This window comes from Excalfactoria chinensis, chromosome 5 (assembly GCF_039878825.1).
Source record: "Excalfactoria chinensis isolate bCotChi1 chromosome 5, bCotChi1.hap2, whole genome shotgun sequence".
Lineage (NCBI taxonomy): Eukaryota > Metazoa > Chordata > Aves > Galliformes > Phasianidae > Excalfactoria > Excalfactoria chinensis.
In genome coordinates, this window is record NC_092829.1 from 4,055,629 (window position 1) to 4,313,731 (window position 258,103).

Here is a 258,103-nt window from a genome sequence, read left to right on the forward strand (position 1 = left end):
CTGGTTCCCTGCGTGAGCACAAAGGCAGGGCTCACATCAGTTACAAAATCACAGCGCTCAGAAGTCAGCAAGAGGCGAGACTGCATTCACTTTAACTATTTCCTCATCCTTGTAACTACTTACATGGCAGTGTTTTTTTCCTGTAAATAAAAGCTTTTTCTGTCTCTGCAGCTTCTTAATCCCAATTCAGACACTGAACTTTCTCCTGCATTTCTTTTATAATTGATATTTTTTCAAGTTTTGAAGGTTTGCATTTAATTTTCTTCTTCTGACACAGATGAAGATCATGCTTCTGTGATTTGAACACACAGATCATAAAACTCACCAGTGCATCGAGTCGGTGGCATGAAGACAGTCAGTATGCTGGCGTTATGTGCAGCTGGACGCCCACCTTCCAGTGCTAAGTGAAGATGCACTGTGCTAGTTGTGGCCAGCTCCATCATTCCCCCATCCAGAAGTGACACCTTCATGACCCTACAGAGAAGGGACCTTGGTAGGATGGGTCCATGCAATGGTCAGGTGTAGAAACAGCTGGACGGGCAGCATAAACATCCTTGTCATAAACATCACTGAAGGTAGCAATTAAGTATCATCATTTGAAAGATGAATTTGAGGGAGAAAAAAAACATACATAAATGAGGGCAGAGCAAGCTAACATGCCCAGAGCAACAAGAGGACGTGGTTGCCAACACCAGGAGTAGTAGCAGTTTTGTTCCCTGCTGGCTTTCAGAGGGAAAAGGGCACTAGGGCTCACACATGGCTTCAGTGTTGGCTGTGACATGAGGTGCTGGTCACTTAACCCTGGTGTCCACATGAGTGGAGAGATGGGGAACTGCACTTAGGGGGTTTGTTTTCAAGACAGAAGAGCACTGTAAGGCAAATGTGCTCCAGCGAGAAGCCTCACAAGGGAGGCTCTGTGTGGCAAAAGGCTGTATTTTTAGGTCAGCTTGGTCACGCTGAACGAGGTGGTTTGTGTGGTAAATAGAAAAGGCACCTGGCTTTGAAACTCATTTTTTTGCAGTGCAAAAGTCAGTTGCAAGCCACACTGAGTATTCTGGGGTGGCGGATGCAACAAGGACCAAGTAGTGACCAGACAGAGGCAAGTAGCTGGCCACAGAAGTTCAGTGAGACCACAAAACTAACAGTGCCCTGCTTTGATTTTCTCCCAGAAGAGTTGTGAACCAGCATTTTAAGCAAGTCCTGAGTTAATGCAGTCAGTTCGGTTGTTATCAACAAGATCGTATGCTGCATAAGGCCTGATTTGATTAAAAAGTTCAGCCGTTGTAGTACTAGCTAATAAATGCCAGCACGGGTAACTGTCTCAGAGTGACTTTAAAGGGACAGGGAATTCAAGGCTGGATCAGCAACATGGCAGTTTTAGTCTATCCCATGACTTAGGATGCACGTTAGCAAACCATAGTGCTGATGGAAGCTACGAAGAATGAAAACTGAAATGAATGAAAGCTCCATCCCTGCAGGCATTCAAGGCCAGGCTGGATGTGGCTCTGGGCAGCCTGGTCTGGTGGCTGGCAACCCTGCACATAGCAGGGGGCTGGAACTGGATGATCATTGTGGGCCTTTTCAACTCAGGCCATTCTATGATTCTATGAATGGACAAAAATGAGAGAAGCTCTGAGTAGATGAAGGGGGTTCCCCAGATTTAGGGCTTCCCGGAATAAACACAGGTATCTATGAATACTGAGGACACCTCATGAGGGCTCACATTTCCACTAAGAGTCATTGGGAGGCCAGTTCACTCTTAGCATTGCTTAGAGCATTAGCAGAGGATATAAGTGAAATTTAAGCAATGCTCAGAATCCTGCAGAAAGCTTTTGCCCACCACTGAGGAGGAGGAAGACACCTTGGGCAAGAGCCAAGGCCAGAAGAGACTTTAAAAGGAGGCGAAAGGGGTAAAAGAGTTGGAAGGGACACACTGGGATCTTCAGCTCCTCTATAGGAAGGGAGGAATGGTAAAACGCACCCTACTCCCCCATTTGTGTGCCAAAAGGGGGGGGGTATCTGCTCTTGCTTTTATTCTTGTGGACTGCTCAGCAGATGCTGGCTACACATTCAGACTTTGTGCAGGGATTTGCAGGATGAGCAATTCCCACAGCATGTCAGTAGGTGGCAAAAAGCTACAACCCTATTGCTAAGCAAGGAATAAATGCTTGTTCTCTCGCAGAACTTGAGGAATCTGTGAGCAGTTCCATCCCATCAGAGATAATGGGCCTTCTAGACAGCAACCCAGCGCTACCAGCAGGGTGTGACATCCCACAAAGGGCCACCACCCCTCCATCCCCACTCCTCTTTGTTCCTCAGGGTCCCCCCCATACCATCACTTGACCTTCCTCAAGTAATTTAAAGACATAAAATCACTGAGGTTGAAAAGACCACTAAGATCTTCTAGTCCAGCCATCAACCCATTTAGAAAAGCTGAAAACCCAAAGAGATTAAACAGTACTTCTAGAGTACTTCTAGTACATCCTAGAGCCATCGATGGTGGCTTTTATTTCCTGCTTTTGAATACATGCAGGTGTCAGGGAAGGAAGGATGCTGCTTGATGCTGAACACCCACATTCCCAAGGAGGTCTAATGCTGTGAGCACAGGGGGACAGAGCCCAGGAAGATGAGAAAATGGCATAAACACAGGCTGCGTGGTGGGAGCCAATTAGAGCACAGCACTGAGCTGTTTTCTTTACCAGCTGCTTCTCTTTGCTAAGTGTAAATAAACTATTTGTACTCAAGAGCAAGGAAAGAGATATTACATCAGCCAAGGCCTTCAGACCTCTGAAATAACACCTAGCTTATTTTAAACACAGGAAAGGTTCTTCAAGGTTTCCTCTTCTGAGTGGCACATGTAATTACTAAAGACTTAGCCAGACATTAACCACTGGTGCTGACTTCCCCCAGCTCAGCTGCCTGCCCGAGCACTGACATTTTGTTCACACAACAAAATCAGTTTGATTCATTGCGAGAGGGGGGAAACTCATCATGCTTTGGTTGTATGCAACACAATGGAAAACACAGCAATGTCAGCATGGTAGCAAAGTCCTACACCACAGCAGGTGAAGATTGGCTCAAATACAACAGCTATGGACATGCAAACAAAGGAAATAATCTGCTTACCTTCAAAAGGCCACAGGTATACAGGGATCTCCAGCAAGGTACCCTCACCTCCACTGCCAACCCTTAAAATGAGGCCTGAGAAGGGGTGGGTTCTGTCTCCACCCCTTCCAGTCACTCATTGCATGCACCTGAGCTCCCCTGAATCGACCCTGCCTTCCCACCAGGTGCTCCATCACTGTCTGAAGCCACAACTAAGTATTTCCACTACACATCTCACCACAACCACCACCTAATCCCATCCTACAGCCCTTTCACAGGGGAAACCCAATGCTCTTGTGCCTTGGGGCACAGATCTATCCGACCTACACCTAGAATCATTTGAAAGGCCTTTAGACGTCTTCTAGTTCAGCTCCTCTGTGATGAATGAGAACAAACAAATCCCACTTCATTTCCATGCTGCGGATCCTTGTTTCTTGGCATCACCAAAATCAACTCCCCGTCATGTACTGTCATGGTTACCCTTCAGAACTCATCCCATGCCCATCCCTGGCAGCCTGCAGAACTTTTCCAGCCTCTCCTTGCTATGGAGGCAACCTCAGGCCAGGAGCTTCTTTGCATCATGCACGACTTGTATGAGCACCACGTGTGAGAGCAGGATGAGTTACCATCTGCCTCTCTCCACGTTGTGATGAGTTAACACAATTGAAAGCAGAACAGCCAAAGGATTTTGAGCACGAGAAGCAGAAAGAGGGTTTCCTTGCTTTATTGCTTCCAGAGGAGCAAGTTTTGCACACTGTGAGTTGATAAATGAATGCTTGGAGTCTCCACACAGTCTGTGCTATGGATGAACTGCTCTGCACACCCTCTCTGTGGGCAGAGCTCTTCCCGAGTGCTGGCAATGCCATTATCAGGAAACAAATCAGGTTTATCTGAGAGAAATTGCATTTCCACCAATTACAGCTTAATTGTTGACAGATGGGAACACAGAAGGGAGATGCGTCGAATCATTAAGAGGACAGGTGTATAGAAAAGTGCCAGATTAATTGTTCCAGCCCATTAAATGGTTGACCTTTCTGGCCTACCCTCAGAGTTGAATTCAGAGCTCTTGGGATCCTTCCAGCTCACACACGATGACCACGTTTACAAGTAAAACACATGGGGTGCCTTTTAAACACATACCCCAGACTCATTAGCAGGGGATAAGGTTTCCAGCAAAGGGAAATGAGTGGCCTTTTGAGGGTGATGGCAGGAAGAGCAGACCCACCTCCCCTCACTACCAACTGAGCAGAGCGTGAATGTTTTGCAGCAGATCACCCATAGAGCTGGAAGGTGTGTACTGAAGAAAAGCCAAACGTTTCTCCACCTGGGACAAAGGAGAGGAAATTAACAAAAAATAAATAAATTAAATAGGAATTTTAGTAATACCAGGATGTTTATTTAAAGACTTCTGACCCAATCGCTGTGTCTTTCAATTTGAATGGATGTTCTGTGGCTTAGAAAAGGATGCAGGGTGAAAATCAAGCAGGAAAGCCAAGTGACCTTAAGGCAAGCAAAACGCTTTATTTCAGTTGGAACTTAACATGGGGGTTAACCCAGAATATCCTCCAGCTTCTGCTTGTTGGTTCTGCCAGCCTCCTCCTCGTCCCCCATGTTACTGTTGCTTGGTCCACACCACTTTTCTCCCAGATATTCTGTCCCATACCCAAACTTGTCATTTCTGGCCACACATCAACCACCTGATTTCCAGTGCTCCTCTCTGCTGGTGTTGGCGTTCAGAAATGCTGCCCATCAAAAACATCATGTCTATGCCATGGGGCTATCCAGAGTGGAGACTGCAGCTTGTTCCTTCAGCGCATCCCAAGCCATGCTGCTAAAACTCTTTATCAAAGAAGTTATCAAAGAGTGAGACTCTCTCTGTCCTGGTTCTCACCAGTGGAGGTCTGCGGTAAAGCTGCTTCTCTTCCCTCTCCCAGTCCTCGGAGTCAGTGCTTGAAGAGTCCCAAAGCAGGTCCCCGCTGCGTGGCTCCTTGCAGAACCACAGCCCAACCTTGCTGCTTCTGGTGTGCTGCCCTGCAAATCCATCCCCTCTGTTTCCTGGGAGAGAAAATAGCTATAATTGCAGCTTTCCTCAGAGGTGCGCCCATCCTGTTGGGTTCAGCTGGTGATCCCTAAGAGGAAGACCCTGAGAAATCCCTGCAAGAACAGAGCACATTTCCCCCCCCCCCCCCCCCCCCCCCCCCCCCCCAGCTCAGGCTGCCCAGGGCCCATCCGTGGCCTTGAGCACCTCCAGGGATGGGGCACCCACAGCTCTGGGCAGCACTGCCAGGGTCTCACCTCCCTCTGACAGTTTCCTTCTAACCTCTAGCCTAAATCTCCTGTTCTAATTTAAAGCCATTCCCCATTATCCTACCACTGTCACAGGTCTGTATTCTTCCTTTTTATTTTGACCACAGAGATCTTGTTTTGGGTTCGTTAGCATGAGAAAGAGGACTTTTAAGAATAGGTGTGCTCCTATAAAGCTCACTTTCAGCTCTTCCCATCAGGACCTCCAAGTCCTCGCAGGACTGCTCACTCTCAAGGAGTTCTCCCAGTTGTATACACAGCTGGGATTGCCTTGACCCAACTTCAAGACCTTGCAACGTGGTTTTGTTGAACGTCACAGGCTTCAAATGACCCAATGAGGATGCTGGGATGTTCTGCATCTCCCCGCAACACGATTCTGCTTACCAGGGTGTCCATTGAAATGCTGATTGTGCTCAGCAGGGATGAGCTCTTGACTTCTGGCATTGTCACCTCTATGAAGAGTGTCGAGGACCATCTCTGAGCCCAACTCCTCCATTGTGTGCTTACTGACTTTTGCCTCCCTGTGGAGATCCCGCTTCAGCTCCGCCTGGGTTTGCAAACAAGCCATCAGCACAAGCAGGGGAGAAGCAAACGTGTTTTAACAGCTCGACACAGCACATCATGAGAGAGCTGGCACTGCAGGTAATCACACAGCCGGGTAGCTCAACCAGGGCAAATCGTATTTGCCAAAACAAGCACAAGACAGAACGTGACCTCACGGGAACTTCCTCACCCATGGGGGAGTCAAAGAGATGGGAAAACCCTTCTATTCCTCCACCTCTCCCCAGAGCCATCCCCGTGTTACCTCTCGGCGCCGGCGCATCAAGTCCAGCATCTGCATCTTGTGCAAGTGCTGCCGTCTGCCAGGGGGGGCTCTCAGGCTCTGCCCCTTCTTCTCCAGAGTCTGTGAGGTATGAAAAGCATCAGTAAAGACACCTGCGTTGGCTGAGAGGAAAAGGAACTCCTGCTTGCCAACCCACACCCGGTCCCTAAGGTGCTGCCCAGATGAAGGCAGCGAGTGTTTTCCTGCCTGGTTAACGGTGCAGCAATTTAGTGCAGGTTTTCAAAGCACTCACAGCTTATCCATCTCACAGCTGAGGGGCACGATGGAAACGCCTCATTAAAGTCACGTATGCCTGTGCCTGCCCCCAAGATGCTGCTGCTCTGCTTTGTTCAGGCTCACATCAGGAGCTGTACATGGTCGGTGAGATCATGCACAGCTCCTGGCCCTTTGCTGTGTGCTCACCTTGGCTTTAGAGGCTCCGTCCACCCCTTTCTGGCTCCAGGGCTTTACAGCAGTGACCCCCCTTGGGGTGCCGGCAGGTTCAAGCCTCTGCAAGTGCAATATTTAGTGATTAACATTCCTCCTTCTACACAAACATCCCACCTGATATGAAGCTACTTGGATGCTTTTACAGCTCCAATTCCGGACTGGTTGCTTGGGATACAAGGAGTCCATCTCAAGGAGCTAAGATGTTCTCTTCAACTGCCCAGATAACACTGGCTCACTTCTCATCTCAATATTTCTCATTTCCCCACCTATGATGGGAGCTCAGCCTGCCTTCCATCAGAATTAAAAGGAACATCATAGAATCCCAGGCTCTGTTTGGGAAAGAGACTTACGACCATCAAGTCCACTACCAAGTCCACCAATAAAACATGTCCCAGCCTTAGTGACTCTATGATCTCTCATGTTCAATCTAAACCTCCCTGGCACAACTCAAGGCCGTTTGTCTCATGGACTCTATCAGGGAGACCTATCTTGCGCTTCATATGGGATGTCATTATCTCTTGAACGTGAACAAGAGTGTCTTCTGAATGGTGACATGGCTCTGGCTGGCTGCACTGAGCTGCTGCCAAAGCCTGGGCTGTAATCTTCAAGGATCCAGTAAGTAAATGATGGAATCACAGAATAATTAAGGTCCAACTGTCAGTGTATCACTATGGGAGATGAAAGGCAGCATAAAAGGTGAGCTGGAGAGGAATCCCATTTCAAGCCAATGCAACTGACAAAGATTTCCACCCCATTTTCCACCGTGCCTCCTCCACGCAGTGCTGCATAACGCGTGCTTTCTTTTCACCGTGCTCCCCAGCCCTGCTGTAGGGCTCAAAGCTGCGTGCACGAAGCTGAACATGAAGCCGTAAAACATGGCACTAGATGGCAGCATGTGACACCACAAGCTGCAGCCCGGATCGTGTGTCGCTCGCGTCCCACGTCCCACCGATACTGCATCTTGCAGGAGTTTGGGGCTTTCTGCTCTAGTTGTGCCCTGTGCTCGGAAAGCAGGATGTTTGCTTCCCTGCCCCCAGGCCGAGCAGAGCAGCCCCAAGTGAATCTTCATACATTCACCCTACCTGTGGTCGCCGAGGCGGGTACAACTTGATGATGCTACTGGCTCCGTTCTCCGGCACAGTGTTGAAGTCAAGGGGCCCTGAGGGGTCAGAAAGGCAAAGTCACTTTTGGGCTGTACTCAACTATAGGTTTCTTTCTGCCCTATTTTTTGCTCATTTCTCCCAGCGTTCTTCCCAGAGAGGTGGTGGTGCCCCATCCCTTCAGACGCCCAAGGTCAGGCTGGATGGGGCTCTGAGCACCTGGAGGAGCTGTGGGTGTCCCTGTGCATTGCAGGGGATTTGGTCCAGGTAGCCTTGAAGGATCCCTTCCAACTCAAAAGAGTCCATGATGCTACTCGAGTAACAGAAGGTATAAATCATTGATACCTGCAGAAATAACACAGGGATGTATTTGTGTCTAAGAAACCTGTCTGCCATGTACCTCTCTTCTCCCTTTACAGCCCCTCACACAGTCCATACACAACAATGGCCAACCTCTATGTCTCCTGTAGCCTCTCTGGGGCCTCTCCTACACCCAGCACCCTGACAAGGAATGGGTGAGCTCTATGGCCACCCCACTGCTTCCCATCTTGAAGTAGGGAACAGGCAGACGGCTCGGCCTCTTCTGGCTGGGCCTCTTCTTGCTGCTTAGCCACAAAATCACACAGAAGGGAACTTAAAGATCACCCAGGCCCAACCCCTGCTGTGGGCTGTTACTTATTAAGGCAGTTCTTTAACTGAGCTCAACCTGCCCTGAGCTTTGCGCTGTGCTGCTCCTCCTGGGTGTGCAGTGCTGTGTGATTGCTTGCACAATTAGACATGCACAGTAACTGTTACAGCTTCTCTGTCCTCCCCAGACCTGCCCTGCGGTGTCTGAATGCCATTCCATGTGAGTCACTGAGCTCCCACATCTCAGCCTCACAGGAGGGGATTTAGGGATAAAGGGCTGGGCAATGGCACAGGGAGACGGGGAAAGGGCATTGCATTGGTGGTAAATCCACATGTAAAGCAGGAGGTCCCCTGATGGGGGCTGTGATACCCCCAGACCCAATCTGTTGACTCCAGATTGCTGCCACACCAAAGCTTTGTGTGCTGTCACAGTACCCTGCTGTCCCTCCATGGTTAGTCCTTGTGTCCCAGCTCCAGGTGGGCACAAAACTTCTCCTTCACCTCTGGGTTTGGGTATGGGGCATCTGGGGCGCAGCACATTGCAGTGGGAGTCACCTTCCTCTGCTTCTTGCTAGTGGAGTCAGCCAGGTGCTGTGGGGCTCTGATTTATTTTAATGCCGAATTTCACATCTAATTAAAGTCTAACTCTAATTAAGGTAATGATATGGCTGTGCCCAGCGGTGCACGTTATGGAGTTACGATATGAAAGCTGTGTCTGGCACCGCAGGGATGCTGTGAGATGAGCTCTGAGTCCATCCCAAAAGGCTCTGGGGAAGGAAAGAGTTGCTGGGAAAGGCCTCCCCCCCTTGCCCCGTACCTGTGGAGGCTCTCCCATACCCGGTCTGGCGGAGGGGTGGGAGCTGCCCATGGGTTATGGGATGTCCATGCTCCGTTGTGGCCGTTGGGTGCAGTCTGGGCTCCCCCAGCACCTCCTCATTGCTGCGCATCGGTACCACTTGGGTCACCCTGGGGTGCGTCTTGGAAGAGCTGAGGCCCATTCTGTAGAGCTTTGGGAAGAAGAAAAAGCCCACTCTGAAAGCAGGGCTGTGATGCCGAGCCCAGAGCTGGATCCCACTGCCAAATGCACTCAGGTGCCCTTCCCAGCAGGGTTAAACATTGACGCGGCTCCAGCCACTGCTTTGTTTTTACCTCCACATGACTTTCAGCAGTACCGCCTCAGCTGGTTGAGCTGGAGGCATTTCTACAAGTGGTTCTTTTGCTAAACCTTCAGTCTTTGGAAAGAAATGTGATGCTCGGAGTGCTCAAAGTGTCACAGCATCTCCCGAGCCTCACCAGGTGTATGAAAAGCACCCCCATCTTTGCTTTAGCTCTTGCAGTGGCATTGCTGGAGGTAAAACGAGGTTTATCACTTAAAACATCAAAGCCAAGATTCAGGTTGGATATTAGGAAACATTCATTCTTCAAAAGAGCAGTGATGCAGTGGCACAGCTGCCCAGGGAGGGCTGGGGTCACTGTCCTTGGATAGGTTCAAGGACCATAGAGGTGGGGCACTGAGGGACGTGGGGGCTGGGCATGGTGGGGTGGGCTGGGGTTGGGGATCTGGGAGGGCTTTTCCAGCCTTATTGATTCTATATTGATCAACAGCACGGCTGTGCAGGACAGCCCTGGATTTCACATTATTTTCCTTGAATACTTAGAGATTCCTTGAAGGACCCAGTTCTGGGCCTGAAGATGCTGCCATGAGACTGCGTGCCAAACTGCACTCGTCAGTGCATGCTGAAACGCTTATTTTCCCTGTGTGTTTGCTTTGGCAGGAGCTGGATTTTCAGTATAACACATCTCTACAGCTCTCTGTTGGTGTAAATGAATGCATCAACCCCAAAACTGACCTGGGGTGGTGCCCATTCAGCCACAAGTGTGACTGATCCCAGGTATGTTGGGTCACAGCTCCCCTATGTTACATGGTGACAAGAGAGGGAAGTGGCTGGGTTGGTTTCCTTTGGCTTTTGAAAGGTTTTTCACTCTGGTGGATGAGAAGAACAATCGTTTGGCCCAATGAAATGCTGTAAGAAATGGGATCTGCCATTTCCCAAGGGTGCTGGTGGTTCAGGGTGCTCCATCTCTCATGAGAAGGCTCCGGAAGTTACTGGGCTTTATGGTGAAGCGCAGCATCATTGGGTTCAGTAACACAAGAGCTCAAACCTTTGGTTTTGTTTGTTTTTAATTAGAAAACATTTTATTGTGGTTATTTACACCCTTTCCTTGGTAAGTGTATAAATGTAAACATTTATTATAGATCTAGCTCTCTTATCTTACAACTCATACCCAGTTCAGAGTAAATGGCATTTTTAAGCATACAAGGAGTGAGGAAATTTAAGCTATATTCACAGAATATACATCTACGTGCAGTACAGTCCACCAGCCCTAAGCTAGTGGTATAGACACTGTGCCATTGGCTCTACTTCTGCTTCTCGTGTGTACACTGGAGTCTGTGATGTCGTCGGCGTGATCCTCGCTCTTCTTCTCCTTTAAGCTGTTGATGAACCTCAGGGTTATTTCATCCCACTCTTCGGGGAGCAGCATCAGCAGGAACCCAATGCAAATGATGATGGTGGCTCCCAACCTCACCACGCTGAAGATCATCTTGTGCTTCAACAGATCCACAGCTGTGAAGGAGAAACAACACCACCATCAGGAGAAAGACTGTGGCATCAGATCAGCCTGGCTTATCTCCATGATGTGCATCTTAGATGGCCACGTTGTCTGCCATCCCCTAAAGTGACCAGACGGTGGTCACTGTGAAAGACTTTTCCTTGTATCTAACCTAAATCTCTCCTCTTGAAGCCATTTTCTCTTGTTCTCTTACCACAGACCCTACTCAAGAGTCTGTCCTCTTCTTTCCTGTAGCTTCCCTTTAGATACTGAAAGGCTGCCATCAGGTGATGTCCTTGTGCCACATGGATCAGAGAAGGCAGTGAGCTGGAGGTGATGCCTCCAGGCTCAGCCTGCCAGCTCCACAAGCGTAATAACAGCACATCTGAGCCCTTGCAGGGCTGATATTCACATCATACATCTGTGACCTGAACGCCCCTATAAATAGGTGTTTCTTTGTATATGTGCCCAGATACCTGATGTTGCAAGGCTAGGGGGGTGAAGGAGGAAATAAGAGAAGCAGAGACAGCGGCTGATGGACAAAGAAGGAAGGACTTTGGAGTAAAGTTCCATGTATATGGGTTGCCCTCATCAGTCACCAGCTCTGGAGCTGCTGCCTGCCTCCTCTGTGCTTGGTATGGGCACAGCCACCAGGGAAAGGAAGACAAAAGAAATGGCTTTATCCAACCAAAAAACCCACCATCATCACCAGGGGCACGCGTGGGAGCCCAGCGACATGGAATCACTCCTGAAATATGTGGCAGCACATTCTGACCACTTAGACAAAGAAAAAACTGCTTCTGCTGTCTGCGTGCTGATGTGCTTATCTGCCAACCGACGAGCAGAGGGCTTGTACCTGCATTCCCAGGGACGCTGAGCACTGTGCCAATGGAGATCAGAATGGGGTACGTAAGCACGACGCCAACGTTAACCAGAATGTTGAAAGCTGGGGAAAATGGATAAAGTAACACATGATTATGCAGAACAGCACTAGAATGAGACTCACCTCCTCTGCTCTGACCCTAGAAGTGTGATGGGAACTCTGTGAGAGTCATTAAGGTTGTAAAAGTCCTCAGCTGTCGGAGCTGCTGTGTTTTAGCACGGTTGCATTGGTGGGCTGTGTAATGGCAGTGACACCCTCTTTGTTTCTACTTAATATACTTGTAGAGGAGACAAACCTCTGCTATTATGAAATAATTGAGACTTTAGCAAAGGAAAGCATGTTCTTATCCTGCAAATTAATACACCCCTGGGCTGAATCCAATAGCTTTTCTGCCTGGCTAGAGGACAGCAAAAGTGGTTCTGGAAGAAGTGTTAGGGAAGAGAGGAGGAGAGGAGAAGGCTGCAGGGAATCAAACAGCACCAGCCTTTGCAGACCCCCAAAAAAGCTGTGCAACCTCTGCCCAGAGCCTGCAGCACCCCTAGAAATGTGTCCCACTTCAGTGGGTCTCCATATCAGTGCTGCATACCCTGCCAGGAGCTGCTCGGCTCCATGCAGCCCTTTGAAATTCCATTTTTAGCAACCAATCTGGGACGGAGGAAGCGCAATATCAATAACGCCACTGTAGGGATGCAAAGATGAAAAGTGAACAATTAGTACGAGCGCTCCGTGTTTGTTCCCTTCTACTAATATTAGTGTTAAGGCCTCCAATGGAAAGCGTTAATCATTCTTCAAGGAGTACCAGTGTGCACGGAGGTCAGATTCCATCCAGGACAGCTTTGCTGCTTAAGCAGGGGGAGGAAATGTCTGTGTCTGAGGCTTTGTACAGGGTGCTGAGGGAAGGGACAGAAAAATGAGCACCTGTTTGACCACGTACCTAACCAGAGGCCAGCTACTCCACACAGGTAGCCCCATGGCACAGCAGAGAAGGGTGACCAGTACTCCACCTTCGTAAAATACAGGATGATTGGGGTAACAGAGATGAAAATGAAATTGAAGAAGCCCAAGGTGGAAACAAAGTGAGCAGCCTCCCCGAAGTTCGCACTGCCAAGAAACATTTTGAACAAAACCTGTGAAGGAAAGAGAAGGGTTTTAGACTCGTGGCTTTTGTGGAAAGCAATGTCCTCCTGCACAGCATCCTCCATGATGAAGAGCACCGGCCCCAAGATGGACCCCCTGGGGGACACCACTTGTTACCAGCCTCCTGGTAGCTGGACACAGAGACACTGACCACAGCCCTCTGGCTGTGACCTTCCAGCCAATTCTTTATCCATCTAAATCCACCCAGCCTTCAAACCCACCTCACTCTCATTTAGAGATGAGGATGTGGTGTGGCACCACGTCACAAGTCCATGCGGACAACATATGATGCTTATTATAAAATGCCAAGAGGAGTATAACTCAGAACCCAAAGACATAGCAGTTCATGTAAGGAGAGTTACAGGAGTAAACACAGCCACCTTAGCCCTAGAAGGTGGGCTATTTCTAGGTCAGCCATGTCCCTCCCTTCTTCATCTTTCACCTCCAAGAGCCTCTACTTCTATCAAGCAGGAGTCAGAGCCCTGCTGTCACTGATACAGCAGGCAAACAGGGGCTCTGAGCCTGGCACAAGAGTGGAATACACAAGAGCTCTGCACTGCAGACCAGGGACTGGTCTGTCCCTGCAGAAGGGATGCAGTGCGGTCTGCTGTCACCCTCTCCTCCCTGCTGCACATGGCCAACTTGAAACAGTGTCAATGAATGGCAGTGGCAAGAAATGGTTAAAACATGATCCTAAACTCCTTGCAGCAGGGTAACAACAGAGTTTTCATTAAGGGCTTGTAAATCAAATGCTAAAGAAATAAGAATATTAATAAACAGTGACGACCCACCTTATACAGTGCAGACGTAGAGGCTGATCCAACAGCATATGCTACCCCGATAATTGAATCACCCTGGAAACCATCTGCATATGCCATCATTACGATTCCTGTGATTGCCATTATTGCTGCGACTATCTGCACAGACAAAGCAAAGCAACGTGAAGCTCAGCACAGTTTCATTACACAGAAAGAGATTATCACTGTTGGGGGGGGGGCTTCAATGAGGGTCACTAGCTACGTTCTCTGACTTCAACCCTTCCCAACTTCCCTTAAATAGGTGGTTATATACTGTCGGGAAGAGGTGTAAAACATAATGAAGGTGTATGCACTGAGAGCGATATGGATCTACAGCATTGCAAACTCTCCTGGGAACGACTCACATAACATCCATCGTTACGCATTTTACAAGCTAAAGACCCACTTTAAAAGATGTGACTCCCAAGACTGAGAGATTTCTAAGATACTTTGCTATGCAAGGGGATGAATATTCATCAAAGCCACCACTTGGACCTGAAATGCAAACATTCTGATGGGAAGCCTTCCAGGATAACTCTTGTGCTGGGGAACAGCTGTACACAACTGGGAGCTGTGTATGCTTCCCAATGGCTGTGCCAGCTTTCTCAGACAGATGTGGTCAAGTATCTTTAAGAATCATAGAATCATAGAATTACTCAGGTTGGAAAAGACCTTGAAGATCATCAAGTCCAACCGCAGCCTAACCAGTAGCCTATCTCTTAAAAAACAACCACAAAACAATACTACAAGAATACTACAAGAAGCCTTTACCTTCGTGGTCAGGGTTTGTAGGGTTGGGGTTTCTTTTTTTGCCTTGTTTGAAAATCCCAGACAGAACTCTTAAGAAACTCAAAGGAAAAAGAACAGAAATATCTATCTATACCGTATGTGAAATCCTGGGTCCTGAAGTGCCAGGGATCACTCCGTGCTTTATTCTTTGCAAAACTCCTTCTCTCTACCTACCTGCCCTAAGCAGGTAAATTTGGTGCCTTCACCCCTTTTATTTTGCTTTCAAAGACAGTTGCTACCTAACTTCCATGGACTGCAGAGGGAAACGTTTCCTCAGACCTGGGGAAAATCACAGCTCCGTTTCTGAAAGATGGGTTTTTATATGGATTTTAAAGGAAGAATTAGTATAGCATTAAACACCTTGCCATGATAAAAAAGATTGCTTGTGTACTAGAGCTCGGCAGAGAGCAGAAGATGCACAAATGTTGGCTGTTACGGAGCCGTCAGCAGTCTGTGGGGCTCAGATGCTTTTCTCTTATCAGACACCCATTAAATCACACAGTGAGGAGGACAAGGAGGGCCCTCTCTGTCCATACAAACTAAAACAAATATGGTTATGCTCAACAGCACACCATGTTGCAATCAGCTCCTGAGCAGCCCGCTTGGCAGGCAGGGCTTTCATAGAATCATAGAATGGCTTGGGTTGGAAGGGTCCTCAAGGACCATGAAGCCCTAAACCCCTGCTGCAGGCAGGGCCACCAACCTCCACATTGAATACCAGCCCAGGCTGCCCAGGGCCCCATCCAACCTGGCCTTGAACACCTGCAGGGATGGACAGAGCACCCACAGCCTCCTTGCCCCTGGGACAACCCCAGACCAACACCAACACAAGAAGGTCACTGGGTTACAAGTTCGTTCTGGAAAAACCTCACTTAGCTGCACATAAGAAATGTTTACTAGCAGATGAACTTGAGCTTCATGTGCTTCACACACGCACAGGCAAAGATTCCTCCGTAAAACCACCTGCCCTACTGCAGAGCAGCCTGACTTTCAGATCCGACAAAGGGTCTCCAAGAGTCCTAGAAACCAACTGTACCGAGCAGATGTGAGTTATGATGAGGCATTGACCACAAAACCTTCATAAAACAACTTCAAAAGCACCACTCCAAAGAGCAAAGCCATATCTCAGGGGACACACAAGATGAGGACATGTGCAGATGTGTCCATGCACGGCTCATGACTGGGAATCAACAACCAGCTCCCACGGTGAAGGCAAATCCCTGAGGCTGCAGCTAAAATGTTAGCACTCCTAAATCCCAATGGTTGGAAAAGACCTTTTTAAAGCCCACTCAGTCCCAGTCCCTTTCATGGGCAGGGACACCTCCCAGCAGCTCAGGCTGCCCAGGGTCCCATCCAGGCTGGCCTTGGGCACCTCCAGGGATGGGGCACCCACAGCTTCTCTATGCCAGCATCTCACCACCTTGTAGAGAAGAATTTCTTCCTTATATCTAATCTAGATCTCCCCTCTATTAGGTTAAAGTCATCACTCCTTCTCCTGTCACTGTACTCCCCGACAAATTATGTAATAATTGTCTAATCCTGCTGTTCCTCCTTATGGTTTATCCTAGCATGCCAACAGCACAGCAGCCCAGCCTTGAAGCAGTGCAGAATCATACTCAGCACTTCTCTGAAATCAGCAGGACACGTACTGTGATTGTGCAGAGCTCCCCTTGCCCTGCTGTACGGCACATCTGGTTTCATCTTGGGCTGCATTGCACATCCCTCCTCACGCATATATTCAGATGCAGCATTTCAGCTGTCAGCTGGATCCTTCAGCCATGTTATTTCAGGCACTATCTCCCATAATAAACAGGGGAATCTGATGCTGTTATCCCCTTCTTTGGATGGAAAGGATCAAGATTAAACTTAACACTCTGACCCAGCAAGTGAAGCTTTTCCTGCTACTGGTGGCCAGTAGATCCATCATCCCCATAGAAAGGACCTTCCTGTTGGGCAAATCATCTCCCCAGCCTGACTACATCCAATTCGGAAAGAAAGCTGCCTAATTTAATCAACAATTTAGAAAGCCAAACACCTTTCCCTATGAAACAACCACAGCGACGGACAGATACGGGGCATCCTCTCATAAGACTTAAGATACATACGACCTGAAAACAGAGAGAGCATTATTTCAACTTCATGTACAAAACTCTTCCTGCAAATCACACGCCACTGCATTAGCACAGCTGACCTCGTGTGTTTGCTTTAGAAACCTGAGCGCACATCCTGCAGACAAGCAGCAGCAAGGTCACAGCCAGGCAAGGCTGGTTGCTGCAGCTGACAGCTCGTTAAACAAGGCTTTTAATTAGTGGAAGAAGGGAATAACTTTCTCTCAGAGCCTTATAGGTAAGGAATGAAATAAGCTTGCCTTTTTCCTGGGACACAGCTGGGCCAACTAACACTGCCTACACAACTAGTTAAGAACAATTGCTTTTCTATATGGAGCATATGGCAAAATGGGGTGCTGTAGTAATCCGAGTCTACACTCCAGCCAACCTTTATGAGGGGAGGGGAGGAAATGCCCCTCCTCTGCATCTACCCAATAAACATCAATTCAGGTGCCAACTTCACAGAAGAAATACAACCGTAGGCTCAGACTTGGGAATGTTTAACATGTGGCCACATCTAAGCATCATAAACCCACAGAGCTATTCAAAGATGAGAAGTCATTCAACACATTTGTGCTTGCTCTGAGCCACAGCTGTCCAGCCTTCCACAAATCTCTATGTAACATGGACACAGTGTGCATCTTATTAATCTGTAAGGCATTCATAAGTGTCCAGGCAAACCAGGTTATGGCATAGTAGGGCCTGTGTGATGTTCCCTGCACAGATACTCACTGTGGCGAAGGGTCTGCCTGCACTGAAACTCTGAACCCTTGCTCTTCAATAAGTAAACAGATATACATTCATTGCTGTGTATATCGGTTTCATAGAAATATTCTTTCTCCAGTGTGTGTGTTATCATAGAATCATAGAATGGCCTGGGTTGAAAATGACCACAGTTCCAACCCCCTGCTGTGTGCAGGGTCACCAACCAGCAGACCAGGCTGCCCAGAGCCACATCCAGCCTGGCCTTGAATGCCTGCAGGGATGGGGCATCCACAGCCTCCTTGCTCCAGTGCATCACTATGCTCTGAGTGAAAAACTTCCTCTTAATATCTAAGCTAAACCTCCCTTGTCTCAGTTTTACTCTCTCTGGTTGTCACAAGCTTCTTCAGCATCACCACAAAGCACGAGTAACTGCAAGTAACTCAAATGCCAGAGCACTGTGTGGAGCCTTCCTGCAGCTATTTGATGCATCCCCACCCAAATCTATGCTATGCCACATAAGCAGCCATCACACCATGCTTGTCCTTATGGAGCCCACCTGAAATCCTTCCTGCAGCTGCATCCCACCCCCCATGCACTGCAGATTTGCACCACAGCTCACAGGCACTGACAGAACAAGTAGCTGAGCTCTGAGATGCTGGCTGGGCTCCAGGCTGCTGTGTGCTTCTGCACGGAGTATGCAATTACCCCTTTTCTTTCCATCCCCTTCATGTCCAAATAACCACATCACGCCTGCTGTCTGAGATGCATTCATATAACCAAAGGCTGAATCCGCGCTGCTTTGCTGTGTTTTAGTTCTCATACACTCTCCTGCGTGGTTATTAACATCATTAAGTGTTACTCTGGCAGGAGGGCTGCTGGAAAACGCTGCTAATTACCCTTCCAGCACAGTGCATGCAGAATCTCTGCCTCTTAGCAGCAAAAGCAGCTTCTTTCATGTGCAGGATTTGCTGTTGGCTTCCTCTGCCAGCTCCTTCTCGTACAAACCTCACTGTGTTTACAGCATTAACACTAACGCATATTTATAGTGAAAAACAGCTAATCACTGAGAATAGCTTTAGTATTTATCTTTTTTTCTTTACCTGCTTCCTTTACAAAAGTGGGCTACAGAAATGCACTAACTGTGTTTGCTCTCCCACTCAGTATCACCTTACACAAGTGAGGAGTAACAGCAGGAAGCTGAGCTGATCAAGGGAACCTGAGGGGGGGAAAACAGCCTCAGAAGTCACAGCTCCTGTTAATTGCTGTGCAGAAGGACTGAGGATTTCAAACCCTGCCATCAACATGGTGGGGGTAGGGCATGCTCAGATAGCTGAGATTTTACACTTTTAATTATATATGAAACAGATATACAGATGGCTTTAGCACTGCAAGGTGAGCTGTCCATGTCCTTACCTTCATGGCATGGACCTTTCGCTCAACCCATCCAGCAACAACCCTTACCCAAAGGAGAGGTTCTCATGGGACAACACGTGACTGCCCAGTGCTCCATGGTATTACAGACTGCCTAGGCAGTCCTGTCCCTCCAGGAAACCCAAGTGCTGTTCTACTTTACACAGTTCCCTCTCTTGTCCCCATAGCCCAAGCACAGTGATGTGGCAATGTGCTGCTGTCTGCTCCAAATGCCTGTGAGTCAGGGTACCTTCTCCTTTCACTTCTGAACCAATCCTAATTGGTGCTGCTAATTAAAAACAAGCTGTTGTCTTCCTCATTGTTTAACAAAAGCAGCCCACTTGGATAAGCATCTCGATCCTTCAGGTTTTCCATGGAACTTCCACTCTATTGATCCTCCTGGTCACAGAGCTTCTATTCTATGGACTCTCCTGGTCCTAGGCATTAGCCTGGCCTCACACAGACACTGGTGGGGCTCAAGGCCCTGGACAGGTCCAGAAGGATCACACCCAATGAGGCCTTGGATCACCACTTCAGTGGGAGAATCTGCACAAGCAGAAACAGGGAAGACCTTGCTGCTCCTTGGCCAAGCTATAGAACACAACCATTCAAACTGCTGCATATCAGGAGATCGCAGATGTGGTGGTGGTTTATGCACGTGGACGTGTGGCATAAGTATATGTTTACATACTGAAAACAGCTGCCTACTCAAACAAGGAAGAAGACTGCTTTGGTTAGAACCTGAGCATTTATCACAAGGTTTAAAATCAAATTAACTGACTGTACTCAGCCCTGTAACCCCACTGAGCCTGATGCCTCTAACTCACGTTTGGACCACAGAGCTAAATGAGAATGGTTTCATGGCGTATACATACCACGATGTGGTATGAATGTACCATAACGCAGCAGGACTATGGTGGTGCAATAGCTTATGGTTTGAGTTAAGCATGAAAACAAGAGAGGTGAAAATCAGGCATGCCATTACCCTCGCTCCCATGAACCTGTCTTTCAGCACAATCCAAGAAAGCAAGAAGACAAAAGCTTTGTTACAACAGAACAGAGCAGAGACGTCTGTGGCTGTCAGCTTCTTTAAAGCCAGTAAATACAAGTAGTTAGTCAAAGTCCACAGAATAGAAAAGGGAGCAGTCCTTTTAAGAAAGAGTTTCAGCGTCAGACCATCTTCACCAAAAATCCGACTGCATTCCCTAAGAAAAGAAAAGAGAGTTTAAAGCTCAGCTAGGATTCTGCTTAGCGTTCACTCCAGCACGGCAAACGTTCATTAGACTTTTATCACACTCCATTAAGTGCTTGTCTTAACTACCCTGCACGCCCTTAAGAAAAGTAGTTTAGTTCACATAGAGAAAATAACCAACATTTTTTCTCAAAACAGCAGTTTCACAAATAGAAAAGAAGTAGCTTACCTGGAATAATCACACTCTACGCAACAGTAATCCCAGAGGTATCACAATAATCCCACACGTAAATGAAGGTCATCTATAAAACACTGACAGCTCTCAGCTTCTGCCTTCAAGGCCGTGAAAAGGGTGATTATAACTGCACTTTTTCTCTCTAGCTTGACAACTGTTCTCTTGCTTTGCTCTGATACCTGTTTTTTATTTCAATTGAAGTATATTCTAATGTATGGCCAGGTGAGCTTTAGGAACTGCCTGAAAGATACCCACTGGCACGTGAAGCTGAGCTGATGAAACAAGAGGGGAGGAAAGGGCAGGGGTATTTAACAGCTGTATTTTACAACAGAGTGAAAAGTGAGAATGCATCACAAAACCAAAACACCAGTGGAGCAAACCAAGGTGCCACCAAACTGCAGCACATCGTTACATAACAACACTAAGGGACTAGGACCAAAATTCCCCCAGGTCTTGGATCCCCAGAGCTTTCATAGCTTTGGATAATTCCTCAAATACCAATTACCTGGAACTAACTAATAACTTCAATGAGTGCACTGCAAAACAAGTAAAGCAAAAACCTGGGTTTTCTGTGCTTTACTGGGGAGTGGTAGCGGTAATTATTATCTTGACCTTATTTCCCATTTAAAGAGTTGTGTTTGGGCCTCCTAGCCCACTGCTAGTAACTGGGGAAATCTGCTGTTAAAAAGGTTTTTAGCATTATGAATAGAAACCACCATTCTCCATTCGAAGAAAGGAGGGTAATAACATCTGTGTAATATGTAGGATAACCTACGCCTTACTTCATAGCTATTAGTTCCCTCTGCTATTAAGATGAGCTGGGGTACAAAGCAGTCATTTAACACCAAAGCTGGGATATACACCGAGCTGCTGATGCTCAGCCTGGCAGATCTGCCAACCCTCTCTTTCAGTCTGGATGAGCTGAACACTCTTCAGAAGTCAGCCTGCTTCTATGGAACGTTATACACAGAAAGAGAACAGCTCGTGTTGTGTATCATTTATTACTTGCTTTGTACCTCATTTACCTGAGGCAAACTGAGGCAAACAAATAAATGTTTCAGTTGGAATGCAGGCTGCTGCAGCACTGCTTTCAACAGGAGTTAAATGGGATGCATTTCCTTGTTTGGGAATGGCCTTGCTGGCAGCAGAAACTTGAGTGCTTGTTGGCTTGCAGATACAGCAGCTGACACTTAAAAGATGTTTTTCTCCCCGTGAGACACAGTGGATGCAGAGATGATGCTAAGCTCAGACTGTGTCTCACTTCAGGCAGGTGTTGCTGACCAGGATGCACCAAACCTGTGTTAGCATTACGAGATGCCAGAGCTGATATGCCCTGTCTTGTCACGAACAGATCTGAACTGTGAACTATTAGACCTGCGTGGATCCTGACATGCAAACCAGTGGGAATTCTGCTGTCCATAGAGATGCACAATTGGGTTGTTACATGGTTCTAAATCCAACCTGTCTCAGACACTGTCAAAATCCGTCTTAGAGGGAACAAGCTTGTGCTATATTAAAATGAGAGAGATTGGTTCTTGGGCTGCTCACAATAATGCAGGGCACGATTAACTGTCCCAGTGCTGTGCCAATAGCATACAAACAGCAAAATCATCTGAGTGCATCACCGTGTCAAAGTCTGCAAGGCTGCAGGAAAAACTCTCTTCAAATGTGCCATGGAAAATCATGTCCCCATCACCCCTATGCCTGGCAAGGTAAGGCACTGAGAGCAGGCAGATAAAACAGAGCAGCAGCACAGCTGGAGAACAGCTGGACCTGAGAGATACAGGAGACACTGGGAATTAGACCCAGCACTTCTGCCCATCTATCCACTGGGAGGGGAGGGAGTTTCCAAAGCTAAAGTGGGGAAATGCCAGATTCATAGAATCATAGAATGGTTTGGGTTGGAAGGGACCTTTAAGACCATTCAGTTCCAACCCTCTGCTTAGGCAGGGACACTTCCCTCTAGAGCAGTTTGCTCACAGCCCCATCCAGCCTGGCCTTGAAAAATGAATGGGTCAGGCTCTGTTGTCCTATAGATCCCCTGGATGTTTGCACCCAGACAAACACAGAGCAGAGTCAGGTCCAAAGTGCCCCAACTAGGAGTTCATGGAAGGAGGAAGCCTCAGCAAGATTTGTGTTGTCCTGGGATGGGCTCTAAAGGCTGGTCAAAGTCTGGGAGGGACCACCAAAAATGTCACTTATCTCTGAGTTCCCAGAAACAGTGTGTGGGGGGGTGAAGACAGGTTCACAACTAGCAAAAGAAATCTGAACGTTTGGCTTCACATGCCCCAGGCAACAGACTGCTTAAGTACATGGAAGAGCCCTCATCGCACACAGGAGGAGACAAGGACCAGGCACAAGAGGCCAGTGCTTCATCATCTCTCAGTTAAAAAAGGGGGAAATAAAAAGAATAAGAAGAAAAAGATTGTGACAGGGTTGTACCGAGCAAGAGAGAGACCTGCTGAATTCAGTTCTACCAGAACTCCGTGTTCCTAATGAAAAATGCTCAGTGAGTGAGGAGCTAAGAAGCCTTCTCTTTCCAGCCATGTAGAGTGATTGCCTCGGGCTCTGTGAGGGCTGGTTGCTCAGTAGTTAACTCAGCCTCTTTGGCATGCAACTAAAATTAAACCTGCAGAAGTCATCGGGACATGACAGTGATTAAAACCCTGCGCTCAGAGGAGAGCTGCGTGGATTCACACCGATACAGATCTCTGTAGGCTGTTGACTTACAGACAGAGTCATATCTAAGGGCAGCTGACCCTGAAACTATGACACAAACTATTTCCAAATGCACAAGAAGTCTATTTAAAACCTGCCCTCTAACACAAATAGTTCCTTTTATTTACAGGTAGCCCTGAGCTCTGGGCAGTGTGCCACGCTCTCAGGGATTGCAGCACCTCGGGCAGTCGTGAAGCTTTACCTCTGGGTCGTACTACACAGACTGCATCCCTCTCAGTTATTTGGATGCCAGAAGTCTGTTTCCCTGCAGAAGAATAGGTTTGCTCACCCCTGACACACAGCAGCCTCTGGAGCGTAATGCAGCAGCTGCTTTTAAAACAGCTTACAGAAAAGCAGCTCACAGACAATACCTGGGGTAACATGAGTAGGGCGACTGTAATGCTCACATCTTGTTGTCCTTCTTGCTAGACAACCAACTCTTCACAACATGTTCATCTTTCCTTAAGCACACACCTACCTACCCACACTGTACCCAGCCAGTGCCCTAAGGCTGCAGAGCACCTGCTGCTATAGTATGAGAGTATTCTGGCAGAAAGCTGCTGAATGCTACAGTGCTTGTCCTGGAGGAGCCCAGACAGCAGGCAGGGAGGCAACATTTTCTGACATTGGAAATAGAGAATCATAGAGTTGTTTGAGTTGGAAGGGACCCTTAAAGGCCATCTGGTCCAACCTCCCTGCAATGAACAGGGATACCCAGAGCTCTATCAGGTGCTCAGAGCCCAACTCCTGACTTTGGTTGTCTGCAGGGATAGGGAACCCACCACCTCTCTGGGCAACGTGTATCAGTGCTTCACCTTATCTTAAAAAGCTATTTTATCTTAGACCCAGTCTAACACTCTCCTCTTTGAGTTAGAAACCATTTCCCTTCATCCTACCACAACCCTCCTAAAGAGTCTGACAGGTCAGTAGTTCCCTTCCACCTAACCCAAGTCATAACTCTAGAAGGACCCTACCACCACATCTGCAGAGTGCTTAAGCATCTGCTGTCAGCAGGGTTGGATTTCCTTTTGCAGAGCTTACCGAGCTTTGGAACATTTTGTTCATAGCTATTGCAACGCCTCACATTTCAAGGTCTTTATCACATGGAACTGTTGTCTGCAGTACCAGGAAGATACAAAGAGCTGTGCTTTCCACCTCCAGACAACTGAGATACTTCAGTGAAACCCAGCGGGGAGGTAATAACTGAGAGTTAGTTTCTGAGACCACAAAATTTAATCTCTAAAGTAAAGCGTGAAAAGGTAAGAAACACACAATTGACAGTCTTAAGGAAGCCAATGTAAAGTTGAAGACTGAGACTTTTTATCCTTCCAGGTGGAATTTCATTTTTGAAGAGATAAAAAACAGCAGTTGCTCTACACAGCTTTACCAGCCTGGGGCAGCTCCCTGCCAGTCACTGCCATCATCACTGGTCTCTGCCAAGATATCATCAACACTGTTTGCTCTGATCCACTGGGACTGTCATTTGTCTTTTAAAGCCCATTGTGAGGGACTACATCCTCCAGAAACACAATCTCTTCTGGACCTGAGGCAGGCCTGGAACCATAATACTTTACTGACAGGAATTACTCCACTGTAATAAAACCATCAAACAAAGCAACAAGAAACCTTAGAAAGTGCTATTAAAAAATTAACAATAACAGTATCAAGAACACAAAACAAGCTGTTAACTGAGCAGCTGACGAGCCTGGAAATTAACCCTGCTGTGGGAAGGAGGCTGGTTTACGTGACCTCCAAAGATCCCTTCCAAATTTCTATAACTCTGAATTTAAAAACTCCAGATGATGCTTTTCAATTAAGTCATCAGGAAACCAAGCACTCATCCTGGAGAGATTTCAGTTCCCAAATCCCAGCACAAAGAGCTCATCCAGCTGTAATGCAGCACGGACTGAGCAGGCTGGTGCCCATAACAAAGTCAGTACTTGCCAGCAGTCACCTCTCCCTGGGCTCTGAATTCTCAATACATCTGGACTAGGAAACACTCTGGAACGTGCCTTTCCATCAGCTCTAGCACCAGAGTCCTCCCTGCACACTTCACAAACGTAGCTTCATGTCTGTGTGCAGAAGTTCCTCTGGGCACACACACGTGTCTTCAGACCTGGCTGAACTTTATCAACAGCTTGGGAAACGTACCTACTGTTTAGGAATGCTTTTATTACTCACTGCCACAATTTAGATTCTTTCTAATTTCTAATGATTATTACTTTACCCCATACCCAGAAGCCAAGCTGACGCTGTTGATGTTCTCACCAATACTCCAGAAAGAATCCGAATGGAGGCATCATTAACTATCAAAGCACTGGGTTTTCAGAGAAGCAGCTAATTAAATGCAACCGTTCCATTTCAGTCACTCTGATTTGACAGAAAAGGATAAATTTAGGGCCAAATTATATCTCAGACCATGGCAAAAGCAGCTGAGGGAGGACTCTGGCCCTGCTACACTCCAGCCCTGATGGTCACAAATCGAATTCCTCATGTTCTTGGTGACAGATGTGCTGAACCCTCCATCAGAGGGAACAAGGTGTGGGCCACACACTGTAATATCTGGCAGAACAGATCACTCTGCTGCAGTCAGTAATACTGTTTTTGAAGCAGCTCTACACTGGAGTAAAAGAATGCGGTCCCGCTTCAAAATTACCCTGCCAAGACCCTTTCTTCCCAGACAAGGTCTGTTATACTGTGACAAGCTGAATTTACCTCCATCCTTTCAAACAGCTTCTACTTCACTGTTGGATGAGTAAAATAATGGAAGTGGAGGAGGAACAGTCAAATTAATTGCCCCAGAAAGTAGTAATTCCAAGCCATCAGATGAGGCTTTAAGTACCAGCCAGGGTGAAACTGAGCCAGTCTGGTCCTTCTACAGTCCTGGTGGTTGGACTGAATGACTTCTTTGGGTCCCCCTTCCAATCTTGAATTCCCGTGCTTTCAGACTGGCTACTAAAAAGGAATGGGCATTTCTACATCTGCACTGGTGCAGACTAATACTATAGCAAACACTGTGCATTCCTGCAGCCTTTGCACTTGAAGCTGGGAGCTCAAGTGCAACTTGCAGCCACATCGCATGTGGAAAGCCTGGAGTTAAGAGTTGTTCTCCCCAGGCCCTTGCAAAAGAGAACAGTTATTTCTATACAGAGCTTTACAGAAGTACAAAACCTCCTGTAAATATCCTCTCGCCAGCACAACAGCCACTCAGCTATGCCAACTTACTCCTCAGTGTTACAGGCAGAGGAGAGCCAATGCAAAAGAGCAGAGAAGGCTCCAGAGGTGCTCATCCTCCTGGCTGTGATCCAGCAGGAGGAGGAGAAAAAGACAATTTTCATGCTGCAAAACAGTGTAGGGAGCAAACCATCCCCTCACCTTGAAGCATCTTTTATTCTCTACAGCTATTGAGCTGTTTTGATTGCACTTTATGCTACCATTCTGTCAGGAGAGATTAACAGTCAGTGGAAAACTGATGGAGGCAAGAACACAAAATATAGAGACAGCGAGATTATAAGCAAATAACCAACCCTTTCAACTCAGTGAAAGCAAAAAAAAACCCTGTAACGACCAATTGTCCATTTATTCAAGCATATGTCACTCATCTGTTAGCCTTTTCAAGATTATTTATGAATGAGATTCTCTGCAGCATGACCTTCGTCCTGTCTTCTGACACCATGGGTCAAACTGAGAAGTGCAGTGATTTCAGTCCACAGTAATCAGGCTGTTTAAAGTGATATTGCCACAATAAAGCCTACCTGAATTTTTTGATTGGAGACTGCTTCTCCTGTGCGGTTGCAAGGTGCCCGGAATAATAAATAGGAAATACCATAATGTTCCAGTTTGTTGAGAACCAAGTCATGAAAAAAGGACAGTCAAATGTCTCATATGTGATTTTGACAAACTGCGTTGTCCCAACCCAGGAGGAAGAGACGGACAAAATGATCAGAAATCTCCAAATAAGCTTAAGAAACGTGGATGTGCAAGACTGGCATCGTGTCTGTCCCTCGGCTTCTTGGCTGCTGCTCTCCGTGTGCGTTTGCGTTCCTTCTTCTCCTGGATAAAAATGATACAGAAAAAGAGTTGCACACATCATTAATGCGTTCAAAGCAGCTCTTAGCAACATCTCACTTAGTGATCCAGCCACAAACCACTCCATGCCTTCTCTCTTTTAGTTCCTGCACGCCCCACAAACACCAAAACCCCGCTCAGAAATACTTCAATGATACTACCTTCAAAAGAACAGGAACAAAAGATGATCACAATAGAGGCCTGAAGTAACAGCATCATGGTTAAGCTGTCTGCCTTATTTGCCCTTCTTCCCTTCTGCCAGCCAAACCTCCAGAACACAGCTACATCTCTTGGAACCGGCTACATTATGAAGTCAATTACTCTGCATGTTTGCAGCATAAAAGCTGTCTGAGCCTACACATCTGGAGCCAGAAACAAGTTCTTATTATTGAAAATTTTAACTCAAAAAATCACTGTTTTCTTCGAGAGGTGAGGAGTAAACAGTCTGGTGGTTTGATGTTCCAAAGCGGAGACAGGGATTATTTCAGTCAAGTCTGTCTATTTACACTTTTGAAGTTAAAAAAGGAAAGTGAACAAAACTGAAGCTTGGCATGCCTGGAAATAAACCTCTCAAGATAAGCAAGAAGGAATCAGAAAGTTGTCACGTTCCATTTCCATATAGTACTTTTCAGACCTCATTTGTGGATCATTGGAACCAGCATTGCAGAGCACTGAATCCCACTGACTGAAGACTGGCTCTCCAGATTTACTGATCAGAGATGCAGCCCACGAACCCGATTGTGATTTCACAGATCCCAGCTGAAAACAACAGCTCCGACTGCAGCAGCAACCCTCAGGCTTCATCTGTACCCATGAGCTCATGCAGCACCAATGAGCTCCATCATTTACCACATTAGAACATATCACATAGTTTGACACAAGAAACAGGAGTTCCTTCTGAAAACCATGACCTGCAGCTATTCTCAACTAGTTCTCAGTAGTGTAAGAAACTACAAAGCTGCTGATGCTAAGGGGAGCTACAGATCTACTGCAGTGAGAGCACCCAGGCACTCTCCTATGTTCAACCTAAACTCAGTTCTGACTTTCCTTCTTTACTACTGTTTCTGCTACAGCCATAAGGAGATGTCAAAGTGAGGTTTGGAGTTATTAAATTAGTCCAACGTGATCTTCTAGAACTGATTCATCATAAGAGTAAATTTGCAGTCAAGAATTTACCTAACCAGGACAAGAAGCTTTTTGTAATTACCAACATACGGTGTATTTTTCCCCCTAAAAATAACAAGTATTTAGTACTGCTCCATTGTTTAGTGATGAATCAAGAAGTGAAATAAAATTACAGGCTCATTTAAAACATACAGAAGATAATCAGACAGGACACTGAATAGAAAGGCACCGCTGTAGCATTATCTTCAGCTACTGAGAGAATACAGGTAGTTTTATAGTACTAATCATGACTGTTGTCTTCTATTAAAAAGTAAATTTCAGTTTCTTTGCAAGTTAAAATGGTTCAGAAAGAACATATTTCATAACATCCCCTTATGGGTTTTCCTGCTAAGCAAAACTACCACACAATTAGTCCTTCTTCAGCTAACAGTGAAAGCAATCACGCAATGATGGAACACTAAAGCACCTTTATCCACACACTCCATTTTCCAATTACCAAATAACGCTGTAATTGCTGTTACAATGCATGACACTATCATTAGCGTTTGACTTGGTTGTTACAGCACCGAATGTTGGGGAATGGCACAGAAATACACACTTTTTACAAGTCCTAGCTTGATTTAAAAGACCTGTGTGAGATTTAGCCTAATTAAACGTACTGTAGGGAGTTTTTGTAAGCGCTTAATTGACAGGATTCATCCCATGTAACGTCGTTAGCAATTGTTTTTCAGGCTAAAAATGTTGTCTAGGCTCTCTCTATACTTGCTGAGAATAAACAGGCATGTTGAGAAGGTGGCTGATCTCATCCCCATGTACCAAAGAGAGGTGGGATGCGTGACCCACTGGAGGCCCTTATCTCACCTTAGTCTAAATACCTACATTTACAGTGAAATCCCCAGGCAAAGTGGCACAGTAGCTTGACAATTGCATCTGAAATCCATGAGATGTGTACACTGAAAACATGGTCAAAGATCCACAAGGGAGAGATAAGAAATATCTTCAAAAGAATCACGCAGCTTGAACTCAAAGAGAGTAGGGACATACGGAAAGCAGACACACAAATCACAATAAAAAGGTTGGAGGACTTCCAAGTGATGAAGTTAGGCCTGAATTGAGCTAGAAAGTAGAATCTGAGTCCAAGTACTGAATGCTATGCTGAAAAATAAGCTCATGAGCCAAAGTGGTGGGCAGATAGCATTTACAATTAGCAAGGCCATAGAAATCTTTGGTGACTTACTTCAGCTTGAAACTAACCAACTGACTTAACCTGTCAAGAGCATGGAAGCAATCTGAGAACTCAATAAGGATGAAAAGAGAGGGAAAGAATGCAGATGGCACCACAGGTGAAGCATGCAGATGACACTGGTCAATGGCAAACTGTGCTGAAAGTCAATGAGCAGAAATATCCTTGCATGCTCCTTTTGTCTGTCAGTAATGTAACTTTTGTATGTGCTTCCTCCATAACAAGAGGAACCATCTTTTGCTTTTGTTTTCAAAAGAATCAGATGAATAAAATCAAAACCTGCAGTTTTTCTTCTGAACTCTTAAGTGTTTCATAACTACGTCCTAGAAAATGAGATTCTTTGTATTTGTTCACCTACCAGTCAGGTCAGTCACACTTAGACCTCACTGATGAGGAAGATCTGGATAAAAAGGAGACTAAAAATACTGCAAAATAAACATTTGGATGAATGTGATGTCACGGTGCTATTCTTTTCTCAGTATGACTATAAGTCCTTTCTTAACTAAAGACAGATTCTGATTTGGATGTACACTTATGCAAGCAAATATGGAGTTATTCATCCTGATATCTGCAACAAATGAGAACAGATGATTGGTTCTCCAGTATCTTGGGTAAGATCTTCACTGCAAGATGCTGTAACATCCACTCCTTGCTGCAGCCATCACCTTTAATGTCTTTCTGAGGGTTTCTGTCAAAAGAGCACAAGATTTCTCTGTTTTCCATCCAACTCGAGGCAGAAAATGGCTGACTCTTGCTGTCATCAGCGATGAAGTGACAAGATTTGTCTCCCACAGTTCCAGTGTGCAAGGGAGAACCAACCTGCTCTTCTTCTCCTTTTTGCTCACAGTACCTACATATACTGTTTTCCAAAGTATTTGGGACAGTTTAATTATTTCAGTCATTTAGCCGCTCTTTCTTCAGCAGTACAATTCAGCACAGTCAAAGATCTCTGGCTGCATACTGCAACTGCTCTCATCCCACCCCTGCTGATGACAGATGGACACGATGGTGAAGAAGCCAGCATTCGCCATACCAACAGGTTCATCTGAGCTAAACTTCTGCATAAAGCATGTCACACATTCCTGATGGAAGCCCTGATGTGCAGCCGCTCGATGAACTGAACTGTGATGGTCTTTCCTAGATATCCTCCCACTTGTCGCACCTTTTCTTCTTCTTCATCAGACTGTCCATGGTACAAGCTGGGATTGTCATTGTCTTTGAGGAGGTAAATGGTTTTAAGGCTCCTGGTCTCTGGCCAGGCTGAAGCTGAGGAAAAACAGCCACCACATAAGACTAGCTGGTATGCTAACGCTAATCATCCTTTCAACATCTTCTGTGCCAACAGGATTTCTCGGATAACACGTTCTATGTTCCTACCAAGGCCCAGCACTTCCTCTCCCATCCTTGCTTCCTTCTTGCCTAACCCCAGTCCGCACACAGGTACAGGAAGGACTTTCACAAGGCCATGCAGTTTGCAGCACCGAAACCCAACGTCAGCACGTTCGGACTCTGCACCGTCTTTCCAAATATCAGACAGGAGAGGCCTTTTGCAGGCATGCTGTGACACCGGCAATGCGGTCCATTATGCCTACCTGATCTGCTCTGCCTCTCGACTCTGCTGTGCCGACAGATTCCCGAGGGACTTCGATTCTGCAGCTCAAGAATGGGAGCAGCAGAATCTTCAGCCACAGATAGAGGGGAGAGCTGCCTAGTCATGCCTCTGTGTCTGCTGGGGCAGTTGCCTCCTGGCTTGCATTGGATGACAGATGATCGTGAGGCACCTGAGAAGAAAGAGTTTGCATCAGTTTGGCTGTAAACTTCCTGGAGGAAAGTGGGGCTTTCAAACACTGTCAGCAAAATGCATACAAATGAGTCAGTGGGAGAAAGGAAGCACACGGCAAAAAATCAAGGTCTCAGCTGTAGTCAGAACAAAGTAAATAAGTAAGTAAATACTTAACTCTCTCCCCCCTTTAGATAAATGCTGCTGAATGAAAACCACTTTCCCCTGAAGAAATGAGAGCCTTATACTGCAGCATACTCTCAAGCCATGCAGGTCCATCCACAGGCTCTGAACAGTCTAAGGAATTAGTACTCACGTGGGCCCCTCCTGAGCACTGACACTGAATCAAGCCAAAGGAGAGGTCACCATTCCCCATAGGACAGAAAGAAGGGCTGAGGAATGACTGGGGTTGGTGCTGAGAGACTCTCAAGGTGAGAGCTTCCCCTTCCATCCTTCAGAATCACTCTTGAAGACTCTTGCATCAGATGAAGCCTTGGTCACTGATGGGTCTTTAGGATGTAGGTATTTGCTAACTTACAGAAGAGGTCAGTTTGAAGGCTTCGGGTGCACCGTGTCAGAATCTCCACATCTTCATGCATGTTACTTTTTCTTCTGCTATGATGTGCAACCACCTCCAAGACACTGCATATCAGAGGGAGATTTTACAAAGGCACAAGGCAGTGAACGAGCCCCAGGTGCCAGAAACACCAGCAACACCAAATGAGAAGTTTGCTGGTGAGAAGGATACAGCGTTTTATAAGTACATGCTTGGAAGACTGGACTAAGAACCAGAAAGAAACAGAGCAGAGTGCAGTGCTGGAATCTGGTCATCTTCAATACTCCCAAACATACTGAAGGTGTCAGTTGAAGAGGTCAGCACGTGAGCAGAGTTCTCTTCTGAGTCAGTAAGCCAAGTTGACAGGCCGTTTTTGATAAGCACGTGTGTTCATGGTCTGTTGAGATCACCCACCTCTTCTTTTGCACCTGCAACTCCAGTTGGTGACCATTTCACCCAGACAGACAGAAGTTGCACATACTCAGAGCAGCCACTGACTTTGCCATGATTTGGAGGCTTTAATACAACAAACACTTGCTTCGCACTGAAGAGTACAGGAAAACTGCCATAAAACTCCTGTGTAAGTGCAAAGTATGCAACAAATCCAGCAACAACTTCTTAGAAGGCAACACTCTTCATTACAACACGAGCCACTTCAGTGCACTTGGAGCAAATAACTCCACACCAAATAACAACATGAAAGCATTTCCTAAAGCTGGGATTGTATTCAGGATAACAGAGGAGCCAAGTCAACACCCTTCTGCCAGAGGAGGCTAAAGTTTATATAACTACACCTGAACTACAAGCCGTGTTTGATTCACCTGCTCTAACTACAAAGACCACAAAGGAGATGTTTAGAACACAGACTGTGACAGTATAAACACTGAAGCTGACTTTCAAGGACCAACAACTATATGGTAGGTAGGCACTAGATGGTTTCTCCTCTTTTTTTGGTGAGCATCAATGCCTACAGAGCTTTTTAGAGCCTACAAGACATTTTCAAACCCTTAAAAAGCTTTTAATCTTCATATATTTACTTTCTAATGGAGAAAATATTGATCTAATAGCCACACAACTCTTCCCATGACCTTGTTCTACCCGTTTCACAAGTCCAAGCCTTGTTCTTCCCACTTGTCACCCCACAAGAAGCAGCATCGCACCTTTATTTGACAGCTGAAAGTTACTTCCCATCTCTGTGAGGTTAAGACAAGCAGCACCTTCTGGCCTAAATATCCAAAAAGGCACTTCCAAATCTTCCAGTCCTTAACTTACGGAAGCTTTATTTTCAGGAAGCATTTGCTGACTGCCTGTCCTCCACCACCAAGGGGCACCGACCCAAATCACTGATTGCTTTGATACGCATCATTTAAAGCGATTTCATTACGTTAAAAGACACATGCTACATCTCAATTCACGTCATCTAGAGCAAGCTCAAGATTCACATTATACTCAGCAGAAGTCTACCAGATGATCTGCAACCAAAATTTCAAGGATGCCTATTTTTCTCACGTGCAAAAAGAGCCCTGAGTTATTTATATCTGGTACAATAAAGGAACATCAGTCTTTTCCCGTACATTGAGAAACTCAGCAGCCGAGACCAAAACTGCAATTCAGGAGATTGCATTTAATCGAAAGTCACTGCTTGATTTAGTGTGATCTCCTTTTGTATTTGAGAGCAATCAGATAGCACGGCAATTTATCAAAATCTCCTCGTTACAGCTGGAAAGCTCAGGCCATCTAACGCTACTGAATCTCACCATAATTTAAAGAGATGCTTTGACAGGGAAGGTGAAGAGATACGCGCTGGGCTAATTTCTCCAACCTCAGTATCAGCAGCAAGGACAACAAATCACCCTTTACACAGAACTCCAGCAAAAACTTGCACGTGTGCCTCTAACCCACGTGTCAGAGGAAAGGAAAACTGACTGTTGTATAACTAATTCCCATTCTTTGACACACAAAACAACTACTGGCCCTCAAGAAGGGATCCAATGAGACCCTCCAGGCTTAGATAGAAATCAAGAGCAGCATTTCCCACTGAATTTTTGTGTAGGTGAATCCCACATGCCTATGGAGGCCTTGTGGCCTCAGGAGGTGAGAGCATGACCTCCCAGAGTTGACAAGAGGAGGGTCCTACCGTAATGTACCATGTGAAAATGAAGAAACAACTAAAAAGCTCCCAAAATACACATCCACCAGAGCAAAAGTGGAGCAGCACTGTTGGGGTCACAATCATTTGACTTACTATAGATGTAAACCTTAGAATGAGTGCCTGATAGAAGAAAGAACAACCATCTCGAGTAGAAATATCCTCACTGGGTCAGACTTGTTACTCTACTATTTACCTGATCTATTTTTTTTAAACTCAAAGAACCTAGCAAACAAGAAAAAATCTTGCCAGAGTGTTGGATCTTGCTGCTGGAAGTATTCCTTGACTGTTTGGAGCTTATAATTGAGTGTCAAAGTAACACTCAGCCCATACGCTTGACAAAGAAAGGAATGGAAAACAGGAAAGGGCTGCATAGGATCGTATCAAGCATTTAATGAATCAAATGCATCTGGGTGACTTTCCATTCTTGGATAAAATTCGCTCTGCCCCATTTTTTTAAAGATTATTATTTTTATTCTACTTCAGTTAACTCTTGTTTTCCCCACCCTAGAAATGCAGACACTTTACTTTAGGAAGTAAAGCCATTTTTCTATAAATGCAGACCAATGGAGACTAGCAAGGAGAACCTGTGGCTTTCTGCATGCTTCTATCAGAGTCTGTCCACGTCTTATATTAATTACTATATACTTATTCTTGTGTCATTCAGTTAAACAAGGTAATTATGCTTGTGACTAACCTAAACCACATGATTAACATCACTGAAGTCCACGCCATTTCACATTCTTCAACACTGCTCTGAACCCAGGCTGATGGAAGAGGTGAACCACCAAGAGCTGCTGCTGCTGCTGTCTTGGTTCCAAAGAGGAGCCAGCAGCACCATTTTCACCATCCATCTATAATCTGCAAACACCTCTCTTGCCTCCTTCCTCTGTGAGAGATGCAAAGCAGGACTTGTGGCTTTCCATTTACGCACAGACTTTCACGTGCAGTTCACACAGTGGGAATATCTGCTGCTCTGTGGCTTCAGGCCAGACAAATCACTGTTATTATGCAGGGAGCTAGGAGAAAAGGGATTTTGCTTTGAGATTCAAGAACAATGATTTTCAGATTAGTAGTGTATACGTTGTACGTATCTATTGAGTGACAGCAGTGCTTAGAATACCAAAAAAGATGCCATTCTTCAAGGAACACCTTTTCATCTTTTATGGTCTCAAAGTTGCAATTAAAAACAAAGTGAATGGACTACCAGTAAAATAATGAATTCATTATAAAAATGCAGCCCTGGGAGTAACTTTAATGATCTCATCATCAGATAATTGATTTTTTTTTTCCTTTTCTTTCCTAAACAGCTGCCCCAATGGAAATGAAGAACCTCTCAAATAGATAATTGAATTCCTTTCCGTAACCTCTGCATGTCCACAATACAAAATGTTTACTAATTTGGAGACAGCAACATCTGCCTTGCTGGCATGTGCCAAAACATTGCTTTGTTGGTTTGCTGGGTTGTTTGTTTGTTTTTTTTATTATTATTACAGAACTAAATTGATGACTAAATGGATGACATGCTTATGAACTGGAAAAGTTTCTTTGTATTTTGTTTTCACAGCCCTGGAGAGGAGGGAGGAATCATCCATAGCTATCACTGTAGTCAAGCAATAGATGAGCTTTGCCAGAAAGTCACTCAAGGCATTTACAGTCTTCATTTTACTCACCCAGTAATAAAATCTGTTTGTTCTACTGTGGCCTCAAAATCTCAGCTCCTAATATGTCACTGTGCATTGACAACACGATGCCTTCGCGCCACTGCTGCGGAAACAATCGTTGAGCTTTGACAGATGGATGGAGGTAGAAGCCAGTCTGGTGCTACGCGGAAAGTACGTCAATCGAATGTTCCTGCTAAATTGGGCACCAGCGAAGGGATTGACAATGCTTCCTTTGTGCTGCAACCTTACCTGCTGGTGAGCATCCGCCGCAGTGAAGGATGCGCTCATACATCACCAGCCCATCGCTTCCAGCAGCCCGTATGCACATGCTCACGTTGGTAACAGCCAGCGCCCAGCCATGAGGGCTGGAGATTCTTGCAGTGAAATTCTGCTCCTAATGTTGTGCAGTAAGGAGATGATGATGTAAAATTCATGGTTGGGGAAGCATTGGATGAGCACGACTCATAAGAAATAGGGACTGAGCTGCGGTGCCATCGGTATAGGAGGACAGCTTTTTCTGTCAATTTTATAGCAAGAAAACCTCATTAGAGAGCATTAGCCGTGGCTTTAATTGGATTGTTTGCCACTGCTACCACACAGCTGCAGGCAGGGCTACCTAGTTACATATATAGCTAATTATGTCCATAGTTTGTTTAATTTCAGCATAAGGGTCTCAATGTAAAATCAAATCCTGCCCATCATTACATTGGTATAGACCCACAGCAACTGAGTATGACCAGCAAGGCTGTTCTGGAGACATGCCACTACACCTGAAGATATTACTGCCATTAATGTGAAGTTAAAACCCAAGGGCAAACTCTCCCCCATTTTTCAAGAGTTCAGAACTAGAAGCTCAAGTCTGGACCCATAATTACATTTATGAAAGCCAAGCAGACCAAATCTATGAGGAGAGTCATTACCTAATGTCTTACACAGGATTCAGGAGCAAGCATCTCTTATTTTGCTCAGTGAAGGTAAATTATTTCCACCATATCCCAGACCTCAGTGATGTTCTCCAGTTAAAGACACCCTTCAGACACATAGAGTGTCTGTGTATCAGGGCTATGCACGTATGCCCAGTCAGAGTAATGCCCTGTTTATTCACTCTTTGCTAGTTTGGGAAGTTTTTGTGTCTGAAGGGGATGCGAAGGTTATGATAATTATTATTTTATTTTGCCCGGGGAAAAACAAGATTTTCACATCTTAATGAAAAACAAATGACTCAGTGATGGTGTACAGCATTTCTCCTGCACTATGATTAACTACCGTCAATAGGAGAAAGCTGAAGAGCTGACATTTTTGTTGCAGTTCAACACTGACGTCCATCTGCAATTCCTGCCAATTATCAGCTCAGTGTCTGCACGCAGCCATTCATTTCAAACTGACAGAAATTTCCCTCACAGTTAGAAATCCCCCTAGTTTCAATATGCCCGCCTATCTTTGATATAAAGCAAACAAAGAGGGAGCAAATAACTTAAATTCCATCATCCCATACATAACACAGTGCCTAACGAGGGATGCGTCACCCTGAAAAGTGGGAATACTCTCACTATGGCTGTCATTAAGTGCCTGAAAAATGGTCTCAGGGCAGAGACAAATGACAGAGACACCCATTAGGCATGTTGAAGATGCATCTTGCTCTGCCTTAGAGGAGTGGACACAAAGAACTTCCTGAAGTTACCATCTAGGCCTTCACCTCCTTGGCTTTGTGATGATAACAGCGCTGGGAGCCAGACCCAGCACACCTAATGCTCCTGATTTAAGATATAGGTTGATGAACACCATCTTGGTTAGACTTACAAGCAAAATCCTGCAGTGTGTGCTTCCTTCCAGCTCTTCTGATTGCTAGAGATTGCTACTGCCAATGTAGAAGCTACGTCATGCTCCTGTCCCAGAGCCTGATATGGTTGGAATGCAGATTTCATCTGTGACATCTGCTCATATAAACTGCAAGGTCCATGAAAGCCACCTGGCAAGGCAGGGTGTCTGCACATCCTGGCTGTGCTCGGGATGGCAAGGGCACGAGACGTGCACACAATGTATGTCCACATGTACCTGCTGCTGTTAGAAGGAGCAACAGCGTGAATAGCACTGAGATTTAGCATATATATCAAAGTTTAGGAAATTCCATTTAAGCTCAGTGAAGCCAGACAGTATGGGTGGATATACACAGCTATTCATCTTTTGAAAATAAGGAAAGATAGAAAATAAGGAAAGATAGAAAATAAGGAAAGATAGAAAATAAGGAAAGATAGAAAGAGTCACTAAGCAAGCTGCACAGAGGTACCGACTCATGCAGTGGTTGATTTTCATCTCCCAAGAGCCTCATAGCTGGCTGCTGATCCCTTAGACTAGCATTCCTATATCAATTGCTGTATAACTGCCTTGGCTTCTGCATGCCAGTCTGATAAACACAACTGCAAGTCTGTACATCCATCATTCTGTGTATCAGCTGCATGAAAAAGCCATTCTGAGATGCATGCTCTTTGGCAAACCTGGGAATATGGCAGACCTGCATGGTCTGCAGCTGCTGTGTCCTAAAACTCCAACTGGGGACTGCAGCACAAAACGGATTCAGGCTGCAACATCATTATGTTCAACAGCTGTAACCATATAGAAAGAAGAAGAGAAAAAAGATCCCTTGGCAGGAGCAAATAAAAGCTTTTCTGGCTGTAAACAACCCGCAGAATGGTTTTTGGGGAGCTCTGACGCATGAGCACAAGGGATAGCCATCTCTGGAGAACCTGAGAATTAGTTTGTTACTGTAGTAAAGGGTCACTGTGTGCACTGATGTGCTTTTCCCTGTTTTTTTCCCCCTCCTTACCCACTTTACCAGAGTAATGTTGTTGTTTTTTACCCATTCTCATTCCAACATAACTCAAATATCACTGTCTCCGTTTCAGCACAAACAAGGAATCCCATTGATTTGACATCAGAATTAATATATCAGCACCAATGTCAGAACAAATTTTGCAAATAAGATTATTTGATAGCATCTGAAGTGCAAACAGCAGCCAGGGAGAGCATCAATGTGTTCTGAAATGTAGCAGCTATGTATATATTCAAGTTACTGGTCATAACACAGCATATTTAGAGCTTAAAGGACTCTTCCACAGCTCTGATGTCAATGCAGGGCACTAAACTGAACATAAATTGGAAAGAGCAATACAGCAACTCCAGAATTAGGCTTACTCTCGATATAGAAATGTAGAAACCAAATCAGACAGTCTATCATTTGCATTTGTACCAGAAAGAGTTGATACTAAAGGTCAACTTTTGCAGTTTGGTCAAAGATGGACAAAAATTTGGGCAGGCAGAGAAAGCAATGAGATTGACTTCTGCATGATGAAAGTGAAACTTCTACGACTTCTATAGCAAATAGACTATATACATTTACAAAAGATAATATAAAACAACTATTGGGAGTGGGATAGTTGGGATTCAATTATATTCTGCTGTCAGAAAAGGTTCCTGGCATCCTCATGTGCCCTAAAATCACAATCTTCTGTGTGAGGAGCTGAAAGCTGGGGGTCAGAGGTTTTCATTCTGGTGATCTCCTGAGTCATAGCATCATTAAGGTTAGAAAAGACCACTATGATCACGTAGTCCAACCATCAGCCCATCACCACCATGCCCACGCACTAAGCCATGTTCCTCAGTGCCATTCATAAACCAACATCCATCTGTCTGAGAGAATGATCCTATGGGGACTCCCAAGCCTTGGTGCCCTAAGATCAGCTTCAGAGCAAAGACTTCATTTTAAGCTTTTGCTGACATGAATACTCCATATAGCAGCTTCTGCCAGAGTCCCTTGAACACAACCAAAAGGAACATCCTTTGCTATGACATATCCAGAAGAATTGCTGAATCATAGAATGGCCTGGGTTGAAAAGGCCCACAGTGCTCATCCAATTCCAACCCCCTGCTGTGTGCAGGGTCGCCAACCAGCAGCCCAGGCTGCCCAGAGCCACATCCAGCCTGGCCTTGAATGCCTGCAGGGATGGGGCATCCACAGCCTCCTTGGGCAGACTTGCTTTTCCCCAGATATGGCCGACCCAGAACCAACCAAAACCAGAGGATTCTTGGACCTGAGATGAGATCTATTTTTCATCACTTCAGCACTGACTGAGCAGCAGATAAGCATAAATCATTTCATTTGAAATCGCATATCATTCCATTACAGAAAACGTCTCTGACAAACTTTGTAATAAATTACACCAGATGTGCCTCCAATGCTTTCACAGATTTATACATTTTACTCTGAAATAAAATGTGATGAATCTCACCAAGCAAGAAGAGAATCCTCTTGAAATGCCAATGAATCTTGTCATTGCTAAAATGTAGTGACACATCCAAAAAGCAACAGCCGTTATGGGTTAAACTCTCATTTTACTTTCACTGCAGCACACCAACAGTAGCTTCAATGAAAGCCACGAGGCTGCTTTGACATAAAGTCATTGTACAAGGAGTTTAGACCCGAGACACTCCTGAAATCACTCACATGCATCTCATCATCAACTAATTATGAGATAGCTTCAGCTTTCATGAAACACTGCAATAAATCCAGGCTGGTTCGTAGGTCTCCTAAGATACGAGTGTAAAAGCAGTCAGCACACTGACATACAACTCAATACCAAATTGCTTGTATTCATCTCCTTCACCAACTATTGCCTCCTCTGTCTGATGGGTGCCTCCAGAGAGTGATTCATTCCAGCTCCCAGCAGTACCCATCCGAGGAGATGAATCACCTTTCAGAAGCATCCATCTCTCCTGTTGACTCCAGGAAGCTCAAACAACTTTCTCAGTACTTCCAGAGGCTTACATTGAGATGCAGCGGGATGACTCCAAATCTGTCTGCCTCGGGCTTGTGGCAGCACTTCAGTACCTGCTATGCATTAAGCAGGTCCTTTGGTTTCTTTGTCTGACTTAGAGCCTGTTTAAACACTTTTGAGGAACAGTGGGATAAAAGAACAGAGGGTTCTGCTCCTGCTCTGGTCTCAGCACACAGGCTCAGTGCCCAAGTCCCTATGGCATCCTTTCCATGTGCTCTCCTGATGCAAACAGAGGCAGCTGCAGCCTTTTTGGGAAGCTGGTGGCTGCCCTATTCCCATTGGGATCCACTGGAAATCCCCACTAAAATCTTTGTGCTCTGTAAAACTGGCTGCACACACATTTCACGTCTAGGTTTGCAGGGGCTTAGTATTAGTTCTGCCTGGTCAGCCTCATCCCCAGCAAGGACCTTTCCATTTTCAGCCTGTCGGCTATGACAAGTTCTGTCATGTAGTCACTTCCAGTCTATTGCCCTTTCTTGCTAAGATGACTGGATTTTCCTTCCCTAAGGGAACAGATGGTGCAATTTTTGAGCATGGGGAGCGGGTTAAGACTCCCAAACAGCTGGATGGGGGTAGGCAGTAGCTAGCCACTGTCACAGCAGCAGCAAATCACCTTGTTAACCAGCTCATCCCACTCCTCAAGCACCGGGTGAGGGCAGGGATTACTATTTCACACTTCCTAAAATCCAACGGCAATGCACCAACATAACCAGTCAGCTCCATCTGCTCCTTCAGCTTTCTTTAGGGCATTTTTTCCCTTCAAGGAAGGAACACCAGGTAAGCGTTCAGACTGCAGAATACTCCGTATTGCACACATAGTGCACACATACTCCCAAGCAAAATGACAGACAATTGCCTGCTGTACCAAAACCGAGTCCTGCTTGTAAACAAAGCCGGTCTGATCCAGGTAGATTGAAGAGCTTTAAGTCATGCTCTGCTGTGCAGTTCCTCTTTGCTTTTATGTAGTGCCGAATTTAACTCGCAAAAAAAAAAAAGGAATCACAATTTTGCTGCTGGTCAGAATAGCAAAGATCAGGACAGAGACAGCACAGCACGCACCTTGCAATTTTCCAGCTCAAGTATTCCTAAGAACACACCACACCTGGCAGGAAGAGAATTCATTACGGGCAGAACAAGCAACTTTGGAAAGCAGCACTCAGAGCTCTGAAACGTCTGACATCGAATGTAATAAACTTGCAACAGCACAGTTAAAGCCTGAGATTTCAACAGACAGTAAGAAAACGACACCACCTCGAACCAGAAAGGTAGGAATGTATTTTAGGAAGTTTTCCTTTCAACTTTTGATTTCTACTACACATATCCCTGCTGTACATTCCCTGCATCACCATCCTAAATGCAGCGATCTCTCGCTGGACGTCTCCAGGTATCCAGCTGACACTGAGCTGTGCTGTGAAGTTGGCATGCACTCTGCAGGGAACGAGCCGTGTTTCTGCACTTTGTGCTTGGCTGTCATGTCAGCGAGAGCACAGCACGGGCTTCACAGTTCCTATCTTGTGGTTTCTGTATTAAGGAATTGCTTCAGAGCTGACGCCTCTGAATAGAAGGGGGGAAAGCAGTGCAAAAGAGCAACTGCCATCTGGAGCTGAGGGACGGCAGGCACAAAAAGTTGGTGCCTCTGTCTTTAAAACAACGATAGACCTGGGACATGTTATTAATATACTAACCATAAAATCAATAGCACAGTACAGAGCTCATTTCCCAGCCTTTTGAAAAGCCAGAATGGAAGCACAAGAACTTTCTTGTTCTTCTTTCAACGTTAGTTTCTCCATCAGAAATCACTCACACAGCAACCGAATGCACAAAGAAGAAATGCAACTGCACTTATCCTAGATGATATTAAAGTGTGAAAAATGCTACCGAAGCATTAGTTACTTAAAAAAACATACAAATACATCCACGCACACACACACGTTCCTTTGCATGGAACACAGCAGGAGCAGCATGCAAAGTAAATTCCTGCCTAGCCTGAAATATAAAGGAGAAAAAGCATTTACCGTCTGACACGGGCGAATTTAATTCGGAAACACTGTAGGATGGTAACGGTGCCACTCTTGCTGAATGTTTCTTCATCTTTTGGAATTGCTCCTACTCACACGTTCGCTTGCCTTTGGTCTGCATCACTTTTGGTCCCAAGTACTATAGTAAACACGGCTGGGGCTGGTGGCTGGATGTTGTTCTGAAGATGCTGCAGTAGGCTATGAGTACTGATTTGCTGTTTCCCTGGGAAACCATTTGCAACACATTCAAACAATGCTTGACCTCTGCTAACACTTTTCTTTTATTCAATTGTTAAACACGGCAGATAAAATATATTTATATTTGCTATTGCTCTTCTCTAACTTGAAAGCACTGCAGTCCCTTTGTAGGAAAAGAACGATTCCACATCAGATATCTGCTCTGTGTTAGCAGAGCAGACAGGAGATTTCTCAGACAACTGCAAGGGAATTATGCAATGCAATTTTCTGGTTCCTTACACTGTGACAATGTATGTATGATTACAGTAATTGTTTTAAAGAAACTTTGAATAATGCGACTCCTATAAAGCCACTAAACCAGGAATGCATTGGGTGAAGGAGTCGGTAACATCAAGCTCCTTCTTCAGCTAACAAAGCAGTGGTATTGCAGGAGTCTCTCCTCTTTTAATGCCCTACAAAAACTGTCACAACGAAGAGATATATATAGGCCACAGTTGGTCCACCTTCTTCCCCTGAGGCAGGCAGGACATTTTAACCCTCTTTCTTCTAAATCCAATCTCTTCTATCTCTTTGTTATTTCTACTATTGGATGTTGTTCACTCAGAGCACTAAGAAAGTTTCATTGAGCAAACCATTCCATTTCCATTCGATATATTTATTAGAGCAACTGTGAAAAACAAATTTAGAACAGATTTCCCAGAGAGGTGGTGGGTGCCTAATACAACAGTGCCCCATCCCTGAAGACACCCAAGGTCAGGGAACGGGGCTCTGAGCTCCTGATCTGATGTCCCTGCTCATTGAAGGGAGTTGGATCAGATGGCCTTTGAGGGTCCCTTCCAACTCAAACAATTCTTCAGTTCTCTATTCGCAATGCCAAAAAATCTTGCTTTGTGCCTTTGCTAGCAACTGGAACTTGGTCTTCCATCTCTTCCTATAGAGCCAAACAGGGAGACATTACTGGAAGGCAATAACGTGATCTGTAAAAGATAAAGAATCTTTAACCCAAAAGGTCACGTGCTGGGCTTCCTAAAAGCAGCCAGCACGCATCTCAAATGCTTTACACTGCAACAAGAGCCTCTTCTGGGCACAAAATAGTTATTGCATAGGACATCAGCTATGGCAATTCTTCCCCTGAGTATTGTAAGGTATCAGTCCATGACATCACCATACCCACGGGATGTAGGAAGCGGCTCCAAAGGCTTCAGGGCAAAGAAGTCAGCAGTCTAGGATATGATCTTAAATGCACCATCTTGTGCTGCACATCTTTTACTCCTGTTTGCGTGATCTGCACTCTTTATCATTAGGGAGTGATGACACAGTAAGAATCAATGGCTAATGCAATGGAAAAGAATGAGATATGAAGGCTTTCTGTTCCAGTGCAGAGAACAACAGCACTGGGACATGCTACACAAGAAGAATGGGGGAAATAAAGGGTTACAGTCACTTGTTTTTCCACCCAGCACATGTTCTCCTGGGATGCCTACAGCTCTGCTCTTGGACCTTCACTTCATCCCCTGGGACTGATAAGTCTCACCGCCCTGACAGTTTCTCCCCAAGCATCACAATGCATCCCAATACACTAAACAGCTTTTACTGCTTATCTGCATTCAGATGATTTCCCACACTGTGTAACAAGTGCTATTCCAAAGAAAATTATCTTCCCAATTTGCAGAAGGAATGTTATTCTCCTCTGCGAAGTGCTGAGAGTCAGCAGACTTTGTGATAGAGTAATCACAAGTTAAGTAATTGCTGGCTCCGCAATCACAAGGCTATCTATTAATACACGTCTAGTCCTTGAGCGTTTATATAACATAAACAATACAACACAGATGGTTTTGAGAAGACCATTTCTGCAAATAGGAGCTTGTAATGGAATCATTAACGAACCCTAACAATGGTGAGGGTGAAATGCATGAGATGATGTCAAGCAATTTGAGACATTTCTTTCAGCTAATTTCAACGTGGTTGCATCGGAAAATAGCCTGCTTGGTATTTTTCTTTTGAAGGAAGATGAGCTATCATTTCAACGCAGTAACTCAGAAGTAATTCAAACTTAACAAAAAAAGCTTTTAAGTACCAACCCCAGTCATCTCTGCTTTGTACAACAATTAGAAGAGAAAAGAAGCAGATATAAAACTGCTTCAAAAACGCGTGACTGGTCCCTGTACGCACCACTGAAGAACACAGATTGAAAAGCATCAGCTTCTTTGGCTACACAGGTCTGAGCTTTGGCCATCCATTTCTGCTCCTGATGTGAACAGCTGATGGCATTTATGCAGGTGATGCTATTGATGCAGGTGCTCTGATCCTGCCTGTGTACCCCCCATCTTCTTTCTAATCATACGAAAGAGAGGAACAAATTAATATGGAGTTGAAGGGAGAGAAGCAAGCAGTCTTTTTCTCCTGAAGTACACCTGACACAAATCCACACCCACACGTGGTGTTTCATGTCCAAGTTTACCAGGATGGCATGTCAGTTACTCCACAGACTGCAAGTCAACATGAAATCTGCTGATACTCGCATTTATGTGTGGTACCACAGTGGGAAAAACATGGCTTGCCTTCCCAAGAGTAAAGTAGTAGAGTATACACAGCGTATATTATAACCCAAACTGCAGGCCAGGAAGCTACACATCTGTTCCTACTTAAGGCAAACACTGTTAAGACCCCAACCAATGCCCTAAAGCCAGGTGAAATATCCTTTCTCTGGTTTCAGTGTAGATGGCAGCCACTGAATTAGCGTGCTTCAGTTCAGCTCCCTCAGCCCCACAGCCCAAGGATATTGGTGAGGCCACAGACCAGCCTCCTGCCCAGCACAGACACAGTGTGTGCTGCCCACCACAGCCTCTGTCCCTCAGTAAATATTAATGCAGTAAATATTAATGCAGCTGAGCACATGGAGAAGCTGCAAGGCTGCTGACTCATGCACCTGTTAGCAAACCAGTGCTGCAAGCCATCAGAATTAGGGAGTACTGAATCACATTTGCTAACGAGGGCTCCGCATCAGAACAGGACTGATGCTATCAAAACATCGACCGCCCTCTTGGCTGTGGCACTCCAGCCACAGATGTACTTGGTTCCTGCTGACAAAGCTGGCAAGTGACAATAAACCATTTGCAGGTGTATCCTGGGGTGAGACACAAATAATAAGGTCCCAAATAAGGACACTCCACCACTCTGTCTCACTACTTCATTAGGAGTACATAGAGCAGAACTGGTCAACTCATCAAGCCATGCCAAGTTTGGTTTGGAGGGCTTTTTTTTTTTTCCTCTCTATATGGGAAAGAACTGACAACCAAAACTACAGTATTAATATAATCCCACTGAGAAGTGATGGATCATCTGATCCCAATGAAGATGACAAGTGTGCTATTGCCCCAGGGAGACAGAATCATCTCAGCTAAAGGCAAATAGCTGCAGAGGTACACAGAGCGTGTTGATAATGGGATTCATTTCACCTGGCTTTGAACATCAAAGTCTGAAACACCGAAACCTTTTAAAGGTGAATGGTGAGAAGCTGGTATCTCCAGAAGACAGCTTGCCTGGTCTCCTTTACATGCCTGTTGCAATCTGAAATTAGGAATGCACTGAATGGGTTCATTTCTGTCCAGTGAGGTGACTTGCTCACCCCTGGCCATTTTAGATATTAAGTTAGGACAGATGCTTCCAATGGGAAACACTGCTAATGCTTGTTAGAGATATGAAAAGACATTCTTTGACTCTAATTGGCTCCAGAACAGGGTTCAGATCCAAAACTGCAGTCACTGTTTGTTTTGTACAAAGCTAGTTACAAGATCAGTATGCAATCCACCTTCTGTAGGCCCTGCAGCCAACAGGTCAGTCTGTTCCCAATTACTAGACCATAATACCCTCATAAACATGACTTTACTGGCTCTTGCAGGCCAAGCGTGTGTTTTAAGACGACAAGCTAAAGGACTGTTATCAAGTTAATTTTACCATGCTGGAATATAAATTAGATGCAAGACATAGAAGAGATAAACAGTCAAACCGAGATCAAAATGGATGGATCCTACAAAAAGCATTTCTGTGTAAAAGAGAATTCAAGGCTTTAGTTTGAACATTCACCAGAAGCAAGCAGCAAGTGTTACCTGATTTAAACAGCAAACTCGGTCCAAAACAGCTTCCAAGGCATGCAGAAAAAAAAACAATTGTAAATCTCTCTGCTGTGCCAGACTGTATCACATGGATTATAGAGAATCATATCCTGAATTCCTCGCTTTGCCTTACCTCACTGGCTTAAATACTGTTGGGTCCCAAAATATCAAGCCTATACTGAGAGGAACGCAATAAAACCTAAGTCATGATCCTTTGACCCTCACCAGTGTATGTGCACATATCACATGTGGACAAGAGAGTGCAAAATATTTCTCTGTCTGCTTGTTGCAGGAGCAACAATTGCTTCTACACACATCCAGTGGCTGCTTGACCAATGCCTGCCCCTTCCAACACAGAGATGTGGCAGTTCATCCATCCCCATGCTTGGGTCCATGAGACACAGGACAACTCTGACTCAGAGAAATACAGAAGTGCTTGGAGGGTCCTATTGGACCTGGGGTCTGATGAGTGATTTTGCAATGGTGTTCCAGCCTGGGAACTGCTGCTCCCAGCCATCCTTTGGCTTGTGGCAGAAAGACTGCCTTACCCTTAACTTCCCTATCAACACACATACTCTGTTTAAGAACATTCGTACCGAAGACACACCGAAGTCTCACATATTGTGAGACACAGAGATACAACTTTATCCAGCTTTTCTGGCATTCTGCAAATACCTAGAAGCAGAAGATTCATTTCCGACTAAAATATCACCTAATCACCACAAGCACCGCTGCTGAACGTGAAGAGATTTTAATTCCCTTGAGGGCTGAGTGTTTATATACCGATCTCCAGAGGCTCATGTTAACACGGGTTGCTATTTTCAGCCTAGGAATTCACTCTTTACTACCCACCCTGTTTTCTAGTGGGAATTGAAAAAAAAAAGCAATACGTTCTATTTTTGCACTTCCCAAGCAGGCAGTTTACAGAAATAAGATTAATGGGACTGGGTAAACATCTACACAGAGATGATGATAGGAAGATTTGCAGCTTGCTGTCATGCAGAGCAGGAAAGCTTCTCCCTGCTGTTGCAAAGCCACTGCTTTTCCAGCAAACCCCAAAGAGCTGTAGCTAAACAGATGGCAGCTGGACCCTGGGCTGCTGGCTCTGACAGCACTGTGACACCAGGAGTTAAAAGGCTTCGATCATGGATGGACAGCCGTGCAATGGCTGCAAGAAGCCAGCTCACATCATCTGATGATACACAGCACACAACGCTCTGCTGCTTACCACCAAACCCGAATTATCTGATGGCTGCCCCAGTCCTAGCACCTCCCACTAGAAGTAATTCCACAGTTCTCAAAGTAGGAGATCTATCTCATCCCTGGAGGCATTCAATGGCAGGCTGCAGGGGTCCTGGGTATCTTGGTCTAGTGAGTAGCAACCCTATAGGGTTGGAGCAGGGTTGGTACTAGGTGGTCTTTAAGGTCCCTTCCAGCCTAACCCATTCTATGATTCCATGACTTGGAACTACTAACATCTGTAGTTTTTGTAAAGCTTTTAATTCAATATAGGATTTCACAGACCCGACAACTAGTATTTCTGAGTTTTCCCTGGGGATAGCAGGAAATTGAAGATTTCTTTTAATAAAATAAACTTCAGATTTTCCTTAGCCACATGACTTTTTGAGTAGAACCCCCTCCCCCTCTATAATGATTATGAGATATGCACTGACATCCCCCAAGCTGGCAATCAGAGAACCACAGAACGGCTTGGGTTGGAAGAGACATAAAAGATCATCAATGTCCAATCTCCCTGCTGCAGTCAAGGAGACCTCATAGCAAGTAAATAAGAAGAAATACCAATGTTGAGCATGGGTAACCTTTCATTTTTACACTACGTGTTTTATGGGAACAGAGTGAATATACCTCAGCTTAGACATAACCTCAGCACTTTGGTATCATTGGAAACAAGACCTGAATTTCAGGCTGACCAAATCATTAGATGTTACCTCTAAAATTAGGAATTCGTCCTCGATCATGTTTGCAGAACAACAAGGTGCACAATGTAAAACCAAAAACTGATTGGAGAGGAACCTTACTTCAGCAGCACTGTGCACACCGTGCCAGTGGCATCACAGCCTCCATTGGGTTGAATCGATCCTGCTGCCCTCATCCTGAATCAGTAAGGCAAGGTTTGTTTAGCACCACTTCGTAAACTGCAGCTTACAGGCTTTACTGAGAGCCAGGCACAGCAAAGAGCAAGAATCTTATGAGCAACACACAGAGATTTCATTTGTAGAATGCACAGACCTCATCGGAAGGATTCAATCTCAGCATTCCCTGCAATCCAGCCTCCCCACTTGAGAAGCAGCACTGGCAAAACTCTGAGCCAATGAGATGCTTTGAGCTTCTGAAGCACTGTCTGAGTGAGTCTGGGCGTCCCTCGTCAAAAGTCACCTGAATTTCAAACTCCATGCAAGTTTAAAAGAGGAGAAGAAAGGCTCCCACTTCAGCCTGGCCAGTGAAACCTGCTGGCGTAAAACAGCGTGGGGTGATGTCCAACTCACAGTCTGCAGCAATAGCAAAGAGTAAGACTGGTATCAATCCAAATACCCAACACAGACAGAATAATAGTCAGAAGCTCAACACTTATTGGTGTGGTTTTTTCTTGTTGCTATTCGGTTTTGTCTCTTCTCACCCCATGAAAACAGTTTAAACATAATTGCATGCCCGATTATTACTTGCCTTCCCCATGCATTATTAACAAAACTGCCACAAATGAAATAAGCTGTCTACATTTTCTAATTCCACAATTATGAAATGCTTCGTCTTTACCACAGGAGAGCATTTGAGTTGAGACAATTTTCATTTCGCGCTTGTCGTCATGACTGTGGTGCATGTCAATGACAAAGTAAATCACTTCTCCTATTTGCTATCTTTTGTGTAGCCAGCAGTTAACGAGAGCTCTTTAGGCTTTTTGCAGTACCACTACCACAACGGAGCAGCAGGCTCTCCATGTTCTGCAATGGGAGCAGGAGCTTGCACCATCCAACACTGCAGTCCCCACCACCCAGATGACAGCACGAAGGTTCTTGGGTGGAGAAACACAGTATTACTAAGAATCATAGCATGGCTTGGATTACAAAGGACCTCAAAGACCATCTTGTTCCAACCCCAAAGGTGAAGGAAAAATGACCAATTTTTAGGGCAAATACAGCACAAAGAAACAGCATTTCTTTTCCCGTTGGTGGTGCTCCATTACATTTCTAATTTTCTATTTCGCAGCCCCTCTAATTTGAAAGGCCGGGTGCAGCATCTGCAGACATTTTGAAGCAAGAGCTGAAGCTTCAGAAAAGATCTGAAAAAGGATAGAGGGATCAGAGGTTGAAATAACAGCATGTGTGTGAAGATGGAAAGAACCAGGGTCGAGCACTTAACAAAGACAGGGGAAACAGCAAAGCAGTCGTCATGCATATAAGAGGTCCCTGCACAAAAGAAAGGATTAATTATGGACAACTCTGTTGACAGGGCCAGAAGCAAGAGAATTTAATTGTATTAATGAAAAGTTCTGTCAGCAGATGAACTGTTTAACAAGGAGAACAGTGAACCGCTAAATGGGATGATACCAGGTACAGAATTCCCACTGCAGGAAGAGTTTTCAGACAAAGCTGTCTGGCATGTTTGAAGTGGAGCTGATTCCACCTCAGAGCACAAGAACAGAGTATGTCCACTTCCTATTGTAAGGTGACTTTAAGAAACAGTTCTACCCCTCAGTGAAGACCACAGCTCCAGCTAAACATGCATTTAGAAACCTGAGTCCTTCAAAGTGACCACATTTAGGTACTTATATCCTCATGGCTGTACAAGCCTTGGATTTCATTTTCCTTATCCCATTCATTCACCGAGTTTATTTTCAGCAACCAACACTGCTCTAACAACAAAAAGGTGCTAATGATAAAACTAGCCATTATTTGTTGAGCTAAGAATAAAAACTAGGGTGAAAGAAACACACTCCTAGCTCAGAATGGGTCTCAGAAGTAGGATGCTCTGCTGCCTTCCCAGCTAAGCACCCCCTTATTGCACGCAAGTCACTTAAAGTTGTGTTTTCCAACCTGTGTAGCACAGGCAACTCAGGACCACTGTTAACGACAAACCAAAATGCTAGTAAGAAAAGCAAGCAGTGCCAGCAAGCCTTACTTCCTATTTAGGATTCTGTGCCATTTTTGGAAGGAACTTAGATCTCTAAAAGTCAAAATAGTTTGACACCCACCAGCATCTGGCACAGGACTTTAGGAAATTCCCCAGGCTGATGTGAAACCTTACAAAGATTCCCAAAGCAGAGTCAGGGTTTCTCATAGAAGGGGCCCAAGCTTGGCTTCAGGAGCTGATACTGAACACTATGTTGTAGTTTTCTAAGGAGACCGAGCAAGTCCTGATTTAATGGGCAATATATTCAAATTCAATTCTAGTTTAGGCCCTATTCTATATTAATTTCCTGGAGCTCTGATGGTTAGATATAAAACATGTTACCTCCTGTTTTCTGCTATTTTATTTAAAAGCATTTTTATTTTCCATGTTCGTTGCTGATCTGCTGCCAGCGTATCTTTGCCTCTGCAAAATTCCAGCCACGTTTATTAGTAATGATGAAACAAAAGACCAGAATCTCATCTGCAAGATATCAGTCTTAGTCTACTGCAGCCAGTGCTTGCAATTAGGTAACTGTGGTTGTAAAGACTCAGCACAAAAAGTCTTCTATCACCTGCAGAGCCCTTCTGAAATGAACTGACCGTTTCAGAAGGTGCCAAAGCTGGGTGCCAAAGCCCATCCATGGTCTTCATGAGGGGTACCACAGGGGATGTTCATGTATCCCTGGTCCAGCAGAGGAAGGAGCTTAATTCTTTCTTTCCCCAAGAATCTGGGGCCATTAGAAGCCACAGAAAAATCAGATGTTTCCAGTTCTGTTAGCGTGAGTCTGAAAAGTAACCAGTGCTGAAATTGGAGATAAGTCTTTTGAATGGTAGAAATCTTTTCAGTTTTTACAGTAGAAATTTTCTATAATTCTCACAGTACGATTCTTTTGTGATAGAAATTCAAAAAATTGGTAATAAAATCTCCAACCTTTTGTGAGTACTTCTTGTCTAGTCTTTGTATAATCCCCCCTAATGCCTTTCAGTGTAAATCTCTACTATGTGCAGCATCTTATTAGCAAGACAACGAAAATAACACAAGAAACCTCTACCGAGCAGCATAAGGGGATTAAGGAAGGATTAAACAGTAGTGACACAATGAAAATGTTGAAGCTGTGTATTCACTATAAGTACTCTGCTTTTAACACTCTCGCTGGTTCAGTTACCCAAGCCTTACGATTGTCCTTTGGGGATGTGTGGCAGCAGGTCCCAGCCTACATCTCATGACTTGGGGCCGCTTCTCCAACATAAGAAGAGGGATAAGGATCCTGTTCTTATGAAAAGCTGAGTGCTTATGTACCAGAAAACGGACAGTAACAGTTAATAGGATCTTTCTAGACAGCAGATCTTTGCATTTCTTTAGGATGATGAGACACTTCTAGCAATGAGAGGTTATTACCTGAAAGGTCTCCATCCCACTCACAGAGTATCTCTTGCAGAGATCCTTCCGGAGCTCACCCTCCCAACACACATCTCCAGCAGGGGAAGCACACACAGAACCAGAGACAGATTTTGAGGTCCAGCTCCATACAAACCCATTTTGTCTAGCAGTCACTTGAATGATAATTATCCTCAGGCCCTCATTCCACTCACAGCATTCGCTGCTGGTACTAAATGAAGTGGTTGGAAGTGGAATTGCTCAGATCCACGCTCCTACAGAGATCTCTGCCAGGGAAGAGATGTGCCTTTGCTTACAGCAGTTCCCAAATGTAGGGGGCTGAGATCTGCAGCCTGTGGGGAGAGCAGCCACCCCCAAGCAGCATCTGTGCCCTACAGCAGGCTCTCACCTTGAAAAACTGGTCCTTAATCCAAAATACATCCTTACTGAATACTTAAAATCAAGCCTATTTACTGCAAGAGAGCACAGTATTGATCTGGCAACGGTTTAACTTGTCAGAGGTAAATCAGGGCCCCCTGCAGGATTCTATTAAGTTATTGGAAGACTCATCTCCTCATTAGGGAAAACACTGTGTGCAAATAGCTCTATATCTACAATACAAGTAACACGGCACCAAGTGTTCACGTACAACCTTTGCCGGCTAGTGGCATCTTTGAGCTGAGGACAGCATCTCTTTTACAATAAACTGTAGGTGTGCATCACTCACCAGGTTGTTGAGGGGTAGGAGCTGCCACATCTGGTCACAGAATCATACAACCATAGAATCACTTAGACTGGAAAAGAGCCCCAAGATCATCCAGTTCTACTGCCAACCCGCTCCCACCGTGCCCTTTAATCATGTCTCCCAGAGCCAGCTTTTCTATAGGGGTCTCTTTGCAAGGTGAGATATGGCAAAGAGATCCCTTTGGGAGCACTGCTCCACAGGTAACACGAATGCAATATCATGGTGCAGAGGCCCTGACAAGCTCACAGACTTCTCTGCCTCTTACAGATGCATCTTGGCAGCAAAAGTAAAACTTGCATCAGTTTTTCATGCACACAAAACGCCTGCAGGCTTCGCTCTGTGGGAGCTCAGTGCAGATGCAGCTTGCTGGGAGAGCTCACTCCAACTAAGAACCTTTCTTCCCCTCTCCATCAAATCTTCAAGTGTCTCTAAGAATAAAAGAACAAGGGAAAAAAGACTCCCATGTGTCTGCTCAGCTCCAATGCCTTCCCAGTCTGCAGGCTGACCCTACTGCAGCTCACCCAGCGATCTGCATGCACTGCACACACAGCTTGCTCTAATGAGGCAGACTCCATGCACTCACCCTGGGGATAAACATGTCCTTCTGTGTCATGCCGGCTCCTTTCCAGGAGGCTCTTATTTGAGCTCCCCTGACCTCTGCTGTGCTCTTACTTAAACAGAAGCCTTTCCCTCAGGGATTGTCCCATAATCGCTATTTTGAACTCTATGGAAGACTGTCAGTTTTACTGCAACACATTGCCCAGGATGTCTTTCTCTGCTCTCAGCAACCCTACTGTGGCAGAGCTTTGCCAACGATCACCTCCTTGGGTTTTTAAAGCAAGAAAAACTCATCATGAATCCAACTAATTACTTCAAAATGATGCTGCATAGGGTTTCATTCATTGTTCTTTCATCTCTCCTTTCTCTTTTGTACGTATTCCCCTGCCCTCTGCTCTTTCCACTGTTGGATTCTGAGCATTTAGCTCGATTCCCATCTGAATGCCAAAAGCAATAAGATACACGTGAAAGAACAGAGACACAGGATAGCCCACCAGAGACGAGGGTTCTCTGCATGTTACCAAGCTGGTCATTAAAGTGGAGTAGTGCTCTAGCTAATGAAAAAGGGTAGGAAGAGACTGCATGGTCTTAGAGCAGCACTTCAGCCGTGCCCTCCCAAGCCAAACTCTCTGCCAAAAGCTTGCTACACCATTAGCATGGCAGGTAACACAGCACAGATAGGAAAGCAGCTCTCCAAGATAAACCATCGGGAAGTCAAATAAGTCAAATTCAGCTTTGACCTCCTCTTCTGTAATCCCAGCTGGTTTAAGATAGCTATTTAAACTCTCTCACCGAAGATGGAAAAGCACATGGAAAACGCAGAGTGAAGCAGCTGCTCTCACCCCAGCGTAGCTCTGTGCATTAGAGCAGGATGCCAAAAACTTGTCTTGGCATGTGAGCACACAGCAGGCTTTGGAGAGAGAAGTTGGAGGCTTTTGAGCTAACAAAGAAGAATTATTTTGAGCTCTTTGCAAGCAAACACCTTTTACTGGATCATCTATCTGTGGTTTGGTTTTCTAGAGCAGAGCCTTGGGTTACGCAGCTGTAGAAATGAGAAATCTGGCAACCACATACTCTGCAGCTTTTACTATCACCTGTGCCTTCCTAACCAGAAGCTCAATTTAATTACAAAAGCTGTGCTAAGCACAGATGCCAAAAGCACAGTCAAAAGCCTGAAACTATTTTCCTGGTGGCAGGTAAAGAACTCTTTCTCTTTGCAGAGTCAAGAAGCATCTACCAAAGTAGCCCCTCTTCTGCCACTCTGTCCCTTTGTTGCTCCAGCTGCAGGCAGTCAATGCTGTTGAGATTCTTCCTAAAGCACAAAGCAAATTAGAGGACAGAAGTGATGCCTGCAATGAGATCTGGCTGCTCGTTCCACTTGCAGTGTCCATTTCCTATGCTAACTCTCCCAGCATGGCCAGGAGCAAGGAAACAAGCTCCTGTGGCACAAGTAAAGCAGCCACAGGCTTCACCTCCTTAGGACCCTCCCTACAGAGCTCACAGATGTCCAGAAACTTGAATAGATTGTTTCTCTGCCAATTTCCAGTACTTGCTTGGGTCAGCAGAGCTTGTAAGCATGAAAGCTCAGCCAAGTACGGAGCTGCTAAGTAACATGTCCTCTGGTTATGGGTCTACACGGGCTGCAAGCAGTGGGCAGAATCCCAGCATCATCTGTCTCCGCTTTGCTGTGCAAAGTGTTTGAGTTGGAAGGGACCTTTAAGGGTCACCTGGTCCAACTCCCCTGCAATGAACAAGGACACCCACAGCTCCATCAGGTGCTCAGGACCCCGTCTTTGGGTGTCTCCAAGGATGGGGTATCCACCACAGCTCTGAGCATAACTCACCCCAACATGACCACAGTGCAAACCGCCTCCCCCAGCAACAGTCAGATCAAGCTAACAGCTCCAGCATTTGACAAATGCCTACGATCACATGCAAACAAGTAACCAAAGCCAAGGACTTGAGATGTTTCACCATGGGGACAGAAGAACGTCTGTGGTCACTCACTGCGAATCTCCTATCCCTTAAAAACAGAAGGGACCTTCCTAAAACTCCCTTAGCACTCTGAGCAAATGACTGACCCAGAGCAGCTGTCAACCTTTCTGTGTGCTCTGGCCTCTCCACCTGTAATGCACTGCTGGAGGTCAGGCTTTTCCATCCATGCTCAAGTCTCAAACAGAAAAGTGACCTGATTTCCAGGAGTCCTGAGCACCACAAATTCCCATTGAAATCAAGGATAACAACAACATTCAGCACCTCCAAAAACGAGGCCATGTACTCTTCGAGGCACACATTTAGAAGCGAGTTTGAAAATCTGGCCTGCTAATTTTACTTTCCAACAAACTGCTTCTTATTTATAGCTCAGACTGAATCAAGTATAGAGCGTAGTATCCACCCAGGAACTGGGGTGAAAGGCAAGAATGAGGACAAAAAAAAACGCGAGAGGAATTTAAAAGGTTTGAAAGGAGAGAGGGGGAGGGAAGGCAGTGATTTTCTTCAAGCAGAATTACACTGGATATCTGAGAAAAGGACAGTGCATCATACAGGGCAGAGTCACAAAGCAGCTGGCAATGCTCAGCACTGCAGACTGTCGGGTAACCAAGCAGTGATGCTATCCAAAATGTGGATTTTGAGCTGTGAATGCAGAAACTGGAGGCTTTCCTTGCAGCTCTATAAACAAACACTCCAAATCCTGTGAAGTCCAGAATAATTACATATACAGCAGTCACCTTGTAGGAATGCACTGAGTTGGATATCTCTACTTCCTGCTAAGTGTGAACTGTGAGGATACAATGCAGGTACACGCACTGCTTCTCCTTGATGTGATTTTGAAGCCAAGTGTTGTGCTGTATTGTAAAGCACCTACTGTGAGATAAGCAGCTGCACCCCTGCCCATGGCTGGCCCTAGAGAAGAGGTCACTTCCAGGTCCAGGCCTGAGGATCACAGTCTGATCACAGTGAATTTCTGCCTGGGCAAACCCTGCTGCATCTCAGGAGAATCCATAGCTCCCTCTTGTGTCTCTACAGCACTGCTGGTACTTGCACCGAGCATGTCCAGCCACCTTTGCATCTGATCACCTCACCTTCAAGCACAAACTCACTTTGCTGGCACCGTAAATTCACGTGACCCCTATGAAGCTCAAGCTTTTAATGCCTCCTGCCTGCACATGGCACTTTCCAGGCTGCAAGGTCATAGATCAGTATCTCAAGGCAGCACTGATTGGAGCAGAGTGAACAGATGAAGTTGCCTTCCCGCACGATGCTGTGGGACAGGCACTGTATCCGGGTGCATCTGCAGGGATACGGGAGCAGTCTGCAGTGACATTCTGCTGTAATGCTGCACCCAACAAAGCTGCTGGCTTGGAGGTTTCAAAAAGTGCATTTTTAAGCCAATCAGAGAATAGCGTTTCTTACATTTTAGGAGCCTAAATTATTCATCAGCCCAAAGAAAGGAGCTTCATTTACTTATTTATTTATTCCTGAGCTCGGAACAAATCCAGAAAGAAAGAAATCAAATAAAGACGCCCTCAAAAACACACTGAAATGAAGGAAAAGACGTTCAGCATCTCACTTTTTGCAGCTATCCGAGGGCCTGACCACAGCTGCCTTAACACAGAGTATTTGCACCATCGTTCCCCCATCGATGCTTTTCACATGCTGTCCCTTTCTGATATTCATCTTCAGATTCAGAGGAAACGAAGGACCAGCTGAATCGGAGCCAAGATGCATTTGTATCCATTTTTTCCCATTTCCTCTCGTTTTATATCACCAATTATGCAGTACCATCGTGTATTAAATGGAATTAGCTTGTTGTTGAAAGGCGGCGACAGAAGGAAAAGAGATTAATACACTGCACTGTTCTCTGCTAAGCAGCTTGGTTCTGATGGATGTTACCAGATATTAGTCACCATCAAATGAACCTAATTGAATCACATGGCCACGCAGGTAATGAACCCTGCAGCAGGAACTGCTCTTCAAGGTGACCCCATCAGAGCCACAAGAATAAGGAGGGATCACGGTGCCAAATTCATATGAAAGAATCAGAGCTGGCAAGGCAGCAGCACCTTCCTGCCTTTAGTCTCTGCTAGGACACCGTGACCCCAGAGCCAGTGATGATACACTGAGTGCAAAACCACGCTTTGGGTTTTGCTTTAAAAGAAGTCACAGCTGCTATAGGAACATGCAACCAAGGGGGACACAGCTGCTATAGGAACATGCAACCAAGAGGGACACAGCTGCTATAGGAACATGCAACCAAGAGGGACACAGCTGCTATAGGAACATGCAACCAAGGGGACACAGCTGCTATAGGAACATGCAACCAAGGGGGACACAGCTGCTATAGGAACATGCAACCAAGGGGGACACAGCTACTGTTTGCTCTGGGAATCTCCACTGAATTCCCCATTTTGCTGCAATTAAAAGTCCTAAATTACTTTGGAAGAAGTTGGCTTTTTTTTGTTTGTTTTCCTTCAATCATTTTAATGCACGTTTCTAACTTTAGGATAATCCCAGGAGATTGGGTTATTATTTGCCTTCTCTTTTCCCTTTAGGAAGTTTGAAAGGGTGACTTCTATTCTACTTTGTTTGCACAGTGCTTTGAGTTGTAGCAAGAGAGCCGCTGTGAATTGATAGCCAGTGTTAATTACTCACACACTGCATTAAATCCTCTTGGAGTACTTAGCAGAACTTGAAAACTAAATTAGAGAAGTTTGGTTACTTTCAGCTTTAGGACTCTATTAGTCATTTATCCACTGGCATTGAAATTACCCAGCACTGAAGCTGGACTGATATGGACAGCATAACCCGGAGCACAAAGGCAGCACTGATTTGCACCCAAAGGACAAAGCACAAACATTACAATTCACCCAGAGCACCATCAGCTCTGTCCAGACTCTGCTGGGAGCCTTTAGGAAATAATGAGTGTGACAGCTTGTGCAAATCTATCTGACCACTGAATTTGGGCAGCTGAGTCTGGATGTTGGGCCTAGAACTCCAAAGTGTAATCTAACATGAAAATTGTCAATAGAGATCTTGTTTGTTTGACAGATCTCACACTTTGTGCTCCAGGGTCATACTAGGCTCTTACAGATCTTACATTTTACCTTGCCTCTCTGCTTTCTGCCAGCTCCTTTTAGCTTTCTAGGACATACCTCAAGCTGTGCCAGCACTGAAAACTAAACAGGTCTGCAGCTATCACACCATGATTGTGAGTGTCCCTTCAATTTGTCCCTGCTGCAACCCATGCAAGAGTCAAAGCAAGTCTCTGAGAAGAGAGCAATGACTGCAATGCATCCCCCAAGCCATTCTCCCAGAGACACTGCTCTACCAGCTCTATACATTTCCCATATACTGAATGAGAAGGTGCTTTATAAATTTCATACAAGTGCCTGCGTGGTTATTAATAGGGAGAATCATTCGTTTTTGAAGGAAGAAGGGTCGCCGCATTTCCCATCAGCTCTCTGCCATCTGATTACAGCTGGCTTGCATGAGGCACCAGGGAGCCAGATCCCTGGGCAGAAAGTGGTTCAAGCAACTCATTACCATCTCAAGCACAGACACTTGATAGTCACAACACCCAAATTCGGTATCTGTTGTAAGCAGTGAGACCTCAAGTCAGTGTGTGTGAATTGGGACAATTCATGTTCTTGCTAGCTTTGCCTTGTTTTCCTTCCAGATTTCCAGAGCAAGAAGACCAGGTGCTTATTGGCCCTCCAAAAGTCAGTGCTGACCCCAGTGGCTCTGGGCAGCCTGGTCTGGTTGATCATAATGATCATCTGGTTTCAACCCCCTCCTATGTGCAGGGTCACCAACCAGCAGACCACGCTGCCCAGAGCCACATCCAGCCTGGCTTGTTCCTAGTCGAAAACACTGAAAGAGAAACAAAAACCCTCTGCCTTCTTGAGGTTGATGAGTTGCTGGAGTTTCTAAATGCCTAAATGCTGCATTTAGGCCTTTGACACTAGATATCTTTTTCTGCCAGCTAAGGTATTGCAGCAAACAAGATGCTGCCAGTCAAAACACAACTTGTTCTTTGATTCTGTTTTTCACTAAACGAAAGGCAGAAGAAGTGCTGCACTACAAATACACACATCAGTCAAAACAACAGCCAAGCTGTCCCAGGGTGCTCACTACAGGAGGAAGGGCATCAGGAGGGCTATGTGCCTCAAAGTGCCTGCTTTGATGATGCCTCCAAGGCAACGAGGTTAGCACAACTCTGCAACAGCAGCCTACCTGAGTGCAGCAACTTGCTCCCCTATGGTACAGGCAGTACCATTAGAGCTTGAGCTCACCATCCCTTTTCTGACCTTCTTGGAAATCACAAAGGACAAAGTGCTTTAGGGTAAGGTATGTCAAAGCCAAGTTATTCTTTGTATAAAACATCCCCAAAGATCCACTTCATCACTTCTTGTATTCAACCATGACAGTACTTGGCACTGCAGGTACACCAAGAAGAGCTGATTCCCAGCCAAGACAGGTTGTGTGCAAAAAGATAGAAGAGAAAACAAGTAAATTGGGAGATAACAGAGGGATGACTGTCTTCATATCACAGAGAACACAGTTTGACATTAAAGCTTTGTCCCCTCCCAAAGATAACCAAGTACTTCATTCTCATCAGCTGAGAAACCAAGCAGTTTTGCAGAGTCCCCGCACCCTTGACGAGGATGAAGATAGGACAAAAGCAGAACCCCAAATCACCAGGCAGCCTGAGAACTTCTGCACACATTCACAGCCTCTGCTATCTGCAAAGCCCTGTATGAGCACATTGAGCTCCTGTGACTATGGGGGAAATGGGACCCATCTGTGCCCCAGCCTCAGGGACCAACTGCAAGCAGCTGCTAAGCACAGCCATGCAGCTGTCCCTTCCTAGAGAGATCTACATCACAGCACTGCAGAGGCATCCAGGAGTGGGGCTGTGGTGACAACTTCAAGGGAGAAGTTAGCACACCTTTAGCGTTAGCAGCTTACAGCTAGGAACCTACAGGAGTAGCAGGTATAGGGAAGAGATGCTTGCATTCTGAGCACAGCTTCAGCAGTGCCCAAAGCCACGGCAGGAGGAACAGGACCAACCTCTGAGAGCTGTTCCCTGTTCATCTCAGGCTCCAGCCTGCAAGGTGCCTGTAGCCAGAGCTGGGTGCATTTTTAGATCAACTTACCCAGTGCTCAGCTCAAAACCTCACGGATCAGTGCTTCAGAGAGAAAAATCAGAGCGACTGTGGGGAAGGTGTAGTTTCAGTCCTTCTCGTTTATTCATTTCAGTGCTCAGCTTAGTAATAGCCAGTGCCTGCTGAGCCGATCCAACAGTCTGAGCAGCACATCATATACACTGTTTTGACTCTTCATGCCAGGGAGCAGGGACTGCGGATGCTCACCAGAAGGGAGAGCTTCATTTTCTGCTATTTGGCGCTATTGCAAGTTGACAAGAACAACAGCTGACAGGGAAATGCAAGAGGAACTGAGGTTTTGATGCTCCCAGGGTGGACGGGCAGGGAGAAGATGGAAATGCTCAGGAAATGGCTGGAGCCAGAGACGTGACTGGCAGGATTGGTGCTGCTGGAGTCCCACAACAGTCACGTTTGAGCCACGTTTTGCTTTGCAGTCAGAGCATATTTCCCTGCCTTCCTTTTCTCCCCTCTCTGCCTCTTCTGCCTTTGTCAAAGTTTCCTCCTCACCAGAACTTGACACTGAGGTGACCTACTGTAACATTTGCTGAAGCACTTAGAAGGAAGAAGACTTTAAGGTGAGTATGCTGGAAATAGGAACCGGCATGCTCAGCATCACGGAATCATTTGAGTTGGAAGGGACCTTTTAAAAGCCCAACTCCCTGCAATGCACGGGGACACCCACAGCTCCATCAGGTGCTCTGAGCCCATTCCCTGACCTTGGGTGTCAGCCATGGTCCAAAAAGCCTAGTTGGAAACCTTCAATTTCCAAGCAGGAGTTTCAAGTAACTTCTTCTAATAAAATGATAACATTTGGGAAAACTGACATTTTCCCTTTTTGGTTTTTTGTTTCTTAAAGCCACCTGCTGTGGAAATTACCCAGCTTAGTGCTTCTGTTCCTGTAGGAAGTAAGAACAGAGACACAAAGCATCTGGTCAGTCCTGAGAAGCAGTCCGATGAGTTTGCCTTTATGTATTATTAGGTGATGGGCTACAGGACCCTCTCTGGAAGTGAGAGGCCACAACAGGAGATGAGATTTCTAAGCAGAGATCTGAGAATGAGCAGAAGGGATGGGGCTGTTACAGGATGCCTCCCTTGTACAAAGGGCAGCAGAGGTGAAAGTGTGAGGGTACTTCATGAGAAGTTGTTCTAAAAGCATAAAAAAGAGCAGCTCTGCAGAGCAAAGGCAGCCAGGAGATCGCAGCCAGGTTAGCAGAGCCCTTACTAAGGCAGGCACATCATTTATGTCTGAGGCAGGGGAAAAGAAAGAAGGTACAAAGAACAAAGACACTGTGGCTGCACCATTCCAGGACAGTGCACTTACAGGAGTGTTTGGAAGGGCACGGGGAGGCAGAGGCTGATAGACACACAAGTTTGTCAAGGCTCACAGAGATTCCAGCTGCTGCAGCTGAGTCCTGTCATTCATGCAGATCTCTCCAGGTATCTTTCCCCTCACAGAGCTCTAACAGTGATGGATTTCAGCTCCAGACACTTCATTCATCCCGAGGTTAACCATGTTCTGTACTGTTTGTTTTTCTTCCAAAGTGCTGCCTGCATTGGCAGAACAGGTTATTTCTGCACCAGGTTCCCTCCCGTCTGTGTTTCCTCATTTCCCTCGGCTCACTGGCTCATGATGATCAAAAAACCAACACATCTGGCACCTCGTGACCGGCTTCCACTGGTTTTTCTCTGGCTGTTCTGAACTTGAGCTCAGCTAAAGACAACATCACAACTCTGGTGCTCTTTTTGTTGTCCATACAGCAGCTCGAGCTTGCTCCGCTCTCCACCTGCAACTACTCTGAAGAAATAAACAGTGACAACTCCTAAAATGCAGTGCAGAGCCCCTGCACAGCCTCTGACCCTGGCTCCAGCTGCTTTGTGCATCTCTGCTGGCATAAAACAGCCACGGAGTGGCAGACGTGGTATCCTGAGAGCACATCAGCACAGCCCCCAGACGGTGACAGCCTTAATGTGTCCGCAGCACACAACTCCCTGTTTGTCGCCTAAGGAATCAGCAGTGCCCCCAGCCTTCTTGTACTCCCCAGATCTAAAAGGGATCAGCAGCAGCCCTAGGATAAGACTAGATTTTGCTAAAAGCACCTGCTCAGCTGGCTTCCTAAAGCCAACACTGTAATTAACCAGCAAGGAGTTGCCACAGAGGAACAAGTGGTGAGGACAGCATCCTGCAAGCCTCCACCTACCTGAGAAAGGTGATCCCCAAGCAGGGGTCTGCAAACCCAGAAAGGCTCAGTGTTCCCCATGCTGGCTGGCTGCCCTCGCTGCTGGCACCTTGTTCCATCCTGCAGCACCAGCTCCAGCTCACATCCACCTCCAGCTGCACACAGCCACCCCATTATCTAAGCCACATGTGGCTCCAAGCCACAGGCTGGTCATGCTAACTGCAGGATTCAGCCTTACACAAACCCAGAGCAGAACCCTGCCACACTGAAGGTGAATCACACGTGCAAGCCCGAAACTCAAATATCCAGTTTTTTTTCACCTAGTCAGTGAAAAGAGATGGCTTCAAATGAAAGCCACATTATCTGCTGGGAAATATCCATGCCACAATGTGCATGAGCCAGAAATAGACACTTCAGCAGAAGAGAAACTGCCTCTGGTAACAGGCAGCTGCACCCTGCTCCATCTCTATTGCATCTCTCCATTTTTCCACTGGTACTTCCCCGCTCAGCTGTCCCATGACAATAAGAACATGCTGGAATGTGTTTCTCACTCAACAAACTTCATTACTTTATATTCTTTATATCACTTAAGTATAAATATCAGGAGAGCTGCATGAAATGGTATCTAGATCACATTTCATCACTTCTCTCTTAAAGGGAATCTAATAGATGCCCAAATGTCTCATTTCAAGTCACATAAACAGAATGAGAGTATGCAGGCTGCTTGTTTCAACACAACCACCACAAAAACACAAGCAAAGAGCCAGACTGCAAATGTCAAAACAAACGATTGGCTTTGAAACACGGGGAGAAGTTTGTTCTGATGATCCAAACAGCTTACATACTTATGCAGTGCAAAGAAACAAAGCACCAAAAGCGTTCTCCAACTTTCCTTGATGTAATGGAGTGATGGCAGATGCACAACGGAATGTCTCCCTCTCATCCCAGCCAGATGAGAAGGCAGCCTGCTTCTGAGACACTCTGCAGTGGTAAGGAGCTTGTGAGGGTTTTAATACCTACCAAATACCCTCTTGACTTTGTCATAATACATTCACCTCTCCGCAACTGCCTTGTCCACTTGAGCTGGATGCTCCTGGGAGGGATTCGTGTCTAAAAGTCAAACGTATGAGCGTGGTTTCAGCACAGCACACCTCACAACCAGCCTTCCAGGTGCTACTGCAGTAGAAAGAAAAGCAAATATCTGCTGTAAGCTTTCAGTGCCACGGGATTTGAGCTTGTCAGATACCGCTGTAAAAGCAGGTCAAAAAACTGCAAACCCCACAGGCCGCCCAGATGATAGCTGATCTCCTTTCACTGTGAAGAGCCATCAAGTTAGCGCTCCCAAAACGCACTCAGAACTAAAGATGGCTCTGGCAGCTGAAAACAATGCTGGTGGTAGCAATAGCCCAGAGACAGCCTTGGAGCAGGAGCTGGATATGTGGGTCTGGACCTGAGCTGGATACTGAGAAATGCTTCCCACAGGAAAGCATGAGCTGCAGGGTGACACTGCTGCAGCCACAGCAGTGGGTTGAGGTCATGCCTGAAGCCAGCCCATCCCTGGTCAGCCCACTGCAGGACCACAGGGCTTCTTCACCTGCGTAAAATATCTGCACATTTTTTATTGCTTCCAGTGAGCTGAGTAGCTCCATAAGTTCGGAGCTTGTATGGGCTCATACGGCTCTGAAGAAATAATTATTTTCCTAAATAATTTAAGTTTATGGTTAAAAACTATTTGGTTTTTTTCCTTTTTAGAGATTTTTACTTAATTTATTCGCTTTTCGCCCATGACTTGCTAAACCAGGACTACATAATATATTTATTTCATTGATTAATAATGGATTAAATTAGTCTTTACTTACTTATTGCCTAATGACCCAGCAAAGGCCTCAGAATGTGGCTTAACAACAGTGCAGCAAGACACTTCAAGTGATTAATTATGGCACAATAATTAACATCCTTGCAGTTGTCAGGCACGAAGCCCAGTGATGTACAAAACCTCTGTGTACACCGAATAGAAACAATTCCAGGAACTCAGTTCGAAGCTCTTATGGCTGTGACACCATAGCTGACACTCACCTTAAGAGTCATTAAGGTTGGAAAGGCCATTTAAGATCATTCAGTCCAACCTGAACCCATCCCCACCATGTCCACTGACCACGTCCCTCTGTGTCACTGCTTTGTGAGAAACATAATTAGCAATGGTGGCAACTAATGGTGTCCAGAGCTGTCATTTAGTTGTCAAAGCACTTTCCTGTCCAGGTCTCCCATTGCAGCAACGAGAAGGATTGTAGGAAAATCCAGTGGGACTTAAAGATTCTCAGCTTGCAAGGCAAAGAATCACCTGGGTGTTTCTATTTGTTTGTTAAACAGTACGAGTAAAGCCAGAGATGGGCCAGGTTTCACTTACATGGATAAAGACTGTGAGACTTATTTCAGGGTCTTGCGGACATCATTCATTGGTCTCCTCCATGTAAGAGGACCTGGGAAAGTGTGTGGGAGTGGGGGAGGGGGGGTCAGGGAGAAAATCTAGAGCAAATGCTATGCCAAGCAGATATTGAAATCCATCTGTTTTACCAAAAGCAGCAAAAATGAGGAAGGCAGTAACACACCTCCTAGAAACTGCATCTGTTGCAGTGTTAAGAAATCAGTCAGAGCTTCAAGACAAGGCTAAAAGAAGTAAAGGATTGAGCAGTGTCTTCAAACCACGTTTTCCTGACCAGGATGGTTTAGCAGTTTCAATACCTTGGATAAAATACTTCATTGACATTGGTGTGATTGCCCATCTTGACTCACTGGTGTGGTTTCCCTTCCCATCAGCAGCAGCACAGGCAGCAATTGCCTGCACCTGCTTCCACCTTTGCCTGAAGAAAGGTTTAAATTCAGGAGTGTAATTTCTGAGAAAACAATTAAAATTGAAGCTCTGAGGCAGCTCAGGCTTCCAACGAAGCTGTCAACCCTCACAATGCACAATTGTGAGTGATCTCTCCAGCCAAAGTGGAGACAACTGCTGAATTCTGGTTTCACTCACAAATAGGACTCAATTGGCCTCAGCCTGAATCTCAAGCTGTCAAGGGCAGAGCATTGACTTGCTGCTCAGGCTTTACCACGTACCTGATTGCCAGCACTGAATTCATGCATACTGGATAGTTGGTGGCTCTTTCAATAAGAGTATCGAGTTTGGCAAAATTCAGCCTTTTGATTGCTCAAGTCTGAGCCCAAATAAGCCCTCCACTTTCTTAAAAGAAGTCTCATGAATGAAAAGGAAGCTTAAGCATCCCTCAGTTTCAGGGACTAAACCAGTTTTGGTTACACTTTCCTCACTGAGCACACACTTAAGAAGAACGTTTAATCAATCCATTTAACATAAACTGACGGTTTGCCTGCACATACAGAACTGACAGCACTTTATTTTTAGGCTCAAGTAGTTGGGTTTTCAACTCGACAATGGGAAACATCACGGTGATTCACTGACCGTGTGATTTTGGCTAACGGAGCAGTTTGCTGATACTCTGCTTGTGAAAGCAAATCAGATGCTCCTTGGCTTTAAATGTACCCTGTGACAGATAACGGATCCAGGAACAAGTCTGAAAACAAAAGAAAACATTAAAGAATACAAAAGACAGCTTTACAAACACCACCAAAATGGCTGTAAATGTAGTTCAGGATGTGAGTGCAGATGAGAGCGTATTACTTAGGTCAGAAGGAGATGGAGGAGGATGCAAGAGGGCAAAAACAGAGATGCCACAAAAACTCACTAGAAGACAAGTGAGAGATAGTGGAACTTGGCATGAAAGAAGAGAGAAATGGGAAAGCAGAAGGAATTCTGAATGAGGATGATTATCTCGAATAGCAAGAGCTCCAAGGGTCAGTGTATTTCAGCAGAAGAATCTGCAGTGATTTTGCCTGTAAAGATTAGAGACAGAACACCAGAGCCAGCAAGACAGAAGTCATCTGGGACCAGCTACAATAACGTGTGCCCTCCCAAGCTGCCCAGCACAGCACAGCAAGCAGCAGTCCCATGGAGCCTCTTGTCACTGCCCTGTATATATGTGGCATTAAAACCATTCCAGGGTGACGTTGCCAGCAGGATTTCTACACCCCAAAGATGATGCTGTCAGCAAGGTCCTTCAAGAGTAGCATTTACTACAGCCACACACTGCACTATATAGATTTCATATCAGTCCTGAGGCCACCATTGCTCTAAAGAAGCAAAGAAAGCCCAATTTTTAACTCTCCTTCCTTCACAAAGGCAGTAAATCCAGGGAAAGGCTTTCCTGGTTCCTGGTGCACCTTTGAAGATGCAAGCAGTTCAGTGGTCCAGCTTCTTTCAGATAAAAAGCAAGAGCTTTTCTTGAGATTCTCACTCTTCTCTCACCCCTCCCATTTTCAGCTCACAGGGAGAAAGCAGCATCCAGTCCCCAGCCATTACTTCGCGTTGCAAAGCATCAAGCAACAACCAGACATCACCTCCCTGGCTGAGCACAAAATGCTCTTTCACCAGAGCAGCTGGCCCAGAGTTCAACCTGTTCTCCTACTCTGTGACAGTACAACGCAACATGTCTTACAGCACTCCAACTATTTGGGTGTAACATGCAAGGATGCTGTATCCTCATGAAGATGGGAAAGCCACATCCAGCCCTGGGCTACACACAAATCCTACACAGCACCACTCCTTATGGTCATCCCTCTGTCTCTCACAAGTGCAATGTAACGCATATATCACACTCGATTTTCTCACGTTGTCTAGCAGCATGCCAAAATAAGCATTCAGATGGATGGAACAAAAACATTTCCTACTTGATACCTAGCTGTAAGTTTCCTAAGGTGTGCTTAGAAAAGGACAGAGCACAAGCACTGATTTTGGTCACACTAACAACCACTCTCAGGGTGAAGCCTAAACGCCACTCAATCCATAGAGAACTTCAAAGGCAGGTTGCCCCACCACATGCACACCTCAGCAATAGCCCAAGCATAAAAAGCCTGTGAGACAGCAGTATCTTAGCAATGAAGCCCCATTGCTCCTTCAACGCTTATCCCATTGGGAAATTAAGTATTAAAGAGATGCATTTGTGCCTCTTTGGCTTCAGATACCCAGAGAAGTCACACTCCTTTTTTCTTTTCAGTTTGCAGTCACCTGGCACAAGGCAAAGGCCAAAGTTCTCTGTCAGAGAGAATGTGATGTTTCACTGCCAGTTTTTATTTGTTTTCAGAGCAGCTGAAACACTCATTGCTCCAGTTCTCAAGAGAAAAAGCTGTGAAGAGGTGCTGACATAGGAGGCTGTTCTGACAACACCTTGTACTCCAGGTTACCCTGGTTCAGGTGTCCCCAGAGATCTCCATGGGTTTCTCAGAGCACAAGGAGAAAATCCCCAGGGCAGACCAGAAAAAGGAATGACAGCTAGTGGTGACACTCCTGTTCCCAGGATATGGGACCCATCCACAGCAGATCTTTGCTCTTTCTAATGAGGTCTCAGAGGAGATAAGCTGTGACTGCCTTTGGGGAAATAAATACTCAAGGCTATTTTGCAGGTAGCAGACCAGCCAAAATGCCACAGTTTGAAAGCTTTTGAGACCTAAAGTGCCTTTGGACCAAAGCGCTCAGTGCATTTTAAGAGAGTTATTTTGGCAGGAGGCTTCATAAGAAAGGACAAATTGCAGAACCAAAAGTACAGCCCAAAGAACTGACTGGTGGATCAGTGCCCCCATAGCTCTAGCTGATACACAACAAGAAGGCCCTGGGGATAACAGGGACTGTGAAGTTACTTTGAACCTCCTGGCAACAATCACGGCTCAGGTGTTTACTGGGTTCAGCATTAACTACTATCAGAAGACACTGATAGTTACAAATCCTCAGAGCCAAAGCTGCAGAACACCTTCATGCTGCAGCACAACAAATGACAGGACTCCCTTTTTCAAGAAGAAAATGCTACATGGCTGACAGCAGACTTACCACATGCAATCCACAGTAAAAATTAGTGTAAGGAAGCCTGCTAACAACATCACTCAAATCCTTCCTTGGAGATACGCTGTAGCATAATAGAATCTCTCAAACCTAAGATAGGGAAAGCAGGCAGGCTTCTCTGCATGCAGATTAGCTAGAAGGATGGCTTAATCTTCCTTCTGGGCTGCTTAAATCCAGGCTTCTCTTCACGAATGCAGAAGGCAAAGTTAAACGCAGATAAGGTCACTGTCAACATAAGCGAGAAACAAGTGAATAAAAAGCCACAAACCCTTGGAAGCGTCTCCATTAATTATAAATCACTGGAAAGCGTTCAGCTGGTTAACAGCAGAAAGCCTTTTCCTGGCTGCCAGCAGGGAAGTTTGAGGGTTTACTTTGAAAATTCACAGCAAGAAAAAGCTAGGGTCTCCTGGCCATGACCAGCCAGAGTCACTAAGAGCTTTAGAAGCCCCTGATTTCCCATCTTAAACTGATGGAAGTAGATAGTGGCCAACTCACACAGCAATTCCAGTCATTGAAGGATGAGACACCATCATCAAACCAAGACTGAGAAAGATCCAGATCTTTCACAGACGCTGGAAATAAAAGGAGGGAGACTTAATGAACTTGGTCATGGACAGAGACTACCAACACACAGTCACTCCCCATCTAAATGGTTGCCACAGATGAAAGGCAGACAATTTGCCTAAGCTTTACAGAAAGGTTTATAGAACATTCCCAAGGTCACATGAGGTGCTTGGGGAACAGCGGGGAACTGAAACCGGGCATCACAGATCTACTTCCAGTCTCAACCCCCAAATCATCCTTTGACTCCCCTTTAAAGCTCATCTGAACAGGTCCAAGATCATCTGCAAGCTTTAAATAGAAAGAGTGTAAAGAATGGAAAATAATTCTCCATGCTGGCAATATTGTCCCTATTTAGTGAACGAGTATCGATTTCTTCCTCGGCCACTTGAATGCAGATGAAAGCAGAGCAGATTTGGTTCTTTTAATTCCCTCAGTCCAATGAGTGTTACTGATGCTGTCACCAGACTCTGAGGACTGACTACCCGTGTGCTATTTAAAGTCAGAGAGGTGCTTACATCTCATTTTATTTAGGACCAATGGGAATTGTAGCTTTGGGAGAAAATTCCTTTTTTTGTGTCTTCTTACCTTCAAAGCATCGTTCATGGGAAAATCCACTTTGCCTGCTCACATAATATAGGGCACAGAAGCTGATTTAGGGCTTTTTGCTTCAGTCCAGTTTGGGGTTTTGTGCTGTCAAACTGAAGATATTAAGTCTTGATGCTAAGATTGCAAGTGACAGAAGTCGACCAAGTGGGGAGGTAATATCTGCCTGCCTGCAACACACACATCCACCTGGCATCCCTGAATCCTATTCAGGCTCATGTACCAGCTGCATTTGCTACTTCTCTGCAAAAATCTTCCCCCCAAATCAGGCGCTGCATTACATGCTTCTCTTCAACATCTGCTGGTTTGCTGCACAGTTCCAGTCCAGGACAGGATCACAGATGGGACCATGACACAAGCACATATGTGAAGTTCCCAGACACAGCTGTCACCCCCTGCTGCAGCAGCACCCCTGCATTTCTGCAACAACCTTAAGAAATACCAAGAAATGCTACGACTTGGGAAAGAGCAGCAGCAGAGAAGCCATCTAAATTCTGCACCTGTCACCACACTCCCTTCCCACAGTTGTAAATCTATTACCAGTCATAGCCTCAGACACAATCTGGGACACGTGCCTGACACACACGGCATCAGGCTATAAATAGTCAGATATGGACACTCATGCTAGATATTCTGAAGATTATTTGATTAAGCTGGGGCTTCTGAGCAGCCTGTGTTCAGCAGATACCCTGCAGAAGCTGGCTCAGACCAGCACAACCAGCTCCCAGGATGCTGAAAGCTGCAGCTGTACCCAGTGACCCTGGGCAAGCATCAGTGGGGACCATCAGAGCATCCAAAGCTGGACTACCTAGAAGGAAGAAATCAAACTATTCTTAATAAACACTCTTCTCATTTATCCAGTATCTTGGTACATCCTGGAATCTCGAGCATCCAGGGAGCTGCACTGCTCTTTTAGAAGAGACATGCCAACCATTTCAGACCATATGAACCCCAGTCTGACTAGAGCAGGTGTGCAAGCGCTGTGCTGTGTGCTCAATGCAGGCAAAGGTGAGCAGATGCACTGACCTCACTCCTGTGTCATACCTGTATATTTACCTCCTGGGAAGATGCAGATTTGATTCCCCACTGCTTTGTATTTAGCACTGTCACCACACTCTCACAAACCAGCATTTACCTTCTCTCAGATTCACCAGAGCACTTTTATCCCATATAAATATGACAAATTTTGCGAGCCGTGTGTAACAGACCCAAAGGCTCAGGAAGCTCATCCAGATTCAAGGCAGAAGCAGCACATTCAGAGCATTTAAAACCCATATTTGAAGTCCAGACTGAAACTCCCAGCACGGAGCCGTTCCCTGTCTACAAACCATAAATTATACATAAACCAAACTACCTGCTGTGAGCATCCACAAGCTGTTGCAACTCACTCTACCACAGTCAGGTTGGGGTTGCTTAGCTCAGCTGAGCTCTTGGCTTGCCGCAGTGGAGACTGCACTGGTACACAGTCAAGGGACAGCCAGGACAAGTCATAGCAGCTGTGGATCTGTTGTCCATGCCAAACCCATGAGGCTGCAGAGCTCTGACACCCACACTAGGGACAATTTGACAAGGCTACTTGCATCCAGATAGCCACAAGAAAGTATAAAACACACCCGAAGAGAAAAAACTGCTTGATCCACATAAGCATCTCATCTGCTCACAAAGGAAAGCATTTGTAACTCATTAAAACACCTTAGTGATGCACAGTTCCCATGCAGAGGATTCTCTGCAGTCACAGGCTCTCCTTAGGATTAGAACACACTGCAGGTGGAGAATCAAAGGCTGAACTCACAGACATTCCTGGGAAAGCTAACATTACAGGGAAACCATAACTATGCTATAGACAGAATGAGGAAATTCTTTGCAATAGACACCGTGCAAATGAAATGGGCTAATGGGCTGTGCAAGAAGCCATTGCCTTGCTTGTTGGATGTTTTCCCACTCTGCACCAGGATGGAGAGATAACCAGCTCAAAACAGAAAAGAAAAACAATATCCCCCCCAAAACAGCACAGGACAGTCACTGTGAGGGCAGGAAAACACCAGCCTTGTGGAAAACCAAACAGCTGCTCCCATCAAATATTTCTGCTTCTATGGATAAACCTTTCCAAAACAAGAAAAGCCTATCAGGACATGCCCTACTTCATCTCCAAAGCCTAACATCTTCAGAGTTCAAACAGATGGTGTAAAGTTATCCTTCCAACACAAAACTAATACATATAGCCACAACCACTTCTGTTTGGCCTGCTTTCTGGCAGTATCACTAATCACATGCAGCAAAACAAAAGAACCCAGAATCATAGAATTGCTTGAGTTGGAAGGGACTAAGAAGCACAGAACAAAGCGACAAGTAAAACTCCAGAGAATCTAAAACCCTTTTCCTAGCAGGAATTAACATACTCCTGGGTAAGTGAATGTCCATAAAAGAACATGGGTCATGGTCCATGTAGGCCATAGGTTCATGTAGATAGAGAACCCATCTCCAATAATGGCCGAAGACCAGAATCAGATGCAGTGGGATTCATTCCAGCATCATCACTCTGTGGTTTGGGGATTGATAGCAATAGCTTTAAGGTCAAGAACCCAACCTGCATTCAGTCCTTCATATTGCTGCAATCAAAGTGTGGCATGGAACTAATCAGGCAGTCTGGAGTCTTCATGTTAAGTTCTCAACAAGAACAAGGAGAAAAAGGGAACCCATAAGCAGCACAAAGTGCTGGAATATCTCAAGCCACCTAAAGAGTGCTCTGAATGCTGCAGGATACAAAGTAGATCCCTACACAGGGGAGGAGGGAAACTGAAAGACATCACCGACCATTTCTGTGCTAAGCATAGCTTTGGGATGCAGCTTTGTATCATGAATTTCTACTGTTTGATGTGAACCATTCAAAAGAAGCACAGCATATGATTCCTTGGTGTATTCAGAGCTCTGCTATACACCAAATTCTGTCTTAGCAAACGCCACAGATGAATTCAACTGCAAGGCACAAAACAAACAGCCCTGACAGTTGCATGGCGTTTAACTTGCTACTAGGACCTAGAACAAGCCCAGGTTCCAGTTTCACTTAGCATCACACAAAGCAGGGTAAGCCAATTCTCAGGGCTTTAAAGACGGCAGAGAAAAAGACAATCTCTTTGCATTTCAGCCTGAATTCAACAGGAAAGGTTCGAGACATTCAGAGAGGAGAACACTGATATTCACACAGTGACAGCAAACTCAGTTTTTTTTTTGTCTTCTGAGAAAATGAGTTGGAAAGAACTATTGCAACCAGCATTTGGAAACCTTAAATGAACAGCCAACAATGTACAGGATGAGATTCTGAAGACATTCAGTAGAAAAGAGCTTAGTTAAGGCCAAAACAACACTTACTGATAATAAGATAACAACATGATCTTGTGTAAGCCAGTGTAAGGCAGCTTCTACTATCTATAATCCTTGGAGGGATGTGTCAAAACTGGCCTCCATTTTCTTACCATCTTGCCAGCAGTAAAATAAGAGACAGACATTATGGATGCAGCATTCTGGTCTTGCAGTAAAAATATTCATTAGATCCAGGAAACAAGTTGAAGCTGTCATGGAAAACAGAGTTTTCTGTCCCCTGGAGAATCCCAGAGCATCAAGCAGTGTCAAACTCACTCAGCAACTCTCCTCATTTGAGACAAGAGTAAGCTGCAAACCATCTGCGTGCAAACCTTTTGAGAGCATCCTGGTTTTGGCTGAGAAGGAGTTAATTTTCTTTGTAGAAGCTGGTACGGTGCTGTACTTGGAATTTTTGATGCATATAGTGGTGATAACATACCTGTGTTTTTTGTTATTACTGAAGGGTGCTTAAACTAAGTCAAGGACTTTTCTGCTGCTCATGTCGCAGTGCTAGCAAGCAGGCTAGGAACAAGGAACTGGGAGAGGATGCAGCCAGGAGAGCTGACCCACATTGCCCAACAGGATATTCCATATCGTATGGTGCTGGTATGGCATATAGTAAGCTAGAGCAATGATGGATGGAGGGGATGGCATAAAGAGGGATCGCATTTGTCTTCCCAAGAAACTGCTACAGACGATGAGCCCAGCTTCCCTAGGATGGCTGAACACCTGTCTGCCAATGGGAAAGTTGTGGATTAATTGTGTTCTGCTTTGTTTGAGTGCATGGATTCTGCTTTACCTGACCGGCTGTCTTCATCTCAGCCCACGAGTCACTTTTACCTTCATTCCAACCCTCACCCTAATCCCACTGCGGGGGAGTGAGCGAGCAGCTGGATGGTGCTGAGCTGCCCGCCGGGGATAAACCACACCAGAAGAGGTCCTGTCTGTCATTAGCCAAATGGATACACAGTCATTAAATCTGACACTGGAGCACTCGCAGCTACTGAGGGTCAGGGATATTTTTAAAAAGTATCATTAACCAGAAGTTTCTCCAGCAAACCACTGATGTCTTTAGGTAAAGCAGCTCCCTGCAAAGAGCAAATTGAACTGAAGAAGTTTCTGTCTTTCCAAGTATTAATCTTAACGATTAATTATTTTACTATGGGCTTAGCTATATATATATATTTTCTTAACTACATACAAAGAATTTTCAGCCTTTATCACGTTCATAATATGCTTGTGCAGCTCAGCAAAGTATATGCCCCATTCCCTAAATTAATAAAGTTGTATGCCTTCTCTGTAAGGACGACAAATGGAATTTAAGCTGCCTAGGGAGCTATATTCTCTTGAGAATTCTCTCTGGGGATTTGATTTGAAATACACATATTACTATTTTTTGGTCTTTTGCAAGTAACTCTGCGCTTTTGTTAGCACATGGAGATGCTGCAAACTGGGGGCAGAAACTCAGCATTAGGATCCCCAAGTCCAATCCTACCCCACTATGCCCACGTCCCTCAGTGCCACATCTCCATGGTTGATGAACCTTGTGCAACTCGAGGCCATTACCTCTCATCCTCCCTTTTGCCATGAAGTAACTGGAGCCCAGAGGTTTTTCATCTACTAGAGATGAAGAGCTCTGAAGTTTCCTGAGCTGCCTGAAGCAGCTCCCAGCACAGCCACATCTCTGTGTGTGTTCAGACACCTTCACGCTGGGGCAGGAAGGGAGAGCAGAGGGTGGCACTGACAGGGTGACAGCAGCACTGCCTTGTGCTGATTTCCCCCATGCTCCTAACTGCGTTCCATGCGGGGTAATTTATCAACAAGATAAATCGGAGCCATCGGATCCTACCTGAGCTGAATTATCTTCCAGCAGCTCTTCTTTGCAAGTTAGGGAGAAAAAGCCCAAGACAGCATATTAATCCTTAAAAAGTCAAAGACTTCTGCACTCAACGCTGAGCAAAAGCATAAATAAAACAAAACCCGAGTACCGTTTAACCAGCTACATAAAGGTTAGATTTTTGGAAGTACTCAATACTCCTCAGCAGCCATTCTAACCACTATGGGCAGCACGGCCATGACTGGGTAACTGGGAAGCCTGATAGCTTGAGCAGAAGAGGAGTCCTTTTGAGAGGACTGATTCTGCTTGTTGCTGTTAAGAAAAATCAGGTATTTGGGTCACAGTCTGCACACAATGAAGAAGAAAAACCACAAGCTCCAGCATTACATGGATGTGGTCCTTAAACCTGTACAACCACTATAGATTCATCCTCTGCAATGGATCCGCCTGTGCTCCGCTAATCCAGAACTGGCCTCTTTAGCAGCTGGTAGTAAAAAGAAAGTGCCAAGTCATCTACTTCCACATTTAGGGATGATGAAATGCACTTGAAAATGCTCAGCACTTCTGCAATAATTATAACAAGCACAAGTACTCACTTTGGGAAAGTATAATGTATTCTGGTGAGCGAAATCACATTGAAGCAGAAGCTTTCAGACACTTTAAGGAGGACAATGTGAAGACATATATAGAGACAGATACAATTACCATCATGATCATAAGTCCCTCTTGGGCAAAGACTGTAGGATGGAGAAGCAGGTGAGTAAAACAGAGGACATAATGCTGAGCCCATAGGGTGGCATAATGTAAACTATTACCTGGATGTGGAGCAAGCTGGGCTGCTACTGCAGCATTACCACTCATGTTTCATACTTCTCCTAACTTACAAGGTGCTGTAGCTGTTCATCCCATGCGGAACAGGGCCTCTTCTGTAGCACAGGCATCAAGCAGGGCTTCCTCTCTTTACTTAACAACTAACTACTCATGGAACTTATAGGACCTTAATACTAATTTGGAGGATTCAATAACATAATAATCTAATAGTAAGATCTGGATCCAACTTTCTTGCAATGAGGCAATGGAGTAAAAAAGTGACTAAGAACAAACAGAACTACTCTTGCACACAACCTTAATCATCACCAGAGAAACTGTGTTAAAATATAGCAAGGATAGAAATTCCCACAATATCAACATCAGTCTGAAGGCAGGAATCATTAAAAACACTGCAGTTTCTCAGATGCGTTTTCTCTGCAACGTTTCATGCAGCAATCAGTTGTTTTTCAGATTACAAGCAGAGGTCACCTACTGAACACTGAGGCTGGCAGCTTTATCTTAGTTAACCAGAGAATTCCTTTGCCTGGCAGGGTACAAGCATGCACAGACTAACAATATTCAACTGAGATGGGGCAACGTTATCTGTATAAGAGGAAGGTGATGGTGAGCACAGAAGGACTGAAAGCACATTTGCATAGAGAAACAGCTCAGCCCTCCCCCAGGACCCCTTCCCAGACAGTCAGGGAGTTTCATTTTTTGCTGTAGAACTTCAGCCACAGAGAGAATGAGATGACGATGGCACCATCCCAAGCTGAGTGCAGCAAAGATGTGTTCCTCCCTCATCCCCAACTGGCAGCTCCGCTGATGCCAAAGGATTTACAGCAAGGCAGTGGATGGCCAGCTCATCTCCCCCCCCCCTCACCCAACAGCTCTCAAAAGGACAGGAAGGCAAATCCAGCTCCCCATACTGCTTCCAGTGCTTCTGTTTTCTGGAAGCCTTAAGATCCTACTGCAATGCACTTGTGAGACCCCCAGCTTGAGTTGTGCATTCAGGTGCATTTCTGAATTCTCAAAGCTATGCACTGTCTGCTACCAGGAAAGTTTCTTACCTACCACCTGTTCCTGCTGGTTCTTCCATAGCAATCCTGTCTTGGATGGGGAATAGAAGAGGCAGGAAACACTTAACCTTGGACTTGGAAATGCATTGGACAAATAGGGCCACAACATCCATAGGACAGCCATGTTGACTGCTGGTTTGGAAGTGCATTCTCTTCCCTCGTGCCCCATGACATGGTCACTGTGTCACCACCAGTCCCTAAGGAGGACCTGCAGGAATGTGACCTGATGGGGCAAGGATACTGAAAAGTCCTGTGGTCACCAGGATAAGGCTATGGCAAGGGGACTGGAGACAGAACCTGACGGTGAGTGGTGGCACACAGAGGTAAGAATCAGGGTAAGTATGAGGCTGGCCCTGTGATCATTAATGCACTTGCCTGTCTATATTTGTTGGTCTTAAAAGCAGAACAGTAACAAAATGAAACCCAAAAGAAGAAAGCAGAAAGCAATGACCTTCAGCTGTGTTGAAAGTCCATCAAGTAAAGAAAACACGCAATACATGATAGCACCACCTCAAAGACAGACGGAAAGTACAGGCAAGAGACATTTCTCCTGCATAATTGTTGCATTTCAGCCATAGCAGGTACTGCCAGTGGGAGGAAGAAAGATCCAAAAGGCAGGCACTTGTAGACAAGTTTGAATCCTTGCCCTGACACAGATTGCCTGGGTAACCTTAGACAAATTACTTCATCTATCCGGGGTGCAATTCCTCATCTGTAAGGTCAGAACATCAGAGGTTGCTCCATAGCATATCCCGGAACAGCCCAGAAAGACAATGAGTCACCAGTGTCACAGTTTTGATAGATGGCATCTCCACAGCATCAAAACAGCCACAACGATTGCTGGTATGAGCACACTCCTACAATAAAGGAAGACCTAATCAGAATGAAGAGAAATGACCACTTGGATAACAAGACAACCCTTCCAGGAGGAAAGGCAAGTCAAGATTCTTTACTTCCTCACCTCGTCCATCCATAAATAAGTCCTTTAACTGGGAAGTAGAGAAAGCAACTGCCTTTGACCCGGTGCCAGAAATTGGCTCTCAAATCAACTGTGTAAAACAGTATTTCCTCCCAAAGCAGAACATTTCTCAGTGTTTCTCTGCATCATATTTATTAATAGCTTAGTCATCACAACAACCCTGGGCTAAAGCCACTGTCTTTATTAGCATTAGAGAATGAGCTGCATGACAGGCAAAAGAGTTGCTCATTGGCAGGGCCATTTGGGAGCTTGTCACTAGCAGAGTCTTCCTTCTGTGGGACCAGCCCCCCCCCCCCCTCCAGATGTCAGTGAGATCTAAGGCACGCATTTCACACAGACGCCTGGAACCAGTCCATCTGGAGCATCTGCTTTGCATTTGCATCACTACAGGATCTTCCCATTGGCTCCTCCACCGCTGAGGTGCAAGCACTTAAATCTAGGTTCCTGCCCACGGTTCTAGATGTATCAACCTATCTTAGTTTGCCTCCGTGATAATCATTCAAATAATCACAGCAAATATTGTGACAGAGCCTTAAACTCTGCCTTCAGAAAGCAGGCTCAGAATAAAGTACAGGCTTGAGAGCTTTGCTGTAGCAAGCCCTAAATAATGGAGGTGGGAAGGGAACAGCATCTACAGCTCCCATAGCTAAGTGAGACTTTGCATGAACACTCAGACAAGACAGAATCCAAACATAACTGCCTTGACACATTCCTTTTCAAAGCCTAAAAAACACTGCAGAGAATGACACCAGCACAGCAATGCAGACAAGAGCACTGGAACAGAAGCGTGGTGCATTAACCCTGCCGATCTGTAAGCAATCAGTGCCATAAAAACACTCTACAAGAGCCCATCCCTCTGCTCATTAAGAAGCAAGAGTAGAAGTGAAGGAGCCAGACATTCTTTAGTCTGGTGTGGTAATTCTGATGGTAGTTTATCCAGCGCAGAGGGAGAGAGTAATTTACTCTGTCTTTCTGACCATATCCTGGATAACATAGCCATGAGTAATAAAATAAGGACACCCATACTACAGCTGTCAGGGAAAGGCAAAAACCAAAGTAAGTCTTGCCCTTCAGGAGCTTCCATGATGCTTCTGCCCCACACACATCCTACCTCCTGCCCCCACTTCCATTCTACAGGAGACGTCAGCAAAGCACATGATCCCAGCGACTGCTGGGGCGCTTCTGAACAGGAGATTGATCACCCAGGTCTCAACACTTGTGAGGTGAGGCAAGCCAGATGCTTGGGGCCAGCTAAGTTAAGGACAACCTAACATGCAAAGTAGAGGACAACTTACACAGATGAAACTACAGGAGGCCTTCAGACAGGAAGCTTGTAACTGTCTAGCAAGGAATATTACATGACAAGGATTTCAGAGGTGACTCCTGCGTTCATAAAGACAGAAATGAAATCACACAGGGCAGTCATAGGACAGCAAAACAAACTCTGCTGAAGCTTCAGTACCCATGAGGGTCATCTCCCACATCCTCCAGACTTTGATCTTGGACCAGATGTTAGGAAGCACTCCTAGTCAGGCATGCTTGCAGCAGGGCTTTCAAAGGAGCACTGGGCCAGAAATTCAAAGCCATCCTGGCAGGGATTTGCCAGACTCAAGCAGTAAGAGAACAGAATGAAGGCAGCTGACTCACATTTCCAAGGCCATCTCCATCAAGAATCACCCAGGCCAGCAGGAGAAAAGGCAAGAGCATGGGGATCGCTTGGACAAAACAGATGGAAGAACAAGGACAAAGAAAAAAAGATACTAACTTCTCAACCAGTAAAACAGTATCAGTAGTTCCTCAAAGAGGCACTTGCAACAATAAATTCAAAGCACACCATCCCCTGAGCAAAGAGGCTATAAAAACACAGATCATTAATGGCAAGCAAGCACACTTCAGACGCAATTCAATCTGGGCTGCATACCGTTTAAGCAAAAGGAGGTCATCTTTATTTCCAACTCTAAGTGGGTTTTTTTATTATTATCTTTGCTTTTTATTAGCAGCGTGGGACAGAAGTGAAACGAACTCCTGTTTTTATATGTTCCATGCACATCACAAGCACAAAAGCATGAGGCCAAGCTGGGAGGAATTCAGCCTTTCCCCATTAGATCTGTGGGGTTGGGGCTAATGACCTGAGGCTGAAGTGTGGTCTGAGATATGGGGCAGTGCCTGGAGCTCAGCTGTCCTCAAGCCCTCTTTCTGGATAGCAGAAGTGTAGCATGTCTGTCTGCCTCCTTGCCCTCCCTGGGCAGTGAGTCCCTCTTTTCTACAGGAGGAGCAGGAGCCCCAGCCCAAATCTCTGCAATAGCTAAGGAAAATAAAATAGGATCAGGCCTCAAATACAAGGAAAGCCTCGACAGGAAAACACTTTCTTCCACCTCCTGAAAAGCAGAGAGCAGTCCTGAAGCACTTAAAAGAACAAACCCTCTGGTAGGCTGAGACCCAGAACATGAAAACCTCTCCTTCAGAGGTTATTTTGTACTAAGTTATGAACAGCCTGAACCGTGACTTTGAATGAAAGAGCTAACTCAGCTTCCACTGGAGCTCCAACACTGGCAATGCCAGCATAAATTTTAATAAAATAGCAATATAAATGTAGCCTTTTTACCCCCTTGAAATGTTGCTGTACATGGAATGAGACTCTCAGGTCTCTAAATAAAGTCTACCCAAGCACCACAGTGAACTACTGTTTCACCCTACAAAGTAGTTACTCTACTGCAGCAACCTGACAGTGATTCAGCGAGCTGCCTTTCGGTATTCATAGCCATAATGCCACTCCAGATAGCAATAAATTGATTTGTCAGGTCTGCTGCTACTATTTTTTTGGCCAATTAGTCTATGCCCCCATCACCAAACAACTCACAAAGAGCATTAAAAGAACTTAAAAAAAACAAAACAAAAACCCCAAACACAGCAGCCTCACTTCTTGTTGTCACTACACCAATTTAAACTGAGATCAATGGGAGAGATCAAAGATAGTTTAAATACACTGTGTTCCCTGTACCTGCTGATGTACCATAATGCAAACCAGCCTCTAACCAGAAGGGGAGGCTGACAGAAATATTATTCCTTCGAGAGAGGAATTATTGTGGGGTTTCCTGCATGTTGCTTTGATGGATCTGACTGCAGCCACTTTCATACAGAGCCAGTTGGGCCTAAAGGATTGAACGATGGTCTGTAAAGATCTTTCACTTCCTGCTGCAGCTGCAAGCAAATTCTATAGTACACATATGTGCCTTTTTAAACCTGTTTAATTTTATTCTCTCTAAATTATGGGACAATCTCACCCATTTCACAGCTAAGGTAGGAATAAACATTGACATTTACAAGTAATATTTACTTCTAACTTGTCCCAAAAGACTGCTTTCTTCATGAATTTTCTTCACCATGTCTCTCTAACCTAAATTCTATTACCTAAGTAGAATCTGGCTTGCAAGACTACCATAAATCAGACAGCAAAACAGAGAAGAGGTTCCCTTTCATACAAATACTCTACCCTGAGTGCTGTACCTCAAAGAGATCAGCCTAAAAAACCTGGAGCTGCTTAATTACCAATCCACTACAGGGGACGGCATTTGAGAATGTAAAGACTTCAGAGTTAAAAGAAGAAAAACCCACAGCGTCCAATGAAAAGTATCAGCTGCTTCCTGCTAACACATCTCCTTTATCAGATGTACATAGAATCCCATAGTAAACTGGTCACTCATGACAAGTCGGCATCACCCCCACCAGGAATGTGCTGAACAGAGAGCAATGGAAAGGGGAACAGAGCATCGCTGAGCACTGCATGGATAACCTCTTCCTCTCGGATCAGACACACCAGAGATCTCCACCCAGCATGGAGATACATTACATAAAAGAGCTTTTTTTTTTGTAACTTTTCTCATTTTTCTCAGCATCCCTTGGGCTCCTGAAAAAGCATCAGCATCAACTGCAACAGAGAGAGAAAAACAGCTTCTCTTGACTCCATCCACAAAGAGGGAGGTGGGGGGAGACAATACAAAGGCAAATAAGGGAAAATTTCAGCAATGAATGAACCCATTCTGCATTTCCCTATGGCAGAGCTCAGCCCCCGACACCTTTGCTTTTTGTAAAGCGGCAGATTCATTTCAGGATAGAGCTGGTTTTGGTGCCTGCATCATAAATTTGCTTCAGTGAACTGAAGCAGAACAGCTTGTTCTTCTGTCCACATCTCTCCCAACTGTGCAGCCTCAGGAGATGTCAGGCTGTCTGGTGGTGACGGATAACCTTGCATCCAACACCAGCTTCCTGGAGGATGGCAGGACTAAGTCCAACTAGATGGCTGCTAACCCAGAGAATGAGAGATATGTGGTCCTCAACACTAGAAGGGAGACAAGGCCATACCCAGCTTTGGTCTGCACCAGGAAGAACAGACTCACAACCAAATTCACCTCCTTGTTATACAGATAACAACAGACCCATAGAAACAGCCACAGCAAAGGCTGTTTGTGGCTCTGCCTCCTGCCCACTCCCACCTCGGGCTTTGTGCTATAAAGGCAGGAGCCCCTCAAAGCATGCACACCAATCGGGTGAGGCTAAAGCAGAAGACAGTAAAGCTTTGACATATTTTTGCCACCTATGTGTGTATCACTACGAATAGCAAATCTATAGTAAATCTACAGCAAATCCCTTTGCTTCGGGGCAATATTTATGGTACATCCTCCTTATTACAGATACAAAGCAAGCATATTCACTTTTGAATCCAAACCTCTGAAGGATGTGCTGCTTTGCACACTAACATATCTTTAACACTTCCCTGCCAATCATACCAAGCAACAGCCATGTGTGCAGAATGAAGATACTTCAGCAATGTGACAGTAGAACAAAATACACCAGGAAGTAGGGCATAGATTTCCTTAATTCCCTGCCTCCCATTCCCCACTTTCAGCCAGCCATGGCACAATTCAGTGAGAACACACTCATCCTGCACAGCAATAACAGGAGCTGTAATTCTGTGCCTAACATCCAATATTTTCCAATCACAACAAAATATCCACGCTCTAAAAGCGAAGTATTTCACTTGCAAGACCGGATGAAGAAAGCCAAAGCATTTAGGTGGTTTCAGAACAACAAGCATAGCAAAAACACAATTGTTTCTCAATTCCCTTGGGCTGTCTCTGTTTAAGCATTTAGATAACTTAGAAACACAGACAGATGCCAAACCCCCTTGCAATGGCAGAACAGCAGTATTTGGGAAAATACAAACAGCACCAAACACACACAAACACACACACACACACACACATACAGGTCTGCAAAAGGCTTGATGCTACTGTATATTTCTTTGAAAACAATTGGGAAGCACTGGCTGGAAAGTTCCCATCAGCTTCAATGCTGGATCCCAACTGTTCCCACTATCCAGAACTTAGTGCAGATCCCTAAAGATCCATCTGGCCACACGAGAGGAAGCAGACTGTGGTTATCATTGGCCAACCAGAACAGTCCCACAGTTCTGAACAAAGAAGTCTGAGATCAGTCCCAGGCCACGTTATGATACAGCAGTATTATAATCAGTGTTTGCTGCTGCTAGTCTCTTCTTTCCACTCAAGAAGTGCGCAGTACCAAATCAGACTCAGAGAGCTGTGATCTTCTTGGGCCATTTTACATCACTGCAGACCTGAGTGTGAGCTTCTTTGGAAGATAACTATAAAATTCCCATTGACCCCAACAGAAGCAGGTTAAAGCCCTGCAATATCTCTATAATGTGCTTTCTTCCATTTAATTACAAGGCCTCCATAAGTCCTCCAAATTCAGTTAACTTCATAGCTAACGTGCTTGGTTTTACAGGCTTAGCTGGACAAATTACCAAGGTTTGTGTTGGACTTCATATCTGTTTTGTAGTCTGTAGGAGCACCCAGTAGTGAAAGAAATAATCAAATAAAGAATCCAACTTCCTCAGGAACAAGCATTTTATTAATATTCCAGCAAAAACATAAGAACTTCACCATGGAAGGACTTCAAAGCAGCACTGATTTCTGCCTTACATACTTTTAACCCTATAATCAATATGTTTCAAAGCCAGAAATTTAGCAGCTATAGTATCACAATGGAACTTATAACTAACTGACAACGTGATCGTAAACGTGAGCCTTTCTTTCTTGAAACCTGTCAAATTCTAACTAAATAACAGGATGTGAAAGAAAAATACACACAGTACATCCCAAATCTTTTCATGATAATATAAAGCAAAATCCAAGGAAGTTAGCTGGGAGTAATTCAAAACCAGAACCTTTGTCTGCATCAACCCAAACTGACAGTGTTAAGGAGAAAAACACCACAGGAAACTAAAGCAATAGTCTTAATTTACTGCTGAATCTTTCAGTTCTCTTTCCTTCCTTTGCTTTCCTTGGGAAAAGTGCATGTTTTATTCATGCTTAGAGTAACATCCCCTGAAGGGCATGTCTCACCAAGATTATCTTCCAGGGGACAATATAAATTTAATACCAACTCCATCTGTTTCAAATCGCCAGAAAGTTAAACGAGTCCATACGTTTATATCAGACTCTCTTATCAATTTCCTTTGCCTTAGTCAGGAAGGAAGGAGCAGGCCCTGCTGCTAGAACTAGGAATGGATTACTTACACTCTTTTCTCTGAAGGCTTCTTACAGATAAACTAGTAAAAATACAAACTGATGCGAAAAAGAGCTTGCATGCTACCAGTACAGACAGCGGACTTGATCTCCAGACAATCTCAGGCTGGTATTTAGCTCAAGGTACAGACATAACCAGGAGTTAAATGGAGAGTGAATAAGCTCCACTGGAGGATGGATATTTGATTTAATTAGCACATAGTGGGATTCTTCATCATCAAGGACCATACCTAAATGAACGTTACCAGGTTTTAACTTCTTTGGCTCCATACCAAAGTTAAATATGGAAGGAAGGATTACAATATTCTCCTCAGTACATTGGTTCATTTGTTTCCTGCCTCTAGCAGATGAAAGTAATCCTACCCTAGGCTGATGACTAAGTAGTTCAAGAGACAAAAAAAAAAAGCCAAAGATTAGTTCTATGAAGCTGGCCTTTCTGGAGCTAATCAAATCTAATTTGCTTTAATTTGATCCTTATTGGACTCTGCACGGAAGATTTTCCTTAGGCCAACTAAAAGATTCCTTTTTCACTGCCGTGCTGTTTGTAAGAGAATACATTTACATGCAAAAAGCAAGCTATCTCCAGATTTTACATCAACCAAGAGATGCTGTCTGCACATAAAACCCTCTATGAGAAAAGACAGCAGAACTGAGAACACCTGCTCAAGCCCAAAGCATAAGCTGTTACTCAGTTCTTCATCCAAGTGTGTGTTCATCCCATTAGAGAACTCTTTACCGCTTGCAGACTACACTATTATACCCCTGCCAGGACAAAAACTTCCAGTCAAATGCTTCACTATAGAAGATAATTCTCTAATTAACCCTCCAGCTCCCTGCATCCAAATTTCTCACTTTCATCACATCAGCCTTAAGCCATCCTAGCTCTATCAGGGACTGGCACTTAGGTATTACATCACGGCCCCTATAGACAAAATGGAAACATGAACAGTTCTTCCATTGGGCAAGCTTTCCCACACTATACAACTCATTTAACTCAGCACATCTCCAACTTCTTATCTCAGGACAGAGCAGAAGTGCATACGAAATAAAGAACAAAATGAGCAAAATACTCCAAGTGTGAGGAATGAAGTCAAACTCATCTCTACAAACTTGAAGGACAGAGGAGGCCAAGGCCTCGTTTCACCTGGCATCTGCAGGCACTTCCATAAAGCACGTAACAAACCACTACTGGGCACCAAAACATCCTAAAGGCTACATGAAAAGTACCAGGAATGTTGCCTTCAGTTACTGGTACCACACAAAGCACAAACTTCAGTTTATTATTAACTTTTGTTTTAAGCAAACACTTCTTAGGCTTTGAAGCATGAAAGAAGTAAGCCCCGTAGAGAATGGTATTTTTAGCTCCCACGATCACATGATGTGCCAATAGCTTCTGTCAGGATCATCAGTCTTGCAAATTTAAATTGATTGAAGTAATAAGAGGACTTGGCAAACATACCAAGTTGAAACGTATGGAAATCCAACATTTCTCATCAGACAGCATGAATTAAGCACAGTTCTCTTTATTTATAAACTCCTAAACGATTCATATTGCCAGCGCTGCAAAGAGCTGAGAAATGCTTTGCAACACAGTGAGGTCTTCTTTTTATTATTTTAATTTATCAACGCAGCAGTTAACTTCTTTGTCAGCATTCTGCCCTTCCGTTCCAACTGGTTCCTTAAATCAGTCCTTTCTGCATTAAAAAGCAATCAATTCAGTACTGCACAATAATTCCTACTACAAACAAACAGCCTAGAGTTATTCTTGCGTTGTTCTTATCCTCGATGGATGTGGGATCATAGAATCATAGAATGGCCTGGGTTGAAGAGGGCCACAATGATCATCCAGTTTCAACCCCCTTCTATGTGTAGGGTCGCCAACCAGCAGACCAGGCTGCCCAGAGCCACATCCAGCCTGGCCTTAAATACCACAAAATGGCCTGGGTTGAGAAGGACCACAAAACTGGCAAATTACAATAAAATACTTTTCTAAGCCTAGGCTTACACTGATCAAAGACAGAACAATCAGAGAAAAACTTGACAGATCTCCTCTGGATTTTTTCATTGTGATCAGACTTGATGGCCGGCGGACACACAAGCATCCATCCCACAAACACCGGAGGGATTAAGAGAAGGAAAAGCTAAATAACTGAGGATGACAGAAGAGCACGTATTGGTCGAGGTCAGAGGAACTGCAAATGAAAATCAACCAATCTGCATGGTTTTCTAGGATTTTACATTTCCTTCTGTTCTAATGAGTTCGTGCTCTGGGTTACGATGCAGTGACTGAAACACACAGGATGTGTTTGGGAAAATAAAAAGAGGGGAAAAAAAACCCACGTGGGCCAGATTTTCTTCTTAAATGCACCAGGATAAAACTCCAACAATTCCAGTAAACTCTGTGGGTTTCCATTGAGGTAAAAGAGTCAGAAACCTCCCTGTTTCCATTGTTATTCCTGAATTACACTAGTAGAGGTAACCTGAATTTCTGATTAAGGCTGATGCCTTTCATTTTGAGAATAGGAAAACAAAAAGTTTCCTTCAGTAGTACAGTTTGTCAACTAGAACACATAATTATGCTCTCGTCTAATTGCTAAAAGCAGGTGTCATACAGGCAGACTCCGCTGACACAAGCTTTAGGACACACACCAAGGACAAGGAGGTAGAATATGTAGAAAGAGCCTGTATGCTACGAACAAGGTTTCTGATCGTTCACATGACTAAAAATAATTGTTTTCCCTTTCTACTTGATCAATATCGATAGATATCCACTCTGAGCTTGAAATGACCTCCCCCTAAGCAGGGATTGACCAACTTGTGTCCATGGGGCTCCACATTTCCATGTAGGCTTTCAAGAGCTTGGCACTGTGTCCACATTCAAGTCTGAGGTATAAATCTTCATGCCCCCTTCCTAAAAGCCAAGGAGACCAGCTACAGCTCAAAGTTACCCTGATTTCCCAAGGACCTGCCATAGCTTAAAGAGAAAGTAGCTGACTACTACCCAGTAGTTTTAACACAGACATTAACATCATATTCCATATGGGTCCTGTTTCTATGCATTAAATGTAATGTAATATATAATAATGTATATTTGTACGTAATGTGATATTAGAATAAATGAGGTCAGATTGAGTAATTTTAAATGTCTCTTCTGGCCTTATTGATGTATGTGAATCACAAGCACCAAGATCACATGAGCAGAACCAGCAGAGACCATGATTCGTAGCCTCCAGACTGACTCTAAAGGAAGCACTGTACATGATTGCTTGTGATACTAATAGCTGAAACTCAGCAATTTCAGAAGTCCTTTTCAGCCCATGCTTCTAGCCAGGTAGCTTCTTCACAGGGAGATTTCCAGTCTCAGTGGGATTGCCATTCTCTGATGGTACCGTGATACCTGCAGCAGGCAAGCACCAGAAGTGGTAGAAGCTGAGCACAATTGACACCACAGGCACTTTACAAATCTCACATCTCATCTCACAGGACCACAAGTCACACGCGGCAAGGAGACCCCTGGGGCCCAAAGACTAAAATAGAAGAACTGTTTGAGAAATGGCTCTGGTGTACAGCTGCCCTCACAAAAATTCAACAAGATCCCAGAGGATCAGAGATATCTGGGAACCCCCCCATACTTGTTCATTCCAGAGTTATCAAAGCCCTCCTTTCCCACATGCCAGCCAGCCAGAGTTATACACCCCAAAGGAACTGTAAGGGCTATTCTAACTTACACATACTGCTCAAGTATGTTACCCAAGACTCTGGGCAGTACTTTGATCCTCATTACATCAGCAGAAACCTGAAATCAAAGCCTGTGCTGCGAAGGAATTGTCAGTAAGCGGTTAATTCAGGCTGATGCCAAGCTGACAAATGGCCACATTTCAAAGCACGGAGGTGAAGGTGACAAGTAAGAAGGAAATACTACAAAATAAACAAACAGAAAAGCATTTTCACCTTGAGCAAACTCTCTATATTCCACCTTTAAAAGGCAAAAAAAAACAAAATACCCTGAGTGTCCACAGGAGCTTATGGGTCAGATGCTCAAAAGCTGTACTATAAATAGACTCCAGCAGTCTTCTGAAAAGCATCCAGACATAAGAATCGTCAAACACAGACAGAGCACCTAAATATTCAGTGATCTGATTTTAAGCTCACTCACACAAGGTACACAGCGCTGGAAAGCCCTGTTTTGTTTTGGTTTTTTGTTGATGGAGTGAGTCAGGATTTATCTAGGAGCAAGATTACTACCCTATATTTCTTTCTATTTTTAATCCTTGTGATTAATAATTAACGTTACATGGCACGTTTAAGATGAGAACATATTGCTGCTCTAGATAAAACTAATAGAGCCGGCTTTCTGGCTTTTGCAGACAGAAGAAGATAACAAAGAAGCGATCTCCTCTAATTTCACACTACAGCGCTGTCTGCACGTGATCCCTCAATTAGCAGTGCTACTATCACTGTGCAATAGTGTATCAACTTCAGTGTTGTTAGTCTGTTGCTCACTTTTTGCTTTAAAGAAGCAAACAAGCTCTGCAATAGGGCACAGAAAACCTGAATGCATCTCTGCGATCTGTTCTGATTCTCTGGTTTGCAAGTTCAGATCTGCAGAAACCATCACTGAACAAGGGAAGGGCAACAATTACAGGCACAGTGCTCATCATGTACCTCCAAATAAGTACAAGCCAAGATCAAAATTAACTCAATTTATGTAGCAGCAAGTACCATCTATTTGCAAGCAGATACACGTGCAACAAAAGCAAAGAGAGGAAAAAATGACCAACGGCTCAATTCTATAGACCTGACTCAAGGCAAAACTCCCCATTAATTTCAGTGGTTTTGCTGGAGTCAGGACTCCAGCTCTGGAGCCTTAATTACAGCTGAATAACCTACCCACAAACAACTGTCAGCAAATCAGTACCTCTCACTCTCGTTGTGTAACAGAGAGCAAGATTTTTCCTTTCATTAGCTTCTTCTTCTCCATTCCACATGACAGTGAATGCCTGGTGCCCAGCAGCTTCAAGTGATGGGAAAGTCACAAAGTGTTTGTCACCAGTATCAGAAACTGCACCTCGGGGGCTCAGGCTAACACAAGAACTAGATGGTTCTCAAGAAGACAGTCAATGGACAGCTGACTTACAGCAGCATTTCCGTATAGCGCAAAATGGGACTGTGGCATTCATTGCCAGAGGTTTTCACAGAGGCTAAAAATGTTTTGTAAAATAGTTCAGAGTTTCAAAAGTGCTCGATAGCCCATCGCTGGGAGAGGGTGACAGCAAAAGGTCGTTTTGTTTGTGTCCCGTTTTGTTTCCTTCCAGCATCTCCAACCGTCTCTGCTAAATGAGGATCTTATGCTAAACAGGCTTCCGATTAAAGATTCTGTGAGCAGTAATGATACCAGTTCCAAAAGCCCCACAACTACACCAGACTGGTAGCTCCGAAACATTAACTTTTAGCTTTCGAAATTATTTGTTAAAAATAAAACAAAACAAAATCAAGCTGACAGTTGGATCAAACAGTTATCACATAAACCACGCGCTGCAACACTGAAGAGATAGGAACAGCAGGTTTAAGATAACCCAGTTTGTTATACCCTTGGGAGTTTAATGAGGAGTTTGTCACTTAAACCAAAGTTAGGTCACTAGGAGTACAACCCTTCACGGGATGAGTACAAAGCACTAGGAGAAAAATCTTCAATGTATTAGCAAGAGGCCCACTGTTGTTTTACGAGATCAAAAAGTGATTATCAGAAGTTGAGAAATCAATATGACCATAGCTTATAAAGATTGGGTTGATATGAAGCAAGTGTTGAGGAATTCAACTTCTTTGGCCCTATTCCCAAGATGGCTAAAGGGAGAAAAATGAAGGGGAAAAAAACCAAATAAGACAAAAAACCACATTCCTGCTACCATTTCTAGTGTGCTGGAAAGGAGATTCTCTTACACAGCATAGAAATTAATACATGTTATGCCAGACCAACCAGTGGTCTGCTCCAACTTCACCCCCATCACTCCCCCTCACTCTCATGTCCTTTAGCATCTATTACAGTTATTCAGACTTTTCAGACATGGGTTGACAACAGTTTTGAATCCCAGCCCCAGAACCCTTCAGGACTCACATAGCCACAGCTGCAACTCTTGGTCCAACTAGAGAGCATTTTCATGCAGAGAGATGAAGGAGTTATTTGGCTGGTGGACCCATCTGTTGTTTTAAAGACTATTCTTGGCTTCTCAAGGCCACAGCACAGAAGGCAGTGGTCCAGATGGCCTGGATGGGAAAATTTCAAGCAATCTTCTTCATATTCCTAAATTAATTAGTTTAATGCGACCGTGAATTACTATTCTTGTGGTATTTAACCAGTTTCCACTTCACTATTTATTCATTCTCCTGTAATTTGCTATGTAGGTTCATTTTTCAGTCCATAAAAGGTCAGAGCCATGTCTACAGAGCACTCAAGTCTAACTCCAAACGGTACCTGAGCTTTTGCTTGCCATATACCGCATCTAAGGATGTCACCATCTGTGTGCAATATGCTGAGATGACTTCACTTGCAAAATGCTGGCAAAACGCTGGAGAGAAGTAACACAAAACAAGTTACAAGGATCATTTCAAAGTCACTGCCAAGTTTGCCAACACTTTTTCCCCTCGTTATCCACTCAAGTTCTGCCCTTGATAATCTCTAATATAGGCAAAAATTAGAAATTTATCTTAACATGAATTTCAAGTTCTTAGTAAAGGAATGCAGTGTTTTATATGCGTCTCAGCAGTCACTGCTCTGCAGAACAATATATTCTAAAGAATAACAAGATGGCACTGAACAAAGGATGGTTTGAAACTTCTATATCTAGAGGGGTACATTTCCTATCAACAACGATTTGGTCTGATGATATACCCAGGAAAAAGCACTGATGTCAGTTCACTGCTTGTTATTGTAGGCAGTTAATGCTGCTACAAGAATCTCTGACAATTATAGGCACAAGAATTCTGAAAGAGTAGAAAACCAAAGTTAAGTTGAAAAATGCATATGAGCAGCTGGAAATAACAGGGAAGCCATCCACAGATCCCATGAAAATAAAAGACCAAATAGTCAAAGAGGCTACACAAGAGAAAACAAAGGAGGATGATCATCAAAGGTTTGTCAAGACTAAATCACATCACACTGATGTTTCTTTCTGTGGAAGGGTAACGGGTTTGTGAATAGAGAAGGACAGATGAATTACAGTGGGTGAAAAAGTGCTCGTGAACCAGAGCTGGAGTTGCTATCAGTGCCTCACTGTTAAAAAGAAAGATGGTAAGCGAGGGTCCTTTCACCATTTGTTTCTTCCATAATAGGGAGATTGATTACAATGTCTAAATTATATGAAACAGGGAAGCTAGAAGTATGTTGGAAAGAAAACAGAGTGTTGTTAATAACCTTCAGAAATCACCCAGACAAAAATAAATTCTTAATGAAAGTGAAAGGCTATTCCCAGCTAGAGCAGAGGGCCAGAGAATCAGCAGGGAACAGCCACAATCTTCTAGAGGAAGACTAGGAGCTGAGAGGAATCCCCAAGGTGATGCTGCCTTACCTACTGTTGCCAAAACTTTGGACTTAGAAGTAAGATGGATAATCCATAGCACTACAGAAATGAAGTAGTTCTCTGCAAGGCTGCGCTGGTGAGACTTTAACTGAAGACCTGAGTCTAGTGTTTAATTCGAGGAAAGAGAAGTTAGGCAAAATTCTACGAAGCATGGTTCTACATAGAATGAGTTGAAGGATGACCTTTGAGGTCCTTTTCAACCCAGGCCATTCTACATATACAACAATGTCAAAGACCACATCAAGTTCTGCCACTCTTCATCATGTAACTTCAATGGAGAGCAAAACCTTATTTAATCTGGGTAGCACCTCACTTGAAAAAGAAGACCACAGCAAACAGAGTCATAATTTGGATGCCTGTCCATGATTTTGTCAAGTTTTAGGACTATCTTTATGGTTCTACGCTTGCATATGATCTCCACAATTACTTTAAAATGTTCTGCTGTAATGGAATAATCAGAGGCAATTATAGAAGGTCAGAGAAAGAGCAGGCATAACACATTCAGTTAGCTCTTTCTAATAGTTCATGATGCGAAGCTTTATTAATGTGTCTGGGACAGGTCAACCAGCCCACTTCAGAAATACCACTGCTACTTAGGGGATGGCACAGATAGGACTCACAGCTTCCAGATCTGTCTACAGAAAGGTAAGGAAGATGGCTTGCTAAGAGGTCAAAAGGGTTTTCCCCACAATGAACTCAGGGCACGCATGACAGTAAGAAAAGGTCCTGTGGCAGAAAGATTAAGATATCCTTTACTCCATCCAGAGAGGCAAAGTTAAGTCTTCATCTAGATTTGCACCAAAGGCTGCATCTCCAATTAGCCCAGCTCTAAGCAGCTCCTTGCTCACTTTGATCCAACACTGGGAAGCAGTTGGATGTAACAGTACCCACTTTCTAACTGCATGTAGCAAAGATTATAAATGCTGCTGTGCTTTAACTTCATTCATCCACCAGGACATAAAGACCTGAATGAACCAACACCATGACAAAAATCCCCAGAACAGGTTGAGGGGGAAATTCAAAACCTTATTCTCTGCTTATAGCACACATCCATCCTAAGGGCTGGTCTGGATTAATGGCCTGGTTCTCCTTTCTGTTTGACCCGCTCAACAATGTTCGGTGTCCCCTGCTTCTTGTACTTTTACGTTCCAGTGGAGAAGGTAGAGATGCCGCTGCACCTCTACTACTAGAAGATCACCCAAGGCACAAGGAGTGTTTGATAGTGAGCCACGCTTCACATAAAGGACAAGTTTATGAAAAACTGTGCGAACAAGTTACTAATTACATCTTTAAATAGCAAAATCAGAACATCACTGAATAATGTCTTTAAATCCACCAAGTCACCTGCTGATGTGCTTCCAGTCACTTATTTGTATGGCTGAGCCCTTGACAGTCATCGACGCTTGTTTATGGAGACCAAACAGTGAATGTGAACACCAGGAAACAGCGGGTGGTGCATTTCAATAGTGGCAACAGTGGGTCACCACTGCTGGTGCAGATTTGTGCCAGGATGCTATGCAGGCTCCTGTTCATTGCTGGCAAAAATCCAGGGCAAGCAGTGAAAAACTGTGATCAAAAACAGTGTTTTAGAGCCGAAGATTTGTCCTATCAAATAGGTGTTATTGTGTTCTTTGTAGCTCTTGTAGTTTCCATAAAAATAAATAGGAAGCATCATTTTCAGAGTGATCTACATACAATTACAGTTAACCTATGGTTTTTAAAGTCCCTCCCAATCTGAGCCATTCCATGATTGCCCAGAGCCTTTTGCAGGTAGATACCAGCAAGTTGCAGCCACATTCACAGCATACCACATTCGAATTCAAAACTCTGAAACCCACGGGACTAGCTCTGCACAGAACTGCCAAAGCACTGTGTTTTCTAACTGGGAGTTGTTTTACATCCACAAAGGTTAGAGCGTGAACAGAGCAAATTCACCTCTACCCAAAGACTAAACATCCAGGCAAGAAGTTAAAGTCAAGCCAGTCCAGAACTCTGCCAACAATGGAAACTCATTAATTGCTCGTCTTTCACTTGTGCATCCATCACCATCCCTAAAACTTCCATCACAAACTCTACTCCAGTATCTATTTCTGATGTTGGTACCAGAAACTGAAAGAAGAAAAAGTGATTCAGAAGTGCCCCAGAATATTGCTGCTCTCAGGCTATTTAGGCTTCTCCACACGCTCTGCCAAAGTAGAGAAAGCCAGCTCTAATTTGTTGACCAGCTCCAACACCTACTTTCCGGTATCCAACAGCGCTGGATCATGACTTAATAGAGCCAATATAGGCAGCTCTAATCCAGCCCTTTCCAGGCAGTGTAAAGAATGCAAGCAGTGCAGACAAGTTGCACTGCTAGGGCTCAGCACAGATACACACAGCAGCCATCACTTGTCCTTACTACACTGGGAGGGTTTAAGCAGCACAGAGAGGGGATCATAGAATCACAGAATCATAGAATAGCCTGGTTTAGAAGAGACCTCAAGGATCATGAAGCTCCAACGCCCCCCACCACAAGCAGGGTCACCAACCTCCACATTTAATACCAGACCAGGCTGCCCAGGGCCCCCATCCAACCTGGCCTTGAACACTTCCAGGGATGGGCAATCCACAACCTCTCCAGGCAGCTGTTCCAGCACCTCACCATTCCCCCTGATATCCAACCTAAATCTATCCTCCTTCAACTTCAAACCATTTCCCCTTACCCTGCCATCATCTACCCCTTCAAAGAGTTGACTCCACTCCTCTTTGTAGGCTCCCTTTAGGTACTGGAAGGCTGCAGTGAGGTCACCCCACAGCCTTCTCTTCTCCATGCTGAACAAGCCCAGCTCCCTCAGCCTGTCTTTACAGGGGAGGCGCTCCAGCCCTCTGATCATCTAAGCAACCCTCCTCTGGACCCTCTCCAACAGCTCCCTGTCTTTCTTGTACTGGGGGGCCCATAAAACTAAGGATAACTAAGAATAACTAAGTTAACATCAGCAACAACTTTTGCAATCTCCTTTTCTCAGGGCTCCCTGCCCAGCTTTTCCTTGGTGCTGAGGGAGCTCAAAGAGCCAACCCAGGGAACCCAGCTGGCAGCACCTGATTGTAAACCTGCTCACATGGTCTCTGCCTGCAAGGAATCTCTCCAAACCCGTAATATAAAAGCAGGAGATAACTTCATAAGCCACCTGCCATGGATGTGCAAACATTATCTCATTACCAGCAACTCCTTTGCACTTAGGCTTATGAAACGAGACCTCCATATTTTACCTCCAAAGCAGAGCAGTCATCCAATCCAACGGTGTTACATAAATGAGCTTCACACCAGTGGGGAAAGCTAATAGATTTTGTAGGTCAGCGCTTCTGGCAGATATTTCTCTGAAGACCATGTTGCAAGTTCAAGGGGGGGGAAGAAAAAAAAGAAAGCATTCTTCAACTAGATTTCTGAAGGCAGAGTCCAGTAAAAGTTAATAAGAGTGAGGAAAAACCAGCAGAAAGATCTCCATTGATTTGTTGTAAGCTGACCTGAAAGCGTTTCAGAAATTCAGGGCATGCGAGGACAGAAAAAATATTCGAGCAGAGAACAACTCAACAATAAAAATAGCAGCAGTGGCTAAGAGCAGTTCTTCAAAGGGATGTCAGACTTTGCAATACTTTGTGCAGCAGCAACTAAAAAGGCTTCATGTTTTCGCTACGTGGAGATATTAAAAAACAGCACTCATTTCTTGTTGGGGAGGAGGGGGTAATAAAACACAACCAAGGGAAATCTGCTTTAAATCCCATTTTGAAAACCCCGAGGCATTTTTCCTTGTTCACTGCGGACAACACAATGTCACAGTCTAATTTTCAGCACGGATCAGAAATGTTGTAGCTGGCAGTTGGATGCACGACGTGGGTGACAAAAACAATCTCTAGGAACTTGGCTTTTAAATAAACAGAAGTGGTGGCAGCTCTCCCTTGTTTTCAGTGGTTGTTGTTGGTCTTTAACTTATTTCCTCAATATAAGCGTTACTTGCTGTAATAACAAACAAAACGCTTTCTTGCTTTCTATGATTCCTTCTGCATAGCAGTGCCAGGGCTCTTAAAGAGCCAAAATATCTGAAAACGACTGCAGAGCCTTCTGTTTCCCTGCAGGAAAGAGGGGAAAGCCTACTTTTCATTCTCCAGGCACCATGGCATATTTGTGAGCCTAATAACGTCCTTGCAAAGTAGATATAATATTATGCATTATCTCTACGCTACATCAGCAAAGATATAGAGGCCCAATAGTCAGCCACCGGTTTTCTGCAAGTACAGAATTAACCCCGGATTTATTATTTCAAATAAGAAGAGATGATCATTATGAATATTTTATAACATTTTTCTGTAGCCTTAATAAAACAGCTACATTCCCTCTAAAAACTGGAAAGGCTTCTCGGCCATCGTCTGGGTGGCTCTATAGGCTGTTACCAATAGCGTGGCTCTGGAAATTAATATTTTATTCATTGAATTTCAGATGAAAACCTGAGACTGTCCTGTAGAAGTGTTTTATTGTTTTCACTGCATCATCTCAAAGATCCAAGCAAAGGGAGGCATGTTACCCTGTGTCTCCTGGCATTCTGGTACATTCAGGAAAAGCAGGCAAACAGTGTGAAGGCTTTAAGTCATTCATCAGTATCCTATCCATGCACTGGAATGAATTACAGAGCAAAGAACATGTTTCCTTCAGAGCGTGCTTATTTACCTTTAACAGGCCAATACTTTGTTTTCCTTCTCTCTCCCTGTCTCCAAATATATCTGGGGAAAGGGTAAGGCTCCAAGATTTCATTGGTGTTACCCCTCATTCATCAGTTGAAGTACCAGCAGCAGCAGAAAAATGCAATGAAATGAACAGCTGCTTTCTGACAGATTTTGGTCTTCTGACCAGATTCACCAACGCTTTGAAAGCAATTAAACAAAGTCATGGAAGAAATATCCATCAAAGGCCACTAAAATAAGACACACACCCCAAAATTCCCATGGCACAGTTTAATCAAAGATGAAGACACACCAGGAAACTGCATTATGTTGAATCCTCAGTGCAGGAGAGATGTGGACCTGTTATTATAGCACATCCAGAGGAAGGTCACAAAAATGGTCCCAGGGATGGAACACCTCCTTATGAGGACAGGCTGAGAAAGCTGGGGCTGTGCAGCTTGGAGAAGGGAAGGGCTTGGGGAGAGCTGAGAGCTGCCCTTGGATATCTAAAAGGAAGCTATGAGAAAGAAGGGGACAGGCATTTTAGCAGGGGCTGTTGTGATAGGACAAGGGGAAATGGCTTCCAACTAAAAAAGGGGAGATTTAGATTGGATATAAGGAGGAAGTCATTTACAGTAAGAGTGGTAAGACACTGGCACAGGTTGCTCAAAGAAGTGGTGGGTGCCCCATCCCTGAAGATACCCAAGGTCAGGCTGCATGGGGCTCTGAGCACCTGATGGAGCTCTGGGTGTCCCTTTGCACTGCAGGGGGTTGGACCAGATGGCCTTTAGGGTTCCCTTCCAACTCAAACAATTCAGTCATTCTATGACTCCACGCTGCTCTGCACATCTCCTGTTGACCTCTGTCTGAAGCGGGATGTGAACTAGATGCACTTCCTATAAGACCCCAAAAGTGTTACTAAGTACACTTCTTCAACAGTGAGCTACACTTACAGCTTTCCTACTGTGGGAGAACCAAGAGGTCTACCTTTTTCCAACTGGTCCATTTTCACATGGTCCATCACACTACTTTGCCTTTCACGCTCTCCTATTAAAGTTACTCAAATCCAGTCAATAGGCTCAGAAGCTACAGAGAGAGGGGATAGGGACAGGGACATCATGTTCACATAAGCCTTGTTTCCTTAAGAAACCAGGTTAAAAAAAAAAACCCACAGATGAAGAGTTACAAGACGTTCTGTAATCTGCTTTTAAAACACCACAGAATGTGGTGCCAGAGTCCTAACAGAGCACACGCCGATGTGTTTGACAAGGAGCAAGTGCTTACATTAGGCAAAACAGCATCACCTTTAAAAACTGCTTCCACAATAAGAAGAGACTCAGCAGCAACTCCAAAAGCAGAAATGTGCTCTCTCATAGAACTACCACAAGACACGGGGCTATTCTTTCCTTTTTTAAAATCAACCCTTTTTACTCTCTTCCAGACCTTAACAGCCTGCTACAAAAATACCATAAATTATAGAGTACGAATGATGTCAAAGCCTGCTCTCAGAGGGAGGCTGGGAACAGTAATCATGTATTCTTCAGTTTGGGAATACACAGACAATTTCTGTTCACGGCCTATAAAAAAAGACTGTGCACATCAAAGGCACCAAATATATTTCATTTAGATCTTCTCTTCGACCAGCCCAATTTGATGCTCAGATGCAGGGAGAGAAGGGAGGCCCACAGGATGAAAAAGGAATGTCAGGACCAACTAGAGTAGCTTTAAGCTACTGAATTACAAAGAGTAAATGCTGTAGAAGACTGAATATCTAGGTACTGTGTTGAAACTGCACTGCATTTGTCCTGCTGGCTTCCAGAGGCTTGTCCCTGAATACCTCAACAGTGCAGGAGATAATGACCATAACCCTCAAATGAAGGCATACGAATCTTTTCCTCGTGAGCATAAAGGATAAATGGCAATTCAAAGAGCCCACTGCCAGCTTTAAACCACAGGACCCGTCCACCTCCCACAGAGGGAAACAGAAATATTTGGGAACAGAAACCGAACGGAATGACTCGTTTCACTCAGCCACACACTGCCTGCCACTCACAGGGAGGATGTGAAGGGCGGTCATTCAACAGCCACATGATTTTCCTGCTGCACTGCTATCTTGACAAGTAACACAGCATTAGGATTGCTCTTATCCTGGGTGGGGGGGGTGGGAAGAAAGGAAGAAGGCAAAAAAAAGCAGAGGAAATATGAGAACACTGATGCTGCTCTCCAGAGCTTCACCCTTTAGAAAATACCAAAAAGACAGAGAGACAGACTGACAGAAAAAGAACAGAAAGGAATAAGGTAAAAATACAGGGAGAAAAAGGCTTAACATTTTTCTAGAGCTAAACCAAGAGTGTGAACAGTGAACAGAGCTAAACCAGTTGTGAACAGCCCCTATCCCTATCTAGGGGCAGCTTTTGCATTAAAGTAAATATGAAGCCTGACAACTGAGGTCTGTCCCTCACTGTTACTTGTATGGCAAACCTGAGACCACTGCTCAGTTAGGAGTCCAAAACCAACAGCTGTTAGCGCTGTGCCAAGTGATGGTGATGGATTTCTTCTACCCCGCATTCCCTCACACAAGATAAATCTGAGAGCTCTGCTTCTCATTTTGTTTACCTCCTTAAGCCAGTAAGCTCCAACGAACGTCTTACCTCCTCAAAGTGCTATGAAACTTCACGTCACTCTATAAATATTTTACAACAATAATAATCAAGGGGCACATTCTCAAAGAACAGGCTCTAAAAGTTACATCCACAAAATGTGTGAGCCTTGTAGCTAAAATGCAAGCACACACACTCAACACAGAAGCATGTCATAGACTCACAGAATGACTTGGGTTGGAAGGGACCTCAAGGATCATGAAGCTCCAACCCCACACCAGATGCAGGGCCACCAACCTCCACATTTAATATCAGACCAGGCTGCCCAGGGCCCCATCCAACCTGGCCTTGAACACCTCCAGGGATGGACGGGGCATCCACAGTGCCTGCCTTACAATCTTTGGCTCTCAAACAGCCACCGTTGCATATGTGCACAGTGCGAATCACCAAGTTTAAGCACACTCTCTAGAGCTTTCCTATCCTTCCAGCTGAATTGTCTGAGCCCACAGCTGAGGATGCCTGTCTTCCCAAGGATTCAGTTGCTCTGAACTGGCTTCAAAGCAGATGTGCACAAAGGCGCTGCACAGACTCTACCTACAAATAAAGTTGTCCTGATTTCATCAAATTAACCTCCTTTCCAACTCTGAATGTGTGGAAACAAACAGGCTGCATTGGAAAACCCAACTCCAGACCAATCCATGCCTTTCATTCAAGAGTCCCTCCAAGAGGAGTGGCAGAAGGCAGGTCTGGCACTGGACAGGTCACCTCCAGTGGACACACAGCTGCACTCCAACAACAGCTCGACTTCATTCTTCAACTAAAAAACAGCTTTTGTTTCTTCTTCCAAAGCTTTTTCAACACATGTGAAAAACAGCACTTCTTTAGTGACATTCCAGATACTTCATCCATCCAGACGGTCTGGAAAGAAGTAAGAAACTGGTTCTTCTTTCCCATGTTCCCAGCAAACATTAAGTTCAATCATTTTCCACCTACTCTTCATGTTACCAACCTCACCTGGAAAGGAGAACTGAGTAAGCGTTTTCCATACGCAGAACCATTCCTCCTCAATTAGAAGTGCAAGCCATGCTATGGAAATACAACTCAGTTCACCTTTCTGCCATCCATGCTGTTTGCACTGAAGAATTTCCTCTGGGGGAGCACTGGGATGCATCCCACTTGCACACAAGCTGCTACAAACTCTAGCCCCTATAACACACCATACACAGGTTATTTCTGGCACTGCAAAGAAAAACCCCAATCTGCACTCACACAGCTTTAGGGCTGCAGAATCCACATGGTAAGCTTTGCATATGAAATTAAGAAGTCTCAGGTTTCAGACATATGAAGGAAAAAGGGACACAACAACTGCAACAGAAGATGCCCTTTTACTTCAAGATGCTGAACATAAATCACACTGTGTTGAACTACTGCAATCACTTTTCTGTGTCCAAACACAGCGACAGAGAACACATGTTCTAGCCCTGTTTCTTGCTTATCTTACACAGCACAGGATTTCAGTATTGACCAGGTATACGATGCCCATTAGCAGTAATGGACCTGCATAGTTACGTCCCTGTGAATGATATGATAAATCAGTCCCCAGCAGGAAACTGTTTTTCAATGAGGTGCACAGCACCTCCAAGTAATCTGTTAATAATAATAAAGGTGTGCATTAGTCCTCACCAATAGCAACACTCAGAAGACCTGGTCTCTATATCTTGCTTCAGCAGGTGACTGCTTGAGCAACACTATGTCAGTCTCACAAACACCCACTTCCCCGTTACAAAGGTAGTGGTAATGCCAGGACAAAGAGCAGAGGTTGGCCTCACACTACAATTTCCTTCTCACTGTGGATGGAGAGATCGCTGCCAGGCTTATGACTGGTCTAGCAGTGGGTTTAGTGTAATCATATTTACCCATGAGATGCAACGACAGTGCTTGCCTCCCCTCTCCTCTGCGAAGAGTAAAACTGGAAATCAAAGTAGACTTAAACAGGCATGGGAGCCTGCACCAGCCAAAATAGATGGGACACCTGGAAGGCAAGGAATTGCTCTGAGATCACCAGAAGCACCAGGAAACATCCCCCACCCTAGGGCTGAACCCCACTCCCTCTCCTTAGCTCGTAAGTGAATCAGAAAGGAGCAAAGCAGCTTCCCATTGCCTTTACAAAGGGACGACTGAGACATTTCTCACTACCTCACCCTGCTACACCTGATCCATAGATACTGAATATAGGAAAGGGCAAGTCTATTTTACCATCAATATTTGCAAGTGAAGTCTGGGAAAAAAAATCAGTGTTCCTAAAGCAATAACAGAAAGGTCTTCTTTGCATGGCAGATATACTGAGAGCCTGTGACTTGAACACAGACTGCGTGCCTTTGAATAAATTCACCCTTGTCACTCAAAGTGCTGGGGATGCTCCCTCTTAAAGCTCTGCCACTGCTGTATGAGCAGTACCCTGGGTACGTGCCTACATAGTGTTACAGATCCCTGTCCTGTGGCAGGCCCAAAACACAGCCAGCAAGGAACCCCACCGCACCTCACTGCAGGAAGAGATCTTTCTTCTTACTTATTAGAGCTGGTCCACTTTCTGTTGGGGAGTAATTTAAGCAGCCAGTTAAACACTTTTTCCCCCCTTTGCACGTTTGCCACAAAAAGAAAGGCTTTTTTTTTCCCCCCAGGCATTTTCAGTATTTACTGTTGCAATCATCCAGCAGCAGATTTGTAAGGAAGAGCTCCTGCCACCCGTTGTTCAACAACCAGCAAGGCACAAATTCACTTTCATGGGTGAACGACTATGCAGGTAGTTGAGCAAAAAAAAGTCCATCAGCTTCCAAAGGTGTAGAAGACATTATTGCAAGCTTTCTAAAATACCTAATTAAATAAATAAAAATGTAAGCTTGAGAAAGACAAAAGCCTGCTCAGAACTATACGGCACTTTGTAATGTTACTTTACCATATTTAACCAAGATCAGAGCTGCAACTTGTTTGTCTAAGTGAACGGGGAAGGCAATTTAAGGGAACATAATTTAGGGCAAGCAGTGCTAGGCCAGTCAAAATAAGGGCTGCATCTTCTGTGCATTCCAAAAGGACACTAAAAAGCTGAAAAGCACCTCTAAGCAACCTTAGGGGCAGATCAGGTTCAGCTCAAGGCCTGCTGTATAGTCACCAGCACTGGAAGAGATTGTTCCATCAGACATTATATCTTGCTCTGTGCAACCTCTGGCAAATTAACATCTCTCTCCCCTATCTCACCATCTCAGATTCCCCTGCCAAATAGGAGTATTTTTTCTCTAAGTCCTGGCAAACTTATTTATGAGACATCTTTACAGCTTGGGAACTAATTCTTGTTTAGATACGTAAGACTGGGAGAGAATTTTTGGCCATTAATTCCAGCCTTCTGCTAATTTTCAGCCTTAATTTATTCATGGACTGTTCATACCCATTTGTATACGTGCCAACATGCTGTTTCAGTTTAAATAACTCTTTCCTACATCTCCCTCTTCGTCCTCCCAAGCTGTATTTGCAGCAGTGGCCACATTCCCATCTTGGCTGGCTCAAACAAGCCAAGCTCTGAAATAAACTTTTTCCAGCTAGGCATGCATCTCAAGTCCCAGAAGCCCAAGTGCTATCAGCTGGCACAGGGGCTGCTGTTGCTAGCTGGAATAGCCCTCAGACCTCCTTAACTTACGCAGAAGCCGATTCAGGCACCACTGCCTCCTTTCCAGATTACCCAACTGAAAGAAAACTTCAAAGTCCCTTTCCATGACAGCTGCTTTCCAGTCTGTCCCACTGTGCGTGCTCTGTGTGGAGAAACCAAGGGGTCTGGAAGCTGCTGGAGAAGCAGGAGGGTGCCTCCAATAAACAGCCTGAGACTTTGTTCCTCTCACTAAAGTGATGAGCCACCAGGGGGGCACGGTGCTCAGCAAGCACAGAAATGATCTCGGCCTGCCATGTGATTCGTACTGCAGCAAAGCTGCTGGCACAGCTGCTGTAATAGCCAGGAAAAAATTCCATCTGATGTTTTGGAGTTGGATTTCACCTCCGTGGCCTTCATACGTTCAGGGAGCAGGGAAGCAGAATTGTCAAGTCTCTGATACTGGCTCACCGTGCCTGTAATCCCAGTTTTATTAAGCAAAGCAATTAAGCATGGACTTAACTTTAAACACATTGTCAAAGCCCAGTCGCTTAGCACAAGTTCAGACTTAAGCAGATGCTTAAGTTCATTGCTGGCTTGAGGCTTAACCTGTCAAATGAAACCACAAAACCTTGCTTGAGCTGCTCTAGCAGAGTAACAAAACCAAAAGCTTATTCCCTACAGCAAGTGTGCTACTGTGAGAGGCAGGTTCAGTATTTCTCCCAGCTCCAAGCCCTGCTATGGACAGAGCTGTGACAGCACCCCAGCCCTGCAGCAGATGCAGGTGATGATGTGGCCGCATTAGGGGTGCTCAACCAGGGCCAAGCTGCGTGTCCTATCACTGCTGGTCACTGACAGCAGCCTCTGCTTCCAGCAGCTTGCACAAGTCTGGGATACCTATCAAGGCAAGGGTGAAGAAGAGAAAGGGGCTTAAAGCAGCATGCGGGAATGTTAAAACGAAGAAGTCCCTGCTGTATGCTGGTATTCAGAGCCTTCTGGGGTGAGACACAGACCTCCAGATGTAAACAAAAGCAGAGGGAAGGGTGGAAATAATCTTTGAGACCAGCTCTCCAAGTAAGAAAGACAAGGCGATGGACCCTGTGAAGAACCAGGAGAACAAATGCAGCCACTGCAGTTTCAGTACCATTATGCTGCGGTTGTCTGAGCCAGAGAAAACGGTGCTCCAAAAACCCAGCTCTGCAATGCTAACAGCCTGGACAGCACCAACATGACTTGGAGGTGGACTCGGTGAAACTGATGGAGATTAGAGAACAGAGAGTTCAGCTGGAACAGTTTTAATTCAAGAGGTACGCACAGAAAGGCTGTTAGTTCAGACTGGAAGGAGAGGAACTTTGTGTCATAAGAATACATTCAGAGACGAAAGTCAGATTAGGTGGCATTTGGAAAGAATCAAGGGGAGGGAAAAAAAAAAGCCAACATATACTCTTAAGAATGGAGGCTTTAAATATGATTGTATTAGCAGTAAAAAGAAAACAGAGAAATTATGGCAAAGGGGAGGGAATGGGTACAAAGAGTGGAGCCTCTGTTCTATGCCAGCACAGAATCAACACTTATGCCCTGGAAAATTAAGGAGTAACTGTGAGGAAATTCACTGGAAGAGAGACAAGTTGTTATAGAACTTCCTCAGAGTTACTCCATTGACACACACAAACCTGAGATCTCATAGATACATACTCTATATATTATTAATGCAGGAACTGAGGGACCAAGCCACATGCTCAAAGATAGAGGGTAAGTGTGATCAGGAACAGTCCTTCTATCTGTGGATGTGGTGGGAAAAAGAACCAGGAAAAGAAAAAAAGCACAAAACATCACGTCGTGCTCCACTGCCAACGCCTTATTATGCAGGATATGTTCTTTTGCTAGATACATGGATGCAAATACCAGATCAAAACCTATGCTTCTGCTTGATCAGATGGCTCACAGAAGCCGCTTTCCTTCTCTAACAGCTTTTTTAAGGATAAATGAAATGATAAAAGTGCTTGACTTGTAATTAACAGAATCATATGCACACTCTGAAGTAGGTTAGCACGCAAAAATACAGAAGAAGCAGAAGAAATGCTCCAGTTCCCTTAAAAACAGCCAGTCAGCGCTACAGACATTTGATGTTAGATTTCCTGACCATTTGTGATCAGTCCTTAGCCTTCACACAGAACCTTAGGCATGCTCTCATGTTGAACTACACAATGAATGCCAATTAGATAAGGGAGAGTTGTCATTCATGAGTAGAATTCATAAAGCCTTGGGATTTTGGTTGCTTTTCCAGGATCCACATCCTGCAGAACAACTGATATCCATACCAGCCTTCCCCTTTTCTCCTTGCCAAGAGTCTCCCTTTCCCTATCTGGACACAGCAGGTTGTAGACAAAGAGAAACCTCAAGGAAGGTGGTGACCAACAGCAGAACACCATCACCCAAATATCATTCCCACCTGGTGCCTGGCCAGCTCCTAGATGAGATCTGACAGCTATCAGAGAAGCAGAAGAAAAGCAGACAGAGCAAAGCCCTCCTGGGCACCACAGCTCATCCTCAGCTGTTCTCTTCCCAAGCACGCTTCAGACACGGGCAGGAACAAGGTGTCAGTGTAAGGAGGTAATTCTATGTGCTACACATTTGGACACGTGGCAGAACAACAGCTCTTCTATCACTAGGAGTGGATTTTGATGCAACCTACCTGAAAGTTGGTACACACTGCAGCTCTCCAGCAAAAGGCATGGGCAGGGTTCAGCTGCACTATAACTGTACTTGAATAGTGGTGACACAATTACGCCCCCAGCAATAAAACAAGAGCTCGCGTACCTTACAAATTAGTCACACAAACTTCCCATTTGAGGGCTTATACTTCAACAGAGCACAAAACAATTAGCAGAGAGAACTGTAGAAAGGCCAGGACCCACCAAAGGACAAGCTACCCTCACTGCTTCAATGCCGAGAGCCTGCAAGAGGCCTGACCCTCATGAAAGATGCCCCAGGGAAGGCAGAACATCTTTGCAAAAACCTTAAGACATTAGAACTCTTTATAAGCCCCAAAAAAATCACAGCCATGAAGTTAAGCCATTTGCCAACTGCAGGCACTCCAAAGAATTAACGATGGCGTTTAGAGAACTTAAAGAGACTTCCTGAAGCAGTGCTTCTGGTTTAGTAGCAACACATACTTTTCATTCACCTGAGGACACTCCACACTTGCAAGTTTTCTCTTTAAGCCTGGTGACCCTGTCAGCACCCAGGCTTCCAAAGAGGCACAAAAGACCAGGAGATTTGCAATGAAATCTCTCGAGTCAGCAGTTTTGTGAGCTTTCCTCTCCAGGTTCTGTTTAATTCCAAGTAGATGCAGCTTGTAACATCTGCAGAACCTGCTCCCGGACTAAGAAAGCTCCTATACCTGGGCAGTCAGACTTCTGATGCACCCATGCTGAGACAGACAGTCGCATTGTCAATGCTGAATTCGGGTCTGCATTTTGACAGAGAGTGGGAGTGTTGCTGCAAGCTGCATTCTGCAACCAAAGCAAACTTGTGACTAAGTACAAAGCTGGTGCCCTCACCTTCCTCTGGTCCATCTGTCAGGCTGCTGCAGAATGCAGGACACAGACCCACCTGGCTCAGACTCCCATGCATCCATCCCTGCGGATGGCTCTCAGCTCCTTCCCAACTGCAAGACAACCGACCTCAGCAAAGGGCCCTCACACCCACCCATCTCCACCACCTGCTTTATCAGCTAACCGACACACAACGCAATTGCATCGCTGCTTTCCATGCTCCGCTTTCCTTTCTGCTTCACAAGAAGCCCTCAGAGGTGCCCATCTGACAGGAGCAGCTCAGCTGTGCTGCTGTTCCCCGCTGTACTACAGCTGGAGAGCACTGCGCTGTTCTGGAAGCAGCTCACCTCCGTTGATTCCAAGGGGAGTTCGCACACGCAGAGGCAGGCGTGCTCCACGCTGCTCCCCGCACCTCACCGGCTGCTTGGGGGGGGGGGGGGGGGGTTCCGTTCTCCTTTCTTGGTTGTTTTTTGGCCTTTTCCTCTTGTTTTTCCCCCCTCTGCCTCCATTTCCCTTCCCTAAGCGTCGGCGAAGTACAAAGTAACTCTCAGACCACAGAATGGATCGGTTCCCCCCCCCACACCCCGCGGTATAGAAAAAAAAACACCAAACAAATGAATCATTTCTTTCATTAAGAGGAACTTTTCACCTCGGAACAGCTTCACAGAGCACTGGGACATCCCCAGCCCTACAAAAATCCTTTACAGCCCTCAAACCTTCACCCGGTTAAAGCGAGGCGAAGCCGGATCTTCCAATCACCCCCCACCTTTCTGGAAAAATCTGATTACTTTGGCGAGCAAAAGGAACCATTTGGGAGATGCTGAGGCTCCGAGAGTCCCCACCGCCAGCCAAACTTTCCCAGAGCAGCGCTGAGCTGGGAGGGAAATTATAAATAAAAGCCCCCTAAAAAGAACCAAATCCCCGCAGTCCTCCCGATGCAGGATGGCTGTGCCCACCCCCCCTCCTGGGTCGAAGCCCACCACGGAGGGGTAGAGGTATGATGGGAGCCTTACTTTTCTGGCTGGAGTAGCCCGGGTAATATCCATAGTAGCCCGTGATCCGTAAGATCCTATCCTCGATGGTGGCCACGCCGTTGGGTGCTGCTTTCCCATCCATAGAGGGCGGGAGCCGCTCGCGGGGCGGCCGGGCGGGACGCGGAGCCGAGCCGAGCGCTGAGAAAGAGGAGGAGGAGGAGGAGGGGGATGAAGAGGAGGAGGAGGCACGGCCGCCGCAGCTCGTAGCGGGGCTGCCTGACTCCGCCGCCTGGTGCAGGACGGGCTCCGCAGCGCCCAGCGCGGCCGCTCCCCCCCCCCAACCCTCCACCTCCCTCCCAGCCCCGGTGCGCGGCGCTGTGCTGAAGGGAGCGGAGTAGGGGTGGGGGGATTAGGAACCTCAGCGCAGCGCTGTTTCTCTTTGCGCTATCCCCGCTAAAGGGTCTGTCCGCTTCTTTCTTTCAGCCACCCCTTAAGACACTGAACGCGGAGCCTTCGCTGCTCCAGGCTGCACAGCCCCAGCTCGCTCAGCCCGGTCCTCGCAGGGAGGTGTTCCATCCCTAGGACCATTGCCGTGCCCCTGCTCTGCATGCTCCATGTCAGCTGCCACAGCCTGCATCCTGGAACGGGCTTACCTGCAAAGCTCAGAGAGCAAAGCCCACTGCTGTGTGCAGGGCTGAGGGATGACTCCAGGAGGGCCCCCGTGTACTGATAGCTTCAGCCTTAATGTCACTGAGAAAGGCAACCTGAAATGGTGTCTGTAAACCACGAAAACGTGGCTCTCCAGCTTCTGTAAGATCATCCAGTCCAACCATCCACCTACCACCAGTACTGCCCATGTCCATTCAGTGCCCCACCATCATAGTTCATGAACCCCTCCAAGGAATGTGACCCCATCACCACCCTTTCAGAGAGGAAATGTTTCCTATTATCCAACCTGAACCTCCCCTGGTGCAGCTGGAAGCCATTCCTTATCATCCTACTGAAGCAGCAGCTGCGCTCTGCAGTGCCCCAGGAAGGTTCATAGTGTGGTTACCTACCCACTGCCCACAGAGAGGTCATACACCTGCTCTAAGTTCCATCCATAGCGTGTCCTCTAAATCTGTTCCTGCCTTTGGAAACAAAGGAGATGAGAAGTTCATCATTTGGTATTGTGACAAATTCCAAACGTTAATCCTCTTATTGGTCAAAATCAGGCTTTGAATTACTTGACTTTACCTGCTGCTGGTCCTTGTTATGCTTTTCTAGACCATTAGTACCCAGCCCAGAAGATATAAATATATCTCATAATCAACTCAGTATTTTCCATCCCTTCCATTGTTTTATGGCTTTCAGACTTCACCTGCTCCTATTCTGTCCAGCCATTTCCATTAACTGCTGTACAGGGAACCTGGTGAAGCCATTTCACATCCGCCGCTTCCTTCTCTTTTCACATTCATTTTCCTTTCGTGCTTGGCTAAATAAGCTCATGGCACAAAGCAGCCCTTCATGGGCACAAACAAAACATAGATGTATTAAAAATAGCCATCGCAGTGACTTTGCATGGGGAGTCATTAGCTGGTTAGTGTTCATACAGTGCTTTGAAGACCAACGTTTTCACGCGTATGAATGCAGACATAACAAATGCACATAAGGTCTTTTGATCATGATTTCTCATCTCCTGCTGCACTGCTATGTCATACGAAGGGCAGTTGCAAATCAGTGCAAAATCAAACACCTATAACTCAGGACTTCAAGAGGTTGCTCATTTCTTCACCCCCTTTCAGGCTAGTTACACGAATCAAGATTAATGACTTTTAATGATTTTCAATGTATGGATTTTTTTTGTCTTTTTCAACACGAGCACAGACTCCCTGATGGCAAATTTACACCTACTGACTACTTCTGATCTGTAAACTGCTCCAAGTCACTCACACCTCTCTAGGATTTCACAGACCATGGGACAGAAGTGACCGAGAACCATTTGTTGGCTTTGGGTTGGTAGGAGCTGCTAAGCCTCTGCCCCCTTCCACAGAATCCTCTGTCCCAGTTAAGGAACACACACAGTTCATGCAAAAAAAAACCCATATCACTTGCCTGCTGTGTTGTGTAGAGTCTCTGAATAAGCCACAAGTCCCCTCCTTCCCTGTTTCGCCTCCAAGTGGGAGTTGGTGTTGTGAGAACGTTACCAGCATTGATCTCAGCCTCAAAGTCACATTTGGGGACTTCAAAAGTGTTACTTTGCTGAGAAGGACAAATCCGACTGGTTCATTTGAAGGTTAAATGAGTGTGCCTGGATACTACAGTAAGCTTCAAATTCTTTCCAAATCCCTCAGTTCAAGCTTCATTTTCCATCTCCTCCCTTCCCTTTAGTCTTTCAAGGACACTCTCTGCAAGCCTAAAAATCACTAGCTGATAATGTAAGAAAAGCCATTCTTGACATTACTCATGAACAGCTCCTTTCCAAGATCTCTACGTGCAATGGCTGTTCAGCCGTACCCTCTGTCTTCTTGAAAGCTCCCAATGAATTGCAGTGTTGTATTGCTTCTGAACTCCTACTACGCTGACAATTCTTCTTTTAGGAAAAATGAAGCAGATTGCTTGTTTCTTTTTGCAATTAGGCTTTTTTTCAAGTTACGGTTAAAGGAGTGCAAAGAAGCCCAGCTGAGTAAGATATATGAACTACCATTTATTACCAAGAAAAAAAGACACCGAAATGATGAAGGGCGCGTGGGGACTTATTTGTTTCATCTTTCCATGTTAACAGGCCCATCAGAGTTGCTAGCTGCAGAAATACGCTGAAGTGATTTTGCAGAGAGATTCGTATTTTTACCACTTTGAGACTAAAATCTGAGGGTTGATCCAGGAAAAAAAAAGGACTTCAAAAGCAACAATTTCATGTGGAATTTGTTGCTGCGCAGCTCGAACGTCCTCCTTTGCTGTACAAGTAGAAATATTTCTCTAAAGGAAAAAAAAATAAGAGCCACCATTAATGGACACGGAATTCAGCCATAGTTAAAAGTCTTGTTTAACTCCAGGCCATACGGTTGCAAAAATAACCTCTCAAATCAGAGAACAATGTAGATGTCTCCTGACCATCTTGCTGATTCTGCAGACAGACAGTTCTGGTGTCTTTTTTTTTGCTGCTCACAGCTTTCCCAGACAGCTTCAAATAGAAAGGAACAAGGTTCTGGGTATATTTCACAGCTGTCTTTCAAATCCCACAGGATGGTGCTGGAGCTGAAAAGACTCTTGAAAGAGCGAGTATCCTCACACAAGCACAGTCTGAAGGAGCAGAACTTTCCTTATCTGCCTTCTTTTTTTTGGGGGGGGACTGTGTTGGTTTCATTTTTTTCTCCACAAGAGGAGAAGCATCACTGCCTACTTTTCAGATCCTTACTTATGTTGCAAGATGCTCTCGAGACCTAGTGGTGACCAAGCTTACTATGTCCTCACACTGGATGCAGCCCGATGAGTTTAGGGAAAGACAAGGGGCAAAAGAGGCAGCAAAAACACTTAGAGCTGAAGTGATCTGCCTAAAGCAGATCAACAACAGGCTTAGGGAAGGAAAATGGCTTTCAGATGGAAAAAAAAAAAGTAATGACAAGTTAATTGCTCCAAATTAACCATTTTCATTCCGATTGGGATTTCCAAAAGGATTTGTCAATTCAGCTTGGACTGCAACTCAACACATCTTTAAAAACTCATGGCAAATATAACTTCTCTCCATGTTACAGCAATAGAATTACTTTGTAAGTCATGGGCCCTGTGCTCCTCTCCAACTAATGAAGCTGTGCTTGTGTAGAACTAGCAAAAAAAAAATGGTGGTGGACCCACAGATAGGGAACAGAAAGCCTATAATGCTTACAGGTCCTCTAACTGTCACCGGAGCATATCCAGCTCTTTCTCACGCCCACAAAGGGTGAAGGATGGACTAGTCTCTGTGCTGACATCAAGGTCAAAAAGGACTCATTGGCAATATGAAACCATTCAGTGTAAATATGCTTCAAGCTGGCAGCTCGGTTTTAAGAGCTCTTCCCCTCTGTTTGAAAACTGGGGAGCTTCCAGCTTGGAACAAAATTTGTGGGCAGGTTCCAAAATATTTCAGAGCATCACCAAATATTAACAGGTTTTAACAGCAAGGCAGTTGGCTTTTCTTTAATGCCAGTTGACTTCATTGAAGGGAAGCAGAACAAGAAACAGCCAACCCTTTGTGAAAATAAGATACGAAGGTGATATTAGGGATGGAGGAGAAAGCTGCAGGAAAATTAACAGAATGAGAGCAGAAAAACAAGGAAGAGAAGTGGAAGAGTGCAGAAAACTGAACTGAAAGGAGCAGGAGTTTTGAATAAAGAGGAGGCCAACAACTGAGATGTGTCTGTGCAAACACTGAAACAGTGACAATAAAAAAGAATGCCTTCCTGCTCCCAAACTTAGATGTAAACCACATCCTGGAGGGGACCAGCTTACACCCTAGAGCAGAACAGGGGCAGAAGATGCACTACAAGGCTGAGCATGTTCATTCTGTGATTAGCTCCTGAAGAAGCAGCTTGTGTACATCTTTTAAGCATGCATCTGTTGGGCACAGACAACAGTGCAGCTTGAAACTGTCCCCACGCTCCAAAGCAATTTGTATGAATGCACATGCTGTGATCCACTTGGGGAACAAAGAAGCAGAGGGATAGTTGGCATTTGCTCCCAAGATGTATAAAAATGCAAGTCTTCAGCTCTTGCCAATTATTATAAGTAGAGCTAGCAAGAAAAGAGCTTTCACAGTACTCATTGCTTTTGTTTCCAAATAACGAAGGGAGGTAGTTACTCTTCTGACCCACGTTATCAATCATTTCCTGGAAGCATTTATTCAGCAGTAACACTGCCAACGTATTGATGTCTGTTTCAAAGAGAGAAGAAACAGAGAAGAGCCACAGAATGGCTGAGGTTGGCAGCACCTTTGGATCTATCTGGCCCAACCCCTGCTCCAGCAGGGACATCAAGAGCAAGGTGCTCAGGCCCACGTCCAGGTTGTTGTTGGAGATCACCAAGGAGGAGACCTCACAGCCCCTGGGCAGCCTGTGCAGTGGCTGCTCAATTAAAGAAGGTCTTCCTGCCTCCTGTGTCTCTGTTTGTGCCCACTGCCTCTTGCCCTGGCACTGGGCACCACTAACAAGAACCTCTCCATCTTCTCTGCTTCTCCCTTAAGGTGTTTATGGACACACATAGAATCTCCTGTGCCCCAGGCTGAGCAGCCCCAGCCTCTCCTTGTAGCAGAGCTGCTTATAGCCCTAAGTTGGATTTCTCCACAATGCCCAGGTCTCTCATACTGGGCTGGTAGTATGAACCAGACTCAGCACTCCAGGTGTGACCTCACCAGCACAGAGCAAAAGAGAAGGACTACCTCCCTCAATCAGCTTTGCCTAATGCTATATTCTTAGCAGCAAAGGCATACAACTGGCTCCTGTTCTATTTAGCATCCACCAGGATCCCCAGCTCCTTTCTGCAGAGCTGTGTTCCTGGTGGGTGCCCTCCAGCATGGGGCAGGGGGGGAACTGTCCAAATTGTGCTGGTTGTTGCTTTCATGAAGAGGGTAGATGTGGAAACAAAGGACGTGGTTTAGGGAACCTTTAGGGAACCTGGTGGTGATGGGTGTTGGTTGGACTTGGTGTTCTTAGTGGTCTTTTCCAGCTCCAGTTCTATCTCTGAACAGTCTGCGGCAGTTGGGAGACATGGATGAATTTGAGTTCTATAGTATGACTCAGAAATCAGCTGTGATAAGACTCATTTCTGATTTACTGAGCACCTGGTAAGATTTGGATCTCTCTCCCTATCCCTTGAATTGGTGGCTGGTGCCATTGGGAAGATAGCACACTGGTGCTCTGACATAGAGAATCCTGAGGTCTGGCAGCCAGGACAGTACTGACTTCATACTTCATCTCTCTTCTTTCCTGTGATCTTTTGTGCCAGCTTTTCAATTGCTTTTGACACCAGCAGGAAGCACAGCAGGACCCACAATGAACAACAGCCCAGATAACACTAAAATATCTGCAACACTGGGTAGCCTTACAAAAGAGCTCTTTTGCAGATGATGAAGTCCTGGTCCTTTCAATACATCTGTACCTATAAAGTCTCCCAGATGCTGTTTGAAGGAGATAAAGAGAGTTCATGAAAAGGTACTTGGGAAAACCCAAAAATCTCTACTACCTCCGTGTGGCAGAGATTTGTTCTCTGTATGCACAGCAAAGAAGCAAATGGAATGAGCCATTCACATGGCATCGCTGTACAAGCTCCAGTATCTTCAGATCAGCTCAATAAGCCCTAAAAACTCCCAATGGTACGTAAGGCATTAGCTGAGCAGCAGCTGTCAGTCTGTCCTCAGCTCTTCCTTCCCACATCCCTCCCTGACTGTATCAAGTCCATTCCTTCAGACTCCTTGCTCTGGTCACCTGAGCCAAAAAGGAAGATCTTTTATCCTCTACCATTCATTCTGGGAGAGAGTCTGGATATACCAAAAGCTCAGAGATTAAAACAAGCAATGTGACTTCATCTCAGCTGTAAAATTCAGTCCTGTCCCTCAGGTTTCCCAGGTCCTTTAAATCAATACCCTGTAAAACAATAGAACCTCATCTCCTCTGGATATCCTAGGCTGAATTTGTGCAAGGTGCTTACAGGGAGAAGTTGCCTTACTGACCATGTCCTGCTCTGCAGTGAGCAGCTGGGTGACACATGTCCCCAAGGCTCTGCAGTCCCAGCACTCGGACAAGAGCTTGCAGCTTCTCCCTAAGGGCCCTTCATGGTCAGTCTGCCATCACTTGCACTTTCACTCCAGAAGGCAGAAAGCTTTACTTAATATGAATCAGGGCTCAATCCATTGACCAGGACATCATAGTCTGGTGTTGTCTGTAATAAAACTGTAGATTGCTGGCAGGTCTGACAGAGGATCTAAGGATAGATATCTTCCTATGCTGGCAGCTGGGACCACATTGTGTATCTTAGCACATCCCAACTACCTCTGAAGTTCCGCATGAATCAAGCCCTCAATGACACCTCTACATAGCTGGCCCATGTACAACTTAATGTGAAAAACAATTAAGAGCCATCCTGATGCCTCTATAGGATACTTCACCCCAAGTCATATGTACTCCCTGGAGCCAGAAGAGCAGCCTGTCACACTGTCTCATGTTTAACACGTTTGCTGACCTCATGTCTTGAGTTATCTGAATTGCACCTGGGAGGCTACAGAGCAGCACTACTCAGAGGCCAAAGGTGAGCACTCAGATTAGCTGAGTTTGCACATCTCCCTTGAAAACATGCTTGCCGCTTCGATAAATCACATGGAATCCATAGCATTTCTCTCATGTGCCCCAAATCTAGAATCACTGATGACCAGTACCCTAAAAAACACTGACATTTTTCCTACAGGAGTCCCCACAATGCAAACTTTCAGATATGAATTTCATACTTTGCTTCTGCTTCACATCCATGGGAGAAAACTTACACCAACGGATGCTTTCTCTAAGCAATCAGAGGGCAAGATACGGCTTTTAACATTTGCTTTCCCTCTGGAAACTGCTTGGGTCGGATGTATCTGTAAGGAAGAAATCTGGTGTCCCGCTCCCTCTGCTGGTATAATTTCTCAGCCATTCCTTTATACCAAAGGGGAGGCTGGCACTGGGCTCTGTTCCTCAACACCAACCACGGCTCTGCCATTTGGGGCTCTATCACTGCATGCAAGGAGAAAGCTTAGGAGAAACTGCAGATCTAATTGCATCCAGGCTGTCACTCCTGGCACTGCGTGTTTTATGGCTGCCTCTCTGCTTTCTGCTTGAGCTCTGCTATTTGGAGGTATATTTCTGCCCAAAGAGATAACCCTTGCTACCCTGACTGTTCTGTGGGTAACTTTTCTTGCTTCCATGAACATTTCCAAGTTGTTTCTTCCCTCAGGGTCACATAACCTGCAGCCTTTTTCATTTGAGTGCTTCAATTGTTAGTGTTAGACACCTCAATTCTCTTCTCAATGGCGTCGCATTTAAAGAGCTTTTCAGACTGCTAACAGGAGCTGGGAATCCTTTCAGCCTGACATCCTTATTTATAACAAAGCCCCTTAGCCTGTGTTGATCAAACCATACATAGTTTCATAGAATATAATAGAAAATGAACTAGGCTGCCCAGTACCAGCAAACAAAGACAAGGATATTTGAGAGCTCTGGTTACTTTCTACCTGGAGGTAGTGTCAGTGAATTCAGGACTGACCTGACCCAGGTGTGCATCTGCATGACCCCAGTCTTTAACAACTCCAGGGGTCCCCAGATCCCAGGTCCTAAAGCCACCTAAAGCTACACCTGAATCAGCATCAAGAGATCATTGCATCAAGTCTCCCTCACAGGCTGGGCAACCAGCTCTGTCTGTAGTCATTCTGTACCTGAAGACTCCCACAAGAGAGTCCATCTAATCCCTGAACAACAGGGAAATGGTCCTGGATGCTGTAATGATGAGAAAATCATTTTCTTTCACCTTCTTTTTCACAATATCAACCTTAGTTCCAGCTAGTTCTCTCTTCTTGTACAAGCTATAATCAAATGTGACCCACAAGACCAGAATCAGAGGAAAGCAGCAGCCTGTTTTTCCCTTAACAATCTTACATTCAGTATTGCTGTCTTTTAAATATGGTCTTCAATGGTGACATGATCAGCCTGGCTTGTATAACTAACAGGGCTTGTCAAATCTCAGCATCAACCAACGCATTCTACAGCCAGAACAAGCTATCATATTGAAATACTGACCTGGATAACATCAAAAATATCTGCTATTCATCACAGAAATTACTGAATCTTCCATCAGGAACAGAGCCAGCTGTTACTGTCTTTAGCAAAATAAATTGTTTCTAAATTGTGGTGCTCTTTCCTGTTTCCTAAAGCACTGCAACTTGCCATCAACATTTTGAGTGTCTGCTGGTGATTCATTTTCTTCTGCTCCCTCTCACAGTGTTCGAGCCTTTTTCTTTATGAGATCCAAGTGTTTCTATTTACTAAAAAGAATTTAAAGACAAAAAAGGGTTCTTGGTGTGGCGCTGAGATCTCTTTGAAAGGGTTTTCAGCCCTACAGAAGGTCTGACAGAGCAACAGCATTGGGCAGAAGTCTGCAGGGCAGGAAAACTACTCCTGTTGCAACCAGCACTGTGCTGCCTTTCTACTTGAAGTGTAATGTGGAACTGACACATTTGTTGGCCTAATCTCCCAAAAGAAATAAGCTTGCTAATCCCAGGGCTGTGACTATTACTGTATTGAAAGTTAGAATGGTAATAAGTATTTCCCAGCATTCTGTATGAAGGATAAGGCCTTCCAGTCACTTTCTTTTGTTTGTAATAAATTACCTCCCTGCTAGCTATTTCATTGTGGTATAAATCAAACGCTTCCATTTCAAGGGGATGTTTTGTGTCTCTGAAACTTCTGTTGCTACCTCTCTATTTATTACATTGAGAATCCAGTTCATTACTGTTAAGGTCACAAAGTCGAGCATTAAAAAGTTCAGAAATGCCATACTAGATGTTGCCCGTGTCACCATATTTTATCCACCTATTCAAAGCTCACCCCATACCCAAACCAGCTGTTCAAAATGGGCCTGGCTAATCCCCCTGTGCAGTTGCCCCACTTCCAAAAGCTAAGGAAACAGGCTAAGTAATAGAATCATTACATGTGCTTAAAGGTCCCTCCCAGCCTAGACTATCCCATGACAAGAGACCTCCCCATCACTCCTTCTGCTTTGCTTGCTTTACTGTGGCACAGCTGGAAGTGAAACACCAACAAAAGTAATAACTGACACTGAGGCCTTGCCAGTTGCACACCAAAGGCCTGGACCACCTCCCCTGCCCCTGGGGCTGCTTTGCATCTCCTCAAGGAACCAACTGCTCCCCGTGTGCTGTTCCATCACTAAGGCAGAGAAGCTGACTTCTTGCTGACTTGTTTGATTACAGCTGGGCTCATTGCCTCCTACTTGAAAGAACTTCTCTTCCCACAGGCCTGTATTACAAAAAAGTCTTTAACTGCTTGTGCCCACACCACTGATACTTTAACAAACTTCCATCATACTCAGTCCCTCTCTTTTTCTCTTGCCATTTTTCCTAGCACGTATCTTGCTCTGCACCTTCATTCATCTTTGATGTCCTTCACTTTGCCTGTCCTTTCCAAGGCAGGGGAGCTGAACTGCGCACACACTGCAAAAACCAACTATACTGTGTATTATAGAAAAGCCACACTATGTTTTCTGATTTGTTATTTATTCCTGTCTAATGATCATTCCCATGCTGCTCTCTTTGTCCAGCGCTGCTGAGGCTGGAAGAGTTAGCTGGGCTTGGACATGCTAATAGCATTCATGATGCAGTGTGGGGATTTATACATCCATAACCCATGTCTAAATCAGAGTCTCTCAGCCACCAGTACAGTGATACAAATCATGGCTGTTCCCCTCTCCAAAAGCTTCTCTGAACAAATAGGAAAACATCCACCAGATCATAGAAAAGAAGAGAAAGAAGATACTAAGCAGCAGTGTGAGTTCAGATCTGCATTCACCCAGGATCAGAAAGTACACCAGTGGCACACCAGGTTCTTTTCTTTCCATGGTGAATGTATCTGTTGGTCAGAACAGATACCTCGAGCTGATATTTGAGGCCAAAAATCAAAATGTAAGACAAAATAATCAACTTCAGATGGAGACTCTGAGGTCTTCTGCAACTCTCAGTAGCTTTGGTCAAAGTCAGAGAGCAGTTTGCAATAGCTACACCCTGACCTGAGTGTGCCTGATATGAACTGAAAGGCTTTGCCTACAGATTATCTGTGGATAGACATAAAAATGACAACTACTACTTTTAAAGGAAGGGAAGAGTAATCTCACACAGACGTTGGCCATCGCCAGCTTATTGCTCCTTTTGCTTCTCCAGCAGTGACTCCGCCAAATGAAATCCTCCACAGAGACCGTCTGTGCAGCTTTAAAGCATTTAGCACATCCCAGCACTGTCTGGGGAATGATGGAACACGTAAGTAATAAGAGAGGAAAGAGCTATATTATAGCAATGCACACACAGGGAGTTTGTGGTGTCTCTCCAATCAGCATCAGAATTTTTACTAGCACGGGAAAATGAAATTTGACTGAACATATTAGTCACAGCTGAGGTGCTTAAGGCCACCTCAGTGCTCTTCCTACCCAGCAACCACACATGTCATCCTTGTAAAGTGAGTGCTGGGTGTGCATCGCCCCAGACTGGCCACTCACAGCACGAGTGCTGCTGTATCTGTCCCAGGAGCAGTTGGTATAACCACTGACTATGTGAATAATAAGGTCGAGCATTTGGGAATGCCCCATAATGCATTACCAGAACACCAATAGAAGCAAAAAGTAAAAGAAAACCACACACACACACAAGGAAGTTTCATGCTTCTACCCCACCTGCATGGCACAGCTTGACCGAGCCCATCTTTCTCAGCCTTGAGTTCAAGATCTGCTCACACATATAGTGAGCAAACGGGAGCAATTACACTGACTTCCACAAACCAGAAGTGTTTCTATTTAGAGTTCAAACACAGAGTAAGCACAGAAGGGGCACTAAGCCTTTAGTTAAGTCAAAACATTACAGTGCTCAAAGTAAGGTAAGCTGAATAAGAAGCCAGAAGAATACTGACACAGACGGCGTTACCTGAAACATTTAGGGAGATTGCATTCATAAGGAAAAATGCACACAGCCAGTTATTAGCCAATAAGTGGAGCAGTTCATTGGCACGGACACAGTAACACACAGCAGGCTGCTGGAGCTCTTAGGGAAAATACAATTAACTTGATAACAAAATTAAATATAGGAGATCTATAATAAGTGTGAGCAGCTTACAGTAAACCCAAAGGGAGCATTAAGAACTCAATCCATCAATCATCACAGCACGTAACCACCTCTGGACAGCATTTCTGAAAGCCCGTTTGCAATTCATGTCTGTTAAAGTTACTCTACATTGGAATAAAGGCAATCTTTCCTGATTTTAACTGTTACGGCCGCTTGGACTTCAGTGCAGAAGTGCTCCTTCACGTTGCTCATTTTGATCTTCTCCATCTTCATGCTCATGTTAACTATTGCAGTCTGTAGCTACAACACTGAACTGATCCCACCTCTGCCAAGTGATTTTTAACAAGATTCCCACCCAAACGTGACCATTTTCTCCATCTATATGACACAGATAATAGCATTCCTTTCCATTAAGAACTGAGTGGAGCCCTAAGGCTGCTTAATAGAAACACACTGGTAGCGCTGCAGACAAGTTTCCTTTTACTTGACCTAAAGCAATCATGAGTAATGCCACGAACTCACTGACATTATTGTGGTAGAACCCCAACACGAGAGACTCCAATCATGGTAAAGAGAAAAACACCAGGAATATTGTTGCAGCTTGCAGGAAACAATCCAGTCTAACAAATAGCTGCCTACCCTGTATGAGGATCTGCAGCAGTGATCTGAGATTCCAATGTGTCCACTCAAGAAAACACGACTATTTGCAGCCTCCCTTCTCCATCAGAGTCAGAAAAACATGCCCTGTAAGAGGAAGGGCCCCTAAGCCAACTAGTCTCCTCTTCCATAAGGCTTTCAACCAAGGGGTAGAGCTGTGTAGAGGTTGTGCACAACACATTATCATAACACTCCATTCAGAGGAAAGAAATAAATAGCCTGCACCAGTTATTCTTCCAGAGAGACAATCCAAACATGTTTGTGAGCACCTGCCTCACTGCAGAGCAATAGCCACATGCTTTGAGTCAGTGTAGGATCCCAACACCAGAAGTGATCTGAAAACACAGGACTTCCATGAGGCAACACATATGTAAGCTTCCATTACAACCCATCCTACAGTCAAGGTGCAGCAGTCCACCTCTAGGTCAGCTGCTCACAGGATGCAGGTGCCCTTTCTCATTTGATCACAAACCAGCTCAATAAACAAGACAGAACAAAGCTATACTTATTCTTTGCCAGACTGAGCTAAAGAGAGTGATTTCTAAGAGCTTACCATGTGTTTAGAAAATGGAACTTGTAAAAATCCACCTCCATTTCATCTGGAAACCAAGAGATCAGCTGCAGCTCTTCCTTATGAGGAACAAGAGCCAGCTGTGCATCAGCCCATCCCACACTTCTCCAAGCACCATCTTGCCCACCCAACCACCACCAAGTGTAGAGTAGCCTGTCTATAAAGCACATGGGACAATTACACCCAGCTGCATCTCTGCTGGTGTGAACTGCATCAGCTCCATCACAGCTGATGAGGCTGTGCTTGTTAATAAAGCACGAAGGTAGTGGAGGAACCTCAGTTACAGTGACCACTATGTTTTTTTCTGAAGATAGATGCTAGTAGTGCTGGGTCTGAGCTGTTGGTGGACTTGTGTGTGTTGGGGGGTGCTAGAAACCTGGAATCCAGCTGAGAGCCATGTCTTCATCAGTGCTGCAGCCTATTCTGCCCAGGAGCATCACTCCTACCATCCAGGCAGCTTGCTGCAAGGAAGTGCAGGGCAGAGCGCATCTTAGTTCTGCCAAAGTCTATGGCAGAAATCCAATGGCTTTCAGAGAAGGCACAGAAGTATTTATTGGAAAGAAATTAATATGCGTGCTCTCAGAGAAACGATCCACTGTCAGAGCAGAGCTGGTCAGAGCAGTATTTGATCTATGGACTCCATAGCTACTAGTGGACATCGTGTCCTTTACAGGCAGTTATATGTTGCTTTTTGTATGTATCAAGCAGCTCTTTCAACTTGCAGCCATTAATTTTCTTTAAGCACTGCTCTTTTCAATAAACCATTAAATAGATGAATCAGGCTCCAGCGTTACCAACAGCCACCACCAGTGAACAGATGTGCTGCAAGGACAGTGTGAACAACACTTGTGGGTACAGCAGTTTGCTGACATCCCCATCCCAAATGAGAGCCTCTCTGGGAGAGAAAATGGGTCCAAAATGGGGCACAGTTGAAGAGCGGAACTGAGACAACCAAGGCTCAATTTAGCCACAAAGTCTGATGAATTTACCTGCCAATGTACCCAGCGAGACCAGAAGGGTTTTCACCATCATTCAGGCAAGATTCCTCCAGTTTTACTCTCCCACCACCACCAGACATCAGTACTCCCTCCTTTGCATCCCCAAAACCATGGTGGATCCCATAGCAGTCACTTCCCCAGCAGGCATTGGATCCCTTGCTGAGAGCTACCAGTGGTAAGGTTGGGAAGTGAGGGCAGGGCTGTGATCCCCATGCAAGATCCAGAAAGTCTTTGACTCTCATTTCTAAGGCACTGCTGAGCAAAGGAAAGGGCCTGGCTTACCTTGAAGCAGTGGGAGATTGGGTTTTGTACAGCCTCCCCTTTTCCCATGAAAAGCTTCTGTTAATAGAAGGGTGCGTGAAAGAGACATCACAAGCACAATCCTCTCCATCACTGGAGCTGCCACTTGCCGGGAGGGTTTTTCATGCAGCCTCTGATGTGCTATTATATTTTATGAAAAGAACAGAAAATGTCAAGTTAAGAACAGAAAATGTCCTTTAGAAACACCTTGGCTCTTTCCAGTGAATTCATACCATTTCAGTGCTGTGAAGAGATGCACTGGAGCCTACTGCCATGTTCCCAGGCAGAAATCTGGGAGCCAGCTCTTCGAGGTGGCATCTGAACCAAAATAAAGCTGATCCCAGGCTGAGGAAGGAAGAAGCCATTTGGTTCAGGTAGTCCATCTTCCGTGGGTACAGCAATATCAGAAGGACATAAAGCTATTAGAGAGCATCTCAAGGAGGGCTGCGGAGATACAGAAGGGCCTGGAGGGCAAGGTGTGTGAGGAGCAGCTGAGGTCCTGTGTTTTAATTGAACCATAGAGACATTAAGGTTGGAAAAGACCTCTAAGGTAATTTAGCCCAACCATCCACCTACCACCAATAGTGCCCACTTGACTGTATTTCTAAGTACTCCATCTCCTCTTCCTTTAAACACCTCCAGTAATGGTGACTCCACCATCTCCCTGGGCAGCCTGTTCCTGTTTGTTTGGCCCAAGACAGTCCCCAGCTATGAAATCATCATCTTCCCTGTGCAAGGAGCTCATCAAGATCCCCTAAATCAGCTGTTCTGCTTTATTAGGCTCTCAAGGAATGACTGGATGTTGTGTTGAGGGACGTGGTTTAGTGGGAGCTATTGGTAATAGGAGAAAGGTTGGACTGGATGATCTTTTAGGTCTTTTCCAACCTTGGTGATTCTATGATTCTATGATTCTATGATTCCAAGCTCTGCATCGAGCTGCTGAGGACACCAGAACCCCAACATCTTCCTTCTCGCCAGGGATATTGTTTTAGAGGTCAGAAGCACAGCTTTTCCTCGCGGCGTCAGAAAAGAAAATCACCCTTTAATCAGAGATAGGACAGACTCTGATCAAGTTCAGAAGGAAAAAAAAAAACTAAGAGCAAAAAAACCCTCACACGCAAAAAGATCAAAATCACAACCAAAAGGATCAGAGAGATTTTCTTCCACGTGGCTACAAGAGAAATCGTTGTCCAGGGTCACCAGGAAGTAATTGTAACTCTCCTTGGAGTTGTACAGTGCATCAGAGGTCTGCAAGGGCTGAGACTGCTCGATAGCTGCTGCACCTTCCAGACTCCAATTATCCTCCTGGCTGCTTTCAGTATCAAAGGCAAAAATAATAATAATAAAAGGCTTTTTTATTTTCACACGAAATGATTCACAGAGCGGAGCCAGATGAGCAAAGGAACTTGGAGAAATTACTGTAGGATTGGCTGTGACTGAGTCTCATCTATTTCTCTGGCTCTGCTCAGGAGGAAAGGCTGCATGGGAAGTGTGGGGCTGGAGGTGCTGCTTTCTGCACCTCGTGCTCTCCTGATAAGCTGGTTGTGAGCTTTAGGCATGAAGAAAATTAATCTCTGTTCAGTGTGTTCATTGGACTCTGTGATATTTCAGAGAGGAAGAAGAGAACTGTGGGGCAAACCCTATTTGTCCGCCAATACTGTGTTCCCTCTGAGGAACAACACCTTCCCCTGCAACAGGGCTCCGACGGAGCCATTCTCCCTTTTAAAAAGGGGAAAACTGAGGCATGGGGATGGTGAAATTAATCGTCTAGGGGATCACCCAGCAGTTCTGCAGCGCGTGAGCAGCAGCCTGCAGTGAGCCAAGGCCCCACACCTTGCTGCCCTCCAAAGGCAGACACTCCCTCACCATCTCACCATTCCCAATGGGTTTCGTTCTCCCTCTTGCAGAGCAAGACCTGCCAGGATGCTCAGCTAAGGAGCAGACTGCTGTCAGGCCCTTGTACTACCAAGGCACATCTTCCTAGTCCGCTAAAAGAACATACAATACACTTGGGCACAGTCTGGCTTGGTTTCCCACCAGCCTCCATGTTAGCACCTGCACATAAACCACATCTACATGGCCATACAGTGCCAGTGGGCTGCACTGCTTGGGGCTCCAGGCATCCTGTAACAGCAGTGCTCTTATGTATACATGATTACACTACATGATTACACTAAGGTATCCATCCCTCCCTAAAATGCTGCTGCTCTGTTCCAGTATCCTATGTTTGGTGGATCCAACTTTGATTGATGAGATATGGTAAAGGGAGGACGGTTGGACTAGATAATTTTGTAGGTCCTTTCCAACCTTGTGATTCTATGATTAATAAGTAGTATTGGGCAAGGATTTGCTATGGCAGTAGAGCTCACAAGCAACTCACTCTGACCTCCAAGATTTTAGCTCAAAAGTTCTCTTGTTCTGGGGTAGGTAGCTAGAAAAGAGTCCTTGTGCAGACTTTCGGGCTCCAGCAGCACTTAACCCATATGAATTTCCCAAACAATGCATGCTTATAACCCTGACACATTCGGGATCATAGAATCACTGAAGCTGGAAAAGATCTGCAAGATCAAGTCCAACCATCAACATACGTTGGTGTGTGGATATTATACATTAACCCCAGTGTGGCTCAGAGCATTTTGCTTTATTGCAATGAAAATGATGAATACGGAGACGCTTTTTTTCCTTTCCCTTGAAAGTCCACACTCTACTGTCTAAGTGTTGCTTCTAGCTTAGTGCTTCCACTGCCTCATCTCCTCCCTACACCTAACCGGGATCATTTCAGTGTTTCAGGGCAATACCATATATTTTTAAGCCAAGTAGGCTGGCTGCAAAACAAATATCCAATTAAATGCTCATTTTTAATAGATGCTGTGCTGCTTGTGCGCAGCCAAGTCCCTTTACTAGCCTTCTGTTTTTAGTGCTATTAAACCCCATTCTTCAGTTTCAATTTTAGAGGAATTTCTTCTCTAGGATGTGCCTACCAGCTTATCTACCACGGTCGAGCCTTTAACAATCCATTGGATGTAAGGGTGTATTGGGTTACTTCTGCCAGCAGAATGGATGCAACCCTGTGGTTGAAACCTGGATGTAACCTTGGGGAATCCAGCAGCGATGGGTTGCTGAGATCTTCATGTAGGGTAAGAGCAAGTGGAGGCAGTGGCCCTGATGGAGTCACTTTTCCCTTATATCCCATCTAAACCTCTATTAGTAACTATTTCTCCTTGTCCTGTCAATCACAACAGACCCTGCTAAAATGCCCGTCCCCTTCCTTCTTACAGCCCCCCTTTAGATACTGAAAGGCCACTCTTAGGTCTTCCTGGAACCTTCTCTTCTCCAGGCTGAGAAGACATGAAAGTATTCAGATGCATTATCCCTGTAATTTCTATTCCCTAACAGTATCCTGGAGCTGAGAAGAAGCCACATCCAGAAACTCATTTAGCACCAAAGCGTATCACCCTCTATGGAGGAGATTAAATATCATCCTTTAGATTAAGTTGGGCATAGAAAACAATTACTCTTGGCAACACAGATTAAAAGTGCTTTTGTTCTGCCCTGACCACAGGCCTTGCTGGCCTCCTACAGACAAGATCAGTTTCCATAAAGCCTCTTCCTAAAGATTTGGCTGGAGTTGCCAGAGAAGGATCCAGAGACCCATGTGCCATAAATAAGCTTTATGAACCCAGCGCAGCTTTTTCTCCTTGGAGCCCTGCCTCAATGGTGCATTTTACTACTTCGCTCCTTTTCATTTTAAACCCAAGAACGGTGCATTTTTCATCTAGTTCTCTTTGGCCACAGTTGTGCCTCGAATTCGATATCGATCTGCTTCTCTCCAGCTCTCCCTGCCCAATTATGCTGCAGCAGTCTCCATGGGACAGAAGGACTGAGGAAGCTCAGCTGCTGTTAACCTTACAAACCACAACCCCTTGCACCTCTAGGCATGGATTTGTCACAGTAAGTCATCCCAGATATTTGCAGGCAGTCCAGCAAAACTCCTGGTCTGCATTACAATCTGGCATTGGCAAATGGTTTTGTTATGGGGACTTTGCTAGCATCATAGCAGCTAGTTGAATTTTCCTGCTTATTCCTGGATACCCTTTTATATGAACACAGCCACCTTTGTTTTGCAGGCTTTTACTTTCTCCTTTTCTGCCATATCACCAATGTGTTTTCTTTTAAAGAAAGAAGGATTAAAACTGAAGTGCAGCGAAGCTCTGGTAATATCAGCCTTTTTCTCGTCACTGAATTCCATTTCCTCTGCTTCTGATGAAAATCAGTTCACTAGTGGCCATCAGCAGCTGCCATCACTGCGGTCCCAGTTGTTTTGAAGGCATTCAGTCACATATATAAAAGGTATATATACCTTTTATTGTGGAGAGCTTTCATGTGACCTCCCTCCTTAGGCCCATGGCTTAGCCAGCGGTCAGGGACTTTGGGAGGAGACCTAATGAATGGAAGACAGAGGCTCACAGCAAGGCAGTGTGAGCATAGAGAGTAACTTCCTTTGGAAATATAACTCTGGGGGATGTCATTGCTTATCTTCTTCCAGCAGGTTTTGTTTTTTTCATTGGAAACGAGTCAGACACGAAGCAAACAGCTTCATGAATATACAGATCGCTTTTAGCAGCTACCAATTAACAAAGGCTGTGCTGGTGCAATCCCCAAGTGGCCATTTCCCTGCGAGCTGCTTATTTTAAATGAACCGTTTTTCATTAGAGAAGATACACACATATGGACAAAGAGTTCTTGCTGGTTCTCTTAATGAGATGGAGCCCAGCAAGGGATGGGTGCCCCACTGGGTGCACAGGACACATACCAGGACCATGCAGTGATGCAAGCTGTGCAAGGATGCTTGAAAACAGGGCCAGGGAGGCCACTATAAACCCAACCCAAATGCTTCCTCTCAGCTTTTTCATAGAACCATAGAATGACTTGTGTTGGAAGGGATCACAGAGATCATCCTGTTCCAAACCCCCTGTCACAGGCAGGGTTGCCAACCACTCAACTGGCACCAGATCAGGCTGCCAATGGTCGCATCCAACCTGGCCTGGAGCACCTCCAGGGTTGGAGCATCCCCAACTTCTCTGGGCAATCTGCTTCTTCTGCATAGACCACAAGTCCATGGACGTCCATGAGATGGCGTGCACATGAGGTCAGCCTTGTTTCCAGGAGTCATTTGCAGTACCTGCATTTGAGACTCCATGCTCACCTGCGATGTATCACTGAGGCCTTGAAAGGTTTGTGCACAGGCCCTTGCTCATGAGTCACACCAGATGGGAAAAAATGTCCTGGTGCAGACAAAGAAGCTTCTGGCTTTAAGTTCAACATCACATGTCAGTGTTGGGTTCCCTTACAGCTCCTCAAAGTCTAGCCAGAGGAAACTTGGTGTTAATCAGTACAGCCCAAAGCCAACAGCTGCCTCCAGGTAAATCTGATCCAAAACGTCCCAGCCTGAAACTTCTCACTGTGTCCCACTGCAAGCCCAGCTCTCATCCTTGCACCAAACACAGAAGAAATGCAACATCTGAATCTCCAAGCAATCACTTTGCAGCTTTACTTGAGACAGAGCATGCAATGAACCACAGATCAGGGAGACAAGGTACTTAAAGTCAGCTATGATGGCCAGCTTTTTATTTTCCAACATTTTACTTTAACAAAGTGCTACATTCCATAGTTACAGTATGAGGAGTTGGTCTCATCCGAAATTGAAAACCACAAGAAAGCACAAGGACTGCTAATATCCCTCTATGGAAGCAATGCAGTCCAAAGGAACTTTATCTAGGGTGAACACCCGGCATTAGAGACACCATAAAAAATCAGCAGCTGTGGAGTGCAGGAACATTTCATCAGGGCAAGGGCTGCGCATTGGGTAGGCTGCTTCCTCCTATTGGAGATGGGGCTGTGAATGCTGGAAGGGTTGCGTGTTGCCTACAACAAATTCTGGCTTGTGCTATCAAGGAATCCCAAACTGGGCATCCGTGGGAAAACAGAGGTGAGCTACGTGTCTTGTGCCAAGTCAGGAGAGGGTTATTGCTGCAGCAAAGTCGTCCTTGCAGCTGTGCCGTCGCAATGGGCTCAGGATGCATAGCAGTGGCACAACCCACCTCTTCATTCAGGTCACCCAGCACTGAGCATGCAGGGCCAGAGGGCACTTCTGCTTTTCTTCTTTATTTCTCAAAAGAATCTGCTTGGCTTTTTATTTTAGAAATGTGGGGATACAAACTGAACCAGCAGAGCTTTAAGAGACCTGAGGCTTCACTTCCCATTGGAAACAGTTCCCATTGGAAACCCTCTCCCTCCCCAACCCGCAATCTGATAATTTCCAGCAAATTAATCTAACTCCAAAAGTTACACACAAAATACCTTTAAGTGCCCAGTCCAAAGTCTACCGGTCTTGGATGAGAGGAGAAGGAGCTGAATGCTGCTTGTGCTTTAAGGACCTGCAGGAATCCCACTGACATCAGAGGCTCTGCAGAAAACCCCATCTGTGCTCCAAGAGCTCCTGGAAGTCTCACTGGGACATAAGGTTGCTTGTGGCTGCCCCTCTTGCCTCCACCCCAAGGAGAACTAAACTGGAAGATACGAGGAGCATCCAGGCTCTTGGGTAGGTGCTTGACCAAAAATAACTATTAAAGACCTCTATTTCAAAGGGACGTTGGTTGGGATCTCTGCACTGCTGAGCCACTCGTAAAGTTGGCCTACAGGAAGCCTCCACCAACCAGTAGCTCCCACTCAAGGCACCGTATGGGTGGGTAGCAAACCCAGGAGCAAAGCATGGTAGAGTGGGGCTCAGAGCTAGAGCCAGGACTGGAGTGAAGCTGAAGCACAAGAGAAATCTTTAAGCAACCCTTCTATCCACAGATCTGGCTAAAGCACAGACCCCAGAGCCAACACAGAGCTGTGCATTTGGCTGGACACCCCATTTGGCTACAAGCTGCCCAGTTTGTCCCATCGTATCTGTAGAACAACCAGTCAGACACCTGTAGCACTCCTTACCCATGGCACAATTGATGCCCAGCATCACAGCCACCCACTGTGTGTCCTCAATGGGAGATGCGAGGCTCTCATAGACACCAGGTCACCCACACAGTGCCATCAGACACCAGCTCTGTCTAACAGACCACGATGCCTTTAATTTAAATCCACTATGTCAAGGGCTGAGAAGAAGAGAGACAGTGAAACTGATTGCCACAATAGAAAATGTTTCCCAAACTGAGGATTCATTAGCACAATGAAAGGCCACATTGCCTCCCCACCAGCCTTTTCAATCCATCAATTTGACAGCCCACCCAAACAGCCCTGCCAGAGCTGCATTACCTGCACTCACACCAGCAGCCTTGTTCAGCCATCCTCCTCCTCCCCTCTGCCTGGGAGCTCGTTGGTTATCAATGTGATGCCTGCAATTATCACAAACAGCACAGGCATGTCACTGTTAACAGGGAAGTTGAGAAGAGGCTGCCCTTCGCAGGCTGGTGTTGCACAAAGCCCTGCTGATCCCCAGCTGTTTGGATCTTGCTGGTACCCTTGCTCAATGCAGCAGTCACTGGCAACTGCTCCTCCACGCTACTTGGCCCAGCAGCCAAGCCTGGACAATTAGCTATGCTAGCAGGCTGTTAACACCTCCTAAGCACCTGCAGGCTCCAAAAGAGAAAGAAATGAGAAGGAAACAAGGAGTGATCAGTCCAGAAGTGAAGTACATAGCTTGGACTGACCACTTGTGATGAAAAAATACTTCAGTTTTGGGTAGGGACGTAACAGTGGGCTCCCAGGCAGTGGCTGTTGAGAGATCTGGGGCTGCTTTTAGCAAAGCAACATTATGCTGACGAAAGCTGCAGGAATGAAAGGGGAGAGAGGCAAACACTGTGGAATCCTGGCTGGGTGAGCCTGTCCTAGAGGGACAGAAAAAGGGACACTGCCTGGCATGCTGCTGGCTTTCCCCCCTGACCTGCTTCCCACCACCCAGTGGGATGAGCACAAGGGCCACGCACAGCTCCAGGACTGGAAGACTAGCATTGGTAGCAGCATTTCGAAAACAGGTCGTCCTGTCCTCCAGGTGACTCACTGGATGGAAGGGAAGGCCAGCAGGAAAGCACCCAGGGAGCATTGCTTCCTTGGAACTTGGACATCCATCCGGTGACTTATTGTTCAGAGGACCCTCTGAAAAGAGAACTGAGCTTCAGACTCTTCTGGTCTGCTCTTCTGAATGTTGTCTCTATCACACAATCCCACGAGACATATGCTTACCATCAACTATATCTGACCTCGGCAACCTGACAGCCTTTTCACCTTCACTGAAGATGAAGTCCTATATGAGTGTCACCTCATTCACCCCTCCCTCACACCTCCTCCAGGAATCAGTGGGACTCAGCTCAGTCTGATCTCATTTCTCTAACCAAGCCTCCTTCAGTGACAGATGCTGTTTTCTTTATGAAGGATGACTCCTCACAGAACAGTGATTTCCCCCTTGAAAACATGGATATTTTGCATACACATAAGATTAAAGAGTCATTTCACAACTGTCAAGAGAGATAAGTAACACAGCCCTTTGTTGTTCGCTATTTCAACTGCAAAGCACCATTAGCTCCCCCTGTTCGGTTCAATGATGTCAGACACTGGCTGTTTCCCCCTGCAACTTGCTGCCAGCAGTACAGGCAGCTTGCCCTCACCCCAAGGCACCATTAGGATCCATCTCCACAGCCCTCCACAGCCATCTGTCCTACAGCTACATGTCTTCCCCGTGGCCAAGAGTTCCCAGCTCAACCATCTCACCTGCTCTGGACATGCCTCCAACTGGGGATACTGCTGCTTTCCAAAGAGCCTCGTGACACCCTGACAGCTCAACCACCTTTGATGCCTTCCTTGTGTTTGGTGGTACGGAGACAAGACCCATCAGATCTCCCAAAGGTTCTGCCATTCACGGAGCTTTCAGAGGCTGAAAATGCAACTTGCAGCCGGGGAAGGAGACATGCTTCACTGCCACCTCGATGTGAACGCAGCCATGTGTTAGAGGAGAAGCAGTCACTGGTGCCTACATACAGGCAGCAGAAGCTGAGGAAACCTCTGACCTGGCTTTCCTTTTACCTACCTGCACACTGAACAAAAGCTAAGGGATCCATGCAAGGCTACCCATCAGTACGTGAGCTCTGATATTTATTGTGCTGTAACAGATGGTTGGAAATGGACTAAAGTTGTTGTAGTGAATCAAGAGCTGAGGCCATTCCCACGTGTCTCCAAGAAGCGAGGAGCAGAGCTGAAGGCAGGGGTTGTAAAAGAAGGGGTAGGAATTGGGGAGAAGAGCATAGGAATGTGCTTCCAACTGTATCAACAAGACTGTACTCGGGCACTTCTCAGGTGATGAGGGATACAGTTCAAGTGGGTAATTCATTAATTAAGCAGAGCAGCTAATCTCAGCACTAATGAACTCTAGCTCAGGTAATGTTAACATTTAAAATTAACAAAGTGGACATAAGTCATTCACAGTAAAGATTTCCATTCCCAGGTTAGGTGAGTGCTATTGTTATGAGTAGATTACTGCCAGCCAGGACCGAAATAGTACACCAGGATAATAGGAAAATAATCATCCGTACGGATCAGCTCCAGCTGCAACAAGATGTGCTGTGGATCTGAATGAGGCGCCGGGTTGTGAACGTGAAATCTCACTACTGTATCAAAACAAACATCACTGCGCAGTACACGTTGAGCATAGCATGCTGGTTCGACGGGGTGGTACCAACCGCTGCTCGGTGTTTGGGGTGGCTGAGAGCAGCGATGCAGCAGAAAGTCCTTCCTTCTTTTCTATTCCTCCTCTCCCTCCTTCTACAAGTCACTGGATATCACAAGGGCACCGCAGTTCAATTCAGAATTCATCTTCAGAGCTGTCGGCTAGGAGCATTACTCGGTCTTGCATGCTGTTGAATTCCCTCTGCTGGGGGTAAAAAAGAAATGTTAAAGAGCTCCACCTACAAAACTATAAGGAGCAGCACCCGGATCCCTCCCCCAGCACTCCAGCTGAGAGCTCCAGCGTTCATCGCCCCAGAGAAACCACCCTCCATCACCAGGTTCCAACCAATATGATGAACTGCAAAGCGGTGAGGACAGATCAGCGTTTTCCCTTCCTTGGCAGTTGCTCTACCTTTCTTTTATGCCTCTTCGAGCCGTTCCTCCTCCGGCGATTCATAATCTTAATGCTGTAGAGTGCTCCAAGGATAAAGAGGGCTCCAGCTATCCCGACTCCTACAGGAACCAGCATCCCCGACATGTACCCTGCCTGGTGGGAGACAGACAAACTGAGCAGCACTCACAGCAGCAGCCCTTCAGAGTCCTTTTCCACCAGTTCAGGACTGATACAACCCCACACTTTTCTTACACTTCATTGTATCTGAAACTTTATCATCACCTGGATGGGACGAGGTCTGTTTCTAGGAAGGGACACAACATCCAGGTCTCTGAAAGAGCACAAATGCCAAAGCAGCTGTGCTGACACACCATGGGGTGGAGATGATGGTAACCCCAACCAGTCCACCAGGAATTGTGAATAATATGGAAACGTTTGAAATCCTTGTGAAAATATTTCTAAGTGCTTATGATTTTACTGTTGAAATGAAAATTGAGATTTAAAGTGCCAAATTGCTACAGCATCCTCACTTAGCTCAGGCTGGGGTCTCAGTGGAGCTGGGTAGGCAGGCACAGCTCACGTCCTGTCAGCGCTGCCTTCACTCTCTGCAGCTTTACCCTTCCCCACCTACACACCCAGAATCGATTTTACACCAGCTGAGGGACAGATGCACAATTCATGTCCTTACCTGGAGAATGGAAACGACTGCTTTCATCTGGGACAGACAAAGTGCTAACAAGGGCTGTTGGGCTCTCACAGACCCCTCCAGATCCTGCAAGGCTCTTTAAATAGGAACACCTTCATGCCTGGATCCCAGTGCTCAGGGCTGCATCCTGCAGTGCCTTCTAGCAAAGCCAGCCCTGCTCAGCACTGCACTTTGCAGGGAGTTCTGTGTGGCACACGAGTTCCCAAGAAAGGAGGTGAGTGGCAAAAAGTCTGCATCTCCACCAGGCAATTAAGGCACTTTAATCGGGTGACCTAATTAGTGCAGAGTGGGTAGTTCTATTTCTGGAAACAGTGCTGCTGGCACAAGAGGCAAGAGGAGGTAGGAAATGCCTTTGTAGCTGCTGTCCAGTTGAGTTTCTGCACCAGAAACCATTGGTTTTAATACGATGAGCATTTCCAATCTGCTCAGTCCATGCCCATTTACAGCCTTTCTCAACAACTGCACCAATGGTTTGTACCCCAAATGCCTGCATTGTGAACCTGTCCTCCCAGCCCTCCTGCATCACTTGGCCCAACCTATGAGGGCTCTGGCATTTGTTTGATATAGAACCCCACTCTACAGGCACCTCCAAAGCCACTTTCTCACCCACTGCCCACAGGGAAGATGATATTTCTTTATGGACACCAGTTGCTCATATTGACCTTCCTGGCAGAGAGGACAGGGGAGAGTCAGGTTGGATAACAGGGAAAGGCTCTTTCCCACAGGGCAGTGGGCACAACCCTGAGCTGATAGAGTTCAAGGAGTGTCTGGACAACCCTCTCAGACGTAGGGTCTTCTTGTTGAGTGGTGCTGTGTGAAGCCAGGAGTTGGACTCAGTGATCCTTATGGGTCCCCTTTGACTCAGGATGTCCTATGGCTCTATGATGGGGCTCTGCCAAAAGTGCAAGGGAAGGGTGGGTATTAAGACTGGTGCTGACAACAAGAGGAAGGAGGAAACAGGGTGTGCAGCTGTGATTCGTGCATGGTTTGGTTCATCAGCACTTGGTTGCTGGTAAGGAGTGGGTTTTGCTGGGCTTTTCTGAGGGAAAAAAAATGGTTAAGGAAAACAAGCAAGATGAAAGATCTGCCTTCCCCAGTGCCATACCCTGCAGGAAGGAGATATCTCTCTTTTCAGTGCACACCGGCAGATCCCTAGTTATATCAACACTGCAAATGATCAGACCCCACACAGCAACTCTGCTGGAGACTGGAACATGCATCCTCCTTGTGGGGACACAAAAGGGTAGCCAACAAGAAACAAAGTGAAATACACAGCAAGCACACAATGCCCCCTAGTTCTTGTGGTGCTCTGGTGTGAGCAGGTGACACACGTGCATGCTGCAATCCCTACAGGCACCCATCCAGCCTCAGTGTCTGCTTTTTACCTTCGTTGGGAAAACCATTCTCTGTCCTTGCAACGCTCGCTCTGGCTGAATCCCAGGCCAGGATGCTCTGCTATGACCAAAGTTGGCACTAGACATGTCTCCTCCCTATTGTGGGCAGAAAATCAACTCAACAAGGGCCGTGCATGAACCCTCCTCAACATTTTCATTCCTCAGTCCTGGAAAACTGACACCCAGACCTTTTCTTTCCTGAGGGTTGCCCAAACAGACTATGGGTGCTCCAACCCCAGAGGTGCCCAAGGCAGTGGATGGGGCAGCCTGAGCTGGTTGGGGCACCCAGCCCACAGCGGGGGGTGGAAATGGATGGGCTTTAAGGTCCCTCGCAACCCAACAATTTGATGATTCTATGTGTTTTCGGGGGCCAGAGTTCTTCATTCTTTGTCTTTTTATCTGTGTTATCTCTGATCCTATAGAAGAGTTTCTAAGCCCTACTGAGCCACAAAGTATTACTGTCTTGAAACACTCCTGTCACTTCATTTCTAGCTTCACTGCTTTACCACTGTCAATAAAGCATTCGGAAGGTTTCACCCTCATTTCAAAATGTTAATATTTGCCCTAAGGTAGCAAAGCCTGAACATGTATCAGTCTGTGGCTGATACAACTCATTATTCCACATACCACCACTTCGTAATGTCAGGGAAAAAGGATCAGGGTCTGGTATCTTTTCAGTTGCCCTATGTTCATTCCCTCTCCTTCCAGGAACTGGCAGCTCTTCTTGTATATGAGGCAGGAGAGGTCTGGCCCTGAGGTGATGCTAAAGCACACAGCCAGAGCCAAGCTTTGGGCTGAGAGAAAAGGGGTGGGGGAAACTAAGAGGGCAATAAAAAAGCAACTCTGGGAGTTAGAAGAGAAGGTGACCGTCTGGTGCAGAGAAGTCCATCCAACACCCCTGTCTTTCATTTTGCTCTTAGCTGTCAGTGATATGCTGTGGATTTACACCAATCTATACAACAGCAGCAGCTGGTTCATTGTCTCCCAGTGGAAATGTTAAACCCCTTCTCAAACGTCTTTGTAGACAGAACAAACTGCACTGGCAAAAGCTTATTTATTCCTGCAAGGAAAAATGTTTCTGCTTTTGAAGTCATTGAGAGAAACACTGAGCCTCCTACCTTATCTTTCAGCTTCTCCATCCAGCTTCTCACTGAAAAATAAGACAAAAAAAAGTTAGAATCGTCTTACTGATATTAATTAGTAACAGGTAATAATCATAGTATTGAAGTAGGTATTCATTAATTTGACAAGCTGATAACATTTTTCATTAGATTTCCACTCTTCTCATTCATGAAGAAGAGAAAATGCAGCAAATGAACAAGAGAAACTCTCTTTGAAACAGCACTTCTAATCCTAACACTGGAATGTCAGAGAAGGAGGTAAACTTACGGCATGGCTGTCTCCTTTACTGACCTCCTCCATGCAGATGCTCTATCCTCTGTTAGGCACAAGCCTGCACTGACACCTAAGAAGGCATTATGCCTTCTTTTCTATTGCCTGGCTTTTCTGGAAGCAGCCACTACCTGCTCTGGGTTGTCACCATGTACCATCTGAGGACAGGGAGAGTGCTGGAGGGGCTGAAATACCAAACCAAGGGAATTTGTACTGCCATCACAGACACTTTCATTTCCTAACAGTCCACATAAATCCCATGAAATGGGATATCCAAGACTTCGAAGTATTTACTGGCATGTACTTGGGGATGAAATCTGAAGCTGGTATCAAAGAACCGCGGGTGCTTGGCACTGAGTGCACAACTTGGTGACTCCATCAACAGTTCTGCATCTGTTTGCTCTGCATGGAGGACAAACTGCTGAGCACTTAAGGTATCACTGGTTGCTTCAATGAATTCCTACTCACAGGAGATGGTCAAGAAATGAGTTAGAGGTATCAGAGTTCAGCAACTGTGCTTTAAGCCCTGGGCAAGGATCTCTTACTCCATGGGGACACAAGTGGAACCTCTGCTGTGCTCATATCTTTCTGTGGTTTATTTCCCTCAAACTATGTTAGATCCCAAATGGAACACGATGTTTATGGAGGGAGACTTTACTTCCAAGCCTGCCCTTGAGTGCCCTTCAAAGCTTTTGTGAGCAATTTTAGGGCTTGCATGTTGGTGTACACATGTCATTAGGACAGCCATTCTTCCGCAATGACAGTACAGAGGTGAAGGTGCAGCACCATGACTATCTGTACATCACCATTTTATGTCTCACATACAATACCAAGAAGCACAGTGGTTAGGAGATAAATAAAAACAATACAAACACTGCAAACCAAGGGAAACCATCCCAAAAGTCTTGCCAAAGAGCCTTCTGCTGACTCTCATTTATTCCTGATACTGTTGTGTCATACAGCAGGAGGATCAGGGTCTGTGAGCCAGGGACACACAACGGCTTCAAAATCACAGCGCATGCTTGGAAGATCTTGACTGATGTCCTCAGTGCACACATACAGGCAGCTCTGTGCGTCCCTGCAGTGCATACACAGAGACAGCTAAAGCTGCCACGATGCTCAGCCGGCCACAGCTCTAGCTAAGCACAAAGCCTATTTTTATATGCCTTCCACAGTAATTACATTGGACTGGTGATCTTGTCAATAGTCGACCCACTTTCCCACAGCTGAACATCAGCGCCTCTAAAGCAGCAATTAACTCCGCAGTGTTTCTGACAGTTTGCATGTAGGGGCTGCTATTTCCACTGGGGAGATGATCTAATAATACTCTACTTTCAACAAATACAAATTCTGGCTTCATTCCCCTCTGCTTCGCAAAACAACATCAGCATGCCCGATGGGACCCACGAATGCTACGGTACAGATTCACATTTGCTATTTATACAATGGCCTGTTATTAAAAACGACCTTGTTTCCAGCAAGGTAAGAGCACATGTCAGAAACCTTCAGGAACCAGCCTGAGAACAACACAGCGTGGTTTGTGCCAAGCTGGATGCCTCTATGAGATGCTCCCCCAGGCTGCTGGCTGGCTCCTGTGTCAAGTCAGCGCTCACCAGATTGCTGTGTGTGACAAGCACTTTTGATGCTCCTCATGCACGGAGCTGTTTTAATGTTACTGAGGAAATGACAAGCCGCTGTGTCACTGACAGCAAGCACTTTCTGTTCCAGTCATTTACATACATGTGGATGCTAAGTGTGGGGAGGAAATAGGGCCCTTTATTAAGTCGGGATTTATATTTACACTTAACTGCTACCATCAGTTGGTTCCAGACTGCAGCCTCTCCTTAGGCATAATTATACATGATGACTATTCTCAACTTGGTCTTGGAAGAGGAACACTGTGGACTGCCATTTCTTAGAGAAACAAAAAGCTCTCCAAGAACACCAGGAGACTTGCCAATGAAGCCAAGCAAATAATCGCTAACAAATACTCTATTCCATGTATTTTTCATCCTTCTCTTTCTTTTGCCTTCCCCAATCACTCAGTGTCCTCAACAAATGGCTTCAGCCTCCGGGTGCAACATCAATCTTCCAGGTCTGCAGTGCCAGCTCCTCTCCCATGGCTTTTTGAGGATAGTGACCAGCACAGACTCTGCCTTTGCTTAATGCTAAGCGCTGGGCTTCACAGGGAGCTGAGTCAGACCACCGTGGAGCACTTCTGAAAATTGCATGCATAATCTGACGTTCCCTCAGTGATTTACAGAACATCTGCATCTCCTCAAATTAATTTTAAATAACATCTAGCTTAAGATTTACCAGCTCAGGTCAGTCTGAGCTGCACAGGGGATGACAGGGCCTGTGCCAAACACAGAGCACAGCTGGAACCGGAGTCAAAGCAGCTGGGATGAGTTCAATTACAGATGCACGGTGCTATTTTTAGTCCTTTTTGCCCCTCAGAAGTGCTCAGGCAGCCATTAAGAAACCACGGTGTCAACACTAAGGAGGGAATCATCCCTCCTTAGCATCCTCATCATCCCGCACCTAAGCTTTCCACTGTGTCCCACAGCTTTGCATCCCCTATAAGATTGGATTCAGCCAGCATACACAAGCTGCTCACTTACTGTTTTTTGTTCAGGGCTCCTCTCAAAAAAGGGAGTGATAGGATGTAACTTACAACAGAGAACTGAGGAGGAATTGGCTGGAAAGCTGCTGTGCTCTCCCTTCCCTCGATCCCTACAGGTGGCCTTTGCTTACAGTCTCACTTCTTGCTTCAATTCAGAGGGCTGCTCATCTTCAAATACATTCTTCTTCACTGGCCAGGCCTCTGGAATCCCCTTTTGCTCTCGCCTCAAATGTGCTGCAAAGCACCAGTCTCAGGGTTTACCCTGGATGTAATGCACTGTTCAGTGTCTCTCCAGAGGCTTCTTCCTGCTCCCCCCCAGTGCCCTCAGGAATCAGTAGCACAAATCCTCCAGGTTGCATGCTTTGTCCACTAGAAATAATCCTCATTGCCCAATTATCCCCCCCCAACACCACAATAAAGTTGCTTAATAATTCTGTTCGCTTCTCATTTGCTCTCTCCCCTCCAGAGATAAGAAAATGCAATGACATCCTACTGGTGAAGATTACAATCAATAAGTCATGCCCTCGACCCATCGGTTCCAGTTCTCCCTTCTCGTCCTGAACGCCCTGCTATTTTATCTTGTCACTTCAGTTTCCACTTTATCAGCTTGTTTTAATCATATTTCCCTTTTTTATCACCTAAAGCAATCCTGTTTTTCCACAACAAAACAGCCCGTTCTCCCTCTGACCTGCACACCTCGCTGTATGTTCACACCCAGCCATCGCATCTTCAACCCACAACGTGTCGATAGTGATCTGTACAGCCAGCACCTTCTCTCTTAACAGTTCTCCATCACAAACACAGCAACTGGTTTCGAAAGCACGGCACCTAAGTTTCCACATACACTTCAAAGGGCAGAGGCAAGGCCTGAAGGACGGCATGTTATGCTCCTCCTGCTCAGTCTCCTTGCTGCACCCCAGTGCAAAGCAATTTGCTGTAGGCAGCTCCCCTCCTCCCCACTTGCACACACAAAGGCATGCACAAACCCCAAGCTGCACGCCTCGCTCCTGCACAAGGCCTTAAAACCTTAAAAATAAAGATCGATTGCTTCAAATCAGCCTGGAGACATCGGGCAATCCATTCTGTATGTCACAGATTTCATCTCTTTCTTTTGCAGGTAAAACTTCCTTTTAAATGAGGGTACAGAGAGCAATATTGCAGAAATGCTCCATGCTTCGTCTGCTCAGCTCTGACAACTTAATGGCACAAGGCTGCATCGGCTCCTTTTCCTTAGAATATACAACTGCCAATTTACTTACAAGCACAAATAAATAATGGAGAAAATGGCATTCTGCTGGAAGGCAGCATATTTTTAATTCCAGAAGAAAAACTATTTCTACTCGACAAGAATTTTGATGAATTTCTGCCACAGCCACGGAGAGAAAGGGAGAAGCTGAGGAGAAACAGCCCTGCTCACCCAGCAAGCAGAATGATAGTCATACAATCACAGCATGGCTTGGGTTGGAAGGGACCTCAGGGATCATCCACCTCCAACCCCCTGCCACATGCAGGGCCACCAACCTCCATATCTAATAAACAGTACCTAAAAAGCTGAGGTGCACTTCCTAACTCCTCCCTCTACTACAAAGATGCTTTCGACACTGCCATCTCCAGGGCATGCAGTCAGCTCTCTCCTGATTTTGCCCTTTTTTAGCCATTTTCCATCGTGAAAGTCTGGCAACATCTCTGCCTTTCAGCCTTTGCATTTCCCTGTAAACTCAGGTCTGCAGTACCTTGAAATCACTTGTTGGCTTCAATAAACTGCTTGTTTTTCCCTCAGTGATCCCAGGCAGGCACAAGATGTTAAAGCGCAGTGAAGGTAGAAAACCCCTCAGCATCCAAAGAGAACCAGGCATCAGCAGGATGCTGCTGTAAACAGCCTGTCACAGTGCGTTGTACGATCACACATCTATGGGATCACACAGCATACAAAACTACCTGCGCTCTGGGAGATGAGATGCAAACATTGCTTACTGGAATGGCCTCTGCCAGTGCTCACATTGGGTTAGGCTCTCCACGACTGCACAGCTCCTGCAGTGACATGTGGACTTACCAGCAGCAAGAACCCACTCTGCTTTAGCTGATCTCACTTGCCACGCTTATGTAGTACTAATTGGGTAGCAATATGTAAATAAACAACAAGCTAAAAGAGGAGAGACTGAGACTGGATATAAGGTTTTTTACACTGAGGGTGGTGAAGCACTGGCACAGGTTGCCCAGAGAGGTGATGGGTGTCCTGTCCATGGGAGACACCCATGGTCAGGTCGGATGGGACTCTGAGCACCTGATAGTGCTGTGGGTGTCTCTGTGGAAGAGGAGATGACCTTTAAAGGTTCCTTCCAACTCAAATGATTCTATGATTCCTCCGTGCTGCTTCTCAATCCACCCTTCACTTCACCTTTCTCTAAGTGCAAGCCACTGGACTTCCATGTCCCTCTGACACCTTCTCATCTATCTTAAAAGAGCAGCAGTTAAACTGCAAAACTTGTCTCTGTATCTCAGTTAAGTCTAACACCCATCGGGTTCTGAAAATATTCTTGGCTTGGTTGTTTTTTCCTTCTATACAGAGCGAACTTTTCAGGATCATTTTTCCTGGGGACACCATATGAATGACCTGCCTGCAGCGAGCAATACTGAAATGGGGCATTTTCCATTTTTGTATTTAAGACAAAGAATTTATTTTTCTTATTTCAAGATCCGTCCTTTCTTTTGGCTGGAAAGATGCAGCATTCATCAAGAAATGACACAAAGATCAATAAAGTGCTAAATGGTTGGAAATAAAAATGATGGAGTTGGCTTTTCAAAGGAAAAAAAGTAGATATTGAACTCTGTTTTCAGCAAACAATGATTCTAGTAATTAAACCACAAAGCCCTGAGCATCGATTAGACAGCAGAAATAAAATCTGATTATCTCAAAGCCTCATTTTCATGCAAATACTAAGGAACAACAGCAGACTGAGCAATGCACGCTTCGACTCCAAAGGAAAATGCATTTGCCCACACTGGGTGACAAAAACAAGGCTGATCCTATATTCCTTTTGCATCATGAACTGAACATCGATTCTCAGCCAGATGTGATGCTCTTGAGTTGAAATACCAAATGGGGGTTTATGGATCCTGACACTGGTTCAATAGCCTTGAAATTGACTTCTTGTATAACCACAGGAACATAAATTAATCTTCGTTCCTCCTTTTAGTATCCTTACCATGGGAATGCTACGGGCATGTATGATCAACCCCAGAGCCACAGGAGAGCCCCAGCTTGGAAATGCTTCCTGCCTGGAAGGAAGGCAGATGGGGAGGTGATGACAGGCAGTATCAGGCCAAGGTAGCATGTATGATGCCTTCTACCTGCTGTAATGCATTCTGAATGAAAACCACTACCTAAGCTTTTACTACATGAAGTGGTGGGAAGTCCTCTGTGTACAACCCATGAGTTCAAGTAACAGCAGGCTAAACTGGTAGTCCAGAGAAGTTGTGGATGCTTCACCCAAATTCATGGATGGGGCCCTGGGCAGCCTGAGCTGGTGGGGGGCACCCAACCCTCAACAGGGGGCTGGGGTTGGGGGAATTTAAGGTCCATTTCAACACAAAACATTCTGTGACTCTGTGATTCTAGGCGAGCATTCTAGGATTCTACAAACTACAAGTCAAGCAACAGGACTTGATACATCACAAAGTGTTAATACAGCACTGACCACAATGAAATATGGGGATCCAAGCCTCATCCTTGATGATGATAACATCTGCTTTATCACTGAGCAGAACAAGCTTGGAAGCCAAGTGCCAACTGAAAAGCTGGCTCCAGCCAGGTTTTGCTTTGTAGGCAATAAAGGGAAGATGCAGCCCAGCAGCAGTGATTCAGGCTCCAGAGCAGCAGGAGGGCAAGTTATTTCACGTGTCTGTAGCTCAGATCCCCAAGTACAGAACAGGGCTAATGTGAGCAGATTCTCTGTGAAGTATCCTGCACTGCAGAGGGAGCTGGACAGTAGTGCTGTCAGAGCCTTCCCCAGAGCAGCACAATGAGGATAATTACTCAGCTCTCCCATTTCTAAAGAAGCCAACGCTTCTGGCAAATGATAATGTGTTTGCCATAAATGCAGTAACTATATCTAAAACTCTTCATTAACATGGAAATGCCAAACAACAAATTAGAACCAAGTATCTTTGGCTAAAAACCCACAACAGTTTGTTGTTCTTTTCGAGAAATCATTTTTCATACCATTTATTGCAAATGAGGTCTCATTACATAATGATATGCAGCTCTTCCACTACTCTGCAGCTTTATTAATTGCATTCATAACAGCTCTCTAATATAAACAAGCAACGTTATCTTCATCTATCGACTGTGAAGCCAGATGTGATATATGCAGATTTGGGTAATTACAGCCAAAAGGAGGCAGGAGTCAGAGCCAGTGAGAAAACAGGGGCAAACCTCTTCGGTGCAAATATCGCCCTCCCACCTGAGAAGCAGAATCTTCAACACCAAGAGGTTCAGAGCAGCGCTGAGTTCTGCCAGCCTCACCCGAGGCTCTATTTTAATGTCATATCACAATTATCCAGATGACACTTCCCTTTCAGCTAATAGCAAAGCTTCTTATTAAAAGTTGGGCCTCGAGAGGCAATGAGTGTTTTAAGTCAGTGGATATTTCTCAGAAATAATGACTCAGACATGATGACAATCAAACCAAAATGGTTTCACTGAGCCTGTGCTGTCTGGAGATGAAGCCAGGCTGACAGATAAAAGCTCTCCTAGGAGGCAGAGCATGACAGGCTGATGACGGGCTATCCAAATGAAGAAGCCACACGTTGTGTTTGGTAGACAAATCTGGACAAGGCAGCTCCCTTCTTATCCTGCAGAGGGTGAAGTATCTCAAAACACCTTCACACTGAAAGGCACTGAAGAAGAGAAGCAATTTTGTTTTATGGCTGGACTGGTAATATCAAGGTATGCACCTTGGTAAGATTTTGTTTGATGTTCTGAAATACTGTGAAGTCAAATTTAATCCCTGATCAAGCAGGCCTGGCTCCATAAGGTCGATGGTGGAAAGCCCTACCTCCACATCTTTCTGTCACTGTACTTTAACCTGGGTCCCTTTAGCCTAAGGTTAATTGCAATGGCTTCAAGGGCTGCAGAGAAACAAAACCTCTTTTCTGCAGTGCCCACCAGTAGTTACAGACAAGGCTCTGAAGACAAATGAACATCCCAAAATCTTGTTGACTTTCGCTCCCACACAACAGGCACTGTAAAATCATCACCTCCCAGCCAGCTCTGCTTGGTCCTACAAGTGAAAGGGTTAATTTATACCCAGACTGACTCTCAACAGCATTTTCCATTTGTTTCACTAGATCAGTTAGCTACCTGCACACCAGCTCCCTGGGCCTGAAGAAAAATCTCCCCAGGAGGATAGGGATACACTAAACAGGCTACGATGTCCTTGTGCTGTTTACACTGACAGTGTTCTCAGCCTTCAAAATGCCTCAGTTCAAAATCAGTGAGTTGTCAGAGGGTGTTCTGTGTGTTTTGTCTCTCTGCTCTGAAACGAATGGGTCTGTTCTTTCTTCAAGCACATTTAGATAATCTCTAACAATTTACTTACAGTGAAAGGGCACTACTCTGATTGGAACTGGTCAAGAACCACTGTCTGATTAAGATAGTGATAAGATGCGGATGTAAGAAGACATTTTGGAATATGAACCTCTCTGAATTAGCTACCGATTTTGCTGCCATCATCTGTCCAAATAACAAAGAAACAATTTGACTTACAAGGATAAAGCTTCAGAATCAAATTTGCTTTTAAAGCAGCAGCAAATGTTTATTATCTAAAGACTGGTGGCCACTGCACAGCTTCTAAAGCCCATGAAACAGAACTGAAAGGTTTCTGTTCACTTGACAAGCATTGGACCAGGTCCTCTAGGAATACAAAGAAGTTACTCACGTACCCCAAGGAACACACAAGCAGAGGACAATTTCTAACATTATTGATTGTACGCTGGTTTTAAAGGACAGCAGATACACTGAAGAACTGAATTCACATATACAGGCATTCCAACAAGACATGCACCTCATTTCATCAAATGATAACATTGAGTTGGAAGGGACCTTTAAAGGCCATCTGGTCCAATTATCCTGCAATGAACAGGGACACCCACAGCTCCATCAGGTGCTCAAAGCCCCATTCAACCTGATCTTGAATGTCCCCAGGGATTGAGCACCCACCACCTCTCTGGGTAACCTCTCTGGACCAAAGCTCCAAATTCTCTCCTTTTCTATCACCCCATGCACTGGACAGGTCTCATCCTTCCCAAGCTGATCAGCTGCTTCACAATCATCAGTTGAGATGTGAAGAGGGCTGGGGCTCCAAATGATCTTCTCCCAAGACCCATTACTAGCTGTGGGGTTCTCACTCCTACTGAGATCCTCAGGTCCTTGTCGGGTGATGGGATGTGTCAGGCCCACATGCTCCATCATACACAGAGACTCACTTGTAAGGAGATCTTTGTCTAACTCCAGTCTGCGAGTTTTGTAGGATGCAGCATCATCCACGAGGGATGTGGATGCAACAAAGGTCAAAAAAGACAAGATGCAGCAGCAGGAGGAGGTACAACAAAATATTTAAAGACCTTTGCCAGCATTTTATGTCTCCTGGCATGCAGATAAATCTCCACATTACATGCTAAAAGTAAGCAGCCTGGAGAAAGATGGAGGCATTTCATCAGACTTCTAGTAGGGGGCTGGCTGCTTATCTTCCAATGGGTTTCGCTAAATCCTGCAAGCCAGTCAGTGAGTGAGCTCTAATCATAAAGCCAACGCTAATAGCCTTCCCTGAGAAAGAAATTGTTATCCAACATTGTGCTTGAGAAATACACAAAGCCAAAAAAGGTTGGGAACCAGAGTTTTCTTTCTGCTGTTTTGGAAGAATCACAGTTTCTTGGCCAAGGGAGCTCTGGGACTCAAATAGTTGCACTTTTTTAACTTACAGGTTCTGCACTGGGAATTTTCTGGGGAAAGATTTCTTTTTCCACAGCATGAGCAAAACCTCTTTGGATTACCTAAAATCCACAATTCTTTGTAAGTACAGAAACAGAATGGTCACAAAGCACTTCCAAAATAGAGTCCTAAACATGGAAGACAAATTGTTGGCTTGTCCTGTAACGCTGCAAAGTGGTTGACAGATTCAGGCAATTACTGCTCAGACCTGGTTAGAGGTTTGATGGATGGGCCAAGTGAACTGTTGACTTAAGCCTGTTCATCACAACATCCCGATTGATAAATCTGTCCACTGACTGAGAAAGCCCATTTGTCCACATTTATTTGAACCCCCTTGAGGCATACAGGAGCTTAAGATTCCTATTTGAAATTATTTTCTACAAGATAACAAGCAGATCCACCAAAGCCAAGAGAAAAAGAAACCACAGATTTATGGATGAGCTTTTGGACTCATAACTGAGGCAGGTATGGGAACCCATGTGCATTTGATTTGATTTTCCATCCCAGTATCTGCAAACAGTGAGAAGACAGTGCAAAATGGAGAAGAGCAAGTCCGAAAATGCCATTACCTTCTGTTCCAGTCCAGCAATGATAAGAACTGTAGAGCATATAAAATGAAGCTTCAGCGAGGGAAGGGGACGACATGAACTCATTAATACCTGCTCTCTGCAGCGCATCTTTGGGTGCTGAGCTTAGACCTCTGATTTCAGTTCTAAGTGTTTTATGTGGAGTTTGTGTACCTGAATGACACTGCACAATAAGCATCTTGGAAGGTACCCATAGTCACTGAGTCATATCCCCCTGCAGTGAGCATAACCAGCTGGTTTCAGGCATTTCTCTCCTTGGAACGTTGCAGAGAAACTCAGGGCAAAGTTTGTGTTAAAGGAAGAGCACCAAAAAATATCAATCGAGGGAGGCAATGGAGTCACCATCCCTGAAGGCATCCAAGAACTGTGGAGATATAGCACTGAGGGACATGGTTTAGGGGGAATGATAAGGATGGGTTGGCCATTGGACTTGATGATCTTGGAAGTCTTTTTCAACCTTTATGATCACATAGGAATGGATGCAGTGGATCAGCAACTATCAATATTTTTTTGTTCATCAGAAAATATAATATAGGGAGACAATGGAGGAATATATTATTAATTACTCTTATCACTGGAATACCTGAAAGCCCATCTTAGATGACATACTCCTGTAATAAATGCTCTACAAGCAGGTAAACAGTTTGTATTTGCCCAAAAGAACCTGAACCAATACACTACCACAGAAACCATGAAACCAGCCCACTGATGGATAACAGGACTCAGGAACAGGAGGAAGGGACTTGTGCAAGGTCACATAACAAAGCAGTAAAACTGGCAGCAATGAAGCAGAGGAAACTGGGCTCTGCTTACAGACAGTCTAGGTCAGACTGAAGGTCTGGCTTGGTTAGTAACTCAGCATCCAACAGCATCTGCTTTGGGAAAGTTTAGGGATTAGACAGTCACACAGCAATGCTCCCCTCTTTGCAAAGAATCCCATTAATTCTTTTGCTCACTCTTTTCAGTTATTCTTTGGTTATTCTTCCTCTTCCCTGTACATTTTCCAGCTCTACTGCATCTTCTTCCAGGTGCACAGAGTGGCACAGACTACTTAGAATCAAAATGATAGCTGTCATTTTGTTCCCTTTTCCTGTTTTCCCATCCCACCAGGCCTATGTTTCTACTGCAGCATCCTCCATACAGTTCTCCTCTGTGCAGTTGTTGATGAGATACAAGTGCAGATACCATAATGGATGCCTTGAAGCAGATTCAAAATATATGAAGAATTATGAGTTCCACTGCTTTTTAAACCCTCATATTCACCATCAGAGCCCACGTATTAGTGACTACTCAGTGCTTAATAACTAATCATTGCTGCTGTCAATTAGCACTACTGAAGAGCACTATCTCTGCAGCAGATGATTCAGACTTGGGGATGCCAGCTCTGGTGTGAGATGCTGCTGCAGTAGACATGCAGGTCCATGCTCACATGGACAGGTCTGAGAGATGCCCCAGGAATAGACACATGGAGCAGCTAGGGGAGAGTCCCCAGCAAGCACTGGGGTCTAATGCTCCACCCAACCCCCAACACAACAATCACTACAACCAACAAAAGAGGAAAGGACTTCCTTTAACCACATTTTTTCAGATATAAGAAATACCACTGTCCAAGAGAAAGATATTTTTCTCATATGATTTCACCTGTCAGGTCATACGGGTGGTGTGGGGAGAGGGAGGTGATCTAGAGCCTCTGAGATCCTCCATGGCGTTAGATTTGTCCTTGAGCCAATGAGAGAGCACCCAGGTATGCAACACTGCAAAACCAGTCTGTAGAAGCACCCGAGCAGTCATACAGAAGAAAGGGAGGTGTGGGATAGCAGCTTGGGAAAGGAACAATAACGGAGAAGCTTGGGATAGCTCCCGGCTTCACTTCACATCAATAAAGCCTGAAGTACAATACATTAAAAGAAATGATAGGTTATTGGGAGCAGCCCTGCTGAAACCCTTTATTATCCCAGGCTAGGATGAAGTTGTGATTAGGAGTTATTCAAACACACACAAGAAGAAAAGAAAGCAAAAGCCTCTAATAATTCTCACCATATCGACCCTTCTCAGTGATTAATGCTGATACCCAATATTTTTGCAAAACACCAATTGCTTGTGGTTTGAGATAAATTTTACTGTCAGTCAAAATCCAAGCAATTTACTTATTTCCAATACTGGCTCCTAACTCACACTCAGGCAGGGCAGGATTTATTTGTTTATCAGGAGAGAGCATCCTTTCAGGAAAGAACTTAGATCTCATTTGATCCTCAAGTCATCTTAATTCAAACCAACACCAGCGCGGAGGCAGGGTTAGCATCAGTCATTTTGGCTTGCACTGCCTAAGCAGAGAGAGAACTTATCTACACTCTCATTAGAGAGGAATATCTGAAAACCATCTTCTCCACAAATTACCATCGCTCTCCATGTTAATGGCTGCAAGGAGCTCTTTTCCTACAGTTTTCTCTTACTCACTCTTGTAGTCAGAACCAATACTTCAACCCAAAAGATCAGCAGCCTCTGATGCAAATCCCCAGAAGAAGAGAGGCAATTCAAGGCCAATGAACCTTCACATTCCCTTTTTTTTTTTTTCTTAGAGGGCTGAAATGCCACAGAAACAGACAGCCCTTGTGCACCATGGCTTATATCGCTATTAGAAAATAAATGTGATTTCTGCAATATAAGGACAAGGCTCTTTGTACAAAGCAAAGACCACTCAGGCAAGTACAGAGAGGAAAAATTAATAACTCTGACCCAAGGAGAGCTGCTGGCCTGCCTGCATTCTTCAATCAAGGTAAGTGATTACCGAAACCCAATGGGAGAGGGGACTGAAAACCTTGTCTTCTGTCTAAACAGAGCCAAGACTTCTGACATACATAAAGCGAAGGGCAGAGGGGGAGGCAAAGCACTCTAAAATGTGATACACTGCAGCACACTGAAACTTCAGACTTGAGAAGGAACCAGATTACTGCAGATTAAAAAGACAGCCAGGACAGCAGGATTCCCATTACAGCAGGGCTGACAGATAGTGGGATGGAAACACTGTCTCAGAAGAGCTGACAGACTCTGGTGCGATGCTGACAGTGCTTAGTGAGCACACACAGAGCTCTGGGTTCTGCTCTGCCCATGTTGGACCCCATCCTTTAATTAAGGCAAGAAAAATAAAAACCACATGCGTAGCAAATACTGAGCCATGCTTGATGAAAGATAACAGCCTCAAGTTGCACCAGTGGAGGGTCAGGCTGCATATTAGGAAACATCTCTTCTCTGAACGAGTGGCACTGCATTGGCACAGGCTGCCAGGGAGGTGGTAGGGTCACCATCCATGGAGGTGTTCCAGAGCTATGGAGATGTGGCAATGAGTGCCATGGTCAGTGGGCACAGTGGGGGTAGGCTGGGATTAGGGGGGGGGGGGTCTATGAGAACTTTTCCAACCTTATTGATTCTATAATTCAAGGTAGGTCCATCCCAAGGCTGCAATTAGTGAATGCATGGAGAAAGAGCTGGAGAAGGTAAAAATTGCTAAGCTCCTTTTGCAGGCAGAGAGGAGGAGTGCATAACCAAACCTGGCCCTGCACAAATGAGCAAACCCCTCTATACTTGCCCCCAGCTCCAGGAGGCAGCACCTGAGGGCTGATAACAAAGGGCTCAGCTAATCTTACTCTGAGATAGTTTTAAACAGAGACACAAAGCTCACGGCAGGGCTGCTGTTTCAAAGCAATATATCTGAGGTTGTGACAGTGCAGCCACTTCTCAGTGTACTGTAGTAAAAGTATCAACTGGAGTTTCCTGCTTGAGGTTTATGTGTAGAAAGGCCCCTGCTGCCTCCCCCTTCCTTCTGACAAACTGCAGGCACACATTTTTTCCACCACAAACTACAGCTTCACTGCACTCATTTCTGACAGCCTTTTGCTTTCAGAGCTGTGGAGGACCAGCCAAGCCTCATATCTTCTGTTTCACTCCTTGCTATTCCATTCTCTGAGTCTCTGAGATGTCCTCTGCTGTAAGGACAACATCTGAATGTGGCACTGCCAGCTTCTCACACTTAACATGCGTGGGCTGTGTTGGCATCCCTATGCTGTATGTAAAAGCATAGCAGACATTCCCCAAAGCAGCTTGGGACAAAATGTGACAAAAGGAAAAGGCCAACCCTGATGTGAACAATTGTCTTTGGGGAGCTGCTCTGGAACTGTAATAGCATGTAATAGCTGTTGAAATTGCATATGTCAAAACAAGGCAGGAAAGAGGATCATTGTTGTGGAGAAGACATTTGGATGCATAATTTCTTTTAGCAAAGCAAACCTGATTGAATAGCACTCTGCTCCAGGATTAAGGTATGATCACAAGCTAATTCTTAAAACGGTTAAAAAGAAGTAATTCCAAAGTGCACATTCCTCACAAGGAACAGAAACACTAAATCTACCCACCAGCCTGATGGGGGGAGCTTTGTTACTGCTTTGGAGAAGGAAGAGAGCTGGTGAGGAACATATGAAGGAAGGAAGTCTCAAAGGTACAGGAGAAGGTTATCCCCTTGTGCTGCCAGATGAGCCAGAAGTGAAGGAAAACAGCACAGATGAACAGGGAGTTTTTCCTGAGGCTCCAGGAGAAAAAGAGGATCTACCTCCCAGGAAGAAGGGATGAGTAACTTGGGGAGAGTACAAAGAAGCTGTTGGGATGTGCAGGGAGAAAACTAGAAAGGCAAAAAGCTCAGTTTGAACTCAACGTGGCCATTGGGTAAAAGAGAACCAAAAGCTCTTTACAAATATATTTACAGTATGAGGAGGGCTAAGGAAGATCTCCATCCTTTACTGGATGTGATGGGGAACATGACAACAGAATAAGGAAAAGGCTCTCAATGACTTCTTTACACCTGTAAAGGTCAGACCAGCTGTCCTTGGGGCACTCTACACCCTGACATGGAAGTCTCAGACAGGGAGCAGAATAAAACCCACTTGATTCAGGTGGAAACAGAGACCCACTACCCCACTCAAGCTGCCACTCTTTGCTGGGTAAAGAACTGGCTGGATGTCTGGGTCCATAGGGTGGTAGAGAATGGAATCCAACTGTAGAGCTAAACTCCACTGTGTACAATATCTCCATGAGAAACCAATAGGAAATGCTGTGGAACAGGACACGGGATGCTGCTCTGAGGAGCATAGGCATGGGGTGATTAGAAACAGACAAAGTGCTGGCACTGGGGCCATCGTGGCTATAAGCAACGTACCAGATGTCAATTAGATGACAGATGCAGACCAGGACAAAACTGATATAGGGTAGAACAAATATAGCATTTAACACACATAAAAGCCACCATACACAGCAAACAGAGATGCATAAAGCCAGGAACAGGCGAAGAAAACAAGAACTGTGGGTACAACAACTCTAACTGCATAATTATTTCTTTTTCTGTAAAAATAACTATGTCTAGACTAATAACGATTAGACTGTGAGTAATACAATTGCATTAGCAATAAATTCCTGGGTTTGGGTATATATGGGTTGTGCCTTTGCTGTGCCTATGAAACATGATTTTGAGCATAACAATGGAGTCTTCTCTGTTAAGATTTCTGGTTCAAATAGAATCACAGAATTGTTTGAGTTGGAAGGGATCTTTAAAGGCCATCTGGTCAAATTCCTGTGCAAGGAATAGGGGCATCTACAGCCAGACATTACCTCATATTAGTGGTGGCCTAAGATAAGCAACCAATGGGCTCCACCAACATTTTAAAGAACCCAAGTCCGCCACACCAACCCTTGCATCTACAATTTCAACCATACATTCAGGAAGTCACAACCCTGTACAGCTTCAAAAAGGAAAAGCCACAGCTGCTCCAAACAACTCCATGCATTCTGAATGCACAAAACAAACTACTGCAAACCCCAGAGCAGCAAAATTAAAGGCTGAGTAAATGGTCTCAGTCCTCCTGTTGCTACTGTACTACAGACAGCAGGATCTCCCAGTTACAGACATTGGAACATGGAACACAGGCAAACAGTGCAGCATTAACAAACAGCTAAGGGAACATTCCCTTGTTCTACACTACTTCAAGTTGCTGTGTCTTACCCTATTGACTGTATAGTAATGATGGGGTGGTGCTGCCATACACGCACAGCATAAACACTCTCAGAAAGTGGGAAAGGAGAATGGCCACAGCAGCCATCAACAAGACAGGTAAGAGGTAAAAGGCTTTGATGCCCGTGGAGGTGTACAACAGAAGTAATCTATTGTAACATTCATGAGGAATAATTAAAGGAGGCCCCAGGAAGTGTTCGTTAGGTCTGAGTTTATCTAAACAAACAGCAGTTCTCATTGTAATGCCTAAACATTTAATCCCAAAAGAGGGAGAAGGGAAGAATGATGCACTTCATTCTCAGAAAGCTCAAGTTTCCTGTCCCTCTGATATTCTCCAAACACAGAGTTTGTGTTCACCTACTATGCACCACCCAGGGACAACTCAAACGAGCAGAGGAAGGTTGAAGTCATCTCCCACAACACAGGGAGGTCCCAAAGTTCTGCTAAGATGTCCTTTATGTCTAAAGGCAAAGCATCAGAACACCAGCAGAGATCCAAAAGCATATTCAGACCTTCCTTCTGCAGAACCAGACTCCACCAGAATGTTTTCCGGAAGATCAACTTCTATTTTGATGACATCATTTATTTTTATCATTTAAGTTTTATTTTTGTCTAAATCTTGTTGGTTAGAGAGTCAGCTGATAGACTGTAAAGCTGACAGCCTCGTTACCGAAGCATATAAATTGCTTTTGCTCAGCTGGAGTTAATGTAGGACCATCTGACTTCCCAGAATTGACATTTTAATGATTCTGTTTCTCTGGCATTTTTTTCCACTGACCACTACAAATATCCAAACTGTCTCTTTGCTTTGCCAAGCTGCCTGTGGATCAAGTTACTCATTCTCCAGGGATTTTCAGCGTGTCAGCCATCAGACCAGGTAAACCCAATAATAACTGAGCTGACAGTAGCTACTCCAGTACTACTTGCTCTTCTGTCCTACGGATGTTAAAGATCTGAAGGCCACAGGACAGAATATCTCCCCAGGAGAAGGAGATACGTGTGAAGCATTTTAAATATGAAAAAAGCCAACTGTAAAAGTTTGGTACTTATTGAACAAAATGAATCAAGAAGAAATAACATTTAATCTCCATTTAAGAGAACCACGACAGAATCAAACACAGGGCTGCCAAAATTGACTACCGTGGATATACTGCAATTTACTTCAGATGTGTTTTCAGTTACCTCTTAGAGAAACTTTAATAAGGCATCTGCAGTAACTCTGCAGGACCTGCTGCTATCTATCGAGGTGATAATCTGCAGATCGAAGTATACAAAGTCATGACATTCTAGCTGCAGAACTCACTGCCCAGTCTCCTCTGGTGTTCCCTTATCTTGTACCCTGTTGGGTACCACCACCTTTCTTCAGGTCTTCCCTTGCTATGCCATACACCAGGTTAAGCAGAACAGCAAAACCCCTCTAAATTGTATTTTGCTTCTACAGGATGGGAAATTAATCACTCCTCTCCACAGCTTGTGAATCCCAGAGCCAAGCTCTGCACCTCCCTATTCCCTAAAGTCACTGTGAGCTGAGACAGGCAGGAGCACAATGCCCTGACCCATCTGAATTCAAACAAACTACAGATCCACCTCCTCCAGGGCTGTGATGAAGTACAATGGTTAAGAAGTTGCCTTGAAATGAAAGTCAAGCTCATTTCAGCTTTAGAAGAAAAGCACTTAAAGGAAATAGATTTCACAGAGCTAGATTTAGTTGAGAAAGCACTTAGAGAAAGAGGGTTTCAAAGAGTCCATGAACATGTCCAGCAGATCCAAAGTTTTACAAGCCCTTTTGCAAGTCTGGTCTCTCCAGATGCTCCAGCAGAACAACGTGGGCAGCTCTTTCAGCCTCTTGTCAGGTTTGGTGAATTTCTTTTACTCTTGACAACCCACCACCCGTTGACACAAGCTATATAATTTTTCCATTCCCTCCTGTTCTCCTTTAAATGCCTCTGATAACACACCACACAAAGCAGACAGGTACAGGGCATCTCCCATTCCCCACTCCCAACAGAGGACACACTGAACACCCAGCTCAGCTCTTTGCTCGACCTTAGGTTTTTGGTATGAGTTCAGACACATCCTTGGTTTTCTTTGTGCCTTTGTCTGAAACAGATCATTCCCCTTCCTCTTAAAGAACATTGTAGAAGGGGGAGGAAACAATCTCAAAGAGTCATTCAGGTCGTCTAGACAGAGAAAGAAGAAATGACTCTTCTTGTAAGTGTTTACTTGATAGAAAAAGATGAGTGATGGGTGAATCAAAAGCAAAAAGACTGATCCCACTGCTCCTCCTCTCATCTCCCCAGAACAGCACAGTACAAAAGTCCCACCTAACTCTTAAAGACAGTGTCAGCTCATCCTCCTGACTGCCACAGCTCCAAAATGAAGGCAGTCCAAACTACTTGGACCTGGTAACACACAGCCCAGCCAGGCACTTACAGACAGCACAGAAATTCACACCTGCTCTGTCCTCCAGGTGCCTGGCTCAGCTGACTTGGCAGCTGACCTAACCTGACAAGCTTCACAGCAGGCTTCTCCAATTTGCACAATGGTAAATAAAATATAAGTGGGTTAGAAATAAAAGAACCCCATCTTTGGCCACACAACTAATTCCATGTCTGAAATTTTCGGAAAGATGGCTTTTTCAAGGAGAAAGAGGAAAGGTGGTAGAGGATGAAGGCTGTGGGATGAAGTAATATTAATATAAAACACAAAAATAGCACTGAGTCCTTATGTTCAGAAGCAGCTGTCTGGAAAATGTACTGTAAGGAGCATCCTCCAATGAGGCTCTGCAAGAAGCTCTCATATCCATGAGGAGGAATCAGTGCCATCTTCCTCCACTTCCTGCGTGCTACATGGGGACACACCTTGGAGTTTATCAAATACTGCATTTCTTGACCACCGCAGAGCACTGGTACCCTCAGCCAGGACTGACTCATCCAAAGGCAAAGCCATCTACCCTGGTACACACAGTCCCGACCCAGGCAAGTAGTTATAGTTTTCTGAGTACAAAAAACACATACCTTCCTTAAAGGCACAAAAGATCCTGCACCAATGGAATGTGTAGGATAACAGCACAAAGCTACCAAAGCAACTCTTAACATAAACCCTACATTTCCTACACCCCTTCTCCAAGCACTCTCATGTAGATCTCTAATATGGCTTGTCAAAGCCGACAAGAAAGTCATTGAAGACTTAGAATTACTTCCCTTGCACAGCTCCTGCCCAGCTTGATGGGTTAACAGGACATATGAAACAGATCTGACATGCAAATCATCCAATATAATGTTTTTCAAGAAAGAGTTAGTGAGACAGGGAGACATGAGGCCCGATGCAAACTCAGTCTGCCCTTGGAGAGCAACCCTCCCGCAGGGCTCTTGAAATACACTCTTTGATTTATTTCAAAGGAAGCTAACAGTGCTCAAGCAGGCTGGAAATGGGACTACGTGGAGAGAATTAAACACCTAAGAGAGACAACAGTTCATATAACTCAACACGTGAAAGAGGTTTGGGGTTTCTGAGTTTGGTGAGCCTCTCAGTACAGCTAGATCATTATAGCCACGCACATTTTCTGTATAGATGTGGTTCAGCTCTCACTGATTCACCTTCCTAGGAAGAATAAACTAACACAGCCATAAAGCACAGGGCCTACACACATAAGAGGAATAGATTGGAAAATGCTTTACACAGGCCTTAAAGGGTTTGTCTTATTGTGTTTAACACAAGGTCCCAAGACTGAACCATGCAGCCCTGAAGGTTGTCAACAGTCAGTGGTGCTTACAAGAATGCCACTGAATTAGCAATGGGCAATTTAGCAACTCCCCAGCACACTTTGCCCTTGCAGGACTTGTATGCCTGCACCAACACACCTCTGGCAAAGAGCACTAAAATTTCCCCTGGAATTCCAGCTGAGACACACAACACTAAGCTCTAGGAATGATGTCTGGGTCTGGAGTATACAGAGAGGTTCTCCCCCAAGCTAAAACCTCAGGACACATTGTCTGGGGCTCATTCCAATTTGACCAGTTTTTTTTCTGGGGTCAGGGTTCTCTCCGAAATACAGTTGCTCCAAGTTTAATCAATTATGTTGGAGGCCTATTGAGACCTCCCTGCTCAATGGGCTGCCCCATATGAGATTAAGAGAAGGAGACGTGTCCTCCATGAACGCAAGGGAAGAAAAAGTTTATTCACTCACCCAGCCCCTGGTTCTGCTGCTCCCACTCAATTGTATCAGGAACCTGGTAGGACACCCCAGCCAGCTGGGCTGCAGGGTTCTCCAGACCTGCTATGGGCTCCTGGGATGTCTCGCCTGGAAGCGTGAAGCCTGGCAGCTCTGTGTCACCCTCCATGCTTTCATCCATAGAATCTATCTCTTTGTCCTCTTCATCTTCCTCTTCCTCCTCTTCTTCTTCTTCCTCCTCTTCATCCTCTTCTTCTTCCTCAGCCTCTGGTCATGAAGACACAAAAACAATATCAGGAAAGGTCCCACAAAACAGAAGGTTCATACATTCCCATTGGTGAGCTCATAATCCCTTTTTCAAAAGCAAGCCACCCTAACAAAGCCCTACCTGTTTTCTGACATGAGAGACACCCAGAGGATGTGGAAGAACCCCATCCTGCCTTAAGTTCCTGCCTCCATCCTATTCCTGACCACAGCTCACAGCAAAGAAGAGCAGCTGTAATAACACAGCATACACCCAGCAAGGCTTCCTACAGTGTCTCTTCCCAGCTTTTAGCTACAAAGACCCAATGTCTTCCTGAGCCCAAGCTACTAGTGGAGCTACCCGCTGTATGGAATAATGATGTGTTCTGAATTTTCAATGGTTAACTTTTCAATGCCATAAAAAGAAAGCACAGCACTTATGTGCTTTGAGTGGTGCAATGCATTGGAGTAGCTTTGATAGGAGACCTGCAGAACGTATGCATCACATCTCCGGTAAGTAAAGCAAGCTGCACCTTGACAGTTGCATGATGCTTTGCTCTTCTCCCTTCAGCTGTGGGCTGCAGTGACACAGCTGCTCCTCAGAATAACTGGAGAACTAACTGAGGAACTTTGGGGAATCATCTTACAGATGGAACTGGCCTAGAGAAATCAATGCACATTAAAAAACCAAGGCATTCACCCTGCTGTTACACAGCATTGCCTTTTCTTCCAATTCAAGGATTTGCTTTAAAACAGCATGTTTCTTCCAGCTCACCAGACAGGACAATTACGCTTGCCACCTTTCAGTTTTAATCCTGTATTTCATACAAATGAGCTGCTGTATTAATTTAGTTACATCATTCTGTGATAGCACATCTTTTAGTATCTGGAAAAGAATGTCCTGCTAACAATTATACCATGAAGAGCACTCAATGGAGCTTGCAGGGATGTAGTCAGCCCCTTACATTCCCTTTATGTTTTAGAAGTACACTATCTTAGAATGTGCCCATCATCTTAAATCAAGACAAGAATTTTCTCTATCAAACTACATGTCTCCATACAGAATACACAGCCTCTGTACACCTGAGTATGGCACCTGGAGAGTGCTTGCAGGAAACCTGCAATGATAAATTAAAGTAGGTCTTGTGTCTCTGCTGAGAGCAACACAGCTGTAAGCAAAAGATCTCCCAAACAGAACAGTAAAGGTGCTAAGCAGCCAGCACTGTGGACAACAGGACCATGAGCACATTCTCCCTGAATGAACTGAGTAGGAAAAAAAAGTCAGAGAAAACAGAGATCAGATTTTATCTGAAAAATCTACCTTGGAACAAGGCTTTTAAAAGGCTCCTGTGATTTTTAGCATGCTAATTGGAGACACCTGCCAAGAGCTGGCTTTGAGAAAGCTGATATCTGTCTCTGCACTTCCAAACTCCAGCAGGCAGCCGGGCTGAACATCTGAATTGAAAGTGCCAAGACTACTCTTATCACACCTGAAAATCACCCAGCTCCATCCATCACCCCACAACCACAGCACAAGGATGAGGATAGCGCAGTCCTCACAGTGCAGCTGCACCAAGGGGAAAAAAGGGCTCATTCTCATGTCTGAAAACAGCTTTGTAACCCCCTGCCCCAAAGTGCCATCAGCTTGCTTTCATGCAAGGCACAGAGCATAGCACCACTTGGTGGTCACATATAGGAAATTGTGCTTCTAAAGATATGCAGACCACACTTATTACAGGTCGGGGGGCACAAGGAGGATGGCTTGCACAGGCAGGATGCTCACAGCACCCACTGATCCCAGGGGATAGGAAAGAACGTATGCTAGGATGAGAGACAATGGTCTTGAGCAGCACCAAGGGAGGTTTGGGTTGGATATTACGAAACATTTCTTCTCAGAAGGAGCGATAACAGATTGACACAAGCTGCTCAGGATGGTGAGCATGCACCATGCAGCACTCAAGGATCTGGTTGGGATGGGCTAACTGTTGGTCTAGATGATCTTAGAGAGCTTTTCCATCCTCAGTGATCCTATATTCTGTGCATCATACAGCCAGACCCCAAAAGCTGCAGGTTCATGCATCACACCAGAGTCTCTTTGCAAAACTGTTTTGCCTCCTAAACCAGTTTTGCTTGGCACTTCAGAGTTCTCCACATCCACTCCAAAGAGGTGAAAGGACCAAAACTGCAAAGCCCAGCAGATGTGGAAGGCATTTGGATTTTTACACGCCTCAGCATCCCCTTGTGAATTACTTTGTGGAGCATGCTTGCAAGTACTCAAGGCTATGCCAAGGTTCTCCTTCCACAGGAAGCGAGATAATCATACAGTGGAGCATGCCCACAGCCAACATGCTATTCTTTAATAAAGAAATGCAAGCAGTTCTCCTGGTACACATGTGACACTATCCAAATCAGGCACTCAGGTGAAGGGCAGCTGCAGGAGCACTCCCGCACACCTAGTGTTCCTTTGCCCACAAGAGCAGATATAACTGGCACAGTACTCATACTGCAAGTTCATCTTGCTCTGCAGACCTTCTTCAGTGTCTTGACTTCTTAACATTCACCTAAATTCCGGATCTCACTTGTGACACGCAGTGTGACCCTAAGCAGGCCCAGGTAGAGTAAACACTGCCTCCTCTCAATGTACTACAGCACCAAAATACCACCCCTTACATTCCTATTTCCTCCTGCAATGAGGGTGATGCAGAAGCAGGCTATGGGAGAGTTACCTCATCCCCACATGTTGAAAAAAAGCAAAATCTGACCCTCTGGCAGACTAAATAAGCACTGTGTTCTGTAACAGGCTCAGTTCTGCCTCCATTGACACAGAGGAACAGAGAATTTTAACACCTCCCTGCCGTGACAGCAATGCAATCTAAGCAGCAGGAATCCCCATAAAAATGAGATTCCTGCTTCACTTGTCAACAATTTTGGTTTTGAAGGACCTGACAACCTTGTAGCAGGCACTGAAATGTTGAGTTTTTGAGAAGCTACGAGAAGGCACCAAGAAAAGCATGAGACTTTTCCTTTTTGCACGTTTCCACCTTTATTAATACTTGCCAGAAGGAACAAAGGTTCAGTTTTACTATGGGATACCTGTACCACTGTTGAAATCCATAACACAGGAACTGCTACCTATACCTTCTAGATATTTACCCTTAATGGTTAAAAGTCACTGCCGCATGTTCACTGGAATAGGCTGACCAAGGAGGCTGTGGATGCCCCATCCCTGCAGGCATTCAAGGCCAGGCTGGACGTGCCTCTGGGCAGCCTGGCCTGCTGGTTGGCAATCCTGCACATAGCAGGGGGTTGGAACTGGATGAGCACTGTGGGCCTTTGCAACCCAGGTAATTCTGTGATTCTAGGAGTTTTCACTCTCCAGCAGACTTAAGCCATTATTTGCTAGATCTTGTGCACAGGAGAAATATCCTCCTACACTACAAGCAGCAAGGCTTGCTAGAAGGTGACAGCTTGACTTTCATAGTAACTTCAAACAAACTATAAGAAAAATCTTTTTAAAAGTTACAAGACAAAAATACAGAGGTCTCAGTCTCTGTTCTTTGCACCAGATCCAGAGGACAGTGGTGTCTAGACAGTAATGCAAAGCATCATTATGGTCCACAGTAGTCTTAGGCTGTGACCATACCAAATACTCAGCGCTGTATGGTCTGAATGCCTATGAGCAGCTGATGAGCACCAAAGCTGCAATCAGAAGCCAGTACTAATTGGCTTCCAGTGGTGAGCCCAGTTCCTATGACTCCAAGGAAGTGGAACCTTTGCTCCTGTGCCAGCACTAAGCAAAGCAGCCCAAGAGCTGAGCTACCACTCCAGGGAGCTACAAGGCAGGCCTAGCCCCATCTGAACACAAGCTAAGAGGAACAGGAGAGCACTGACACCCACCTGACTATGACCCACAAGGATGTTATCCAGCACAATTCTACTTTTAAAGAAGTCTTGTTTGGTCAAAACATACCAGGGAACTCAATGGACCTTATAGAATCATACAATCACCAATGCTGGATAAAACCTCTAGAATCATCCAGTCCAACCATCCACCTACCGCCAATATTTCCCCACTAAACCATGTCCCTCAGTACAATATCTACACTTGTCATGACCACCATGGCACATGAATGCACACAGAATAGGAAGCAGAAGTGTGTAATTAAGGACGGGACTGGTAATGAGGGGTTCATGACTAGAGAAAAGGAAGAGGCATTTAGAAGTCTCTGCTAAAGGACTTCTTTCAGTACACTTGTAATGTGGGAACATGGCTCATTTTCTGCATTGCTTTTGTAACCACAGCTAGTTGCCAAGATAGAAAGGCCTTTCTAGGAGAGCCCTTATTAATCAATTGCTTTCATGTGATCAGTGATAATGCCACCATCTGATGTTTCCAAAACGCTGCCAAGAGTTATCACTTGTGGCAAAGCCCAGCTTGGAAGGAGATGACTGGAAGGAACACAGAAGGGTTCTGCCCCGCTTTATGGGTTGCATAGGGACACCCACAGTGGGAGCAGGAGCAGTCCAGGCTCTGAGTTGCACAACCATCTCCTGTGCATGGAGGTATTCAATGCCTGGCCTGGTGAGAAAACAGAGCACTGAGAGGAGTGCATCAGTTGGATGGGTTCTTGCCACACAAAGCAAGGCACTAACCCTAATTCTGTACACCTAAATTTCAAGATAAGAGGAAATGAAACTCTTTTTTCCTGTGACAGGGAACACTCCTGCTACATTTAGGAGAGCAAACAGGACAGCAGGACTAAACTATAAGGTTTCCTTATGAGTTGCAGTAAGTTTTCAGTACCCACTTGCCAAAAAACAGACCACAGAAAGCACTCCCCAGCAGAGGGCTCCATAAAGATGGTAACAACTTGGATTCTGATCCTAACCTACCTCTCAGATCTGAAGGGATTCACACCGGCTTTTTGAGTCCTGGCTTATCTCTCACCACAAGGGAGCTGATGCACTTGTAGGAAATTCAGCTTAGGAAAAGAGTAGCTAACAGAGCAGGGGTTGAGCAAATGTCTGAGTTAAGCTGTTTTGTAGACAAAAGCACAGATGTAACCAGCATGGATCCATTGCTGATGACATGAACTACGGGTAAGTGTTATTACAGGCAACAGCCTCTGGGACACCAAGGTTAACTCCAGTCCTACCTAACACCAAAGGCAAGGATGACTGCAAGCCCACTCATCTCTAGACAAAGCCTCATGCCACTCAAAGCATGAAGCTCCAGGATTATCCTGATACAGAAGCTATAAATCATCTGGGTGGTTTTGAAAGAGCCAAACCATTCTGCAGTGTTGCCTGCCCTGCTCCCCTTGCCCAAAGGACTATGGAGAAGCCTCACAAGCAACAAAGCCCTACATGTGCTGAGAGACCCCAGCCAGCAGCAATAGCTCAGGAGAAGTGCTCCTTGCAGAGCACTCCAAAGGAACTGCCACATACCTGCTTAGCTGAATCCACCTCACTAGAGCCAGAGGGTGAGCTAATCCCCAACTTAGGAAACAAAAGCCTCATTAAAATCTTCACCCACAGCCCAATTACCTTTCAACAGCATCTGTAGGGGGGTTCTGTCACTTTTGTTCAACTGGAGAATAAACATGGGAAAACTCCAACCTTAACATTACTTTTAGACAAATGACATGTCTGATACAGCTAGAAATTTTAAGGTGCCTGTCCAGAACAGTACAACGGGTCAGACTGAACCAGGCCACCCAACCTGCCCAAGATCAGGTATCTAAGAAAGAAGTGGAGTTGTTTCTTTTTTAACTATGTGGTTCTTTGGTACAAGGGAGAAGTACAAGCAAACAGCTGGCTTCCATGGGGAAGATCAAGGTCAATCTGTATTAAAGGGACAGAAGTTTCCACTTCAGCAGCAGAAATAAGCTAGAAGCAATAGGAAGCGTGCATCAAAAACAATTATTAATTCATTTTGCATGTGGTTTTGTCTTAAATCTTCAGATCCCTGCCAATTCAGCTGATATCCAAAGAGCTGGTGAGGAATTATAGCATCAGGCTAGTTAACCACGCTAGGCTAAGTGCCCTTCTTATTTACAACCCTGCAACTTCATTTAAATTTTTAATGGGGTTGCAGAGATGTAATGAAGCAGGTCTTAATCCATACAGTCAGGGTCCAAATAGCAATTGAATTTTCAAAGCCTTAATTCCCATTTAAAAATAAGCAATACTTCCCATCAGAAGGAAGGTGCCTTGTACTGCAATGGCTTAAAAGGAAGGAGAGTTTGAAAAGTCATTAAAAAAACACCCTGAAAACCAAAGACCAAGTATGTGCCATTAAAATCCCATGGATATATACTGCACTGTATGATGTGCTCCACTGTTCTGGAGCAGCCTTCAATGTAATCAGTGAAGCAAAACAAAGTTAAACCTGAAGCCAAGATGCAGTGATCAGGCACCCTGCAGCTGCAGAACAGAATTTGCTAACCCCAAGGCAAGTCCAGCTCCATAGCTTAGAACTGCTTAGGGACTTTACAGACAAATATTGCATTATGCAAGCATGCATCAGCTCACCAGGAACACTGTTGTGCTCTGTCCTACACAGCAGATACTTTGACATAAATGATCCAAACATCCTACAACTGATTTTCCCCATACAACTCAAAATGTGGAGTTGCCCAAGGTCTATGCTTTGCTTAGCTATACATTGCAAGGCCCATGAGAGCAGTCTCCCCATGCCCTGTTCCAAGCCTGTAGATGGCTCATTTTCAGTGTCATTAATGGTGGAATAGATCCATGAAGATCACTTAATCCAACCATCCACCTACCACAAATACTGCCCACATCCCTCAGTGCCACATCTCCATTGGTTCATGAACATCTCCAGGGATGGTGACCCCACCACTCCCTGGGCAGCTGTGCCAATGCATCACCAGTCCTTCTTAGAAGAAATATTTCCTAATATCCAATCTGAGCCTCTTCTGTCACAGCTTAAGGCCATTACCTCATCCTATTTTGTTACTACCAGCAGTGCATGGCTCCATAAAACAAATACAGCCCTGCTACTCTTTACACCAGCACTAACCTGTGTTAACAACTGCGTTCAATTTATAATTTGAGAACCAAGGTGAAACTCTACCCTTAGGCTGTTATTAGCCAAGAGAAGCTGCAAATCAAGGCTGATTGTACCTATAATTATGTATTCAGACTCATTCAACACAATTCTTGGCTGAACTTTTTCTCCTCAATGTGCCTTCCCAACCCCAGGATTACTCCTCCATCATAGCAACAAGGACTTCACCAGCTACATGTTGAGAGCTAGTCAGTCATTGGGAGCACCTCCTATTTAAGGACTGTACAGCTCAGACTGCAAGTTGCCTGTTTCCAGAGCTATCTGCCTGCTCCTGACATCACACAACAGGCAGAGCATCTCCCACAAGCATCCCATGAATGCTGACCTGTGAGAGCAGCTCAGCCCCAGCAGCAGTGCTCAAATAAGCCTAGATGACTGAACAGGAACCAGCCCTAGGGCTTACATGCTGTTGTAGAGTAGTTTGGGATGTTTTCTTTTTATAGACCCACTTCAAAAAGCGCTAGGAAGCTTACAGAATGATCCTGAACAGATACGTTGAATTAGATTTTCTCCTTGGATCCTAGAAGTCCTCCAGAGAAAGCTGCAATGTAGGGCTTTCCAGAGAGATGCAGAAATTTTGGGCACAAGTACAAAATGCAGCATTAAGCCCTCACAGACAAGTAAGGCTCATCCTCAGCTATGTCCTGTCCCCAGATCCTATAATCCCCCCATAGGATTTCTTTAGCTAGGAAGAGCAAGTAGCACCAGTCTCACTGCACAGTCCAGGCAGGAATATGCTCATTACTCTGCTAATCTCTCCAGAGCTAACAGAGCTTAAGACAACCCTATCTAGAAAGCTATTCAAATATATCTCATGTTTGTCTGTACCATTTTGAGACTTTTTTTAAAGTTCTAACCAATCCAAGCAGGTGAACATACTGATGCAATTAACTGCAGGCAGTTTGGCACAGATGGTCCCAAAGAAACAGAACTCTGAACAGCAGGGGTCCGTATTTAATGATGAGCCAGACCCTCAGCAAGGCAAAGCAGTGAGCCACACTGGGGGGCTGTGGGAGCCAGCAGAGCTCACCCAGCTGCCTGCACTTCTTCCACTGGTCAGCAAGCACCGTGACCTCCCCAGGGACTTCATTATGTCTGCAGGAGTGATGTCTGATCTTGCATTCACCTGCAATCTGGGCACTCTGGACTGGAGCTTAGTGCTACTCTGTAGGAAAGCACTCCTGAGAATAACGCATCTGATACCATATGGATATTTGAGAGTGAGCACTAGGTACTGTGATTGGGGAAGGATTTCAGCCTTCCTAACACCACTCCATCCTGAGGAAGTGCTCACAAACTACCACTACAAAAAGATATCAGAAAACAGTTGCAGCTCAAAAGCTTCCTCCACACTTAACTGGGGCAGCAGCATCTCCAGACAGAAAGCATACCCTCAAGTGGCATCTGTCCCACTTCACAGACTGTAGACTGGTGATCCCTAACACCGGGCTCACCACATCAAAGTCCAAGTTACTCCAAAGAGTTTTAGACCACACACACAAAAAAAGCTGTGCCAGCTGTCATAAACACACAGCATAACAAGGAGCACCACAACCCTCGGATGACAGGCACCTGCAGAGCTGTGCCTCAGAGCCAAGGAATCCACATCCTTGCACTACTAGAGATCCATCAGGGTAAGGATCATGTGCTGCTGTCACTCCTGGCAGGTTTTAAAGCCAGCAGCAAGCCCAATGAAGGGCAGGAGCCACAGCATCTTGCATATAGAGGGGAGGGCTCCCTGCCTTTGCTGCCCTCCAAACTTAACAGGAATTGAAGTTATTGCTTCATGCAGAGAAAAGATGCTGATTAGCTGTTGTCTGTGGCACCCAACCTCTGATCAGAAGAAAAATACCATCTGGCATGCCACCTCTGGAGGACTGCCAACCTTTGCAGTAAAATATGAAGGTAGGAGAAGGTCAAGATAAAGGGAGGGGAGCAAAACAGGCAGGAAGATTAATCCCTGCCAGGTGGTGTAGGCCCAGACTCTGGAGTACAAAATAGGGGGATGGATGAACAAAAAGAGTCAAAGTAAAAGAAAAAACAGGAAGAAGCAAAGCAATTCTCTACAGGAAAGTTATGGATGAGCCAAAGACCAGAAAAGCACCCACTTCATCAAAACCTTGTGTGAATTTGCATCAAGGAGTTTTGGTGAACAACTGAATGAGATTGCAAAGGTGGTGCATTCTTGACCTCTCTCAGCACTGTAACAGGAGTATAGATATGGCACCACTCGTTCCAGCTAGGTGTGAGGAGATGCACACTGAGGTGGCCATCTCATGCTGAGCCTCCCCACTCATAAAGGGATCTCTGGCTGCCTAACATGCTCCCTTGACTGTTTGCTTGGTAGAGGCTCTGCAGTAGATGCCCAAAAATAGCCAGTGATGATCAAACCCAGGCTGCTGCTGTTCATTCCCCAGGAGAAAGCCCATGTCTCCTACCACAGCCACTTGAAATCAGGTATTCTCTACAACACTATTCACTGCTCATTTCCTGTACTACCTGGAAGGGGACAGGTTTTCCAGCAATTTTATTATCAACAGTTAACACATGTATAGCCATGTACCAAACAGACCAATTGGAAGCCCACACAATCAAGGTAATTGCTCCTTTCCACAGGAAGCTGCCTGCCCTTTAGGCTTGGGAACAGTGGTACCTTCTGATTCCAGTCGATTCAACCCATAGGTTACAGCTGTGCTGATCTTCCTCACAGCTGGTAGAGCTGTCCTCCTAACAGATGATGCCACTGATGCTGGAGTCACCAGGACCATCATTTTGCTGGATGATTCCTCTGTTTGCCCAGACTGTGTAGTCATCAACCCACCTGGAGATGGAGCAGCTTTCTCACCAGTGACCAGGACCACATCTGTGAGATCTGCAAAAGACACAAAGTCGGGCACAACCATATTAAAAAGTCACCATTAGAGGTGGCACTGAGGGACAGGGTTGGACCTGATGATCTCTTGTCTCTTCCAGCCTTAATGATTATATGACTTAGGAATGAGCTCCTTAATGAAAGCTTAAGTTCAGGAAAGAAGCTATCAGACACTTGAACCCTTAGCTACATTAAGTGATTCAGCTGTAATGACAACTTCTCCAGCACAAGAAGTCCCCTTAGTGAGAACAACCCTAAGTTTTACTTCCATTGTTATAAGGATCCATTGCAAGATTAAAGCACTGAGGCACCAGATGAGGTGTGAACCAAGTGACAGATCTAGTTGTTTATTGCAAAGATGAGAGCTAGTTGAATTTATAATTAAATCCCAGAAGCAAATTAATTAGTGGTAATTGCTGGAAGAGCCTTCTCCCCCCACAGAGCAACCTTACTTTAAGGGATACAGTGCAAATTGATTCTTTCCTTTGATGCTCTGCAATGGAAGAAGTAGCAGAAGTGCTGCCCAGCAGCAGTTTCATTACAGCAGCACCTACTACTACCACTATTGAAATGACCTCAAAGGTCATTCTGTGCTAAGGGGGCCCCTGCTACGCTCCTGTCAAGAAGACAGGCTCCTGTGTGTACTTGCCAAGGTGACATCAAGCCGGCAGCTGGATAAACACGACAGGTTAAAGCACTTATCTATGAGCTACCTCAACCCTGAGCACAAGAGGAAGAGCTCACTATCACTTAATAGAAGCATCAGGGCAGGCTTCCAACGGCTTCCTAAATTCTCACAAGAAAACCCCCTTTACTCCCACATTGTTCCCTAAATAAGATTTTTCTTGCTCCTTTGGACCAAGCATCAGCAATCCAGAAGGAATTCCCTCCCTCCCCCCATGTGAACAAAGATGAATGTGGGGGTTTCACGTGGTGGTTTTGTTTAGGATAGGATAATAAGATTATGACCTGCTGGCACATCTTAACATGACTGATCTGCATGGACATAAAGCAGCAGCAGCCCAGAGCCAGAAGGCAAGGGGGAAAAAAAATAAAGCAAGTTGACCCTGGACGCTGCATGAAGATTTCAGTGTACGAGCATTGAAATTGGTGTGATGCACCAATGTGTCTTTATGGGAGAGAACCTGCAAAGTTTGAGCCCTACCTTCCACACCTGGAGTTCTCACTGTGGAGGTGCCTGCAGCTGTCAGCATCTGGGTGGCACCAGGGGCACTCAGCATCTGGGTGTCCTCCCCACTGGTTTCTTGGGGAAGGCTTGCAGCTCCCATCCCCTGGGCAGGAGCAGGCAGCAATGTCACAGCTGTCAGAGCAGCAGCAGCCTCCTGGGCAATAGTTGTCACCTCCTGAGTAAGGCCTGCAGCGAGAAGCAGCATCAGCACCAACTCACAAGGCAGCTGACAGTAACAAAACAGACATTCAAAGGACTGGCCACCATGTATTATTTCCAGAGTCACAGTGCAAACAGCAAATCCAGCTGATTCACAGCTTAGAAACAGATGAGACCCCATGTATAACGTGTACGAAAGTAGCAGAATCAATCCTTGATTGGTTAGCCACCCCCTTATAGACAAGTAGACCTACCACAGCACTGCAAGTCTGTGGTATGAAAAGAAATAAGAATCAAGCAAAAGGCTGCCAGCATAGAATTTTTGGTGACTAACTCTCAGAGCTAAGAGACTCAAGTTGTGTAGAGTTTATTTTTCCACTGCACAAGTATTACTGAGAGCTGATGTTTCCCCAACACCTGGTAAAAGCAAGAAGGAAACCTGCTGAGAAGTCAAGTGGCTATAAATTAATCTAGAAATTAATCAGTCTTGTTTCAGCACCAGCATGCAATTAGCTTCGCATCTCTTACAGCAGAAAACACCTTCTGGGTGCAGCACAGAGGAAGTCGTCCCTTTGTCCCTACAGCCCAGGGGACAAAGTTAAAGATGCCTAACAGACATTAAGAAGTCCTTGGCCACAGCCCACATTCCCAACCAGCCCAGGCACATGCCATTGCCCCAGACATTTGACGCAGCACTCTAGACACCATCGCCATTGGGCTGAAGGTGTCATCTATGCAGGTATGGCCACACAAATATTGTAGATTCAGAGCTTTAGCTGAAAGGTAAGGAGACAACACCAGGAACTACATTTGTCCTTTGTTACTTAATCTCACCACTGATTTTCTTGTTTTTAAATCTGCTCCGACCATCCCTGCACAGGCAAGGAAGATTTAATTCACACTCTACTGGTACAACTTGTTTAATCATCTCCAGTCAAGGGAGAGGCATGTTAGAAGACTACTCAAAGGAGAACTGCATCTAATCAAGGTGAGATGCCTACAACTAAGCTATGGCAACCCTTTTCAACTGCTATGGGAACACCGAAACAGAAGGTCCTGCTCTGGGGGTACAATGAACATGCAAAGCTTTGCTAAGTCATTAAAATAAACTTTTCAGTGAGCATTAAGTTAGGGTCTCAGCAGCAACAATTTTCTACTGAGACCTTCATTTTCACTTAAATCCTTCATCCCCAGCTGCCACAGCCCCTCCAGTCCCAGCTCTTGTTCACTATTAAACTCATCCTCACAGCTCAAGGAGAAGGCACATCTTAGGGCAGTTGCATCACATCACTGAGGGCAGGACAGCAGCCAAAGGACTATGCTAGCTAGGGCAAAGGGTCACTGTGTATAGGAAGACCCAACATGAGGAGACCTGATGCATGCAAGTTACCCATTTAAGCCACTACCCCCATACAAAGGTCCATAGCCCTTCCCTCCTAGAGGAGGTAGGTTATACCTTTTTCCACTTGAGCACTAAATAAAATGAAGTACAGGCTCCAAGAAACATTCCTCCTAAATTAACACTTAGAGACCAGTGTCTGTGAATGGACAGATTTTTACCTTCCAGTGAGCTCTCCAGAGTAGAGAAGAGATCAGGTGTTACGTCTGTCATCACAGGAGCCTCTGGCTGTGAAGGAAGGATGCTCTTCTCTTCTGCTGTGACCATGTTTATGTCTTCCAGAGAGTTCAGACCACCCATGCCTACATCCGGCAAGTCCCCTGTGAGGGAAACATCACTGCTGGCTGTGAAGGTAACCAGTGCATCTTCCTCATGCACCGCTGCAGGGGTTGTGCAGTTGATCTCCTTTATAAGTCCTGGAGTTGGTGGAGCAGATGCTGGAGACGGCAGCACTCTTGTCACATCATACTGCTCTTCCTCTGTATCTCCCAGAGGGATCTGGGATGCTTCAGTTGCCACTTGGTCCTCTCCCACTTCCTCGTGCTGCATGCTATCCCCTTGACTTGTACTCCCCAGCTTGGTATCATCCCAGTCTGGGGGCATGGAATCAGCATGGAGGCTGGAGGCAGTGTTTGCTGCAGTGGGCTGCTCTCCTTGCCCCACACCTGCATCTGCCCCCACGTGAAGGTAGGTCTCAGAGATCACAAGGGGGTGGTTAGCAGCAGTAGTTCCCTGTGAAGCCAGTAACCTCGTAGCACTGCCTGTGTTGGATTCTGGTATTCCCACCTCAAAACTCTCGCTTGGGGGCTGTGCAGTTGGGATGATGAGGTAGTCACTCGCCCTTTCCAGGCTGGGAGTGTTGGGCTGTGATGTGGGCATCTGCTCACTGTGGGGCTGGGTTGCAGCTGAAGGGTACAAGCTGCTCTCTGCTATCTCCTCCTCTGCTGCAGCTGTGACAGAAGGGGGGCTTGCCAGGAGGCTGACAGAGCTCTGCCCCACCTCACAGTCCTCAGTGGTGACCACATTGATGGGTTCCTCCTGGACAGAAGGGCTCAGGGTGGTCACAGCTGTGGTCAGCATGGCCTTGAACTCTCCATTTTCATTCAGTTCTGACTTGGTGGGACTGAGCTCCTCTTCTACAGCAGCCAGTGCCCCAGGCATGGTGGTGCTGACATCCAGGCTCTGACTACCTAGGAACGAATGGATTGGGCTTACAGGCTGCATTTCTCTTTCAGCTGTGAAAGCTTCATTCAAGGGTATCCCAGATGGCTTTGCTGACACTACAGATGGTTCCTCAAAGAGGGTTTGCTCAGAGGGGTCCAGCTTGTCCATTAAGTTTGGCATGCTTATCCTTTCATCTTCTACCCCATTCCCTGCCCATGAGCCATACTGGGCCTTTGTCATGTCCTTCTCCTCCAGCAAAGGATATGCAAGGCATGGTGGGCTGGAGGATAAGAGCAGGATGCAGCAGCTGACCACACAGATATCAAGTCCTATTGATCTACTCATAGCTGAAAAGGTGTGCACAGAAATCCACAAGGCTGACAAGTCCAAAAAGTAAAACCTAGAGAGGGGAAAAAGAATCCAGATCATATACCCATATACACATAATGACCCAGTGCCATAAATAACCGGATAACATGGACTTCCACATTTGGGACTTGTTGGTTTTGCACAGATCCCTCCCACACATTCCAACTGACAGATCCCCATGCCTCATTTTACTGTTCCTAACCTACCCAAAACCTTATGCAAGGCAATACATATATCAAATCTCAATAAAGAGATCAATACAAACCTTGCCAAGCCCTAGCCTCCCTAGGAAGGAGGCATAATGCTTGTCATACATGTAGGCCTAAGGCTTCTGGTCAACTATGTGCACGGTTGCAGAAGGTAACTACAGAAATTGCTATCATTGGAAGGTTGACCTATCAAGTACAAGTGACCACAGAGCTCCCCTTGATTTGGCCTGTACTCAGTTTCATGAGAGACCCACTTTTACCTGCAAGATGAAGAGGGACAGTGGATACAAGGAAAGAAAGGCTGCAACTATCAGAATCACCCATTGGTCTTCATGGAAAGAAGCAAAAGCCACATTTGCTCAGGGGACACGAGGGTGAGTCATCCTTCCCCACCTTGCTGTACCCCTTGTTTACACATCCAAAAAGCAAGTTTTTATTTACATATATCTACATTTATACACACAGTTTGTTAGTCATTACAAGGGTGTATCACTGCTCCACACTCCATCACGTGGCCATGCGATGCTTTGTGAGAGGTAACCTCTGCTACAGGGGGAGGGATTTCAGAAATACCCCATTTGTGTTAATGCATCCAGCACAAAGGCCCTCTGTGTCCTGCTGCTCACACACATTTGGCTCTTCTTTAGGAAGAAGTTATTGTATATGTCTAATCAGCTAGAGACAACCAGAAGGCATATCATAGTAGGTCACACAGCTATTTGTGTATTCCAATCAGAAAATGGGCCTCTTACTCCACACAGCACAGATTTCTCCAGCTGAAGGCCCTCAGAAGGGCTAAGCATCTCAGGATCCATAGGTTTCATTGTAGCCTAGAAGCCCTTCTCAGCATTCAGCCACAAAACAGGCTGCTGGAGTCAAATGCTGCAGGCTCCAGACACACCAGGTCACTTTTCCTATACTCACTACAGCCTTGTTCATCCACAGCTAGGGCTGCAGGAGGCATGGGGCCACACACATGCACCAGGTGCTCAGGCTTAAGGCAGAAGCCACCAAGAAGCTGACCACCAGCAACAGCACAGACACCTCCCACTTCAGCCGTTCTCGTGTCCAGAAGATGGGCATCTATCCACCCCTCCATCTCCTCTACCTCATTCTCCACTAAAAAAGTAGAAATTGAGAACTGACAGCAATCAGACAACTCTCTTCCAGGTTAATGCTTTACTTGCTTTTATGGTTAAAACGCACTGAGACTATAATTTACTTATATAGTGCCCAATAGCATGCATCTTGTTTACTGTATAAATATAAATACATTCGTATCACATTCCTTCAGCAATGGTCAACTAAAATCAGACAGTAAAGCATGAAGATTTGGTTTTTTTATACTTTAAAGTCAGGGTGCAAATTGGATCAAAATACAGCTTCCCTTGAAGAAATCAGGAGCCTTTAGGGTTTACAAGACATTTTAGCAATAGTTAAGCCCAAACAACTTCAGGTGTACATGAAAAATGGCCATAGTATTCCATCCTGCAGCCAAGCACACTATAAACGTGCACATACACATCTGTAGGTTCTCCAATAGTCTAAGACACTCAGAGGATGTTAACAGGAATACTGAAAAGAATCTCTTTCTCAACAAGCTCACTCCACCCTCAATAGGGCTGGGAATGAGCAAGAGGGAAAGCTGCTCCACAGCAAGCTGGATCTTAAAGACTGTTAAAAAGAAGTATTAAGAGCCTTTCTTCCTTCTAGCTAGGAGATAATGTGGGTAATGCTCTGTGTAAGCCCATCGCTGCAGATCCTAGGGAACGCAGAGCGGCCTCACACTGTTTCTCCCAGGCTGAGAAGCACTGTCAGCCTCAGATCTACATGGGCAAAGGGCAGAGATAGCAGCAGAAAGGTCTGTGTTAAACCCCACAACCACCAGATCTAAACTAACCTAGACCACTACATTCAATAAGATCTGGAGATGGTGGCACAGAACACACTGAAGGATAATGGCACAAGTTCATCTTCAGAGATTAGTCACAGCTTAAGATCTACTTTAGAAAAAAGCTGGATTACATCGTGTAGGAATAGCAGTGACCTGGCTATCTACTTAAACGGAGTTTAACACCTTGCTGCAGCACTTCCACTTAACACAGAATTGATCTGGGGCTTAACAGCTGGCTGCAGCAGCCTGGTACTCAGCCTGCAATGGGCTATACATCTCTCCTCCTGTCTGCCTACTTATATAGTCAGTTTGCTCTACAGCCTAGCAATAAAGCAAGCTGCTCTGACCAAGCACCTCCTCTACAGTGGGATTAAAGCTTTTCCTTTCTAGCCTGCAGCTGGGGGAATAACCCAGTATTTCACTCTGTACCCAGCTTTCACTTGGAATCCTCCAAGCTAAAGCCCTGGAGGACAGCTACAGAGCAGCAGCCTGGCTCTGTGGAAGAGTAATCCTTGCTTCCAATAGGAAGGAGGCAGGAGACAACACCAGCCACTTCCCCTGCACATAATAACAAGTCCCAGGAGATGCAGCTCCTCATCTGCTAAAGCAGCACAACTGCAGGCAACCATGTAGCTTTATCTTTAGCACAAAGAAAAGTGGCCTTTAACACCTTCCAAGCCTCAAAGTAGCACAAAGGGCTGCAAGGCTACAAGAAGTACCTGAATAGGGTATTTCTGAGAGCTGCCCATCAGACTAAGAGCCACCTACTACTACTTGTGGGCAAGTCACTGAACTGGGGGGCAATGTAAACACAAGGTGACTTAGACTCAGCAGTCTCTTTGAACCAGGCTGCCTCCTTTCTCCACACAAACATTCTTCACAGGTTCTATTAAGTCATTAACCCCCTCCATGAAGTTTTGAGACCTGTCTGTAGAGTCAGCTCCAGCACAACCCCAGCCTGCCACCACTGCTTCAACACAGCAGGTTTGATGGGGGACAAACAGAGAAGATCGAATCCCTCTTTCAATAGCTCTTCCCAACACTTAACTGCCGTCTACTGATCCACACTGCAACACACGAAACCCTTTTGTAACCCAGCTGCATGCAGCCATCCCCTAGAATGGCTTCTCAGGATCCTGCCCAGTTTATTTGATGAAAACCTGCATGACAGCCATTTGCTTCTATTTTCTGCTGCTGGAGAAATACAACCAGAATCTGCTCAATTGTTGAAATCAGGAAAGGATCAAGTTTTGAATTAATAACCCTGCCCTAACAATCCCTCTTCCACACAGAGGAAGACACTTGTGCACTGAAGCTGAAGTGGCTACACGCATTGCTATAGCAGAGAACACAAGAGATTAACAGGTCAGCTTCAGACAAATCACCACCTTGCCTTTGCAGAACACAGCTTTTTACACCTCCAGTACAAGCTTGATAATGGTAGCTCTGACTGGCTGAACAGTTCTAGATGTTCAGCCCTGCTGTTCATTCACCAGTTGGTAAGGAAAGAGGACAAAACACAAATCTTTCAGTGCAAAGATTTAGCCAAAATGTGCAAGTCAGGCAACTGCCAGCAATCAAGTGTTATGTTACTGGAGTGCTAACACATGCTATCCATGCATTGCTACTTGCGCTGAATACAAAAGCCAGCAGATAATACACGATACTGCAGAGCTCCAACTCCTACTTTTGTACAAGCAGGGAAGAATGCCTCCATTTCATCTTCTATTGTCCTCACACAGTTACATCAAGCCAATTGAGGAGCCAGTGTTCTTACAGCATCTCAACCACCTCCAACAGCTCCTGATGACTTCCCAATGACACAGCCCCATGCTGGCACAGCCAGAGATGGATGAGCTGAACTATGCAAGCACAGCTGCACATCAACCAGAGAGGCACACCTTCCCCTAGCTTTGAGGACAAATCATTATAAGCAAAGAGATGAGATTATTATTCCTTTAGGGCTGGTAGGAAGCTGGCCTTGCCTGGCACCTTAATGCATAATGCATTACCTTCACTTGGAGCATTTGTGTCTCTTCTCAGAGTGCTACTGCTGGAAGGCAGCATGTTTTAGGCATTATTCCCCCAGCTGTGAAGCAATGCTTGCTTTGTTCAGAAAGGCACTGACCACCTATGTAGTCCCTGCTCAGCTGTGCAATTAGAAGCTGCTCTCAGCCCTCCGTGGCTCCTGACCCGTGCCAGGTCCCAGCACTCCAGGAGTCAGAGGTCTGATAGATTTCTGAGCAATTAAAAGGATGGGGAAAAACAGGCTGTTAAGAAGAGGGCCAAAGAGCCTAACAGTTTGCAAACACCGTAAGCATAGCAATGCCATCCTCCAGGTTCAGTGGGAACGGAGCTGTAGCATTTGGGCTCCGACCATTGAGAAACATTCAGAAATGTCAGTGCCCAGCACAACAGACAGCAAGACACAGCGGATCACCTGGGAGACCACGAAGCAGATTAACTCAGCCTTGTCGGGCCATTCTTACGTAGGGCTCACTCTGCTTTTTGATGAAGGCACGGAATTAGCAGGGCTTTAAGACCCGACTGCACCAGCACACCCGCTCGCCGCACACGGACTCACCCCCATTGTTGTCCCTACTTGCATTTCCAGGTTAGCTGGGTGTCAGCACAAAGCCCAGCACCGCCGCTACCCATCGCCATGCCGCACCGGCAGAGAAATGTGCCAGGACCGAGGGACAATCCCAGCAGCCGCCGACCCCAAAGGCGCCGGGACCACACCACGGAGGAGGGGGGCGAGATAGAGTCGGCGGCCCCGAGCCTCCCCACTCCCCAGCCCCACTCGCAGGGCCCAGCCCCAACGCTCCACTCGCTGGGAACAAAGAGCCTGAAGGCGGGTGGAAAAATCATAATATAATCAATTAAAAAACCAGCGAACACCGGAGGAAAGGGGAAATTAATAAATAACCTCCTTAAGAAGAGAGGGATGTTGCCCAGCCGCCCTCGCATCATCCCCACATACGCAAGCACGCAGCCGGTTCCCCGGGCCGCTCCCCCCCCAGGCTCACCTGCCTCCCTCCGCCCGCAGCTCCGCTCCGCAGCATCCCGGGGCCGCGCGGCCGGGGCGGGGCGGCAGAGCGAGAGATACCGCCCCGCTTGGGAGGACGGCTCAGCCCCGCCCGCCCCCAAGCAGCCCTGGGCATCCCGAACCCCCCCCCCCCCCCGGGATCGCGGCTATTAGCCGGGGGTGAGGGGGGCTGGGAGGTGCCATGCAGTCCCCGTGAGTTGCCCCGAGGTAGCTTTTGTCCCCCGTGGGTTTTAGCCCACCTCCAAACAAAGGATCCGGTAACTACATGGGAAAAGCAAGCAGTTGATGGTTATAAAGATTGCACGTGCTGCTGCTAAGCAGAGGGCACAGGCGTGCTCCAGCATGAGGAGCACGGTTCTTCACAGCGCTCACATCACTCAGGACAGACTTGAGATCGCATACACCATATTAGGTGGTTTTCTCCCCATGTGAAGGAATTTTCAGCTTCCAGGTCACCTCTTCAGACAGCACACAAACTGAGCTCCGGGCTGGTCTTCAGCTCTTAGTCCAAAGCCAGGACCATAATCTAACCAGAAGGGCACCCTATAGAACCACAGAATCCTTAGAACTGGAAGGGACCTTTAAAGGTCACTTAATCCTATTCCATTGCGATGAACAGGGACATCATATCTCTATGAGGTTGCCCAGGGCCCGATCCATTTTTGCCTTGTCACCAGGGAAGAGGCATCAACCACATTGCCAGGTAACCTGTGCCTCACCATAAGAGACCTCTTCATACATGCAACTCAAATCCATCCTCCTCAAGCTTGAAACTATTTCCCTTAGTTCTATCAAGACAGACCCTGCTAAAGAGCCTGTACTGCAAAGATGGTCAGAGAAGCTACAGGAAAAAGCAGAAGATCTACAGGAGTACCTGGTCAGGCTGGATGGGGCTCTGAGCTGTACAAACCCCTGTTCATTGCAGGGAGGTTGGACCAGAGGGCCTTTAAGGGTTCCTTCCATCTCAAACAACCCTACGACCCGAAAGCAAAGCCTACAATACCATTAGCAATTTGTTATTATAGATTCTCCTCCAGTATCTTCAACTTTAGAGGTCACCTTCCGCTCATGTTCTCTCCACAAGGAGAACCTTTCTTAAATAGCATCTCACACACAGCTTGTTTCAGGGCCGCTGATGTTTTGATGTTGTTTTATTTTAAACACCTCTTAGGCCTGGAGAAAAGCCAAGGCAGCATTTTCTACTCCTGCTTCTTTCTCTTCCCAAATGCTTTGGTTGTTTTGTTGTTGGTTTTTTTCTTACCCCATTGAGAAGCCTCCAGCTAACCAAGTAACAAACATTTACACCATCAGCTCCTGGAACACGTAAACACACTTTACTAGATATCAAAGAACTCCTGAAACTCAGAAGTCCATAACTTACCATCAGCAAGAAAAAAAGTGCCAGTTCTTCTGCCTTCCTCCTTCAGCCAAGAGTTGGAACACCATGAAGACCCAGCTGCTCTCCCAGGGTTTTATGTGCTGTGCAGTGGCTCTTTCAAAGCAGCACGGCAGCAGGTGCAGGTGGTTGTCATTGAGTAGGGGCAGGTGAGCAGAGTCCTGACGTGCTTCATTTGTGGCTGAGGGGAGAGATATGGTGGGTAGTTACAGGGAGGGCATAAAGAAACAATACAGGAGAGGATGAGGAAAGTCAAAAGGCTTTGCTATGACTGTGTTCTACTGCATGAAGCCAATGAGCAAATTCCTCTATGCTTCCATTTATAATGGTTGACAAAACAGGGCTCTGTTTTGCAGGTAGTGCAGTGAGATCCTACCTGCTTGCACCCGCTAAATGCTGGGCTCTCTGCATAAAACAGGTGGTTAAAGAGAGCTGAGGCATTATCCATGAAGAATTTGTTCTCTGTGGGTTTCTGTGGTGTTTTGGTTTGTTTGTTTTCTCTTTGTTGTGCTACTGAAAATAACATCAGTGGTTTCGTTGTTACACTCACTCCAGTGTTTCACTTATCTATTCTTGCAGTGCTTTGTCTTGGATTTCAACCAAGCTGGAACCTGCCCAATTCATTTTGGTGGCATTTTGCATCCAATACTCAAACTTTGAAAGGACGGATTTGTCACAGGTCAGGGCAGTTTCTTTCAGGGCAATCTTGCTAACTGCTGCATAAGTTGGAAATAAAGCCTAAGGAATGCCTGCATCAGCAGTCAGGACAGCCATCCCATCAAGAAATCAAAAAGAACTCTGGAGTTAGAATCATATAATTGAGTTGGAAGGGGTCCTTAAGGCCATCTGGTCCCAATCCCCTGCAATGAACAGGAACACCCACAGCTCCATTAGGATCTCAGAACCCATTCAGCCTGACTTTGAGTGTCTGCAGGGACAGGGCATGATAAAGGTGCTTTCAGTCTCACCTCTGATGTCATTGATTAAAGAGCACAGTTCCCAGCACTGACTCCAGAGGGGCACCACACAGCACTGATCTCCATCCAGACATTGAACCATTGACCACCACTCTCTGGGTACAAACTGACCACCAGTTCCTCATCCATCGAGCAGTCTACCCATCAAGTCTGAATCTTTCCAATGTGAAGAGAAGGATGTTGGGGGGGCTGGGTCAAAGATGTCAAGCCTGATGGAACAAGCCATCAAAAATGATCAGAATAGTCCCTTCTGGTTTTACAGCTCTGAATTGTAAAATCTGGGTATCTATTTATGAATCAATATTGCTAGTGCTGCACCATCTTTATAGAAAGAAAGATAATGTGGAAGTATGCAAAAGGAAAGGATACTTGCTCTCTTTTGTAAGGGAGATAAAGGGGAAGAAAAGGAAGAGGAAAGGGTTGCATTCCTGTGGCTATGCTGAACACCATTCACCCCCCAGTTAGGAACCCAAAACTCCCCTTGGATCCATCCTCACCCCCTGTTCCATTTTGGCTGAGGGGTCTCCTTCAGCAATGGGAGCGTTTGGACACAGAGGAGGCTCCATCTCTGGATAAGTGCAGTGAGATCTTACAGCAAACTGAAATCAATGAGGACTCATTTTAAAATGCAACAGAGCTTTTGTGGCTCAGCCATCGATTCACCACCAGCTGCTCCTGTCCCCACACACGGATGCTCCTCCCAGGACGCAGCACTGTCAGCAATGGGCGCACCAGGCTCCAGGCAGAGCTTTCAGTGGCCATAGTTCACCCTTCACTATGAAGCCATGATTCCAAATGAGAGGTGCTGTTTTCAGCCCCTTCCACTCTTATTTCTAACCTCTAAAGGTCTCAGGAAAGTTTTTAAAATGTAAAGCACGTGTAACTGATGCTCTGCTGTGCTCTAAAGCTTGCAGAGCACTTAATGTATTGAAGAGGTTTTCTCTTTACCCTTTCATTTCTCTGGGTAACTGACTCCGAATCCAGGCTGTATACTCCCAAGGTTAAATATTTCACTGATAATCACTATAACCAAAATAGCTGTTTTTTTTTCCCCCCATCTGATATTGCAAATCCCCCATACACTGCAAGTTTCTCTACCCCGCATAACCTGCCAAAATCACAGGCTTCTGCATTATCAACAAAAAATCTGCAGACTGAAAGCAGATAGAAGGAAGCAGGCAGAATTCAGCTCAGAAATCCCCTGAGAGCACTGTTTTGTTGTTCATTCATATGGTTTATTAACTGAATCATCGAACTGTCTGAGTTGGAAGGGACCTTTAAAGGTCCTCTGGTCTCATTCCCCACTGTGAGCAGGGACACCCACAGCCCCATCAGGAGCTTAGAGCCCTGTCCAGCCTGACCTTGGGTGTCTGCAGGAATGGGGCATCCACCACTTCTCTGGGCAACCTGTGCCAGTGCTCCACCAACATCAGAATACTGCACCTTACAGTGCAGCTCCTGGCATCAGTGGTGAGACAATATCAGGTGCCTTAATTATGTCAGGGCATAGCACAGAAGGTGAAGGCAATTTTAAAATAGTTATCACTAATTTCTCTGCTGAATGACTTTCCCTAATTGAATATTGGGGACATCCAGCACGTAAATCAGTGCAGGTCTCCCTCTGTAGTTTTGCTTTACACCTTTATGTCAGCTGGTAGCATCTGTATTAAGGGGACCTACTCCTCTCATTAAACAGCAGTCACTGGAATGGAGCAGCAAGTCTAAATTGGGCTGATGGGAAACTGTCAACAGCACCCCCATGTTAGAGGCTGGGAAACAAGTGTACAAGTAGCTCACTTTAAAGAATGAATAGGAGGTTTGAGGTCAATTAGAAATGGTGGTGGTGGTGGATTGATGGTTGGACTAAGTGATCTTAGTGGTCTTTTCCAACCTTAATGATTGGATGACTCTTTGAAATGTAATCATTGCTGATGAACAGATTTCTTTTTGCCTCCAACTGCAAACCCCAAAAATGCCATCTGCAGTCCAAACAGAATCAACAGAACCTACTTGGATTCCGTTCTTCTTCCTTGCTCCTCATCAAAAAGAAAGCTGCACGAGGCCGAGCAGTGGCCATGTAAATCATAGCAATTAGTCCTACCAGAAGTCACAGCTTCTGCTTTCCCAGCCCTCTTGGTTTTGCAGTGCTCAGAGAGCAGGAAAGCCATAAAAACTTCCATTTGTCACTGTAGTCAGCAGATGTGACTTGGAGCGTGTACAGCAATCAGATCTGCTGAGTAGGAAAGTACCATTTTTACACCGACACTTTTCAGAGGAGTACCACACTTCTGCTGACTTACCCAAGGTCGCTGGAATTGGTTGCAGTTGCTCTGGGAATACAGCCCAGCGGTACCAGTGCTCACGTCCATACCTGAATGTCTGTACAGCCCTCGCTCTTCTTCATACCCTTTAACAAAATCAATGTGGTTAATACCAAAGTGCAAGGCATATCACAATTTACCCAGAGATAAAGTGCTGAAGAAGCCATCCCCATGCATATTGGAGTCTCAGCTAAAATGTGAACCATCTGTCAATTCCCTGTAGCACTTGGATATTTTTTTCCCCCCCGTCCTACATACTCCACTACAAAATTAGGCTGATAATAGAAAAAGCAATTGACACAGCACCCCAAAGCGAGCTAACCCTAAGCAAAGTTCTAGCATCAACCTCCCTGCTCCTTGAGGTTCAACAAAGCCACGTGCAATGTGCTGCACCTGGGTTGTGGCAGCCACCACTATCAATTGATACAAGCTAGGGGACGTAAGGATAGAGCATGGCGCTGCTGGCCCTAAGGATGTGACTGCTTTTGTGAGGAAAAGGAAAAAAAAAACATTATGTGACACAGTTAGCCGTATATAGGGATTAAGGAGGCTTAAAGGCAAAGCCATCTGATGTGGGGACACATGAGACTGTTTACTTTCTCTCCAAGAAAAACAATGCTGTGCCATTGAAACATGTCCAGGGTTTAGCTGTAATCCTATAGTCTGTAGGAGCGCAGGTTGGCTTTTCTGCACTGAGGATAACCCCTAGCTGCCACCTCAAGACACCAGCATTGCCTCCCCCATCGCTCCTTGCAGACAGGCACAGCGGCATCTGTGACAATAACTCGTCTGCAAGGTACTCCAAATGATCCTTCCTGCCAGTGGCTTGAACACCAGTGGAATCAAAAATAAAGTCATGGAATCATTTGAGTTGGAAGGGACCCTTAAAGGCCATCTGGTCCAACCTCCCTGCAGTGAACAGGGACACCCACAGCTCCATCAGGTGCTCAGAGCCCATCCTCTGACCTTGGGTGCCTGCAGGGATGGGACATCCACCACTTCTCTGTGCAGCTTGTGTCAGTGCCTCACTAAATGAGAATGAAAAATGAAAAGGACTGCATTAGCCAATAGAAGTATCCAAACAATTTAATATAAATTGGAGAATTTTTACTGATTCCGACAGGCTACAATTCACTCCCAGGCATATTTGTATATTTATGCAACCTCTTCCTTGCTTGTAAAGAATACCACTATTTCCACAAGTAACAGGAACAGGCTGCATTGTCTCACTGCATTAGGGAGATCCCATGCTGTACTCCCCTCTACCTTCTGCTTCATAGCCGCCTTCATTGTCCTACCATCTCCTTAGACTGTGAATCACTATCCTCATTTGTATTGTTATCTTGAATGTATTACTCAGATTCTTATGGGTTAGCATCACCATCTGTTCCTTCAACAGTCACACACTCAGGATGGCACGAGTGCTTTCTGCGTTATGCAAGCAGCTTCCGTGATGAAGCCAGCTTGGTGTGGATGGATTTTGTTATGAAACACCAGCACACTTCTGAGCTCTCTGCCTTCTATTACCAATAACTGTCAGGCTTTAGGAATACCATCCATTATATTAATCCACTTCTAAGCTGCAGTTTGAGTTTCAGAACTCATGTTAACTGCAATTGATTAATGTAATTTAAGGAAAGATTTCCAACAGACTATAGAGACAGTGATGTGATTAGCAGCAAGCTCTGATCTTTCCTAATCAAGTGATAACATGTTGAAGAGGAAGCAATAGGCTATGTATTTCAAATAGGGTTTTTGACTTTTGTCCAAGTTGCTTTCTTTTTACATAAAAGGTTGAATTTAGAACATAAATGTTTTGCAAGTGTATGACAGTGTAGCAGAACTGCTAAGTCACAGCTTGAAACAGTGATTGAGCACCTGGTGGGAAGGCAGGGCCAAGCCAGGGGAGCTCAGGTACATGCAATGCACCTTAGTGGCTGGAAGTGGTGGGTTCTGGCTCCACCCTTTCCCAGACTGCATTTAAGGGTTGGTAGTGGAGGTGAGGTTATATTGTTGGTGGTTCCTGTCTATGTGAGGCCTTCTGAAAGTAAGTAGTTTCTTTTCTTTGTTTTTGTGCTTCCAGCTGTTGTATTTGAGCAGTTCTTCATTTGTTCTAAGCCTGGGACCCTTCTGCTCTGCTGGCATTACTGTGCTTTCCATCATGTTATTCATGGTTGTGCATTGTAAACAGGTGAGAACTGGGGTAGGAAAACATTGTGAAATCCAACTTGTGTGTGAGTTCTTGTTGCAGTGGGGTATTGCTCTTACATGGCTGAGTTGAGGCTCTGTTTTGAGTATGACACTTAAACATGTTTTTGGGCACGCTCACTTGCTTATATTTAAAGTTCAGCTTTATTTCCGTATTTTGGAAGAGCATAAGATACTAATCATAAAATATAATAATGAAAAGCATTAAAGAAGTTCAGCTTCATCTTGGAGCATTTAATTGCTATAGACTTTTGTTTGCTTATTTTTCTGTGTTGGTATCTGTTTCTGCTGCCTTAGCAATGCTTACTCCTACGCCAAGAGTCCACTGCTTGCTCCCTGGTCTCTTGTTCCTGCATATCACATTGATGCTACCAGCTTGTTTTCTTCTCATCTTCCCCTCCAAGAAGCAGCAGCTGATGTAGTGGCTCATATGGGAAGTGCACGGATTGATACTGAATTATGGGACAATATTTGTAGGAAAGCTATAAGGGCTCTATGAGCAATATAAGTGCTTTGTGAGGAATCTCCCCTGGCTTTGTTATTATAGGGTTTCCTACCTTATACCTTCCCTGCGCTCCCCTTATGCTACCTGCATTCCTCCATATGTAGAGCCGTTCTAGGATGCTCAAAGTACTACAGCTCCTCAGCTTCCCAGTCCTTCTCCTTAGCTCTACATTTTTGACCACACTTTGTGATTTAGAGACGTTTAGGAAGGCCTGAAGGGACAGGAGCAAAGAGCAAATAGATACACTGAGCCACTTGTACAACGATGGGTAGCGCAGGGCTTGTTTGGGTAGCAGAGCAGATGGGCAGCAGCAGCTTTCGGTGTCTCACCTCACAGCCTTTTCGTCTCCAGCTCCACAGTACACCTCCATCTTCGCACATCTTTAATAGAAACTGTGGGTGTGGGACAGATCTCACTCCTACAAAGCACTTGAGAAACTTAACGTCTAGGAACTGCTAACAGCTGCTCCCACGGTTTGGGTTTGGAGCAACAGAACATCAGGGTGAGTCTTGAGTTAACTGTATCAACAGCCTAAGTAGGCTCGCTTCATTTAGAGCCCCAACTCGCTGCATGTTGCCTGCATTTCAGTCTTGATAGCTTTTCCACTCTTTTGTTTTCTGAAAATGAAATGGCTCCCATGCACTTATTTGATGTGAACAGCCTATATGGGCAGAGGAAAGGAAGGTTGTTGGGTGTGTGCAAAATGTTATCTGAACGTCTTCTCAAGTGGCCCTGAGTTTGCACTGCACTAACCAACATCTGTTATAAATCCCCTTTTGTCCAGATAAGGATTCAAGTCACAGAGTTACACCACTAACAGTATTTACAAGAGCACCTTTTGTTAGTTAAGCTCTATTATAAGTGTTGAGTTGTTAAATAACAATATGCTCTGTTCCAGAAGACATAGTAGAGGATATAAAAGGTAAAGCTTTCTACCATTAGTTCATTAAACTGCATAGTAGGGGAGAGTGTGATATCAAGTGTTCAAGACTGTTTAGCAGTTTATCTCATTAGATCTATTGTATTTTGTGCCTACCAAAAGCACTTGTAGTATTTTTCCCTTCTGCAAGCAAACATCAAGTGTCATTAAATTCTTGTTTAGGTCTTTGTGCTGCCCATAGATGGTTCATATTTAGGTAGGCTAATGCAGTAGGAGCATTGGGCTGTTACACACATCTGCCATCAGCAGGTTAGGTTAAACTGGTGGTCAAGCTGAGCTAAAGAGTTCATTTATACCAGAAAAACTTAACGTATGTATTTGGGCAGAATGTAAATGAACTCATATGTAATGTTTATTTTGATTCTACATTATACTAAAAATATATGTAATTGTAGGTAACAGCCCATATTATCGTATATATGTGATATGTCTTCTGGACCAAACTAGGAAGAAATCCATTGGTGAGATGCAAAATAACTGCAATGCAACTGACGCTTTCTTAAATAGAAATTGCTTTTCTGATTCCTGGACTTGGAAGGCGCTTTTCTGATTGGTTTTGAGACAGTCTCTTGGAATCAGGTATGAAATGTTGGGGTTGAAGTTAAAATTGCTTTTGTACTGACGTGTGATTGTTTAAAAAGGATCAGTGCCTTGTTGGGAGCTGCGGAGCAAGACCTGGTGTGGTGTGTTGGACAGCGGAGTTCTACCCATGCCACCTTGTGGTAACCAAAGGCACAATGAATAATGTCTCTGTCTTTACAATGTATTTGGCTTTTTGTGAGCCTTTGGGCACAGTGCAAACACGTTAAAAGATTTGTGCTTCCCCAGAGAGCTTGCAGTTGAAGATGAGAGTCAACAGATCATGGGGGAGGACACAAATGGAGTATGAGTAGATAGTGGTGAGACACGTCTAGTGGGGTGAGTGAGGCTTTGGCACCTCCCACTTGTGAGAGGTAAAATAGTGAAAGCTTGATTTTTGTCCTGCCTTTGTGTCTTCTGTTTACAAATAGAAGCCTGCCCAGGTAAAGCGGTAGCAGAAACCTGTTCTGCCTCTGAGACCTCTCTTAACATCTTTCTTCCATATGCAGCTAAAAGAAAATTGAGCTCTTATTTCACAGCTTTGGCATTTTTTTCCCTCCCAGAACTGATGGGAATTGATGGCATTGATACTATGGCCATCTTTTGTCTTGGCTAGACTGAGCAGAGAGCTTGGTGGTTATGGGTGGCACTGCCATGTTGCCGGGGCTCATGGCTGCCATGTTGCACAGACTCATGGCTGAAATCAGGTACCCGGTGGAAAAACTGAAATACAAAGAAATCCTTGCGACTAAAACCTTCAGAGCTCACACTCCACCTGCCAAACCCAACTACGTGGCTGGGAGGTAAGAACGGACCTGTGCTCCAAAAGCTGTAGTGCAATCCGTGTCTCCTGCCATCAGGTGGCAGCAGTAAAGGAATGAGGGTGAGCAGAGACCTGCTGGGTGCACAGCAACCTGCTTGTTGGAATAAAGCTTAGTTTAGTGGCTGGATCTATGCAGTCTTCCAGCCTCTCTGCCTCAGGCCTGTAGCGTCGCCCGGGGTTGCTGTAGCAGAAGTGCAGGACGACACCAAGTCGCACTTAAGGGGGATCTCATGATGTGTTTTTTACCAACACCAAGACCATGTGAGCCAGGCTGAGCATTGCCAAGGCCCAGCAGAGCTGGAGGGAAAACGGCCCCGTCCTTCACGGCGCTGAGTCGGGCCGTTGGGCGGCGAGAAACGGTCAGGCGCCGCGGGCAGCTCCGAGAGCCGGCAGGAGGAGGAAGGGCCTGCAGCGGGAAGGACCCACAGAGCAACGCTCCGCCTCCGTCCGTCCGGTTCCGCCGGGGCCCGGAGGAGCCGCGATGCCGCTGTACGAGGGGCTGGGAAGCGGAGGGGAGAAGACCGCGGTGGTGCTCGACCTGGGCGAGGCCTTCACTAAGTGAGTGCGGGGTTTGCTTCGGCTCCCTGTGGCGGCAGGCCTCGCCGGGCCTTGTGTGCCTTCCTGCCCGCTTTATGTGGTGATTTCTTTGGTCTGGAGCGAACGAATCTCGGTTTTTCTTAATCAGAAAGGCGTCACCCGAATGTTGTGATGCTTGTGAGGTTTTATTCCACGGTCTCTGAGGTCCATCCCCTGCAATGAGCAGGGACACCACAGCTCCATCAGGCTGCTTGGGGCCTGATACAGCCTCACCTTGTAGTCTGTAGGGGGCAGAAGCATCCACCCCATCACTGTGTCACTGCTTGTCCTTTGACATAGCTGTCCTTGTTATATAAATATATAAAGATATAAATCCCGATTTAATCAGGGTGTGGATGAATGAATTATGGGATGAATTAATTCATCCAGCTGTTGGAAAAGGGTCCAGAGGAGGGCCATAAAGATGATCAGAGGGCTGGAGCACCTTCCCTATGAAGACAGGCTGAGGGAGCTGGGCTTGTTCAGCCTGGGGAAAAGAAGGCTTTGGGGTGACCTCATTGCAGCCTTTCAGTACCTAAAGGGAACCTATAACCAGGAGGGGAGTAAACTCTTTGAAAGGGCTGATAATAGCAGGACAAGGGGAAATGGTTTTAAGTTGAAAGAGGGAAAATTTAGCTTGGATGTCAGGGGGAAGTTCTTTATTAGGAAGAGTGGTGAGGTCATGGAACAGGCTGCCCAGGGAGGTTGTGGATACCCCATCCCTGGAGGTGTTCAAGGTCAGGTTGGATGTGGCCCTGGGCAACCTGATCTAGTAAATGTGGAAGTTTGGTAGCCCTGCCAGGCAGGGGGGTTGGAGCCTCATGATCCTTGAGGTCCCTTCCAACCCAAGTCATTCTGTGATTCTGTAATGCTGCCTGTGAGCACTGAGGGCTTCAGTGAAAAATGGGGCTGATACAGAAACACAGGAAGTTATTTCTCTGGGAGTTTAATAGGCAGTAAGGAAGGCTGGTGGTGGATGGTTGTCAGCAGAAGATCGTACTTGGTAGGAATATGGAGACCCATCAAGGTTGAGCTTTGCAGCTGAGTCTTTACAGAAGTGAGGTAAACCTATTCTTAATGCAGCTGAGAGGGAGTCTGTAAAAGACAGAAAATGTTTCTTGTTCAACACAAGTAGGTAGAAAAGTCAAATGCAGGGTACCTCGTAGTAGTTGCAGAAGTATTCCTAATTGTTACTCCTTGATTCACAGGCGTGTATGCTAAATAGCAACTACAAATGGTAGGATTTTCAATGTTTTCCTTTAGGTGTGGTTTTGCAGGTGAAACAGGACCAAGATGCATTATTCCTAGCGAAATAAAGAAGCCTGATGTCCTGAAGGTAACCCATTTCACCTTTACAGTGTTTGGTATGTTGTGTTATGGAGGGAATTGTCAGATCTTCTGTTTGCCACTGGCTGTTTTTCATTGTGTTCCAACAGTTGCTGTTAAATACTGAAAGCAGATGCAAGTAAGCATGGTGCTGATGTGTATTAGTTGGAATATATCAGCTATGTGTCTTATTCTGGGGGTATTTAATGTGAAATGATTTAGCCTATTTAAGCTTTTCTTTCAAGTAGAGAATGGCAGCATCGGAAAGCTGATGTTAAGTTAGTGGTGTGAAAAATGATCATGAAGTAAACTCTGCAGTTTAGTTATAGAGTTGAGTTACTGTGCTGCATCACTTGTCTAACAGCAAAACGGGCTCTTTATATGTAGCAGATTGTATGTAGCGAGATGATAGAATTGTGTTATCACTTCTTAATATCTGTGCTGACTATGGATTATTTCTTTCTACAGCCTGTCAAAGTTGTTCAATATAATATCAACACAGAGGAGCTGTATTCATATCTGAAGGAATTTATTCATATGCTATATTTCAGGTAAGAGGTACTTGGATGTTAGTCATGCAGGCCCTGGTCGCAGTTTGAGAGCTGGAGTTGTAATTATTAAGTTGGAGTTGACAGTTTCCTCTTAATTTCCAGACTTCCATTATATATTAAAAATCATTGTTTGTAATGTTCTGTGCTTAAGATCTCCAGATGTGGGCACTATTTTGTGTCCTTTCTCATTGATTTATAGTTGAAATCAGGAGGTTTGTATCCTTTCTGCTCCATGGTTATACTGTGTTGCACTGGACGAGCCAATAAGGACCACTTCACATCCCTGCTGTTCATTTCTTTATGCAGGCTTAGCAACGCATGACATTCAGAACACGCTACCAGCAGAGAGCTCCTTAACTTGTCTTCTGCAACTCAGTTTCCTTACTTTCAGTGAGGAACGTTGGGTTTAATTGGTTAAATTTGAGGAAAAGACCTTGAGATCTCTCTTAAAAATGTTATCTAAAACAGAAACATTAGGATTTGTAGGTAGAACGGAGCATCAAATGGAGGTAGATGTTGTCATACATACAAAAAGTCAGCAGTTCTGTTTTGCATGTCTTGATGTCTTTCCTTTTTAGACATCTGCTGGTGAATCCCAGAGACCGTCGTGTTGTCATCATAGAATCTGTCCTCTGCCCTTCCCACTTCAGAGACACTCTTGCAAGAGTCCTTTTCAAGCATTTTGAGGTGCTTATTTTATGTAACCACCACATGTGCTGAGCACAGCACTTAATGGTACAAACCACAGTGACAGTACAAACAAAGGAGTGAAAGTAATGGTGGAAGAGTGAGAGGCATTGTGAAGATACAGAAGTGGAGGTGGGGCTGGGAGGTTGCAGTGAGGCACTTATTTTACTGGGTGACTTTTCATAAGGTTGCAGAACTGTTTCTTTGTTAATTACTGCACTTCCAGAAAGACTAAATTAAAGATGGATACCTGAAGAGGCAGTTTGGATTTTGCATCCTGAGAATACATCAGTGCATTGGGTGTTTGCTGGGGTTTTTCTTTCCTCTTCTGTCAATTGCTTTCTTGGTTTCCTTACAGGTACCTTCTGTTTTGTTTGCTCCAAGCCATCTAATGTCTCTTCTGACACTTGGGATCAACTCTGCCATGGTGTTAGACTGTGGATATAAAGAAAGCTTGGTGCTGCCTGTATCCTTTAATGCTTTAGCATGAACACTAAAGCAGGAAGGCTATGATGAAAAGCAGATGTCATAGACAAAAAGTGTGAACAGATCGGCCAACCCAGCTTTTGTTTATAAGATACCACAACTTGGGGAATCTCCTCGCAGCTGCCATGTTAAGTTTGTGTTCCTCATAAGCTTGGGAAAGATATTACAGGGCTCCAAGGTTGATTTGTAACTCTGTTTATGCAGTAGTAATTAGGTGTGGAGGAAGATAGCGAGTGCAAGAAAATGTTGAGTAGGCTGAAAACTCCTGTCCAAAAGAGACAATTTCCTGATCTCCATGTAGATTTATGAGGGAACTCCAATTCTGAGCTGCTGGGGTTCCCTTCCTTTGGGAGGAAAAGCCATCCACAAGTAAGTTTGCAGTTACATGTCCCTGCTTATGGAAATCTAAGTCTCATTCAGCCTATATTTAAAAGAATCTAGCTGAAGTGAGTAAATAGTGTATGGTAAGTGTAATGTGGGGAGTCGTCCTGTGCTGATAGCTGACTTTACCTGACTGAATTTGTCATGTTTTAGGGAGCTGGAATATCGGCTGTTGGAGCAGTGCACAGTTGATACAGGATTAGCCAAAGGACAAAGCCTTCCGTCAGTAATGGGTAAGGGTTGTTTGCAGCATGATAAAAATAGTAGTTCATTCATCACATCTGATGCGGTCTTCTCTCTTTCTTTCTCCATATTAAAGTATATAACTCCTGTAATCAGCCACTCATAACAAAGTTGGAACGACAGCCCAGATGAATGTTCTGTAACAAGTTTTCATTGTCTTTTGAGTGAAAACAAACTTCTTCAACTGAGAAATATCTTTAAAAGCTGCAAAGTGAAACCTTTACATCCTAGTTGGAATTCAGGGTTGGTTTGATTATTAAATTCTGCTTCCCAAGCTTTTGTTCTCAGTGATTTTTGTTGTTGTTGCTGTTGCAGGCTCCGTTCCAGAAGACATAGTAGAGGATATAAAAGGTAAAACTCTCTGCCTTTAGTTCATTACTCTGCATAGTAGAGGAGAATATGATAGGAAGCCTTCACAACTGTTTAGGAATTAAATTAATTGCATTAGATCTACTGTATTTTGTGCCTACCAGAAGCACTTGCAGTGTTTTACCCTTCTGAAAGCAAACACCAACTGTCATTAAATTCTCATTTAGGTCTTTGTGCAGCCCAGAAGTGGTTCATATTTAGGTAGACTAATGCAATAGGAGCATTAGGCTGTCACACACATCTGCCATCAGCAGGTTAGATTAAATTGCTGTTGCATTTTTTAACATCCATTATGTTGTGTATGAGTGTGTGGAGGAAATACTGCACGTTGGGCACAAAGTTAACAGATCAGCTTCTCAAAAGTTATCTTAGAAACACGCTGCTATCAGCATTGTGACATCGGGGTACTTCAAACTAATTCTCTTTAGTAGTTAACCAGGGGTGTTCAGTTTGAATTAAGATCAACTTTGCAATAGAAATGAAGTGTGTATGAAAGATATCTCTATGTTAATCAGGCAATTAAGCTGAGCCAAAGAGTTCGTTTACACCTGAAAAATGTAGGGTATATGTTTGGGTAGATCTTATATAAATGTTTTTATATCAGTTAATTTAGTTGTAGAAAATAGCCCATATTAGTGTATGCATGTGATATGTCTTCTGGACCTATCTAGGAAGAAGTCCATCAGTCCAGTGCAAAGTAAGTTGAATGCAACCGGTGCTTTCTCAAATGGAAATTGCTTTTCTGATTTCTAAACTTGGAATTCAGTTTTCTGATCGGTTCTGAGACAGCTTCTTAGAATCAGATGTGAAATGAGCCCATCCCAATTTCAACCCCTACATTGAAGGAATGTTTGTGACATCTGTTTATGAATGAGATTCTCATTATATGCTTATTTTTGTGGCACATATCAATAGCAGCTGGTGTACAAATAAAGCTGGGCTGTGTCAGCCCTGCTTGGGGAGAGGGGGGGGGAAAAACATCTGAAGTTCTTGTTGAGAGCTGTGGTGTAAGACCTGGTGTGTTGTGTGGTACAGAAGAGTTGAGCCCATGCTACCCCGCAATAACCAAAGGCACAATGAATAATGTTTCTGTCTTTACATTGTATTTGACTTTTTTGAGAAGGAAATCTTACCTAAATCATGCTTATAGTGTCAGCTTCATTTCAATGTAGGACCTGGATACATCTGAGCTCAGCTGAGGTATAGAAGCTTGGTTGGATATTTTTGTTTTGGTGCTTTATTCTTTTTTTTCCTACTGGCAGGACCTAGAATGTGTTCTGTATATTAAAGTTGTACTGTTGATCCAATGAATTCTTCTGTCCCTTTGTTCTTGTCTTGTGAAGTTCGCACTTGTTTTGTGAGTGACCTCCAACGTGGACTGAAGATCCAGGCAGCCAAGTTCAACATTGATGGCAGTGCTGAGGTGAGCAGTGAATGAGAATTCCTCTGGTCTCTTCTGGAGTGGACATAACCATTCTGCCTTGCAAATAAAGCACTTCTGTTTTTATTTCTAGCGTCCTTCACCACCTCCAGATGTGGACTATCCTTTAGATGGTGAAAAGATTCTCCATGTAGTTGGCTCCATTCGGTGAGAAATACTATAGTGCAGTGTTAGCCTTTGGGAGGCATTAGTGAGGCTTTGGCACCTCCTGCTGTATGCACTGTGTGGCAGAAGCATGTGTCATTTTGCTGTTAGCAAGGACTTTGTGGTTGTTTCTAGCCCTGCTGTTAGCTCATAGGGTAGCACTGCTTCTCACTAACACCCCTGTCTTTTCAACAGAGACTCAGTTGCAGAAATACTGTTTGAACAGGATAATGAAGAGACATCTGTTGCCACTTTGATCTTGGATTCTCTCATTCAGGTATCTTCAAAATATAAACAAGAATTTGCACGCCACTACCCTCAGAATCTGCTCTTATAAATGGCTCTTAAAGTGTCATCCCCCTGACTACAGGTTGCATTCAGCACAAGGTGACTCCTCAGGCTGTGCCCTCTGGTGAATCACTGTGGGGTAGCAGCTCACTGTGTGTCCTTCCCCTTGTGGTTGTTTTTGTACTCTGGTACGCTGCTGTTTGTTTGGGCCAGTTTTCAGCCAAGCAAAGAAGCAGTGCAGTGCTCTGTTCTCAGGGAAATGTAGTTGGGGCATTTTTAATTGCAGGCAATGTTAGAAATATTTGGCATTTCTTCTCCCAGAACTGATGGCAGTTCATGGCATTGATACCCCAGCTATCTTTTGTCTTGGCCAGACTCAGCTATGGGGATTTACAGTGATTCCCAGCATGCTCGTGGTAGCCTTGACTGGGCAGTTCATTCAACCTGGTCTTCTGATGGAGTCTGGGGAGAAAATGATGTAGATGTTTTCTCCTTCTTGGTTGAAACAAGTAGTTGAAGTGCATAGAAGGACTGACTGAATTTCTGAGAGACCTTTGAAAGCGTCTGTGTGCAAGTTGCACTGAAGTGATGTGTTTTCTCTTCCCCTTCTTGTTAGTGTCCCATAGACACCAGGAAGCAGCTGGCAGAGAACTTGGTGGTTATGGGTGGCACTGCCATGTTACCAGGATTCCTGCACAGACTCATGGCTGAAATCAGGTACCTGGTGGAAAAACCGAAATACAAAGAAATCCTTGCGACTAAAACCTTCAAAGTTCACGCTCCACCTGCCAAACCCAACTCCGTGGCGTGGCTGGGAGGTAAGAATGGGAACAGCATTTGGAGCACATGTTCACAGTGGGGCAAACAAGCTTTCCAAGTGGGATTTGTAATGCTTAAGTGGCAGTAGAGCTTAGATGAACCCCGTTATTGTTTATAAATATGTAAAGGATGCATGTCAGGAGGATGGAGCCAGGATCCATTCAGCAGCAGGACAAGGGATACAAGCTGGGACACAGGAGGATCCATGTAAATGTGAGGAAACCTCTTCATGGTGAGGGTGTGGGGTCTCCTTCTGTGGAGACATTCAGAACCCACCTGGCTGTGTTCCTGTGTGACCTGATCCAGGTGTTCCTGCATGGGTAGGGGATTGGGCTCGGATGACCTTTGGGGTCCCTTCCAATCCCTGACCTCGTGTGATCCTGTGGTGTTTATTTTTTAGTTACTTTCACAGAGTAGAAATAGAAGCAATTTGGGTCAAACGGGGCTGCTAAAAAATGAAAGTACCTCCATCCTTTTGTTCCTTTTTAATGTAAAACTGTATATATATATTTTTGTCAATAACAGGAGCCATTTTTGGAGCACTTCAGGACATACTTGGGAGCCGCTCTGTGTCCAGAGAGTATTACAGCCAGACGGGGCGCATCCCAGACTGGTGCTGTCTGAGTAATCCTCCTCTGGAGATGATGTTTGATGTTGGAAAGGCACCCCCACCGCTGATGAAGAGGGCTTTTTCTACTGAGAAATAAGCATCTAAATGCTACGCAAGGGTTCTCCTCATCTGTTTCAAGTACATATGCATATATATACACATATATATAAAGCAGGGTTTTTTGTATGAAGTTCTTGTGTGTGTAACACCATTAAATGTGACCAGTGTGGATGCTCTGGGGATCACGGTTGTAGTTCCTAATGCTGTATGTGGGACTGTGTTCATGTATTGTTTAGAGATGAGTTGTGTGGGCTCCTGTGCTGCTTTGTCACCTGGTGCAGGGCTGCTCTGTAGTCACGACTTGCAGCTTACGGTGTTTTGTTATCGGTGCTGTGAAGGCGTTTTGTTTCAAGGTACTTTGTGAAGTACTCTGAGAAGACCAGACCACTGTCTGCTTTGGGAGGCAACTAAAGCTTTGCTGCCAGATTGAAGAGCGGAATGCTTTATATGGAATGCTTTATATGGGATCCTACGTTGGAGCTGCTAGGAAATGGCTTGGGCTGCTTAGCAAAGCTGCTGGGACAGTATTTCCCCTGAGCAGTGAGTGCTGGTTTCAGTGTTCCAGCACAGAACTGTGCAGTGTGTGATTCCCCATTGGGATGGTGTCAGCACAGCACTGTGTCTCTCCAGCAGGAAAGAATTGAGCTGTTTAAGAACTATGAATGCAAGGAATTCTTGGGCCTCGTTGAAATGCCACACTCAGAAGTTGCTTCTTTGCCCTTCTTTTCCCCCATCAGAGTTATTAAACTTCATTGTTGTGCAGTGCTATGTATTAAATGAATATACATTACTTACCAGCAGCAATACATTGCTTAGGAAAGATGGATGCTTTGCTATGAGCACTGCGTGCAATAAAAGCACGTCCCTTATGTCCGCATAAAAGCCCTTCTATTATCGGAGCAAAACATCTGCCGCCCAACGTGGGGCTCGAACCCACGACCCTGGGATTAAGAGTCCCATGCTCTACCGACTGAGCTAGCCGGGCGCTGCTGAGCGGCCTCCCAGCACGTCCCTTCACCGCATGACAAGCGCGTGCGTACCAAACGCCCCGCCCACCGAAACCCCGCCTCCGGCGAGCGCTGGTTGGCCCACGCGACGGCCAATAGGATCGCGGGTTGCTGAGAGGTCGGGAGCGCGATCGCGGCCCGGGCGGGAGGGGGGCTGTGTCCGGCTGAGGCGGCGCCGCCATGAGCTCCATCGGCACCGGGGTGAGCGCGGGCCGCGCGGCGGGCGGGGGGCGCTGCGGGCAGTCGGGGCGCGGCGGCCGAGGCTCGGTCGGCTCCTCTCGGCCGGGGCGGAGCGGAGTCGCGGCCGCTGCTGAGTCACCGCGGCCCGTTAGGCCGAGCGCAGCGGGAGGCCCCGTGGAGGCTGCGGGGTGGGGGCGGCTGTGGGGCCGCGTGTCCGGGCTGTGCCGTATTGTTGGTTGCTGAGCGAGCCCTTCTGTCCCGCAGTACGACCTGTCGGCCTCCACCTTCTCTCCCGACGGCAGAGTCTTTCAAGTCGAATACGCGATGAAGGCCGTGGAGAACAGCAGGTAGGATGCGGCTAGTTCCGCCTCTTTGCTGGAGGGCCCCTTTCAAAGCAGCTGGAGATGGAACTGATTTTAACAGCGAGGTTTTGAGCAGCGCTGCCCCTACCCTCCATTTGGGAGGCTTCAAATAGAGCAAAACCGATGTGAGTTGGAACAGACCTGCTTGGGTGGAAGCTGTGTCACTGTGTCATTTGGACACTGGTTGGCAACCCTGCCCACACCAGGCTGGAGCTCAATGATCCTTCAGGTCCCTTCCAACCTCAGCCGCTCTATGATTCTATCCAGCATTTTATTAACTCTTTGCTATTTGTCTGCACGGTTCTATTCAGTGTAAGAGAAAGTCCCTGTTGTCTTTCAGTACAGCAATTGGGATAAGGTGCAAAGATGGCGTCGTCTTTGGTGTAGAAAAGCTCGTTCTGTCCAAGCTGTACGAAGAGGGTTCCAATAAACGCCTCTTCAACGTCGACCGGCACGTTGGAATGGTGAGCGGCTGCTTCAGTCCTCGGGGTCTGGAAGGGCTGAGAGTTAACATTAAAGAGATGCAGTGATGGCAATTCTCCTTTCAGGCAGTAGCAGGACTGCTGGCAGATGCTCGTTCGTTGGCAGACATCGCTAGAGAAGAAGCTTCTAACTTCAGGACTAACTATGGCTACGACATTCCACTGAAGGTAAGAAACGAGTGCGGTTCACTCCGAGCTTTTGGCTTTCATAATGTTGACAGCGATAACCACAAGCAATAATTGTGATTTATTCTTATTTCTGCAAATAAAGGCCTCCACTTTTCTTTTCCCCCTTAGCATCTTGCAGACAGAGTGGCCATGTACGTGCACGCATACACGCTGTACAGCGCTGTCAGACCTTTTGGTTGCAGGTAGGTCTTTCCAATGTGTGCTTGTTTGGAAGGGCCCTTTGTTTCAGAAGGGCTGGAGCTGTTTATGTCTTCTCAACTCATTTTTGAAAGCAGAACTTTTCTCCGTGATCATCCCCTAAAGAACAGGTAATAACTGCCTTGCAGCTGCGGTTGCCAAAGAACAAACTAACTGAGGGCTGCTGTGGAGTCATAGTTAAGTAAAACATTTCTGACCAATTGCGGGTGCTTTGGGGGTCACGATAACACTGAGCCCTTCAGACAAACTGCTTACAGAATGTAGTAGGATAGCGGGGGTTGTGCACCAGGAGGGTCGGAGCCCTGACTTGATGTAGCTGTTGTTGCTGTGTGTGGGTTGGCAGAACGACTGTTTGATTTTGCTGTTTCTCACCCAGTTTCATGTTGGGATCCTATGATGACGATGACGGCGCACAACTGTACATGATTGACCCGTCCGGAGTTTCATACGTGAGTCTTTCAGAAATGCTGTTACCTTTAAGTTGCTCTTTTAGAGGTTTCTAATCTGGGCATCAGAAACATGGAGTGTAGTTTTTAGAAGCAGCATCGCTTCCATAAAGCCCGTTTTTAAAGCTGGCCTCTCAGAAATGTGGGAGTTCATTCCACCTGGCTGTATGCAATGAGAAGTCCCATCCATTGCCACAGGGATGAGTGTTGCAGTGAGAACTCTGCTCACAAAACACTGAGGTGCAGAGGCTGCTAACAGCTGTTCAGTTCCAAGCAGACATTACTGTTTGTTATGCACAGGGCAATGCAAACACACCCATCTGCTTTTAGTGTTTTTCTTTCAATACATCCAACATCTCTACTGTTGGAAGTGCTGAGGTTTATATGCTTACACTTCAAAGTATTTTCATGATAGGTGGGCTTTTGTGGTGGCCTTCTTTAATCCTAATTTAATTATAGTAAAAGATCCAAGGGTGGTAGTGCTTAACCCAATAACTTGGGAATCTCATCTGAGAGAGAACAGTGCCGACATTTGCTGCGTATCTGCCTTGTTACAGGAGTGAAGGGGTTGTTACGTATGTGGAGGATGTAGTATTTCATTAACCTTACGCTTTTCTTTGTTGTTTAGGGTTATTGGGGCTGTGCCATCGGTAAAGCCAGGCAGGCTGCAAAAACAGAGATTGAAAAACTTCAGGTAGGTTGTTTCAGTTTTATTGTGTTGCTTTCAGGATGGATATTTCTACCTTTTCGGATGCCTTAAATATGTAAAGTACAAGAGAAGCAGAAGTATTTCCTCATACGTTGTCTTAGCCTCTATAGGAGCAGTATTTCTGGCATCTTGACCCTGGGCAATGGGTAATCCATAGCGAGCACACAGTTCTAAATGGGAAAGCATAACCATACACTCCTTTGGTTACCAGCATACTTAATGCTCTGCTTGCACCTTACTTACAGCTTTCACCTACAAACATGCACCACAGCTGTGCACTGCAAAGCTCAGCTCATCCTGTAGACTTTTAAGGGTAGTTCAGTGGTGGTGGTGAAGTGTCACAACTGAATCATTATAAGAGAAGTTAAAATACTTTAAGACTCAGTTAAATTAAGTCTTGAGTCTGGTCAGATTCAACGCCATATGAAAAGTAGGAATCCTACAAGATCATCTGATCTTGATACTGGAATCTTGGCATCTGAGAAGCCATCTTTTCTATTTCCATGTGTGCAAATTGGCATAAAGACACCACGTTGGGTAAGATCTGATTTAGCAAAACATGTTTGCTCTGCAATCTTTGGGTTTTCAGAAACTTCTTTTACTGCCTGATACTGCCTGCACTGAGCTGCAGTGTTTGTATTCCTTGAGCTTCATAGTAGGGCCTGTGAAGTTCAGTGGATGAGAACAGGGGTGTGCCGTACAGCACAGCTGCGCTGATCTGTCATGGCTTGTTTGCAGAATGCCTTCAGTGTGATGTGGTCAGAGCAGTGTGAAGCAAGCGCAGTCTTGTGTGCTGATGCTTCTTGGTTAACAGTGGGCTGGACAGGTTCCAGGTCAGTTGATTTTGTTTAGCTGATTTCCTGGTCAAATGACAACACGTAAATGGGAAGAAGACAAGAAGTGCAAAAACGCTTCGGTGGGGTGGATAGCGATAGGATGAAGGGGAATGGTTTTAAACTGAGACAGGGGAGGTTTAGGTTGGATACTGGGGGGAAGTTTTTCAGCCAGAGGGTGGTGATGCACTGGAACAGGTTGCCCAAGGAGGCTGTGGATGCCCCATCCCTGCAGGCATTCAAGGCCAGGCTGGATGTGGCTCTGGGCAGCCTGGGCTGCTGGTTGGTGACCCTGCACACAGCAGGGGGTTGGAAATGGATGAGCACTGTGGGCCTTTGCAACTCAGGTCATTCTGTGACTCCATGCTGATTCTATGATATGGCCTATAGCAGCCTGTTAGCTGCGGGTCTGTCCTGTGGAAGATGACTGTAGATGGAAAGAGAGAGGTGAGAATATCATCACAACCTTGAAACCTGTCTGACAGGTGCTGCAGTGCAGATGCTGCATGTGGGAGGGGATGCAGGACGTGTGATCTGCACACATAGCTTATACTGCAGGTGGGGTGCACTGCACTGATCACATCTGTTGCATCTTATGCAAACATTTGGTATCTTCTGTCACATGGGGCCTACTTGAATCTGTTCATCTGCAGTGCTTCTCATGTTATTTTCAGATAATATTTATGACTTTTTTTCTATGGATATAATGGTTTATCTCAGGAGTTAATGATAATTACAGTATTTCCTATCTGTGCAAGATTGGGACAGGAAAAGAATAACGACAAAAGATAAATTAAAGCTTTGTTTTGTAAACATGCACGACAGTAACAGACCTTTTGGGTTTTCCTGTTTCACTACTGACTCCATGTGCTCAAATACACATAGTTGTGCTTGTGTGACACAGATTAGACTTGTAAATAGAAGTCAGCACTGTGTTATGGATTGAGTCACAAATGGAAGGGCTGGTACAGTGTCTCTGTCTGTTTAGGAAACTTGGAATGCAAATGTGACAGCACATCTACCTCAGCAGGGCTGTTTCTTTTCCCTCTGGCCCCCTGTTTACTTGGGTGTGTGCTTTACACACACAGGAAGTGCTGTCAGGCTCAGCATGAAGAAAGAACTGCTGTCCTTCAGCAGCTTCTCAACACTAACTTCTATACGATGGCTTTGCAAAGTGGTTCAGAATCTAAGATGGTAAAACTACGTGTAGCTCATGAGCTCTACCCTAAGCTTGGTATAAAATATGCTGGTCTAATCAATAATGACAGGTATGTTTTAGTGAGTGAAAGATGCATTGTGGAGAATGAATTCTCGTTAGGCACATCGCAGTCCCTTGTTTGCTGGCCAAATGCAAAACAGGATGTTCTGGTAAGCTGTATGTTTTTTGTCTGCAGATGAAGGAAATGACTTGCCGTGACGTTGTTAAAGAGGTTGCAAAAATGTAAGTCTCCATCTCAGCAAAAATAGGTACTGGTGGGCTTGTGGGCTTGTTATGGCTTCAAACTGAAGCTGTTCCCTTTACATGAAGTACCAGGTTTCACTTTTGTAGATGAGTGCTGGTGCTGCTTCTAGTTTGGTGTTCTATTAATATCTGTCTTGTGAGTACGGAGAAATGGCAAAAGATGCAAAAAAATAGCATTATAATCTTAAGTGCTCTGTGTGAGAGGTGTGGTTTGTAGCTGTGGTGACTTAATACTTCTCAAGTTTATAAGGCTGGAGATAGATGGGGGAAACCGTTCAGTGTGTTGATCCTCATTACTGGAACTGAGTGCAGTGTACTTAAGGGCAAAACCACATCATTCAGTAAATCGTGCACCAGTAAGGGTGGAAAAGGACACCAGGAAGGCTTCTGCTAAGGTAGAATATAAATTGGCCAGCAGTAATCATGAAAATAATTGAAGAGAAGATTTGGGTTGGATGTCAGGGGGAAGTTCTTCACTCTGAAAGTGATGAGGTGCTGGAACAGCTGCCAGAGAGGCTGTGGATGCCCCGTCCATCCCTGGAGGTGTTCAAGGCCAGGTTGGATGGGGCCCTGGGCAGCCTGGGCTGGTATTCAATGTGGAGGTTGGCGGCCCTGCCTGTGGTGGGGGGTTGGAGCTTTTTGATCCTTGAGGTCCCTTCCAACCCAAGCCAGTCTATGGTCTCTTCAAGTAAATACAAGTATCTTTTCAGCTGTCCACAGTATTTAATGCTTACAGGGATACTTCTGCACTTGTCACAAATCTAATAATATGCAGCTGCAGAAATAATCTCCAGCCTTTTATGGCTGTTCCTTAGAGGTTATAAAGAAGTAATAAATGTTTCCATCAATGGTGTTGCAGCATGTGAGTTTATTTATGTGTCTGTGTCAGAGGCTATCATGTTAGCTGCTAAAGGAAAGAATGTGTGGGCTCTCTGCTCCTGAAGCCTAACAGGGACCTCAAAACAATTCTGAAACTGCACAAACAAAGCACAAGGCTGTAAGTTGTTGTAGGCTAAGCAGACAGGATGGAGAGCTCTACATACAGGTAGTGTATTAGCAGTTGTGTTCAGATTTAGTCTCAAGTATAAGCTAAAAAGATTTACAGGGGAGATGCAGGGTGCTCCTGCCACACTGGGACTGATTGAGCAGAAGCAGGCAATGATGTCATAGCCTTGGTTCTACAGTACTGGAATCTGAAATAACATTTATTGTAAAGGTGATGTTCTGTATTGGGTTACTCAGCATCTTGCCTAGGTGGGTAACTTGCATCTTATCTTTAATCACGCAACGCACTGTTTCAGTAATGATTTACTCTGCAATATGCCCTGATGTAGGCTTTTCCTCTTGAAATGGGATGAGCACAAAGGAGAGGCTGAAGAGAAAGTGGGGAGGGAAAGCTTCTATTACATGTAGGAAATGGTGTTTCAACAGAGTAAGAAACGTGTGAAAGGAAGAAAGTATATTTTGCCCGTCAATAAATCTCTTCTAACCTCCACCCTCTCCCTTTCTTTCCAGAATCTACATCGTTCATGATGAAGTAAAGGATAAAGCTTTTGAGTTGGAACTCAGCTGGGTTGGAGAAAGTAATGCATTTCTACCTTTCTGTCAACAGTAGAGAAAGCTTCTCATTTTCTGTATTGAAGAGAACATGCAGAAGCAATGTTTTACTTATCACATCATGCTGTGTGAATTCTAATGGGTACTCTTTTTTTGTTTGCAGTAACCAATGGAAAACATGAAATTGTTCCCAAAGACATAAGAGAAGAAGCAGAAAAATATGCCAAGGTAAGGTCTGGCATCACCGCTGTCATCTCAGCGCTGCTCTTGGCAAGTCTGGAATAGAATGAATGAAGTAAGGAGCAGGATTGTAGCATTGCAATGACTAGAAAAGGGATGGGCACATGAATCACTTGCAGCCAGGATATCTCCTGATGGGAAGTTGGGAAGTTCCCTCCATGCAATCCACAGAGAGTTCTTACCTTTAAAGACAGTGCATGGCATCAGGTTTGCCTACCTCTCATTTATCTTCTTTTATTAATGCCTAAATAATTACATAAGTGAATGGGAAATGCAGTAAATCATATTACCTTTAAAGCAGCTATTTTAGTTAACCAGCTGGAGAAAGCTGCTCCCCCAGCATTTGCTTTTAAAGCAGTAGTGGGGCCCAGTTTTAAGTTCTTAAGTAGCAGCCAGGCCTGCTCAGTAGTGGCCTTTGTGTACGTGGAGAAAATTCTAAAACAAAACCCTTTTTTTTTCTAAATAGGAATCTTTGAAAGAGGAGGATGAATCAGATGATGAAAATATGTAACACATTGTTACTTCAAGACAAGTTTGACTTAGTACCGGTTTGTTTATAATGTATTACCCATGGGATGCTCCTATGTACCTGCTGGAGGAGACTGAGTGACCAACTTGCACTAATAAATTTTCCATTTTACTGTCTGTTAGCTTTCATTGCAAAATAAGGTAGGATCAATTTAGAATACAGAATGCATCCGTATTCTAAACTGTACATCCAAAGAGGTATTAAGATGGAAAGGTGTCATCATGCTGGTGTAGATGCTTCTTACAGCAGAACTTCTGCACCAGGCTGGGCCCAAGAAGGCCAGCTGAGCCTGGATTAACCAGCTGGTGTCCTCATTCTCAGTTGTCACAGCAGCAGTTTCCAATTCTTGGCAGAGGTGATAACCAGCTCCTTTACAACTTGATATGTTATCAGTTTAGGTGATACATGCAGCTGACAACTTCAACCAGCCTCCAGGAAAGCACTTTAATTTGGAGTATTAAACCCAGATTAGGACTAATGAGAAGTAGTAACACAAAGACTACTTGGAATTAACTCACTCTTCTGAGTCAGTGAAAGCCTGTCAGTAAACTGATCTCAACCTAAAGCACCTGCTGAGGGCTGATCTTCCACTTGCTTTAATGTGACAAAATGACTCCTTGATTCCAAACCTGAAACCTTGCTGACAAACTGCTAAAGGAAAATGAAGAGCTGTCTTTATAAGCAGCTACACCTTTCTAATCCTTCCAGGGTTATTTAGGACTGGGTACAGGAAATGTAACAATCTTACAAGTCATCTTACTAGGATAAGAGAGAAGGGCAAGTCTAGCTGTAATTATAGATACTTCCTTACCCTTCAGGCTTAAACAGTATCTAGAAGTCAGACTTCAGCTCAGAGATCAACAGCCGTTCAGCTGTTGGACCAGCAATGCCTTCCTGCAGAAATAGGGCTTGGATCCCCTTCTCTGAAGAAGGGCCTATGGCCTGGCCTGGAAATGGTTGCTTTTAACATTGAAATGCAAAACTCAAATGTATAATGCAAGAATAACAAACATGCCCTTAGTAAGGCAGGACTGATTTCAGCAAGAGGCGATTCTTAACATTCATTTCTATTATTCCTGCTAAGAGTACTGGCAGGTTTTAGTTTTGAAGATACCAGATAGGCATAATTAGCCCATACCGTGGCAGCACTTCTTGCTTCAGGCTTAACAAGTAACCTACTTAGTCTGGGCTCTGGCCATTTATGGGAATAGCTTAATAGAACAGAAAGGCACATACCCACTTGGAATGCACAACAGCAGTACTTGCCATGCTGGAACACAACTTCACAGCACTAAAGGCAAATACCACTGCTTGAGACCCAAAGTAGATGCTCTAATGCAACACCAGAAGAAAGCTGGTCTATATGATTGTTTATCTCAGCTTAAAGTCATCCTTTTTCATGGACTGCACTTTCATTATACAGGATATTGGATAACATCTTCATTCAAAGTTATGTTACTACTGGTTAAATAATTTTAAGATTGAGGTGTTGGAATATCACAGGAGTATCCCACACGTAAAGTTTCTGGTAGGACAGATAAACATAAGGATAGCTCCACAATAAATACTGCTCAGCTGTAGTTGGTGCTGACTCAGAAAGGAAGCAGTTCAAACAATTAATTCCAAGCAGATCTGAGCTATGCCAGGCATCAGGTCATTTATCACTTCACATAACCAAAAACAGTATGATGGCTTAAGGCTAAAAGCCCCCCTTCCCTGTGAGTTCCACTGCCCACGTGGATACAATAACACGTGAGATGCTATTTGACTCTGCCCTGGTCACCTCTAAGGAAGGGGCTTTGATATAACAGCACATGGCAGTGCTTTCCCTTAGGATTTAACTAGTTACCATAGAAGGGTACAGAAAACAGTGAACTGCTTAAGATACATTGTTGAATGATAATCATAACCCTGGAGTGCACAATTTCAGGACTGAAGATAAAAATAGGGTTTTGAGTGCATAACACCACCAAACACACAGCAAAGAGACTGTTCTTTCCCCCTCCTCCATCTGTTTTACACCTCTAAGAGGATGACTGGTTTCTACTGCACACACCAGTTTTTCAAGTTCAGTGCAGTAAGGAAGTTACCTTTACCTAAGGATTGACAGCTATTTTGAGACATTTACTACCTCTACCTTTCCCTATTAGATGGCTTGCCATCCCTTATTGCCAGTTACACAGAGTTGCAGGGAACAGGCTCCAAAAGAGGTAAGGGTGGAGCCTGACTGTCTGTCTAGTAAACACATGACAGTATTTGAGAACACAGGATCTACAACTGAGCTCAAATGAAGTCTCTCATTTCCAGATGCAGCGCTCTTTCATCTTCAGCACGCTGCTATTAAAGGACTCCAAAGCAGTTGTTTAAAAATGGTTCTTAGGATTGCTGTGCAAACCAAAAATGGACAACTAGAATAAAGCAGACGGCAGCCTTGCGTACTCTGTAGTCCAAACAAACGCATGTCATCAGATATAAGGAAAAGTTAAATCTCCTGAAGTTTCTCCTAAAGGTAATATAAGAACTACCTGCAAAAAACACCACCTTAATTGACGGAGTAAGACAAGCCAAATAAAAAGGTTAGATCCAAAAATCACTCAGCAAGTCCTGTTGCTGAAAGAGGAATCTAACAGTACGTTAAGTTACAGTGAGCTCCCACAGAAGCAGATACATCCCAAATACACGTACCAGAAAAAGCAGCAATTCCTAAATTAAACCCAGAAAAAGAAATCTGAAAGTAAAATGTGTTCACTCTGCAAGACTTGAAAGCAGCAGATTCCTGCTTTTCTACATTATCTGAGACACATCAACAGGTTTCAGCAAACACAAGATGACTTCAACAGCACGCTTACATTGAGCACCATTTAAGCTCTCATTCGGTGTGTATCTGCTCTCTCTGCAATGAGTGCCACTTTTGGAAGCTGTTTTTTTCCCCCCTGAATTCATTCTTATTATGTTCCAGGAATAGAAGAAAGCTGGAGTAGTGTCTGGGGAAGTGGATTCAAAGTGTAGGTTCATGCATTTCCAGTAGGAAAGTCACTTTAACAAACAACTACATTCCCCAGCCAAATGAGAGTTGAAACAATACTCCCATAGCAGCAACACGGGGTGACAAACTGCCTGTAGCCCCCTAATAAAAGATGCCTTTCTTTGATTCAGAGTAGTTGAAACTTGCTATGAAGACATGTGTTTTGTTCTAGAAATCAACGGAACACAGCTTATACCAGTGTCTCTGGTTGCAATGTAGCTGTACTGGTTGTGCAGCACACAGCAGAACTTCAGCTGCTCACAGGAAAAAACAACCCACATCCCTGAAAATACAAACCTGTGAGCAGTGCAGCCTTGCAACTAATTCCCAGCCTGGATGTGCTAACCCAGTGCCAGCTGGGCAGCGAATTTGCTATTAGTAATAACAGCTAGCAAACAAAACACAACTGAAAAGTCAGCTTTAAAAAGAAGGCTTAAAGATAGGAAAGAGTTAGGATGCAGTCACCAACTAAGCTGTATAAATTCTTGCTAACAGTGGCTGTTTATAGCTAATAACATTTACATCACTAGACTGAGAGCATTAATGCCTTCAAAAGATAATCAATACTGATGAACTGCAGTCTTGTTGGCTGAGGCTGAAAAGTAAATTAACTGTAAGTGATTGAAGTAATTTGGACAAGCAAAAGCCCGAGAAGAAAAAACTACTGCCCTTACAAGTTTTCTTTTGCTGAACATCCTTGCTTGCAGAAGAAGCTTTGCTTCCTTGTGCATGGCTGCATGCTAACAGTGCTAACACAGCTAACACAAGCTGCTTTCAGCAGGCTGTGTCAATGCCCACCTTCACCTGGGTGATGCTGTTCTACAACCTGCACCTCTGACAATCCATGATTTTAATTAACAGCTTAATCAGCACTGTCAAGCTAGAAAGTGACAGCTGTGCTGGTGGGCAACCCACGTCCAAAGACTCAGCATTAAAGCAGTATTTTCTTTCTCTACAAATAAGGAAATAAGCACCTTAGTAAAAATCCAACGTGAGCAAGCCAGTTATCAGTGTCTCAAAAGGCCTGTGTGTATGAAAACATGGCTCTAATCTCTATTGCCTTTCATGCTGCTTAAACATAGCTACTTCTGCAAGAGGAAGTATTTCAAGGGGACAAAGGCCTTCCAAGAAACCAGCAACAGGCAGCATAAACAAGGGCTCTATGGACAACCCACCAGAAATCACTCAGAACCTAAGTTTAAAAAGCAAGCAGAAAACCCACTGCTCTGAATCTCATCACACAAGCACTGAGAAAATAATCCAACTGACGTTGCTCTCCTCAGAAAAGAAACAACTCATTTTAGTTCTTCAATTGGCATCAGTGAACACCTCATAGGAGCAGCACGAGGTACCTGTTGAGTCTGCATGCACAGCTTGTCTGGTATCACAGGTATCCTGCAGCATAACAGCAGTCCAAATCTTTCACTACACTCTGAAACTGCCAATATTGAGCTATAGCTTCTGTAGTCCCACACTACTGCTTTCCAGTTACACACCAAGGACTAAAGATTTGGACCCACTTCCTTAGTACAGCTGTAACAGCCTCGCTGCTGTCATTAAGGGGAATTTGTGGTCGTGACAAGAAGTACAGGAAATTAAATGGATCCATAATAGGTAAACTTTCATATCCAGATAGTTTAACAGCACATGACAAAGCATGCAAAAACTGGCCAATGTTTGGTCAGTTCTAACAAGCACCCTAAAACAGCTGCTCTCACAACAGAAAACTCCATACCAGGAAAAATAAGTCTCTTTGAATACAAGTCTCATTACACCCAACCATGAGAACATCATATCAATCCTATAAACAAAACAAACCTGTTTTATGTCTGGAATTAAAAGAAAATTAAGAAAAATAAAAGGCTTAACCTTTCATTTTTATGGTCTTGCTGTTGCTGACCGAACTTTCTGTTGTCAACTGCACATTCCTTGGGTTTTGGTCTTTCTTCCCTTTATACCGGGGTAAAAAAGGCTCCACAACCACCACCTGACACGCTGCTATGAGCAGACTGCAAAGTGGGATAGTAAAGTTCCTGCAAAGAGAGATAGTAAAGTTCCATGGCAAGCACACACCTGATGTTCATTTGCATAGAAACAGCAGTTCCACGCAGACAGATTCTGCATGCAGATGTCTGCTCGGCCACCACTGGAGATATAGTGCACATTACTGAGAGAACAGGAACAGCAAGGGAAGGATGGCTGAAGAGGCAGAATTAAACTCTAGAAACAGGAAATAAAAGAAGCATGAAGTCTCCTGAAGTCTTGACAAAGTCAACACAGTATTTTACTACACGCAGAGCTCCACGTTAGAACAAGAACTCTTAATATTTCAGGAATGTTTGTCTCATAACTTATTAGTGAATTATTAGTTTTGCAAAGATGACAAAGTGGCTCCCAACAGGAAATTCTGCTGCTCGTTTGTTCCACTCGTGACAAACGTTTCCATGTAAGAGATCACATTCTGAAGGAAGAAGCACAACTTGCCAATACAGGCAAGCGAGATCTAATGCTCAGAAACACTTAACTCTGACATGCCACGTTTCAGTATCACAGTGTAACCCTGAGTTCTGAAGTTCACGTTTCAATGAAAAGCTATTTTAAACCAAAATTAGAAGTAGTCCCTGGCTTGCCACGAGTACAGCTTTTTCATTCCATTCCAGCACACATCATGCCCAAGTTGTGTGTGAATGTTTACACTGCTTGGTGTGCTGCTTAGCTTGACATTCTTAGGTACTTTAAAAGCCATAAAAGAACAAGTCACCTCTCCTGCTGACTTACTATGCAGGAAAAGAAAGACTCCTTTTGCTCATAGTAGTTAGATGAGTGATGTGCCAAGAACTTCCTGTGCCAAGAACAGCTACACCCAGATGGCCAGAATTTTTCTGCTAGAAATCAGAAACAAGACTGATTAGTTTTTGGTCAGGAACTCTTCTTTATTGAGCGGTACTCTATTTTACACACAGATACAAACTATGCCTTCAAACATCATAGAATGCTTTAAATCTTACATCCCATAACTTGACATTCAAAGTAAACTTCTTCAAGTTTTAAAGAGGAGCTACAAGATGAGGTTTAGCAGCTTGTGGTAGCAATAGTAGTGGGAGGATGGTTGGACTAGATGATCCTGCAGGTCCTTTCCACCCTTGTGATTCTATGTCTTACTAACTTACTTTACTAACTTTAATGTATGTTAAACAATTTCTTCTTCAGTTTATCCGCTGCGTCAACAACAACACAGAATTCACATGAGCATTCAAACAACCCCAAACCTTCATACATATGTTGTATGCATCTCAGGAGAGATCCAACAGCCAGAATGCCACAGCTGTGCTGCGTGCCCTGTGCTATGCTTCCAAACATGTCAGAGGTATCCTGCAGTCAACAGCACGCATTACTGACATGCATTAACTTTACTACAACTTATCTATGCTATTACCTCAATAAAATCCCCACAGTTGTCCCTTCGCGCTTCCTGAAGCATCAAATTTAATCAAAGAGAACACAAGCTTGAAGCGAGATTTAACTTACAAACTAAGGTAGCCCCTTATTTCATTCAAAAAACTTCAAAACTGCATCCAGAGATCCTTTCAATAAGTTCATTAAATATAAGTTTTGTAGCCGAAAACGAGCTACTGAAACGAGGGCGCCCATAGAAGGGCCGAGGCCTGTCCGCCTCCCGCGGCGTTACCTCACCGCCGGCCCCGGCCCCACCTGGGCTGACTGACCGATGGACCCCCAGCAGCACGGCGGGCAGGCGGCCCCGCAGCCCCTACCTGGTGCCCAACGAGCCGCCTCAGCGCCATCCCGGCCCGAGCGGTTCCGCCGAGCGCCGCCAGAGGGACCCTCCGCCACCGCTTCACTTCCGGGGCCGGCCGAGCGCCCTCCGCCATCGCGGCCGAGGGGGAGAGAGAACGGCCGTCACCGCCATCACTCGAGGGGCTACGAAGACGAAGCGACGCGCTGCCTCTTCAGAGCACCGGAAGGGCTCGCCGCCGGGCCTGCCGCCTCCGTGAGGGCCCGCTGCCAGGACTTTGGCCCCGCGGCTCCCCGCCACCCCCCGCGGGAGAATCGCCGGCCACTCCCGCCGCCTCCCAGCCGCGGCCTAAAATGGGAAAGCGCCTCACACAAAATGGCGCCGGGAGGCTGACCGCCGCGCATGCGCGTCGCGCACCCCGGCCCGCCGCCGCCGCAGGACGCCATCTCCGCCCGCGCCCCCTCTCCGCTCTTCCCCTCGGCCCCTCCCCTACGCGTTTCTAAGAGACGGTTACCGCCAATCGCGTCGCGCCGTCGCTCTTCCTGACCCCCGAGCTCGGCCAATCGGCGCGTTCGCAGCTACATCCGGATCCAGCTCTCGCCAATCAGAGCTTAAGGAGCGCTGACTTCACTTCAACCGCCGCCAATCGACGGGCGCTCCAGCGAAACGCCAATGGAAAGTCTCCGAGGCTCTACCTGCGTCTATGTCTGACCAATAGGTTCCGTCTGGCTCTCGGCGACCAATGGAGGTGCTGTCCGCGGCGCCCAATCCGGGCGGGGCAGAGCCCCCGGGGCGTCACGAGGGGGCCAATGAGAGTTCGAGCAGGACCGATTCTGCTCAACAGCTTGTTATTGGGCTCGTCGCTGGCGATCCGCTGTGAGTCCGGGCTGAGAGGAGGGGGCGGAGCGGGGCCGCGCTCAGCGCCGCCGCTCGCGGGGCTGTCGTCGTCGCGGAGGGGACTGCGGCGCCGAGCCGAGCCGAGCCGGGCGCTGCCCACTTCGCTGCGACTTTCCAGGTAGGAAGCAACGAGGGCGGCTCGGCAGCCGCAACTCCGCCGCCGTCCCGGGGGAGCGCCCGGCCCCGCCGCCCTCCCGGCCCCGTTGAGGAACGGCCTGAGGCTGAGGGGAGCGGGACGCCCGCCTCTCCCTTCCCCCCAACCGCGAAGCGGGCAGCGGGAACGGGGACTCCGAACTCCGCCTCCGAGCCCCCTCCGAGCCTCCCTGAGCTCCCGCCCCCGTTCCCCTCAGCCCCGGGTGCGCGGGGAGGGGTTTGCTCGTCCCGCTCCCCTCGGCTCCAGCCCCGACTCCGGCGGCCGAGGGGGGCGGGGAGGAGCGGCTCGGCGGGCCGCGGAAAGTTGCGAGGGCCGGGGAGGGGCGGGGAAGGCGGGAGGCAGGCCGGGCCCCAACGCCCCTCCGTCAGGAGTTGCCGCCTCGGGGCCCTCCCCGCCCCGCGGCCGCCGCCGGGAGCGGGAGCAATGGCGACGTGACGCGCACCGAGCGGCCCGGGACGGGCGGAGGCTCCCGCCCGCCGCCCTCTGACGGCCGGAGACCCTCAGCAGCTCCCGCTCTTGTGTTGCAGCGTTTCCCTGCCTGGCTGCGGCGAGGAGAAGCCTCAGAGCTGGAATCCCTCACATAACCGGTAAAAATGAAGGTAGGAACTCTTCTCTCTCTTTCCTTGAGGTAATTTCATTTTTCGCCGCTGCTTTAGCTGCGGTTGTCTGGAAACGCACTGAGTTGCTGCCCCATCGGAGTGCTGCCTTTAAATGCTTCCTGTATCAGCAGCTGCTATTGCAAGTTTGCAAAACCACAGCTTTTGTCCCGCCTGTGCTGCTGCTGGTTCTTTTGGCCAGTACAAAGGCTCAGAGACGGCGGGGCAGCGCACAAAAGAAAGAGAAACTTTTCTTGCCTTCAATTAAACAGCAGCAAAACAGTTCCTTAATGTCGTGCGCCGATTTCCTGTCTCGATGGACGTTTTGGCGTGCTGCTTCTGGCCTTGTTTACCACTTCTTACATGCCCAATAAAGTGAGGTTTGAAGTAATAAAGTCCAGATTAAGGAAAACACGAGGAGAAATATTTCTTGCTCTTAACGAGCGTGAGGCAGTTCAGCTTTCATAAGGGATTGCAAGAAAAAGAGAATAGTTAACAACCGCTCAGATGATGAGAGTAAATCTCTCTAGAGGTCTCCGTTTAGTCAGCAGGAGGAAAAACTCCTATATATAGAATGCTATAGACGTAATTGTAGTTATTGGTATGATAGCAGTCTCAAATTGTCTGCCTCACAGGACTGCTTTCAACAGGAAAAAGCGTGGTTATCTTTTATGCCGCAGTTCTGCTGTTGGAAGATTTCTTTAATTCTTCTGAATTAATTGTCATTTTTATTGTTTGTTATTACCTTTTTTATTATGAGGTGTTTTAATGTGAGTTCAGTACCCACAGAGGTGTGCCAGGCATGGCACAGAAAGTAAGAAGGTGTTTTTTGGTGGTCCTTTACATTGGGAGGATAACTAAGCAGACAGAATCAGGGCTCAGCATCACTGTGTGTAGCAAAACCTGCTGTAACTTATTTCTTTTTGTTTTATTAAAGAGCAATCTGGTGGCATTTCTGATTACAGACTTTGTATGTAGTGTCACGATTGAGAAGTTCAGATGAGAAATCAAATGTGCACTGTTATAGCTGTAAAAATAACTGAGGACTAAACTTTGTTCCTGTTTTTTTGCTCCTTACCAGGCAGCAGATGAGCCTGCCTACCTGACAGTGGGAACGGATGTCAGTGCCAAGTACCGCGGTGCCTTCTGCGAGGCAAAGATTAAGACAGTGAAAAGGCTTGTGAAAGTCAAGGTAGTATGCTGTGGTTTGTGCCGGCTTTGTTAAAGCGCTGTGTTGAAAGAGCTGTCGGAGAAGATCAAAATCTTGAAGATGAGGGGACGTTCATTGCTTTCCTGTTTGAATTTTAAGTCAGAAATGAGTTACGATTTTTTCCAAGTCTTCGTTCAGGTGGATGCTGAAACAGGACTGGGCTTAAACATGACCTGTCTGTGCTGCTTACTTCCTGATCACAGTCGCCTCCTGTTTGTGAATGCATCAGTTTTACAGCAGTCAGTTTTGAAGATTCTCATAGAGGCTTATGGCTTTACATGAGTAATAAGCAAATGCTTCAGGAGCAAAAATTCCCTTTCATTCCAATTGACAGTCAGTTTTACTCCAGAGGTGATGCTATAATAAATCAATGTAAGAACCAAAAAGGTGGCAAAAGAACCTTCTTAGATCAGGTTTTCAAGATGTCCAGGAGAGTTATCTGTTAGTTTTAAGCATCTTGCTGCTGCTTTCACAGCAGCATGCATAACTGTAGCTAAGTTCCTGTGCAAGTGTAGTACTGACACTTCATATTCATTTATGGTGACTGGTCTTATGCCAAAACAAACAAAAAAGAAGGTCATTATTTTACTGTTGCAGTTCTATTGTTAATGCTAATGTGGGAAAACAAGAGTCAAACCTAGTTAAATAAGAGTTAAGAATGCAAAGTAAATATAGAGCTTGCTTTGTTCTCTTACATTCTTTCCACTTCAAGATAACTGTCCAGGATATGTAAATAAGGCATTAGTGACCCCCAAAACCTTGCTAAATAGAGATGAAAGCTTTTTGTAACTTCATGTCTAAGTTTTCATGTGCTTTAATGCTTACATGAAGTAGAACAAGCTGTCAGCCTCTTTGGTTACATAGGCAGAGTATATCAACTATATCAGAGTTCTTGTCATGATTTAAAAAACAACCAGTTCAGATCTTTCAGTCTTTTCTCCTGTTCTTAGTGAGTACATAGAAATTTGTGCCCTTCTTTGAAATCTGTGTGAAGGAGTTGCTTCCTAGAAAGCAACGTGTTGCCCTTCCTGAGCTGACATCCTTCGTTTTCCCACCTGTGTCTTTGGTCTGAGTATTAAGGCTGTTTGTAGGTGCGAGTTTCTCTGTCGAATGATATGCATTGTTACTCCATGATAAGTTTTGTAGATCCACGAGGCTGCTCTGACTTGGTGGCCATTCCTGTCGCTGAGTCTAAATTGTAAAAGAGCAGTTGAAGTTGTATCAGTAATCGTGATATTTTAATGTGGACTGTATGGGCACGCCCCCATCTACCTCTGAAGTCCACAGAGTCCATCAGGCTTTTCCTGAGTAGCCAGACGACTTGTATTCATCTCTGTGCTGATAGAGAATTGTAAATAAAAACAAATTGTGTTGTTTTGAATTCATGTTACTGCAGGATGCATTTTAACACGCTACTGGTTTTTATAAGTACAGCTGCAGTGTGAATTGTGCTTATATGATAAAGACAGGGGAGCACAAAAACTGGGCATCTTAATCGGTGGAAAGGGAATTCCATGAGTTTTTGATTCCTGAGAAAAGGTAGGAATTTGGGAATTGTTGGATCATACACTCTGGGTACTCAGGTAGGTCTTTTTGCTATAGGAAATGGCAGTGAAACAGTTAGTCCGTTAACATCTAAATATTCATCTTCTATGTTTCTAAGCTAAATCTTTGCAAACTCAGGGATTCAACTTGCCCAGGCTTATGTTCCTTCTGTGTTGTCATGCTTACTCTCTCAAACACAGGACTGTAAAGGGAAAAGTGTTTTACTTCCTCTTTTTAAGTGATTTTAATCACGCTTTTAGTGGTTCTCATCTTTACCATAGAAACTTTCTCCTGTTCATGGTAGCAGCAGTGGTGGTATTGTGGTCTGTTCAGTGTTTTCTGGATAAGTATTTAGCATAGAGAGCGTTGTATTTTGATTGCAGTTCAGTACCCAATGTGTTGTCAATGAAGTGATATGGGTAAAGTAGAGAAAAAGCACACAGATCATCTGATCTCTAGGCTCAGATCCACGTGTACCCCAGGTTGCATCAATATCTAAACTCATATCAAAAGCTGAAGTTCTTTTCCTTGGAACATCTGATGTTTTATTTGCTCTCTTCTTTGACTGTAGTGTTTCAGGTTGAGTGTTCAGTGTGCAGGTTGGGCCTTCCTGTGAATAAAGCCATCCACACTAAGGGTTTTTGCATTCAGTTGTGTTTGACTGCGTTTGATGGAGAAAATGTTGATTTTCTGAATTACTACTATTGGTTTTAGACTTTTACTATGCCATTATAAATAAGGAATGCATTAACAAGCCTATGAATGTCTTTCAGGTGGTCCTGAAGGGGGATAACTCAACTCAGTTAGTTCAAGATGATCAAGTGAAAGGACCTCTAAGAGTATGTATAATGTATGCCTTTTACTGCTTAATCTCATAGTAAATCAACAGGAGGAGGCCTGTTGCTTTTGGTTGGGTTGATTCTGAATAGTCTTAACTCATGTAGTTTTTAGGTGTTTATTCCTGTTCTCCATGTAGCTTCATATGCCAACAGAATTGCACATGCTGTTTTTGAAACCTGGAGATCCTAATTCCACAAGGGTAAATTCAAGCCCATTAGATAGTAATAAACATGATTGTTCTAAAAGTGTTTTTAAAGTAGTTGATGTATTTTATATAAAAATACATGTTGATTTGTGTTGTTACAGTAGCTGAAAGTTGTCTGCTAAAACAGCTGCATTATAGAACACTGCAAATTGACCTTTTAGAGATCATCTTTAGTAGCTGCAAATACCATTCCATGTTACCTGAAGTCTGATCTAGCTGATGGTGCACTAAAGAAAAAATGTTAGAGGTGTTTTAAAGTGAAGGAAACAGTAGTGATTGTACACACATCCATAGTGAAATAAGAGTTACTTTGATTGAATAGTTGAATATTTGTTTCCAATTAGCACTGTATTATTTCTTGTTAGAGGATAAGTCATGCTGAAATTGGATGCCCCAAGGTCCTTACTGCTTTATTGTCTAACTAGAGTTCACCCTAAGAATCTTTGTTCTTACTAGCTATGCAACTACATTTCACAAAGTAACATTTAGCTAAAACGAATCTTCAACATTATCAAAGTAAAAACCTGGCTTACTTAGAAGAAATAATGCTTGCATGAATTCTGTCTCCCTTATTTGAGTTTGGGATTATGTGTAACTTTGGGATAACCCTTTTGTCAGGTTGGTGCAATGGTTGAAACCAAAATGCCTGATGGATCCTTTCAAGAAGCTGTTATCAGCAAGTTAACAGATGCTAGTTGGTACACTGTAGGTAAGTAGCCACGTGCTTCGGTTGACAGTCTCTAATCTTTGAATAATACATTTCTAATTATAGATAATAACGTAAGTAATTATATTCTGTGTTGTAAGAGCTGAGATTTTGAAGGGAACTTTAAGTCTTCCAGATCTCGTTTCCTTAAAAATAGAACAATAATTATTTGATGTCGAAGGAGGCTGTAGCGAAGGGCTCGGCAGACAAGTTTTATTTGGCACAACGTCCATATGCTGATGGTGGTTTCACTCAATGGAATTCAGAATGGGTTTTGCAGATTTTAAGACATGAACTTCAAAATAGCACTTCTGGCTGAGTATTTGTGACACGTATTGACTGACTGGCTTGCAAGCGTTCTTTCACTGCATGCAGTCTCATAAAAACAGCAGCAGCACCCATAGCTTCTGTATGTTTGGAAGTGGTTCCTCTGTTTTATGTAGAGCTGAGGGTTGTGTTTTGTATGGAGTAGCAGAAGAAAGGAACTTTTTTTATTTTATTATTTTTAAAGGAATTACACCTAAAAAGAAAAGAGGGGGCGTTTTTTTCCTAACTTAAAATTAACTGTAACCTTAAATCGTATTCAAACATCGATTCAATCTAAAGTAAACTAGAAAACAAATTTGCTTCTGCAGGAGGCCGCATTTTTTTAATTACTGACACAAACCTCAGAATGCACGATCATCACAATTTCAGTGTTGAGTAAGGATTCACTGCAAGAGAAACGTCATTGTTTCGAATAAATGGAATTGCTTATTCTGATATCTGGGCTTTTCTGAAGTAGCTCTTGCACTGGAATAGCCAGCAAGATTCAAGTGATACTATATAAGCAAACAAAAACACCCCCCCAGTAATTGGATCAAATAGCTTTGCAAGTATCAAACTTGGAAGATTCTTAATTGTACTGTATATTCTGACATTCTGCTCCACTATATTTGTTCTGCATTTGTTTGTTCTTAATATCCTTCCATACAGTCAGCTCAGGTTTTTCTTCATGTTCTTCAGTACCCTGCTGAAGAGTCCCATCTAGCATGGGATATCACTTTTATTTTGGTTTTGTGTTGTTTGTGTGTTTTAAGACACAAAATACTTTCAGTAGTCCAAATTTCCCATTGCAGTAGCTGAGATTATTTAGTTTTTGATGGGATCACGATAAGTCTGTCAGTGGAAATCATTTCAAAGGGTTTATCACGAGACGTTTATTATTATTGCATGCTGTAAATATAAGCTGGTTGACTTTCCAGCTGACAGTGCTCACTGCTCCTTGCATTTTATTTTTTTTTAACTGTCATATATCATTAGCAAATATCAGGAAGGGCCCGTTTACTGTGCAGGTGACCAAGCTGTGGCACAGCCTGCTCAGAGGCTGCGGGATTTGTTGTTTGGAGGTCTTCAAAAGCCATCTGAGCACCCTGCTCTGAATGGCCATGCTGGAGCAGTGCTGAAACCAGGTGACCTCCAGAGCTCTGTTCCAACCTTAACTATCTTGTGACTCTCTGATCTTTTTTTTCCTTTCAAGAGTGTACGTAGCTCTAGAATTCTGGGTTCAGCTGTAAGTTGTGGTATTCAGGTGGAAGAGGCAGGCTTATTTCAGAGCGCAGAATGCACTCAGTCTTTTGGGTCTTATAGTACAATATAACATACTTGATCAATCCCTCCTACCTTTTTCTTTTTTTCCCTTTCTTAAGTATATTTAGACAGATAGAATGGAGGAAAATAAGGTTGTATGTTTTTCATATTAAGGCTGCTAGGATTTTGTTAAACTTTGGAGCTGCTGGGAATGAGAGGGGATTTAAGTAATTGTGTGATAAATCAGTATGTAATACGGCATATAGGGTATATGTACATATACATCTGAAAATACCATTGTAAGACTCTGGGATTGCATTTAGATCTTACTAAAGTGGTTATGAGCAGGATGTGGTGTTGTGTTTATAGATACTGAAAGCAGAGGTAGCGTTGACCAAGGTAAGCACATTGAGAATTTTATATCTTTATAACTTGGCTATTTAACTTTATAATTGTGGAAATGCTCTTGCTTGAGTACACAAACATTGGAGTGTGAGAAATAAGCCTTATTTTTTAGCCTGCTTCTCCCATTGGAGCTTTGTAGAAAGCTTTGGATAAGTATGGAGTGTATGTTTATGTTGCTGTCAAGTAAACAAGAGTTGAATTGGTTCCCCTTTAATAGATGGTGGCTGTGCTCCTTGGCAGTCTTATTGACTGATTCAATTGAAGCTAAGAAGTTGAAAGGGAAGTGGATTAAACAGCTTTTCCAGCTCTGAAATGTTTTCCTGAACCATGGTCAGGCTTCAATTGGAAAGCACAAGAAAAAGCTTGTGCTTTTAGTGTGTGCTTCTCCTGTACTATTTATTTTCTGTTTTATGGATCATCTCTTTGTGATTCAAAAGTACAACCGATAAGGGTAGGGAGATCAGTAATATATGTGGGTTAATTAATAAATAATAATTTGCTTTTATCACCAGCATAACAGATCCACAAAATCTCTTTTAACGTTTGTTTTTTTGCCTGTTAGTGGTGTTCATTTGCCCCAAACAAGTAAGGCTCTCTACTTTTATGGTAGCTGCTCTGGAATCGCTATTTCACCTGTTACCACATATAGTAATGCTGTTATTGTAGCCATTTAGTCGTGTTGAAATTTTCAGCTGGACTATTTGAAATGCCTTCAAAAATCTCTGAGCGCATGAGTAGGTGAAGAGACACAGCTGTGGGGAGTGAAGACTTAACAGAGTCTGGGAAACTCAGTTGCACAACTGAGCCCTCTCGTCTGCTTGATTGAATCTAAAGAGAGATGACAGGGCTAGCAGAGTAAGTTCTTTGGGTAACAAATGGCTCGGTTGGGTTTTTAGTCTTTTAAAGCTTAATTATTTTAAATGAACTTAAAGTTTTTTGAAGTGCTGCATTGGTGTTTTTGAAGTGCCGGATATTTTGCTAAGTGATAATTACGTAGCATTAGAGCAGTCTGTCAGATCTGCTTTCAGCTGAGCCACGTTTGAATTACAGCTAACTTACTGAACATCCACTCAATTCTCTGTTAATTTATAAGACAGGTCACACATCACACCGCACATAGTTATGTGTTCCTTTTCTGGAGTTTTCCTATCATTACCAGAATGTCACAAAACAGAAATCCTTGCATATAAGTTTAAGGAAACGCTTTTGTACAGCTTCTTTTCTAAGCTGAAAGCAATATAGTGTCTACATAAAAGTACAAAACTGCATTTCAGTTCTTCAGTCTGAAGAGTTGCTGTTAAATCACTCCCTTTTCTTGCTTCATCAAAACAAGTATCATCTTCCTTTTGATAATACCAGTAACCTGCATGTGCTTAGATCTCTTGTTGAAGATGTGCAATTTAACCACTGCTACAGCATTGAATGAAAGTAAAACCAGACCAAATACACTGAGCCTTGTGTCGTGTCTCTTGAGCGATAAAATCATGGAGAAGTCTTTCTAAAGAAAGAGAAAACATGCAGCTAACTTTAATCATTTTACCTCTGAAACGTAAGGAAAATACAGAAATTAAAAGCACTGATGAGCACTTGTGGTTTCTATTAGACCTTGCTGTCACAGTAGTGCTTTTTATACCATTTGGAGTGAAAAGGAGTGTGGTTTTTATATTTCTTAGAGAACTATTGCTTTCAGGCTTTTATGTAAGGTATCTTTTTTATTTTTTATTTTTTTAACTTATCCTGAAATTGCAGAATATTTTAGTATAAATAGTAATTAATTTTGCTCATTCTTTTAAATGCTCTGCGAATCTGTAAAGACAGAAGAGTTTCCCTTTTTGGCTCTGGCGCAGTGCTGTACATCAGCATGGCCTATCCAGCTGTGCCATGGGCCAAGCACCACTTGTGAGATCTCTGTGAGCCCCTTTCCCTTGCTTGGGCTGCCCTGCAGATTCACATGGGGTAACTTCCTCCTCTCTTGTGGTCACCGTGGCATTTTTCAAGGAATGCTGTTATCTGAGTGTGTGTGCTGAGGTGGTGGGGGTGTTGATAGCTGACTGTTCATCCCTATGCAGGTAAAGTTTGGCTGGTCTGGGTTGTTGTGGAAATGAGGTCTTGGCCACAGGTTGTGTCAATTTGAGGTATCACATTTAGGAAGCGATGGGTAGTGCATGCCTCATTCCTGTCTGGAGGGTGGATAGAAGCATTCAGTCACCAGATTTCATCCATTCTAGAGGCTTGCCAGTTTGTCTTTTCATAATGTCTCCAGCAGGCTTTTTGTAGTATGCGCAAAGCTGGAGTCATTTTTGTGTGGCTGGTTGGACCAGTTCTTCTTCCCAGCATCCTGTTGAGTTGTACAGACCAGAAGCATCACTTCATCTTCTGGCTATGTGTGCGTCACCCAGGAATCCTAAAGGACAAGTGTGGTAGGGGAACTGTCCAGTCAGCCCCCCTTCACTGGTACTGCAGTCCTCCCTGACCCACCACCAGCTGCTTCATTTTGTCTCTAAAATATTGCTTGCTTGGATTTTAAAGAAATCCCATGTTTACCAGAGTCACTCCACAGGGCGTATCATGGATTAAGTGTGCTGCAGCGCACACAGAACTGTGCCATAGCTGAGTTGGTTGCTTTCTGAAGAACCTGGGAAATAAATGAGCAGCACAGCATTTTGTGCTCCAGCACCTGCAGGTAGGGGAGCACATGTGGGAGGGGAAGTGCACCAACTGAGCCGTGTTACAACTCATAGCATGGAGCCTTTGCTTGTAAACCTTCTTTGTTACAATGTGGACAGTGCCTTATAAAAAAGTTATTGTGTATAAATAAGACTGTAGAGGTACAAAACGGTACAGTAATGCTGTTTGATATTGTATACAGTAACACTGTACTGTTTTGCTAAATGCAGGGAGGTTTTTTTTTGTATTTCAAATCTATGTAACAGTAGTAAAATTGCTATAACATCTCAGCAAAAAAGGCTTTCAGGCAGTAGGTTCTTACAAGATGATAGCCTTCTATAGGGGGAGTGTCAAGGTTTATTCTTTAGTGCTTTCAGGGACATTTCATACGTACCTGAGCAGAACAGTTCCTCTAGAGTTGTTTTCTTTGTAAAATACAACAGATCACAGAATTGTGTGGTCTCCGAAGTAGCAGAGTACATTGCAGCATCCTGGTACAACGATGAGTCAGTGATTAGTGCAGTCCTTATCTGCAAGGTTATTCAACAAGCGCAGCCTGAATCCTGGTACTTTCTATATTGTTTCCACAATTGTTAAATGAAAAGCTAAAGAGCTTTCACTCATTTGTAGATGCGTTCATAGATAGTCATAGATGGCATCTCTGATAGCTCACAAATGACACCTTAGGCAACTAGTGAAATAGTGAGGCAGTTTTTACTAGTTGGCGTGTACTTTCATTGCTTTAGTAGGCTTAGAAAACTTGGAATAGGAAGAGGAATAAAATAAAAATGCTCCCTTGCTATGCAGTATGGAATCTCTCCTCTTTTGGTTAAGGGTGGTAACAGGACTTGTTAGCAAGCAGATGCATCTTGGAGGGTTGCTTTCCATATTTACTTGTTTGTTACAAAACTGCCTTGTTCAGGTAAGACTGATCGCAGTGTGTTCAAGTAATGTAACTTTTGAGGACATTACCACTGCTCTCCTGCTTTGTTCTCCTTTTTTTTCTCTCTTTTATTTTATTTTTTTTCCTAATCTTGGTGATATCTCATAAATAATCTTACTTATATATGACTTATTTCCAGTAGCTTGAGGTGTGTTTCTCCCTAGTTTTTAGGCACTGTTTTGGATTAGTTGGCTTTTTAATATTTCCTTTATAACTAAATGAGAATGGATGTTGAGATAGCATTTTTGTGAGGCAGGGTTAGGATTAGTGTTATTGTTGTTAATAGTTTGTAGAGACATGCACAGGCCTGCTGCAGCCAGGGAATGGAGGATAACTGCTAATCCAGAGTGAAAAGCTCTGCTGTTTAATGCCTGTTGGATGGACTCAATTTTGAAGTGAGAATTTTGAGGTACTTGTTTCCCTAGCTTAGGGAAAATATTGCAGCGATTCCCAATGGAGGATTTTGTTTGTCTGTCGTAGTTTTGGCTTACCTAAGCTTCCATGAACAGAAGTGCATCCACTTCTGTTTGTTACCTGTCATTACTGAGAAGGCTGGGATGCAATGAAAGTCTGAAATGTTCCATTTTGTTTCCGCTGTTTAACAATGCTGTATATGGAACATATTGAGCTCCATATAGGGCATTCTTGGGAATTGAATGAGAACAAACCGAATAGAGACTGTTCCTCCAGGCTGTGCTGCTTAGTCATCTTTCTTCTCCTTCTGTCAGTGTTCTTGGTTAAATAACACGCCTTGGAAGAAAGGCCTCTGGCCAGCTTTTCCTCCTGTCATTCCTACTTTGTTAGATTGACTCTTAAATAGTAGAGTTAGTTTCCTGGCTATGAGGTATTGCTCTCTTCCCAGAAATATTTGCTGGTGCAGCCAGCTGGGACATGGCTGTTCCCTCAATGAGTACGTGCCCACTTCAGGGTTAGGCAGCAATGTCACATAAAGGGCTTCTGCTTTTTTGGAGAGGCAGGATTGTAAGTTCCTCTTCCGTGGTAAATATTGTTACACTGTGAGTGCACCTTTCAGCGGCTGAAGTACGTGGGTATGGAGGGAGCTCTCTCTGTCTTCCATCCCCATTTCCTTTCCTCCTCTGTATAGCTGATTCTGTTTAGCAGCCTTCCTTAAGGAATACAGCGCGTAAGAATTTCTGCTGTCAGAGAATTTGGAAGTGTAACAATGACCTGTTTGGGAAACAATAAAGCAATTCATGTCAGTTGTTCAATGCCAATTCGACAGTTTTTGTCTCTTTGTTATTACCAAGCATTTTCCCTAAACAGTTATACTTTTGAATAGGGATAAGAAGGAATGAATGTGCAATTTTAATTTAAGAGCCTGTTATGTTTTTCTGCCATGGCTGCTGTCACAGTGTTGATGTAGTGCATGGACCAAATTCTGCTATCTGACCTGATGCTTTTATCTTTTAAATCATTACTATATGAGACTGTATGGTGAAAAGTCATTCTCTTAAAGCCCTCAGGACTTGCATTTAAAAGTGGTGCGGGTATAATAAGAGCAGCGTGTTTTGTGAAGTAGATTTGATGAAGTAGATTTGGTGAAGTAGATTGTGAAGTAGGCAACTGAGGTGGAAACACGAGGCCTACTTAACTTTAGGGAGGTGTGTCTCTGTAAAGGTGCTAACAGTATCAATGCATATTTCTGGTTAAGTCAGATTCCTTCCAAGAGGAGGAGTTGTATTTGCCTGCGAAAGTGAGATGTAAACATATGAAGATGATAATACTGGAAGTAGGGATAAAGTAGATTGATAGTACTTTTTCTTTACTGCTAAGTATCAGGACCCGTTTGCTGTTTCCAATTAACTTACCTATTGATAATCAGCAGCCTTATGTTCCCCAAATCATGTTTGTGAAATACTGCTTTGACTTCAGTTATGAATGTGTTTAGGAAAGCATAGTGATGATGACCTGCTTTTCAACCTTTTCAGAACAATGAGAAATTGCAAGCACTTGTAGGGTCCCTAAAAAGATACCACTGAAATATTATTCATACACACACTTTGATAGCAATATGTACAGATTGGGTGGCACTCAAAGTTTGAGGGGCCGGAACGTATATAAAAACATAAACATCTGATACTGCTGAGGGGGAGACTGCATACTTCAGTGCAAAGTGCATCAGTGATGGCTTCCTTTAGCTATCAGCCAAACCAGAGGATTTTGAGGGTATTTTATTGACACTGAGATTGACAGGTCTTCTTATGGTATTCATATTTTAATGGTTTTGAAAAGGTTATTGGCTAATACGGCTAATTAGGCCTATATCTCCCTGCTGTTCTTAAGATGTTAGGGTTCAGGAGGGAGAGAAGTGATTTGCTTCCTGTAGATTACATAATGACATAAGCCATTAAGATAATTCAGTATTGCAATGTATGACAGCACTGTCTTTACTCTGAAATTCTAATAATCTCAGTCCTTATCTTATCAATCTTAACTAAGTTGGTATTCATGTGTTATTATGTAGCTGTTATTGCAGTATTATTCTAGTGTAAAGTTTTAATCTGGGATTGAGAATGTGGCCATTCTATTCAGTTGTCGAGTGAGATAAAAACTTTCCTTGCTGCAACTGAAAGGTATTTTTGCTAACAAATCAGGTTAGTTTATATTTTTGCTAGCTCGTGTTGTTTTGTTTTTTTAATAGAAGTATGTCAAAATTACTGCATTGATCAACACCACGCTCTTTATTTTAATTAAAACAAAAAGAAGGTTAGTTACTGGACAAAGTGCTTTTCAAGTAGTTTAAATATAGAATAGTATTCTGCCCTTTGACCCATACAAATAAACTTTTAACTCACTGGACTGTCAGACTGCAGCCACCTGGTCTCTGCTCTCTGAAAAGAGCCTGTTCTTATGGCTCAGGCGGTGGGAGCTGAACCAGAACATGGGAAAGCAGGATTGCCAAAATATTGTGTGTTCCTTAAAAAACCAGCTATTGCTGTGACATACTTTAGATAAAAGGAATATTGTTGCTTACTTCAAATTGTAGGTAAGAAACCATTTAAAATAAAATTTAGCAAGTGGGGGAATTAGTAACTTTTCTTTCCTTATCTTAAAGGAAATCTTGGTGAAAATGTTTTATTTAAACTGACCAAAAAGTAGATGTTTCTCAGCGAAAACTTACAATGAACTCAGTGTCCTAGACTTCTTCAGCTGCATATTGGAAACTGATGGAACTTCCTTTTGACTTAACCTTTATGTCTTTATTTGTCTACTGACTCTTCTTTCTGAATTGGTTAGACCTATGAAGTCACGTTTACAGAACTCACAGGCTGTTGGTAGCACAGTGTTGGTGGTGTAGAAGAAGCCATGACACTTGTACTTCTTTGGGGAGTTGTGTGCAGCAGGAGAAAGAGAATTAAAAGGCAGACCGAGTAAGGAAGAAATGGGTGATTTAAAAACAAGAACAACAAAAAAACCTGAATGCTGTTAGTTAATAGTAACAGGTATACAGCCATATACAGCCAGTAGCTGTGGCTTGAAGTAGTGCAATGCACTGATAAGGTGGATGTCTAAATTATATTAAAGCTACAGCCTCCAAAAGCCTTAGCGGGCACTGATGTGAGTCTGAATGAAAGTTACCCCTCCTCAGACTGAGTCATGTAACTTCCCTTCCTTCCGTTTGTGAACCAAATAAATGTCAAAGTGAAGGTCTTTGAAACTGTGTTTTAGAGAGTATTTTAAATTGCATGATAAACAGCAGACTTGTTTTGTCAGTGTGGGATCATTTTCTGCTAACGTGCTTTCTTGCTTTCATTCTAGTTTTCGATGATGGTGATGAAAGGACCTTGAGACGAACTTCATTATGCTTGAAGGGAGAAAGGCACTTTGCAGAAAGTGAGGTAAGATGATGGACATACATTGAGAACATACATGGACGTACATTGGATAGTAGAGGGTTAATTTTTAATTTTTTTTATACAAGAAACTGCAAATTAATTTTGTTTCCTCTTTGTTCACGTAGACACTTGATCAGCTGCCACTAACCAACCCAGAGCACTTTGGAACTCCAGTTATCGGGAAGAAATCTAATAGAGGAAGGAGATCTTCTCTTCCTGTGTGAGTTTTGTTAGTGCTCTGTTCCTTTCACTTGGTGTCCTTTGCTGAAATTGTAGTCCAATTAAAGCTGTAACAGTCTGAGCGGTTTATCATGTGAGCTGCATACACAGGTTATGGACTGAAGTTCAGTTCCTGCAGACGTGTTCATGTTTTGGCAATAGTATGAAACTGAAGTTTTATTGCTGCTGGTTTTGTCCCCTGTAGTGTCCTTAAGAATGTTTATTCTCCTTTCATATAATATGAACTGATGTCAGGAAATGTAGGATTTTTAAGCTTCTTTACAAAGTAGGAAAAAAGGTGCTTTGAAATGTTAAGGGTGGAGATTCTTTCCCTATGTGTCATGTCAATGCACAATCAATTGCTGACTCACGTCTCCAATTCCAACAAGATGCTGTGGCAGAATGCTACTACTTGGGAAGAATTTCTACAAGAGTCCTTTAGGTCAGTGCATTTATTATATAGTAGTATATCCAGCAATTTCATTCCTGAAAATTATAACTTTATTTCCGAGTCCTCACAGAAAAGCAAGAAAGATCTGGCTGTAAGGTATTTTTGCTTTCAAATGTTAAACCTCAAGTGAAAACTTGAAAATACTGTATGTTTTAATAATTCAGAACTGAAGATGAAAAGGAAGAAGAAAGTAGTGAAGAAGAGGATGAAGATAAAAGGCGTCTCAATGATGAATTGCTTGGCAAGGTTGTGAGTGTGACTTGTAATTCTGAGAAGGCAGACTGGTATCCAGCTTTGGTAAGTTGTTTAAAGTATCAAAATCTTCAATTTCACACTACTGTTTGATTTTTTTTGGCGAGAATATAATCCAATTTGTTGCAGTGCTCCTAGAACAGTTTTCTTGCATTGGACAGCTTGCACACTTGTTGTGAATGCAGTCAGGCCAGCTGTGCTCCCCACATTCTCTAAAAATCCAGATATTCTACAGTGTCCGTGAACAGCAGGAGAAAACAATGATATTTGTGTATAACTTTAATGGCTCTTAAGTCAGTCAGAACTGTTCATGAAATGGTTGGTATGCAATGAATATATATATTTTTTGCTGTTTAATGATTGCCTTCCTCCTTAGGCTTTCAGGTTTATGAAGTACTAGTTCCACTCTACACGAAATGGCCAGTTGATCTAGCAGTAGGCTGGCTACTATTTCCATTTGACTACATTGATTGATCCTGTTTATTACCTTTTCTAACAATCAGTATTGACTGAATTCAAGTGCCTTTGCTCATATTGTAAAGGCAGACCCTCTGTAAGCCCAAAAAAGTTTTACAGATACACATCAATAGTTTTTTTTACTTGAGCAGGCTTTTCTAGTAGTGTTAGACAAGCTTAATATGCATCTTCTGTCACTCAAAAAAGATCTGGGTGTTGCTTGGAGCGTTGAACAGATGGACAGATTTTGTTCACAAAGTTTTGCAGATTCCATTTAATGAGGGGTTCACAGTTGACTCTGAGTTAGACAGCTGTACCTCAGTTTCAAATGTGAAACGTGGTGTTGCTATGTGTGTTCTGATTGCTGTATGTTGCTTTATGAATGCCTGATTTGAACTTCACCTGGTTCCAGGTAGGGGATTACCTTCCTTAGTGGCTGAGTAGGTCTCTGTGAACTGAGAGGCAGTAACATCTTGTTCTGCCTCGTCTGAATGGGGCGGTCCACCTTCCACTGAATTCTGGTACATCCAGGAGCTTATCTGCATTCATTGTGTTTTTGTCCACATGTTATGGTCTGGAATAAAATGTAAGCTTGTTCGTGGTAATACAAATACTGCAGATGAATGTATATCACCTTTTTAGAATTCTGGAGATAATAGTGTTGTGGAAGGATGCACTGGAATCTGTACTGCTTTATATTACCTACACCTCAAAAGAAAAAAAAAACCCAAACCTACTTATCTTAACCTACTTATATGAATGCCTCAGATCAGAATTTGATATAAAATAAATAGGACTATAACTTTTTTTTTCCCCCACTTTGAATAGTTGCTGTAAGCAGTTCTTCTATGAACAGGAGAAAGAACTGAGCGCGTGAATAGGACTCTGCAATGTCAGCTCTGTAGAGGAGTAGTTTTAAGTTTACAAACGAACTAATGAACTTCTCCAGCTTGTACATGACAAGTAGAGTAAATAGCTTGAGATAAACTGCTTCTTGAAAGTTGTTATTTTTGGCTCTGGTAATATCAATTGGAGCACGTTCCTTTTCTCAGAACTCCAAATTATGCTAGAAGAAACAAGGAAGCAGCTATTTTCCTGCTGTCACTCCTTTCAAGATAAGCTAGTTCATGTTCTTTTCTGCTTTAAAAAAAACAGTGTTTTATTTGAAACTTCAGGTTGTATCTCCCAGCTGTAACGATGACGTCACAGTGAAAAAGGACCAGTGTTTAGTCCGATCCTTTGCAGATTCCAAATTGTAAGTAACAACTTCCCTTTATTAGACTTCCTACTTTTTCATTCTTTTCCTATATAAGATATCACTTCTGGGGATGTTAACAGCTTTAAAAAAAGCTGGAGGGGGCCTGACTTTGTGTGTTGTTGCTTGTATACAGTTGCAGTTCCTTTGTGGTGAAAACTGCAAACAAATGGCTCTCCACACCTCAGAAGGTTTGCAGTATTGAACGTTTTCAGTAACGTGCATAGTTACTGCTTAATTCCAGTTTAAGGGAATTGATATATATGTTTTTACCTTCCTCATTTGTAGTTCAATTCCAACTGATTTCTTCTTTGTGCTCCCCCTCCTTCCCCCTTTGTGTTGTATCTGTACTACGGCTTTGGTGTCTTCAGAGAGGAAAAAGAAGTCAGCAACTTCAAAAAACAAACAACCAGATGTTAATTTCTGGTCATTCCTGTTCTGTAAAGTGTGCTTCAGTTTCAAGAAATATCCTTAATATCCTAACTATTACAGCCGTCATCTGTGTCAATGGCAGTAGTCTCAATACCCAATTGACCCATTACCTTGTGTGCCCAAGATGCCCATTGCAGTTTAAATAGCAAAGTTTAAAAAGTGTTACATCTACTTCTAATTTATTTTTTTTTAAAGTGGATGTAAATTAATTATTTTAATTAAACAGTTAATTAAAAAGGTCCTTTTAACCTTTTATTTCCTGACTCCATACCCCCCCTTGAAAAAACTGAGTGGGTGAGTGGATTTGGTGAGAGAGAGATGTGTTACTTAAGAAACAGTATATTGAAAAGAATACCAAGTCTGTTTTTTGAGGCTGTTTCCCCTTATTTGTCTTCTTTCTCATGCACTTCTAGTGCATCTCTCTCAGCATTCTGTAACTACAAACATCCTTGGTGAAGGCCACCTGGCACTCTTCTTCCTCACTTTCTTTCTAAGTGCACGAGTTGTGATGTTTAATAGCCATGATATTGACTCAGGCATGTCTATTCGGTCACTGAAACATGTTTCAGGTAACAAATGTCTACATATTTACTTGCTGGAAAGAAGCTTGAAATTAAGAAATACTAGAAGTCTCTGTTTGTACCAGTCAAATACCTGTTTTACTGTGTTAGAAAAATAACAGCACTTTCTTTTTTCCAGTTACTCAGTAGCAAGAAAAGATATTAAGGAACTCGATGCTCCAAACTTACCAAAGTCGGAGCCCTCCCCTAAAAAAGGTAAATTTTGAGTAAATTCTGGGTGTTTTAAAAATGCAGTTTCATACAGCAGCAGCATTCACTTTTCCAAATTAACAACTGCATATTGGTTTGAAGTGAATGCTGCTGGCCGTCTATTCTGCAGACAGCTTTAAATGTGAGAAACTTTGGATACAACTGCCTTATTAGTAACATGGCAACTAATAGAAGTGTTGCTTATTTGGTTTTGTTTCCTTCTTTCATTCCACTTTAAATTTATTCAAATTCAGAAGGTGATTTTGGAGGTACAGTCTTTGAAATATCATTGAACAATGGCATATAGAGTTACCTCTCCTAAAACCGCTGCTATAGTTGGAACACGTTTTGTCTTTAAATGAAAAGTACCCAGACATGGAAGTGTAACCTTTAATAGAACAGCTGATATCAATAGCCTGGATTGAATGCTTGATTGAAGAGTATAATTACAGAGGCTGATTTTCTGAATGGATGGATGATGTGTCCGTGGTATTCATGTTTTTCCTGAGCTTGTGGAAGGCCAGTTTCTCACCTTAATGTAGATCTTCAACTTTTAGTATTGCTCATCCCAGTCAAATTTCATCATTTTAAAGGAGAGATGTTCAAACATTTACTAAAAAACAAATATACAGATGAGAAAAACCACCACCAAGAGGTCCTTCTATCTGAGTAAAGGTGTATAGCAGTGAGGTTTTAATGTAATGCAAGTAAGACAGCATGAGGAGGTTTTAAGATTTCCCATGTACTTCGTTCATATTAATTATTTCAGAGTACAGGAACTCTACCAGCAGTTATTAAGTTCTAGTGCTTTTTCATCTCTAGCAACGCTGTGAATGGCTCATTGCAGTACGTCCCTCTTTTGGAGTAATCTGATTCCCCTTTATTGAAGGAAAAGAATCTGAGGTATTCCCATTGTATGAAAGTGACTTCTCCCCATACCATCACTCCCTTATTCATTAGAGTACTTCTGTTCCAGACATGAATGGAACAGAATCTCCGTAGGCAGCTTTCTTTAACAAAATATTGGTGTGTTTTTGTTTTTTGGTTTATTATTTTTTTTTACAATCTAAGGCATGAAGATCTTTTGAAAAGAACAAAGAAATTCCTGGTACTGTAACTGTGATGGCTTGGAGCTTTTGTTTGTTTGTTTTTAAGTGCTTTTCCTGCAGTATTTGCCACTTTCATACAGAGACAAAACAGCTTCACAGCTGCACGGAAAATGTAGATAAGTGAAGGTCTTTAATACTGTGTAAATAAATAGGTGTAAGTCTTAGTAGTGTTCATGAGGACACTTGTCTAGGAAATACCATAGAAGCATAGAATGGCCTGGGTTGCAAAGGACCTCAAATATCATCCAGTTCCAACCCCCTGTTATGTTCAGAGTTGCCAGTTACCAGCCCAGGCTGCCCAGAGCCACATCCAGCCTGGCCTTGAATGCCTGCAGGGATGGGGCATCCACAGCCTCCTTGGGCAACCTGTTCCAGTGCGTCACCACCCTCTGGGTGGAAAATACGGATGGATGTTCTCAAATCTAAGCTCCTTGAGTTTCTAATACTTGATTTTTAAAATCTATCTTTAAATATATACTATATAGACAGAGTGTTTAAAGCGACGCCATCACTTACTATCATTTTTGGTTGAAGTTTGCTTTGTTAATTTACAAGAGTATGAAAAGGAAATTGAGAAATGCTTTCTGATTATGGATACTTGGGATGAGGTATGAAGAAGGCCCTTTCTTCTGTAGGGCTTCAGGAAGCAAGCACGTTTCTCAGCACAAAGGTTGTTCCTCGGAACTGGAAGATGGACATAAGTGAAATTATGGAATCCTCTAGCAGTGATGAAGAAGATGGAGCTGCTGCAGAAACCGATGAAGAGGAAATAAAAAGAGAAGAGAAAACTGAAGAAGTACTGGTAAGTCTGGGCAATTTCAGTTACTCTTCAAAGATAAGAGAATAACGTGCATGTCTAAAGTTATTCTGCTTCATGAAGTTCTGCTCTGTCTTAACTTCAGTGTGTTTTCAGAGCAGGGCATCCTCCCTTTGCTCCTAGTCAGAAATAAAGAATTCAAGGCAGAAAGGAGTGATGGAAAGAATCTGGGTGAAAGAGAAACGAGTGAAGGATGCTGAGCCAAATAGTAGTGATCCAGCATTGTGTGAAAATAGCTGTGTGCTTTTCTTTTGGGCTTCCCATGTAGTTCATGTAAGAAAGTAGCTTGTTTCTGTGAATAATAGTTTGATGAGAAGACAAACTACTAAAGCAAAAGATTATGAGGTTGACAAAGTGGGAGCTGATGCATAGTGCTGGTTAGAGCTATTTGCTGCCTGAGACACCAAAAGCAGTGTAGCACTTACCTTTGGATGTGAGTCACAACATCAGTTTCTTTCTGATCTCTGATTGTACAGGTCAGGGATGGTACCAAGAGGAGGGAGTTTAATACTCAATTGAAATTTGTGGCTAAATTTCAGCATTATTTTGAGTGATCTTCCACAAAGTGAGCCAATTTCTTGTGGTCAGAAATGTTTCTCATTGTTCCTTTCATACCTGCTACCTGTTCCTAGTGCTGGTGCTAAACCAGGAATGAAGTCAGAGGAGGGGATTGGTGGTGGGATTTGTGTGTTTTTTCCTTTGTTTCTCGCCATTTTCATGTTAGGCTTGGCGACGTTTGGTTCCTTACATAGGGAAATAAAGTGAAGTTTGTCTCCTGAGGAAGGTCAAATATCGTTTCCCTTTCGCTTCCCCTGTAGCGTGCGGTTTTGTCACACTGAAAACAGAATGGCTGTTCATACTTGGAGGCTGCCTACGGTGTTGCCACAGCAACGGTTCTGTTGGCGTGGAGTGAGCATGCTCCAAAAGAGAGGGAAGATTTAGCAGAGGCTTGGCAGGCTGCCAGGGGAGGCTTGCCAGATGCTTTGAAATGGGCTGTCTCTTTCTTTGCCTTTCATGTAATGTCTGATTTCTTTTTTTATTTATTTTATTTTATTATGGGTTTTTTTTTGTTTTTTTTTTATGTGGAAGAGAGAATGTAAGTAATGCTGTATAACTGCGGATGCCGTGCGGTGAGAGAGAGAGAGAGAGAGAAAGAAAACATATATTTGGAAGTCAGGCTGAAATATGTCCAGGCATTGGGCACGTTAGGCAGAAAGGAAATAAAACCATTTAACATTTGAAAGAATGCAGCTCATAGGTAAGGACTCTTGTGTTTTAATCTGTTAACGTTAGCATGCTTGTTGAGAGTGTGGATTGGAGGTAGATCGGTAGATTTCTGTTCTGTGAACTGTCTGGTGGAGCATGCAAGCAGGCTGGAGCTTTCCATGTAAAAAGGACAATAAGAAGCTATTTTTAGGTGTTAATTTTATGACTTAATTACTGTTCCGGAAAACAGAGTGGATGTCTATGTGAAAATAATGGTCTGATTAGATAAATGTAAGGCCAGATGTGTGTGGAATATAAAATCCTTTGGGATATTTCCTCTGTTTGCAGTGAAAAGGACTGAATAGGCCACATTTTGCAGGGTGTGAACTGTTGCAGTCTGTATTAGTCTGTTTGCGTTAATGTTGCCTGAATTTGCTGAATATCGGCATTAATAATTAAGGATTGATCTCTTCCTTTTCTCGGATCCCTTTTTGATGGCTTTTTTCATGGCTTTTGCAGAAAAGTGCTGTGTGTTTTAAACAAAGAAGGGGGAGGGAGAGCTTGGTGGTTTAAGGGAAAAAAAAAGAAGGAGGGAAAAAAAAAAGCATTTCTCTGAAGGAAATAGGGCTGTTTTTAAGGAATAATCCGAATGTAAAGAAGTGAAAGAAAAGATTACGGACAAGCAGATGTGTTGGTATGAAAAGCTGTCACCTGGAATTAGTGGATTTCACAAGGAGAGATGTAAAAATAAGGTGAGCATCTCCATGCTGAAGCTGCGTAGCAGAGGGAAAGATTTTGCTTCTCAAAGCAAAATTGTCATTTTAGCCCATTAAATCCAATTCCTGATTCAACTGCTAGGATATAGGACTTGTTTTAACTGTGGGCCGAGCATTGCTGCAGTAAGAGAGCATTTAAAGAATTGGCTATAATGTCTTTTTTTTTTCTTCCCCTTAAAGGGCAGTAATAGCAGTTGCAGAGAGAACTGATGAGTGTATGATGATGCCTTGCCATTATTTCACTGCAAATGTAGAATTGCTCAGATTGTGCATTTATATTTCATGGAGTTTCTCATTTAAATAATCAAGGTGAAAATAGCTTCTGCCCCTCCTCTGCCAGAATACCTTCATTGGACCTGTTCATTTTGGGCCTGCATGCTGTTATATTGCTGGAAATGGGACAGAGGTTTACAGAATGATGGGTTTTCCTCCACACCCCTCAGTCTCATCTTCTGAAATGCAGAGGAGTTTTACTGTCATGGCTTGGCCTGCTGCTGACCTGCTGCGATAGGCCTTCCTTAAATCAATCAAACAGCCTCAGACCTACTTAATAGGTAATGAAAGTATCAAGTCAGTCAGAAGAGTCTAATTCTGAGGGTGGAAAGGGATCCCGTTTTTCTGAAGTAGGATCTTTTATAATGGTAATGGAGCAGAGACCTGCTACAGCTCGTGATGATAGACCCTACTATTTATCCAGCAGCTGGATTAAAATCTCTAACTTTGTTTTGACACAGGCTGTCTTTCTAATTATGCCACCTTTCATCAAATATTTATAGTGCAATTAGAATGACTGTTTTCAGGATTTTCATGGTTGTTCTGTGATGTCTTTCATACTCTGAAGAATGGGAGCAGCACTGTGATGGTGAGATGCTAATCCTCATTGCTGGTAGCTGACTTGTGTGGTTCTGAGTTGATTCTAAAGGAAGAAAAGGTGGAAATTGCCTGTCATTGACTTTAACAAGTGTTGTATTGGATTGAGTTGCTCAGCATTTTCACCTGGTTGGATTCTTGGCAATGCTTGCAGTGGGTAATGCAACTTGGGATTACTTCTGATTCACACCGTGAGGTTTAAATAACAGAACAGATGTTTCTTGTGTCGCAAAAGGTGAGAAAAATTAGCAGATATTGTAGAAAAAAAACAAAACTAATTTATAAAATGAAATAATAAAAAACCCCAAACACTCTTGGTTTGACCCCAGATAAGAATCTGGATATTTCTCTTGGTTTTTATCTGGTTTTCAGCCTGGCCTAATGAGATGGCTGTGATCTAAGGGTGTGTTTGGCAGTCAAAAGGATGCACTGCAGATAGAAGGAATGAGAATAGAATCTAAAGTCCGGTATCTCCACAGAGAAATAGTAGCTTTTCTTGTGTCACCTAATTTTTGTTAAGAACCTAATTATGTTTACTGCTGCATTTGTTTGTAATTCAGTTGTTCTGCAAGAGGAGAAATCATCCCTGTTTGCTTCTCAGGATGAAGTAACCAAATACCTGCTGTTTTACATGTAGGCAATGTTTGGTCCTTTCGGTCTCGCGATAGACTTTTCTGATTCCAAAAGAATTGAGATTACAGCATGCAGCCTTTTGAAGTGTATTTTCAGTACCTGTTCTTGATAGGTACTTTAATGTAAGACCCTAGTAAGAGCGAGGAATTTGCTTTTAGTTGGAATTTTGCAAGTCTAAAAGGAATTCTACCCTACCTGTAGAGCTGGCTTTAGTATCATCTTTGGAAGACCCCAACCTGACTTTTTATTCTTCCACTTTTAGTTTCTTGCCTTAATGAAACATGCAAAACATGGTCAGAAAAAAAACCAAACAAAAAACAACTAATTAAGATTAAAATACATCCATACTGCTTCAGAACAGTTCCTGATTCTCATGTGGTCTTTTAAGTGACTTTGAGGGAGCAAATAGTACGTTACCTGAATCGTCCATTTCTGCTACAGCCTGTGTACAGGGATGGTTGGATTCATGCTTCTTCCTGGTAGAGATGAGCTTTTTAAGGCTTCTCATCTTCATGTACTGCAAAGTTGCTAACACGTAGCAGTAGGTTTAATTCTTTGCATTTCCTTAATTGAAATTCAACATCAAGAAGCAAACATTAAAATGATGAAAAGAGGTTTACGTTAACACTGACAACTTGACCTGATTGTACACTCATCTGCACTCTGGATCCTGTACACATTGCTCTTCCTGTTAGCTTGCATTTCTTTCACATATGTGTTAGCTGTCTTGTTAGTTTCCTAATGAAGTCAAGCTCTGGTACCTTGGCTGGGTGTTGACTAAACGTGTGACATGCATGCCTGTAAGCAGTTGTTCTGTGTTCCCACCCAGCTGTTCAGGTTAACATCTATAGAAGCTTTGACGTAGTTCTGTAGAGTAAAGCATGAGTCAGGGTAACCGAGCTGCGTTCTTTGTGAAAATCATGTTAAAGATAGAGGGGAAGACTTGTGGTCTGTGAAGGGGCTGGAAAGCAAATGAAGCAAAACAAGTTAGAAGTTTTCTGCAAGTTCCACAAAATAAGTTGTATAAAAGATGAGGTGAGAGTACAAAAGATGCGAGAGTACTGTTAGTATTATTTGAAAGGTAGTATGAAATGGAACAGGGAGACCCATGATACAGAAGTCCTGTGTTCATTGATGCTGTCAGTGTTTATAGTATTCTCTAAATGACGCCCCCAAGTTGGGCTTTGCAATGTAAAGACAAGAAGGGCATTCTGGAGCTTTATGGTTTTGAAAATGAAATTTGGTGGCTCTTCCTGAAACAAAACACATTTTGTCACGTTGCTTCTACTTCTGGGTATTGAATGGACAGGAAAAAAAGGTCTTGATTTTGAACTGCTGGCACTTAGAAATCTCATATTGCTTTGCTTCTCATTTGAACTTGCCTTTGGTACTGTCTCTCTTTTGCAATGTCTCTGTAAGGAAAATGAAATGGAGAGGCAGAGCTCTCCTTAAGAAAGGTAATTCTGAAGAATTCTCTCTATAAACTTTTTTATTCCCAATCTAGAAAATGGGCATGAGTGAATATCGAAGTGAGTTTTCAGAGGATATCGTTGTTGCCTCATTGCTGGCTGGAGGGTTATTCTAGGAACTGTAGCTCTCCATTCACACACTGATGGTGATGGCAGGTTGTGGCATCCGCATTTCATGTGTCATATTGAGGTCACTTCTCGGAAGGAGTTGGTGCCTTCCCTGGTGTGGGTGCCAGCCTCGACGCAGACTGTCCCTGTTGAGGGGTGCCAGCCTGGCTCATACACAGTCCGCAGGGAGAACTGGGTGTGGGACTCCAGATCTCACGTAGGTGAATGAGTATTGCAGTCAGGTTCCATGTCTCCATTCTGTATGCATGTAAAGCTTTCTTCTTTCCTTTTTTGCTTTTCTTCAGGTGAAAATGCTGCGTGTAAGTGAAATGGTTAACGTTCTGTCTGCAAGAGTGCTATTTCTAACCTACACTCTGCTGTTCTGACCTACAGTTCTGGTTTGGCATTCTGCCTTTGTAAAAGAAATGGTTGGAGTGCAGCTCTTCAGAGATACTCCTGAATGCTTAGTGTTGTTCAGATCGATTTGGTTGGTATAATGAGAGTCGTATTGCCTCCAATCAGTAAACATTACAGTAGGTGTTAGAAATTTCTCGACTGTGGAGTTCGTGATGTAGCTTGTTAAGAGAAGGAGAAAAAAAGCCGTGGTTTCTATAGCAATAATTCATTTGCTAACCTGAAAGGACGTAATTCTATAGATAACTGTTCCTCTTTATATAATCCCTATAATATGCGACATGAGAAAATGTTGTGGTTTCTCATTAATTTCCTCCAATTATTTCTTAGAAAAAATAGGAAAATACGAGACAGATCCCATCTCTGTCTGATTGTAGGTGATCCCTATTGGGCTTTGAAGCATGTAATTCGCTGATGCAGACAGGGCTGAAATTCATACTGATGCTTGGCAGATTGCTTTCTGGTTAACAAGGCAGTAGCAGACACATTTACATTTCACTGCCTCTCTTCCTGCCTTGGAGCTTCATGTTTGTAGAACACAGAGAAGGCTGAGGTTGATATTACTCTTCTGCTTTCCTTCTGGAACCGCGTGTGACTTTTCTGTTATTTTTAATAATGTAATGTTAGATTTTTGACACGTACTCTGCATCTTTCTCTCAAGACAGCTGCAATCTTCCTTGTTCAGACTGCCTTACCAGCAGTCCCATGATTGCCAGGCTGGCAGGAAGAATGTGGTGTGCATAAAGAGCTGTGGGGAAAAGATTTTGTTGGGCTCTGCTAGAATCTAAGAATGAAGTTTACATAGATATATCAAAATGGATTTTGCTCTTTTCTTCCCTTCAGTCCTCCCCCAAATTTACTTTACTTTCATGGTTAAAAGAAGAAAATGCATTGTTATACAATGTGGACTACTTACCGTAATGTTCGTGTTTCTCTTTTTAAGTTTTAAAGCTAAGATGAAGGAACTTATAATAGAAAAGTATGGAATATACGTATTTAGGGAATTGTGGAAGTATCTGTAAAAGTGTTTCCAAATGTGAGCTGAAAGCAAGCATCAGTGCTTAATCACAAAAGGAATTATGTCTTGAGCATCAAAAATAGGAAGAGTTGGAGGCAGCGTTGTTCACCAGCATTTACTGTAGTACAGGTGAGGAAGGTTAGTAAACAAACAAATCCAGTGTTCCTGTGAACTACTTTGATCCTGCAAATAACAGACCCCGTCTGTATTACAGTGAGGCACTAAACAGTGAATATTTTCATTTTGAGGATCACACTTAATGCTCTTTTGCATTTTCTTTTTCTTCTCTTGAGGTACCCACTGTAACCCCCCAAGGAAAGTATGTCTTCTGCATGTTTCTCCACCTTAGGGGTGTGGGACCAAGCAGAAAGTGGTTTGGGTTTAGTTTTTGCTGTTATGCTTCTGTTGAAATAAAGTGTTACTTTGCCTACTTTGTTGTCATTGTGACCACATTTGTTTTCACAGCCCGAGGAAGAGCTTGATCCTGAAGAGAGGGACAACTTCCTCCAACAGCTCTATAAGTTTATGGAAGACAGAGGTAATGCCAAATGAATGTTCTTTAATCTTCACTCCACTTTTCTACTGGCTTTTTAATGTGTATGTTGTTATCATAGTATCATAGTATCGTGCGAGTTGGAAGGGACCTTAGAGATCATCGAGTCCAACCCCCGGGATTCGAGCCCTCTGTGTAGCATCATAACATGCTCTGTTATGAGCATGTCCTCACATCAGTGAGCAAGGACAGCAGCCTGGACAAGGGAAAACACTTCTACCCATTTTCATGTGGCAGATCTGCCTCAAGTTCTTTGAAGCACAGTGCACAAAGAAAACTTAAATCCTCCTTGAGGTGTTTTTGTTTTGCTTTTATAAAACCTTTTGTGTGTGTGTGTCACTGTTAAATAAGCTCTTGGCTGTTTTCTTGTAACAGCCATGGCTGGAAATTCTGCTGCTGTTAGACTCAGGTTGGAGTCTGAGGTGGCTGTTCATGGATGATGAAATTCAACCAACAGATAATGAGAGAAGTGCCATCTTCAGCCCCTTGTCTTAATCATGCACAGATTTAGCAGTGATACTCGCCTGAAGCAAGAACATTCTACCTTGTCCACTAGCTAGAACAAGAAAATGTCATATTTAAAAAGATTTTCCTTACAAAATTAGGTGAGACTGTAATTAATTGGAACATTTAATGTCCTGGGGTAAGACATCCATTGGAAAGGCTTGTGCAACATTTAGGTAGTCAGCAGGTACATCCTGCTCTCTTTGGACAACTGTTGCATAAGCTATTCACATTTGCAGTGGCTATGAGACTGATGCTGTACATGGTGTCAGAATATTTCTCCCTTGGTTTCTTCTAATGGGAATAAAAAGGGTTTTATAATGAAAATACATTAAAAAATCAGCTTAATTTTTGCTAAATATACTCTGCATCTCTATGTCTTTGACTATGAAAGTCTGTTCAGTATTGCCAGTGCTTATCACAGGCTTAGAAAAAGATCATGTATTGTGGCAGATTGCCAGTATCATTTTCAGCCTGCCTGTGTAGAACCTGTGTTTCTACAGATAACCTGCTTTGGTGGAGCAAGAGGATCTTAGGGAAAAATAGAAATCAATAATTAAGAAAAAAATGTTGCTGGAGTCATCCAAATTTTTGGACTTTTCCAGTTACCCAGATCCTCCCCCTTCTGTTTTCTTCCTTCCGCACTCCCTTAAGCACTCTTAGAAACCTACTTCGAACCAAGAGGAGGGATGACATCAGTGACTTGCAGAGGAGGAACAGGAAAGTGTTTGTGCACTTAATTTGAACACCCAGTGCAGAAACTGTTCCTTAATCCAGCGTGTTGCTTGAGCAATATACAGGACTTTTCAGGGCTGCATCTTTCTCATCTTCCTCCCTGCCTTTCTTTTTTTTAACCTGCGCCCTTTTAAAGCAGTATTTCTATTCTTGCTAGATTTGTTCTATATTCTCTGACTATGAATGTGCTTTCAGTTGTATAATTGTGACATTATTCCCAAAGTCCTACAGAGTTATTTCCAGGATTCCAGATACTATTGTATGAAGGTGAAGGGAGATAACAAGCAGTGGGGAAACGTGGTGATACACCTTCATGCTGGGAGGGATGCTGTACATATGCAGCCACTTGCCCAGAGTCTCTTTTGGTTTCTCCTTTTGTAATTAATTGTTCTTTAGGTCATTGCTATTCATCCAATTCAGCTTCTTTCATTTTCCCAGAGCGGTCCCAAATATTCACATCCTGTTAGGAATTCGTTTTGTTTCAGGCTCTGACTGTTTGTGTGTCTTTTTGTAATGCAACATTTCAGCCCCTTTCCCATTCCTTTCAGACCACAGTGCTTGGAGTTGATCTCTTCACACGTTGCTGTATTCCAGCGTTGGTCAGGCACTCTGTACAGCTTGCTGCAATTCTGGCTGCCCATAACCTCCAAAGGGGGAACAGTGGGATGCAGCCAATGGGATTGGGATTATTGCACAAATCATAGTTATCAGGCAGCTACTGCCAGCATGCTAATAAACCACCAAGAAATTCATGATGTGTTCAAAAGAGGATGAAGCCTTGATTGTTGGTGGGGAAACTACTGACTTGTGACACATCTTTGAGCTATGAAATAGAAATGTTAAAACGTAGAAGACTATTAGCAATCAAGTGTGTGCTGAATAAATGGAGGAAGCAGTTTGCTGTTCTGTGTGATAATATTTCATTTCCATTTTTGTTTTCCTTAGGTACTCCTATCAATAAACCACCTGTCTTGGGCTACAAGGACCTTAATCTCTTCAAACTGTTTAGACTGGTATATCAGCAGGGTGGGTGTGACAATGTAAGTGTCGGGTGTTCCCTCAAACTAAATATGTCTCATCGTCCGTAAAGGTTGTGATTTGTGTTTGTGTTAGGTGTCATTCCTTAACGTTCTTGGTTAACATAACATGAAAGCTTACATCTTTCTCATTTATTTTCTCCCCCCAAAGATTGAGAGCGGTGCTGTTTGGAAGCAAATTTATATGGACCTTGGCATTCCTATATTGAACTCGGCAGCTTCGTACAATGTAAAAACTGCTTACAGAAAGTAAGTTCTCTTGTAAAATAATGAAAGCATTGCTTTTTTACTTCTTCTGTTGCTGTTAATAACATGTACAATATTCAAGCAATTTTAGGTAGTTTAATGGAGCAGTAGGTGACATTCTTCAGTTAATTAGCAATTTTGAGCATTTTCCAGTGCCAGGGATTGAACTGATGGAGGAAAGAAGGGAGTGCTCAGGGCTGCATTAGAATTCTGCTCTTTTTTTTAATCGAGAAACATTCGTTTTCAGCGCGTGATGATACCATTTCAGCACACAACAACAAAAGTTATTAGAAAAAAATACTGTGGCAAATTCAGGTTTGCAATTCCTGGTTATTAATCTCAGTTGCATGCCGTTCAAGTCTGTAGATGCTGCATGCAGAGAGCAGGTTTTTCATAGAATCATAGAATTAACAAGGTTGGAAAAGACCTAAAAGATCATCCAGTCCAACCGTTCACCTATTACCAATAGCTCCCACTAAACCATGTCCCTCAATACAACATCCAACTGCTTCTTGAACACCCACAGGGTCGGTGACTCCACCACCTCCCTGGGCAGTGCATTCCAGTGCCTGACCACCCTTTATGAGAAGTAATACTTCCTAATGTCCAGCTTGAATCCCTTACAAATTATTCCTCACAAATGTTGATAGAGAAGGATATCAAACTGCATGTTTAAATGTCATCTTCTGTAAATTAATAGCTTTAGAACATAATTAACATATATTGCTGTGGTGGATGTGACAGTGTTGTGTAGTAGAACTGCTACTGTAATAAAAGAAAGTGTGAAACTGTATTCTAACACCTGGTTTTAAGTCATGTTCTTACTTTTGAAATGGAAACCTTTTAGGATTTACACTTTTCAGACTCATTTTCTAAATAAAGATTATTTTTATTATTTATTCTCCTGAAAGTTTGAACAAGAAACAATTGGGCTTTTTGAGTAAAAGGGAAGAATGAGGTTCTCTTGACTCGAACCTAAGGAAATTTGGCTGATTGAATAGGGATGAATGGCTAGTGACTCAACTCATGTTCATGTTGATGAAGATGAAAATGTTCAGACTATCTTCAGTGGCATTTGAAGTGGGCACATGTTTAAGGTCTGTATTTTACAGTGAAGAGTACGTATCATTAAAGAAGTAAATACGTGCTAAGTTGCTGTTAATGTGGAAATAATGGTTGTATGGACACACGATAGCGTGTTGTGGTTTGCATATTTATTCCTTGAGGGATCTGCTACTTCACGTTTCCCTCACATGTAACTAGATCAGAGTGTGTACGCAGGCAGTTCACAGAGAACAAGCTGATGCATGGCAATTCATTACCGTGTGCTAACTTGTTTATATGCCCGTATTTTAATACTAGACCGATCTTTGCTGTCACTCTGTGTTTGCAAAACTGTTATATGTTCTTAGGCTGCACTGTCACGAGTTCTTATTTGAAGAGGGTTGAAGTTAAAATTGTGGGAAGCACCTGTGTGTGCGTGCTGAGGTGTCTTTTTTGCTGCTTGACTTCTTGTTCAGAGTTACTTTATTTCAGAAACTGCTCTTCTGCTTTTTTTTCTTCCTGAAGTTCCTGTGTTTCCCTATGAACAGGAAAATGGTTTTTTTGCACTTGGATAAAGAAAAATAAAAGCTGAAATGTAGATGAAACTCTTATTTTATACAGGTATCTTTATGGTTTTGAAGAGTACTGCCGTTCTGCAAACATTCAGTTTAGGACCATTCATCACAATGAACCAAAAGTGGTAGAAGACATACAGAAACACGAGGAACCAATGGAGGAGAGTGTGAAAGAGGAGCAAAAAATGCCTCCAACAGAAGTAAAAAAAGAAGCAGAAGAAAATTATTCCAGCAGCGAGAGTGAAAAAGAAGAAATAGAACTAAGATCCCCGAGGGTAAGTAGTTCAGACTGATTTCTATTTAGTACTTAAACCCCTTTGTATACTGAACAGTTTACATAATGAGTTTTCCCTTGTGCAGCAACTGTACATTTGAATTAGCACTCTTACAGGACAGCATTCAGTGAACAGGAGTTGGTGTTCAGCTGTTAATTGTGTTTTGATTATTCATTTTGTAAACCTTCCATAGGATTTGCTAAGCCTGTGTTGGTTATCAGTTGTGTTTCTGTTCGGGGGTGGTCTGAGAGCTACTGAGAGCTGTATGACAGCAGAACACTGTGAACCAGCAGGGTAGTCCTGGTTATGGGTGAGCACTTGTACTTGCCTGTGGAACCTGGAGCTTTGTGTCATGCAGGCATATCAGGGGACTGCTGAAGCCTTCAGAATCAAAGGAAGACCCGTTTTTTTACCACAGAAAGAGCTGATTATTAGCACAGTATTTCTTCATAACGAACTTAAATGTTCAAGTCACTGTGCAGTGTCCCTGTCAAATATACTTTAGTAGTAACATGATAAACCTGTACTAGAGCCCCAAGAATCAGTCTAGGAAAGTCCTAAACAGCAGTTTGTTCCACTACTGAAAATACCTGTAAAACATTCCGTATTTCTAAAGCTGACAGATGAATCCTATGTAATCAACAGGTAGCTATTGGGACGAGGCACTAAAAGGAAGGTGCCTTGTCGCAGTCCAATATGAGCACTTCAGCAGTATTGCTGTTGTTGTCAGGGACAGCAGACCTTACAGGCAGCCCGGAATTCTCCCAACCTCATCCTCTTTATTCCCGTTGATAACAAAACTGCTTAAATTAATCTATTAAGATTGTAATCTATTAAGATTTTGCTCTTTGGTGTTAGCTCCATCCTTTCTTCCATCCATGTATTTGGGGGGCCTATACTGAGAACAAGTGACAGTAGATTTTAATCAGGTTTTATTTCTGTTCTAGGGACGAAGACGGCTTGCCCGTGATGCAACCCCTGCTAAAAAAGATAGTGAAGATGATAAAACACAAGATAAATTAAAAGACAACAACAAGGAAAACAAAGATATAGAGGAAAGCCTTGAGAATGCAGAAAAGAAAGAAAATGAAACTCTACTAGGGAGAAAAAGTACACCAAAGCAAAAAGAGAAAAAGATTAAAAAGCAGGAGGAGTCTGATAAAGAGTCAGATGAAGATGAGGAGAGGCAGAGGGAGAGGTAAGCGTTAATTTGAGTCACCTCAGAAGTGTATCTTTGTCAGCATAGAGCATGTTTCAAGCAAGAATATCCACAGAATTTGGCGGTCTGTCTAGTTTCTACAGTGTGAAAATCTGAAACCTCATTTGCTCAGCTGGAAAGGGAAAGGAAAATGCTATTTTGGGCTTGTAGAGTTTATTGTATCTTAAGGTATTGCCTTTTTCTGGTAGATGTGGGAAGCAGTATTTTTCATTTCCATCTTCTTGAAGGTCTTGCCAAGGTCTTATTTTATCACACTCCTATATAGGCAACAAGTAAGACAGGGCTGTTGTATGGATGGATGGTGAGCAACTGGGCAGTTAAAATACAAAACAGCCTCTCTTCTGTGTTTAGCGATGGCTGGTGAAGGTACAATTCACATGTTTTCATGGTTACTTTTAATGTATCCTTGGTAGGCAGAAGTTCAGCTAAGAAAGCAAAGGAGAAGAGGAAGTTTGAATGAAACCTGAAGATAGGTTGGAAACTACTGGATAGTGAGATGTAGAAAGGACACAGACAGACTGACTGGTGGGTGAGGAAAGAGTATAGAAAAGAAATCTTCCAAGGGAAAGCACTGTCCAGAAACAAAGTCTCACAAGTTGAAGTGGGTTTGGTCAGAAGCAAGCTGTCTCCAGGTGTCTTACCTTGTTGCCAGAGTAGGCCTTTTCTTCACTAACCCTGGCTGTGGTGTAGAACAGTATCTTAGTTGTTTAAGCTGGTCTTCCTGCCTTGTTTTTCGTGTCCATTTGGCTGAATTGTGTGGGACACAGCTGATACTGGGTAAAGCCTGGTAGAGCTGTTTCATGTTTTAAAGGGGTTTGAGGAGTGGGAGCACACAGTTACTTTAAAGAAAGCATCACTGTGCAACCCAAAGAGAAATCTTTCAGCAGACCATAGTATGTAAAAAGGGGATGCAGTGTGGGTGGGTGAGAGGTTGCAGAGTTATGTCAAGTGACGAGGGCATCGAAGTTCATCTGTCCCTGAAGGCTGGTGAATACATATTGTTTAAAGTAAACTTGTAGTCTTTCAGGATTGCCTCTGCTGCTGACTCTTTTTGTAGCTTAACATTCTTTTAAGTTCATCCTAACAGCTGGTTATGATTGTTGGAACTATAGTTAGATATTGTGTTTTAAGGTTGGATGTTGCTAGTAAGATGTAGGTATAGACAGAAGAGCTGTCTAGACACTTCTGATCTTGGTTAAAACTATGGTAATCAATATTTGTTCCATTGGAATGGTGTTTATATCCAGGAGGGAATCACTGCGCTCTAAACTTTCATATGCTGTTAATAAATTTTAGGCTGTTAAGCAACATACAGAAGAGACTATTATTTACAGCAGTGTGTCAAAAGCAATTATATTTTAAAAATTGAAGTTAGTTTTTCCTGTCTTAATTAGAAGCCAAGCATTGAGTTTGATTTATACCTCTTTCTGAGTTATCTAAATTTTCATTAAAATCCTAAGCCTGCAGAGTTGTGTTCAGGCTGGCTCCAGAGGCAGGGCGTGATGCAGCAAATGAACTTGTTTTGTTGCAGTCTTTTTTGCTTTGGCAGTAGCTTGGCTGTGCTACTTAAATGGTAAAGCTTTGTCACTAATTAGTGGATATTTAAAATACATTTTACTGCAGGGAGGAGATTGAGAACAAAGGAGAATCAGAAGGTGAAGAGGATGAGGAGGATACAGAACCTTGCCTGACTGGAACCAAAGTGAAAGTAAAATATGGACGTGGAAAGACTCAGAAAATTTATGAAGCCAGCATTAAAAGCACTGAGACTGATGATGGAGAGGTTTTATATTTAGTGCATTACTATGGTTGGAATGTAAGGTGAGGAGAATGCAACGTCTTTCATGTCTTGATTTGTTAAAATGATTATTACTTCCAAAAGAGATTTTGTTTTTAGGAAACAAAAGAGAAAGAGAGTCAGTGGCTTGTCTGGAATTGAATTATCGACGTGGTAATATTATCTGACTGTTACGTTTTTCAGTGGAGGGAATTTGGTTCATGGTCCGATGCTGTAGTATTGAAATCTCAGAGTACAGTTGTATGTTTCCAAGTTTCCGTCCTGCTTACTGTGAATGGTCCTCTCTCCTTGCAGAGGTATCTCTATTATCTATTGTGTCAGCTGGTGTCAGCAGCATCAGACTTCTGTGTAAAAGAAGCATCGGTAATAGTGAGGATGTCTGCAATTAGAAGAGCACTGAGATTTTGGCAACAGAATCTATTCTTGGATTCATTGTTCCCCGTGATTATAAGGAACGGTTGTTACACGTAGGGAGGTTAAGAGAGAGCCCAGCAGCAAGGAACTACAGAAAAAAAATGATCGAATGCTTCTCTTGGCAGCCATGTTTTATATTCAGTACAGCTGTAGAAATTGCTTGTTTTGTTCTTTGTTGGAAAATGGTAATTACATAAGCAAAAATATCGCAGAATTAATTTATTATTATTATTTTTAAATAAAAGCTTTTCAAGTATGTAACTTTAGATGTTCCAGGTCTGTGAATTTTTGAGTAAATCAAGCAAATTCCATTTTTGTGGCAACGTGAAGTTTGTTTGTGGGCTTGGTGTCCTTCAGACAATTTAATGCAAACTCAGAAACTGTTACTAGAAACCTAATAATTTCTTAGCAATTTAGTCAATATTTCTAGTGCTGGATACTCCATACATCTGTAGATGTGGGCTCTACTTTGCTGCCTCTCCTTGCTAAATGTTTTCTGTCATTTTCTAAGCATCATATTGCAAACAGCATTTTCTATATCTAATACTTTATGACTTGCTTTTAGGTATGATGAATGGGTGAAAGCTGATCGCATTATCTGGCCTGTGGACAAAGGAGGACCAAAGAGAAAACAGAAGAAAAAAGCAAAAGTAATATAGATTATGTCAATAAGTTTCTTGTAGTACCATACTTATGACTATCATGTTCCCTACTTAAAAAGAAATGGATGATTCAGTCCATACTCTGGCTTTCTAATAAATGCGTAGGGAAAAAGGAGAAGTTTACACCTTAATAAAATGTTCATTTTCTCCCTCAGAATAAAGAAGACAGTGAGAAGGATGAGAAGAAAGATGAGGAGAAACAAAAATCGAAGCGTGGGCGACCTCCTCTGAAATCTACTCTTCCATCAAACACATCTTTATCCAAAACACCTAATAGTGAAGGTAAATCAGGAGCCAGAAGTGCACGGAACAACTTGTCAGATTCCTCACCTTTGCCAAATGGAACAGAAGGTACATCTGATGCACTCTTGTTCTGGCATGGAAGTGCATGTAAACAGTGATGTAATGCAGTGCATTAACATGACAACTTCAGTGAACAGAGTGCTTTCAGAAGCTTTAAAGTCCTGCGTACACAGTCAGTGTAAAAGCGATGTGACAAAAACACATTTCTGGTGCAGATTTGACTCTGTGAAAAATTAATATTGTCAATTTTGATTTTAGCAACACCTCGCAGGCAGACAAGACGTAGCTCAGGAATGTTTGATTCTGATAGAGGATCAAACGGTGAGTGCTCTCAGTCCTGTGTATGTTTTTGAGGGTTTTTTTAGTACCTTTTTTGAAAAGAAGTTTGATTATTATTATTATTTTTTTTAATTATTATTATTTATTATTATTATTTTTTTTAATCTGCCTGTGAATTTGATTGGAAGTAGATGAATTGAAACTGCTGGAGAGCACAGTTTGCTCATAGGAGAGCCGTGGTGTGGAAGTGACAGCGCAAGTCATCCCATATTCTTTAGCCGGAGCCTTTCAGTCTTAATCCTGAACAGACCCAGTGGAATAATAATAGTGTTTATAATGGAAATTAAGTCCACAGCCTCCGTACTCCATCATCCAGTAAAGAAGTTAATTATATGCAAATGACTGTGATATTTTTTGGGATTTTTGAGCCTCTGCAAATGAGAATTGAAGTGAAATCGCCGTCTCTGTTTAGTGTGGGTCCCCAAATAATCTTCTGGTAACATAATAATGCTGAAGTTTTATGCGGTGTGTGATTCATGCAATAATTCATTGACATCCACATGGGAATCTGTAAAATTATTTTTGCTACTAGAAACTGCAATACGGTTGTACTGGATCATTGAGGAGGTAGTATTACCATCACTGCTGTTGTTGAATAGGGGGTTGGGGCTGCAATAAGAACTGTAGTAAGTGGGTTTTTTTGCTGCTCTTTGGGATTGCTTATTGTAAATTGATTTTAATTGCATAGATTACTGGAAAAGGGCTTGTGTGTAGTTGGAAAAACGAATGGTTCCGTATTAAATGAGCCGCGGTGCCGTTCCCTTCTATTTCTTTATTTCTTTACTCTAAAATTTTTGCAGATTCTGCTTCGTCTGACAGTGAGGCAGATGAATCATCTGAGAAGAACATGAATGAGGAGTTTTCTCCAGAAACTTCAGAACTGGAAAAAAATGAAAAACCAAACGATGAGAAGCTAGATGAGGAAAGCCCAAAGATTCCTCACGCACTGAGAGAAAACGACAGGACTCAAGTGCAGCCATTAGAAATCCTGAAACTGGAAGTTGAAGAAAGCGAACAAATAGTTCCGATTTTTGGGAATAAAACAGAGCAAATGGAAGAAATCAAGAGGGAAGCTGAAAAATCACCTAAAGGAAAAGGGAGAAGGAGCAAGACAAAAGATCTCTGCTTAGAGAATGCAAAGGTTTCTCCAGGAAGTCAAGAAGAGGTGACTAATGAGTCTCTTACAGAAAATGAAAGGTTAGATGTGTCTTCCTTGGACTGTAGAGAGTTTTCCAGCACTACTGAAACGGAAACAGAACCTTCCACAAAAGATAAGAAGCTTTTGAAAAGGAAGATTTTGGAGCAGGCTTCTCCTGAGAAAAGAAGTCGACGAGAGAGTGAAATGGAAGTCCCAAATATCTTATCTGAGGAGAGGACCAATGAATGTACTGGGGCAGAGGAATGTAGGGGGCTGAATGCTGAAGAGTCAGTCAGAACTGAAAATGAAGAAATGCCATCCCTTGTGGCAGAATCGGTGCAGCACGGACAAGAACTGAGGAGCGAGAACTTTCAGTGTCCGTCTGAAGAGAACAGTAACGTTCCCTTGAAAGACGAGGATGACACAATGCCTCAGATCGGTCCTGAAACCTTGCTCTGTCATGAAGTAGACTTGGATGACTTGGACGAAAAGGAGAAGAGCAGTAGTGAAGATACATCGGAAAAACCGGACCCTAATATTTCAAATCCATCTGCCTTACCCACTGCTGTGCAGTCGAGCTTCTCAGTGGCCTCACCACTTACACTTAGTCAAGACGAGTCCCACAGCATCAAGAGTGAAAGTGACATGACTATTGAGGTGGACAGCGTGGCAGAAGAATCTCAAGAAGCGCTCTGTGAGAGTGAGTCTGCTAATGGATTTGAAGCCAGTACTACGTCCAGCAACTGTAGTATAGTGGTGCCAGAAAGAGACATTGGAGAGAAGGGTGAGTGTTTCCTTGTGAGACGTCAGCTTCCTTTGTAGTGATTTCTGATCGTCTTTAAGTCTGGTATTACGTTGCTAAAGCTCACCAGTTTGCTTTGCCTTCTAGCTTTTAATGACATTCTTGCTTATAAAAGAGTGCTGGCTAATAGCAGAAATACTTGAGATGTTTGTGTTTTTTTTTCCCCCCTACCTCATGCAGGTCAAAAAAGGCCCAGTGATAGCAATAGTGGAACACTGGCCAAAAAACAAAAGCGTACTCCAAAGCGAACAAGTGCTGCAGCCAAAAATGAGAAGAATGGAACAGGTACATTCCTGAGGGAGATGAGGGGGAGGTTATGCTGACATATAAACATGCATAGGGCCCACTGTTTCATTCTGACACATTATTTCTGTTAGATAGAACTTGTGTTCCCATAGCTCATTTTTGGTGATTAGATCCAAACTGAAGAGGCTGAATTGAGTGAGTCAATGAATTTAGGCACTACAAGAGCGCTGTTCAAGTTTTAAGATATCAACCTAAAATAGTAATTATCTGACATAGAATATTCAGACATATTTAACTGCTTATGTGGAATATTGCAATTATTGTGGGAATCCAAATTATTTGCGTATTCTGTAGCTTGCAGTTTTCTGTTTCTCGTTAAAGCTTCTGTGCTGGTAGTCATATTTTAGACGTGTTCTTTCAGGTTTGTAAAGCAATTTAGTAAATACACAAAGCAACGTAGAATATCTGCACAACTGTTTGCTACCTACTTGTATTAATACGGGGGAAAGGGCGTTTGTTGGTATTTTGTTTGTTTTTTTAATGAAACTGTGTTCTAGTATCTGCTTTCAATTAGAAGCCCAAACTATGTGACAAAGGTACCAAGTGAATGTGATGCAATTTTTCCAGTGTGCATTTTGGAACTTTCTAAGCAAGCAGCAGCTCATCTTTCTTATTAATTCTTATTAATTTCTCTGACTACAGCTACAGTTTTAAAAACTTGATCATTTTCATGAAGTTCCAATACATTTCTCTTACTGCAGGACAAAGCAGTGACAGTGAAGACCTTCCTGTCCTGGACAGCTCTAGTAAATGTACTCCTGTAAAACACTTAAACTCATCAAAACCACAGAAGATTTCTCGATCCCCTGCAAGAGTGGTTTCACCTCACATCAAAGATGGAGAAAAGGATAAACACAGAGAGAAACACCACCACCAGAATTCTTCACCTAGAGTGTACAAATGGAGCTTTCAGCTCAGTAAGATCATTGTTTTATTTTATATCAACCAAAACTGTGAAAGACAAACTTTATTGAACTTGGGTATTTTAGAAAAGCTTCAGCAAAGCCTTCAGAATTAACCCTTAAGTTTCATAGTTATGTTAATTACTCATTTAAAATAATAATAATTTGAAAAATATCTGTGTTTTTCTTTTTTTTTTTTTCTTGGTTTTTGTTTTCCCATTTAACTTAGGGGAGGTTTAGGTTGGATCTTAGGAGGAAGTTTTTCCCCCAGAGGGTGGTGACGCAGTGGAACAGGCTGCCCAAGGAGGCTGTGGATGCCCCATCCCTGCAGGCATTCAAGGCCAGGCTGGATGTGGCTCTGGGCAGCCTGGGCTGCTGGTTGGTGACCCTGCACACAGCAGCGGGTTGGGCTGGATGAGCACTGTGGGCCTTTGCAGCCCAGACTATTCTATGATTCTATGATATCCCCCTCCCATGTTTCTCTGTTCACTTGATCCCAGATAATTTTTGGCCATCTTTCAGCAAATTTGGGATTACGAAGCCACTGTATGCTGGAATCCCAACTCTCCCACCCTCCTCAAAAAAGTGAATGTAACTGAAAATCCAGGTTATGGTGGGGTGGTCAAAGTACTAAATGGCAGTTCAGGAGTTGAGACTGCTAAAATCAAGGCTGTGGTTGAAGAGGTGGTGATAAGAAGATTGGATGCTAAACAATTATTTGCTGTATTTTATGTTGTTTTTCCTTTTTCAGTATAAATACAGCTTAACACTAAATTTGGTTAAAGAGAGAGTTTATCGAGGGTTAGATAACCTCCCTCCTCTTCCTGATTTGTTTTTATATAAAGAAGGATTAAGAGTGCAGCTAGGAGGAAGAGTGGAATATCTGCAGTGTAACCTTTCCTCATGGGCAGCATGATTCTTACTTGTGTTATCTGCCTGCTTTAAGTGATGTGGGTTGGGGGGAATTTGCAAGAAATTTCATTCTCCAAGGAATATGTGTGAGTTTTGATATTGTAAGTTAGGCATATGCCTTTTTGGTGTAGCATGAGAGAAGCTTGTGTTATCTTTCGTGCTCTATCTTGTATACTCAAAGAATTGCGTTCATTTCTTTAAGATCACCTGGTTGAAGCTGTTCTCCCTTTTCTTCCTACTTTTAAGATGAACTGGACAACATGAGCAGCACTGAAAGGATCTCCTTCTTACAAGAAAAGCTACAGGAAATCCGAAAGTACTACATGTCTCTGAAGTCAGAAGTAGCCACCATAGACAGGAGAAGAAAGCGGTTAAAAAAGAAAGACAGAGAAGGTAACGTTCAGATTTGCTTTGTGGACTTAAATGATCTCCACAGGTCCCCTCCAGCCCCTGTTATTCTGTGTGATTCTCTGTATGCTTCTCCTGAGATTTTCAGTGTTTTTCTTGAAAATACAGAATCTGAAGCAATTAAATTTTGACAGCATTTTGGGGGAGAAAAAATGTTATCTGTTTATTCTTTACGTATATATACGTATTTAGAAAGAGTGTCTCAGACTTTCCAGAATGTGAAAGTCTGAATGCAAATACATTCAGGGACTGTATTGTAATTGTCCATTGGAAATATGGAATTTCTAGGGAAATCGTGGAGTTTTAAGGAGGAAGATTCAGGTTGCATGTCAGGGGAAAATTCTTTGGTCTGAGAGCAGTGAGCTGGAACAGCTGCCCAGAGAGGCTGTGGATGCCCCATCCATCCTTGGAGGTGTTGAAGGCCAGTTATGATGGGGCCCTGGGCAGTCTGGGCTGGTATTAAATGTGGAGGTTGGTGGCCCTGCCTGTGGTGGAGGGTTGGAGCTTCATGATCCTTAAGGTCTCTTCCAACCCAGGCCATTCTGTGATTCTGTGTTTTGAATCAGCATAGTGACCCATCTAATGGATTGCTGCAATTGCTTTGTGATGCAGAGATGGTAAGGTTACTCATCCAGCTTACGTGAATACAAGAATGGAAAGAGTTGGCAAAAATTCACATCTGTTTCTGCAATATGCCAAATCTCTGAGGTCTTTTTAATATGCATTAAGTGTAGGCACCTTCATTCTCACGTGCACTTTGGTCACCTGATGCTGATACGTTCTCTGTCTTCAGTGTCTCATACAGGAGCATCCATGTCATCTGCTTCATCAGACACTGGAATGAGTCCTTCGTCGTCCTCCCCTCCACAAAACGTGCTTGCTGTAGAATGCAGGTGATACACATTGCTCTGCCTTGCCAGCAGCTTGCTGCCGTGGACTTAAATCCTGACATTCAGCCACAGAAAGCACTCGACTGGTTTAACATTGCCAAGTATATCCTGTACACACTTCCACTGCTGGACTGTATCTGTTCTCCCCTCCTACCCTCTCTTTTTTTGTTGTTATTTTGGTCTGTTTTTAAGTTACTGTTTGGAGAAATTGAGCTCATTGAAGGTTCGTAGGCACAACGTGACATGCTTGTCATTGTGTTTGTTTCTGTTCTGTTTTTGTTAATGCAGAGCAAGGGCACTTATCAAATCTGAAAAGTTATGTCCAATGAAGCATTCAGGTGTTCTCGGGTAATCTTAGAAAAGCAAGTGCACCAGGTAAAGACATCAGAGTATTATCCAAATGAACTGAGTAACTGCTGCACTTCCGCCGAGCCGTGGTAGCTCTCGGTGAGTAGTTCCTCTTTGTGGAAGCACTTGCGATACAGAACTGCCAAAGTACGCGTTCAGCAACGTGCCCAGTTTTCAAAGGTGTAAATGGGACAAAATAAATTGTGAAAGGAAGTGTAGTTGACTGAAAACTACAGTTGTAACAAGTCTTCCACTTTTTATAGGATTTTTGAGCACACAGTTATGCAAATATTTTAATGTTTATTAATGTTTACAGTGGAATTGTGAATAGGTTTTCAGTGGACTATCTTATCCCTTGACAAAAATATTTTGTCTTTTTTCTATGTAATTTCAGAGTTTTTATTTTGTTACGAAAAGACGAAAAAATGAATATATAACAGCAATGAAGTTATTTAACAAGATTTCTAAAGCTGAAATTTTTGTGTAAAATAAGGGTATCTTGCAACTTGTTAAATATATTTATTCAGACATTGGATGTTGTATTTTTATGTATTTTTTAAAATATTAATAAAATTGGAAAAAAAAAAAAGAGAGAAAAAAAGCGACCAACCAAACTAGGTTAGTTCACTCTTTGATACAACAAACCTGTCAGTTCTGGCTCTCACAGGAGGATTTACCCATACCTGGATTGAAATGGGTCTGGCTCTGTGTCCTCCACCCTAAGCGGGCATCTGGATTCAACTCTGACTTTGGTTGGAAACTTTGGCAGTCTCCTACTCACCTTGTTTTGAGGAACAGAATCTATCAGGTTGCCCTTTAAGGTATTTTTGTCGCCAGTTCTTCTGTTTGCTGTGCTGCCGAATGAATTTCTATCTCCCAAAGTTGAGATGCGACCGTAAGGTAAAGCAACTTTGTATGCTTTGTCTGTGGATTGTCCCACGGGCAGATACAGTTTGTAAATAACTCTTCCAAACCCATGTATTTAAAGCAGTTTGCATATACATTATGTATAAAGGCGATTTTTTTATTGATTTTTTTATTCATGTTTGTACATTGGAAGGGGTTCTCGGCCCCTTTTTCTGTGTTTAATATGCTGTAGACTAATAACATAGATGCTCTAGACTGTATATCGGGATATTCTGGTTCACACAGCAGAAAGTCAGAACGAAACACTAGTGATGGAGTAGCATTACTAAAATCAATGTTTCTTGAAATCTCATTTTACAACATTTGTCAACTTGTGATTCCGATTCCTTCCATTCTTTTTTTTTTTGCAGAGAATTAAAGAAAAAGTACTCTTGTAAATGCACTTTTTCTGTCTTTTCTTAAGCAAAGCAGAACTATTTCAATGTAAGATAAATATGGAGCTCAGTAGACAGCGTTAATAAAGGCCATGTTTTAAACATAGGCTTTACACTCTATTTTTATTGAAGTGATTGTTCTTGTAAATGCCTGGGCTTACCTGAATAGGGCAATCAGTCTCCATCAATGGTTGGGAAGGCTTTTTTACCACAGCTAACTTTTACTGTTGCTTCTTATTGACAGCTACTGTAAGAGTAACACTGATTTCAGAGGAAATCACGTGGCTCAGTTTCTCAGGTTACCTTCCATGACTGCCATCAGCAGCGATAATTTTTCTATTCAAATAAGCTCAGTTCCTATTTTATTTCTCCAACCTCTGCCTCCAAACCACTTGATGCCTCCAGCGGATGTGTGCACGCTCAGCATGCGTGAGCGACGGATGAGCTCTCAGCTGCCTGTATTTCAGCACAGAGGTTCACTTACAGCTTCTCCTCATCTCTTAGGAACGTTTACCTGCTTACCTCAGCCCAGAGCTCCTCAGAGCCTGGAACAGCATTTCATGCGACTGTCCCAGCAGAGGACTGCACAGCCAGGAGAGGTGGATGACTTTCTGCCAAGCCTGGAGCATGTCACTGCCTTCCTGCTGCTGTCTCTGGCAAGAAACACAGCAGGTAGCTGAGAGGATTGGGTGGATGTTTCGAGGAATACTTTAAAACGCCCCGAGAAACTGTAGTGAGAAGTTATGTAACGTGGGACTGCGCTGCTCTAAAATTGAAATTGACAAGAAACCCTCGAAGGTCTTTTATTTCTAACTTCGTTTCTGTGTTGTTGCCATAAAGCAAACTCCAAAGTGCCTCTCGGTGCCTTCAATTATGAGTGTATTGAATTGGGATCTTTTTTCTTTTTAAGAGATGTTTGCAGGAACAATAAAACCCAAAGCAGCCTCTTGGCAGACCTCCCTGTTCTCCTGCCTCCCGGTCGCCAGGTTGTGTCAAGATGAGAAGCACGATTTCCAGCTTAGTTGGCAGGTAAAATAGATTGCAGAGGATGATGGGGTCAGACAAAACTGTTGGGAAGAGCTGGGCTCTAGGAAAATTCAGGCCCCCCTCTGTCACCTACAGTTGATAGGAAGGGCAGGCAGGTTTATCATTTTGCTGGTGATCTGAGAATTAGAAAGCAACATAAAACTTGCATGCAAGGACGTACGGTAAGAAAATGTTTGTATCCTTGCTTGTTTTAACTTACAGCTGCTTTTCATGCTGTAAGTGTATCAGCTGTGTGTGTACTGATGGCTTTATTTTCTCTAAGGCGTAAATGAAGCAACACGTGGGTTCATCTGCTCTGTTTCCGATTCCTCAAGTCTGAGAAACCTCTTAACCAGCACTACTGTCTTCCAAGGACCTCAGAACCTTAATAAAGCATTTGAACAGAAGTTAAAGAGGATTGCGGTAAAAATTAAAAGCACAACGAGAGCAGGTAAGTTGCATCTTCCTGAAGCACTGTGTTTGGCTTCCGCAGGGAGCAACACAGACCTTAAAGCTGCGGGATGGTAGAGAGGAAAAAGTGCCATCAGTTCTTCACTGCGTGCTATTCCGTTCTCTCAGATCCTACATTAATTTGAATACACAGTGACAGGTGAATGTAGGCAGCAGTTTTAGAAGCAGGTTCAGTGGTGGCAATGGCTACTAGAATTGCACAGGGTGGGTTTGGTGGGAGAGGGAAGTAGGATCTGTAGATTCTGAGCTGACATCTCTGAGAGCTCCTCCCTTCTGCAAACTGCTTTGTCAGCTGGGCGGAATTTCACTCTGAAAAGTCCGTGTCAGATTATTCTAATAAAATGTCTCAGTTTTATGGCATTTGGCTTTAATTTAGCATATAGTTCACTTATTATGGCAAAAAAACCACAGAAGTGCTGTGAACCTTACTTATTTTCTCTGCAACACATAGTTTGCTAGCACAGAAAATCAGCACTAGAGGCCCATTCCAGCTGTGCAGGCCTGCAGGGCACTTAGCAGCATTGAGCCACACTCTGGATGTTCAGTTATTACATATTGTTGGCTCCATCTCTCTATTTCCCAGGTTTTCAGAGTCATCCAGCAGTATTTCCACGCAGCCCCATCAGTTTCTTCAGCTGTTTCTAAACCACTGCGTTGTTAATCCCTCATCTGGGTACAGCTTGACCCAATTTGCCACCATCCTGCCAGCTCTGCTGGTTATGTAAGGAAGGAGCAAGACAAGGCGTTTATATGAAATACATTGCTTGTATCCTGCAAGGCTGACTTACCTTTTAACAAGCCGCTTGTTCACATGTGTGCACAGACTTAGAACTGTTGTTCACCACACTGCTCGCTCTTTAACCCTTTTCCCTTTCGATTTATCACCAGGTGGCTGTGCTCCATCCCAGCTCTCCTCCCCCCCCAACCCTTCTTCACCCTGAAGTGAGGCCTCAGGTAACTGGCACCACCCCTCGTCTCCTTGAAGGCAAGAAAAAGCTGTAAGAATTGTATTTATTATTATAATTTTCCTCACCTTATGATTTGCCTACAGCACCTTAGAGAGGCCCTGCAAGGCATGGAGGCTCTGTTCTCTGAGGAGATAAGCGGGCCCTGCTATGAAAGCACGGCAGGACGGGTGGCCAACGCCCCACTGCTCACTGATAAGGTGGTTCAGAGTGCACCTTGGGGCTGAGGAGGCTTGAAATGAGGCAGCAGTGGCTCCTGGTGTGTTGCTGGAGCCCCAGCACTCGCACAAATGCAACACAAACTTGGGCAGAAAGAAGGGATGAGGCTCCCTTGTTCCACACCCCTTCAGGGCAGGATCTGTCAAATACAGAACCGAATTTCTGCTTTGATGATTTGAAACTTGGCTCATCTCCCCTTCGTATCACGTAAATAAATGTCAGCAGGGAGTCATGCCGCCTTCCTATGTAGTACAGTTAGGGGAGCTCCTCAGCACTCCTCTTGCTTTCCCACCCGCAGGCAGTTCAGCTTTCTTTGCTCAGGTATTAATGAGCGCAGAGGAGTGTCTCCTTGCACTGAGGTCACAGCCACGCTCCATCTCCTGGTGTTACGCATTCAGCCCCCTCTTTTCCTTGTCCTTTGGCCCCCAGCTACAAGCCTAAGCACTCAGTAGGACAATGCAAGGAGAAATTTGGACCTTGCTCTTATCCCTGAGAGAATTACAGAACCCCCTGCTAGAACCTTCCCAACGATTGATCTGATCGCACTGTCAGTGCCACTGCTGTACTGCAGCAAGGCTTGGATTTGACCTTTCCTATTTGATGTATGCTGACCAGTAGCTGCACCGTGGCCTTCTGGTTCAGACATCCATCTCAAGAGGAAAGATCTCTGTTCTTGTCTCTGCTTCCACTGACACGTGGCCATTCACACACCCAGTCCCACCAACCCAGCTCTAGACGGGCTGCTCAGATATTGCACTGAAAATGGGTGAAGATGGCAACTTTTTTTTCCCCCCCTGGACAACAGTGGGTTAAGGTGGCTTTAAAACTGGAGTCCAAGGAAACTGGGGGGACCTGAAAGTAATTTATTAACTAAGTCTCTCTAATACTTGCCTAACCTTTAGTACAATAAATCCATTTTAACAAATATTGACACATCTCCTTGCTGCCAAGCCCCAAAATATGAGGGGAAAAAATGGCTTTTTAATCCTCTCCACCCTCAAGGAGCTTAGCCCAGGACACACGAATGTCCCCCATTCCCATCACATAAACTCTTACAGTCACTCTTCTGAGTAACTGCTTATCTTAGCACGCTTAAGATACAGTAGAAAAATGGGAGCATTTCAATGATATGTTACCTTTAGATGTTAACAAACAGACTGTTTTAAATAAAGCCTTAAATATCGGATATGGATACAGCTGAGGGACAAAAACACTTGTGGTCTGACTGTAGAAAACAATCTGGATGTTCCAAGTTGTTAATCCTTTGCAAAAAACACCAACCAGGACATTGCAAACTTGCTGCCTTATTTGGGCTCTTTTGTAGCCTTTGCTATTTTAGAATTAGCTCTTAACCATCTCCAAGGTAACGAGGGACGCAGGAAAAAGCAGTGATGTGGATACTACAAAACACGTCAACAAGACCGTAGGAACGTATCTATTTCTTCCACCTTTTGAAATCCATAGAAACGAATCTCTGTGGGGAGCTGAGGCAGCTTTAAAACAGCAGCAAGCAGAGCAGTGTCCAGTGGAAGCGGCAGGAGTGCTGGCTGCAGTCAGTGCCTGTAATCCACACCTTGGACAGCTGACTGAGGAGTAGTAAAGGAAAGCAAACAAACAAGAAAAACAAAGGATGGGATTTTCTTTTGTTCTGTCACTGATGGAAATCAAAAACTATAGGAAGCCAACAGCAAAAAAGCATGTGGGCCGGCCTCCTGCCGCTTCTGTTCCTTACTGCTGCTTTTCTATCTAACAACTGCTATTTCGTGGCAGCTGCCAGGTTCTGTTCCAGCCTTCACTGCTTGATACTTCAAAATCTGAATGGTAATCCTGACATCCATTTGTTATTGTGTTTTATTAGTAAGAACTGAAGTCAAACGTGCGCGTTAGCTATCAGGGCATCCCAGTGCTTACTGATGAAAGTGTGCTGTGTTTTTCTCTATTCTGTATTTCAGAACACAGCTATTGGGTAATGAAATAGCAGTGAGTTGTCACTGCTGTAGCAGCAACCTGCCCGTGGGATCTCAGCTATCAAGATCCTTTCAAAAGAAGCAGTGTTTATTCCTGAGCCAACAGCACACAATCAGAACGGTTTTCTCAGACTTTGCTCTGCAGTCATTCAGCAGCAGATAAAAAGGCATCGCCTTGTACGCATCTATTCACACTTAATTGTGTGAATGCCAACAGAAAGGAGGAACTTGCCAGCAAGCTCCGTGCTTGGAGCACATCGTGCTTATAGCCAGCAGCAAAGCCAGTTTTGGAGGAACACTGGGTCCCCCAGAGAGAAACAAGGAGTGCTGAGACAATGCCTTTGGCAAAGGTGCTGCTAATGACACATTACTGTCATTTGTGAATGACCTGGTGAAGCATAAGGCCAACATAACCTAGGGACAAGCTGGCAGGCACCC

The 258,103-nt window shown here is 44.4% G+C and overlaps 6 protein-coding genes and 1 non-coding gene across 18 annotated transcripts; 3 read left to right on the forward strand and 4 right to left on the reverse strand.

Annotated features, from left to right (window-relative positions):
- Positions 1–4,936: 4,936 nt before the first annotated feature.
- On the reverse strand, positions 4,937–9,407 carry CCDC198 (coiled-coil domain containing 198). Its single transcript, XM_072339169.1, has 6 exons — positions 9,227–9,407; positions 7,765–7,841; positions 6,656–6,742; positions 6,215–6,313; positions 5,794–5,956; positions 4,937–5,160 (listed from the first exon to the last, which is right to left on the reverse strand). Exons 1-6 carry the CDS (start codon positions 9,405–9,407, stop codon positions 4,937–4,939), a joined length of 831 nt encoding a protein of 276 aa, XP_072195270.1.
- Positions 9,408–10,592: 1,185 nt separating this feature from the next.
- On the reverse strand, positions 10,593–108,002 carry SLC35F4 (solute carrier family 35 member F4). Of its 5 annotated transcripts, XM_072337958.1 has the most exons (9): positions 107,777–108,002; positions 31,025–31,213; positions 26,752–27,049; positions 19,837–20,056; positions 13,834–13,959; positions 12,840–13,032; positions 12,492–12,584; positions 11,879–11,968; positions 10,617–11,036 (listed from the first exon to the last, which is right to left on the reverse strand). In XM_072337958.1, exons 1-9 carry the CDS (start codon positions 107,877–107,879, stop codon positions 10,795–10,797), a joined length of 1,554 nt encoding a protein of 517 aa, XP_072194059.1. In that variant the 5' UTR covers positions 107,880–108,002; the 3' UTR covers positions 10,617–10,794. The 5 variants fall into 5 exon arrangements, with proteins under 5 accessions (XP_072194060.1, XP_072194061.1, XP_072194062.1 ...); XM_072337959.1 differs by lacking the exon at positions 12,492–12,584 and having other exon boundaries at positions 10,593–11,036; XM_072337960.1 differs by lacking the exons at positions 12,492–12,584; positions 107,777–108,002 and adding an exon at positions 42,429–42,612 and having other exon boundaries at positions 10,593–11,036.
- Positions 108,003–127,610: 19,608 nt separating this feature from the next.
- ARMH4 (armadillo like helical domain containing 4) lies at positions 127,611–175,866 on the reverse strand. Of its 3 annotated transcripts, none has more exons than XM_072337273.1 (9): positions 175,735–175,866; positions 169,231–170,633; positions 167,488–167,697; positions 166,104–166,322; positions 156,130–156,381; positions 135,411–135,442; positions 134,284–134,388; positions 132,211–132,345; positions 127,684–132,003 (listed from the first exon to the last, which is right to left on the reverse strand). In XM_072337273.1, exons 2-9 carry the CDS (start codon positions 170,576–170,578, stop codon positions 131,935–131,937), a joined length of 2,370 nt encoding a protein of 789 aa, XP_072193374.1. In that variant the 5' UTR covers positions 170,579–170,633; positions 175,735–175,866; the 3' UTR covers positions 127,684–131,934. The 3 variants fall into 3 exon arrangements, with proteins under 3 accessions (XP_072193376.1, XP_072193374.1, XP_072193375.1); XM_072337274.1 differs by having other exon boundaries at positions 127,692–132,000; XM_072337275.1 differs by lacking the exon at positions 134,284–134,388 and having other exon boundaries at positions 127,611–132,003.
- A 6,585-nt stretch (positions 175,867–182,451) lies between these two features.
- Positions 182,452–194,248, forward strand: ACTR10 (actin related protein 10). Of its 3 annotated transcripts, XM_072338301.1 has the most exons (14): positions 185,841–186,061; positions 187,343–187,415; positions 187,874–187,956; positions 188,535–188,643; positions 189,002–189,109; positions 189,431–189,498; positions 189,664–189,743; positions 190,069–190,104; positions 191,466–191,545; positions 191,637–191,710; positions 191,903–191,984; positions 192,612–192,813; positions 193,340–193,562; positions 193,838–194,248. In XM_072338301.1, exons 1-13 carry the CDS (start codon positions 185,985–185,987, stop codon positions 193,519–193,521), a joined length of 1,254 nt encoding a protein of 417 aa, XP_072194402.1. In that variant the 5' UTR covers positions 185,841–185,984; the 3' UTR covers positions 193,522–193,562; positions 193,838–194,248. The 3 variants fall into 3 exon arrangements, with proteins under 3 accessions (XP_072194403.1, XP_072194401.1, XP_072194402.1); XM_072338302.1 differs by lacking the exons at positions 185,841–186,061; positions 193,838–194,248 and adding an exon at positions 182,452–182,495 and having other exon boundaries at positions 193,340–193,772; XM_072338300.1 differs by lacking the exon at positions 193,838–194,248 and having other exon boundaries at positions 185,552–186,061; positions 193,340–193,772.
- Positions 194,249–194,396: 148 nt separating this feature from the next.
- On the reverse strand, positions 194,397–194,469 carry TRNAK-CUU (transfer RNA lysine (anticodon CUU)). Its single transcript has one exon. It is a non-coding gene; the product is annotated as a tRNA-Lys (tRNA).
- A 94-nt stretch (positions 194,470–194,563) lies between these two features.
- PSMA3 (proteasome 20S subunit alpha 3) lies at positions 194,564–201,794 on the forward strand. Its single transcript, XM_072337541.1, has 11 exons — positions 194,564–194,692; positions 194,936–195,018; positions 195,374–195,497; positions 195,582–195,683; positions 195,813–195,886; positions 196,279–196,351; positions 196,977–197,042; positions 199,285–199,331; positions 200,868–200,935; positions 201,073–201,137; positions 201,616–201,794. The coding sequence occupies exons 1-11, from the start codon at positions 194,672–194,674 to the stop codon at positions 201,658–201,660; spliced, it is 768 nt and encodes a 255-aa protein (XP_072193642.1). The 5' UTR covers positions 194,564–194,671; the 3' UTR covers positions 201,661–201,794.
- A 7,537-nt stretch (positions 201,795–209,331) lies between these two features.
- Positions 209,332–253,137, forward strand: ARID4A (AT-rich interaction domain 4A). Of its 4 annotated transcripts, none has more exons than XM_072337646.1 (25): positions 209,332–209,472; positions 210,036–210,107; positions 211,186–211,296; positions 213,633–213,698; positions 214,523–214,613; positions 223,975–224,054; positions 224,177–224,271; positions 224,886–225,018; positions 226,605–226,684; positions 227,816–227,892; positions 229,631–229,797; positions 236,772–236,844; positions 239,044–239,138; positions 239,287–239,384; positions 241,047–241,275; positions 242,223–242,473; positions 244,118–244,315; positions 245,272–245,356; positions 245,524–245,719; positions 245,930–245,992; positions 246,811–247,932; positions 248,131–248,235; positions 248,958–249,173; positions 250,317–250,463; positions 251,272–253,137. In XM_072337646.1, the coding sequence occupies exons 2-25, from the start codon at positions 210,102–210,104 to the stop codon at positions 251,373–251,375; spliced, it is 3,888 nt and encodes a 1,295-aa protein (XP_072193747.1). In that variant the 5' UTR covers positions 209,332–209,472; positions 210,036–210,101; the 3' UTR covers positions 251,376–253,137. The 4 variants fall into 4 exon arrangements, with proteins under 4 accessions (XP_072193747.1, XP_072193749.1, XP_072193748.1 ...); XM_072337648.1 differs by having other exon boundaries at positions 245,524–245,650; XM_072337647.1 differs by lacking the exon at positions 245,930–245,992.
- Positions 253,138–258,103: the final 4,966 nt, after the last annotated feature.

Bases quoted from the DNA above. Each gene is read 5' to 3' on its own strand.
- SLC35F4 (XM_072337958.1), bottom strand. From the start codon at position 107,879: ATGGATGGGAAAGCAGCACCCAACGGCGTGGCCACCATCGAGGATAGG. The intron at 13,960-19,836 runs GTAATGGCATGC...TTGTCTGTGCAG, and splicing joins ACAGGTTCATGGGAGCGAGG to ATAGTCGCAGCAATAATGGC. The intron at 12,585-12,839 runs GTACGTGGTCAA...GCATCCCTACAG, and splicing joins AGTAGCTGGCCTCTGGTTAG to TGGCGTTATTGATATTGCGC.
- ACTR10 (XM_072338300.1), top strand. From the start codon at position 185,985: ATGCCGCTGTACGAGGGGCTGGGAAGCGGAGGGGAGAAGACCGCGGTG. The intron at 191,711-191,902 runs GTGAGAAATACT...TCTTTTCAACAG, and splicing joins CATGTAGTTGGCTCCATTCG to AGACTCAGTTGCAGAAATAC. The intron at 192,814-193,339 runs GTAAGAATGGGA...TGTCAATAACAG, and splicing joins CTCCGTGGCGTGGCTGGGAG to GAGCCATTTTTGGAGCACTT.
- CCDC198 (XM_072339169.1), bottom strand. From the start codon at position 9,407: ATGGGCCTCAGCTCTTCCAAGACGCACCCCAGGGTGACCCAAGTGGTA. The intron at 7,842-9,226 runs GTACGGGGCAAG...CTGACCCCTCAG, and splicing joins GTATGGGAGAGCCTCCACAG to GGCCCCTTGACTTCAACACT. The intron at 6,743-7,764 runs GTAGGGTGAATG...TTGCACTTGCAG, and splicing joins ACCCGCCTCGGCGACCACAG to AGGCTTGAACCTGCCGGCAC.
- ARID4A (XM_072337646.1), top strand. The intron at 226,685-227,815 runs GTAAGTAACAAC...TCTTTTTTCCAG, and splicing joins TCCTTTGCAGATTCCAAATT to TTACTCAGTAGCAAGAAAAG. The intron at 227,893-229,630 runs GTAAATTTTGAG...TTTCTTCTGTAG, and splicing joins GGAGCCCTCCCCTAAAAAAG to GGCTTCAGGAAGCAAGCACG.
- PSMA3 (XM_072337541.1), top strand. From the start codon at position 194,672: ATGAGCTCCATCGGCACCGGG. The intron at 195,019-195,373 runs GTAGGATGCGGC...GTTGTCTTTCAG, and splicing joins AAGGCCGTGGAGAACAGCAG to TACAGCAATTGGGATAAGGT. The intron at 197,043-199,284 runs GTAGGTTGTTTC...TTTTGTCTGCAG, and splicing joins CAGAGATTGAAAAACTTCAG to ATGAAGGAAATGACTTGCCG.
- ARMH4 (XM_072337273.1), bottom strand. From the start codon at position 170,578: ATGAGTAGATCAATAGGACTTGATATCTGTGTGGTCAGCTGCTGCATC. The intron at 135,443-156,129 runs GTGAGTGAATAA...CTTATTTTTCAG, and splicing joins GCAGCAGAACCAGGGGCTGG to TGAGAAGCTGGATGGAGAAG. The intron at 134,389-135,410 runs GTAGGAGGCTCA...TGCCCACAATAG, and splicing joins TGGAGAAGCTGAAAGATAAG to GGAGGAGACATGTCTAGTGC.